The sequence below is a fragment of the Nycticebus coucang genome, chromosome 7, assembly GCF_027406575.1.
Source record: "Nycticebus coucang isolate mNycCou1 chromosome 7, mNycCou1.pri, whole genome shotgun sequence".
Taxonomy (NCBI): Eukaryota; Metazoa; Chordata; class Mammalia; order Primates; family Lorisidae; genus Nycticebus; species Nycticebus coucang.
In genome coordinates this window covers 133,998,475-134,280,255 of record NC_069786.1, presented here as the reverse complement: position 1 = coordinate 134,280,255, position 281,781 = coordinate 133,998,475, and the positions used below count along the sequence as shown (strand labels likewise).

Here is a 281,781-nt window from a genome sequence, read left to right as displayed (position 1 = left end):
TACCTAAGAATATACATCATTTCTCTTGGAAAAGGAAAATCACCATCCTCCTGCAGTGGTCACAGCTGTCTCCTAAGGGTGAAGGCTTCACATACTGTGCAGCACTGGGCACACAGTATTGCTGAATGGCCAACTCCTCATGCATGAACAGGAAGGGAACAGTTTATGGCTAAGAGGCTGCTGCCACCTGCTGTAAGATCAGAGAAGGGGTGGCTGCTGACAGCAAGGTGGTTGCTCATCTGTTCTTTTGAACACAAGCTGAAAGGACATTCAGAGCCAGCATGCCTATGACCTGGGGCACCATGTCCTCAAACTGAGCGGTTTGGGTAAGATGGCAGGGGAGGGCACATATTCTCTCGACTTGATTAGCCCCTCTTTCTTGAACCCTTGGAAACTATATCCCATCAAGGAGCCTGGCCTCTCCACTTCATTCAGCAGGCACTGATTCCCTCCTATGTACAAGATGGTGCTGGGTAAATACTCAAGCCCTGTTCTTGATTGGGATGAGTGACCTCTAAAAATTACCAATAACTTTGAGTGTCATGATACAGGAACATATGGAACAAGGGAAACTTGCCTCAGCTGCAGTGTGAGACAAAAATTTTGGACCAAATGCAGCCCTAGGCAGTCTTGAGCCTGGATGGGAAAGAATTGTACAAGGGGACTCTACAGAAAGCATAGGCCCAGTGGCCTGAAACCGTATCAGATTGCATGGCTAGCAGAGGAAAGAGTGGGAGTCAGTGCAGCCCTAGGACAGATGCACCATGAATCCCACACTGAGTGACAGTCAATCACCAGTGAGGGAGAACCAGCATGTCTCTGTAGCCATCACTCCCCCTCCACAAATCCAGGTCCCCTTTGGCTCAAACTACCCTTTCTACTGCTGGACTGCATGTTCTGGTCAGCACCTGGGACTCGTTTCATCACGTCCCATAGGAGCCCTCCTTTCCAGCATTTTCTCTTTGAAGTATGATTGCTAGAGGAGGAAAGATCAGGGTGGGGAAGCTTCTATTTTCCCACACAATCTCTAACACACATGTTCTTAACAAGACAAAGCATATTTTCTTAAGTTTGCAAGCTTTTGGAAGACCACAGTTCTCTGAAGAATGCTGATGGGGGCATATAGCCTGTGGCACGTTCTCTCCTAATGATTTTCACTGCTGCATCTTGGGTCTGGATAAGAGATCTCTAAGTAACTACTATGGGTTTCCCCCCTGTACCTACACTGATACACACCTCAAGAGCTCACTTTAGGCCTGGCTAGTTTTTGCTTGATTTGTGTTATGTTTCTAATTGGTAACAGGTAGCAAGGAAAAATCACTCCTCTTCCAGGACATCTCAATCTAGACAGACATTAGGTTAAATAGTAGAGGTAAGGAAATGGCCAAATGCTTTGCCTATATTTCCTGAGGGGTTGAAGACACAATCTCCACAGGTAAACAAGACCCATTCGACACAAATTCACAATTAACACGTAAGATAACATACTTCCACCCATGATGAAGTAATAGAGACTGGATTTATGTCCTGCCTTAAAGTAAAAAATTGAACAAAATGTATGAAACAATAGCTGTCACACTGGGCCACAGGCAATAAAAGGATCCCTGAGAAAAGGAAACAAGTAAGGTGAGCCCTACACTCTACGCCTGTGGCTCAAGCGGCTAAGGCGCCAGCCACATACACCTGAGCTGGCAGGTTCGAATCCAGCCCTGGCCCTCCAAACAATGACAGCTGCAACCAAAAATAGCCCGGTGTTGTGGCAGGCGCCTGTAGTCCCAGCTACTTGGGAGCTGGAGGCAGGAGAATCGCTTGAGCCCAGGAGTTGGAAGTTACTGTGAGCTGTGATGCCACCGCACTCTATCCAGGGCGACAGCTTGAGGCTCTGTCTCAAAAAAAAAAAAAAAAAGGGATTTCCAGGTAGCTACTACATCCGAGAACAGATTTTAAAAAATAGAAGAACAAAAGCACCAGAGAATCATTAGACAACATCAAGTGGCTAATGCGGGAGGTGACTGAAGTCCTAGAGAAAGGGAGGTGGTGGGAAATAAGGCAAGAATCATGTGAAACAAGTTCCTATTAGCCTACAGACCCAACGATATCAATAAAACCCAAGCATAAGGATCATGAAGAAAAATATGCTAAGGTACATCACAATCAAACTGCTTAAGCCAATAATAAAGAGAAAACCTTAAAGGCAGCCTGAGAAAAAACACACTATACAGAAGACACGGATAAGGATGACAAAGAGTTCCTGCAGAAGACAGTGGAAACCAGAAAACAAAAGGATTATCTTCTAGTACTGAAAGGAAAAAAGCATCAAATGTTCTAGAGATAGTTTTTCAGTAATTTGCTGATACAGACAGGATGATTTTGCTGGTGCTCTATCAGGTTGGCAATTTACAGGCTAAATTTAAGTCATTATTGATAATCGGTGGTTATGGAAGATGATGTTTCTAAGCAACAACTGAGTTCTGTGAGTTGTCGGTACAACTGCTAGGTAGACATTAAAAGAGCAGCCAATCTGGGGCACTCAGTTTCCTAAAGCTTCAGTTTTTCAAATCCCCCAGAGGAGTCCTACTGTTTAGAACCAGGGATTTGCAAATAGCCCAGGAGAACAGCAGCTGCAGATCTTTCTATACTCCCAATGCCCTCCCCAAATGAAACAAAATATAAGAGGTGAAAAATAAATTCTACATAAAAATGTCTTCAGCATCACTTGGAGAATTTTAGAACTGAAAAGTAACTGAGTAAGAGAAAAAAACCCACCAAACTCCATTGCCCTGCCCTTAGCCAGCCATAAGCTTAGTGGTGAGCAAAGGCAGACTGAGGAAAATTGTAAAGGAGGCAGAAGAGTGGGGCTGGCACATGAAGGGGCCTCAAGATGAGGTGAACAATCTCTAGAAAGATGAAATCCTAACACTCCAGATACAAAAAATTAAAAAAAACCTCAATATAATAAAAATGAACAAGAGAAAAGTCCATCAAGAGCTTCTACAGAAAGACCAAATTTCACATATAAACAAAAGAAACCCTCCACCTTCTAAGAGACTCTATTACAAATATGTAACATAACCACGCTAAAGGAGATCAGGAAAATGAAAAAAAAATATTAGGAAACAATGTTTGCATACCACTAAGCTAAAGAAAGACATAAATGCTATATTTAGTTAGTACATCTGTTTCTCATGGGGCTATGGTTTAGCACTCTGTAATGACTTTATGTACACGTACGTACTGGGATTAAATAAGTAAGTATATTGTGGATAATGTGAGCCAGGTTTCTCACTATTGGTGAAAGAAAGTAGAAATAACAGGGTTAGCAATTCAAAGTCAGTAGGAACACACATACACACACAAATATATATACTGTCCACAGGACTAGCTATAAATATACAAATACAGGTATATCTGTATGCACAGATTAATAGACATACACATATTTTCTTAACTTTATCTACTGAGAGAGCCTAAGACCAACTCCAATAGCAATGAGGACACCTACTGACCAGAATCTGGGTTTCTAAATAATATTTTCCCATAAAAAGAAACAGTTGGAGAAGCAGCCAATTCCAGCACTAGGGCAGGGAATGTATAAGATAGGCCAAAAATATCCCATGGTGTCAGAAAATAAGTACCTGAAAAATAATGCCACTTTCTTTTCTTTTTTTTTTTGTAGAGACAGAGTCTCACTTTATTGCCCTCGGTAGAGTGCTGTGGCGTCACACAGCCCACAGCAACCTCCAGTTCCTGGGCTTAGGCAATTCTCTTGCCTCAGCCTCCCAAGTAGCTGGGACTACAGGTGCCCACAACACCCGGCTATTTTTTTGTTGCAGTTTGGCCAGGGCTGGGTGTGAACCCACCACCCTCGGTACATGGGGCCGACGCCCTACTCACTGAGCCACAGGCGTCACCCAAGAATGCTGCTTTCAAAAGGACAAATCCAACCTGAAGAAGTTTCCAACAGCTAAAGCTGGAATTACGCAAGAAAATGTGCAATGAGTATTTTAACTCACAGAACAAAGTAAACATCAAGTCTGTGCTGATTGCTGATACAAATAACTGAATAATTAAAAGGGAGAAGGGATAGCTTTCCCCTTACAGGAAAGTTCCAAGTAATAAATATACAATATTATCATTAAGCAAACACAGCAAAAATACTTTTTTCAGGCAAGATCTGCTAATGAATGTTAAAACCAGTGATCAGAATTTAAGGAGAAACGTGAATAACCTCAAAATTTGAAATACAATGGAAAAAATAGTAACTTTGCAGTGGAAAAACCTGGCAGAAGCTACCTTAACCAAGGGATCAAAGTAGTATTTGCAAAAGATAAGATATCCCAAGATACAATATACCAAGGACAGGATTGTTAAGAATTGTGGAAGAATTACAGAGACTGATGACAATCAAAAACGCAGCAGATTCAGCTATACCTGAATTCATTTCTGGAGTTTTCAATTATGTAAGTTAATATTCATTTTTTTTCAGTTTGTTTCCATCATTTTTTTTTTTTTGAGCCAAAGTCCCACTTTATTGCCCCCGGTAGAGTGTCATAGCATCATAGCTCACAGTGACTTCAAACTCTTGGGCTCAAGCGATTCTCTTGCCTCAGCCTCCCAAGTGGCTGAGACTATAAAGCACTTGCCACAATGCCTATTTTTTTTTGTAGAGACAGTCTCACTGTACCGCCCTCGGGTAGAGTGCTGTGGCGTCACACGGCTCACAGCAACCTCTAACTCTTGGGCTTATGCGATTCTCTTGCCTCAGCCTCCTAAGCAGCTGGGACTATAGGCGCCTGCCACAACGCCCGGCTATTTTTCTGTTGCAGTTTGGCCGGGGCTGGGTCCAAACCCGCCACCCTCGGCATATGGGGCCGGCGCCCTACTCACTGAGCCACAGGTGCCGCCCCAATGCCTATTTTTTTTTTAGAGACGGGGTCTCACTCCAGCTCAGGCTGGTCTCAAACTTGTAAGCTCAGGCGACTGGCCTGCCTCGGCCTCCCAGTGTTAGGATTACAGGTGTGAGCCACCGCCTTTAGCCTGTTCGCATCATTGAATCAAATGTTCCCTAACATACTGACCCATGGTCTTATTCTAAAAAATATTGTTTTCCATCTTTTCTTTCTTTTGAGACAGAGTCTAACTGTGTCACCATCAGTACCAAGTGCCATGGTGTCACAGCTCACAGCAGACTCAAACTCTTGGGCTTAAGCCATTTTCTTGCCTCAGCCTTTCAAGTAGCTGGGACTACAGGCACCTGCCACAACACCAGCTATTTTTTTTGTTGTTGTAGTTGTCATTGTTGTTTGGCAGGTCTGGGCCAGATTCTAACCTGCCAGTCCCAGTGCATGTGGCCAGTGTCCTAGCCATTTAAGCTATAGGCGAGGAACATATTTTCCATTTTTTTTTTTAGACAGAGCCTCAAGCTGTTACCCTGGATAGAGGGCTGTGGCGTCACAGCTCACAGCAATCTCCAACTCCTGGGTTTAAGCGATTGCCTCAGCCTCCCAAGTAACTGGGACTACAGGTGCCCACCACAACGCCCAGCTATGTTTTGGGTTGTACTTGTCATTGTTATTTGGTAGGCCCGGGCTAGATTTGAACCCGCCAGCTCTGGTGTATGTGGCTGGTGCCTTAGCCACTTGAGCTACAGGCATCAATCCATGTTTTCTATTTCTTTTTTTTTGCAGTTTTTGGCCGGGGCTGGATTTGAACCCGCTGCGTCCCATATATGGGGCTGGCACCCTACTCCTTTAAGCCAAGGCATCACCCAATGTTTTCCATTTTTTATAGACAAGGTTTTGCTTTGTTGCTCAGGCTACAGTCCAGTGGCATCATTAAAACTCCCAGCTATCTCAAACTCCTAAGGGTTCAAGCAATCCCCCTGCCTCAGCTTTTGGAGTTGATGAGACTACAGGCATGCAACACCATATCTAGCTAATTAAAAACATTTTTTTTGTATAGACCAGGCTATGTTGCTCAGGGTGGTCTTGAATTCCTGGCCTCAAGCAATCCTCTCACCTTGGCCTCCCAAAGTGCTAGGATTACAGGTTTGAGTCATTGCACCCCACCCTTATTCTCAGAAATACTGAGGTAGCCTGCAGACATAAACAGAAGAGAAACAAAAATTTAGAAAGAAGAATAAAACAGATTATTACAATAAAGTCAGGGTAAAGCTAATGCACAAAATGATGCATCATTACACACTGCTGGATGACAGCACTACCACCAGCAGCAAACCTTGAATGAACGCTCTTACACAGTGGTAAATACTGTATCCCTGTGACAGCAGTAACGTTTCACTCTACAGAAAATTCTTCAGAGCCTGCATTCTCAAAAAGTAACTATTAAAAATGAACTATTAAAGTTTGGCTGTCAGCTTCCTGGCAGTTAAAGCACAAGTCCTTTATAGCAATCAATGTCCATAATATAAATAATGAAGATATCCTCTGATCTGCCTTGAGCCCATTACTATCAGTCCTAACTATCTTGAGGTTATTAAAGTACAAGTTCAATGTAAACACTAGTAACCAGGAACGCTCATAGTTCATACATAACTCACCCCCCTCCCCAGCCTACAAGTCAAAATTTAGACAAAGAGACTTAGAACCTGCAAATAATCTTATATTGTTCCTGACACTTTCATAGTAAAGCAGTTGTAACTGTGTTAGTTTTCTATTGTTGATGTAACATATTACCATGAACGTATTACCATAAATTATTAAATTTATACTTCCTGAGGTCAAAAGTCTGATATAGGTCTTGCTGGACTAAAATCAAGGTTCCGGCATGGTACATTTCCTCTGGTAGCTTCAGGCAGCATCTGTCTCCTTACCTGTTGCAGCTTCTGCAGGCCACTTGGTTACTGGCCCCTACTTCTGTCCTCAAAGCCAGCAAGTGGATAGAATTCTTTCAATGCCATTTCTCTGGTTCTCTTTTGCCTCTTCTACGTAGTACTTCTAAGGACTTATGTAATTAGACTGGGCTCAGCTAAATAATTCAGGAAAATCTCTCCATCTCACCATCAGTGGGTTAAGAAACACCACTTGCACCTGCAACCTTCATTCTCTTTGCTATACGGGACGTCTTAGAAGACCACTGTTCACATATTAAACATTGTACTTTTATGTGCCATATATATTTGATAATTAATAACAATGGCTGATAGTGAAAAAGCAGTATTTGAAAGTCAATATATATATAGATTACTAGTTGAAAACAATTTCTTTGAAATTACCTGTTACATTCAACTTCTCAGTCATATATACATTATTTCCTCTAACCAGGATTCAGCTTGGCATCAGAGAGCCAATTGGGAATTTTTTCCTTTTTTTTTTTTTTTTTGGCGGGGGCTGGGTTTGAACCTGCCACCTCTGGCATATGGGATCAGCGCCCTACTCCTTGAGCCACAGGCGCCGCCCCCAATTGGGAATTTTTAGTCCCATGGTTTTGCTGACAGTCTTAGGGTATTTATAACATTTCAGATATTTGATTATCTCCAAACATAATTGTCTATATAGGTTAATATTGTTAAGTGCTCTTTGGTACCCTAATACTACAGTATGAAAAAAACAATTTAATTTTTATTTATTTATTTTTAGAGACAGAGTCTCACTTTGTAACCCTTTGAAGAGTGCCATGGCATCATAGCTCACAGCAACCTCTGGCTCTTGGGCTTAGGTGATTCTCTTGCCTCAGCCTCCGAAGTAGCTGGGACTATAGGTGCCCACCACAGTGCCCGGCTCTTTTTATGTTGCAGTTTGGCCGGGCCTGGGTTTGAACCCGCCATTCTTGGTATATGGGGCCAGCACCCTACCCACTGAGCCACAGGCGCCGCCCCCAAAACAATTTAGAGTATACACTAAAATTATGTGAAATTTTGCTAATAAAGATATTTGAAAACTCAATCTGACCAGTTTTTAAAAATTCTACAAGAATTTTATATAATTATATATATATAAATAATTATCCACTATCAAATTAGAGATCTTAGAGAATAAAATAGTGTTTTTTTCACTTGAGGTCCCAAAAGATTCGTTTAAGTACAACGCTAGTTTCTAAATTTAACTAGGGAAGCTTTTAAGTTACAGCTGAAAGCCCTTTGATTTACAAAATACCTTTAGCTTTTGGAGAATACTTCTTTGTTTCAAAAGACCCGATAGTTATAATTTCAAATAACCCTTCTTATGCTTTCCCAAAATCAAATGCAGTAATTGGGTCTCTGTGTTAGTGTTCAAAGGGAATTCCAGTTTATCGTTCTTTTTAGGAACTAATGACTGGAATTATGCTTATTTCTGCTAGTATGTTGAAAATAATGGTCTAGTCCGGGTTGTAAGTTTACTCAGTGCTAATTGTGAATGCAGCCATTTACTTATTTATAGACAGAGTCTTGCTCTCTTGCCCTGGGTAGGGTGCTGTGGTGTCACAGCTCACAGTGATCTCAAACTCTTGGGTTCAAGAGATCCTCTTGCCTCAGTCTCCTGAGTAGATGGGAATATAGGCACCCACCACAACACCTGGCTAGTTTTCTGATTTTTAGCAGAGACAGGGTCTTTCTCTTACTCAGGCTGGTGTAGAACTCCTAAGCTGAGGTGATCCACCTGCCTCAGCCTCCCAGAGTGCTGGGATTACAGGAGTGAGCCACCTCACTAAGCCTGAATAAAGCCTTTTAATATAAGTAACCATGTAATTTAACATACAGGAAAAAAAATCCCTTAATTTTAGACTTCCACTAATTTGATGTATGGCCAAAATTGGTGATTCTTGAGTTTCACTAAATAGGGTACTTAAAATTTTTTTTTTCCTGGAACCAAATTCCTGGTAGAAATTGGAATGGATGTGGTAGTAAGTGGATACAAATTAATATATGAAACAAACCCTTATTCTCAAAAATGTTATGCAAGAGGAAAAATTTGAAATCCAGTAGTTTGATACATAACCTGACATATATATTCCACATAAATACTCATAGGTTAATTTACACTTAGAAAAGTCACTGAGTCCATACGAGGTATTAAATTTACATTAGCAATACAAATTAACTGCCTTTATGAAATATAAATACATCAAATACAAATGTTAAATGGGTAATTTCTTTTAATCAAGTGATAGCAACTACATACTCAATGCTCTAAACAATTTAAATGTTTGAAGAAAAAGCAAACATGTTAATCTTATTAGTAAAAATGCAACTTTAAGCAGTATGTTACTTTTAAAAAGCAATTAAAGCAGCTTATATTCCACATTGCTATTAAAGCACGAAATTAGCCTTTAACCTAATACAGTAGAGCTTATCACAAAATGAATGCAAGCAATATGGTGACCATTTAAACTTAAGTACTTTACCAAAGCACTCATGGGTTCATCTTTACCAGTAAAAACCAGGGTAATATACCTGAATGTTTTATCATGATGTCATAAAAATGCATCAAATCTATTATAGCAGTACTTTAATTATCTTGGAAGTTTATAAATACACATGTTCCAAAATGTTGTGCGTCTACAGATGCAGTTTATTTGTCTCTTATCTTATGGTCTAATTTAAGAGTCTTAAGACAATGGAAAACTGTCTCAACTAAGACGTGACCTTCAGGTAACTTACATTTTTTTAATGTATTGAAATTATTTCACAAACTGAAACAACAACAACAAACCTCTTTTCAGGCAATATTTTAAAGAATTGACTTAATAAAGATATTTTAAGCAGACAAAACTATTTTTTCTAATCTAAAATATGCAGCTTGATGTCTTTAGCAAGTTCAAAATAAAAGGTTTGGAACTTATAAAATTATATTTTCATTTTATATAGAGAAGACCTTAATATTGTAGAAGCAACCGTTGCTAGATTTTATAGGAGCACTATACACTAGAATATTTATAGAGCCCATTTAATTACATCATTTTGCTAGTACCACTTTTTTCTAAGTGCTGTAGAACATTCTCTGAAGCAGTGAGCTCATGCTTTCCAAGGAAATTCTGTAGGGTCAAGAAAAGGAAGAAATCAATAATAAATAGGCTGATATGTTAAGCTAAATCCAAAATTTGGAAGTACATGGTTAATTATCAGTATACTCTAATAGGGGTGTCCAATCGTTTTTCTTCTCTGCTGCAAATTGAAAGATTAAGAGTTGCCTTGGGCTGCATATTAAATACACAAACACTAACCAAAACTGATCAGCAGAAAACCAAAAAGGTCCACATATACTTTCTGAGGTATGTGACACCACAGATAAGCAAAACAGTCCTCAGATAATCAGCAAGTGGCCCACTGGCTGCAACTGGACACCCCGACTACTTACTAAGCTGATCATTTGGTTAAAACTCATTTAACATATACAAGAATATCATATATAGTTTACCATTAAACTCTATTCCATGATTAATCAAATCACTAGACCCTTTTACTAAATTAACAAAAACAGACTTCCAGCTATTATATATACACAGAATTTTTCAGATTGTCACAGTGGTAAAAATGGTGCAGTGTTCTAAACAGGAAATCACTTGAAGTCAGGCGATGAATCTATTTCATTCACTACAAGGCACCTGAGCTACCCTAGTTTAGATATATCTCACTCCAATTATTTTCTAGCCTCATGAACCAACTCCTACCTTCTTATTTTTCTTCTGCAGTTTCCTCACCTCTCTGAGTCTTCATAGAGTTGAAGAGAGGATCTTGCTCTGGATTAGACTTTGGTTTAAGGGAATGTTGTAATCTATACAGATGACAAACTTTCTCTGCATTAGCTGTCTTGCTTTCTTGTCATTCATGTATTCACTGGTGTAGCACTTTTGATTTCCTTTAAGAACTTGCCCTTTGGAGTCACAACCTAGCTAACTGGTATAAGAGGCCTGGCTTTTCCTATTTGAGCTTGTTACATACCTTCCTCACTAATCATTTCTAGCTTTTAATTTAAAGTGAGAGACATGTGACTTGTCTTTTCACTCTAACACTCATAGGACCATTGTATGTAGGATTATTAACTAACCTAATTTCAATATTGTTGTGTCTCAGAAAATAGGGACACCCAAGGAGGAGAGAGATGAGCAAACAGCCAGTCAGTAGAGCACTCAGAACATACACAATAATAAGCTGGTCTTTTCCATGGTGCCCTAAAACAATTACAATAATAACATCAAAGACCATAGATCCCAGATCAACACAACAAATGTAATAATAAAAAAGTATGAAGTATTGTGCAAATTACCAGAATGTAACAGAGACAAAGTATATTTTGTTGGAAAAATGGTGCTGGCAGAGTTGCTGGACACAATGTTGCCAAAAACCTTCGATTTGTTAAAAAAAAAAACAAAAAAACCCAACTTGTATCTTTGAAGTAAAATAAAGGAAAGTGTAATAAAATGGTATGCCTGTACATCTTGTCTCTTTTGTGTTTCCTACTTCAATCTTTTTGTGCTTCATTCCATAGTTTCTTCTGACCTATCTCTCACATCAACTATTTATTTAACAGGTTCTGCAACCTGCTGCAGAACCTGTTAAATACATTATTACTTTCACTTATGCTATACTAGGTTCCCTCCCATGTTTAAGAACAGCCAGCTATATGCTGAAATACCTAGGCTATCTTCCATGTACTCTCTTGTCCTCTAGCAGAGTGGGTTTCTTTATATGGCTTTTGCAAATTTCTGAGAGCAATTTAAGGCCCTTGGAGGATAAGAAGCATGTCATAAGGCTTCAAACCCGATTAAAGGGAGTAGAAAAATAGAATCTATTTCTTGATGGGAAGAACTTCAAAGTCACATTGCAAATGGGCATGGATATAAAAAATAATTATAGCCATTTTGGCAAATATGTGGTAATCTTTATCACATATATATAATGTGTGCCTGATAAATATCTGAAGTCCCTATTATTAAGTACTTAACCTAGTTTTCAATTATGTGGTCATATTTTTCATGTGATTAGCTATTATTATTTTAAGACAGGGTCATGCTCTTTTCGGGGCTACGGTGGTATGATCATAGTTCACTGCAGTCTCAAACTCTTGGGATCAAGCAATCTTCCCACCTCAGCCTACCGACTAGCTGGAACTACAGGCATGTACCACCATGTCCAGCTAATTTTCTGTATATATGAGGTCTCACTATGTTGCCCACATTGGTCTTGCCTGGCCTCAAGTGATCCTTCTGCTTCAATGCTCCCAAAGTGCTGAGATCACAGGTGTGAGGTACCATGCCCACTGCCCATGATTATTTTTGATTGTATGTTCTTATTTACAAAATATACTAACATGTACAAAATTATACACATGTACAAATGACACTATATAACATGTACAAAATATACTAACATGCACAAATAATTTGAGGCTTAAAATGATGTTATAGTAGAATTTCTGTAAGTTGACCACCCAAGAAACTGTAACAAACTGGTCAACAAATGGAATTAGGTCTACTGTACTGATATGTGCATGTGGTATATGTCTGACCTATGAAAACTAGGTAAACTTAAGAAGGAGGTCAACTATAGAGGCTCTACTATATTTTCTTCCAGAGAATTCTCACTTTCACTTTTTTCAGGTGCCTGGGAGAACTCATAATCCCAGATCATCTCAAACTAATTTAGGTACTAAAGTTTGAAGCTGAGTTATAGCCCTTCTGATGAACTATCTATTTCTAGTTCAAACTTATACTCCTTGAGAACAGCCCTTTAGGTCCCAACTCCCATGCTGTGAATATACCAAGACCCTACACCCCTGGCTGCAATGCTAGCAAAATGGCCTACAAACACCCAGATTCCCCAAACATTGGGTATATTTTGAGACTCCTCTTCTCTGTACCCTGGCCCAGTAATTCATCATTATCTTGATAGTTCTTTATTATCTTCAGGCAGATGTATTTTGTATTTATTCTGTTTTTCTCGCTGTTTTCAGTAGACAGTTGGCTCGAGTCATCTCTATACCTCTGTAACTGGAAATAGAAGTCTTCATCTACTATTTTGCAAAAAGGGATTCTATATTGATTGGTGGTCATTTTAAAATACACAAATTCCTAGATAAGCTTTCTTTAAGAGGAAGAGCTAAATTTCCCTCCCCTTGAGTAGCAGTTGTATATAATGAACTCTCATCTAATAGAATGTGGCAAAATGATGAGTTATTCCTGAGGGTAGGTCAATACAGCTTTCATCTTGCTCTCTTGCTTGGGGGAAGCCAGCTGACACGATGTAAAGACATTTGGAAAGTCCTATGGAAAGGCCCATGTGGTCAGGAATGGAGGCCTCCTGCCAACAGCTATGTGAATGCTCTATTTTAGAAGATCCTCCAGTCTCAGCCTCTGGATGACTACAGCCCAGGCCAACTTCTTGACTACAACATGAGAGACTCTGAGCTAAAACCACCCAGCTAAGCTACTCTTGAATCTTAATCTGCCAAATAAGAGATGATAAATGTTAAAACAATCAATTTTAGAAAAATGAATTTCTATTGATAGTGATGTTTTAAAATTTTCAGTTTTATTATTTTTAAAGTAATATTTAATTATAAAAGATTATGATTGTTTTACCTCTTTTTATTCCTAACTGGAAGAAGAGTTTTTCAGAACAGATGAAGTCATTTCCACAATAGTATTAATAGATAAGCCATTCAGAAAACCTTTATGATTTATTCTCACTTCCTGAAGAGCTTCTATAATATTGTCTCTATGCAAAAGAAAAATAGACATGAGCAGTTATCCTTTCCAAAGTAACATGTTCTGAATATATTATATCTAAATTATTGAACTGAAACGTATTTTTACATAAAAAGTTTAAAGCCAATTAAAGCATACTTTTAGTTGTTACCTGCTGACTTCTGGATGTAGTTCAGCCAGTCTCTTCATGATCTTGGTAAAGCTACGCAAGTTCATTGTATTTGGAGGTACGAATCTAATAGGTGTATCAGGTAATAATTTAGCAGATTCGATCTGTTTACAATTCTTCTTGACACCCTAAATAAGCATTTTAAGAGTTTTCTTAGTATTAAGGACCATTACACAGAGTTAGTTTACTGTATTTAATTAGAATAAGTTTTAAAATAAGAAATAAAAATATAATTTTAACTTGAGTTTGTTTTTTGAGACAAAGTTTTACTCTCCCACCCAGTCTACACAGTGCCACAGTGTCAGCCTAGCTACAGCAACCTCAAACTCCTGGGTTCAAATAATCTTCTTGCCTCACCCTTTTGAGTAGCTGGGACTACAGGTGCGTACCACCATGCCCAGCTGGTCTCAAACTCCTGAGCTCAAGAAATCCTCCCACCTTGGACTCCCAGAGTACTAGGATTACAGGCATGAGCCACTACATTATTATTATAGCCACTATAAAGCTATAGTAATCAAGACCATGTACTACATAGCATCAGTGGAAAAAACAAACAGCTACAATCTAGAAGTAGACTCACACAAATATGGGAAATTGGTTTTTGACTAAGATGCCAAGGTTCAATGGAAAAAGGATGGTCTTTCAACAAATGATTCTGGAACAATTCCATATGCAACAGAAAAATAAATAAAAACCACCTCAATTTATACCTGAGACAATTTATAAAAATCAACTCAAAATCTTTGCAACCCTAAGTTATGCTAAGACCTCTTAGCTACAACACTAAAAAGCATTAAGTTACGAAAGTAAAATATATTTATCAAAATTAAAAATTCCTATTGAGATGGTGGGACTGCAAACTAGTACAACCTTTCTGGAAGGAAGTATGGAGAAACCTCAAAGCACTTGAGCTAGACCTCCCATTTGATCCTGCAATCCCATTACTGGGCATCTACCCAGAAGGAAAGAAACCCTTTTATCATAAGGACACTTGTACTAGACTGTTTATTGCAGCTCAATTTATAATCGCCAAAATGTGGAAACAGCCTAAATGCCCACCAACCCAGGAATGGATTAACAAGCTGTGGTATATGTATACCATGGAATACTATTCAGCCATTAAAAAAAATGGAGACTTTACATCCTTCGTATTAACCTGGAAGATATTATTCTTAGTAAAGCATCACAAGAATGGAGAAGCATGAATCCTATGTACTCAATTTTGATATGAGGACAATTAATGACAATTATGGTTATGGGGGGGGGAAGCAGAAAGAGGGAAGGAGGGAGGGGGGTGGGGCCTTGGTGTGTGTCACACTTTATGGGGTCAAGACATGATTGCAAGAGGGACTTTACCTAACAATTGCAATCAGTGTAACCTGGCTTATTGTACCCTCAATGAATCCCCAACAATAAAAAAAAAAAAAAATTCCTATTGAGAGAGACACTTGTTAGGATGAAAAGACAAGGCTTAAGCTGAGAAGAATTACTTGCAAATCAAAGAACTCAAAACTCAGTGAGAAAATAACGGAATAAAAATGGGCAAACCATGAACAGGAATGAAATGCTGATACATATAACAACATGGATCAATTTCAAATGCATTAAAGTAAGTAAAGGAGACCAGACTAATGGGATTACATACATAGTATGATTCCATTTACACGACATTCTAAAAAAGATAAAATTGTAAGAACAGGAAACATTGATCACAGCATGAGGAAATTTTCTGGAATGACGAAACTGTTCTGTATCTTGATTATGGTGGTGGTTACTTGCTTATATGTATTCATCTAAAGTCACGGACACCAAAAAAAGTACATTTTACCATAAGTATATTAAAAAGAAAGATGTGTGGAGTGCAGACATTTTTCTAAGCAGTAGAAAAATGAGTGCAAACAAAGCAAATTACTATCATTTTTCCACATGGTGTTTAAAAACCTCAGCGAGGTACAGATGAAGGCATATGAAAATGACTATAGTTTATGGTTTTAACAATTATGAGATAAGTTAGCTATAAAATGAAATGATGCAAGTAAAATTACTTACAGAGTAGTACAATTTAAGCATAAAGAGACAAAAAAGAAAAAAAAAAAAGACCACAAACGGTTGGCAAAGAACCTAAAGTTAAAAAGAGTAAGTTTCTCTTTAACTAGGTCTACGAAGATCTACAAGTTAGGATGGATCCAAAGTTAACAATTCAGATTGATGCTCTCATTCCTATTCCAAAACTGCTGATTCTGGAGTCATTTATTCTACAAAGCTACTTATAGCAATATGGCCACTACAAAGACTATTTAAGGAATCAATCAAAAAAACTAACCTTCTGGTCAAAAGAAAAAAATTCACTGTCTTGCTCAGATCCCAGCTGCCTTGATCTAGTTCTGGACAATCTAGAAATAGAGAAGGCTGAGTTGATTTCTTTGTTGGTGGTTCTCTCCAAATTATTCAAACTAACTCTACTCCCACTTTTGGAGGCAAGTGGGGATGTGAATTCTCCAGGAGTTTTAACAAGCCGAACATTCACTGATTTTCCATTTATTTCAAGCCCATTCATTTCTTTCACAGCCATCTTTGCATCACTGTTTTTTTTGAAAGTAAGAGATGCGTATCTAAAATAAAGCAGAAAACCAAAAGGTTCTTCATTAATGACTCTAAATTTAACCTCAAAGGTAATTTTGTAACCATTGGCTCAAATATAGGTTTATAAGAATAACTGCTCTTAAAAATAAAACTTGTACTTACTTTGGAATTGAGAAGAATGCTTATTTAAAAACCAAGTTAAAGATGGGAAATAAAAGTAAGAATTTCTTATGATTATCTATTAATTTTATGTTGAAATTTAATGTAAAACATTTGCAAATCTGATAAAGTTGTAGAGATTAGTGGTCTGGGGACAACTGGTTATCTATACTAAAAAGAAAAAAAAAAACACCTGGAATTCCTATATAGAAACATAAACTCCAGGTAACTAAAAGGCTTACATGAGAAAGGCAAAATTTAAAACATTTAGCAGACTATGTAAGAGAATGTCTTTATGACCTTGTAGCAGAAAAATATGCAGACCAAAAATAAAAAGAGTTGGAAAAATTAATTAGAATTTTAACCACATAACTGAGAAAGTTGGGGAAGAGCTATTTCTACAAAAGCACCAAACCTTGACAATGTCAAAGGAAGGCTATACACAAAATTTTCAAATGATGGGACTATGAATAATTTTTTATAACCTCCTTGTATTTTTGCATTTAACTGTATTTTCTAAATTTCCACACAGAATGTGTAAAAACTCAAGTAAGAAAAAAAAAAACTCTACAAAGTTTTCTTTAAGGCTTCAACAAGATACTAAAAGAATCTTTCACATAGGTATTACAAAATTATAAAACTACCTTAATATAATGAACTGTATAATGCCACATCAATAGGTAAAATTTAAAAAACATAATCTCAGATGGCCCTGAGTAGGTCAAATAAAATTAAATTTTATCTATTTCAAACAAATTTCAACCCCAACTACTTTTTTAATTGAGAAAGATTTTTGCATCTGAAATAAACAGCCATTATTTTTTATACAAAGACAGTAAGACATTTCCATTAAGTTATCATCAGTATTATTTGACATTTTTTAATGATATGACTATGTCACAAAATAGAAAAGTAGCACCATACATACTGGAAGTGACTACAGATAGGTGATGTAGTTATGTACCTACAAAGTATAAAAGCATCAACTAGAAAGTAATTAAAATGAAAAATAATTAAGTTAAATACAATTTTCTGTCCATCTCTCATGTGTCAGGCTTCATTCCTAGTGCTTTACATACTTAACTCATAATTGTTTCACAACAATGCTATGACAGTGCTGCTATTATTATTTTTGGAGATAGAGTCTCATTTTGTTGCCTTCAGTAGAGTACCATGGCATCATAGCTCATAGCAACCTCAAATTTTTGGGCTCAAGTGATCCTCTTGGGGGCAGCACCTGTGGCTCAAAGGGGTAGGGCGCAGGTCCCATATGCCAGAGGTGGTGGGTTCAAACCCAGCCCCAGCCAAAAACCACACACACACACACAAAATTGAATGGTTTCAAGTGATCCTCTTGCCTCAGCCTCCTGAGTAGCTGGGACTACAGGTACTCACCACAACACCCAGCTATTTTTAGAGATGGGAATCTTGCTCTTGCTCAGGCTGTTCTCAAACTCCTGAGCTCAAGCAATCTACTCTCCTCTGCCTCCCAGCGTTATGACAATACTATTATTTTCACTTTATAGACAAAGAGACTTGGACAAGTTACTAAACCTTTTTGTACAGAAATATATTTATCAAGTTGTGACTAGACCTGGGAAATGAACCAAAGTTATCTACTTTTGGAGCTCATTCACTTTAACTAAGGCACTCTACTTCTATGAAGAGTATGTAACAAGATGAAGTAAACAAAAATCATTAACTCTCCTGTCTACCACTAATAACATGCTACAAAGTATAATGAGAGAAAGATCTGATTAAGAAGAGCATGAACAAATAATAACTGCAGCTATTTGTCTATGTATCACCCTACACTAGCCGGGAAACTCCTGTAGGAATTGCCCTTGACTTTATCATTATTGTGGCTAATGTCTGATACAGAACCTCTGGTGAACAGTAGACACAGTAATGTAAATTTCATTGAATTTGGAAAACAAACCTGTAGTTAGTAGAAGAATCATAAATTCTAATTTCAGAAACTTGGAATTTCTGGAAATGAGACCTTAAATCAGCCTAAAAAAGAAAAATAAGTTTGTGAAAAGCAGAAAAGCAATCACAATAAATTAGAAAGTTCAAAAAAGAAGTCTTGGTATACCTCAGATACTGAAGGGCAGAGACCACCAACATGTACCAAATAACCTTTATCTCTTCGTAAGGGTTCAACATTCATTTCTGCTTATAGAAAAACATAACACAGAAATAATCATTATTGTAGTGAAATGTTTAAGAGAAAACATAAAAATTTTAAGTATTTCATGGTTTCTTTTTACTATCACAAAGTTTATTATCAAGTTATCAGCAAATATTAGTACAACTAGATTGAAGACCAAAAGCCTGGAGTATAGCTGTAAGAATTTGGGCTTACTCATTTCATCTTAATAAGTGGGTTGGATTAGTTGATATTAAGTCTCTTATAGCTCAAAAATGAACAAATTACATCTGAACAGAGTAATCTGTTACATTTGTACCTTGGTATCCCTGGGAGATTGGTTCAAAGACTCCCTGCAGATATCACTATCTGGGGATGCTCAAGTCCTTTACATAAATGGTGCAGTATTTGCAAATAACCTATACACATCCTCCTGTACACTTTAAAATTCAGAGTGTCCAGCCTTTTTTTCCTCTGCCACACTATTTAAGAATAAAACTTGCCTTGGGCCACACATTAAACATGAAATGAAAGCTGATTAATGACAACAAAAAAAGATTGGTGTATACTTTTTATGATCTCTTACACAACAGATAAGCAAAAAAAAAAAAAAAAAAAATCCTCACAAAATCAGGGTGCAGATTGCACCGCAGATTGGACACCCCTGCTTTAACCCATCTTGAGATTACTTATAATACCTAATACAACGTAAATTCCATGTAAATAGTTGTTATCCTGCATTTTAAAGGGAATAATGACAAGAAAAAGTGTCTGAATATGTTCAGTATATTTAAAAAAATATTTTCCATCCACAGTTACTTGAATCCACAGATTTAGATCCACAGAAATCATGGGCTGAATGAACATCACTACCAAGAAACTCTGTCATTTGTCTCTGGTTCAGAGAAGTGTTATGAGAACTCTGGATATACAAAGGATCTTAACTCCTTAGTGTTAATGCTAGCAAGAGCAAGTGTTTTGAGAGCTCTTCTTACACACATTCTTTTGCTGGAGAAATAATAATACCAAGGAAACTTTTCAATCAGACAAAATATCAATATCAGATATACAGCTAGTGATAATAAGAGCATGTAAGAAAAAAACAGAAGAGACAGATTACTTGAGTTAGTATGATTTTGGAAACCACAAATACTAGGATTAGAGATGTTATTTTTCTTCAACAACAACAAAAAAAAAAATTCAAAATTCTTAGGCCATATTCTCATAATCTCTTTTGAGAGAAATCAAAAAACCTGATCTGAAATCAAAAGTCACTAAATTAAGATTCAAATCACTAGCACTTAATATACATCATCTCACATGATTGTCCTAAACACCTGTGAAGTACCTATTATTTCCATTTTACAGATGATGATACTGAGATCTTAGGAGTTTAGGTCTCAAATCTAGTAAGTGTTAGTGCTGGAATTCAAGCATCTTTAGGTAATTAATATCTAACCTTCTTCATTACCTTCATTTAATTTGTTAGTCTCTTTGTATCCCAAATGTATTATACAGAGAAAATAGTGAAACTACCTAGCTTTATATTTTTATATTGCAGTGAAGAGCAAGTAAAGAGATACAGTCCAGTAAAAGAGGGCAGTGAATAAGAATCAGAAGACATACATTAACCTATCACCTAACCCTTCACTAGTTCAATAAAAAAAAACAAACTATGGAACAAATTGTATGGGCTACACACAGTATCTGACACCAGACATAGGGAGTGAATAAAAACCCCTAGTCTCACTAAGCTAATATGTACGGGTGGGAAGGCAGTCAATCAAGTAATCAATCAAGCATCAAGTAAGCAAAACATATAGTACTGTGATAAATGCTATGGAGAAAAATAATGCAAGGAAAGAAAAAAATAGCTACAATAAAATTAAACGATATAATACCATTTATTTTAAATTATATAACCATATTAAATATATGTGTAAAGAAATGCATTATAATGGTCACTAAAATAGTCACAGTGGTTATTATATGTTGGAGTAAGTTAAGGTAATTTTAATTTTCTTACATTTTTATATTTTATTTAAAAATCTTGATAAGCTATTATTTATACGAGAGGAAAAAAAGATAAAGCCATTGTAAGTATGGAATTTAAAAAAAACTGTCCAAGCGTGGTGGCTCATACCTGTAATCCCAGCACTCTGGGAGGCTGAGTCAGGTGACTGTCTCATCTCAGGAGTTCAAGACTAGCCTGAGCAATAGTGAGACCCTCATAGTCTCTAAAAATAGTAGGGTGTTGTGGCCGGGGCCTATAGTCCCAGCTACTTGGGAGGCTGAGACAAGAGGATTACTTGAGCCCAAGAGTTTGAGATTGCTGTGAGCCATGATGCCATGGCACTCTACCACGGGTGACAAAGTGAGACTCTGTCTCGAAATAAAATAAAATAAAATAAAATAAAATAAGAACTCCACAAAAAATATACAGGTAAGAATAATGGAAGGTAGGCGGTGCCTGCAGCTCAGTGGGTAGGGCACCAGCCACATACACCAAGGCTGGCAGGTTCAGACCTGGCTTGGGTCTGCTAACCAACAATGACAACTACAACAAAAAAATAGCTGGCTGTTGTGGTGGGCACCTGTAGTTCCAGCTACTTGGGAGGCTGAGGCAAGAGAATTGCTTGAGCCCTCAAGAGTTTGAGGTTGCTATGAGCTATGACGCCATAGCACTCTATCCAGGACAAAGAGACTCTCTTCAGACTTGAAACTCTATCTCAAAAAAAAAAAAAATGAAGAATGGAAGTAGCACAACTAGCATAAGAGATAATAATAACACACAGTAATAGTAATAAAAGACAATAATAATAATAACATGGCAATAATCACAGGCACTAGAGAAAAATCTATTGTAAGCATTTAAGGACTAAAGATGAAAATATTCTTGAAATAGATGAAATTACTGAAGTGAGGGAAAACTTATCATTTTTATATCTAACACCAATTCAATAGATTAGTGCAGGTCACCTCATAAAAACTGAGAAGTTGGTTTTGTTCATCATGTACCTAACTACTCTTGGAAAATACCCAATAAAGGTTTAGAGGAAAAGAATGCAGGTGGGATTTAAGCTTTTACTAATATTCTGCTCTTTAAAACGCTGGTCTCCAACTGACCGATTTCTCATTTTTGTATAAAGAAGAGCCACAAATAAGAATAAAATATTACAACAGCTCAGACACTCAACACAACATAGAAACAGGTAAGGACTGTCTTATAAACAGGTCAGGATTCTCAGTAAATTCTTAAACCAACCTAGTATAAACTTTGGAGTCCATCTATCTTGTTCTATTTGATTTTCTTGTATTCCTGAGAAGTCAACTTCTGTCAGGTTTTCTTTAGCATCAAACCAGTCTTCACTTATTTCTTGGTAATTTCTTAAGTCTAATAAATTGAACACAATGAGCTATCAATTATGTATGTTTCACCCTCTAAATTACCTAGAAAACATTATGATAATCGGTGTGATACTGATTACTTGTTTTATTAATATGTATAAATGTAAAGATGAATATTAGCAAAACAAGAGAACCAAGTCAGGCATAAGAAATTTCTATAGTCACCAAACAAAAAATTCTTTTTGTTCTGAATTATCTGCTTCTTCGTTTCCTCTTAAATAACACTGATTCCCAGCTTATTAAAACTCTTCCTTTTATGATTTTTTTTTTGAAAAATTGAAAATTTTTCTTTATTAAAAAAAGACATTACAGAAAAATAGAAAGCATCTTTTAAAGGATTAAACAATGCTGCAACTCTTTATATCATTAAAATTTACGATCTTTTTGGAATGACTATAATATCTTTTCTTAGAAGACAAAACTTTTAAAAATGTACACAATTTACAGAGATGTCACACTGGAAATATGAAGCAGAAGAATAAAAGTCCGTATTATTATTTGGCACTAACAAACATATCAGTTGACTTTAAAGGTAAGAAACACTAAAAAGTACTTCACATTCATAATCAAAATCAAAATGATACCATTTAGTCAATTAAAAATACTTATTTTAATTTAATGAATGAACACTAGAGATATTTTAAACCTTAATTATTTATCTTCTGGCAATTATACAAGATAATATATTTTTATACTAACCTTTATCATCAAGTTTCAGCTGACTAAAGTCAACATTTATATCACCATTTTTCATACCTTCTTTCTTGGGTGATGTATCTTGTTTAGCATGACTATTGTCAGAAAACAAAGACATCTGAGGATAATAAAAACAATAAAAAGGACTAACAATTATTTCACTCTTACTATCTGACAAGCACCTTACCATCATGAAGGCTATTAAGTTAAATCATTCACTTGACTTTTACAGGTGAGAAAACTGAAGTAACTTACTGCATTAAGTCATACAGTTAACAAAAATTAGCATTTGAATCCAGTTTGTGTAGTTACTATGTGTTAACACTACTATTAATATTTTGTAAAGTGTGCCATACACACACTAGAAGTACTTACGATTTTTGAAAATATACATATTTGTATTAACCTTTAAGAGTACACATGTAATTTAGTGTATGTTTATGCATGTCTTTTGTTTATAGAAGGTAGTTATTTGAGTTACCCATTAGACTTAAATTTTTTGTAAAAAGAATCATTTAAGAAAAAACAGAATAACTAATATTTTAAGTAATATAGAGCTACGATAAATTGTAAAGATGGTACGTGACTAGCTGAAATTTAGAAAACACTATAGTAACTACACTGGCTGTCAAGCATAGCCAGTTAATTTAATGAGACAGGGGCTAAAATATAATAACAAATTAAGATAGATACTGTTTTATAGCCAAAACTAAGACGATAAAAATGTTATGTCTGCATCTTGCATTTCTTTTTTCTTTGAGACGAAGTCTCACTATGTCGCCCTCGGTAGAGTGCTGTGATGTCACAACTCACAGTAACCTCAAACCCTTGGGCTTAAGCAATCCTCTTGCTTCAGCCTCCCAATTAGCTAGGATTACAAGCACCCACCACAATGCCCAGCTCTTTTTTGTTGCAGTTGTCATTGTTGTTTAGCTGGCCTGGGCTGAGTTCCAACCCGCCACCCTTGGTGAATGTGGCTGGTGCTATAACCACTATGCTATGGGTGCTGAGCCTGCATCTTATATTTTTATAAAAATAATTTACATGTATTGTTCTTCCTTAAATAAGCAGGTTATACCATTGTTACCATTACAACGAAAAGAAAACCCTTAAGAAATCACCTAGTCCTAAATGGACAAATTGTTTAAGCAAAGTATGTAAGAAATTTAAGTACATAAAAATCTAGTTATGAATCTGTTAATTCTTCGTGGATGTGTTTTTTAAAAATATTTAACATTGGAATAATTTGTCAAAACAATTTACTTTTTATCATTCATGTTAGTAGTAAGGAATATATATTAAGTATTTCGCTTTGGACTTGGGAATCCATCTTGGATGGGTGATTATTTAAGACCACCGAAATCGTTAAACCTTAAGGTGAAGACCAAAGTCAGAAAAAGCAGAAACAACTTTAACTTTCCTATCCCATTGTCTCCTCACTTGATAATGTCACATAATTTATATTACAATAACACTTTAAATTTGCAGAGTGTTCTTTTTTCATTAAATCATAACTATGTACATTAATGCATTTATGGGGTACAATGTGCTGGTTTTATACTCAATTTGAAATACTTAGAACAAACTGGTTAACAGAGCCTTCACTGCACTTTCTTAATTATTGTGTTAAGACATTTATACTCTACACTTTATAGATTTGACATGTACCCTTGTAAAATGAACCATAGGTATGGTCCCACCAATTACCCTCAGATTGCTCTTATATAGATTAAAACATCTTTTCTGACAAATATTCCATTGGAGATGAGAAACTCTATAAAAGGCATTTAAAACTATTTTCATCATTTCAACAAAGGAGAAATTAAAACTCTGTTCTGCCTACAATAAATGGAACATTACTTTATTCTACTTCATGAGATGAGGGTGTAAGAAATTAGTTTTAACTAAACTGGCTCAATGTGATGGTGGCAATATATCATGGTTTGCTCAGGTAGTCCACATTTATACATACTACCTATTGCTGTGGTGAATTAACATTACTTTCTTTCATCCTCAGAAGTCTCCTGGTTTGGTGATAAAATTAAATGCTTACCCTATTCAACATATATTGCGGACATCTATTCAATCAGGACTGGACTTAAATACATCATTATATTCCTTCTAGTAACCTAGTTGAGTGAAAAGGACTGTCAAGAGTTTCTGAAAATTATAGTTTACTTAAGCCATAAAATTAAAAATTTATACAAATAAAATTTCTTAAAATCTTACTTGAGAGAGTGTCTTTTTCAGGTTTGAAGAAATATCAACATCTTGAGCACCTTGATTGTCCAGTTCAGAATTTGCTCCTGAAGAGCTAAATGATAGCAGACTATCATTAACAATGCACTTTATATTTCAAAACAGCTAGAATAGAGGACTTGAAATGTTCTCAACACAGAAATAATAAATATATGATGTGATGAATATTGTAAATACACTGACGTGGTTATTACACATCCTATGCATGTAACAAAGTATTATATGTATCCTACAAATATGTACAAATATTACATATCAATAAAAAAAAAAACACTGCATTAAAGGATTCATCAATCCTTTAAATAGGGACCAAAACAGAAAATTTAAAGTTAACTGAATTAAGATTTAATGAATTCTAAATTAGATAAGATTAACTTACACATGTGATTCTTCTCTCATGAGCTGTAAAGATAGAAAAAAAAATCTGTTTAGTATGTTTTCTGTCTAAATGAGGTAAAATTTTTTCCTCTAAAACATGCATACATACCATGGAAGTAAAAGTAGAGAAGACAGATAACAATTTTGATTCTACTGAGAATGGGGGCAGCTCTTCCAGTGGTATGCCCTTGTGTATTTTCTCTTTCAAACTCACATACCTAACTTTCAAGTCTTCCAAAAGAGATAGCAGTGTTGATCCTAATTCCTTCTTAGCAGAATTACTCGATAAATTCCTGTTCAAAAGTTCACAAACCTAAATTATTTAGGCACAAGTCATCCATTTAACATTATTATATACTTAGTTCTAACTCTTAAAATTAGTTCTAACTCTTAAAAGACCTTAAAATTTTTGCTTTTAAAAGTTTAAGAAAATAAACTACAATAAATGTGTTTTCTAACATGTACAAATAACTCTCAACATGTACACCAGAGAGAATGTGGTGGAATGTCATGCCAAAACCCTCTGACTTCATCCTAACTTGGACTTTAAAGTTCAAACACACTACTTTTTCTAAAGTCAATTACCCCTAGCCCAGTTACAATCTACCCTATTCCCTTTCAAAATAAAAATTACTCCTTTCAAAAATAAAAATTAATTTTCCAGTATAAACTTAAAGCTAGTGATAAATTTCTTTAAAAAATACAGATTTAAAATCATATAAATACCTATTTAATCTCTCCCTGTTTTCCATTACAGTTTTGTAAATATCACAACAATGGTGATGACACATCTGATAGTGAACATTTAAAAGGTGTAGCTCTGCTTTCATGGCTCTCTGCATTATTTTTTGACAGCACATTGACGGCAAATTCTCCATCTCTTTAAAAAGTTGATATTCCCTTTAAAATAAAAGATATGATTAGGTAACATTCCAAACATTTTTCTATAGTAATGACAGGCCTATAGAAACATTATAAATTTCTTACATTTCCCTGTAAAGTTTATTTTTTTCAGACAGCCTCAAGCTGTTGCCCTAGGTAGAGTGCCATGGCATCACAGCTCACAGCAACCTCTAACTCCTAGACTCAAGCGATTCTCCTGCCTCCGCCTCCCAAGTAGGTGGGACTACAGGCGCCCGCCATAATGCCTGGCTATTTTTAGGTTGCAGCCGTCATTGTTGTTTGGTGGGCCCCGGATGGATTTGAACCCGCCAGCTCAGGTGTATGTGGCTGGCGCCTTAGCTGCTTGAGCCACAAGCGCCGAGCCTCCCTGTCAAGTTTTAAATCAATTCTACTCAAGATGGAGAGACTGCAGAAACACATAATAGCTTCAGAAAACAAGGACATTGACAGTCACACTTAATATATTCTTTCTCAAAGTCAAGGAAGCAAACAATTCTCAAATTCATGCTTTCTTTTGTCAAAAAAGAATTTTAACTTAAGGTAAAAACTTCACCCAGAATCGATGAATTTTTTGGCTGAAATCAAAATTTGGCCAATTATGTTTTTAAGTTGTAAGCATTTGGGGTGAAAATTTTTCTTAAACATATCTTTTTAATAGACTATTTACATTTTTCTTAGCAATTAAGAGTCATTAACATAAGCAAATATTTTGCTGTGCTATTATGTTGAAAAACCCAAGTCACTATATTTTTTGATTGTTAAATGTTATGGGAGGTCTTCCCCTGTTACCAGTTGCTACTTTCAGTCATTCTCAATATCTGTGCTTCTGGGAACTAACTCTTCTTTTTATTTTTATAAAGTTGAGATGCCAAAATAAACTCATCAGAAGAATGAATGAATGAATGAAGGAAAAAGTAAATGACCTCAGAACATCATAACTAATTTGGCTTCTTAGATACCTCCCTGTTTCTCTCTTCCTATTTCCTGGTTCTTCGCTGTATTCTGAATTATAAGGGTATTTAATAAATCCAAAGCAAATTATATTAGTAAGTTAAAATCAAGATTAAAATACACCAGTGAAAGTAGCTATTTACTTCTTCATATATATATCATTTTCAAAAAGTGCTTTTTGTTTGTCTAGAGAGGAATAAAATAAAAGAAAATGGAAAATTAAATCAGTATGAATCTGGGTTGAACAAGTAAGATTCCATGAGTTTCTGAAGGAATTATCAAGAGTGAAATCTCAATAAATGAAATGCTTTAATATTCTATATTGTTCTTATTTGTTTGAAGGCAAGTGATCAGAGAAGATGATTGTTTAAAGTCCCTTTTAGCTATCATTCTATATGGTTAAATATGTTACACAGAAAACAAATACTATTTCAACACCCCCTCCCCATATGTATCTGCAAACTCATACATCTGACATACCTCTCAGGATGTTTCTTTAAGTCTGTGATATCAGATGTTCTTCCTAATTCCAGGGAATCCTGAAAATTTCAAATTAAATTATAAATATATGACAACACATGCTCTATCTGGAGTTCCAAACTAGTAAAATTTAAAACTCACTTCTAATGGACTTTGTGGCAATATTAGTCACAAGAGGAGGCACCCATACTCAGTAAGTAAGGCACTGGCCATGTACACTGAGGCTGGCAGGTTCAAACCTGGCCTGGGCCAGCTAAAACGACGACAACTGCAACAACAACAAAAACAAATAGCCAGGCACTGTGGCGGGTGCCAGTAGTCCCAGCTACTTGGGAGGCTGAAGCAAGAGAATCGCTTCAGCCCAAGAGTTTGAGGTTGCTGTGAGCTGTGACGTCATGGCACTCTATCCAGGGCACCAGCTTGAGACTGTCTCAAAAAAAAAAAAAAAAAAAAAAAAATAGTAGCCACAAGATAGAGCTGGTGATCAATACACCCCTTCTCCTCATCTAGCATTTTCTCACCAAAGTCTCAATATAGATGTAATTCAGGGAGCCAAAAATGTTTACTACATTAGCATATACTGTCTCTTTATAAGTCAAATAAAATTTTTATTAATCATACTGAATTTACCTTATTTAGTAAATTTCCATTAGGTTTTAAACTGTCAACTGAGGGTGACTTTTCTGATCCTTTTATAGTCATCTGAGTGTCTACACAGTCTTGACCGTATGACCACTCTGTATTACAAGCCACGCTTCTTTGTTCCTCACTTTGCCATTTGCCAGGCCATTTTTTATTCATCATTGTGATCTCTGTGTTGCTTGACGTAGAAACTACAGAAGATCTTGCACTTGTTGCCCTGCTGGTTGTGAAACAAGCCCCCAAATCAGTGCTAACATCCACTGTCTTATTAACCGTGACTGTATAACTTGCTCCATTTGTCACTGACCTAGGATTTATTCCTTCCACATCGTGAAAGCACGTTTTATTTGTGGCACTGTTAGTGACAACTTTTGGGGAGCTAAATTCTTCTATTGCCTGAGTATTGCTGACTGCAATCCTTGGTGGTGTAATGGAAAAATCAAAGGCTGGGTCAGGGGAATTTTGTAGGCTTTTATAATGTGAATATCCACTAGCAGAAATATTTGGATCATTAAAAATACAGGTCCAGGAAGTTTGACAATCTTTACAGGGTTGCAGTGATGTCTCTAATGCTTTGTCCTGTGGTAATGTGCTAGGATCTTTGAGGTGCTGTGATATTTTGTTCTCAACAGTTGTATTTCCACAAAAATCTTTACTTTCAGGTATTTGAGATTTCATTTTTTCAGCATAAATTTTAGTTTTTAATGCTTTTTGAGGGTTAAAGAAACCACTTTCAGATTGAGATTCCTGGTTTCCAAAAGAACTGCTTCTGATACTCTCATCAAATACTGTGTGGTACATTAAACTAGTCTCTTGTTCCTCACACTTTTTATGCTTTGGTTCATGATATTCTCTTAACATGACAGAATTCTGAAATTTGGAGACATGAGGTGAATCTTCTTGCGTATAAACATCAAGTGAATCTAAAGAAAGGACAGAACCACTTTCTAACTTTACATGATTACCTTCTTGATTACTAGCACATTTAACTTCATAACTTGAATTTCTTAATTCAACAACTTCCAGATTAGATATACTTAATGTTTTTGTTCTGTCAAAATATAAATGGTTACTTATATATTCTTGTTCTTCTGCACTGTGATATTCCTGCTGTGAGTCTTCATCTGTATCGTGCTTTTGTGTATCTTCAGCAGTTTCTTTATACTCACTCTCTGAAATTTTGTAGATTCTTTCCAAGTCAACAGTCTTGTTACCTTGATGTTCCAAAATATCAAAAAGCACCTCCTTTCTTTTCTGCATTTCAGGATCTAATTCTGAACTTAAAAGAGTAAGACTTTCATGGTTTAGTTTTGACTCTGAATAATGTATACAGTATGTTTCACTGAAGGAAGCATAGTCAGTACTGTCTTCAAACTCACTTGACTGAGTGTGAGTACTCTCTATGTTAGTATCTTGACTCACTGAAAAAGATGACTCCAATAAACCTGTTTTGTCAATATTGCTGATTTCTTTGTCATCGGCTCTTTGATCCAGTGCTGAGGAATCCCAGTCATCATCAGGAAAAGTCAATTTGACTTCATTACAATCATTGGAAGATAACAAACTTTCTTTCTTAGTTTTAGAAGGTTTATCTGATTAAGAAAAGAATAGAATGTTATAACAGCAGCAGCATTACTGAATTTAAACAATTAAAAACCTTAGATACTATCTGGTTCACACTATTTCTAGTGCAGGAATACTTTTCATATTATCCTTGACAAATATCCCATATAGTGGCTATTACAGACTGAACTGCACTCTCCCCTTCCTAAATTTATATACTGAAGCCCTAATCTGCAGTGTGACAAATGTGATGATATTTGGAGATAAGGCCTTTGGGAAGTAATCATATTTAGTGAGGTCATGAGGATTAGTTCCCCTATAGGAAGAGACGTAAGAGATATTGCTTCCCTTCTCTTGTGAGGATACAGCAAGAAGGCAGCCATCCCCAGAACCTGACCATGAGGGCACCTTGATCTCAGACTTCCAGCTTCCAGAATTATGAGAAAATAAATTTCTGTTGTTCAAGCCACTCAGCCAAATACCATAGCATATTGTTATGGTAGCCTGAAAACTCTGAGATAGAAGCCAAGATTCTGCTTGAATTTTCAATGGCAAGGAATTAACTAATATTTGTAGGGCAGCCACTCTGTCTGTAGACAGGTCTAATAAGAAACTTTTTTCTTATAAAATTATTTAATAAATAATTGGGTGCCTCCTAGTGCTGGCCCTAGGCATCATAAAAACAAAGGAAAAGAAAATATGAGGGCTGCCCTCAAATGCTTATGAACTTTGTAATAGTCACAAATAAGACAAGCACACAAAAACGTACTAAAGAAAAAGGTGATGACAGAGTTGTGCTGACATAGCAGGCAAATGCCTAAGAAGATTTCAGAGAAAACTTTACATTTAAAAAGTATTTTGAAATGAAATATACAAAATTATTTTAGGTAAATCCAACAGCAAGTACCGTTAGCTGTGTGAAAAGAAATGGCATTTCCATGAAGTTGTTTAGCTTATCTGGAGTGAAAGATCTCTTTGGGAGTGATAAGATCTGTAAACTGAAAGAAGCCTTTTATGATGTCCTAAGGAGTTTGGGCTTGTATTCTAAGGCAAGAGAAGACTACCAAAAGCTCCTTAAATGGGTGATCATGTGACTGGAATTGGAATACTGGCAATAGTAAGAATGAAGGCTTGAAGGAGGACAGTAAAGGCAGTTAGATCAAAAGAGTACTGAAGTGAGACTGACAAAAAGAGCAGTATGAAGGCTCCACAAGCCCTGACAAGACTTGGCGACTGATTAGAATTGGTAGTTAGAGAAAGAGAGAGGTGAGTGGTTTTCAAATATTTTTTGACTAAAACCACAATTAGAAACAAGTTTTATTTCATGACCCAGTACACACATACTATATATGTGTATATAAGTGAAATGAAAATTTTATAAAACAGGCAGTGCGGGAAGCTCAGTGGGCAGGGTGCCAGCCACATACACTGAGGTTGGCTGGTTTGAACCCAGCCTGGGCTAGCTAAAACAACAATGACAACTGCAACAACAACAACAAAAAAAACTGTCAGGCATTGTAGTGGGAACCTGCAGTCCCAGCTACTTGGGAGGCTGAGACAAGAGAATCGCTTAAGCCCAAGAGTTTGAGATTGCTGTGAGCTGTAATACCACAGCACTCTACCCAGGTAGACAGCTTGAGACTGTCTCAAATAAATTTTTTTTTTTTTTTTGTGGTTTTTGGCCAGGGCTAGGTTTGAACCCACCACCTCCGGCATATGGGACCGGCGCCCTACTCCTTGAGCCACAGGTGCCACCCGTGTCCTGGTATGGTATTTTCTATTTTATTTCATTAAAAAAAATCTGATCCCCAGCTACTCGGGAGGCTGAGGCAAGAGAATCGCTTAAGCCCATGAGTTGGAGGTTGCTGTGAGCTGTGTGAGGCCACGGCACTCTACCGAGGGCCATAAAGAAAAAAAAAAAATCTGATCACAATTAGCTAAACTGATTTCATGACTCACCAACTGTTCACTACCTACTTAATCATTCTAAGATAATGCTATATAGTTTACAACTTGGTTCTATAGTTGGATGGGAATATTCATAGCTGAAGAGATAAAAGACTTTATGAAAAACAGATTTAGAGGGTAAAGAGGAAAATAAGGAGGAAGATAATGAGTTCAATTTCAGAGAAGTGAACTTGAGATTAGTGCCAAAACACTCAGCTGTAAACGTCTACTAAGTTGTTATAAGTACAGGATTTGAAATAAAAGGCTTGCTTAGGAGGTCATTATACATTCTGATTTTTCAAAATTTATAATGTAAGTGAATTTTCCTAGTTCATTATTGCTTTTAATTTTTTTGAGACATAGTCTTGCTATGTTGCCCAGGCTGGACTTGAACTGTTGGGCTTAAACAATCTTCTCGCCTCAAGCCAGAGCAATAGGTAGCTGCTATGGCACCAGGTTTAAACTTTTTATAGCACCTTGTTATACCACAGTCCTTGAAGTTATTTAGTTAAACGAATTGGTGTTTAATGATTTCTGGAATTTGTGTCCTTGGCATTCTCACTAAATAATTATAAACAATATTCCCTTGTTATTTATGTGCCTCTGTATGTTTAACACGTAGACTTTCTGCATTATGTAGAATTTATTTTTCTTTCTAGCTTATGACAGAAATCTAACTTAATTTCCTCCCAAAATGAACAGCCTATTGTCCTAACACCATTTGCTAAGTAATAATTGTTTTCTTTCTGAGCATCTTTATCATATTCCAAAACCTGTTTCTGTTTCATAACTTTCTAATGATTTTTCTTTTCTTTTTTTTTTTTTTTTTTTGAGACAGTTTCAAGCTGTCACCCCGGGTAGAGTGCCATGGTGTCACAGCTCACAGCAACCTCAAACTCTTGGGCTTAAGTGATCCTCTTGCCTCAGCCTCCCAAGGCGCTCACCACAACGCCTGGCTATTTTTTGGTTATAGTTGTCATTGTTGTTTGGCGAGCTCAGCTGGATTTGAACCAGCCAGCTCCGGTGTATGTGGTGGGTGCCTTAGTCACTTGAGCTACAGGTGCCGAGCCTGTTTCATAACTTTCTAATAGTCTATTTGTATTTATTCTGTTTCTTTACCCTACTTTTTGTGTTAGCAATATTATACTGCTTTAATAATTATAGCATCATAGGCTATTTTTGTATCTGGTAGGTTAAGCTTCTTCCTTTTTTTTTTTTTTTTTTTTGAGACAGAGTCTCACTTTGTCACCCTTTGTAGACTGCTGTGGCATCTTAGCTCACAGCAATCTCAAACTCTTGGGTTCAAGCAATCCTCTTGCCTCAGCCTCCCGAGTAACTGGGACTACAGGCGGCCGCCACAATGCCTGGCTATTTTTTAGAGACGGGGTCTTGCTCTGGCTTAGGCCAGTCTGGAACCTGTGAGCTCGGGCAATCCACTTACCTCAGCCTCCCAAGTGCTGGGATTACAGGTGTAAGCCACCGCACCTGGTTGCTTCCTTTTTTGTTTTATTTATTTTACATTCTATCCCACAAATTAATTTTCTAAAGTTCATTTTTTGGGAGAACATTTTGAATTGGATGAAAAATTCTATTGGTATTTACTGGGAAAGAGAGAGTACCATTACTATGTCTAGTCTCCAGCAGCCTCTTGTTAATTTCCAACATTTAATGGATGAATAGAAAGCACACTGTTTGTTCCATTAAGGATTATGACCGATTATCTTCATTGTGTAATATAATCATATAAGCATTATATAATACTTTATCACTTTTAAATGACCCTCTTTATCTTCTTATAATGCTTCTTGTATCAATACTCTTTTAATATTATCCTAGATTTTAAAGTTCATTTATTTCCTGTCTACCCTTTTACTTTAAACCTTTTCTGTTTTAAAGGTGTCCCATGAACAATGGAGGATGGAACTTTTGTATTAATCTAGAATACCTCTTAATAGTTTAAACCACAAACCAGGCGTGGTCTTAACCAATTGAGATACTGAGGTGGGAGGATTCCTTGAGCTGCAATGAGCTACGATTGTGTCACTGCACTAAGGCAATAAGGTCTCCAAAAACCAAAAAAGAAACAAAAATCTCCTGCAGTTAAAGCCATATTCATGGGTACATAAAGTTTAGTCACTTGCTTTCTATGTTCTTAGTATTTCCTATTTTCTACCATTACCAAAGAAAAAGAAATTTCAGATTTATGGGAAGAAAAGAAACACATAACTTGTTAGGCTGCAGAATTCAACCTGCTCACTTTCCACTTATTATCCTGAGTGCAACTATACCAGTCAGCAGTTCTGAAAAGCCTGGCTGGACAGAAACCCTTATTTCTGCTCATCTTCCCCTTCCCTGAAAGGTCTTTCCTAGACTTATCTACCAATATCACCTGAGTAAATTTGTCAAGTTAAAAACACAATCTTACCACCTCATAAGAGGAAGGCTTAACTAGTAGCAACACTGAAGGAGGAACTGTTTGGCACAATTACATTTATCACCCCTCTCCACCCAGAATAAAGGCAACTAGCCTGAACCCTCACCTTTATGGAGATTCGCTCCATTATTGTAGTAGCCTTTTCCCCAAGCTGTCTCCACCACTGCAGTGGCCTGCATCACATAAGGATATACAATCTAGAAAAGGTATAAAATTGACTGATTATTATACTCAACATTATATTTTTAAAAACTATTAGTAATATAAGAATTGAATAGAACAGCAGTTATAGTCAGAGATTCTAGTATCAGAGGGCTAGTAAATAATAAAACTAATAGAACATATGAGTAAATTTTTAAAAAGCATGAGCTGGCAGAAACCTAGAGACAGATGAGATACATTCTTTTTAAGAATTTCAAGGAACATAGCTGGGCGTTGTGGCAGGCGCCTGTAGTCCCAGCTACTCGGGAGGCTGAGGCACAAAAATCGCTTAAGCCCAGGAGTTGGAGGTTGCTGTGAACAGTGTAATGCTACAGCACTCTACTGAGGGCCATAAAGTGAGACTCTGTTTCTACAAAAAAAAAAAAAAAAAAAAGAAAGAAAGAATTTCAAGGAACATCTAGAAAACCACCAATGTATTAGGTCACCAAAAAAAAAAAAAAAAAAAAAAATCAAAACCCAACAAACAGAATCTTACTATAACGTGACCCTCTTTGTGTCAAACCCAGATAAAAAATGTTTTCAAAACAAATTGTACACTTATTTAAAGCCAATAACATGGTCTAGCTCTAGAGTGGAATATTTTCAGCAATAAAAAGGAACTATCAACATATTACCTCATAGTATAATCTCAAAAACATTACACTGAATGAAAAAAGACAGACAAAAGAGGTTACATACTACATTATGCCATTTAAATAAAATGTTCAGAGAAAGCAAATTTACAGAGACAGAAAGTAGATTAGTGGCTGCTTGGGATGGAGGAGCAGAATGGTGTAGAGGTGAGAAGAGGAATTACTTATAAATAGGCATGAGGGATCTTACTTGGGAGGTATAAATGTTCTAAAACTGATTTACCAAGAGGTGGAACTCTCACCACTGACAGCTGCACCACTTGATAGTTACTAAAAATCACTGAAACGAGTAAAATATGTGAGTATTTCGATAAGGAAGCCCAAGCTAGTCATCAATAGGAAAACCAAGACACTCCAATGAACACATGAATAGTCCCAGAGGAGCCCAGAAGGAAAAATGCCCAGACAAGTCCTAAAATAATTTTGAGCCTCTGATTCCTATTTATACAGAAAGCTGAGGTGTCTTCGATAGACATCTGGTGATCAGGGATAAATGTGGGGAAAAAAAGTTGATTTTAATTCTTAATGAAATATTTCAATAAACAATCTAAGTTTGTTTACCTGAATTTTTCAGTTCTACAATTTTTACCTAGATTTTCTCCCCCAAATCTATTATGCCATTTTGAATGTTGTCTGGTGTGTGGTAAAATTTTTAACATTGGCTGTTCTCTCCTGGAAGACAGTAAATATATCTAACAATTGATATAATTGGAATCACTATGGATGTTTACATTGTCTATTATTTTCTGGATTATGATATCTTGTCATTTTGGGTTCCTGATTATGTCTTGATTAAATGCTAGCACTGTATTCGGTAAGTTGTACATCTAAATAATTTGAATCCAAGGATGTTGTTATTACATCTTTCCAGAGAAAATTTTTGTTTGCTACTGCCAGGTGCCACAGGGAACTAGTTATCTGGAATCCTTTAATTCAATCAAAATTTGAGATTTTTCTAGGCTGCTCAGACAGCGATAGCCAGAGGGAGGACTGGTTTACTTTAATTCTAGGGCACAGCCCTTTGATATCTGATCCTAAGAACATTGGAAGGGATAAATTACTTTGCTCCCACCTTTGATGAACCAAGGATTCTGAGTTTTGTCCTCTTACTGCCAGGAGGCTATTGAAAGCATAGCCTATTCTGTTATTTCTTCTAAATTAGCAAATATTTTCAAGATGAAAGTAGTTCCTAATGCAAGGCTTACTTCTTGGGGTTCCCATCCTTTCCCAATTCGTGGCTTTGCAACTTCACCCTATCTGGTCAGTTCTTAGATGCTTTTAAGATGTAAAAAATATTTTTCTAAGTTTTTAAACTGTCTTCAAAGGGTAGGTCTAATTATGTAGCTTATCACTATCCTTATTTTTTAAAGTTTAAACATAGTTCTTAAGTGACACACATAAGATTTCTTGATTAAAAGACAAATTATTTAAATAATAGGAACATTAAGTTTACTTGTTAACAAAAATAGGTATTTTACAGAATTTATGAAAAAATATAACCTTACAAAATTGAGAAATATTAAAAAGTAGACATTGTGGCAGAGATAGTGGGATGGTGGCTCATCCTTGTAAGGCTGAGGCTGAGGCAGGAGGATCACTTGAGCTCCGGCACTCAAGATTAGCCTCAGCCAAGAGTGACATCCTGTCCCTACTAAAAAATAACACAAATTAGCTGGGCATTGTTGTGGTCACCTATAGTCCCAGCTACTTGGGAGGCTAAGGTAGGAGGATCATTTAAATCTAGGAGTTTGAGATTGCTATGAGCTAGGGTGAAGACAGAGCACTCTAGCCTGGAGCCAAGAGTAAGAATGTCTCAAAAAATAAATAAAAAGAAGAAGAAAAGGCTTAAAAATCAATGATCTATGGTTCTATCTTCAGAAACTGGAAAAGGAGAAAAATTAAAGAAATAAAAAGAGAATTAAAAATAGGTGAATAGATAAAAATGAACAAAACCAAATTTCTTTAAAAAGTTAATAAAATTTATAAACCCTTCACAAAACTTACCTAAGAAAAAGAGTAAACACAAATTACCAATGGATAATACAGAACATACAAACATTAAAGTGATAATGGCGTACAATAAACAACTTTACCTGATAAATTCTACAACTTAGATGGACATACCTCCTTGAAAATCACAACCTTCCAAAATGAATACAGAAAGAAATAAATGATATAAATAATCCCATATCTCTTAAGAAAATTAAATCTGCAATTAAAAACTTCCCCTCAAGGAAAATACCAGACATAGATGGTTTCATTGGGTTCCCCTAATCAATTGGCGTGTCACCACAGTAAAATAAAGGAGAAATCACATGATCATTTCAGGAGATGAAGAGAAAGAATTTGGCACCATTTGTTAAAACTCAAAACTTACTCAAGACATAAAGCTTTCAAGTAAATCATGAATAGTAGGAAACTTCTTCAGTCTAATAACGACTATAAAAAAAAGCCCCAAACTTATAGCCAATATCACAATTTGTGACAGTGAAATACTGAATAATTTCCATCAAAAATAATAAATTTGTTCTCTCACCCCATTTGACATTATTGTTGGAGGCTTAAACCCTTTCTCCTCCTGCTCCTCATCTCCTCCCAGAACAAAAGGCCTACAAGGCCCCACCCCAAGAGTTCCACTGGAAAGGCTTTCCAGCAAGCCATGGAGTCTTCTTCCCCTTTCACCCGGTATAAAAACAAGCCTCCAACCACCCTCAGGGCAGACTACGTCACTGCCCAGGTGGTTCTCCCTCCCCTTTCATTAAATTTGGCCTGAACCTCTCCCAGTCTCTTTCTGGATACACTACTGAACCATTTTCATTTGCAGTTGAAAACCTGGGACTGGCAGCTGGCTGGCAGCCTGGCCCAGCCACCCCAGGTCCCTCAGAAACTGGTCCTGGTATTGCCCAACCTGACTCTGACCTGCTTGTTGGACAATTCTAGAGGATTTCACCCCAACTTCCATTTAAGGGTAAGGTTCCTGAACACCTTTACATAGAACTTCCCTTGGCCTGCTCCGTGCCTCTGTGTTCTCACATCCCCTTTGCTTCACTGGCACTGAACTAGGATTTTTGTTTTCTGTTTCAGGCCCAGCACAGGGCCCTGGTTCAAGCTTCTAGCCCTGAAGGGGCAGTGAGTCTCTGGGAATAACAGGGGATGCCCAACCTCTCAGAGAATTTCTTTCACTTGGATACCTGGATTTTGGAAAATAGGGGATGCCTTCTTTTCACCCAGGTAGGGGAAAGACATCTGAGACATGGGAGTGGGCTCTTCCGTTCCCTCAACGGAAAAACCCTGGGGTGTCTCCTTCAACAACATAAAAATTTAGACCCCCAACAATTATACTAGAAATCCTAGCCAGTGCAATAAAGGAAAAGAAGCAAAACTATCTTTATTCACAGATCACATCATAATATACAGAGAGAAATACAAATACAAGTCAATTTAGTAAGGATGAAGGGTATAAACCAGCTATTTTTCTTTTTATTTTTTGTAGAGACAGAAGTTTCACTTTATTGCCCTTGGTAGAGTGCCGTGGCATCACACAGCTCACAGTAACCTCCAACTCCTGGGCTTAGGCGATTCTCCTGCCTCAGCCTCCCGAGTAGCTGGGACTACAGGCGCCCACCACAACGCCCGGCTATTTTTTTGTTGCAGTTTGGCCGGGGCTGGGTTTGAACCTGCCACCCTCGGCATATGGGGCCGCCGCCCTGCTCACTGAGCCACAGGTGCCGCCCAACTATTTTTCTATATTCTATTAACAACTGTAAAATAGGCTCAGCGCCTCTAGCTCAGTGGCTAGGGCACCAGCCACATGCATTGGGTTAAAGGTAATAAAATGTGTCTTCTATATTGAAAATGTAGTAACACTGGTGAAATAAAGGAGGAACTAAATGGAGAGCTAAATCATGTTCATGGACCAAGACACTCATTATTGTTAAGATCTGTTCTCCACCAATGGAGCTATACATTCAAAATAATTCCAATCAGAATTAAAGAAGAATTTTTTTTAGAACATGACAAACTAATTGCAAATTAATAAAGAAATGGAATGAACCTGGAATGAAAATAATCTAGAAGTTGGATGACATACACTTCATGAATTATTACAAAGCTACAGCTGATAGCATGGTATGTTAGAGTAAGAGATAAAAGGTACAAACTACGAATCCAGAGAGAGCTACATGTATATATAATCACTTGGTTTTTGAGAAAGTCACTATTTCAATTCAATGTGGAAAAGATGGTGTAAGTCATATTCAATAAATGGTACTGACACAACTAGATTTTACAATCTATTTTTTTTTCTAGAGGAAAAGAAATGCCTAAACCCGCATCTCACACCACACATAATAACACAAAAGAGATAAATCATGCTTATAAATGATGTGAAAACCAAACCTGTAGTGTTTCTTAAAACATAGGATTATATATTCTTAATTTTGGGGGTAGGCAAAGATTTCTCAGCTAGAACACAAAGGCATTAATTTAAGAATTATTGATTTCTGAATGCAGTGGCTCACACATGTAATCTCAGCACCCTGGAAAGCTAACCAGGAAGGATCCCTTGAGGCCAAGAGTTTGAGGTCAGCCTAGGCAACACCAAGACCCCATCCCCACAAAAAGTTAAAAAAAAAAAAGAAAAAAAAAAAAAAAACACAAAACTAGCCAAGCTTGATGGCATGCAACTGTAGTTCCAGCTGCTCTGGAGACTGAGGCAGGAGGCTAGCTTGAGGCCAGCTGTTTGAGATCTCAGTGAGCTATGACTATATCACAGCACTCTAGCCTGGGCAACAGGCCTTTATCTCAAAAAAAAAGTCAACTTCTAATTCAGCAAAAGCAAATTTCTGCTCATGAGAAGATATTACTAGAAGTATGATATTACTAGAAGTCTTTCCAAAGACTGGGAAAAAATATTCACAGTCCATATAGCCAACAGAGGCTCTTATTCAGAGCTGTACATGTAAAGAACATGTACAGTTTTTTAAAAAAATTTCATACAAAAGGTGAAAACATTCATTTACTTTACACAGAGTATATATGTCTGAAAAGTGCTTAATGTGATTAGTCAAAAGGGAAATGCAAATTTAAACCACCAAGGTACCACTTCACATTCATTTTTTAAAAAGGCTAATAACACCAGATATTGGTGAGGATGTAGATAAACTTGAACTCTTACACACTGCTGGAGGGAATACAAATTGTTAAAACCATTTTAGAAAATTAGAAGTTTCTAATGATGTTAAACATATAATTATTACCAAGCAAGTACATTTCCATTTTCAGGAATGAATGCTTTTCACTGGAGAATCATTCTTTGATGCATTATTCAGTAATGACTGAACCTCTATTTGCTAAGTCATTTGCTACATGTTGAGGACATAGAAGTGATCAGTCTCTGCCTTTATGTAGCATAATAGGTACACAATTTTCCAAAATAGGGTGGAAGGAAATTGTAGGGAGCACATAAATCTTGTTGTAGAGTAGCTTTTCCCAAACTTGCCCAATATAAAAATCACTTGGGGTGTCTGCTCAATAAAAACACAGATTCAGGCTCGGCGCCTGTGGCTCAAGCAGCTAAGGCGCGCCAGCCACATACACCTGAGCTGGCAGGTTCAAATGCAGCTTGGGCCGCCAAACAACAATGACTGCAAACAAAAAATAGCCAGGCGTTGTGGCGGGTGCCTGTAATCCTAGCTACTTGGGAGGCAGAGGCAGGAGAATTGCTTGAGCTCAGGAGTTGGAAGGTTGCTCTGAGCTATGACGCCACAGCACTCTACCCAGGACAACAGCTTGAGGCTCTGTCTCAAAAACAAAACAAAACAAAACACAGATTCAATAGTCTAAGATTTAGTTAAGGCCTTTCAGAGTGTCATTTCAACTGAAAGATAAGGGGGAGTTAGCCACAAGAGGAAGGACCCTGTTAGTACTGATTTTGACAGAAAGGGTAGGGAGAAAAATGATACAGGACAACTAGATGTCCTATATAAAATGAAATCATCCTCAATATTGAGTATAACTCACAGAGCTAGGAACCTAGGTAGGGGAAGAGTTTTCTGGATTTTTGTTTGTTTGTTTGTTTTGCAGTTTTTGGCCGGGGTGGGGTTTGAACCCACCACCTCCAGTATATGGAGCCAGCACTCTACTCCTTGAGCTACAGGCGCCACCAGAGTTTTCTTTTTTTTTTTTTTTTTTTTCAAAACAATTTATTGCATCATATTTGGTACCTTATGTTTGACAACAAAAAGGAAATTACATCTGTAACTGCAGGAAAAAGAAGCTGGTCTGTTATTTGGAAGAAAAAAAAAGGTCGGGCCCTTTAAAAATTACAAAGTCTTGGGCTTGCCTGGAGTTTTCTGTTTTTAATGTTACTTTTCTTTTGGGTAAGGAGCACTAGAGATGAGTTCATTCCTTTCCTTACATGAGTTCTAGGTGCCTGTAATACATATTGAGTGGAAAAGATACAAAAATGTAAAGCTTAGGGTCGTGCCTGTGGCTCAAGGAGCACTGACCCCATATACTGGAGGTGGCATATTTAAACCCTGCCCCAGCCAAAAACTGCAAAAAAAAAAAAAAAAAGTAAAGCTTAGTAATTATCTAAACTGGAAGTATTCAGCTATCAATGTATGGATGGATAGATGGATGGACTGACACAGGGACTTGTTCTGTCACCCAGGGCTACAGTGCAGTGGTGTCTGCATAGCTTGCTGCAACCTCAAGTGATCCTCCCTTAGCCTCCTAAATAACTGGGACTACAGGTGCCCACCACCATACATGGCTAATTTTTCTATTTTTTTGAGATGAGTTCTTGCTCTGTCTGGTCTCTAACTGGCCTCAAGCAATCCTCCCTCTTTAGCCTCCTAAAGTGCTAGGATGACAGGCATGAGCCACTGTGTCCAGCCCCAACTTTTGTTTATTAAAAAAAAATCTTGGGAGAGAGAGACAAGGTCTTGCTCTTAAATAAACATTTCTCCGAAGATATGCAAATGACCAACAAAAACAGGAAAAGATGCTCAGTGTATCATAGTTACAAGGGAAATGCAAATCAAAACAATAAGATACCACTTCACACTCACTAGGACGGCAGCAACAAGGGAAAAATAAGTGCCAGTAAGGATAAGGAGAAATCAAAACTCCCATCCACTGCTGATCGAAATGTAAAATGTTGCACCTACCCTGGAAAAGAATCTGTCCGTCCCTTAGAAAGTTAAATTCAGAAAGACCTCGTGCCCAGCAATTCCACCCCGAGGCACGTGCCCATTTTTGTTCGCTCTTCACGCTCTCCCTTACCAGACTAGCTCCTGCAGAGTTAGCCATCCCGGGGAATAGCACCACCTGAGTGGTAGGGCTGTCCCGGACGGACAGCCACCCTGGTTCTCACCAGGTCTTGTCAATTTAACCGACACTGACATCTATCCCGGCAATAACCTCCCATTTGGCCAGAGTTCTCTTTCCAAACTGCGCACCTGACTACCTTACCCTACTGCTTAGAACTCAGCAACAGGCTGTCAATTGTTTTCACATGGATTCAAATCTGAGTAAGTCTGCTGGGCGCTCCTCTTCGGGGACACCGGCCTCGCCATTTCCTTCTCCAGCTGCCCGCGTCCCCACTTAACCTTCAACTCCGCTCCACCTTTGGATCGCTTCTCAAATACCCACTTTTCGGGAGACCCTCCCGGCCCGGCCGCGGGCTCCTCCGGGCAGCAGGGCTCTGCCGGGGACGCACAAGAGCGAATCTCTCCCTGCCGGGGAAATAACGGGTCTCCCGACTCAGCCAGACAAACCTGCGGGTCGTTCCGCACCCACGAAGCCAGGCTAGAGCGGCCCGCTTGGAAGCGAGTGAGAAGCTCTCAGAACCCCAGGGCCGTCCGAGAAAGGCCGAGCCCGCGGCCTCGTCCGCGCCTCCCTTTGGAGGCCCGCGCGCTACCCGGCCTCACGTCGGTTCGCCCGGCCGCCCCACCCGCTCAAGTCCCGCGGCAGTGCCCTCCCCCGCCTCACTGCCCTGCCTACCAGCCCACGTCCACGCCCGTCGCTTCTGGAAGCCGCACTGCTGCTGCTGACGCTGCCGCCGGCACACGTGAGCCGTCTCCTCTCCGCAGCCGCCACACAGCGAATGGCGCTTGGAATGCGGCCGCGGTGCCCGACGGGTAACGGCTGCCGGTGTCCCGCCTACCCCCTGACGAAGCGCTCCTGTATTGGCCATTACAAACAGGGCGACATCGTGATTGGCTCGGCGTGTAGGCGCCAAAGCGCGGGAACGAGGCCGCGGGCGTGGATTTTGCCTGTCGGGTGGGAGAAGAGAGTTTGTATGGAGGGCTGGGCGGGAAGAGCCACACAGAAAGATTTTATTGGTTTGCAGCCCGAGACCCTCGTCTGCCGCGTGGCTCTGCAAAACCCCCCACAAGAAAATCCTGGTGGGCGGCGCCTGTGGTTCAGTGGCTAGGGCACCGGCCCCATATACCCAGGGTGGCGGCTTCGAGCCGGTCCCCAGCCAAACTGCAACAAAAAATAGCCGGGCGTTGTGGCAGGTGCCTGTAGTCCCAGCTACTGGGGAGGCTGAGGCAGGAGAATCACCTCAGTACAAGAGCTGGAGGTTGCTGTGAGCTGTGACGCCACGGCTCTCTACCCAGGGCGATAAAGTGAGACTCTGTCTCTAAAAGAAAGAAAGAAAATCCTGGTGGCAGCGGCCAAACTGCCCCTTGTTTGGACCCAGTGCTGGACAGGGACCAGGCACCTTTCCTGCTGGGCTGCCTTCTCCCGCGTGGGCGCGGTGTTTTGCTCGCTTACCCTTGGGCGTCTTCCAGGAATACCGTCAGCGTGGCCGGGGACTGGGGGAGCCAGTGAGGCAAAATTTACGGGGCTGCCCAAAACTTACGCAATCAAGAGAGAGAATATTCCAGTGTAATTGTTTTAAGAAGTCAAAAGTAATGAAAAAAAAATCCATGATGAACAAAATTTCCAAATAAGTTCTCCGATTTTTGTTTTTGAGGCTCTAAATGTCTCCACGGTGCACACCATTACTGCCCTGTCTTTACCAAAAATATGAATATTTTGTTCATTATAGATTTTGGGGGCGGAGCACAGTTCCACTCTTTCCTTCCCCCATCCCCGAAGAGTGAAGTGGTGTCATCACAGCTCGCAGCAACCCCAAATTCTTGGGCTGGCTAGTTTTGCTATTTTTAGTAGAAACGAGATCTTGCTCTTGCGCAGGCTGGTCCCTGAGCTCTTGAGCTCAAGTGATCCTCCCGCCTTGGCCTCCCAGAGTGCTGGGATTACAGGCGTGAGCTACTGCACCCAGGCTGCATTTTGATTTTTAAAGCAATTGTATTAAAATATTATCTGATTATTGAATTTTTTGCATCCTCCCCATATATTTTGTGCTTTGTCAGCCCTGATAGCAAATTTAAACTTGCATAAAATTTAAACTTGAACAATCCTGAAGGGATGCAGGTGGCTTTATTTGCTTATTTGTCTGAACATGTGCTTGATTGCAGAAGAGTAAAGGAGGGCTCTCTGAATAGGTGGCAGATGGAGGAGGGAACTGTGAAGCTGTGCTTGCCCCCAAACTGTCCCCTCAAATGAGGCTGCCACTGAAATGCACTGCATCCATTCATTCCAAAGATTTGTACTGACCTACCAGGGACCAAGTGCTGGGCTTGGTGAATACAGAACAAGGAATATAGGTTTGCCCAAAGTCGCCTGGGGCTGACTTAATACACTTAACAGCAAATCTTACCGTTATCTAAGCTGCTTCTGTGTGCCTATTAGAGTGTAAGTCTTGTCCTCTTGCAGTGGATTTACTTTTTTATCACTGTGTCATTTAAAGTTAATGCTAGTGGATGAAGAGGGTGGCCAGGGCAGTGGTACATCAGAGCTGCTGACAAGTAATAAAGTCTGTCCTGTGTTGCACAAAAGGCTTCAGACTGAGGCTAGACACACACTCCTGGCCTGGGAAGATGGTATTGGGAGCAGGACTTCTGGTTCTGGGCCATGGTGGGCCTCGAAGAGCTGGCTCTGGAAGTGTGTCCATGGAAAGGAAGGCAGCCCTGATACCAGACAGTTGGAAAATGCAGCCCACTCTAGACCCTTGATACTTCTCTTTTAACCACTGCAGCACAGTGAGAATTGTTAGAAATTTCTTTCCTCTGCTAAACAGAGATTTGTCAAATGTTCATTCCACTGTTGGCCCCTCTCTATGCTACTGGTACAACACAGAAATATGTCCACATTTCAAACTATTGAAAACAGTGATCCTGGTCATCCTTACAGAGGATGACTGGAATTGGAGAGTAGAGACAGGGTATTATGCCACCAGGGGCCGGGGACCCAGGCATGCTGAGCACAGACGTCACTTGGGTTACCAGGTTGCCGAATAGGTAATCAGTGCCGGATGGTGATGCTGTTGCTTGCAGGCAAAGCACTGAGCAAGTAGAAGACAAGGCTGTGGGGAGTTGGGGGTGGGGGTGGGCCCTGGAAAGGGAGGTGGTTTCAAGAAGGGCAGGCAGCCTGTTTGCATGGCACACTGAATCTCCTGTTAAGGCAGGTGAAAGAAACATATCCACTTAGTAACCTCAGTTGTTTTTTTAATAGCTGTGGGCTCTCTTTGTGCCTTTCTCTGCCCCCCCCTGAGGTTTTCTAGGCAAGGACTTTGGATATTTCACCAGCCCTGGGGGCATGGGACCCTTGCTCTTCTTTGTCTGAGTTCCCTATATCTGTGTATGCAGCTGGTGGCCCCACCTCTTCTGCTAGGCACTTCTACTCATGGAATTGATTTGGGGTTTATATTGTTTTGATGTGAAGTTTTCCATTTTCAAGAAATTGATTTATTTCGGTGATTTTAATGGAAATTTTTATCCCATTCTGTGTTCAGAAAAATAACATTTGTGTAATAGTTTTACTTACCTTTTATAATTTGATTTTTTTACATTTAATTTTTTTGCTTATAATTTTAAAATATCTGAATGTTATTAAAGTCACCTGTATCCAATGTAGAGCAAGCAGTATGAAGAAGTGAGGCCAGGCGCAATGGTCCACACCTATAAGAGCACACCTAGTGCTCTTGGAAGCTTCGGTGGGAGAATCTCTTGAGCTCAGGACTTTGAGACCAGCCTGAGCAAGAGTGAGATCCCCCTCTTTACTAAAAATAGAAAAACCAGGGTGGCACCTGTGACTCAAAGGAGTAGGGCGCTAGCCCCATATAGTGGAGGTGGTGGGTTCAAACCCAGCCCTGGCCAAAAACTGCAAAAAAAGAAAGAAAGAAAAAACATATGGGCATTGTGGTGGGAACCTGTAGTCCCAGCTACTCGGGAGGCTGAGGCAAGAGGATTGCTTAAGCCCAAGAATTTGAGCTTGCTGTGAGCTAGGCTGACACCAAAGCACTCTACTCAGTATGACAGAGTGATATCCTGTCTAAAAACAAAATAAAAAAACAAAACAAAACAAAAAAACAGAAAGAAAGTGGGTATCTCCTATAATCCTACTTTTCACAAAGCCTTATTTTGGATGTTTTGAGGGAGCTATATATAGACAGAAACCATGCAGATCTTCTCCCCACATGGCCCTTGATGTCCATATACATAATTAACCTCTCTGTTCAGGAGCTGTTACAATTATTTTATTCCACAAACATCTACCGAGGTCTTGTTATGTATCAGGCAGGCCATGGAGTGTAAAGCTTAAGACAGCCCTTCTCAAGAAGCATACAATGTAACTGGTATCAGAGAACATATTAGGGTCTAAAAGGTGTGGAACAGACAGGATGCACAAAATGCAGATCAGTCTTGATAGTACAGAAGCCACACCCTGGGAATCCTCAGGAAATGAGGTAGAACAAAGCAGGCTGGTGCCCTTTGGAGCAAGGCTGGGTGGCCTCACCTTAGAAACCTGTCTGTACTTTTGTAACATCAGTAATACTGGGTGGATGCTCCTTCACTATCTTTTATTAAAATTATCTTGTCTAGTTGCAATGTTGCTGTTGTTTTTTAATTTACAGATGACTATGAAATAATTTTGTGAAACTACACTCCAAAAACAAATTTCAAAGTGCAATTCATAAGAAATCACTTGGTTGAAGATGAAATCATGTGGTTTCATCTATTTCTCATGATTATTGCTATTGTTTTGTTTCTTGGGGCAATGTGTTTGTTTCTTTTTTCTTTTTTGCTATTACAAGATTCCGAACTACTCTTTAGATTTTCTAAACCTAACTGATCAGTTTTGATATACAAGTAAGCTATTGATTTCTACACATTGACCACATTTACTAATTTTAAGGAATTCATTAAATTCTATAGTTTTGCAATTGAGTACAAATAAAACTTACGTTGCCTCTTACCCAATAGTATACCTTATTACTATTTTGTATTTTACTACATTGTCTACCAGCGGTTCTCAACCTGTGGGTCGTGACCCACAGGAACTGTATTAAAGGGTTGCGGCATTAGGAAGGTTGAGAACCACTGGTCTAAACCTTTCATGATAGTGCTGAAGTACGATGTTTCTGGGAATCTTTTTTCCTCCTGATTTAAATGAAAATGCTTCTATTTGCTGTTTCGCTACCAAATGTGATTTTTAACTGTTTGCCATAGTATTTTAACAATATAGCAGAATTATCCTTCTATCCTCAATCTGCTTTACCTTTATGAAATATTTTTGAAATCTATGGTTTCCCATCTTTATTGCTAAATAAAAGCAGGTAGACCATGGAAACTCTTCATAGACCTGCTCTCCCTACTCATAAACATTTTAATGGTCAAAAACATTCTGAAGGCTTTGATCAGATCAAATCGATAACATAACAAATATATTATTCTCACTCGTGAAAGATTTAGGATCAGTCCTTCTGCTACTATCTTCCTGTATTTCGATAATCGGCCTCTGAAAGGGTAGAATATAGGGCTCTGAAAGAAAGAAAAATGGTAGAGGAAGGAAATCTTGATGAAGAAGCAGGTAAGGCATCAGTGGGTCAATGAATTAAGCTATAGTTTTTCTGCTGGTCTTGAAACAGGGTGGCCACACCTGAAGCCCCCCTGAAGTCCTCCTGGATGGTCTTCTCAAGCAGAGATGAGCCTCACATGCTCAAATCTGCAACTTCCAGGGCTTTCCGCAGTGGGAGAAGAACGGCATCTTTCTCTCTGGACTGTGAGGACTCAAGATATTGAAGGGCATGGGGATAGGGAGGGATGCTGGAGTGCACCTACTGGTAAGTGTGGAAGCAGGGAGTCAGGCTTGGAGCACACACATTTCTGCCTGACTTTCAGGCTAGAACATCATTTTCTAATATGCGTTCTGCAGAGCCCTGATCCCAGAAGGCTCTGTGAAGAAACAGGTCTCATGATCACACAGTTTTTTTTTTTTTATGAATACATTTATGCCTTTGTGGGATTCAATGTGTTGATTATTTGTACAAATTGGAGTGCTAACATCCTACTAATTAACATAGCTTTCACCTCATTTACTTAATCACAGTGTTAAGACATTTGTGTTCAATACTTGATAGATTTGACTTGTACCCTTGCAATATGCTCCATAGATGAGGTCTCACCATTAACCCTCCCTTTATCAAACCACCCCCCTCCCTTCCCCTTCCTCCCCTCTTCCCTCCTTCACCCTGGGCTATAGTTGTGATTCATCTCTCGTATGAAAGTGTGAGTGATTATAAACTGGTTTTATAGTAGTACTGAGTACACTGGATATTTTTTTCCCATTCCTGAGATACTTTACTAAGAAGAATATTTTCCAGCTCCATCCATGTAAACATAAAAGAGGTAAAGTCTCCATCTTTTTTAAATGCTGCATAGTATTCCATGGTATACATATACCATAATTTATTAATCCATTCATGGGTTGATGGGAACTTGGGCTTCTTCTAAGACTTGGCAGTTACGAATTGAGCTGCAATGAACAATCTGGTGCAAATATCTTTATTGCCAAGTGATTTTTGGTCTTTTGTATATACACCTATAGGAGGAATTGCAGTATTAAACAGCAGGTCTACATTTAGATCCCTGAGTATTCTCCAAACGTCTTTCCAAAAGGAATTTACTAGTTTGCATTCCCACCAGCAGTGCAGAAGTGTTCCCTTTTCTCCACATCCATGCCAACATCTATAGTTTGGGGATTTTGTGATGTGGGATACTCTTACTGGAGTTAGATGATATCTCAAAGTGGTTTTAGTTTGCATTTCTCTGATGATTAAAGATGATGAGCATTTTTTCATGTGTCTGTAGACCATATGCCTGTTTTCTTCAGAGAAGCTTCTGTTCATGTCTCTTGCCCACAGTGAAATGGCATCACTTGTTTTTTTCTGATTAATAAGTTTGAATTCTCTGTGGATTCTTGTTATTAGACCTTTGCCGGAAATATAAACTGCAAAAATCCTCTCCCATTCTGAGGGCTGTCTACTTGCTTTACTTACTGTGTTCTTGGCAGTGCAGAAACTTTTTACTTTGATCGGATCCCAGTAATGAATTTTTTTTTTTAATTGTTGGGGATTCATTGAGGGTACAATAAGCCAGTTACACTGATTCCAGTAATGAATTTTTGATGTTGCTTCAATTGCCCGGAGGTTCCTCCACATAAAGTATTCTTTTATTTTTATTTTTTTCCACATAAAGTATTCTCCCATGCCAAGTTTTTCAAGTGTTTCCCCTACACTCTCTCCAAGAATTTTTATGTAATTTTTATATAATTTTTATGTCTTAAGTTTAAGTCCTTTAAACAGTGAGAGTCAATTTTTGTTAGAGGAGAAAGGTGTGGGTCCAGTTTCAGTCTTCTATAAGCTGCCAGCCAATTCACCAAGCACCATTTGTTAAATAGGGAATCTTTCTCCCAATTTATATTTTTGTTAGGCTTATCAAAGATCAAATGATGATAAATGTCTGGGTTCATCTCTTGATTTTCAATTCTGTTCCATACATCTTCCTCTCTATTTTCGTGTCCGTAGCATGCTGTTTTGATCAGATTTATAGTATAGTCTGAAGTCTGGTAGCGTGATACCTCCTGGTTTGTTTTTATTTCTGAGTAATGTCTTGGCTATTCGAGTTTTTTTCTGTTTCCATATAAAATGAAGTAGTAATTTTTCCATATCTGTAAAGTGTGACAGAGGTACTTTAATAGGGATTGCATTAAATCTGTATATTCCTTTGGGTAGTATGGACATTTTAACAATGTTGATTCTTCCCAGCCATGAGCATGGTATATTTTTCCATTTGTTAACATCTTTAGCTATTTCTTTTTTTAGAGTTTCATAGTTCTCTTTATAGAGATCTTTCATGTCCTTTGTTAGGTACACTCCCAGATATTTCATCTTCTTTGGAAGGGGAATAGAGTCCTTGATTGTTTTTTACCTTGACTATTGTTGGTATATATAAAGGCTACAGATTTGTGAGTATTGATTTTGTATCCTGAGACACTGCTGTATTCCTTGATGACTTCTGGGAGTTTTGTAGTTGAGTTCCTGGGATTTTGCAGATATACAATCATATCATCTGCAAAGAGTGACAGTTTGATTTCCTCTGATCCTGTTTCATATCCTTGATCGCCTTCTCTTGCCTGATTGCAATGGCTAAGACTTCCATTACAATGTTAAAAAGCAGTGGAAACAATGGGCAACCTTGCCTGTTCCTGATCTGAGTGGAAATGATTTCAATTTTACTCCATTCAATATGATATTGGCTGTGGGTTTCCTGTAGATGGCCTCTATCAGGTTAAGAAATGCTCCTTCTATACCTATTTTCTTAAGTGCTCTGATCAAGAAAGGATGCTGGATATTATCAAAAGCTTTTTCTGAATCAATTGAGAGAATCATATGGTCTTTGTTTTTTATTTTGTTTATGTGATGTATTATATTTATGTGATATATTATATTTATTTTGTTTATCTGATGTATTATATATATATTTATAGGTTTACATATATGGAACCATCCTTGGGACTCTGGGATGAAACCTACCTAGTCATGATGTATAATTTGTTTGACGTGTTGCTGGATTCTGTTTGCTAGGATCTTATTGAATCTTTTTGCATCAATTAAAGATACTGGTCTATAATTTTTGCACTTATTAAAGATATTGATCTATAATTTTCTTTTCTTGTTGGGTCTTTTCCTGGTTTGGGGATTAGGGTGATATTTGCTTCATAGAATGTGTTGGGGAGTATTCCTTCTTTTTGTATGTTTTGGAAAAGGTTAAGTAATATAGGTACTAGTTCCTCTTTAAAGGTTTGGTGGAATTCTGATGTGAAGCCATCTGGTTGTGGGCTTTTCTTTTTTGGGGAGATTTCTTATAGTTAATGCTATTTCAGAACTTGATATAGGCTTGTTCAACATTTCCACTTCTTTTTTGCCTAAGTCTAGGAAGGTGGCATGTTTCCAAGTATTGGTCTATTTCCTTCAGATTTTCATACTTCTGAGAATAGAGTTTTTTTTGTAATATTCATTAAGGTTTTTTTGAATTTCTGAGGAGTCTGTCATTATTTGGCCTTTATTATTTCTGATTGATGAAATTAGGGATTTTACTCTTTTATTTCTGGTTAGGTTGGACAAAGGTTTATCTATTTTATTGACCTTTACAAAAAACCAACTTTTTGATTTATTGATCTGTTGTATAATCCTTTTGTTTTCAATGTCATTTAATTCTGCTCTAATTTTAGTTATTTCTTTTCTTCTGCTTGGGTTGAGGTTGGAATGTTCTTCCTTTTCCAGTTGCTTGAGATGTTCCATTAAGTTTTTGACTTTGTCTCTTTCCATTCTTTTGAGGAAGACTTGCAAATCTATAAATTTCCCTTTTAGGACTGCCTCTGCAGTATCCCAGAAGTTCTGGTAGTTCATGCCTTCATTATCGTTTTCTCCCCCAAATTTGGTAATTTCCTTCTTAATCTCATCTATAATCCAGCTATCATTGAGCATGGAGTTATTTAGTTTCCATGATTTTGTATGAGTATGCAGAGTTCAACTTTTATTCCATGATGGTCCGAAAAAATACAAGGAATTATTTCTATTCTTTTAAATTTGCTGAGGTTAGACTTGTCACCTAAGATATGATCAATTTTGGAGGATGTTCCATGGGCTGATGAGAAGAATGTGTATTCAGTTTTGTTAGGATGAAATGTTCTGTAGATGTCTGTTAAATCCCATTGTTGAATGGTTAAGTTTAGTCTAAAATTTCTTTGCTTAGTTTCTTATTGGAGGTTCTATCCTACACGCTAAAGGGGTGTTAAAATCTCTGACTATTATGGTGCTAGAGGAAATCAAGTTGCTCATGTCTGTTACAGTCTATCTTATAAATTGATCCTCATTCTGGTTGGGCGCATAAATGTTAAAAATTGAAATGTCATCATGTTGAGTGTTGCCCTTAACAAATATGAAGTGACCATCCTTATCTTTCCTTACTTTTGTTGGTTTAAAGCCTATTATATCTACAAATAAAATTGCAACAACTGCTTTTTCTAATTTCCATTTGCCTGAATTATAAATGACCATTTGTTCACCCCGAGTCTATATTTATCTTTTAAGGTAAGATGAGATTCTTGTATGCAGCAGATATCTGGCCTGAGTTTTTGTATCCAGTCAGCCAACCTATGCCTCTTTAGAGGACAATTTAAGCCATTCACATTAATTGAGAGTATTAATAATACTGGTTGTATTTTGGGTATCGAGTTTTTCAAAAGTTTTAATCCTTTTACCACTGTGGAAGTTGGAGTTTGATAAAAAATTTCCGAGTGGGTTTCTTTGGTGGTAGAGGATTGTTCTGGTCATTGTGGAGGATAGGTCTGAGAATATCCTGGAGAGCTGGTTTAGTTATGGCAAATTTCTTCAACATGTGAATGTCATTAAAGTATTTAATTTCTCCATCATAAATGAAACTCAGTTTAGCTGGATACAGGATCCTGGGGTGAATGTTATTTTGTTTTAGAAGATCAAAGGTTGATGACCACCTTCTTTTAGCTTGAAGTGTTTCAGCAGAGAGATCTGCAGTCATTCTAATATTGTTCCTCTTGTAGGTTATGGTTTTCTTATATCTGGCTGCTTGGAGAATTTTCTCCTTCGTATTAACTTTAGCAAAGTTAATTATAATGTGTCTGGGAGATCGTTTATTTGGGTTGAGTCATGCAGGGGTTCTGAAACTGTCTCTATCTGAATTTCAGAATCTCTTGCCACGTTTGGGAAGTTCTCCTCGATTATCTCTTGCAGTAGATCATCTGCGCCTTTCAAAGCAGCCTTATCACCTTCAGGGATTCCTATAAGGTGAATATTAGTTTTCTTCGAATGATCCCAAAGCTCTTTGAGAGAATGATCCATTTTGCTCTCCACTTCTCTTCCTCTTTGAGCTTTTGTGAACATTCAAAAGCTTTGTCTTCAATGTCAGAGATCCTTTCTTCTGCCTAGTCCTTTCTGTCACTAGGCATTGTACTGTATTTTTCTTTGAGGGCTACAAGTTCTTGCCTCAATGTGTCAAAATATTTGGTGATTTTGTCTTTGAAGTCATTGATTTCTTGAGACAACTTTTGAATTACTCCTGGAAATGCTAATTCTGTCTTTACCTCCATTCTGTTGATCTTATTTGCTATCCAAATTCTGAACTCAATTTCTGACATTTTAGCCATTTGTTTATGAATGGGATCATCTGGTGTGTCTGTTTTGTCATTTCTTGGGGGAGTTAATCTATTCTGATTATTCATGTTGCCAGAGTTTTTCTGCTGATTCTGCCCCATGATTATTTTTTCACCGTTTGGCTAGATGGGCAGGTAAGGTGAAATTGGATTGGGGCTCCTAAAGTTATGGTTAACTTAACTAGCCTTTTGCCAAGGATCTGGGACTCGTGACTGTAGCCTTTCCCTTAGCTTTGCAAAGGACCTGTACAGTGTTACAGTCTGAGGCTCTGGGGACCTACTTGGTGTGGTGGGGTTAGGTGGCTCTGTCTTGTATTCAGCTGGTCTTTTTCCAATTCTAGTGGATCAGTGACTCTGGGTTGAAGTCTTAGCTGAAATTTGCTTTCTTGGAGTCGCAGCTTGCCTCAGCAGAGGTGACATGCAGTTATCACTCTTCTTTCTCAGCTCAGCTCCCAGTCTTCAGCATTGTTGGGTACTTTCTGGTCATAATCCTTCCCTCTGGATGGGAGCCTCTGTTGAAAGCTGGCTCCAGTTGGCCATCTTCAGTGTCCTTGTAGTTTTAAAAACTATATATTTTGGCTATAGGAAAACCACAAATTGTTAGAAGCTCTAAAAATATATTTCATTGGATAGGGCAACTTTTCTGATCACACAGTTTTTGAAGTAGCGCCCAGTCTATCTCCTGCTTAGGGAATCCCAATGACATTCAAGGTTCAATGCTCCTTAAGAAGCAAATCCACTACCTGTCTAAGGGAGCGTCAACAAAGGCTGTTTGTTTACAGAGCTCTTTACTTAGAGCCCTTCCTGACATTCCAAGAAATGGGTGGTCAATGGAAACATGCTTTGGGAAATGTTCGACTCACGGTAATAGTAGTAGTCACGACAATGGAGAAGCAACACAAGCTATTGTTCCCTGAGTGTTGTGTACCAGACAGTGCTCTGGGCCCCTGGTGCTGAGTAGGACAGGCATGCCCCAGCCTCACAGTGGAGTGGTTACGAGCAGCTACTCAAGGACCCTCCATCTAGCCATTGTGTCTCTTCAGACAAATTGCTCTGTGCTTCAGTTTCCTCACTTACAGCATGGACCTGCAGCGGTTATTGCAGAGGTCACATATGCTTATGGATGTGGAGACTGTCATGTGTTTACTCTTACAGCTTGGAAGGGTGAGGAAGACCGAGCAGGGAAGACCAGGAAGGGTGTGTGGCTAGGGATGCTGGCCTGTCCAGAGGAGTGGGTGACAGTGATGGAAAGGGAGAGACTTGTGAGCTCTCCCTTAGGTGGAGCTGCTAGGGCCATGTGCAGGAGGTGAGTGTGGAGGGGGTGAGGCAGAAGAAGGGCTCAGAGTAGCCCTGACGCCTCTGCCCAGGGTGGGACCATGGTTAATGCCACATCATGGGAGAGGATCTGGGGACAGGTTAATGCTCGTTGGGCAGGGCAGGGTAGGAAGGGAGACCAGGAAAACCCTGGCTGTCTAAGCTGACCTGGTTTGTATATTTTCATAGTCTTTTGCCCTTTGTCATCTCTTAGTACCTCTGCTGTCCTCCTCAGTACTCTTTGCTGGCCCCTCCTCTTCTAACTAATCCCTGTTAGACACCTTCACCCTAGACAAGCCTCATCCCAACACTTGAAAATTGCACTTTGCGCCGACTCCTAAATCTACACCTCCAATCTGGCTCTTCCTGCAGTTGTACCCTCAATTCCCTACCACCTATCATGGAACTTACGTGCCAGCTGTGAAGGAAAATCTCATACATTAGATGGTGATAAGCTGACAAAAATGCAGGAAAGGGGAACAGGAATTGTGGAAGGATCAGAAATTTTATCCTTTAAAATTTTTTTTTAAGGGAAGGATTTCACTATGTTGCCCAGGCTGGTCTCAAATTCCTGGGCTCAAGTGATCCTCCTGCCAAAGGGCTGGCATCACAGGTGTGAGCCACTATGCCTGGCCTGGTGTTTACCATTTTAAATAGGGTGTTGTTCAGGGAAGTACTCACTGCCTCATGGCATAGTTGTTTTGATGTTTCATAAGCTGAAATTTGATGTGGTCTAACAGAACTCTTTATGATGGACAGTCACTGACCTGCTGGTCAGGCCCTAACAAGGCAGGATGAGCCTCTGTGCTGACATCTGGAGATTGTTTATTCCCTTCCAGGGCTATTGTCACTGATAAGTTGGGGAACTGGACTCCAGGTACTGGTCAAGGATCCAGGGCACTCTGTGCACCCAGTGAAGCATTAACTAAGTTTAGTCTAGAGTAAAAACTTTGAATACATAAACACTTTAAGATGAGTAGATATTGTGTAACCTTACAATCTATGAGAAAGAAGCTGTGACTATATATTATGATGAGTAATAACATTGCTGATGCTTACTCTAACTGTGAGAACATTAAAGTAACAAGAAAATGGAACAGCTCTTTGTGGAGATGTCCTTGCTGTTCTCCAGAATTTCTGGCTTTTCTTTAAATAAAACTGTTGATGGCTCAGTGCCTATAGCTCAGTGGTACAGTGTCAGCCACATAGACTGGGGCTGGCAGGTTTGAACCTGGCCTGGACCTGCTAAACAACAATCATGACTACAACAACCAAAAAATAGCCAGGTGTTGTGGCGGTTGCCTGTAGTCCCAGGTACTGGGAGCTGAGGCACGAGAATCTCTTAAGCCCAAGTGTTTGAGGTTGCTGTGAGCTATGACTCTACAGTACTCACGGAGGGTGACATAGTGAGACTCTGTCTCTAAAACAAAACAAAATAAAACAAAAACCTGTTTCTCTCTCATCTGCTTCTCCTTTGATTGACTTGATAACAGGTGGACAGAGTCATTGGTCCAGCAATATATTTTGGTGATCATGAAGGGACTGTCAGGTGGGTGGCTTGGCAAATAAGACTTACTGAGGGCTCTGACCATCTTCCTGGACTGGTGATACCTGAACGTGCTTCCCTGTTGCTTCTTGAAGCACTACTGTGACACTTTTTCTGGGAATGGCTAGTGTGGTGTCCTGATCTCGGCAGTACCTCAGATTTATAAAGACATCCTTTTCACTTTCATTCAGGTGCCCACAGGGGTTAGAGTCCCTGTTGGGTTGTGCACAGGGGTCAGAGGGCCCATCTTGTTGCCTAGATGTATTTTCTATGGACCCAAACCATGGGGGCTCAGTTGTCAGTTCCAAAGGACAGCCTGTTGGGTCATATCCTGTCTGATTGGTTATCTTAGGGGTGCCACCTATGACTAAAAAAAAGATGAGGTTTTACTGTAACATGGCCTGGCCTATGTACAATCTTAAAGGTGAAAAAAATGGCCATTAAGTCTTGGCAGCCATAACTCAGTGTGTAGGGTGCCGGCCACATACATCAGGGCTGGCGGGTTCAAAGGCAGCCCGGACCCGCTAAAACAACAATGACAACTGGGTGGTACCTGTGGCTCAGTGGGTAGGGTGCCAGCCCCATATACTGAGGGTGGTGGGTTCAAACCCGGCCTGGCCAAACTCAACAAAAAAAATAGCCGGGCGTTGTGGTGGGCGCCTGTAGTCCCAGCTACTCAGGAGGCTGAGGCAAGAGAATCACCTAAGCCCAGGAGTTGGAGGTTGCTGTGAGCTGTGTGATGCCATGGCACTCTGCAGAGGGCAATAAAGTGAGACTGTCCCTACAAAACAACAACAACAACAATGACAACTACAACAAAAAAGTAGCCAAGCAATGTGGCAGGCACCTGTAGTCCCAACTACTTGGGAGGTGTACGTAAGTAAGAGAATTTCTTAAGCCCAAGAGTTTGAGGTTGCTGTGAGCTGGATGCTATGGCATTCTACCGCGAGTGACATAGTGAGATTCTGTCTCAAAAAAAAAAAAAAAAAAAGGCCATTAAATGGATCCTTAAATTACTATACTATTTCACAGCTAGTACTCTTTCGTCAAAGATTAAGGAATGGAGAGCAGAGCCAAGATGGCTGACTGGAGCCAGCTTTCCACAGAGGCTCCAGTCCAGAAGGAGACTTAAAGGACAGAAGTTTAGCAAGTAAGCCGATAGTTTGGAGCTAAGCCAAAAGAGAAGGTTGAAGAATGCACATCAACCATGCTGAGGTGAGCTGAGACCCCAAGGAAACAAACAATAGATACAAAATCCATCGCCAAGTGGATGGAAGTCCCCTCCCCCATGAGAAGGGCTCACAGTATACTCTATACAAACAAGTGAGCAGAGTTTAGATCCCCTCTTATTTTATCCCCCAGGAGAGACCCTCTAAAAACCAGAACTCCTTCCCTAGAGAGGACTTACGAATGTGCCATGGCACTCTCTCACCAGGCATAAAACTGTATGTATTCTCTACCTGCAATTCTGAACTCCCAGCACTCCCCTCCACTCTCACCCAGGTCTGGAAGCCTGTCCCCCATTGAGTCCAAATTCTTGGGTATTTTCTCGAGAGGTGTGACATGGCGTGGGCTGTTGCTGGTCTGTGCTGATTCTGCTGCAGGGAGTAAAGAGAAGACAGTGAACTGAGGCTGAGGGAACCCTACAGGAGAAGGAGAGTTGGTTCCCCCTGGCACAGAGCAGCAGTGGTGGCAATGGGAACAATAGGGCTCACACTCCTGGGGATATTTTGAAGAGACACTCCTTGACTCTCTGGGTAACCAGAGGAAGCCGGGCATTTTCTCTGGTGGCAGCCACTGGTGGAACAGATCTGGGATAGAAATGCAGGCCCCATGAGTAAAGGGTATGCCTGAGGTGGTACCTGCCTGGGCGGGGTATGGTGGGGAAGCACTTAGAGACAGCATACTCCCAGGGCAGGGCTGAGTATAAGACGCATCTGGCCATTAGGGGATCATAGCTGAGACAAAGGCAGGCGGGAAGAGCAGAAACCAAAAGCTGAGTGTGAGCTCCAGCTGCACCTGCCCCAACGCAGTCTGCAGCTGAGACAGACACGCCAGCTCCGGGCAGTGGCACAGACTGGGGCTGAGTCGCATTTTCTGTGAACTCAAACAGCAGTATACTCCCAGCGTCTGATCTGCAGGCAAATATAGCTGGGACAGAAACAAATTCTGTGAAATTGTTCTGTTCTGTCAGCAACATCAATCAGGGGTGGGGCTGGAACTGAGTGAACTGCCCCAGCCTCCATTAAGCACCTGAGGTTGTCAGGCCTCATCTCCCCCTGCCAGATGGAGGCAGAGTATAAAGGCCTGCTGAGGAGACATAGTGACTCAGGCAGGTGCAAACCCCTGGAGCATCTGCTCATTGGAGGGAACTGGGTCACAGCCCTGCAGGGGTACCAGTGACTGAGTGTGACAGAGGTGCAAGATGGGGAAGGAGGCATCAACCTTCCCAGACTAATTCATTTGCTGGGTGGGTCCTTCTGACCTCACGGAGCACTGGAGTGAGTCATACTTCAGCTGTCAGCAGACCCCTGCTATCTAGTTGCCAGAGACCTTTTGAACTCTCCCACATGACTGGGACGTGCTGACTGGGACAATTGATTTGGACCTCTTGAACGGGCCAATCACCTGAGGACTATCCAAAGTAGTACCCTGGGTGTGTGGTTGTGGGAAGGTTTGATTTTCCTTTTCCAGTTGTTGCCTGTGGGGAGTGAGGTGACTTAATTGCTGATAATTCTCCACAGCTGAGACTTCAACACAGAGTAACTGATTCACTAGGGTAGGACAGAGACCAGCTGAAACAAGATAGAGCCACTTAGCCCCACGACACCAAGTAAGTCCCCAGTGTCTCAGGCCGTAGCACTGTACAGATCCTTTGCAAAGCTCTGTCTGTATATGTAGCATTTGTCTCTGTTTGTATGTGTGCATGTGTACACACCTGCAGGAAAACCTGTTGGGGTGATCTTGTCTGGGCTACTTAGGAGAACTGCTCTCTGACTGAAGGAAATTAACATTCTATCATAACACTGCTTTAGGGTCTAAGAAAAGATGGCCCTTGAATGGTTCCTTAAATTGTTATACTTTTTTCAGTTTAATTTGTTTTGTCAATTGAACTTGTGATGTTAATATTTTAAAATCTTTTACCTATCTCAAAAGACAGTTTCAGCTAGATATGAAATTAGATATGAAAACATTGGCTTCTATCATGACGGATGGTTCTCCAAATACATTAGATGAAAAATACAAAGTTTCTGGCATTTTAAAATAAGAGAGTGATGTTTCTCTTATTGCTTTATTTCACTGTATGAAACATAATGAAAATGTTGTGCTCAGTTTTTTGAAGCAGTCTCTATGAAAAGAGCATGGATACAGTTGTCAAGATCAGCCGGTGTACACATACAAGTGTTGTGAATCACCAGTTTATGAAACTGTTAATTAGAAGACAGGAATTTATTGATTACGCTCTTAGCCAATGCTCATTTTGGATGTTACAAAGATTTACTTTCTCTTAACTGCAGTTCAAGATTTTCTTAAAACAAAAGGAAGTTTGTAAATAATCAATAATTAAAATAAAAAACTGGCATTGTGACTGTTTTCTCTCTGATGTTATATTACATATGAATGGGCTAAATTTGAAGCTCAAGAAGACCCTTATGGCCAGGCAGGGTGGCTCATGCCTATAATCCGAGCACTCCAGGAGGCCGAGGCAGGTGGATAGCTTGAGTTCACACGTTCAAAACCAACCTGAGCAAAAAGCGAGACCCCCATCTCTACTAAAAATTGAAAAACCGAGGCAAGAGGATCACTTGAGCCCAAGAGTTGGAGGTCATTGTGAGCTATGATGCCACAGCACTCTACCCAGGGTGACAGCTTTTGACTCTATAGGCTACAAGCCTATATGCTTTGTGCCCAAGCTGCTGGAGAAAATCAATTTCAATTTCTTGCTGACAAAAAGGTTTCATTGCAGGCCTGGCTGCCTCGGTATATGGCTGTTAGGCCTGGGGCTTTGGAGCAGAAAACTCCACTCCCAGAGATACAGCCCAGAGGCTGATGCATGCAAGTCATGTAATCAATAAACTGAACAGCCTCCGGACCATGGTTAAGCGAGATACTAAGTTTCTGCCCTTAGGTTGTTAAGGGTTTCCAGAGATTTAAAGGAACAATCTACTCTTTCTTTACTGCAGTCTTGTGACTTATCGGCTCACGAGCAAAGCAGCTGACGTATGTCTCATGTGTTAGTTATTTTGGGGTTAGAAAAATGTATATCAGTTGATCAGTAGATTAGTAAACACCCAGAAAAGGTTAATCAAGTTTTACAATATATTGTGTAAAGTACTATGTGATTATAGATCAACAGTGTGTACGTGACTAGGTGGCTATTTAAGCTGGCTGGAAATAAAGAATATCGCTATTTGCCACCATGAGCTTGTAGCCGTTTCTTGCTTTCATACCATTTCAGGAGTGGGCTTACACCTGTGACACTGGCCATTCCACGATCCCTCACACAATAAGATTCTGTCTCAAAAAAAAAAAAAAAAGAAAAAGAAAAAGACCCTTAGACTTTTATATGTGATTGATGTAAGCAAGTTTAAGGATTTATATGGAAATGGAAACTTTTCAAATTACAAATCAATAATGATAATTTTAACACATGCATCATTATGTGTAAGTTTTTTTTGTTTTTTTTTTTAGTAATGGGTCATTCTGTCAGTCTAGCTAGAGTGCTGTAGCATCATCATAGCTCACAGCAACCTCAAACTTTTGGGCTCAAGTGGTCCTCTTGCCTCAGCCTCTGGAGTAACTGGGACTACAGGCACCTGCCACACTGCCCCCATAAGTTTTCTATTTTTAGTAGAGATAGGGTCTCACTCTTGCTCAGGCTGGTCTTGAACTCCTGAGCTCAATCAATCCACCCACCAGCCTTGGCCTCCCAGGGCACTAGGATTACAGGTGTTAGCCACAGTGCCCAGTATGTGTAAGGTTTTAATTGTAATAAATAGTTATGTAAATTAGTTGTAAAGACTACAAGAAAAATTTGAAGAACATTTTGCTGACAGAGTTGCTTTTCTTTTCTTTCTTTTATTTTTTTTTTGGAGACAGAGTCTCAGTATGTGGCCCTCGGTAAAGTGCTGTGGCCTCACAGCTCACAGTAATCTTAAACTCTTGGGGTAAGCGATTCTCATGCTTCAGCCTCCCAAGTAGCTGGGATTATAAGCGCCCACCTGGCTATTTTTGTTGTTGTTGTTGTAGTTGTCATTGTTGTTTGGCAGGCCCAGGTTGGGTTTGAACCCACCAGCTCTGGTGTATGTGGCTGGCACCCTAGCCACTGAGCTACAGGCACCAAGCTGATAGAGTTGCTTTGTAATTTATGCAATACTTCTTTGAATTTAATAAACTGATCCTGAATCAACACAAGAGTTGATGAATTTACTTAATATGGATATAGTTTTGAAATCTATATGTTTTTGCTTTAAAGTCAAATCAATTCTTCTAAAAAAGATGAATCAGTTTTATCAATGTGGTTGCAATTACTAAAGGAAAATGAATTTCTGGTATTCAATGTAATTATTGGTAAATGTGGAAGGCTGACACCACAGCATCTATCTTGTAAGCCAAGTGCTATTTCCGGTACTAACAGACTTAAGTTTCTATTTCCCTGCAAATGCCAGGCCTCTTCTCATAAATCACGTGAGCGAAACTTGGAAGCTTGCCGTTTGGAACTTATCTCCACCAAGGCCAAGTTGCTTGGATACCTGGTGACGTAAACCTCCTCCTTCACCTACCCTTATATACCCTGGAAGAACTTTGCAGTAAACGAGACTTGATCAGACTCCTGTCTTGTCTCCATTCTTCGCGCCCCTTGCCCCTTTTTCATTCTCACCCCCTCCTCCAGGTATCCCTGTCGACTGACCCGCAGGCCGGGTCAGGTAAACTTTTAAATATGTTTAGAACAACTCAGTTATGTGAATCCATTTTTTTTTTCTTTTTTAGGGACAGGGTCTCACTTTGTCATATAGGCTGCAGTGCAGTGGTGCAATCACAACCCACTGCAACCTGGGACTCGGGGGCTCAATTCTCCTGCCTCAGCCACCACACCTGGCTAATGTTTTACTTTTTAAAATTTTTTATAGAGACAGAGTCTTTCTATGTTGCCCAAGCTGGAGCACAGTGGCTCAATCATAGCTCACTCCTGGGCTCAAGTGATGGCTAGTGTTGGGACTATGCAGGTGTGAGCCACTGTCCCGAATCTACTGTTTCAAGTATAAATTTTATGAAATCTTGACACAGATCCAGTATTTATGAAAACTTGGTATCTGAATTAAAATGTTGCCATAAACAGAAAATATAAGCTGGATTTGAAAATTTTCTATATGGAAAGAATATAAATATCTCATTTATAATTTAAAAACATTATTACATGATGAAATGATAGTTCGGGTAGAATTTTGGCTGTTCATTTTTTAAACCTAGCAACTAGAAAGATTTAAGTTATGTACACGGCTCATGTTATGTTTCTTTTGGACAATGCTATTATAGACATTCAGCAGGACTGAATGGCCTGGACTTCTTCCTCCTCAGGTTGTAGGTTAAACGTCACCAACTCCTGACAGCTGAAGCATGTTCGTCCCCACACTGCCAGGCCTGAGCACACTCCAGCACATGCTCTTTCCCACCACTTGCCTTCAATTTTTTTCCTAGCGCTTTTGCCATTTGAAATCCTAATCACTTACTGTTTACAGGTTTATCATCTGCATTCCCCACTGTAATATAATTGTCATATCCCCAGTGCTTGAATAAGTGCTTGATATTCATCTGGAGCCATCCCCAAGTGAGTTGTTGAGTGAATTATAATAAACTCCAGAAAGGCCACCTTCCATAAAACTTGCAAAGTCATTCTTGATGAAATCATGGAATCTCTCTCTCTCTCTCACACACACACACGTTTAGGGTAAAAACAAAAATATTAAATATATTTTAAAAATCACAATAAAGAAAAAACATTAGCTTCTAACACAAAAGAGATTCCCGGGTATTAAAACCTGTTTGGGCGATTATTTTCCCTTGACTCAGCTTCTTCAGCTGTTTGTGCTGAGGCAACTACCTTTTCTGAGGTGAAATTTAGCAGATCTAACTCAGATTCCCATAAATTTTGTTTTCAGACTTGCCCTATTGCTATATTAATGTATCTGCACTTACATTCTCTCATGGTTTACTTTGCTAAATCTCAACTGTGCTAAAATCTTGGTATGTAGAAAAATTGTTTCTGGATCTGATTCTTTTTTTTTTTTACATTTGGTGTAACAGAAGCCAACCAGCTTCTCTTTTTACATTACCCCTCAGACTGGCCATTGAAAAATAATTGTTTTGTTCTTTATGGCATCTGAACTAAACTTGATCTAGATTCTTAAAAGACTGGATTTAGACAGGCTCACACCTGTCATCCTTGCACTCTGGGAGGCCTAAGCAGAAGGACTGGTTGAACTCAGGAATTTAAGACCAGCCTGAGCAAGAGCAAGACCCCATTTCTACCGAAAATAGAAAAATTAGCTGGGCATGATGGTGGGTGCCTGTAGTCTCAGGTACTAAAGAGGCTGAGTCAGGAGGATTGTTTGAATGCAGGAGCTGGAGGTTGCAGTGAGCTATGATACCACTGCACTTTAACTAGGTTGACAGAGCAAGACTCTGTCTCAAACAAACAAAACTGTAGATTTAAAGTTTTTGATATAGAAATATAAAAAGCCACATCCCCAAAGCTCAGTACATCTGAGCTGGGAGTGGGGATAGGATTTTTTCAAAGCCATAGAGAGTCAGACATGGTGCTGTCTTCAGAAGGAGAGCTCAGTGGGATCCCTGAGTGCCTGGGTTGGGGGCACAGAAGGCTGGGGGTGAAGGTCTTCTCATTGCAATCCTGAACAGCATTTGATTAGTGGTATCCATTTGTGTTATCCACTTCTGATGTCTTTTGAGTAGGCTGCTGTATGTCCTAAATGCTGTTTCATTTCTAAAACTGAAAGTGATTTGTAGGAAACATACAACAGGAATCCTGGTCTAGGTTTCAACCATCTCCTTTCCCAATCTTCTAATTCAGGCTAGAGTAATGGTTCTCAACAGGGGGTGCTTCTGTACCCCACAGTGGACATTTGGCAATGTCTGGAGACATTTTTGTTTATAAGAATCTGGGGTGGGGCTTACTGGCATCTGGTGGGCAGAGTCCAGGGATACTGCTCACATCCCCTGGCACATAGGACAGCTGCTCCCAGCAACCAAGAATGAACTGGCTCAGGATGAAGATCATGGTGAGGCTGAGAAAGGCTGGGTGACAGGGGTGAAAAAAGCCAGCAACAAGATTTCCAGTAGCTACATCTGCAAGGAAAGTTTTATTCCATGAAAATAGATGTGAAAATCATGTTCTAGCTTTTTCTACTTTTTGTCCTTGACATCATTGTCTCTACTATCTCCTACATCGTCAGCTTACTTTTTGTTCTATCTAAATGCACTGATTCTGCAAATATACCTTTGTTTTTAAATAGAGGAAGGAAAAAAATTGATTTGACGTTAAAAAAATAAAAAGCAGATCCAAAATATACAGAACACTTACTATGAAATCAGTTAAAGATTTATTTTTCAGTGGGAAAAATTAAAACCACATTGCTCAAGTCTTTCAACATTTCATTTTTTTATTTTTCTAATAGTACATTCTTTAAAAGAAGTTAACAACTTCAATTCCAAATATAAGGATTAAATAAAGCAAATGAAAAGCTGTCATTTTCAGTGAAGCTATTGCCTAATTACCCTGGGAAAAAAGTTTTCTTATGACTGAACTGATGCAAAAATCCCTTAGAAAAGCTTTGTTTGTTGCCTGTAAAGAGTCTTCTTAAGGTCACTTTTACGTCTAGACCATCCCCTTGTTTCCAGTGAAAGGTTCTGCTTGGTAATGGCTTGTGGTTCCACAGTGTTTTGCGTATGAAAAGCGCAGACTAAGATACTATGGACTGAAGTTGCTCCCACTGCAGACTCTGCCACGAAAGGAAGTCCCAACACTGTCACATTTCCCCTTAATCTTCAGCAAGACACATGGAAAGAAACCCAAGTCCCACCTTCATCTCTAGTTGGATCACTGTTTTCAATGGCGCTCAGAGGCTGCTGTGCCATCAGACAAGGCCCCTCGAGGCCCAGTGTGCTTATTTATGGAGTACTCTGCAGGTTCTAGGTGTCGGCCCCAGGCGGGCCAGGGCTCTGCAGGCAGAGGCATCTGGTGGCGGCTGGGGTGCCTTCGGTGAGCCATGGCACAGAGCACCGAGGAGCTAAGTGCCCGCCGCGGTCTTCTCTCGGACAGCAGGGGAAGCAGCAGCGCTCCAGACAGGACAGAGAGAAGCCCGTGGACAGTGCTCTCCAGTCACCAGCCAGTTGCCTGTCCAGAGCTGTGTCTACTGCTGGGATAAGAGTGCACTTCTATTTGCTTTCATTTTCTCTAGACGCTTCACTAAGTGGCCGTTGCTCACCTCAAGCTCTTCTGTTTTATCCAATGCAGAGCGGAGCTGGAAACAGAGGAAGGGTAGTGAGCTCTGAGGAACTAGTTTCCTCCAAACATAAATCACCATGACTCCAATCCTACTGAAAAATACAAGCATAACGTGGACCCACTAAAGTGCTAAAAATACTTGCATGTGTATGTGTGTTTCTTAACTTAAGAAGTAATACAAGGCCCGTGATTCTGGCATCATTGAGTGACTAGGGGAATCTTCCTCCTCTGAAATAACTGGACCCAGACAGGGCACAATCTTGGGGATCCTCAGGGTCTCACAAAAGGTAAGTGAGGCAAATAAGCAAAGAGCTCAGCCAGACCCAGTTGGAGGAGGTGGTCCCCCACAGCCCCGGGCAGCCAGCAGAAAGGCTTCCGCAGCCAGAAACCAAAGTGCGGCTATCTGAGGCCAAGATGCTCACACCTGGCAGCCAGGGCCCCAGAGCCTGCGAGTCAGGGCAGGGAGATGAGCAGCAGAAGCCACATTAGCAGGAGCTGTCTGGAGCCCAGGCAGCAGGGCAGAGTGGAGGTGCCCTAAGCTGCAAGTACTATGGCCATATGGCAGCGGAGACAGATATTATGACAGAATCTGTGGCTCAGCTTCAACCCAAAACACTCAAGAAGGGTGACTGGGATCCTGGGACAGAAGTCCTTCCGACCATCACCAAGAAGCAGAAGCAAGTCCTCTGTGACTGCAGGAAATTTCCCCACGTCAGCCTGGAGTGTTCCTACAAACAAAAACCAAGGATATCCTCACAAAACACTTCATCCGTGAAGGGGAAAACCATTTGAGCGAGAGTCAACTGAAGAAATAAGCAACAGAATTAGACTCCCTACAAACAAAAACCAAGGATAATCCTCACAAAACACTTCATCCGTGAAGGGGAAAACCATTTGAGTGAGAGTCAACTGAAGAAATAAGCAACAGAATTAGACTCCCGAAGACTGAACGTGTTTCAGTTGTCAGATACAGAACACAGAATAGCTGTCAGGAAATGTTTTAAAAAGTAGGTTATAATTTAAAAAGAAAGCACACATATAAGGAATAAATGTACTTTCTTTCTTTTAAAACAGAAACTGGAAAATCTATGAAAAAACAATAATTTATGCATTACACAGTAGAGAGAAGGTGGTGGGAAATATAAAAGAGAGATGGTTAAAAAATGTAGAGGTTGCAATGAGAAAGCCTAATAACCCTCTGATTAGAGTCTAAAAGGTGAAAGTAGAGAGAGCAGGAAAGAGGAATTATTTAAAGAGCTAACAGTTAAATATTTTCCAAAATTAATTTTACGAAAGAATTCACAGATCTAAGAAACACTATATATCCCAAGCAGAATAAATAGCAATAAACCCATGTCTAACATTGAATAAAACTGTAGAAAATCAAACATGAAGAAGGATTTGGAAGAAGCTAGAGAGGGAAGTAAACAGAGAAAGTCTCACAGTTAGAACTACAGATTCCCCAACAGCATCAATGGAAGCTGGAAGACAGCAGTTAGGATCACTGAGAAAAAATGACAGCTGCCTTAGAGTTGCACATCGCTCAATACTACTGCCCAAGAACAAGGGTGAAAAAAAGCATTCGTAAACAAACACTGAGGAGATTCACCACCACGAAGGCCAATCGAATGATCTACAAGTGTAAGATACCAACTGGGAAGTCGGGTAAACTGGCAAATGTGTAGATATGTCAATGGGCTGTCTAAAACAACGAACTGTCTGATGAGTGGGGTTTAAAAAGGTCCAAATATGGGGTGGCGCCTGTGGCTCAGTTGGTAAGGCGCTGGCCCCATATACCGAGGGTGGCGGGTTCAAACCTGGCCCCGGTCGAACTGCAACAAAAAAATAGCCGGGTGTTGTGGTGGGCGCCTATAATCCGAGGTACTCGGGAGGCTGAGGCAAGAGAATCGCTTAGGCCCAGGAGTTGGAGGTTGCTGTGAGCTGTGTGATGCCACGGCACTCTACCGAGGGCCATAAAGTGAGATTGTCTCTACAAAAAAAAGAAAAAAAAAAAAAAAGGTCCAAATATGTATGTGTGGATATGTGTGCATACAAGTACATGCGTGTGTGAACGCATGTGTCAGGAAGGGGACTAGAGCCACGGTGCTACAGAAGGGGGGGTAAAGACACTGTTCAACTTTAAGACTTTTAAAGTTAAATACCAATAATATCCCAAGACTGATCACCCAAAGAGCAGAAATTGAATATCAATTTTAAATCTGGAGAGAGAAAAAGGACATAAAGAAGGCAGGACAAATGGACATCTGCAGTAGGATGGCAGGAATGGGTCCGACAATACCAGTGACAATGGACTAAGGGCTCCAGTGAAAATGCACAGATTTCAGATTCAATAACAACAACTGCCACCTGGCTGTACGCCTCTCAAAAGAGACAACCTAATGCCTGAGCACACAGAAAAGACCGAAGGCAAAGGGATGGAAAAATCAAAAGTGGACAAATGCTAACCCAAAGAAAGCTGGTGCTGCCACATTAGTAACTGACATGTGAACACAGGGACGGAGAAACACAGGTCCCTGCAGGACGATGCCAGGGGCTCCTCAGCAAGGAGACGTTAAGAATTTTAAACAAACAGCCTCAAAACACATGAAGCAAAACCTGACAGAGAAACAGGGAGAATGAGATAAATCTACCACCATCTATCTACTAGGGAAGTTGTTGGGATCTCTACCGGTTACTGCGAGTTGCAGCACACAAAAGGAATACCCACTTGGCAGGTCCGATCAGCGGAGGAACACAAAACTTTGTAGCCATAAATCTACACAAGCTTTCTGAGCATGTTTGAGACATGTGCAAAAATCAGTCATGTATCAGGTAAGTACGAAGCAAGTTATGGACAAAATCCTAAGGCCAGCTATGGTAAAGACCATGTTCTCTGACCGTAGCTAAATTAAGCTAGAAAGTCAAATGAAAAAAACTCACGTCTTTTAAAAAGCCTATTTCTAAATAACTCACGGGTTAAAGTACAAACCACGGGTTAAAGTACAAACCATAATGGAAATCTGGAAATACTTAGAACATGGTAACTGAAATGGCCCACATCAAAGCATGCGGGATGCGGCGGAAGTGTGCAAGGACAACCCCGGAGTCTGAGGGGAGATGCGTTAGGTCAGCTGGGTCCAATCCTGCAGTGAGATCGACCCCTGGGCATCTGAGGCAGGGGTGGGAGGCAGAGGCAAGAACGGGCCAGGGGTGTGGGGCCTCAGGGAAGGGAGAGGACCTAAGTTCTCTGAGTACAGGTGGCTTTTTCAGGGGTCGCCTCTTTGCTTTTAAGAGGATATGTACTGAGGGTGGCATGGGGTGGGGAATGTGGGTGAAGAAAGATTTTTAGAGAGGAGAGAAAGAGCATCCCTGGGCCTTCTCCATTGTGCTTGCCCACATGAGAATGGCCACCACTTCTTCCCTGGAAGAGCACCATCACCTCCTGTAGGGTCTCTGCACATTACTGAAACATAAGTCATCTCTGCTCTCACTGGCCCCTCCGCGTGGAAGGACTTTCTCCCAGTCTCATGACACTTGCCCCCTACCAGCTTCAGGTCTGTCCTCGTACGTCACTAGAAGGGAAGTCATCCTTGGTCACCTTAAAACTGCGCCAGCCTGAGCCACTACTGTGCCCTGGCCCCTTCCTGGGCATGGGCCCCTCTGTCCCCCAGAGGGAAGGTTCTAAGAAGGCAGAGGCTTTGATCCCAGCATCCGGTAGATGTACAAGTATCTGTTGAACAAACAACTTTGTCAAGTGTCCTTAGTAGGTAAAATATATGTAATTTATTTTTTTTAGAGATTGGAAGCACAGAAATTAACGAGTGTGACCAGCAGGTGGCTTTAGAGCAGCTCAGCTTCCCAGGGGGCACTTTTCCTGTGGTGAGCTCTGACAGTCCTGGTCTCACCCCTGCACACCACCTGGTGCTGCGCCACTGTGGGTCCACCTCTCCCAGTTCCTGGCCTCACCACTGCACACCACCTGGCGCTGCGCCACTGTGGGTCCACCTCTCCCAGTTCCCTACGCAGACCCGCCCCAGATGAGACAACATTTACTGAGAATAAGAGGCCTGGCTACTCCTTTATCTCAGTAACTTGGTGTTTCTGGACGAGTCCTACGGGAAATTCTCAAGACTGTTGGGAGCCATTTAATGCCAACAGTGATTTGGCCCTCATCTCCTACCTGGCTGAACCTTTACTAGGATGCTGGCACTTTAGGTGGTTTGCATGATCTGACGGTGAAGAGCCCCATGGCAAATTTAACTGTGGTAAATCCTCCCTCTACTGTCCTAACTACAGGGACATTTATCACCCTTTCTTTCCCTATAAATGGCCTAAAAATTTTACCTCTCTTTGGAGTTTCCGCTTTTCAGCTTTAAGTTCATCTTCTATTTTTTCTGCATTTTCAGCAGCCGATTTATAACGTGCTACTTGACTCTCTAACCTTATTACCTAAATGAGAGGGAAAAACCACAGGTATAAATGAGTAGACCCATTTTCCTTCTTAAGTTGCTTTATTCCATCTGAGATCAAAGAGTGTGGCTTAAGACACGAGAGAACACCCTGCAAAGAATTAGGATGTGATTGGACAATTGAGGCTGCTGTACGAGTTACTTGCTTGTATTTCTGAGCGAGCCCCCCTCCACCACTACCACTGATAGGGACTCGTTTCCTTGACCCCCATCCACAGGGTGACCCCCATTGTGCTGACGCCCAGCCGCCTGGCTCTGCCTCTCCCCTTGCTCTTCTGGAAATAGAATGAGCCATGCTGGTGAGCAGAGAATCCACCAGGGCCTCAGCTCTGTCTGATCCCTCCAGGGAACATGGGTGGGAAGCAGAAAAGGGCAGGTGAGGAGCGATAGGAGGAGCCTGGCAGGGCCCGCCCCAGTCAAGGTTCTCAGAGCAGCAGAGGCATGACGCACACACCAGTCCTGTGCCACCCAGGGTGCTTTGTCAAACTCATCATCCTCTATGTACACCAGGCTCCTTTTTGTTTCTATAAAAATTCCAAGAAGTTCCATCCATCCACATATACCCACAACTGAGGGTGAAAAAGCAGCTGTCTTCTCTCCCTCTGGATAGAACATACTGCCCCAGAGCCCAGCGTGCTGGGGGCAGGAGAGCCCCATGTCTACATCCCAGGGAGAGCTGGCCTGGCGGGGAGAGAAACCCAGGGAAGGGAGATATCCAGTATGAAGTGCTTTTTAATTACTAAATTATTTTTAAATGACAAAATTTAACCCCCCCAGCCACATTAGCTATTTTCTACAACTGTTGTGCATTAACAGATTAATGTCTGTTATAACAACCTGAATCATAATTCTCCTTCCTTCCCACTTGTTCTCTCTCTAAGAAATACTTTGAGAGACTTGTCTTAACATATTCCTTTCAGGACCTTTTTTTGGCTCTAAAAGTCTCTGCTTATTTTTGTCCTCAGCCCTTTAGGGCGATTCCTAGGAGACGCTGTTTAACAAGTTTGCACATACATTTTGTTCTAATGCAGTTATCTCTTGTTCAGATTTTGCAAGTTTAAATTTGAGGTCGCTGATCTGTCTGTTGGCATCCCCTAAAGGTTGAAAGAGAAGGAAAATTCGTTAAGCTCTTGGGCTTTCAAAATGTTAAAACAATAGTTACTGGGAACCAAGCCCTTACTTTATAATAGTCATTTGGCAAATCTGTTAGATCTGGCCCAGGCCACCAGGCTTGCCAGAGCTGGGAAGAGGAAAGGTGCTCTCTTCCCGTGAACACAGGCTGGGAGAGTGCCTTTCCGCTCCTGTGCATAAAGCAATGTTAGGGGTGGGGGGAAGGGGAGAGAGAGACTTTGTGTAATTTTATCTTCCTTAAGTCCATTTCTACTTCACTGGCATAAAAAATATCTTTCAATTTTTTCATGCAATCAGCAGATCTAAAACCTGCTGCGTCCAGTAAAATAAATGTGGTTTTTTCCATCAGAGCTTCACATGGTGACATCTTGGTGCATATTTTTTTGGCACCTGCTCTAACTCATAGGCTCTGAGAGAAACATTTTGTTCTGCCCACCTATCCATCCTTTTTCCATCCCATAGAGAAACATCTTTGTGCTTTTGTATATATGGGCTTTTGGGGGACACAGGTGAATACTGGGCATGCTTTGCCATGACAGCTTCATGCCAGCTTTTCTCCAGCACAAGTGTGATGCGCTCAGCACAAGTGAACGAGTTTACTTCCACACAGGGGTCGACATTTACTTTGTAGATCCATTACGTGCATGTCTGTCCCATTTTCCAAGACGGCATCTTCAGCTCGAAGGCTGTCCGGCTTGCCATTCTTCTGTCTCTCCTCCAGCTGCCTTTTGAGTTTCTTAATCTGAAAACACCCACCAGTAAAAGATGTTAATTTCTCTATTCTAAATGAGACTGAAAAGCTGAACTTAGAGCCTGTCAGAAAGGGAGCAGCAGGGAAGCAAAAACTGACACCCTGGAAGTGCAAATGGCCACTGCCCTGCAGTTGTGGAGGGTTCCCGGGGGGTCAAAGAGACAGAGATAGTGTGATTATCCCCGAGATAAACGTGGTGAAGGTTATAATCCACCCTACAGCCCACCAGCTGGGCAGGCAATCTTTCCCCTTTTATGAAGAAACTAAAGCAAACAAAAAATCTGCCAGTTAGTACTCTTCCCAGAAAGTACTACAATTTAATGCACAAGGAATGACAATTAAACAATGTTTACAATATCAGCCATGAATTATTTTGTGTCTCTGGGTGAAAAGTTATTTCCAAAGTTGGAATTCCTCCAGACTCAGGAGGAGATTGTACATAAAATACTTCAAATGTTTAAGAGTTAGCAAGTTAGTGTGCTATTAAACTTTCTTTATTCATTAAGAAACCAGAAAGCGTCCCTTGGAACCTTCTGGGCTTGGGTATATCTTAATTAAAATCCCCAAAAAGAATCTCTGTGCTCCTTCTCACAGAGCCAGGTTAAGCTGAGCTTTGCTCAGAGGCGTAAAGTTGGTATCTACACAGCTTTCGTCCCTCTAGGAGAGAAACACAGTCTTTCTGCTGTGCTTGGTGTGTAGGGGGAAGGAGATCCCTAATTAAGTACATACCGTCAGTGCCTGCTACTTTAAGGACGGAAGTACAAATTCCAGTGGATGTGTGTTTTGAACAGATCACAGGAGTCTCAAGAAATTACTCCCACTATACTCAGTGCTTTATCCAAACTGACAAGTCTTCAGCAGAGTTATAAAAAGTCAGGCAAATATATCTCTTTAGGCTTATGAGGGAGAATTAGGAGAACTAGGTTTCTTGAGAAATTTTTGTGGAATAATTCAATAAATATCCTGCATATGAAAAAGATCAAATAGGATAACTGCTTAGTATGTTTTGAGGTAGGAGAGACCAATGAAGAGGAACCACAGTTCAAACAACTTTGATCAGCTATAGAAGGAAGTACCTGCCAGGGGCGGCGCCTGTGGCTCAAAGGAGTAGGGCGCTGGCCCCATATACTGGAGGTGGCGGGTTCAAACCCAGCCCTGGCCAAAAACAGCAAAAAAAAAAAAAAGAAAAACCTGCCAGAAAGGAGGCACTGAGTGAGAACAAAACTGACCTCATAGACAAGGAGAAGTAAGAAATGGTGTTTGGAAGGACTTAGTAACACCCTTGCCCTTCGATGGGTAATCTAGACCTTTATACTAGTATTTATTTTAAGCAGCAATTCAGTAAAACACACCAAATTTGGCTTTGAGTCTTTGAGACATCCTTACTCAACCTCATATGATTTATGATGTCCTATTTGGATAAAAATATTAAGAAAACCAGTTGGCTTGATAATTATTTTCGGTTATGATACATTTAGGAGTTTTCTGAGTAAGCAAAAAATAAGGAAAGGAAGGTGGTTTCAGGTGCCCTGTTCAGAACCCATAAAGTGATAAAAGGATTGTTACCTGTTCCAATAAGCACTCTCGCTCATCGACAAGCTTTTTCAACCTAATATCTAAAGAAATCAGAAAGATAGGGGTTTAGGTGAATCTGCACACTGCACATTTCAGCACATAGCTAAACTGAAGAATGGTCATTCAGGTTAGTGAAATGAATGATGGAGTTATACACACGTACCACGGTGAATGAGGCCACAGACAGGACTGGGGGAGAACGCAGCCACAGGGGTCGGGGCAACCTCCCGGAACATGCTTCACGGCAGGCGCAGCATCCGGCCGCATGCAAACAGGCTAATCTTCTACCTTAGGTTAGCATGCAAGAACTCTAGGGCCAAGCCACACTGCAACACAAGATCTCACAGGCTTCATGGTTTAACATCATTAGCAATGTACAGTCACACCGAAAGTCACAATTCAACAGCACCAACATTTGAATTATCCTCATCTTTCTGAGTTTACATCTCAGACACATTTATTTTTCTCCTTTCTCTCATAGAGTCATCAACATCAGAGATGTGACTACATGTTTATGACCCCTGAGTCCACTAATAACACATCTGCTAACCTAGTTACCAAGAGCAGTTATTTTTTGGGGGAAAAATGCACCAATGGGTTAGATGTCTGTAATTCTTCCCACCACAGATAAAGAGAGATGCGTATATATTAAGTGTCTCTTAATTTCCCACACTTCTCTGTGAAGAGGTATCAAGTACTATAATCTTCAGATTCAGAGGATTCAAAATCCCACATCAATTTACAGGCAAAATCAGAATGATAGCATGAAACAGTGATAATATATACTGCCACCTCCTCTGCGACACGGGTGCTGTCCTGGCTGCTTTCACACCATTAGCTCATTTAGCTCACTCCAGCCCAGAAAGCCCACTGGGTGGCCTGTCCCTGCACCCTTCTTCTATAGGTGATGAAGAGACGCCCAGAATGATTGATGGACTTTGCTGAGGCCTCACAGGCTGGCCACAGGGCTGCACCCCTAACCACTGCACACCACCGTTTTTCCAGATCTACACTCATATTTCTGAGCCCACCCTGACTTCTGGCCCAAGGCTCTTATTCCCAAGAGGACACTGCTATCAGAATGTGTAGCTCCAAATTCTTCAGAGTAAAATGCTAACCTTGATTAGTCATTAAAGAGAAAATAATTCATATAAAATGTATCTTTGTTTTCATTTAAAACATCATCCGGCCACATTCTAATCCAAGTTATATCTTTCTTCATTTTTCCAAAGACCCTAAGTTACTATTTTGAGAGGCAGAGCATCAAAATAAGACACCAGAAAATATTAAACATAAATTAAATGTATGATCCGAGTTCCATTTTCATTTATATATGGATCGCTTCTGATAGCTGTTTTCTTCTTTTTTTTTTTTTAATTAAGTCATTTGTACATAGATCATAAATACATTTATGCCATTATGGGATTCAACGTGTTGATTATTGTACAAATTGGAATGCTTACATCCTTCTAATCAACATAGCTTTCACCTCATTTACCCAATTATAGCATTAAGACATTTGTGTTCTACACCTGATAGATCCAACTTTTATTCTGTACATTCCATGCACTTACCCAACTAAAAAAACTTTTTATAGTTAAACCTGATTCTTTTATCCAGTATCACTTTTTATTTTATACTCCCACATATGAAAACTATAGGCATCATAAAAAACACCAAATACACATTAAAATATGATCTTGAAGCTCATATATTTATTGTACAATTTTTAAAATATTTTTCTATTGGAAGACTTCAAATATTGTAGATTAGTAGAAAATAAATGTTAAAATGTAATGAATGCTAGCAAAAAGAATAATCCAACCTTTAGTGTTATAGTGAGAATATAAAAAAGAGATAAAACTCTTAAAGAATTTTAAAAAGGAATTTTAAAGCAGAATTGGAGAAAAAAATGAAAACTAAGTAGTTTTAAGAAAATTTAAGGGCGGCGCCTGTGGCTCAAGGAGTAGGGCGCCGGTCCCATATGCCGGAGGTGGCGGGTTCAAACCTAGCCCCGGCCAAAAAAAAAAAAAAGAAAATTTAAACAATAGCAAAGTAAATAAATAGCAAAATCATTTGGTATAAAGAAAAAAGGACTCCTGCTTTTCACAGCTTTAGAAACCAACAAGTAGAACACCTCACAAGCCGTGAGTCTGAAGCATCCTGCCAACCTCCCCCTGCCCTCCTTACTCAGTGAGCTGTGGGGGCTCATCACCCGACGGCAGCACCCAGTTTAAAAACAGATGAAAACAAGTCATCAAAAAGATGAAGTCCCTTTGTCCCCAATTTAGGATGTTCTTTTATATTGGGAAGTTAAAATTGGTCGGCTATTGAAGGTTATTTTTAGTAATTGTGAAAGGTTTATATTTTTAAAAATCTAGTTTTTATGCATTAAATTGCAATGAACTTTCTGGTATGCATTTTAGAGACCCATGAAATGGGAGACAAAGAGGTAAGACCTTCTAGAAAATTACTGGGGTAGCCAAATCCTAGTTTTGGGAGTCTGTGAGCTCCTGTGTTCCTGGGCCATTCTTTTGGCCCAAGTGTCTTAGCTGGTCTGTCCAGGGGAAACCCACAGCGACAGCGGCCGCCAGGAAGCACATGCCTGTAAAGAGCTTTTCCTGATCTTTGCCAAGCTCTGACAGGTGGACTCTCACCCATTTTCAGACAGCAAAACAAGGCACAGTGAGTGAGGTTCAGTAGATTACTCATAATGATATGTTTCCGAGAGCATATTTTTAATTCTGTGGATTAATTCCTCTTCCCGCTGCCCAGAAGAATCATCTCCCCTCTGTATTTGTAAAGATGACAAAGGAAATTCAAAGAGGACTGAGGGAGACCAAGGCCTCTTGAGAAACATGTTGCCGGCTGCCACTTGGAGTGACCTCACTGCTGCAGTCGTTTTCATCTTCCTGGCTGTCCTCCCAGCAGGGAGCAGCTCCCTCCTGCAAAAGGCACAGCTGGGCTGGGGCTGCAGCTGCTTCTGGTTTCACCTGTTTGCAGGGCCCAAGGGGTCTGCATAGTCGGGAATAAGGATATATGTCCTTATATCATCCACTAGCCATTCCTATCTCGAAAAATATATGTAAGAAGGGGCAGTAAAAAGAGTGGAAGGACGTTCCTCCTGACAAAGTTCTCTGTGCATGTGATTGTCACACTGAACAAGGACATGTTCTGATCATCACACGCGTGCACACACACACACACACACACCCTTTCCTTGAGGGGCCAGACATTTGGAACACGTCCCACAGTCACGTTCCCTTGGCTCTGCGGCTGGGGCGGCACACTGTGCAGTGAGGCCTTCCAGGAAAGGAATCTATTGGCAGAAAACACTAACCCCCAGAATTAGCATTCCAGGGTCCCACTGGTAAGTGAAATGTTGAGGGCATTAGGTCTTCGGGTAACTGCAATTACTAAGGATTATAGTAAGCAGTCAACACCCTACATCTCATTCTTAAAAACTCTTTAAAAATTTTATTGCTCTCTGACCTCTGTCTATGGTAACAACCTATAATTAAAAAATCTGTCTTTCCCTTACAAAGTAGGATGTATCACTGTAGACAGCGAACAGGCCTCCGTTGCCAGGGGGAGGAGGCAAAGAGGCTATCTTTCCTATATTTTAAGGTAAATTTCTCTTCCTTTTCTTTTTTAAAAGCATGTTGGCTATTCTTGCATTATTTCTCTTACATGTGAATTTTAGAATTAGCACAGTTCATGAAAAGTCTTATTTGGATCTTGATTAGACTCATATGAAATTATAAATTAATTTGTGGAGAAATAGCATCCTTGCTATAAATCTTCCTTCCTACCTACAGTATAATTTGCCACCTTTTCAGGTCTCTAAGAAGTATTTCAATACTGTTTTTAAAATTCTCTATACATTTTCTAATTGGCTATAGTTGGTATATAAAAATAAAACTTTCAACTTAAGCAATTGAAAAAAAATGTCTTTCCCTATTTTCTACCTACAACCATAATTATAACTACTTATACTTTTGAAATAAGCTTTACACATACACACAGTACCTACGTCCTGCTTTGGACATGAACAATATCCAAGCGTTTCTCTGTTCTGTTATAGTGAAACGTCAGTATCTAGGTTTTCCTGGAGATATGGCTGGCAGTAACCCTTTCAATTCTTTTCTAAGATTGAATCTTTTGACCTTGAAACCTTCCTAAATTGCCTTACACCTTACTCCTTAAACTGACTGTATTTAGGTGACCCATTTCACAATAACTTGAGGCCCTGCACTGTATCAATTACAGCTCCAGGACATAACAGCCTTATGCCTTCAGAGCAGAATAATTGACGTTCACAAGCAAGTCTCTGAAATTACCAAGAAATGCTTTGGCTGTTCAGAAGTCCTTTTTCTTTCTTTACTCATGCCCTGATTCGCAGTTGTCCACTCCCCAATGTAGACCTTCCCGTGTGTTCACGCCCACACCACCTGCCACATACAAAGTGATCAAAACTGTGCCCTGCCTGAGTAGAACAATGAGTTGAGAATAATTGAGACCTTGGGTGGCTGAATGGAGGGTGTAGTGAGCCTGGTGTCCTGTAAGGGGCCGTGGAATAAAACAGGAAAGAAAGAAAAGAACTTGAAACGGTTTGGTGACGTCACCATGCCGTGACTCTGGTTGTTGAATTCCTTCCTAAAAGGCAGGAATGAGTAGAAATGAGTAGCTGTCTGCCTTCCACTGAGAATCCAGCTGTGCTGAAGTGCAGGACATAACCCAAAGCCCTTCCGCCTCCCGTAGAGCCCTGAATCATTCTCTAGCAGTCTCAGCTTCCTCAGCTCCATTCTCCTCGACTTCAGGGAAACTTAGCAGTCAAGTTTTTGGTGTTTTCATTATACTCTTCAAACTTTCTACATTTAAGCGGAGCAAGGGAATGGAGCCCTTTCTCAACTGGGGTTCCTCAGCAGAACTGCAAGTCACAGGAGACACCATAAGGGCAGATGCCCCCACGCTAGAACCAGCCCGAGGCCAAGAGAGAAGGTCGTTCATTACTACAAAGGGCAGGAGGTCTGGGTCTTTCACAGAACCCCCGTGAGGATCAGCAACCCAGGTGCAGATAACCGTAAAGATGGTTATCATGTAACACAGTATTCTGACAGACTCAGAATTCCAGTAGCCCAAAGAGTAGAACCACAGGCTTGTACAATTATAAAATGCCTTTATTTCCATGACATGGTAACACTTAAGTTTGCCTCAACTTTTATTGAGGTTTTGGTTTTTTTGCACTCAGTTGCATCTTGTAACAGTAATAGGAATCCACGTAATCTCATAAAGTGTCAACAACACTCAATAATGTTTGTTCCGTTGTAATTTTATATTTCACAATCTTTAATCTACCTTTACAATTATTTTTTAAATGCTTATTTATATAAAAAATATATCTTTTGTTCAGGCAGATCAAAACAAGAGTTTTCCAATAATAATACAAATGAGAAACAACAAATGAAAATATTTATACCATAATACCCACAGTGATTCAACTCTTTCAAAATATCTTCTTACAGTCTGATTAGCAGTTTGCACTGGAAGTAACCTTTCCTGTTGCTCTTTTCTATAATGATTAGACATTCATGCAGAAAGAGAAGTGAAGTGAAGGTCCTAAAACATTTCTGTGAGTGACTGCCCTGCTCAAATATTGCAGTAGGAAATGAAATTTCAACAAATGTCACTTCCATAAAATATCTTTGTATACAATGAATTTGGTACACGCCATCAGCATGAAGTCAGAATCTCCCACAAAGCAATTTCAGGGGTCGTTAACAATGAGATCCAAAAGCATTGATATTTGTTAACCCTAAAATGATTGATCATTGTCTTAAGGTGCCAATCTCATCACTCTCTGACCTATTTGCTATTTGGGTGTTTTATCTCCTTTAAATACCAGAGAGGTTATAACATACTCATGTCCTAAAATCAAATATGAAAGCACTAGTGAAGTGTGTATATGAAGGGGGCGTTAAGTACCAATTATACTCATGATGCAGAAACCTAAGAATGCTGTTCGGTCATTTCGACTAGAAGCTGATATGTTTGGTCAAGAATATCCACATTCATATAGACCTAAGGCAAATGCTAAATATTTTTATTTTAGTTTAAGCTAGAACATCAGCAGTATACATTATTGTTTGACACTACCGGAATGTTGTCATTGGAACTTACACTAATAACAAGTATGTCTTACTTTCTAATCTGGGTGACAACTTCAATGATTAAATATAAATCTACGAGTAACAGTCTGTACCTTACAGTGGCACAGGCAGGTGACCTGATGATTGTCACATAGTGCATCTAAATCAACTTGGAACATTTTACTCACATCGGCAGTGGTGACAAAAGAGTCTCTTGTGATCAGACTTACTGTGCAAAGTTCTTGGCCCCCTGTAAAGCTCCTGTCTGTGTCACACCTCCTCCTGCGGCCCGTCTGCCCCCCCGTTAGGACATGGTGCAATCTTCTTTGCTTTTGCCCTTTTCATTTTCTCTTTCTGTATCTTCTCTGCTTTCTGAATCCAAGTCCCCCGACTCTCCTGCTGGTGCTGAGAGGTCCTCGCTTTCTAGACTAACGCTATCTAAAGCTTTCTTGACTGTCTGACTTGGCTGTTCTGGCATGATGTGCCCCTCGACACTTTCTGTTTGAAGGACATCGTTAATTTCCCTGGTGGGACTTCCCCGCGGGCTGCTACCATTTACTGCTTCCTCCTCTGGCTCTGGAGGGCTGCTCTGAGTGGCGCCACCTTTTTTAGCATCACTTTTTATAACATCTTCCTCTAATTCTTTATCATTCATACTAGTGCCTGACAATTGAATTGTATCATCTTCAAAATTCAATGTGTCTCCATCAGCTCTTACTTTCTCTGCTTCTGTTTTTCCAACCTCTTGGTTACAGTTTCCATCCAAATCAGGGTCTTCTGGACAATCAACATTTTCACCACTTTCTGCTACAACTTTCTGTTTGGGATTTTTAGCCACCTCATCTTGAGCTTCCACCACTGACGTTTTGGTAGTAAATTTAACCTGTTCTTCTTCCTTAACTTCACTTAAATCTGCGTCCTGATACATTAACTCTTTCTTAACAGCTTTAAGGGTTTCTACAGGTGCTGGTGGTTTTTTCTTCTTGTTTTTCTTCTTCTTGTTCTTTGCCTTCTTCTGTGATGACTCCAGTGCCTCTCCTTGCGGGTCCCTCTTCTCTTCACTGGGCTCTTTCGTCTCTAGGGGTTCACTGTCAGTACCTGCCACACTTGGACCTGCTGCTTCTTGGTGACCACTCTTGGCTGCTGGAGAACCAGGAATGGTTTGGACGTGTGTCTCAGCTGGTTTCTCTTCCCTTAACCCTGGTTCTTCATGGTTCTCCCTGTCTACCTCTGTACTCTGAACTGGGGAACCTCTGGGCTCAGCTACTTTCTGGTTGGTGACTTCTGTCTCTAAACTATGTCCTATGCTTGGACCCAACTTTGGAGGGGCAGCTACTGCGCACTCTTCATCTTGACACACTGTGTCATCATTGTATTCGGGGGGATGTGAGGCCACTGTGCCCACCTGCTCCCCAATATGAGCTTCCCCTCCCTCTTCCACCTTCTCAGTGTGGCTCCTGCTTTGCCCGCCAGTGTCTATGCTGCTCACCCTTTTGATGTCAGGTATTTGCGAAGGAACAGATTCCTGACATGGTTTTGAGCTAACCTCTTCCAAAGTGGTTCTAAAATCCTCTTGCTTTTCTTTTTCCTGCTTTTCTACAGATTCTTTACTTTGGCTGTTGATATCCAAGGCATGGCAACTGTCCTGCTCACTCCCAGAGCCTGGGCCTTCGCTATCTAACTCACGCAAACAGCTGCTAAGGGAAGCTCCAGGCCTATCACCTGCCACACTAATGACCTCATTGGATTGAACCTGCCCTGTATTTTCAAGGCAAGACATGTTCTCTAGAATTTGGCTGTGAACCTGCTCCTCATCTCTAGCACCTGCTAACTGTCCTAGGGACGGGGCTTTGTCTTCCTCAGAGACTTTCTGGTTCTCAGCACTGTCACCAGGGTGTGACGCCACTGTGTCCACACAATCCTTTATTGTGTCCTCTTTGGGCTGTTCTTTCTCAGAATTCTGCAAGATTGTTCTTTTCCCCACATTGTCCACAATGTCATTTTTCACCTCCACTTCATGGGCTCTTCCTAAAAGATCATTAAGAAAATTGAAGGGACCCCATGATGTGGTAACCACTTAGTATATATCAAAATGTAAACACATGTCCTAAATCCCACCCAACCCTATTCCTGAAGAGAGGGCGGCATCAAGAATCGCGTGAAATAGAAGCCTTGGCCAGTGCTGCGCGGTACAGCAGCGCTTGCATCAGTGACTTTGTGACCAGTAACGGTCACTGCCACCATCTCGATGGCAGGAGCGGCTGCTGGTGCCATCTCATATGAGTGGATTTTTTTAAGGTGAAGTTAAGTTTTAACAAATAAAAAGAGCTCTGGGCAGCCAAACAATCCACAATGATGAGTTTAGGAACAGACGGAAGGTTCACATTCCCCATCCTCATCTCTAAATGCACAACCTTGCAGCCCAGATTTCTCAGCTATCAACTTCCCTGCCTATCTTGCAGCTCCAAAAGCAGATTTCAAATAATTTTTTCAAAGAACATTCTGTTCACTTTTTAAAACACAGCTTCAAGGTCAATCTCAAGAGAGACACTTTTAAAACAGCTCAAACAGTGAACAGAAATCTAATTTCTAACACCCAACCCCTGTCTTCCTGAGAAAACACTGGGTCTGCCCTGCCACCCTCCCTAGGGACCGCACCGAGCTCTGGCAGGAGGCAAGTGCTTAAGATCAAGTGACCACTTGCGTAAATAGTAAACTATTTAGCAGCTAAAGAACACATTACTGCTTCGGAATGAACCACTATATTTTGGATTCTTGAAACAAAATCCTAGCCTATTAGATATGGAACTATGTTACTGACAGTCAAGGCCAGGTAATTTTATAACCAGTGGTTTCCATGGTGGGTGCACTTACCTCAGGGAAAGTAGGGGGGGAATATTAGGACTTGTATGGAAAGTTAGTTTCACTTCACTCTAACAATTTCAATGCATGTGTGATATAATGTACATTTTATACCAATAGTATATATATTAAAAATAAATAAATATATATACACAGAAGTTCCCACAATTCTTCACTAATAGGATATATGATTGTAAAACATTTGGAAACCAATTACAAAATTGATATTTCTGGTTCTTTAAGCATTTCACAATGGCTATCAAAGATTTTGAAATGTATATTTGAATAAGAGCAACGTGATCAAATTCCTAGCTGTTGGTAGCTAATATAAAGATATGACAGAAATTAATTTACCTTTTCAATAACTTTTACCCAATTTATAAGAGTCGTGTTTCCCTTATAGCCATAAAGATAAAAAATGAGTTACCTCCCTGGGAAGCCAGTACTGGGAAGCTACGGGTTTCCACATTTCCATAGCAAAAAGCAGTAAGATGAAGGCTTCTAAATCAAAATGAAAAGTATGGACCTCGACCTCATTTCAGCCTCACTGTAAAAAGCTGGAACACAACTGGTACCCGGTGACAGATGGGGCCTTGTGTGTAGCCTCCACTTGCCACTGTGTGCAAAACTCTGAAGGTTTCCCCAAAGCCAAATATTATGACAAATATTAATCAGTGAGGTTTTGCAGATCATTGAAAATTGTATAAAATATTCCTACAGTCTATTGGATTCCCCAAGTTTATATCCCTTGAGGGATATAAATGAGGGCCACCTCTGACAAAAGTGGGCATTCAGACTCCTGCTGGGAAGAGCACGGCCACTCCCACTGCCCACGGCCACCTGTCCACTTGCAGGGCTGGCTTGAGGAAGACAAGGGAGATGTGCTGTGTCACCAGCACACCTGCTATCCCTGCCACCTCGTACCCTCACAACCAGATGTGGTCAACAACTTACTTTACAGCCTTTACTGATCTCATCTTTTGATAATTCTGTAACAGAATAAGTTAAAAGCCACACCCGGTCCATATCTGAGGACAACTAAATAGTACTCAACATCATCACCTAATTTTGAGACTGTTTTCTGTGCATTCACTGTCTCTCTTGGTAGCTTTGGGAAGCAAAAGAAACTGGAGCCAGGGGTGGTGAGCACTGTACAGAGACGCACGCCAGACAGCACTGGGTGACCACGCCTCGGGGCCAGGACACCGCTATGGAGCGAGGAGACAGATGGCATGCTGTGTGACTGTTAATCGATCAGTGGTGATTACTTCAACTCGGATAATGCATGGAAGGTGAATCAGTGCTGGTGTGAAAGATGAAAGGATCCCAAGGAAAACAAATACTTACCTAGTGTCCCCTCCCCTGTCGACGTGAGGGCATTTAACTCCTCTTTTGTCATCTTGGTAGGACCAGGGTAGTCAACGTTATTTAGAGTGTCTGAGGTCTCTCCATTGGTAGCTATTTCTGAATTTAGGATGATTCCATGTTTCTGGGGACAAAAATAGGCTCACCGTAATACTCAGTGGGATCAGGTCAAATTCTTGTTTTATTACTCACAATAACAAAGGGAACTATTTTTCCCAAAGTAAAGGATGACTCTGCAGAGACAGAAGTGCCAAATCGGTTTTTTTTTTTTTTTGTAGAGACAGAGTCGCACTTTATGGCCCTTGGTAGAGTGCCGTGGCCTCACACAGCTCACAGCAACCTCCAACTCCTGGGCTTAAACGATCCTCTTGCCTCAGCCTCCCAAGTAGCTGGGACTACAGGCGCCCGCCACAGCACCCGGCTATTTTTTTGTTGCAGTTTGGCCGGGGCCAGGTTTGAACCTGCCACCCTCGGTATATGGGGCCGGCGCCCTACCGACTGAGCCACAGGCGCCGCCCCAGCCAAATCGGTTTTTAGCCAGAGGTGATGGCCTGTGGGCTGCCACAAAGGAACATTAATGAATCACTATAAAGTGACCTTTACTGATAAAACCCTGGTTTGCATTCTTGAAAAACAGAGTGAGATTAAAATAAGAAGTATGTATGTGTTCTGAAAGGAATGACGAAACTTACGTTGAAGAGGAAATTAGGAGGTGGCTAGGACGTTTGGTATAGTTAGAAGAAATGCAGATTATACTCATTGTATAGTGAAGCACTTTAAAAACAGCTGCACACCACAGCTCTGTGGATCCTTCACCAGCTGCCTCCTGCTGCCCACGGCTCTTTCCCTCTTGCTTGAGGAGTCCCCACTCTAGTACTCATGGGCTTCTCACGAGCAGCATTCTGGAGCTCTAGACCTGCACCCTGCTGGTTTATTGCGCTGGCTCTGACCCCAGAAGACAGATACTGATATGCTTCCAGGATTATTCCAGAACTATTCAGCCTTCTCTCTCAACAACAGCTCTTTGGTGTTCTGAGAGCCCACCCAGAGTGCTGCCCCCTGGTTTACTCTGAGTCAAGCCAGCAGAGAAGACCCCGTGACGTGGTCTACACAGGACATGGAACTTTCCTCCTCCTAAAACTCCGTGGCTCTCTGGGCCTTGCCCACACCAACAACCAAAGACCCTGTTCAGCTGGAGAGGTCCTTACACTTGAGCCTTTCTGTTAATATAAAGCAAATAAGTTATCTAATTCTGAATAATATAGAGAATATATTAATGAGTATGAGACAAGTTGAGGTAATAAGTAAAAAAACTCTTAGAAATCAGAGCTGTGTTCAAGATGGGCTAATCAGCTATCCCAGTGAGCATCTCTAGGCCGTGGGCGCGGCCACTGAATTTACATTTGTTTCACCTGTCTCATCAGCGTCAGTTTACCTAAGATTTGAGTTTACTAACAGAAGCAAAATCAATGACATAAAATTAGTTACTGACAGCACACACCCATATTCACAGAATCCCAGAATTTGCTGTGGCCACCTGGATTTTCTGTTTTAAACTGGACGTTAGCTTCATACCTTGAATTCCTCTTTCAGCATGACTACTTCTTCTCTAAGATCGTCTCGTTCGCTCCTTATGGAATCAAAGAACTCTTTCTGCCTCTCTAATGCCTGAGTGTGCAGCAGAGCAGAGAGAAAGAAGTCGTGCAGATGAGAAGGTGACGTGAGAGGCAGGACCAAGAAGGCTTCTCTCCCTAAAACACTAAGAGACTTAGACATCGAGAGACTCCGCTCAAACGCACAACAAACACAACGCGAGCTTTAAGCTTTTCATGTAGTGCACGCGGTCCAAGAAATACTCCGGTTCATGCTTCCCGAAGACATCAGTGCTGTGCGTCACACAGACACAGCACCGGGTCCCGGTTGCCTTGTCTGCATCACTTTCCAACTGTCTGCGGGTTCGCAGCGCTGCACTAGAGGGTTAGCCAAGCGGTGGATGGACCCATTTAACGGAGGGATCAATAAATAACAGGAAGGAACGCCTAAGAACCCCGCATGGCAACTGTCTCAACAATTTAATTGTTTTTATGCATTGTTATTGGCATCTGTTGTCACTGATAAACATAAAGCAGTCCTAAAGCACATGCATGCACACAATCCCTGCAAAGCGGAAACACCAGGTACCGCGTGCCTGAGTCGGCACTGACGCCTGCGCAAACATCTCTGGGTCTTTATAGGCTATGCGGATGAGCTGCTATTTTGGGGAAATCATTTGTCTCTATGAATCATAGCAGTGACTTTGTGGGGTTCCATTCTTCCTATTGTTCAATTCTAAATTTAGGTGGGTTGCCTCTTCTTTTCTTATGGAGGGGGAGGACTGTGGGAGGCCTTCCCAGGGGAAATTTCAAGGTGGGAATACTTAGGGCACAGCCACTGATACCCTGCAGCTTTCTAACTCCTTTGATAAAAAATCTAGGCACTATCAGGCAGGGAATTCCAAGAAGTCTGACCCTCCACATGTCAGACCCGCCCAGGGAATCCGCCTTGCTCCCTCTATCAACGAGAGATGAGTGCGCGTGAGTTCTCATGAGTCACCATTAGAACCTCCAGGCCGTAAGTCGGCATCAAATTCCGAGTTCACATAACATGGATAAGTTAGTGTATTTACTACTCAACAGAATCACACATATTAGATTAATTTCAGTTAATTAAATTACTAAAATTCTGTGTTACACGAGGGTTGCATGCATACTCAGACAAGCGATTTTGCAAACCAAAATTGTGCAAAAGCTCTATTTGCTAAGCACCCTGCCCACTGGAATAGGTTTTCAAAGACTAGACTCCTACCCCTATCTTTTTGTCTTTCCATTCTATTGTTTCCTGAAGGTCAGAAATCTCCCTGATATAACTCGCCTGTTTCTGCTGTAGCTGTCGGATTTCCTGAGGAAAGGAACAGATAGAAAGAAGATAAAGGGTTAAACAGGAAGAAAAGCCTCAGTACTGGACACCCCAAGAGCCGTGACGGTCACCTCACCCCTGAACGCACTGCCAGCATTCAGGGGCTATTTCCTTGTCCTACTCCCAGCTTTAAGAGGTGCCGGAAGAAAACTGCTTGTGTGAAATTCTCACTTCAAAGGCACCCATTAAAGTATTCACTGAATTAAAAAATTAAAAACCAATCTTGTTAGTTTCCTAATAATACTGTGACAAATTATACCTAATTCCGTGGCTTAAAACAACACAAATATATTCTCTTACAGTTCTGGAGGTCAAAAGTCCAACATGAGTCTTATAGGCTAAGAGCAAGCCTTTCCAGAGGCTTTCCCAATGAGAAGTGGCTGCATCTGGCTCATCGTCCTTTCCTTATTCACCCCAAACTCTGCCTCCTTTGCCACACATCCTACTTCCTCCAGTGACCTGTCTTCCTCTTATAAGGACCCTTGTGATGACCTCAGGCCTACTCAGATCATCTGGATAATCTCCCCCTCTCAAGGTCTTTAATTTAATCTGCAAAGTCCCTTTACTGTGTGAAGTTAATATAGTTACAATTTCTAGGGATTAAGATGTGGACATCTTTGTGGGGTGGTGAAATCATTTTGTCCACCAGACCTCCCCAAACAAATATAAGACCACCAAAGAATAAAGGTCTTCACCAATAAGAGGATCTGTTTTTCTTAAACCAGGCCAGGAAAGAAAGTTTAAAACTCTCAGTATTAAGAGAACTGGTAACTTTACACATTGCTGTAGAATAGATTGAATTGTTCCTGTGCCATCCCCAGACCCAAGTCATGTGTTGAAGCCTTAATGCCCAGTGAGACTGCATTTGGAGACAGTGTCTTCAGGAGATAATTAGGGTTAAATGAGGTCAATAAGGGTGGGGCTCTGGCCTAATGGGATCAGTGTCCTTTTACGGACACCAAGGAGTATGATCTCGTTCCACCATGCAAGGACACAGCAGGAAGGTGACCATCTGGAGGCCAGGAGGACAGGCCTCACCAGGACTCAACCTGATCTCCAGAGCTGTGAGAAAATAAATTTCTGTGGCTTGAACCTTGAAGTCTATGGTACTTTATTACGGCAGCCTAAGATGGTCATAAACCAACAAATTGCTCCAAAGTCAAAAACAAAAACAAAAAATAAAATAGAGGAGCTCCCACCTCAAGCATTTCTCCTCTCTGCTTCAGGGCCTCTTTCACTTCGGCAAATTGAAACTGCAGGATGCTGTGGGCATGTTTTTCCCTCTCAAATTCCTATAAAGGAGGAAAACAGTACTAAGTCCAGGGAATCGCATTCTTTTGGCACATTAGTTCATGTTCTCATGATTTGCATTTCCCTTTGAACAAATTACCTGCTACTATGCCATGGCAATTTTCAAGTTTTTTTTTATTTTTTTATTCAATCATAGCTGTGTACATTAATGCGATCATGGGGCACCAGACACTGGTTTTACAGACCGTTTTTTTTTTTTTTTTTTAACAACACAAATCTGTTTCTCCAGACTTTGTAGAAGATGCCTAACTATAAAATTAATTTGGGGAGCTGATGACACAGCCTAATGTTCTGATTCTCTCGAGTGAAGCACAGCACTGTGCTGAGAGCCCCGGCATCTCTGACCTGAGAGGTGCCAGGGAGACTCTTTGGGATAAAGAGGAGACACCTCCTGCTTACACTGGCCGGTCTCTCACTAGTAGGGCGGACCAGCTCTGCACGCCAGGGCTGCCATGCAAGGGAAAGTTAAGCCAAGGGTTCGAAACGCAAAGCTGGTGGCCCTTTCCAGCCTGCCCTCTGTGAAGTCCCTTCTGGAACATGGCCATGTGCTTTTCTGCCTGTGCTGTGTCACAGCAGCACAATCCCTAGTGATAATGTGGGACCCAACTAACTCTGCTGGCAGTGTAAGGGGTGGCGAGTGACCTTTCCCCCAGATCTGTTAGGCAGGTTATCTGAGAACAGATCTGACCTAAGCATCTCCCACCCACTTCCTCCAGCCTAGAGTGGCTGGTGCCCTCCTGGCTGTGACAAGGGCCTTCCGGGGGGGCTTGGCCTGGCTCCACCTGAGGATAACATTCTAGTCCCACCCAGCTTCTGTGGAATTAGCTTTGAGGGTTCTCAGTCTATGTAATGACGCCTGGCGATGGCATTCTGGGAGGGGCAGGAGTGTGTGTGAGCGCTCCATGGTGCCCGCCCGCCCAGGCAGGCTCAGCGGGGGCTCCCAGCACCCACACCCCACCTGACACAGAGGTTCTTGAAAAGCTCCTCCTCTCCTTCAGAGCTCCTCCAGGAGCTGCATGAGTGAAATTCTTCTTCAGCTTCTAACTCAATTACAGAGCAGTCAAAGAAGGAGGCTCTGAGCTATGAAGGGTATGTGGTTTTCCCCCTTGGGACTTAGAGGACACAGCCCGTTTTTTTAAAAAGAAGAGAAGGACACTTGCACATTAACTTTTCTGTTTATACCAGAACCTCTGAAAAACTGGACACTATTCCAGTTTTTTAATATTTTTATTCTAGGGTTTGATAAACCACGTAACTCCTAACAACATGAAAAACAAGTGTTCTTTGCTCCCTATCTCATAAAGAATGACAAAGCCCAGCCTTCGCCAACTCAGTTCTCTGTGGTTCATCTCAACACAGCGCTCCTGCTGGAGACTGACATCACAAACATGCAAAACACGAGTTGCAGCAGCTCTTAATGAAAGCTCAAATGAGACTCTACACTTCTGAGCTTATGAGCTTCTTAAACCAGGCCAGAAAGAAAGTTTAAAACTCTTAAAGGCGCCTACCACAATGTCCAGCTAGCTTTTATATTTTTACTAGAGATGGGGTTTCACACTTGCTCATGAGGTCTTTAATTCTTAAAGGGAGTAACTGCGTCTTTTCCTAATCAGCAGAAAAGAAATGAATATAATTTTCTTAAAACTGTTGATACTCATAACTATTTCTCTGTGGTTTTAAGAGAGAATGAAATAAAAATCAGGAAATATGTATTAACCAGAAAATCTTGAAGTAGCTGATCGTGCCTTCATCAAGAATGCTGGTGCTTTCATAGGCACACTTTTTTATAACTTAATCTTACACTTAAAACTGCCTCTAGTTTGCATGTTGAAATCATGTATATCAATATTTCAAAGAGCATGTTATTCTTATTCTCCTATGTTTGGGTTTCCTGGATTAAGGAAAGAATGATTGCTTAAAAATACATAAATAATATAAATTATACATTTTATATACACACGTACACAAACACACATAATCTACCATTCTCTACAATACTGAGTCTTACTTTGTTTTTTTCTTCGTACTGTCTCCTAGATTCAGCCAATTGTTCTTCAAGTTCCAGCAACATATCTTTGAGGGTATCGACCTGGTACATGAAGTTTGTCTTCTCATTGTCTAGCTGAGCATTGGAAACCATGGCCTTCTTGTATTTCTCCTCAACTTCTGCTAGGGAGTCCTGCAGAGGGCAGGTCATATTTTTGAAATTATAAAAAGAAAACCAAAACAAAGATTAATTCAGTATTCTTTAAAGAAACCAAAGTTCAGCCTTCAATTGAGACTATTTCTTAGAACAAAAGAACTGGAATAAGAAACACACAGCAATTTTAAATGTACAGAAATCGCCCTTTTTCAATTCAATTAAACTCTCACAATTCAGACAATTAGTGGCTATCTGAGTCTAGAGGTGAAAGCAATTCATATACTCATTAGAACAAAGGAGACACACAGTGTGCAGAGGGGTTTGGCCACAGAGGATCTTCCCACGCAGAAGAAGATCCTTTTTCTTTTCTTTTTTTTTTTTTTTAAGGGCTGTCTCAGGGCTGTTCAATACGTTTCTGAAGTAGTCGCTCAAGACATGTGACCAACGGCTGGAAAAGAACCAGCCTGTGGCGCTAACGTAACCAAATACCTGCACAAGTCACAGGCGACAGCCGATCATCCCTCTCTGGCTTATAAACCAGGAAAGGATTAATAACAGGACCTGTAGGAAAACTAAGCAAGGTGCACAGGTCTCGCAAGGTAGGTCCTGCAACAGCTAAGGACATTCCTTTCAAAGGGCAGTCTGAAGGCAGAGGCCTGCAAAATAGACACAGCAACACCTTCAAGTGGCTCACACCCGGGTAGGCCCAACCATGAACGGGGGAGGGCGATTCCGGGAGAGCAGAGAGATCAGAATCACCTGGGTGCTCAGTACCCAAAGCTGAGGGAAGGGGTGGAGCCGCCTGTTAGGTGCAGCAGGTGCAGGGAGGAGGCTTCCCAGAGACCGTGCTGCTCTCGCCTGGCTCCACACTAGGCAATCATCTCAGGTGGGACTGGTGGGTCCAGGAAGGTTCAGTAACTCCATTATTTTTAAATTTAAATTTCTTTTTCTTTTTCTTTTTTTTTTTTTTTGAGACAGAGTCTCACCTTGTTGGTAGAGTGCTGTGGTATCACAGTTCACAGCAACCTCAAACTCTTGGGCTTAAATGAGTCTCTTGCCTCAGCCTCCCAAGTAGCTGACTGCAGGTGCCCGCCCCAATGCCTGGCTTTTTTTTTGTTGTTGCAGTTGTCATTGTTGACTTTAGCAGGCCCAAGTGGTGTTCGAACCTGCCAGCCTCAGTGTATGTATGTGGCCAACGCTCTACCCACTGAGCTACGGGTGCCACCTAAATTAAAAAAAAACTTTTTTAAGACAGAAGTTTCACTCTTGCCCTTGGCTAGAGTGCCATGGTGTCATAGCTCACTGCAACCTCAAGCTCTTGGGCTCAAGTGATCCTCCTGTCAGCCTCCTGAGTAGCTGAGACTACAGGCGCCCACCACAATGTCTGGCTAGCTTTTATATTTTTACTAGAGATGGGGTTTCACACTTGCTCAGGCTGGTCTCAAATTCTTGACCTCTAGCAATCCTCCTGCCTCAGCCTCTGAGAGTATTAGGATCACAGGTGTGAGCCACCGTGCCTGGCAGTAACTCCATTTTTACACGAATTAAAATCCAGAGTCTTAATTTTTCCAACTTTAAAGAGAGATGACAAGTATGAAGTTAATGGCTTTGTCTTATGACTTATGTCACCTCCTCTGTTTTCTCCCCTGAGACAGAATTTAGACTATTTCACAGGTACTTTCTGGGGAGCTGAAAAGGAAGTAACAGATTTACCATCCATTACTACATCCGAGCTGCCTACTGTAAGACAGTGACTGGCCACCCCCCTCACCTTCAAGGAACACAGCTACCAGAGTTCCTGGCTGGCAGAGGAAGTAACACCACATGCTGACAGTAAGGTGTATACTCAGACAAGTTCCAGATGACACAGTCAGACTTAGCCATCAACTAGTGAAACTTACAGTATGCAAATATTTTGGACATTTCAAAAGCATGGCACATCAAGACTGCCTTATTGGTAGACACCGATATTCCGAGAAGCAAATCAAATAAAGCATGTTTGTATATAACTACTACAAAAAGTGAAGAAAACCAAAACTTTTTCAAGTGTCTGGTACACACATCTAAGGGAAATGAGAAACTGGTGTTAAGCCTGAGGCAAGGACGGTGAGCACAAGACATACATCAGAGAATATGTTAGTAGCCTCTGGGATGGGGAGTTACAGTTTCTTTTCCTTTCTTGTTTTTATTTCATTTTATTCTATATATATAGAATATATATTAGATTCACACTCTGTTGCCCAAGTTAGGGTGTGGTGATGTCATCACAGCTCATTGCAACCTTGAACTCCTGCTTCAGCCTCCTGAATAGCTGGGACTACAGGTGCATGCTACATGTCCAGCTAATTTTTAAATTTTTTGTAGACATGGGGGCCAAGGCTTCTATAGTGCTAGGACTACAGGCATGAGGCACGGTGCCCAGCTGGGAGTTACAATTTTCAAATGTTGGTTCAAAAAACTGCATTTGGGAAAGTGGTACATGCAACCCAGGCGGCCTTCCTGCCTTCTGAGCTCCGGCCTGGAGTCTGGATGGAGGCAGCATGCAGCTGGAATTTTTAAAGTTAAGTTGGGTTAATATTGTGAGACCACACGTCTGTAAACTGGTACCTTCATCTCTTTCAATCCCTGCATGTATCTGCCTTCCACATCCTGAATCTGGTCCTTTAACTCACTGAGTTCCTGGGAAAATGGCAAAAAAAGGCAAATGATGTCAAGGAAAGGGGCGAGTCCCTTGGTCTTCTATACTTCTGGCTACTAGCAATCATTTGGGTAATGTAAGCACTCGAGTTTTTGTTTTATGAAGTGTTAAAGGAAAACAAAATAAGTTTCAATATTACAAAGATTAAAATTTAGATGTATACTGGATGATTTTATAAGCAAAACAGCTTCTGAAAATGGTACCAGCTATTTCACTCGTGGTTCCTAATTCCTTAAGCACTCTGGGTTGCTGGTCTGTGCAAGATACAGTAAGATGCTAGAGGTAGGGCGGCGCCTGTGGCTCAAGGAGTAGGGTGCCAGTCCCATATGCCGGAGGTGGTGGGTTCAAACCCAGCCCCGGCCAAAAAAAAAAAAAAAAATCTTAAAAAAAAAAAAATTAAAAAAAGATGCTAGAGGTAAAAATCATCACAACTTTGTCCCTGTGGGGGACATGGGGTCTCTACTGGTCCTGGCCTGAGCCAGCCTCTCAGTGGATACCCTCTGAACAAAATGAGGAGCTCTATTACCTAAGAGTGGGGCAAATCAGGACTGCAAGGAACTACCATTCCCTGCAGGGAAACCATGAGCAAAGAGCTGCAGGAGACCGAGGGACAGCACGTGGGAAACGGTTTTTCTGGCTTTGCAGACTTCTACAATGCAGGCATGGAAGGCATCTGCAAGGGAACCCAGTGCAGCCTCTGGGGATGCTGCACACATTTACTGCCACCACAGCTGTATTTAACTCATGCCAGTCTTGATGCCATGGCCTTGTGAAGCATATCTAACTCACAGAACTCTTTACCTTGGTTACCTGGGGAGCTATGTGGTGTTTTCTAGCAGGGCAGTCAGACATCACCCCTGGGAGCTGATTCTCTTTCTAACCAGTTTTAAGTTGAAAGCTCTGCCACAAACACAACCACCTGGGCTCCCCCGTCTCGGTTCTGCCCTCTGGAGGACACATGTTCCAGTGGCCCCACCTTTGGGTCCTCTCTTTTCCAGGCACAACATCCCTAGTTACTTTAAAAAACAGCGCTGTGATTCTCTCTCACACGCAGAGGTCACCAAGTGCCTGGCACTGTCTTGGCTGCCAGGGATGTAACTAAAACTACATTCTAGTGGGAGAAAAAGAATTCAGATATAGCCAGGAGGCCTACTAATGGCAAGTGGCAGACAGAAAGGACAGGGCATGTTCTAGGCAGAGGGGAAGAGGCTGGGAGGCCCAGGGGGTGAGGGCACGTGAGGTCAGGAGCAGGAAGTGATCTGGTGTCTACATAAGCACATCAACACGTCATGGTGGGTGCCCTTGCTGAGGTGTGCCTGGGTGCTGGGGGCAGAGGCAGCTCAGGGTCGCTTCCTGCCAGAGACGATATCTGAGCTGGGTCTTGGTGTTAGGAGAATACCATCTTTTAGGGGAGGGAGGGGAGATGAGATGTGATTGAGAAGAAAGATCCAGAACTTGATGAATTCAATCTTTTTTAAATTAGAAGAACGATTTTCACATAAGTAGAGCATCTTACCTTGATTTCTCTCATGGAGGCCTCGGTGTCGATGGAGATGGACGTGTCCCCACTGCCCCTCCGAGAGGAGGTCCCCCCCAGGGAGGCCAGCGTGGCTGCAGACAGGCCTGGCATGTTACGAGACCCCTGGAATGTTGACCAAAATCACTTAGGAGTCTAACACTGAAGCACCTTTAGTTTAATTCAATTTCCAAATCAGAAAATTTTTAATGGGCTCATGGTCACCAACAACAGAGGGTCACTCTGAGGTGCCTCCTGGGTGCTTTGGGACTTGTCTGGGTTAACCTTAAGCTCCGTGGTCGAGTCCTCTGTAAACACCTTCCTGTTCTGTGGGGCTTCACACACACTGGATGAGACTCCTAGGGGACTCCCCAAAGGGCTGTAACACTAGTTTGGGTGGGTCACTGCCCAGTCCTATTCACTCACTGGTGAATATCTTTATTAAAAACCAAGCAACTATTTTCTTGTCAGTTTCATCGATAGGTTTTGAATGATTCCTTACCTTCTCCGTAAAATCTTTGTCTGGTCTCTCTTCAACCTATAGAGGAAAATGGACAAATATTAAATACTTAAAAGCATTAAATAGATGACAATAGTTTAGAGAGCAAGATAAAGTAAAACATTAGCTTCATTTGTAATTAAAAAAGTGAAAAGTGGGGCGGCGCCTGTGGCTCAGTCGGTAAGGCGCTGGCCCCATATACCGAGGGTGGCGGGTTCAAACCCAGCCCCGGCTGAACTGCAACCAAAAAATAGCTGGGCGTTGTGGTGGGCGCCTGTAGTCCCAGCTACTCGGGAGGCTGAGGCAGGAGAATCGCTTAAGCCCAGGAGTTGGAGGTTGCTGTGAGCTGTGTGATGCCACGGCACTCTACCGAGGGCAATAAAGTGAGACTCTGTTTCTACAAAAAAAAAAAAGTGAAAAGTGGGACTTCGCACCCTTGGCTTTGCACATCCCTCCTGTTTGAATGTCTCTCTGAGGCCTCCCTCTTCCTTTCCTTGGGTAGACGTCTTGGTGGGGCCAGGAGCAGCCCATGGGACTACCAGAGGGAGGGCAGAGAGACCCCCCCTGACTGTGAGGGCATCTCAGGGAGAGAGGCTGGGGCTGGCACAGGTGTTACTTCTTTCTTTGCTCAGCACCCAACAAAAGGCACGTTTCTTTTTCTCTCTCTCTCTTTTTTTTTTTGGCACATTTAAAAGTTCCTTGTCACGAGCCCACTGGGCAGGTTACAGGGATTGAGTTTGTCTCCAAACTCCCTGGGAAGAAGCTGTCTCGTCACCATGCTTTCCTGTCACGCCTCCGACCCTACTTCATGCAGCTCAGAACTTCTGCACTTTGATTGCCAGAGATGTGCATGGCAACTGCAGACCACACCTTTGGTTCCGCAGATCTGAGAGGTGACTTGGGACTCTGCAGTCACCCCTGTGTGCTCACGCAGCAGACAGTTCAGGCTGTCTGACAAATCCCTGTTGAGGTCCGGCCAAAGCCATGGCTCCTATGACATTGGTGTGGGGAGACTCACAGCAGCTCAGCACAAGGGTGCTGGGGCGAGGCACATGGTCAGGGTCTCAGACGGTGATCCCCAAACCCCCACTTCCTGTCCTGTGGCCACCTCATTGCCCTGTGCCCACCAAGAAAGCTCACTACTGCCACCTTCCTCCGAGGAATCCTGAAGCGACCAGTGAAACAAGACAGGAGTCACAGCAACCAGCCAGTCAAGGGCATCAAATGGAATCACACGGAGCAAAAAAGGCAAATTCCCATCCAGCGCTTAGCTCAGGATGGCCCAGCACAGGGGTCTTCTGCCCACCGGATCTGAGATTAGCCCTGCAGGTCTGGCTCCTGAAGCCACCCTATGCAGGAACTTTCTACTCAAATCTAACTGGTTTCCTTAGCATCCTGAGAGCAGGGGAGGAAATGAGTGAAGACTCCACACCCCTTAGAGCAGTGGATGAACCCAGGGCAGACTTGCCCCATCGCCCACTTTGTTACAAGCCCCTGCAGTAGGGAGGTCTGGGGAGCTTGAATTCGCAGTGGTCCCTCTGCCCAGACGGTCTGCTTTCCACTTAGACACAGCTACTGCCCCCCAAGGGCCAAACCAAGGCCACCTGCCTCAGGGGAGCTGTCCCTGACCTCAGCCTGCTGGCCATTCACCCCCCTGCCGTCCCTTCTCACACCTGACGTGGCACAGTTATAGCCTGGTAAAGACGGCACTCTCCAGCCATGGCCCACACCACCTGCTACCAGTGCGCACGCTGACATGTGTAAAACACACCTCTAGCATTATCATTCCAGACATGCCTGCCATGGTGAGCTAGCTCCACACTGAGGGGCTCTGAGGCTGCCCCCTGATAGCTGATGCTCTTAGTTGTGGGGATGATTGCAGCATTTCCAGTGCGGTTCTTCTCTTTTCTTGGTAATACAAATATTCCCCAAATTTTTTCAAATTAAAATTTCAAAGAACAAAGGAAAAGTGAACTTGCTAGCACCTAGTCTGCTGGGGAATCGATTCATTACAACTCCTGGGCCCAAGGCCCTCATTCTTTAGAATAACTAGCTTGCAGAGCAAATATTACTTCTGTATTAGAGCAAATTCCATCCTGTTTATTGTCCTAATTAAAAGGGACATAGCGATTTGCCAGGTTTCCCGCAACATGAAGGTTGGCAGAGCTGGCTGGGATCCGGCAGCCCCACCGAGCTTCACACCCCCAAGAGTCCCCGCTAAATGGCAGCATGTGGTGGCCTGGGGTTGGGACAGTGGCGTCAGGCAGCTGTACCCACTTTAAAAAGCAACCCTTTCAGGAAGCCCCCTGCAGAGATGGGTAAGTAAGCCAGATGGTATGTCTAATTTTGACACATAACACTTTATCTCCAAAAATAGTGCACAAAGAAATGGAATACGTGAAGGGATTTTAATGTTATTATGGCTCTTCCATGACAACATGTACCAAAGGCAGACGTACAGCAGGACAGGGCGGGGCCGGGGATGCCTTGGCCACAGGCAGCTCCAGGTGCTCAGCCAGCACCAGACTGGACCCTGGGCAAGCCACTGGACTCTGGAGAGGGTCACAGTGCCACACACCCTGCAGCCTACTAGCTTCATCACACTCATTTTCTGAGCACTTAAGGTCCATGTGAGAACTTCGTAACAACATGTTTACAAAACGTGCATATCAATTTTTCATAATCACAACTGAGTGTATAAAGATATATCTTTTAGAACCTACTGGAAATAGTCTCTTCTAAAAAATTTCTATGGAAGTTTAGTTTATGGCAATTTTTCCTTTCAAAAAACAAATGCTTACAGGAGTATTTATTTTATCATTTTATTTCATTTCAGACAGAGTCTCACTGTGTTGCCCCAGGCCACAGTGCTACGGCCTCAGCCTCGCTCACAGCAACTTCAAATTCCTGGGTTCAAGCGATCCTCCTACCTCAGCCTCTCAAATAGCTGTAACTGTAAGAGCCTACCACACCTGGCTAATTCTTCTATTTTTAGTAGAGATGGGGTATCACTCTGGCTTAGGCTGGTCTCCAACTCCTGAGCTCTAGTGATCCTCCTGCCTCAGCATCCCAGACTGCTGGATTACAGGAGTGAGCCGCTGCACCCAGCCACATTCAATATGGTATTGATTCCAAACTTCTAACGTCATGTCTAAATGAGTTTCCTACTTTGGCTCATGTAAACTTGACGCCTGGGAAGGTTTAAAATACTTGGATTTCCATGTCACCAGCTGCTTGTCCATCTTTCTAGAGACAGAACACAGTACGTGGGTACCTGCCCACATGCACAGGGAGACCCTGTCAGAGAGGACAGGTCTAGAAGAAACATTTCCTCATGGTGTCCCCAGCTCCCAGCCGGCAACTCCAGACCCCGATGGGAAATGGGGTCACCGGAGCAATGTCATTGCAAGGCCCCTCTCAAGATAAAAATTGACAACAGCAAACATTGCTCAGAAAATACCCATTTTAAGGGTAATTTTCTTTCAAACTTAACTCATAAAAGTCTACCATTAAGGTGGAAACTTTTGGTTTTAAATCCAATAGTATTTACATGATCCTGACTGACTTATCTTTGATCTCATGTTTGTAATTTGAGACCCAGTTATCCACCCGGTCCCCGCCCCTTCATGCAACATAAATCATGAGTTTTCTTGTTCATCCCTCACGTTTTCTCTGAATACGCTCGGGACATGGCTAGTGCCCATTTCAGAAACATGGCAGCCTTGCCGGGTTCCCCGTGGGACTATGAGGCCTGCGAGACACTTAAGTGTTGGCTTCCCCAGGCAGATGTGTGGTTCCAGCCTGGTTCTCAAACCTCCTCATTCAGATTCCTTCCCAGCACCTTTGTCTCTGCCTCACAGCCCTGCTGCCGAGGTTCACACTGCATGGGTGGTCATCGGAGAGGCACCTGTCTGCCCAGAAGAGAGGGACGGGTCTGTGTTTGTTCACTGGGCAGCCCGGTGCCTGAACATGGTAAGTGCTCAGTAACCTGGGCTGAATGTGAACCATGACTTCCTCGGGGAGAGGGCCCTGGTCGTGTTGGAGAGGACGGAGGTGCGGGTCCTCTTCAGGATGGGGAGGACGGGAACGAGGTGGACAGCACTACACCTCCCTCTGTCTTCCCTCACCCTGGGCCTGGACACACAGTCCTGATGAAGTGCCAGGTCAGGGAGCGTTTCCTAGAGCCACCAGGCTGCCAACAATTGTGTCATCCCTGGATAACCCCAGCCAAGCACAAACAAATCAACCATGCCTCTTTTTTTGTTTGTCTTTTAAGGATGTCATGACCCTTTATTCCAGAGTCTCAGAAAGTTTATGCTCTTGGCTAGATGTCCCCAGCCAGGAATGAGTGCTGTGACATTTGAACCTGGGTTGTGTAACTCTCTTCTCTCTGAGGAAGGCCAGACCGAAGGTTCATTCACCTTTGCCGTGACAACTGCCCCGGACACTGCCCGAAACCTATTGCTCCTCTCTCCCAGGTGGAAGGAGTATAAGAAGTACTGATCCAGAATTTAAAAATGAAAGTGATGTGACAATGAGCAGTTGAACATCCAACTGCTATTACTTGGTCAGTTCTAGGGAGACTTTTAATCAGGAGCAGTAAATGCCTGGAGTTTGTGTGGTTGGTATTAGCCACACACCTGACTCGGTTCCTCTCCCTTCTTGCTGTTGGTCTTCAGGCTGCCCGTGAGGTCAGGTGGGCACAGTCAGCTGTGTGACGAGACTGGGGTCTACAATTTATGGAGAGGACAGCCTTTGTTTCTGTAAAGAAGCAGGGTCCCCGTTTTAACGTCCACTCTTCTTGAATTAGCTCTTGTTTGCTCCCTGCCCATAATGGGATGGTGGAGAGACATTTCTCTAGCACAGGAAAAAATGCCCCAGCAGGCCTCTCATGGGTGGGTGGCGCCTTGGCCCAGAAGTCATGGAAACAGGGTGGGTGTGGGGATGGAGGCTGCTCTGCTCACTGGCGTGGCCCCGGACTTGCCAGAGATTCCACTGTTTTCTTCTCCAGGAGGAGGTGATATTTGCATTTGGTGGGAAACCTCACAGTTTTAAAAGACTGCATCTGATTTAGAACACAAACAAATCATCGGCAGAATAAAACCAACCACCCGACCAAGGTCACCTATGCAAGTGGGACACGTGGGCTCTGCAGCCTGGTGTCTGGTTACTAGGAACATTTCCCGAGCACTGAGGCACCAACACAGAGTATGATGTTGAACTAAGTTAAGAGTCGCACTCAAACTTCTCCATGGCTGGGAGTTAAGGTGAGCGGACACAAAGGCAGCCTTGCCCATCCGTGCTTTGGGTTTACCAGGGAGGACACTGCTGACCCTGGAGTGTGGCAACCATCCTCTGGCAGCCCAAAGTCCCTTCCCCAGTGAATCTTCCCACACCATCCCCCAAGCCAAAATGTCCTGCGAAATCCTTCTTAAAAGCACGCAAGTGGCAGGGTGAATGTGTGTACCAGAAACACTCTGAGAATGTGGGGGGAAGGGCACCGACCAGGGGTGTCCTGGGACTTGCGGGGCCTGTGCTTTGTAGTGATAACAGGTGACAGTGCAAATGAAATGCTGGAAGTGAAACCATCACGTGTTTAAATAATGAAACCTCCCACAGCACGCACATGGCTATGTTTTCCTCCCATTGTACAAAGCTCCCCTCCTCTAAGATCCCCACTCTCAGCACTCGTAACAACTTCTTTTATGGTCCTTAAGAAATTTAGCAGTGTAATCCTATTAATATCATCAAATGGCAATCTTCCAAATTTGGAACCAGTGGAAGAAGAGGAGAAAGGGAAGGAGGAGGAGGAGAGACGAAGCTGGGGCAGGGCCAGGGGGTGGACTTACCACGGGGCTGGCCCGCGCAGAGCTGGCCCTGGAGGAGGCACGGGAGCTGGAGTTGAGGTGGCCGCTGCACTCCGAGGGCTGCCCACATAGCCACCACGAGGACGAGCAGCAGGAAACAAAGGAACAGGGTCAGCAAAGAAGCAAGGAGAACAGAGGCCAAAAAGGGGCTTCAGTTAGTTGTGGGGTCAGCTACACAGAGGGCAGAAGGACAAGAGAGGTTAGGTAGAGAGCAATGTCTACTCAAGTGCCACACAGAGGAAAAATAAACCAATCGCGTTATCAAAGGAACACAGAATTCTTGGAGTTAGGAAGAAATGACACAAAGCATCTGTTCAACTTGGACATGGAGGTGCCCCTCGTTTAGACACAGAAAAACACCTTATGGTTGTGGAAGTGCCTCTGAGAACCCAGGCTGCCTTCTGGCACAGAACTGGACGTTGGGACCAGGTGCCTGGCGCTTTAGCAATGGGAAATTTTGCTTCTCTACCATCTTTCCAAGTGGAAACAGAGTAAGATTTAGGGTTAATATAAAACTGTGGGTGGCTTTTGTAGTGCCCGACCCTTCTCCGTGGGTGGTGTGTGCAGGCGTCTGTCCATCTCTCTGAGCTTTCTCACGTCCAGCAGAGGAAACTGTCAGCAACTGAATTACCTAGAAGCTCTGCCCCCGACTTTGATTTGTATTCATATTTGCTCTGGTCTTAGATACATTTTCATGTTATTAAAAAGAATTCTTACTTTCCTCTTGAGCAAGGCGTGGTGGTGGGGGCAGGGTCTGGACACCCTGGGATCACGAGCACGAGCAAATTCCGAGGTTCCTGAGGAGTGCCTTGAGAGGGACCCACACATAACCACAAGAGCTGTGTGCCGAAGGGAGGGGCACTGCTCCAGCCCCTGGATGCCCCACACTGTGCCAGGCACTGACCAATCCCACCGCTGACCAGGCCCTCTCCCAGGGCCTCCACTGGGAGACCTGCTGGCATCATCTTACACAAATTATAAGGAACCCTGGATCTTGAGAGGATGCTCAACGTTTCATCTCAAACACCATCTCTTAGTTTATCTATCTCCCCACCAGGGTGCATCCTCGTTAATCAGATAAGGTCTAGCACACTCAAGAAATACTTGTTGAATGGATGACCAATTTCAACTTTAGACTATAAATAACCATCAAATATTAATTAAAACCATTAAACGCTTTTCAGGACTGTGGTCAAGACAGCAGAAACCCTCTCTACCTACACTCGCTCCTATGTTAAAAAAAATATTTACTACTTACACTTTGGTACAAGATATTTAACATGCAGATAACAGTGCTGTGACTATTCTGTGTGTAAGCCACCACTGTCACGAGTGGCACATATAAGAAATTTACCAGTGTTACTAGCCTCACCTTTCAGCTTTATTATTCAAAGTAGAGGAAAATATGTCAGCACTTTAAGGCAGAAGAACTTTACCTTAGGGTTTACTGAGACACAGAGAGAAAAACTTTATCCTGTAGACAAATCCTACTATAGTCTGTGCCCTTCATGCCCTGGTCTATGCAGAAATATGGCAGATTGCTGATGACAGGGCTTATTTGTCAACCCAAGTTTCCCTAATCAAAAACAGTGCTCAGACCATCCAACCTGACTTGATCATGCGGGAAAGAACAAGAAGTCGGTATCACTAAGGTCCACCTGCTACCTTATGAGTAGGAGTCGTGTGCTAAGGCAGGGCCAATGTAAGTCAAAACACTCTACTTTGAATCATGGCTCCATCTCTGACTGGCCTTGTGACCACACATAGTTTACTTAGCCTGTCATTCGTGACTCGGAAGTCAGGATACAGGCCACACAGAGGCTGGGAAGAGAACACATGTTGCACTTTTCTCTACTTTCACTTTCTGCTAGAAACAACTTATCTGGCTCCTGGATCAGATGATACCACTGGCATCAAACTGACTGTGTCAAACGGCTGAGAAGGTCACTTCCCATAGTCATTAGCCCTTCCTCAGGGGTTGCCAGTGGGCAATTTCTGTTTTTCCAAGGGGTCTTCCAAGTCCTCCAAAGTAGGACCAGGACTGTCCACGTGCAGGTTTGGGGTAAGCCTAGATTCTGAAGCCACAGCAACTGGGGCTGGTACCTCAAGTCCAGGGGCTAGGTCCTCTCTGGACTCTGTTCTGGGTTGAAGGATGAGACGCCTGAGCTCTGGCTTCCCCGTAAGCTTGACGGAGCACTGGGGAAGCTTTCTACCGAGGCATACCCCAAAAGGTAAGAAACAGTATCCACTTGGAGGGGAACCATGAGGGCTCAGGAAAAAGATGGGCAAAGTCAGGAGTTTAAGAACCTCCCTGTTCCTTTCCACTTACGATGCTAATTTTCTGCCAACACCAGAGCTTACCAGCCCTGTTTTAGGCCTTTATGCTGCCTTGATGAGATGACCTTTCATTTCCTTAATTCTGCTAAGCCATCACTCCCAGGCAATTCCCAAGGGAGGTTGAAAGCACAGAAATCACTGCTCACAAAAGAGCCCTGAGGACCAGGGATCTATGGCTGGTGACTCTTGAAGTTCATCTCAAAGGTGACACAGTGGTATTCACAGAATATCCTGCCTAAATTCTACTTAGACCACCAGAAAACCACCTCACATTTGGGAAACATTCTCTTAAAGAATTAGTATGCACTCTCTTCTCTGATAAATCATTTAGTTGCACCTTATCCATCATATCATGGCTGTCTCAGCTGTAGGCACAGTTGATGCGTCTACTACATGTAGGTTCTACTATATTAAATAATTTCTACAATATAAAAATTGATATTCAATTAGATGTCAACAGGAACTAGCACTCAATCAACTGAGTATTAATCACAAAAATTACACTTTAAAGAAAATTGTAGGTTTTCTTTAAAGTAGGTTATACATTTGGCTTGCCCCTCATAAAAATTTATGACTATCCATAATGTTTGGACAAATAGCCTCATTCATTCTCTCACAAATATTTGTAGTACTGCTACCCCCTTTTCTGACAGCAGAGCCTATCATTTCAAATCTTCTGAAGAAAGAGGAAAAAGGAAAGAGGAAAAGACAAAAAAAAATTTTTAAAGGAAATTAAATGTGTAATATTCCAAGGCTTTAAATTTGTTTATCTTCCTCTAGTATTCAGAGATGAAATAATTGTGGCCTGTGAAATTCCTTTCTTCTCCTTTTATTATTGGAAAAGCACTTCACTGCTTGTTAGTGTGGTCAGTGCCTTGCCGCGAAACAAAACAGATAAAACTCAGTTCGGGTTAGTTCCCTTGGACCTCAGTAAGAATTCGTGAGTGAAAACATTGAACTAACAACTAGAGGTTTCACGGTTCATGCTATCCATGAGACGAGACAGCATTTTCTCCCTGCGACATCAGTCACCTCCCACACCTGGCCCCTGCCTGGTGAGCATTCCCAGGGCCATGCGGCAGGCAGCGGGGTATGCGGGAGACACAGGACACGTCTTACAGCTCGGGACCCACAGGTGCTGCTCCGTCGCGCCCCGCCAAGGCTGCTGTCATCAAACACAGACACCTGTGACCAGAACAGACCGTCAGAGTACCCAGAAAACACCGAAATCATGAGCTAACAAAAACTGACACGTGCTAGGAGCTTGTCCTGAAATACATCATGCAGGGGAGGTGCAGAATCTTCCTTTCCAGTTCTTTTCCAAAAAGCCCTGGAGCACAAGGAAGGTGGAAAAATCAAAAGAGAAGTTTTAGTTGCTGCCAATGGGTGTGCAATTTAATCGCTTATTATTTTGAAAAACACTCCATGCTAAATTAAATTAATTGTTAATCTAGGTTTAAAATGAGCAGATAATTCAAACATCCTGAATTTTGTCATGGCATCCTTATGCAAGAGGTTTTAAAAATTAATCTCACGTGAAGTGACATCGAAATAAAGTATTAAATGTCATAATGATGGATATTTTATAACTTTTAAAAAGTTGTTAAGCAGAACACAGAATATTTGGTTAACTTGCAAATATTATGTAATTAATCACAGTGGATGAACAGGAGCTTACAAGATGGCTAATGGCGATGTCAAACTTTGCCCAGTTTCAAGAAAGTTTAGTTTTCCCTATTTCCCTTTGCAGATGTATTGGTTTGCTCAGCTATTTGCATCTCTAATGCCTAAATGTACAATCTGATGAAAATTTAGAAAGTTACTAACAATCCAGAAAGGCTACTTTGAATATTTATTAATAGTTTGCTTCCTGCATTGCTTCAATACCTGGATTCAAAACAGGAAATTTCCAAAGGAATACAGGAACATGGGCTGGGCACTGGGGCTCACGCCTGTAATCCCAGCACTCTGGGAGGCCAATGTGGGAGGTTCCCTTGAGCTCAGGAATTCGAGACCAGCCTGAGCAAGAGGGTGAAAAATAGAAAAATAGGCTGGCTGTTGAGAAAGCTACTCGGGAGGCTGAGGCGGGAGGAGGATCACGTGAGCCCAGGTGTTTGAGGCTGCAGTGAGCTACGGTGACACCACTGCACTCTAGCCTGGGGAAACAGGCTAAAAAGCAAGAAAGGAAGCAAGAAAAACACAGTAACACGGATGGGTAGCAGTCCAGGCTTCCAACACATTAAAAAGCCAACTTTCTGATAACAGGTAATGAAAATGTGCCCTTCCACTCGTCTTCCTGGAGGCAGTTTTGTCAGCAGTCAAGAGATAAAACTCAGATCTGGCCAAAGGGGCTGACAGACGCCACATGCACGTGTAAGCTCCAGTAAAGGTGACTGCCGCCGACTGGGAGCGCGCCCAGAACCCTCCCCACCCCGCCCCCACCACCGAGGGTTCTGGGCCTCAGCACAGGGAAGCAGGGGGCGCATGCGCAAGGGAGCGGCGGTGGGTTGGGGGGCGCGAGCGCATGGGTGGGGCGGGGCGGGAGCGGCGCGTGCGCGTGCGGCGCGGAGGGAGAACGTGAAGGACGCACGCACCCGGTGGCTCCCCGCAGGCCGCGCGCCGTTGTACAGGTGCCAGGGCTGCAGGACGAAAGCAAACCGCAGGCGTTAAATGCCTTGAAAAAACAGCCAGACAGGGGCAATGAGGCCATCGTGGTGGTTTCAGTTACCATGACAGCCACATCGCTGCACAACAGTTAGAAGGGAAAAGGCCGATTAAGGCACCATGTTTTCGGTAAACATGGTAGGTAAGTGTGAGATGACTTTTAACTCTGAAATAGTAAAAAGCCTGCATCTTTGAAATACGAGTGTTTCCTAGTCATTTCTTTTCAGGTATTCCTGGAAGAAAGGGCTGGGAAATGATGCAGAATGGTAAGGTCAACAGCAGCAACGAAAATAACTCAGGATACCAGGTTCATCAAGCACTTCAGAATGTTTAATACAAAAATTCCACCTGTGAAGAGCAGTTTGCTTCTATCAGAAGATCCAAGACACAACAGGGGGTGGCAGAGTTGCCTGGGCTGGTCTGCCTGGTAGCCCTCCTGGTCAGGGCCAGGCAGTGCTCTTTGAACGCTGGAGTTCAAAGGCAGCTTACCAGTGTACACAGACTTAGCTACAGAATTGGCCCAAGGGACAGGGCACACCCAGTGAGTTAGGGAAGGTGCATGGCCTAGCGATGAATCACTCAGTGACCACAGTCTGCAGGCAAGGGAGAGGACAATTCAACGTCCAAAGCATGCACATGGGCCTCTGACCTGGGCTTCCTTGGATTAGAGTAAGACTCGTTCGCCTATAGCTGAAAAGGCTGAGCACACTGGCTTTATAAAAACAGGAAACAGGGAGAGAGCTAGCCAAAGAAATAGCACTGTTCCGTCCTCTTCTGAAAGGCGAAGGAGTCAGATTATGCACAAAAACCTTCCAAATTGCTTCCTGGACACATTTACAAGAGAAAAATATTTTTAAAAAACAAATGAAGCCCGAAATGGGGGAACAATTGCTGGAAAAGGAGGAGAAACCCAGGAGACCAATTTTGGGGGCCTGAGTTTTTGAAAATACACATTTAATAGAACCCTCCTTTTCCTACATTCCTTTTTTGTATATAGGTCCTAAATTATTTTCGAGACTTATTTTTTTAAAGATTGAGAGAAGTCTTTGCAAACTAATCAAGCCAATTTAAACACTTAACTGAGTTTTGCTCTTTTGACTTCATATAGAAGAGGTTGAAGTATCTGCTGACTTTAATCAGCAATTAAAGTGAAGCACAGAAGGAAAGAGGAGCAGAGAAAAGCAAGTGAAAAGGAGACAGGCTCAGTTTCCATTCAGGGCACACAGGAAGCAAGGCCAACACTGGTAAGCCTGAGGTGGGAGTGTCAGGGTCCCTGTAATCAGAGCCAAGAGACAGGCAGCAGGGAGAAAGTCTCACACCTTGTGTCATCTCAAAGGGGCACCAGCACTGCCAATTCAGACAAAATGACCTTTTACAGCAAAAACAGTAAAGGGCATGCACTCATCAGGGAGGGGAAAAGAAAACTATTGGATGAGACCAAATTAGGGTTTTGAATCTACACAGAAAAACATAGATCTTAATTGACAGACCTTAGGGATTTTCGAAGCCTTTGTAATTTGAGTTCTAACTTTTAAAGTTTTGTGGGAAAAACTGAAAACCTGTAGTTTTCAGGGATATCACCCTCTATTTTATGTAATACTGTGCTTCAGTGAGGAAGACCTCCCACGGGGCCCCTGGGTTGGCCATTTACATCTGAATATGTGTTCTGAATTCACAAAAGTTGTGATAAACTTGGTGGCATAATTCTGCGACTGAGAGGCTATACAACATTTTTGGGGTATACTCTTATATAAACTAATGGTCCTCCCCAATAAATGTTTTACTCCAAGGATCCTTTAAGGGAAGGTTGGCTGCTCCATATACCTGTGTCTGGAGTATTCCACTATTCCCAAGAACAGCGCAGTCCTTGAAGATGAAGTGTTCCATTACAGTAACTTCAGGGCGTCTGAAGATAACCAAGACTTCAAGGTCCCCTAACTCATACCTCTCATTGCCATCCCTTGAATAAGCCACATCAAAATGACCTGAGGGAGAGGCAAGTGGAATGCTGGGATGCACAGGGAGGAACTTTGAATATTTAACACAAATATTGGAACTTGTTCCAGCAGTTGGAGAGAATGCCCTGTATAAAGGCCACTTTGTCAACCCTGATGTGCACAAAGGCCCCTGCGGCCACATGGCAGAAAGTGCCTGGTGCCATCAGGCCACATCTTACTGTCACATCCAGGGTTTGCTGCTGCTTTTTTTCATTTTTATTTATTTAATTAAATCATAGCTGTGTACATTAATGTGATCATGGGGCACCATACACTGGTTTTAAATAGACCATTTGACATATTTTCATCACACTGGTTAACATAGCCTTCCTGGCATTTTCTTAGTTATTAAGACATTTATATTCTACATTTACTAAGTTTCACATGTACCGTTGTAAGATGCCCAGGGTTTGCTTCTGACAGACCTTAAGCACTTGAAAAGTCATTCTGAAGAGTGGTAAATACTACACACTACAATGATAGTTCTCTATTATTATATTTAAATAAAGTTAAACAAGTTGATGTGTTGTATGGGACAAACACTTATAGAGCACGGTTGCCAGGAAGGTTTTGAGGGTGGCTGTGTATCATGAGACTCAGGCAGCACAATGATGGGGACACTTGGCCTCACAGAAAGTCTGATGTCCTTTATGTGTGAAGGCGCCAGCCCTGGCTTTATCATTTAACCCTCTGGAGGTGGGTTATTTCTCTTAAATGAATGTGAGTCGGATACAAGTTTAACTTGAGTGAATAATCCGTATCTGAGCATTAGATATCTATCACCACCTTCTATTTTAAAGCAAGTATCTCAGGTTGTCAAAAACAAGGAGGAAATAAAGTTTTCTTAATGACTAACTGCTCTCCGTAAGAGCAAAATCTCCCAGTGAACTAAGAAGATACACAAGCTCTCTTTCAAGGTGTTAAAACCCACCAATACCTTAGTGCTAACAGCACATCCTACATCTAGTCAAAATGTACCACTTGGGGACAGGAAGGTCATCAGCTCAGCTGAAGGATGGAGTGTTCATCATTTCAGGGTCTAGGAGGCAGCAGCAGGTGTTTGGAAAGTGGGCAAGCCAGCTGGAGGGTGGAGGGAGCTGCCCGCACCTTGGGGAACCACCTTTGGAGGTGAACAAGGCCTGCAAAAGGTGGGAAAGAGGGGACCAGGGTGTCTGGAGTTAAGACTGTGGGGGCGGAGGAATGGAGAAAGGAAACCCAGAGGGAAAAGAGGGTGGGAGGGGGAGGCTGGAAGGGGTCCCAGATGTTTCTTGTAGAAGCATTTTAATGAGGACAAAGGCTCCGTGGGGGAGGAGGGTAAAGGAGACAGCGGAGGCATGGCCTGCATTTCTGATTTTTTCTCATTGCAGAGCAGGAGAGGTTGTCAGGGTCTGACGCTGCCTTGTGCTCAGCCAGGCAGGCTTCCTTCCCCCAGGAAGTTCTCACCGTCCACTGCCTGCCCTGCCCACATAGTAGAGATTCCCCTCTAGGCTCTACCTGGCTAGTTCCTATTTATTCTTTCAGGTTTAATTTACCTCCTTTGTTACGACACTTTCTGGCAAACTCAGTATCTCCCTCTCATCCTGCCGACTCCCCGAGTCATGGTGCCCGGTATCTGCTGTGGTGTTCACTCTCCTGTTCTTGAAGTGAGTCATCTGAGAGCACCCGTCTCACTGCTGATGTCTGTGTGCCCAGGGCCCATTCAGTTTTCTTCTTACCTCAACTAGTTCCCTAATTTTGCTGAGTGAATATGAACCTTAACTAGGATATAAAAAAGCCTTAGCTACTTTAGGGCACCCCACATAACACAGAAATTGTACCTATCAGGATGGACCCATGTGCTGAAAGGGGCTCTATTGTGCCAGCATCTGGATTTGCATTAGATTTGATTTTCATTCCAAATCTGGGCATCCCTGAGAAACAGCGTGCATGTACCCTACAAGGTAGTTCTGTTTTCAGAAACTCTCAAGAAATCTAAGGCATTCTTCCCATTTTCTCCTTTTGATTAATGCTAATTAAGAATTAGAATTAATCCTAAGTCCTCGAGTTACAAACATATGACTGGCGTAAGACTTGCAATTATAGGCAATGTTCCAACTTACATACAAATTCAGCTTAAGAACAAATGTACAGAGCCTATGTTGTTGTAACCCGGGGACTGCCTTTATACCCAGAACACGGCCTTTCACTGTAGCCAGCTGAACACAATTCACCCCCAGGTTGGCAGAGTCAAATATGGCACAGGGGAGTGAGTCTGCATGAAATAGCTCATGTTAACCGCTGGTCAGAGTTTACTTTAACAAAATATCTGTCCAAATAAAAATTCATAAGGTAAGACATTGAAAGAGGAAAGCGGAGCTGAATTCACACATACAAGGCTGCATGCTACAAAACCTGAAGCTTCGGCAGACAGGGCGTGAAAGATTTAAATGGAAACCAACCAGTTTCTCGTCCCTGGACGATGACAAAGTAGAGAATCTGCCGTCACCGCTGTAGCTGGAATTCTGAGCACCAAAGTTTAGTGTGAGCTCCCCCCAGCCATTCCACCAGCAGCGTGGGTCCCACCAATATTAGTACCCCAGGAATGCTGATTTATCTACAATCAAGACAACTAGAAATTCTCAACAAATGGAGACTCTGGGCTGTTTTTCATTTCAGTGTTTAGGTCCCAGTGATGCTAAGGTTTTATCTATCACTACTTTTCACAATTTATGTCTCTAATACTGTTCCTAATAACTCACTAACTCTCATGCCAGTTTGTCTATAACCTCCTAATCTGAACTGTCCTTATTACATATTTTCCTAAGTAACTAAAATTCTGTTTACTGCAAATTTTTTGATTTTCCTTCAGTCCAGCCCACCTGAGGGCTACAGCTCAGGCCTGAAGCTCCAGGGAGGCAGGTGGGGTCTGACAGAACCTGCCCCCATCTGTCCAGGGAGGAAAATGCCCGCAGGCTGCCCTTACTGGGGTTGAGTGGAAAGGTGCTGTGTGAAAGTCACAGATGAAGGCAGGACATGGCAATCACAGTGACCAGTTCTCTTGCTACAGAGACTCTGGCTTCCCTGAGAGGAAACAGCTATTTCCCAACTCTTACATCGGCCTGGGTCATTTTATTCCTTCCCATCAATAGGTGTTTCCTGTCTATAAAACTTCTCATTCTCCTCCAAGCTCCTCCTCACACTGTCTCTAGTTTTCTGCTCTGAGACCTTCCCACGCACAATGCTGCCTTACATGGAGGTTATTTTGTCCCTTAATCATTATACTTTCTGATTATTTATTAAATCAGTTTTATGGCCAATTACATTCTGTGGTGAATGGTTTTATAATTGGGTCCTTTAATATTTGATTTACAGAGGTATTACTTAAATCTTAACTGCATCATAACACACACTTTTATTGTCATCATGTAAAAACTAAAGATTAAAATATATGGACATACGTCCAACATAAAGCCCACGCCACCTTGTATGTCATTACATGTTAGTGATATTTAGGTAATATTAGGTAGAAGTTGGAATAATGAACTTCTGAAATAACTTCCAACTCCAAACTACGATTTCTTGTAATCAGTTACAGTAACGCACTTAGGAGAGAAAGTTATAAACTAGTCAATACAATTCCAATGAGCTGTTAAGAGGCCATCAGAAAACACTTCAGCTTCTGTAATGCTGGTATGAAGCTGTCTGCAAGAATGCGGAGCACGGCTAGAGACACTGCCAACATGCAGTGTGCATGGAACGGTGTGTTGAACATTCCTATCTCTGGAATGCTGTGTTACTTTAAAGAGACACATAGCAAAGCCAGGAAAGTTCAAAGGGCGTCAATGTAAAAAGCAATGCAATAGCAGGGACCTAATCTTTAAACTTGGTTTTTTAATGTTTGGAAGGAGAAGCACTTGAATTATAATGAAAGCGTATTCAATCCTGAGTAGGAATGAGAAGGTAAGAACGACCCCAATCCCGTTTTAGAAGCTACGGCGGGGTTGGGGTGAAGGGGAGGGCACATGGAGGGCAGAGGTCTCTCATGAGAAGCCTGCAAATATAATTTAAGTGTATATAATATTATAATACTAAAATAATTCAGATCAATTAAAAAAATACTGTTTTAAATAGTCAAATTTATTACTAAAAGAAAAAAGTGAACAGCAACAAGGAGATTTGGGGTCATTTAACATAAACCAGACCCATGTGATCTGTGTGATTCTTCTCCCTCCCACCCCTCAGCTGTGAGCCCTCCAAGATTAAGGTCCTGTTCTCTTCCTTCCTCTCCAGGAAAACACACACTCTCGTCTGGGTGTCTTTAAACATTGCATGAGATTACAGACGAAAGATGTGAAGAGCTGAGAAAATGCTGGCTTTAGTATTTCTGAGAGCTGGACATACTTAATATACACAGTATACACATACTCCCAGGGCAGCCAAGCAATGACACAGCCAGTCTTTAATTTTAGATCTGTTTAAACTTAGCGATAAGTCTTATCAATGTGTACCTTTTACCCTCTCACTCAGAATATCAGATTAACATTCTCAGAATGTTTGAACACTAACATTCTGAGAATGTTTACTAGCTGAAAAACATTATCTTTCATTCTATCATGTGCTAGAAAAAAAAACCATTATAACATTAAAAAAAAGCAAAGAAGCTCAGCTTAGCAATCGACGCTTTAAACTGTAAAGCAACCTATTTGAATTCTGTGCCATGCAAATTTACTATACTGACCCTGCTAGATCTTCTATTCAGGGACTGGGATCCATGCGGTTCTCCATCATAACCATTCGTCTGTCTCAATGAAGAAAAGAGAGTAACTGACATCAGTACACACGTGAAGACACAGACAAACCAGCAAAGAAGAGTTCAAGTGAGCTTTCTTAGCACATGAATGAGAAGCCAGGACAGTGCAAACCCTGGCAGCCCCCACCCCGCCACCAGGCCTTCCCTGCCCTTGCTGCACTTGGGAGAGAAGGGCACAGTCAAGCTAATCCAGTCTGGAGGCTTCTGGTCACAGGTCACTCTGGGCCTTAAGGTGGCACCTAGTCCCTCCCTGGGGTGGAGCACATGGCCTGGGGCAGAGGCTTTCCTCCAAGTTTTATGACAGTGCCACAGCAGGTAGCTTTGGAGAGGGCCGCAGACCTTCTGCAGACCAGGCCAGTGGACAGTGACTCAGCCTGAGTCTGTGAGTTTTCAGGATAACACCTTGAAAATCACAGCCCAATGTGAAGCTATATTCAGAAGACGCAGAAATAGTTTCCATTCCATTTATAATTAAATGCAAAAGTTCATCATGGAAAAAATGTGTATCATGGGTTTTACATTCATCTACTATTTTATTTTTCAAAATGAAATCCCAGGACATATTTAAATGATTTCATAATTTGTCCTCCAGAATAAAGGAGAGCAGTTATGTTTAGCCCATGCCTGTCTGTCTTTCCTTCCTCCTCAAGTCTCAGCCTATGGTCCCTTAAAGGCCAAAGCGTGGGCCTTTTAAAGATGCCCTAATTAATCAAGAATGAAATTTCTGCTGACTCAAGGCAAGAGGTATCAAGAATTGGCGACAAAACCATCTTTCAAGATAGAAAGAGGAGAGGCGATCTACATGATGGTAAAAATGGAAGGAGAGGCCATAGGTCACAGACTTGAGTCCAAATTCCAAACAGATGCTCTGTCCTCTGACCTTAAACAAGTTATTCAATCCACTTGAACCTCTACTTCCTCAGTAATAAAAATGTACATAATGATATACACTTTCCAAGGCCATTGAGAGGATGAAATGAGATGAAAATGAGTATCCCAAGCCCTGGGAAGGCAGCTGTGGAAATGTGTGCCGACCGCAGGGTCGTGAATTCCAGTGGAAGGCGCCCAGCACACGGCCCCTTACTGTAGTGCCATTTGGCACGTATTTGTCAGCCAGGACATTAATGCAGAATAAATAATTGAATTTCCAGACAAATTATAAATCCAGTTTCATAAAACCTTGACTATAAAATGGTATATTTAACTTTGCTACAACTTAAAATCAATTTAAGTTTTGAAACAAAATGTAGAAATCCTTCCACATTAAATAAGAGAACTCTATCAATAACAGTAAAATATTTCTGAAATAAATTTAATAATGAAAACCTTTGGAGATTGGCAGGAGGTTTACTTAGTCTAATTTCCTTTCCTGTCTTTCCTAACAAGATTTGACAGTAAGGTGCCCAGTCAAGGACTTGTACACGTCAGATTGAGATCTCAGTTCCTCCTGATCTTAGGCAATGCATACTGCTTCACGGGAAGTTTTCCTTCTGTCTTTCCAGTCTCTAGCCCAGCCTGCGGCAACAGAGCAGAGGGGAGGGAGATCTGGGAGCACCAACCTACCCTCTCATCTGTCCCTACTTCTCTTCTAGCCTTCCATGAAAACGCATTTTGCAGGATTTGTGGAACATCTGCCCAGGTCTGCGATACTAGAATTCTGTCTAGGGAACGTGTTCCCAGACTACGTACCTAGAACATGTCTCATTGACTGTATTTCCTTGCCGACCTTCTTAAAGAACACCACCAACTTTCTCTTCTTAAATTGTGTTTTTATGTGTTATATTTAGATGGGTGGGGCCGCTTCTATGCAGCATAATAGGCAGGAGAGATGCCAATTAACCATTACCAGCAGCATGGGAAGTCCATACATAGCATATTAACTTCAAGTTTACCTAGCTTTGCTCTATGGAATTTTGTTCAGCACTCTGTGCACACATGCTGTCCAGGCACTGGGCTGCGTTTAGAGGGCAGCCTGCAGACTACCTGCACCAGGGTCACCTGCTTTAGGGGGCAGCCTGCAGACTACCTGCACCAGGGTCACCTGCTTTAGGGGGCAGCCTGCAGACTACCTGCACCAGGGTCATCTGCTTTAGAGGGCAGCCTGCAGACTACCTGTACCAAGGTCACCTGCTGTGCTTCCTTCTTTTTTTCTTTTTCAAAGAGATGAGGTCTCGCTCTTATCAGCCAAGCTATGGTACAGTGGCACAGGCATTGCTCACTGTGACCTCGGGCTCCTGGGCTCAAGCTTCACCTGGCATGCTTCCTAGAAGCACAGGCCCCTGACCTAGGAAATCAGAATAGCTAGAAGTAGGGCTCAGGAAGAGGCATTTTTACAAACCCTTCAGGTGACTCTTACAAACAGTGCTCTGAGAAACACTGTTAAAAGAGAGAACAAAATAAAAAGGACATTCATAAATTAGCATTTCTAACACAGATAAGTAATGCAAGAGTAAATGTCCTGTCAAAACCAGGATGTGATTAGTCTGAACACAGGTGACTGCCATGCAGTATCACCAAAGCATCGGTGAGCTTCCCACGTGACCACGCGAAAGTGAATTGTTCACTTTTTTTGATTAATGTTAATGTCTACTTTTCTACATGAGTCAAAATACAAAGCACATTGAAAGGGCATCAGAGATGGGAAAAACACAACAAGGGCAAGAATCAAAACTCTTGAGTACAATACCCAATGTATTCGATTTCTTTTTAAAAAGAGTGAGAAAATCCAAAATGTGCTCCTGACCATTGCTAACATATCCTTGAGGGACTGGCCCCTAAACAAAATTCACTGTGAGCTTAAAATAAAAAGAGTAATAATCTAGAAACACACTGCTAATCCACTTAATTCCTCAGAAAACAGAGGTGTTGCTGGAGTTACAGTGTCACAGAAATGTTCTCATCTACATGTGTGATTGTGGAAGTGCTATGTAGATAAGTAACAGGGGCTGAACCTGATTACACGTCTTTGTGCGTTCGAGTGCCCGTGGCAGGTCTGAACGTGGCCAGGCTGGTCTGTAGCGCCTGGGCGTGGGACCCGCTGGGCTGGTTGCCTCTCAGCTGCTCGCTCTGATCTCTCCCATCTGTGACGGGCAGAACCGTACCCCATCGGGAGCTCAGCACCCCAAACATGCTATGCAGGTATATGGTGCTATTTACTAGTTATTATTTAAACCTAAAAATCCATTTTTTTTTTTTTTTGAGACAGTCTTACTATGTCGCGCTCGGTAGAGTGCCATGGCGTCACAGCTCACAGCAACCTCAAACTCTCAGGCTTAAATGATTCTCTTGCCTCAGCCTCCCAAGTAGCTGGGACTACAGGCGTCTGCCACAATGCCTGGCTACTTTTGTTGTTGTTGCAGTTGTCATTGTTGTTTCGCAGGCCCGGGCCAGGCTTGAACCCGCCAGCCTTGATGCATGTGGCTGGTACCGTAACCTCTGTGCTATGGGCTCTAAGTCCTAAAAATCCATTTTTTTTTTTTTTTTTTTGTAGAGACAGAGTCTCACTTTATGACCCTGGTAGAGTGCTGTGGCATCACACAGCTCACAGCAACCTCCAACTCCTGGGCTTAAGTGATTCTCTTGCCTCAGTCTCCCGAGTAGCTGGGACTATAGGCGCCCGCCACAACGCCCGGCTATTTTTTTTGGTTGCAATTCAGCCAGGGCTGGGTTTGAACCCGCCGCCCTCGGTATATGGGGCTGGTGCCTTACCGACTGAGCCACAGGCGCTGCCTCTAAAAATCCATTTTTAAAACAGGAATTTGCCAGATAATTTTGAGATGCAATGTATTGCATGAAACACCAAGTGCTTTTAAGTGAGGTCCTTAGTGCAAGTAGTACATGGTACCATAACTTTAGTATCACAGCACTTGAATGCTGAGCCGTGCTTTCTGGTGAGAAATTTTCCTTCTTAGAAGTGTAAACTTTTCAGACAGGTTTTCAGGTTTTCAGACAGAGTAAAGGTTTTCAGACAGAGTAAAGCACAGACACCCTCAAAGAGTGAGAGATAAGAATAGTAGTTCTGACTTTAAATCTAAACCCTTTTTACTGGAATTGGGATCTTTCCCCAAAGAGTTAATTTCTGGCAAAAGAGCCAGATCATGCTTAATTTGAATGGATACAGATTGGAAAATAATGAATATTTTTTTGTTAGGTAAAATGACTTTACATTTATTCTTTTAAATTTAGAGGCTTCGGGAATTTTTTTTTTTTTTTTAGAGACAGAGTCTCACTTTGTCGCCCTCGGTAGAATGTCGTGGCGTCACAGCTCACAGCAACCTCCAGCTCTTGGGCTTAGGTGATTCTCTTGCCTCAGCCTCCGGAGTAGCTGGGACCACAGGCGCCCGCCACAATGCCTGGCTATTTTTTGTTGCAGTTTGACTGGGCCCGGGCTTGAACTCGTCACCCTCAGTATATGGGGCCAGTGCCCTACTCACTGAGCCACAGGTGCCGCCCAACTTCGGGAATTCTTGATCTGAATTCCTTGACAGCAAGACATATCTTTTTCATCTCAGTGTGCATGGCTGCTACACAAGGCGTGCCAGCAGCTGCAGCTGTGCTCACGGACTGTCTGGCGAGGGAGTGCCCATGCACCCATCCTGGAAAGACCAGGCTGCACCTGGGGCCCTAAGATCGCTCACTCCAGAGTGTGCCTGCCCTTCTGACCCCAGCCTCTCCCAGGCAGAGACTGGTTGATGCACAAAGATGTACTCGGCTTTTTAGAAAAGCATCACGTGATTAGTGGAAATACCACAGGTTATTATTAGTCACACCACACAGTTAGTGCCACACAGCAAAGTTTATCCAAACATCTCACCCAGGTGTAGGGACCCCCATACTCCAAGTCAGGCTGGGACTGTCAGAAGGAGGATGGAAGATGAAAAAACAGAAAAGAGAGTTGCCAAAAATAAATTAAAAAGCTAAGTAAAACAGAAACAAGCAACCTTTAAAATTTTAACAAAAATGCATTTTCTCATTACTTGTAGGATCTCATATATATGTACACACACAAAAAAAAAATTACATCAGAAGGATCGATACTGTAAAATCCAACACTAACTCAAACTTCCACAGCAAAGGCCACTGTAATTCATAATTCTGAAGCAGGTGGAGACGTCTTACTTCTTACTCTACATAGAACGTCTAGTTACGTTAGGGAAAAGGTTAACAGATGCGTCACTGCCAACTTTTAAATAAGGAAAATTAAAAATGTATGCTATCCAAAGTCTAGATTTTCTTAGAGGACCAGACTAGTTTACAAACACTAAGATATTAACATCAACACCATTACCATCTTTTTTACGGTTTATCAACATTGAATGAATAAGGCCTATGTTTTAAGAATGAAAAAATAAGAAATATGATCAAAACTGTGCAAAGTAAAAACTTCAGAATATCAAAATACATAAGAACAGAACAGTTGACTCTGCAGAGAGACAGAGAGCGTGCAGTTCCTCTTGGCAGGGCTCTGGGTGCCTTGCTCGGCTTGTACCAGGCAGCAGAGGACAGAGGTCCAGGCACCTCGGTACACGCAGAGCACACAGCTCAAGGATCCTGAGTGACAGGCACTGGCCATGTCACGAACTGTGACCCTGAGCAGGCCTCTTAACTGTTCTGGGCTTGTTCTATGCCTATAAAAATTAGGAGATTTGATCCCCATATCCAGTGCCCAAGTCCTCAAATTCAGTGGTTTTTCAAGTCTATTTCTTTAGATCAAATACATCATAAGAAAGAGTCGTGCAGCAAACCATGTAGCTGGAAATGAAAACGCCATCCGCGTTTTCATCCTCTGGTTTAGCACCCTAATTGTGGACTTCACGGTACGTGAAATTTTAAAATACCTTTTAAGGTATGTGAAATTTCATACCTTAAACCAAATATACTTGATATCCCAGCAAAGAATGGTGTCTGACAAAGAAGTCTAACTCATTTCTGGTTAAAATCATTGAACATGAAATGAATGCTGGCTTAACACCAAAATACTTGTTTAGAATGCAACAGTTTTAAACCCTTCCTGGCAAAATCACTGTGGGTCCATTTTTGGCACTAGGAGGACAGTGACAACAGCCGTGTTAACAGCACGTTGACAGTGGATCACCTCAGCGTTTTATTATTATAAACATCCAAGTTAAACACACACTTAGTGCTTACATTAATATAAGAAGTCAAGGGGTGATATTATGATTTAATTGTGATAACAACATAACAGGCCTTCAGCCCTCTATAGTCCCTGAGTAAAATGCAGTGGCTGCCTGGAGACCTGTTTGTTACTGGTATTGAGATACAGTTTCAACCCCGTGGTAAACTAAACCGACCTGCTCATATTAATTTACTAACTTTAAGCACCAGGTAAAACAGTTTCTTTTTTTTGGCCGGGGCCGGGTTTGAACCCACCATCTCCGGCATATGGGACCGGCGCCCTACTCCTTGAGCCACAGGCGCCACCCGGTAAAACAGTTTCTTTTTCTTTCTTTCTTTTTTAGAGACAGAGTCTCTGTTTATCGCCCTTGGTAGAGTGCTGTAGCATCACAGCTCACAGCAACCTCCAGCTCCTGGGCTTAGGCGATTCTCTTGCCGTAGCCTCCTGAGTAGCTGGGACTATAGGTGCCCGCCACAACACCCGGCTATTGTTTTTGTTGTAGTTTGGCCGGGGCCGGGTTCACACCTGCCACCCTCAGTATATGGGGCCAGCGCTCTACTCACTGAGCCACAGGCACCTCCCAAAACATAGTTTCTCTACTCTACTTCTCAAAGCTCACACTTTTCCAGGTATAATTATGAAGGTTTTTGGACTGTTTAAGGAAAAATCCATATTTGTGTCTATTAAGCATTACGCTGTCAGTGACGAAGGTATTTAATTATAACAAATGAAAGGGGAAGCCCCTGAGGGCAGACAGGGTTCTCAGCAGCCAGCGCTGGTTTGCCTCCTGGCTGCTGAGTGATCATCACCTCTACTTAGAGCTGCTCCCACGTTCCCGGGGAGTGCGCTGTGAATGTGCCCACAGACTGACTGAGGGCCAGAAGATGCCGTCACACGGCTGCGTCTCATGCTGGTAATGCCAATGACGGCGTTAAGCAAGCTTTGGTAGTTTTGTGATGAGGACAAATACGGAAAAATGCTGTCTTCCACTCTCCAGGAAGAAAACAACCCAAGTGCTTACATGCATTCATAATCTCTGCACAACAGCAAAGAAACACCCCATTGATCTGACTTTAAATGAGCATCTCGTCAGTCAGATACTATCGGACTGCAGGATAACTGATGAGAAACCTGAATGCAGGATGAGAAAGCAAAGGACTGGGACCATAAACTGTGCCAGGCGGACTCATCACTGGTTACTGACCCTCAGACTTCCGCGGCTACCCACTGACAAGCGCTCATCTTCATCAGAAGCCTATTGAAAGAAAGGATAAAAACAACGTAAAGTGATAATATGACACATGTAGAGAAACCCATGTCCCCTGAGGGATGTGGCTGGCCCGACACCACAGCAATGGGGTGGGCCAGCCGCCTCCGAAAATCTCGGCGGTCCTCGACAACACAGGCTACATGTGCCTCTGTTTTCATAGGACTCTTTATGGATAACACGGATTTAAATTCCTTTCATTAAAGTGGTAATATTTACTTCACAGGTCACATAAATACATAGCCTCACTAGGCAAATTATTTATAGGTGTTCAATAGCATAAAAACACTAAAACTCATGAATATACCAATACAAATTTGTTAAACACATTCTCCCTGCCAAATTTAGGTCAAAAACGCTAAAAGCCGTGTTTATCGTCTTTGTTTACGTAACATCAGTATCAGTTAATTTCTTTCATTAAGAGGTGATACACTGATATGTACTGCAGTCACGAAAAGCACAACTCGGACTCCAATTGCACCGCCTGGGTAACGAGCACGTACTAACCGAGGTGTTTCTTCTGGATCTACGAGAGTAGCGCTCACTGTCTTCCTACCAAAGCAACGGAGGAGACAGTCAGAATCAAAGGTTAGACACACAGCAGAGTGTTCAGAACAAGCCCAGACAGTCCCACTGCAACATACACAGCATTCCTCACCTAAATGTCAAATAAATATTTGCTTTGCTTTTGCTGAAAGGCTTTAATTAAGCCACTGGGAATACTGTAAAGGAAGGGGTTCTGAAGCACACAATCGGCATATTTCATTTTTGCTTTAAAAACAGTGTGTTGGGGCAGGACATGAATCTTTTTTTTTTTTTTGAGAATGGGTCTCACTCTGTTACCCAGGCTAGAATCTAAAGTGCCGTGGTGTGATCATAGCTTACTGTAACCTCAAACTCCTGGGCTCAACCACCACATCTGGCTAATTTTTAATTTTTTTTTTTTTTTTTTGTAGCGATGGGGTCGCACTCGACTTTCCAGGCTGGTCTTGAACTCTTGGGCTCAAGTGATCCTCCCACCTTGGTCTCCCAAAGTGCCAGGTTTATAGGTATGAGCCACTGTGCCTGGCCTGGGTCTTAATTTTTTTCTAATCTCTATAATCTGGTTCACTTACATCAGCCTGTGTGTTCCTTTATGTTTAGAATCTTCCTCTCTTTCTTTGGGAATGAGAAGATAAATTATTTCCACAAAAGATCCAGCAAGGGCAGGTACCTGTAGCTCAGTGGGTAGGCACTGGCCATATACACCCAGGCTGGCAGGTTAGAACCTGGCCCAGGTCAGCTAAACAGCAACTGCAACAAAAAAATAGCAGGGCGTTGTGGCGGGCGCCTGTAGTCCCAGCTACTAGGGAGGCTGAGGCAAGAGAATTGCTTAAGCACAAAAGTTTGAGGTTGCTGTGAGCTGTGACGCCAAGGCACTCTACCGAGGGCAACATAGTGAGACTGTCTCAAAAAAAAAAAAAAAAATCCAGTAAGGATTTTTCTACCAAATTTTGTGGACCTTAAGGCACAATTTTTTACAATTTGACATTTCTAAAGTTAGGGTATATCTTTTAATCAAAGTTGCTCACAATTGTAAGTAGCAGCATTTTTTTCTTTCTTGGTGGCATATAAAACAATGCTACATCTTTTAACTGTGTCTTAAGATTAGATAAAAACCTACCTGCCTGTGCCATGTAAGCTGAAAATGAGTTTACAACATCATTTGTTTTCAACAGAGGAAGTGTGTGTTCTTCACATTTGAAGAACTAATCTCTTTTATGTTCAGTATCTAAGATGTTGGGAGAACTTTTTATATGTTCCTTTGTTTTTTTTTTTTACACATAAGGAACATTTAATAGGGCATTTCCATCCAGACCAGGTTCTCAAATGCAGAAAGCCTGTGAGGATGTCCATGAAGCCAGTCAATAAAGCAACCGGGCCAGCAAGTGGAGCGAGTCAGGGGGGGCGGGGAAATGAGTCAGACCAACGGAGGGAACACGGAAGGCCCCCTGCTCCTGGACCATTAGGGCTGGGCTGGCTTTCACCTGGCTTGGGAAGGTAGCAGGGCTGCTCTAAGAAACAGGCTGAGAATGTAAAGGAATTTTCTCACCCAAGAACAGTAGTTTCAGCAGGTTCAGAAGACAGGATGAGGAGGGCCCCGAATGCAGATAAAGTCGCATGAGGTTGAGACCAGCTGGTTGCAATCGTGAATGAAGCAAACAGAGCATAATGTACCTCTGGGGTTCCAACTGGAACTTGGTGAGCCGTGATAGTAACGAGAAAGTTCCCGGGAAAGTTCTTGAGCCAGGAACACAGGCCCAGCCTGAGTCCTCAGGGGGAGCCCTCTGCCCAAAGTGTGCAGGGAGGCCCTGGAGGTGGAGACCCCACAAACTGCTGGCCTGGAGACATCAGCAGTTAGTGGCTACTGAACAGACAAGCTACTGAACAAAGCACCTGGCCAGGACGTTTCTAAGCAGGCTTCTCTGGGGGATGTAAACAACCAGAGACCAGATGCGGAAGCCTCCAGAACAAAATCTCTCAGTATTAAATTATGGTGCAATAGGAATCTATCTATGTAATTAAAGTGCATGAGAATTAAGTTAAAAACCATTTAAATCTTAAAATTGTATTTGAGGCCTACCATCCATTGCTCGATGTCACCCCACTTTGTATCCAGCCCATAATATTTCTATAGACAGAAGGGAAAGAAAATTAGGCAAGAAGTGAAACAGTAACTGTTTGAGAAAGTGTTCCGACAGGCATGTCCAGGTTGCCGCATAGGGAAGGTGCATGCCAAGGCCAAGTGGTCACAGCACGCTCCTACCACAGAAGGGGTGCCCCCCAACAGCCCGTGCAGGTTGTGAGCCGTGAAGAAAGCCCCTGCCAGCCCCCCAAGCATTTAATCCTCTGTCAAGCTGTTCACAGCTTCAAAGCAAAAGCACTAAAGGAATAAAACCCTGAGGGCAGCAAGAGCTCAGAGCCACCCCCTGGGTTGCCACCTTGGGACCAGGAAGCCCAGAGGATAGGGAGCGAAACTGTGCACTGACCCTGTGACCTGGAGTACACCTGCTCCAGCTGCCTACCCTCCATGCTGAATCTAGGCCCACGAGAATTCATGCACTGTGCAAGTCCTTGTAACCTGCCGTAGCTGGTTACATAAGAGGCCTTCGCATACAAGGGGAAATACACAGACCTACAAGTTGTGTTTGGAGATTACTGCGGTTAATGCCTCTGTATCTTTATAATAGTCTGAGTCATAATGGTCCACATTAGAGTTAGAAAACCGGGCTCAGAATGGCTATCCCCATCACTAAACACAGTCTTCCCAAAGTTAGGTGGGAAGCCAGGTTAGGGCCCCAAATAATTGGATCTCTGCTTTTCTCCTTTTTCTTCAATTTCCAATAAGAAAATAAATTTTCTCATATAAGAAAATAAACCACCTCAGTATCATCTATTATAGATGTGAGATTTCTCTTTGCACATCAAAATCTTTTTTTTTTTTTTTTTGTAGAGACAGAGTTTTACTTTATGGCCCTCGGTAGAGTGCCGTGGCATCACATAGCTCACAGCAACCTCCAACTCCTGGGCTTAAGCGATTCTCTTGCCTCAGCCTCCCAAGTAGCTGGGACTACAGGTGCCCGCCACAACACCCGACTATTTTTTTGTTGCAGTTCGGCTGGGGCCGGGTTTGAACCCGCCACCCTCGTTATATGGGGCCGGCACCTTACCAACTGAGCCACAGGCGCCGCCCTGCACATCAAAATCTTATAATCAGAAGATATACCGGATACTAGACAATTTTTGCAGTTGTTTAATAATAACCAAAACATGTCTGCTGCTACTAGGGTTGGTTTAGTTTCATTTTGAAGGGTGACCAGGTTTAAAATCTACAGCTCTCAGCCCCATCCTTTAAGCTCAGAGACGATGGTAAGCAGAAAATTGGGAGAAGAAAATTAGGAGGGAGAACCTTACGAAGCTTTTAAAAATTCAACAACACTGAACTCTTAATACGAAAAGTAGAAGAGCCACCTCTTTTCCTGTAAATTATTTCCTTAGATACTTTGTAAAAAATCAGAAAGGAAATAAAAGCAAAACACTTCCCAAAGTCATGTTTTACCTTCAACTCCAGTGCAACGTGTCAGCTTAAAACTACGTTGCATTCAGTTAATGTTAGCTCCTGTTAAAGGAGGGATGCTGCCACCACCCCTCCCTTATCTCACGGCTAAACTACAAAAATAGAAGAAACACGTTTTTCAGTTTTTTAAAGGAGAGGGGAGGGAATAAATAAATTCACAATAAAATTATTTAAATTCCAAAAGAAATCAGTACTATCAGTTCTTCTATTTTCACATTTTTCTTTCCCCCTTATACTCTTATGTAAAATAATGTATACTATATATTGCTATTTTCACAATAAAGGTAAGAGCCAGTATTCAAAATCTTTCTCCTAGTCCATGGGAGGTCTTGTCAATAGCTACCGTAAGCCTAGCTCCATTTCCATGCTACCCCTCCCTTCCAGGTGGGGAGAACATCCCAGCAACGGAAAGTGCGATCAATGAGTAGGTCCCATGCTAGCTATCGGCACCAGCACAGCAAAGTCCAGAGAGGGAAAAATACATATTTCCAGCATAAACACTGTGATTAGCCAGTGAGTCATGCAGAGAGAAGCAAGAGCCACGCTAATGCAAAAGGTGCTTGGCTTTCAGAAATAGCTTTGAGTCAAGAGAAACATTACATAGACCAGCTACTTGGGCTGGAAGGCTCGCCCTTACCGCCTCCTTCTCCTCTTGGTAAACGTGAGTGGTTTATAAAGAAAGCCTTTCCTCCCTCGGTTACATGTTCACTACAAAGCTGTGCCCTGCACTTCCACTGTGTACAAACTCACACTCGGATAAAGCTCTCACACTGTATCCCTGGTGCATTTGTAAAAAGAAAATAATAGTGAACTGACACAAGAAAAGAATGACTGCAAGTGGAAATGATTGGATGGAGCCCCCTTTCTAGGTTTTGGACATTGACGTCTCCTCTTCCATCAGGGACAGCCAGGGCTCTCTAGCTGTGCCTCTGGCTTGCCCGGGTCTTCTCAGACTCTCCAGGGATAACAAGGAACTCAAAGCTTCAGGACCCATTTCAATACTCAGACCTCAGGAACACTAACAAAATACAAAGACCCTGGCGTCTGCTCCACTGATTTCTTCGCGCTCTTTAGGACAGCAGTTGGGCAGAAGGAAGGAGATGGGCAGGCCAGGGAATCAGAACTGTGGTTAGTACCGGAGTCCAGCACTTACTGGCCATGTGCTTAAAGGATCTGCCTGCTCTAACCTCTAAAGTTAAGAGAACTTATTCTGATTTTCTTAGCTCTCTAAAAGAATAACACCGTTGTACTTTACCTAGTAAAGTACAAATTTATAAAAAAACTATAAAAAAACTATTACAGATGTCATAAGTAACAAACAAGATTCATTTATGGGAAGACTCATTTGTACACAAATTCTGTAGATTCTCAGGGAACCTACTCGCTCCTTATGAATCATGAATCATTGATTTAACTATCTTTCTCACAATTTTCTGAGTCTGGCCTGCCCGGTGTATTTATTTCTAAACCTTAGCTGCTTCTACAGAATACTAGGAAATAGAGACACATGTTAGTTTATGAAACTCTGAATATGAGGAAAGGAGGAGGGCAGATTTATTTCATTGTTATATCACTGTCTTTCTTATTAGGGTTTTAAAATCAATATCGAATAATCTTTCAATGTATGGTCATTTGCTTTGATATTTTGAAAGTTTTATGATAAAATCATCTTTCTCTTTCAACATACAATTTCAAAAGGCTCCTTAAATTCTGAAATCTGATTTTGTCTTAGAATTAGTTTCTTTCTGAAGGAAACAATTTTCTAACGAAAATGGAGGTGAACAGAGCATTCAGTACACAGAAATGTGTCCGCTGCTGCTCTGTGTGGGCTGGAGTGGGAACCTGGCATTCTTGTTTAGATTCATATACAAGGCGGTAAAACCAAGAGTAAAAACTGCCTCTGTCTCTGCAAGGCAAGGCATTATTTCTGAAAGGTGACCAGGCCCTTGGCAAGGCAAAATTAGTACATGCAAATTAGAAAATAAAGAAGGAAGAGCCTACCTTTTGGACCTGATAGATCTATAGAGATGAACAAAAGAAAAAAGGGAAAGAAATATAAAATCCAATTAAAGAAGCAGAAACACCAGGAAAAGGTTCCATAAGTAAATAGAAATAAGAATAAAAGCCATCCTGGGAAAGAAACAGTGAATACTGGTAAAATATGAATAAAAAAGCATTTAAAGAATTAGTAATTTCATTACTTACTTTACATTTCATTTTAGATACATTGAGGAAATAAGGGTGAATTGCTACCATAATTCTGCTAATTTTCTAAGGCAGAAGTTTGCATCACCTATTACTACCAAAGAGAAGTACTACTTCATCTTTTTTTTTTTTTTTTTTGTAGAGACAGAGTGTCACTGTACCGCCCTCGGTAGAGTGCCGTGGCCTCACACAGCTCACAGCAACCTCCAACTCCTGGGCTTAAGAGATTCTCTTGCCTCAGCCTCCCGAGCAGCTGGGACTACAGGCGCCCGCCACAACGCCCGGCTATTTTTTTGTTGCAGTTTGGCCAGGGCTGGGTTTGAACCCGCCACCCTCGGCATATGGGGCCAGCGCCCTACTCACTGAGCCACAGGCGCTGCCCGAAGTACTTCATCTTTAATGTGAAACTTATTTTTGTAGTAAAAGTTGAACCAGAAAGTACACAAACTTAATTGGGAAGTCAGCTGGGTAAATTCACAAATAATGAAGACAGAGGCTTGGATGTTCTGATTCACACCAACACATACAGAATAGCAGGGAAATTCCACATAAACAGAGCTATAGTTAGAATATAACTCGAATATTAAAAGAAGAAACAAGTTATTATCATACATTGACATATGAGTTTGCTTCAGGGGTTTCTCCTAACTTTGTTGTAACCAGGAGGAAAGGCTGAGATTTCCACCCATTTTCATTCATTCATGAAAACATTTGTGTCAGGGACTGTTCAAGGCTCTGCCAAAACTGCAAGAGGAGAGTTAGTGTTTCTTGACGCACCTGGGGGAAGCACAGGTAAGTATATTCAACACTATGACAATGACAAACACAGCACCTCCAACCAAAAATGTTTACAAGTCAGGAGCAAAGAAAGAGATACACTCTCATTACCACTGTTCTCTACTGCCCTAGCTTGTCCCAGTGAAGTGCAAGGTTCACCTGGATTTCCCCAAGAAGACCTATGTTATTACTTTGCCCTATGAAGGAGTTCATATGCTTTCAACGGCACAGTTAGCAGAGCAGGAGGCACTGGATTCTTACCACCTGAAACTACTGAAAAGAACCAATAAAGAGAGTGGGGGGTGGGGGTCTGGAGTGGGCCTGGGTCTGACAAATAGGCCGCCAAGCTCACTGCCCCTCTGAGGTGTGAGGACAGACCTGGGCCCCCAGCAGTGGTGTCTCTGCTACCTGGGTGCCCTCTTGGGGGAGCTCAGCCCCAGACGCCAGCCTCCCATCCTCCCCAGCATTCTCAGAGCCTCCTGAAAAAACCTCAACTGCTCAAAAATGCCCGTGTACAGGTGGGGGACTCACTACCCAGAGGGAAACAGGGATCATAGTTCTAAATTTTTACATCAAAATATCAACCCTACTAGTTATTAAACACTAGTCTTCCAAAGAGTATTCATTTCCCCCTTAATCAACAACTTAAAACGCCGATGCCCCAGGTATCGGAATGTGTGACCACAAATGGTGTCAGTGGGTTCTCAGGGTAGCAGGGCCCAGACGCAGGGGTCCTCAAACTTTTTAAGCAGGGGGCCAGTTCGCTGTCCCTCAGACCGTTGGAGGGCTGGACTATAGTTAAAAAAAAAAAAAAAACTATGAGCAAATTCCTATGCACACTGCACATATCTTATTTTGAAGTAAAAAAAAAAAAAAAAAAAGGGAACAAATACAATTCACACCACCACATGTGGCCCGCAGGTCATAGTTTGAGGAGGCTCAAACTATAGCAGAGGCTCAGGGAGGCCATGTCCACACACCTTCCTAAATCCTGTACGCATGTCTCCAACCTGCAAGCTCAGAGGACACTAGACGGACTTGCTCTTCCCTCCAGACGTACACACGCATGTTCACACACACGCACGTGTGCTGCCCTGCCTCCTGGACTTGGGTCACGTTAAGAGCCAGCTAGATGAATAGCTAACGAAAGTGTCCTATTTAATTTTTGATATTCTGTTCCTTGAATTCAACACCAAGGAGAAACTTGGCTTCCAAGGGATGTTTCTACTTAGAAAATGAGTAGGATTACGTGGGCCCCTCTACTCCTTCCTTGCTGTGACTGCAAGTGACAGACCCGGTTTAAACCTCAGAGCAGCCCTTCATGCTGGGTTCTTTATCACCCCACCCCCACCCCCGGCATCTTTTCCCTGAGCGTGCAGTGGGGATGTCCCTGGGCTTTGCAGGCTGCTGGAGGGGCAGTGAGAGCCGTTTGGGCCCCCAGCACCACCACACGCCTCCCTCCACCTCTCAACATCCATCTCCCCTTTCTATAATTCTAAAATGGCCAAGACTTAGTTTCCCATCTTGGGTTGCAACTATTTTTTATTTTCTGACTATTTTTTGAGTGATGGGGGTCTCACAACGTTACACAGGCTGGAGTGCAGTGGCTATTCACAGGTGTGACCTGTGGTCAACTCCTGGGCTCAATGATCCTCCTGTCTTAGCCTTCAGAGTAGCTGGGACTACTTATTTTTAAGCCTTGCTTATTTTTAATTTTTTTTTGGGGGGGTATGGTTTGGAATATTGCAACTGAGATACATGAGTTCTTCAACAGGTTACTCTTATGTTATAGAATTAAAATGCAACAGAAGAAGACTTCCTTTAACTCAAAGGAAGGGGCACTTTCCAAGGAGGCGGTTTGAAAAGATGATTTTGTGGCTAAATTCATCTCAATTTTTATTTTTATTTATTTATTTTATCTTTCTGAGACAGAGCCTCAAGCTGTCACCCTGGGTAGAGTGCTGTGGCATCATAGCTCACAGCAACCTCCAACTCCTGGGCTCAAGCAATTCTCCTGCCTCCGCCTCCTAAGCAGCTGGGACTACAGGTGCTTGTCACAATGCCTGGCTATTTTTTTGGTTGCAGCCGTCATTGTTGTTTGGTGGGCCCGGGCTGGATTCGAACCTGCCAGCTTTCGTGTATGTGGCTGGCGCCTTAGCTGCTTGAGCCACAGGCACTGAGCCTCAATTTTTATTTTTTTAAATCAGGAACATTTGCCAAAGAACTCTGTAATAAGCTGCTAATATCATCCTGTATTTAAATCAATTCCACCTATAACTAGGATAGACTATATTTTATCTGAATATATAATTTGGAAGATGGGGATATATATAATTCATTTTCACTTTGATTTTGAGGACATTCTGTAGTTGTATTCTTAGTGAAAGCAACTTTCTCTTACACTGCACAGGAGAAAAGTGACAGAATGACCACTAATGCCACCATGAAAGCCAGAGGCGGCCCCACTCCAGCTTCACGGCTTCCCCTTCCTCCAGGTCCTGGCTCTGCCACAGCCACACAGAAACACTGACAGGCCAGGAGAGTTAAATCCAATCAGCTGAGGCAGAACACTGGCAGAACAAAACATCCGGGGAAGTTCTTATTACAACTACCTCTTTATGACCTTATTTAAAAAAGAAAAAAGAAAAGACTGGGGGCCTGTTAGGGAGCCAGGGAAAGCTGGTTAAAACCGGATGAGCGTGGAGCTCCAGGCTGCGCGAGCTCTGGGCTGTGCAGAGTGAGGCAGGCTGGAAGGTGGCGGCCACTGCCTCTGGGAAACCGAATGGTTTCTAAACAGAGGGAAGGGGCCAGCTGTGGCCAACACACAACGAGCCTGAAATTGTCTACTGAAATATGAACAGAAATATTCTAAAGACACAGGGCAAGCAGCCTGAAAAGCAACTGGGATCTTATCACTTAAAATGCATATGTTAAAAAAACAGCTCAGAAGAAAAGAGCTGTTCATTAGGTGGCTGGAGCAACCACTGTATATAGCAGAATTCAGGTGTGCAGAGCTGGCTCTGTGTCAGGACGGTCCCCAAGGCACGGTGACACTGCCCCTCCTCTGCCCATGTATTTGCACAAGGGGTGGCAAACTCCCCAGGGCAGGAAGGACAATGGGCACCTCGGACTGGTGGCCGGGACCTCGTCCCTGCAGGGAGTGGGGCAGGTTCGGTCCTTGTTGGGGATGTTGTGGAATCTGCAATGGTCTTGAGAGAAACTGGCAATTCAGATTTTTCACATCTGAAATCTCATAAATTTAAACAACTGGTTTGACTTCAAACATTTCACAAAGAGGGCCAAACAAGAACCTGTTTATGAAAATTAGCCCTGGGGAAGGCAGCGGGCAGCTTCTGTCCAACACACTGAATTCAGTGCTTTTTAATAAGAAAAGCCCTTAGGGGTAGGGCCAGGTGTGGAAGGATGGCAAGAGCTGAGAGGGGCTTGGCTCCTTGGCCTCTGAAAGTCATGAAGAAGCACTGGAACAGTGAGTTAAAGAGGCTTGTGCAGTCACAAATCACTTTTTTTTGGGGGGGACAGTCAGGCTTCGCTGCCCTTGGTACAGTGCTATGATGTCACAGCTCACAGCAACCTCAAAACTCTTGAGCTCACAGTGATTCTCTTGCCTCAGCCTCCTGCATAGCTAGGATTACAGGTGCCTGCCACAATACCTGGCTATTTTTAGAGACAGGTGTCTCACTCTTGCTCAGGCTGGTCTCAAACCCATGAGCTCAGGAAATCCACCCGCCTTGGCCTCCTAGAGTGCTAGGACTATAGGCATGAGCCAGGGTGCTTGGCCTACAACATGACTTTTGGACCAGCTCAAAATGATGAAAATAAGTAGCAAACAGCATGAGCAGGTGTGTAAACACGTCACTGTCCACAATCCTGGGGCTATTTCTTCTCTGGCTGACTTATCCACGATGCGCACTCTACTCTTTATCACATATAGGCTTGAAACCTGTTCAACTCTGTATAAATCACGGTGGAAACATTTAGAAATGAAACAATTTGGTCAGATTAAAAATTACTAATCTCTTCTTGCCCATTTAAACTCAAAGGATCTAGAATTTGGTTCAACAGTTAAGACCTTGAAGTTCAGAGCCTTCCCTCCTTCCAGCTCCTCCCAGCCAGAAAGCTGGCCAAGGAGGGTCTTCATAGGCAAGGGGCTCAGAAGCTCGTCTCAGGATCCAACAGGTTGAGGTCTGTGCCAGACGGGCCTGGCATGGTGCGATGCGCACTCCCAGCCTGACATAGGCAGGGGTCACACCTGCAAATGCTCTCTGCAGAGAGCAAGGAGAGAAGGCCAGGTGCGTGTGCACGTGCACGCTGGGCCTGAAATGAAAATCACCACGAAAAGACCCAACAGGGCCCCGTGCGGGAGGTACCTCCTTCTGCTGCCGCTCCAGCTCCTTCATGCGGATCTCACGTGCCTCTGCTCGGGCCGCGCGCTTCGCCGCAAGCCGGGCCTCCGCCTGAAACAGAGGACATCTGATTAGGGGACAGAGCACTTCCCGGGACGTGGTCGGCAGTGCTGTTGTCAAAAGAAAACCTTGCTTAGATTTAATAGCTATACAGTTAAAGGGAAGTCAGAAGTGACAGTGATAGTAGCTACAGTCATAATTGCTACATTTGCCCGGCCCTTTCTAAATGCCAGGAGGGCACTCTGGTAAGCACTTTACACACATTAATGCCATGTTCTTACTCCTTGCAACAGCCCCATTAGGTAGAGACTGTTATCACCCTCAATTTATACATGAGGAGACTAGGGCACAGAGAGGGTGAGCTACTTGCCCAAGGTTACACAGCCTGTCCATGGCAGGGCTGGGCAGTCTGCCTCCCTCTGAGCCATGACAGACATAGAGCAGAGTGTCAGAGCTGGATGCTACAGGTTTCTGTTTGTCCCTCACTTGGCAGAGCAGGGAGTGGAGGGCTGGGAGGGCTGGAAAGGCTGGCCGACTGCCTGGGGTTACAGGGCTGGCTGGTGCTGGGCTGGTCCTCCAGCCCACTCTGCAGAACTTCCGTCCTGTCACCTGGCAGCACCCACACCCTCAGCACTGCAGTGCTGGGACCCCACCTTTTCTCAAGATGACAGGGATCAGAAAAATGGTTCTGGTTGTTACAGCTCTACTTTAAGTTTTTTTAAAAAAAAAATCTGCCTCCAATTAACTAGCTTTCAACTTGTAGCTGTTCTGCTGTGTTCTACTGAGAGCATGGGACATGCTTGACCAGGGATGGCCAAGGAAGGCTACGGGAACTGGCACTTCAACACTGCCTCACGCGCCCCCATTCTCATGCTTACTCATTATTTCATGCAAAGCAGCAGCCCAGTGTGGTGATGGCATAAGTGTTCCAGAATTTAGGTTTTCTGGTATCAAACAAGTCCCACCTTCTTTCCACTTAACTTTTTTTGAGAACACTTGCACCAAGGGGTCAATAAACAGTTTTCAGGGAACTCAAATATCTTTCCTTTTTGTTCAGCGAGGGGTCTTGCTACGTCGGGTAGACTGGAGTGTAGGGCTTATTCACAAGTGCCTTGAACCCCCTCCTGGTCTCAAGCAATCCTCCTGCCACAGCCTCCAGAGTAGCTGGGACTACAGGTAGTTGCCAGCACACCTGGCTCCTAGATAATCTCAGGACAGGGTCCTCAGAGACGGCCAGCATGCTTGCTTCTGGTGTAGTGTGTGGGGCCAGCCAGTAGCAATGGGCCCAAGAGCAGTGGGCTCACACCAGAAGTGGGTCCTGATGTCAAGGACCATCTCCTCTGCACCAAACTTGTACTGTATGACAAAGGCATTTCTCTCTAAATTCAAACCTAAACTGAAATGGGCCACAGATGAATTATCTTCAAGGTTGGCTTGCTTGTGTCCTCATAAGGAATTTTTTCTATAACTTGGTTCATGTTTGTAGCGCCTTTATCAACCTACCCCATGCCTTTCAAAGCAAGGGGTGTCAAAAGTCACAGCTGTATCTGAATTTTGATCTTTTCTTGCTATTTTCAATTTCTAAGATCAGAGTCTGTAAAAAGATCCAGCGAAGTGGGAGGAGACAGAGAAGAAAAGCACACGAGACTGACTCCCTACAGCACACAGCCGGCAAAATGATGAAGGTCACCTGCGTGTAGCCCGCCTCCCCCCGGGTCTTCCCGCAGGGAGGTGTGGGGCTCCATGCCCGCTGACGTGGTTTCTGCGCCAGTTCAGACTGGGCAAGAGTCCTCCCAGCAGTCTTAGCCTCTGAGCTTGGTGAGGAGGAGGAAGAGGGCACCCTGGGGAAAGAGAAGGGGGCGCGGGGGAAGGAGGAGAACAGAGTAAGCAAGCAAGGAAGAGGAAAGGGGAGGGAGAAAGGGGCTACCGCTAGACGGCCACAGAGGGACAGAGGACCCTGGTCCACAGAATTCTGGGACAGTCCCCAAGATTCTTCCTGCTGGTGTACGCACACTGCATGGCCCTCTGCCCCTGCATGAGTAGGACTGTGAATGTGACAGACGCCACTCCTGGGATTAGGCTGCATTACATGGCAGAGAGAATTGCACAAATAACTGAGATCCCTCACCAGCTGACTTACGAGTTGAGCAAAAGGGACATTGTGCTTGGTGAGCCTGCCCTAATCAGGTGAGGCCGTTAAGTGGGGTCTAGAAGTCAGAAGGTGTGGAGAGCCGGCTGTGGAAATGCTCAGGGAGCAGCCCCCAACCACTTCTCCTCCTTTAACTACATTCTTTCCACCTGCCAGAAGTCACAAAGCCCATGCCTATTTTCTTATCGGCAATCATGCAGTTTTTCCTCTTTAAGTTAATCTTTGCCGCAGGTGTTAAGATTTATCTAACCTTATTAAAACACTCTATAAATAAAGCTGTTTCCATGGTTCAGGGGCTGCCTCAGGCCTCCCGACGCCATCCTCTCTCTCATCTCCTTTCTCACCTCTCCCCGCCTTTCGTGGCTTTATTGCTCATTTCCCACCTTTCCACTCAGGTCAACTCCCTCTCCTCACACCGGGTTGTGAGAGGTCTCCATCTCGAGCTGGTATGCAACAAGAGAGAGTCGCCTGCTGGCTGTGAGAAAGCCAGCTGCCATGAGTGAGGCGTAGCGTGGTCTCCAGGAGCTGAGAGCAGCCCCCAGCTGATGCCAGCGGGAATGGGGTCCTCAGTCCTAAAACCACGTGAGCTCAGAAGAGGACTCTGAGCTCCAGAAAGACCCCTGCCTGGCCAACACCTTGAATGCAGCCTTGCGAGACCCTGGAGGACTCAGGCTAGGCCCATAATCCTAGCCATAGAAACTGTGGGATCATAAACGTGTGTTATTCTAAGCTGCTAAGTGAGTGCACATTTGTTATTCACCCGAGACAACCAACAAGGGGGGGGTGGGGTCCTCAGGCACCTGCACGTCCAGCTCCCCACCCTACTATGGTTTAGCTCTGCTTGGGCCAGGGTCAAGGATCCTTGAAGAGCTCACGGAACTGAGCCCAGGTGGAGGCGCCTCCTCTGTGTCCCACCCCAACAGTCCCCCGTCAGACCCCTGCTTCTCCTGTGGGGCCTGTACAAGGAAAGGTGCCCACCAAGCTCTGCCTTCAGCCTATAGTTTCCTGTGCCTGAGAGTAATGTCACTTAAAGACTAGACAATGATGACTGTGCTTTGAGGGACACAGGCTCAGGCTGACAGAGGAACCACAGGAATGAACCAAGTTGTAGAAGAAATTCCTTGAAAACACAAGGATCTTCCTTCACCTTATGTGAGAATTTAGAAGGAAGACGTCGTACTTCAGTACAATTTTTCTTTTTTTTTTTTTTTGAGACAGAGTCTCACTTTGTCACCCTTGGTAGAGTGCTCACCCTCTTCGAGCTCACAGCAGCCTGAAACTCCTGGGCTTAAGTGATCCTCTTGTCTCAGCTCCCAAGTAGCTGGGACTATAGGTACAGGCCACAACGCCCAGCTATTGTTAGAAACAGGGTCTCGCTCTGGCTCAGGCTGGTCTCAAACTCCTGAGCTCAGGCAATCCACCTGCCTTGGCCTCCCAGAGTGCTGGGATCACAGGCATGAGCCACTGTGCCTGGACTTTCAGTACAATTTTGAATTGCTGCTGTCCCCACCTGATTAAGTACCCAGGCCTCTTAAGTTCTCATGTGACTTGTGGAAAACACAGCGCTGGTAAGACAGGAAGTGGCAACAATCCTCTTGCTTCTTAGAATCTGCCTAACTAATCAGTGCAACCTGGCTCACTGTACCCTCAATGAATCCCCAACAATAAATATATATATATATGAAAAAAAAAAATCCGCCTAACTACAGACCAGCAAGCGTGTGAGCCAGTGGTCACACTGCTGCGGAGCCTATGCACGGCCATCTTCACTCGCACAAAACTATTCACTCATCAGCAGAGTTAACTCTTTACACTGGAAAGGAAAAACCAGACAGAGTTTCCACAAAATTCATCCCCAGCCTGACAGAGCAGAAGAGATGACAGTTACTGACACCATCACCATGAAGTCTCCAGGGAAATGCAGATCACCCGCAGGGGTTCTCGGGGAGCCAAGGACTGGTGTTGATGGTGCTGGAGCGCCTTCCTGAACCAAGTCCACTGAGAAATACACAGCCTCATGAGGGCCACAGTCGCTCAGACTGCACTGCGTTTCCAAACGCCCCCTTTCACTTCCTGTACTTAGCTTGTTGGGAACCAGGGACCACCTGACTGAACCAGTATCAAGCTGCCAAGGACAAAGTCCCAGAAGTGGGTGACAATGTGTAAGTGATGAGGATCACAATGGGCTGAGAAGAGTGTGGTGGGGGCTGTTTAGGAGAATCTGACCTGACCCTGGGAGTTAGGGAAGATGTCCTGCAGGACCCTGCAAAGCAGAGCAGAGAGCCAGGGCTGGGCTGTTGCACAGGGGCAAGAGACTGCCAGGAAGACACTGGGAGGCCCGGGGTGCAGACCCTCCCCACCCTCGCCTCCAAGCCTGGAACCTTGTCTTGAAGGAATTTGGGACAACTGAGAGTTTTTTTTGTTTGTTTTGCTTTTCTTTTTTTTCTTGAGACAGAGCCTCAAGCTGTTGCCCTGGGTAGAGTGCCGTGGCATCACAGCTCACAGCAACCTCCAACTCCTTGGCTAAAGCGATTCTCCTGCCTCTGCCTCCCAAGTAGCTGGGACTACAGGCACCTACCACAATGCCCGGCTACTTTTTGGTTGCAGCCATCATTGTTGTTTGGCGGGCGTGGGCTGGATTTGAACCTGCCAGCTCAGGTGTACGTGGCTGGCGCCTTAGCCTCTTGAGCCAGGCGCTGAGCCATGACGACTAAGAGTTTTAAGAAAGTGATCTGGCTTCTTTTTTCAGGACCATGGCTCTGGCTAGAATGTGGGAGGAGGTGCAGAGTACAGGGGCAGGAAGCCCAGAAAAGAGCCAAGAGCCTGCTTTGAGCACAGGAAGGGGACTGGCTGGGCTGTAGAGCCATGCGCAAGGGCCAGGCTTTGCATTTGGGTCAAGGCCGCCAGGTATAGCAGGGAGGTTAGAGACACTGGAGGGGCAGCTGGGGTCCCAGGGGTCCCCAGTGCTAGAAGTACCCTGGAGAAGAACCCCTGTGCCCTGTCACCTCCCAGAGGCTGGCAGTATCCACGATGGTCACCGAGGCCTGACACCTGACTGTTGGTTGGGAGATCGCTGGCCCATCCCTATAGCCTGCTGTGGAGGTCAAGGCCGGGGGACCCCATCACCAGGCACCCAGCCCACGGCCCCGAGGGGAGAAGACAACCACAGCACCCCTTCTCCCAGGGCAATCCTGCTCTGGGCTGCACACATCCTTGTGAAGTCCTGGGAAACAGGCTGGAGGAGCCTCCAGAAAGCTGTGTGAGGTCCTCGCTGTCCTGAGCCTCAGGAGCTCCTTTCCAGAGGGCTCCTGCAAGATGCACAGAGCCATCATGGCCTCGAGTTCTAGGCAGAAGCACGGAGTAGACACACTGAGGCCAACAGTCTGTCCGCGCCTGGAGTCCCAAGGCGCAGACCCCCTGCCCCAAGCACCAGAGATTCTGAGCCACACAGACAGTTATTCAAAGGCAATAGCTGCCCCTTCTTCAGGGTCAGGGGGCCCAGGACAGCCTGCTTGGGCGGGGGAGAGGCCAAGGAGAACTAGAAGCAACAGCTGTCGGCCAGGACACAGAGACGGTGCCCATAGCAGCAGAGGGCAAGCATTCTCCCAGTATCCTCCTAGCTAGAGAGGCTGCCCTGGGTGGGAGCAGCCCCAACACCCCAAACCCTAGTGCCAAGGACATCTGGGGGCTCTGACAACTCTAAAGTCTTACGGCTCTTATCAGGAAGTCCCCATGCAGCCTCTTCAAAGGACATGAAAGTGACAACACTGTTGGGGCAGAGGCCCTGACGGCTGTAGGGACAAAGGTGGCAGGGGGCCCTCTCAGCAGCTTCTTCAAAGTCCTGCACCACTCAGTGAGTCTTGGCTCTGCTTTTGAAGCTTTCCTGGGCCTGCAGCCTAGTGTGGAATTCTATACCCCAGGACCTCTCACACTGCAGTCAAAGAAAAGTTCTTACTCTGTTTTTAAACTCAGTAGTGACACCCAAGGGGGAAAGAATTCTGCGCAGCAGCTGTAAGGGATTTATGAGCCACAATTCTTGGGAAGTTCTCAAGAAAAGTTTTAAGGACTGAGATGCTTGTTACTTCCTTCACCAGTCTGAGAAAGCTCTGGGGCTCCCCAAAGCACCAAACCTCAGCTGGGGAAGCCAGCTCGGGCCCAGTGGGGATTTACCGCACATCACCGAGGTGCCAGTGACTGCCACACTCCATGGGGGTAGTGGTGATAGTCTAGAACCACTGTTTGCGAGGAATCTGTTACCACACATTAGGGACACGGTGTGGGGACTAGGGCCTGGACTCAGCTGAGGGCCCCAGGGACTCTGCTACCTCCCCGGTTGGTGTGTGTCCCAGATGTCAGATGGAAGTGACACCCACAGGGTGCTCGGGAGAGGAACAATCCCCCAGCTGTATCCCACAAGCAGAGGGACATGTCCACGTTCGTCACACACTTTCAGGTTTTAAAATCAAGCAGAATTGAAAGACAGGTAGCATTTTTCCACAGGCCCCATGATACGTCCCAACTATAGCTTATAACCTTTTTGGAAAAGTTTTAAGGATGCAGATGAAGTTCACGCACGTGGCTGTAATAGGAAGACTACCCAGGTGAAGCCCGGAGTGGCAACGAAGAACCAGCTTGGATTAGGAACAGGCAGGGCCTCAGCTCACTTGTGATCCTTCCCGGGGCTGAGAACTCAGGCCAAGTCAGTGAGACCCGCGTGGGGGCAGCTTCCAGTCTGGAGCTGACAGAGCCATGCCGAGCAGTGTGGAAGATGCCACACGGAACCCCCTTCCTGAGTTTCCTCTGCTGCAGGAAGTGGCAACAGCCACCAACTTTTGTTTTTTACTTAAACCCCCTACCTGGCAGATTGTAGGCGCCTCTAAAAATAGCGTTACTCAGTGCAAGGCGGAGGTCAAGCACCAGGCCAGTGTCTCCTGACCAATGCCCAGCCCCTCAGCCACCACATGCATTTTATTTCAGTGCAGGCAACCAGGGTAAGTCCCCTGTAACCACAGGGAACCCCTCTACAGCCATGGCTAGGAGGACAACCGCTACCCAGAGAGGACACTGTGGGGGTTGACTATCAGTGAAGGAAGTACAGGGTCACAGTGCATTCAGGAAATGGGAGGAAGTGGGGGGGTCACAATGATGGGTGGGGCTAATGGCATGAAAGGGTTAGGGCCAGGCTCAGTACCCGTAGCTCACGGGTCAAGGTGCCAGCCACATACATTAAGGCTGGTGGTTTCAAACCCGGCCTGGGTCTGCTAAACAAAAATGACAACTGCAATAACAACAACAACAAAAATAGCCGGGTGTTGTGGTGGGCGCCTGTAGTCCCCGCTACCTGGGAGGCTGAGGCAAGAGAATTGCTTAAGTCCAAGAGTTTGAGGTTGCTGTGAGCTGTGACGCCACAACACTCTACTGAGGGTGACATAGTGAGACTATGTCTCAAAAAAAAAGGGTCAGGGCCAGGTCTACCAGTCACCCTGGTATGAGGCAGGCCCACACTGTGGCCACTTAGGCAGATAGATAGAAAAAGTTTTGTTTATTTTTAGATCTACAAACTGATTCCAACTTATATGAAAACTCAAAATATATTTTACACAGTTCAAACATATACATTAAATATTTCAGGAATCATCATGGAAATTGAGGGAAGGATACACCTGGCTATGTCCCCAGGAGACAGTGACCATGGCAGACGACAGGCTGGTGTAGCCGTCTGTATCCACAGCTCCCAAGCTAGGGTTTGTGCAAGTAAGGCTACTTCGCTCGTCTTCTGGTGGATCTGGTTTGAGAATTTCTGTATCAAAATTCATACTCTATTACTACAAATTACCTTTACTATACTTCTTTTAAAGAAAGGTTATATTGAGTTGAAATTACATGAATTATTTTATCACCTATGAATTTCATTTCCAGTTAGTAATGAGGAAGTTAATGAACTTGATGTAGAGGGGTATTGGGTCTGACAGGGTCGGGAAGCACAGCTACAGAACCTCAGTGCAGAAGCTGTGCACAAAACTGTACTGGACAAACTCTCCTGGGCACATCTTAGAGAGCAGGTCTGGGGCCAGCGCTTGGGCCACGAGATAAGCAGGGCACCCTTCCACCAAGTGGAGGTAAGGATTTGGAAGACATAAAGTTAAAGACTAAAGCTGAACTGGTTATTTATAACCTATGTTCCCATCAAAACTAACTCAGACGAATTACAGAGGAGAGTAAATCATCATGAAGTTTGGTGATAAAACAGCAGCCCTCCAAGGAAGCCTTCACCTTGCGAGGCTGCTCCCACCCGGGCCCCCAGTCCCCCAGCCCCCCAGGAGCTGTCCTACTGCCTATGCACTGGGGGACCGAGTGGACAGGTCCAGAAGCACTGGGTCCAACTCTCTCTCTCTAGGCTGTGGCTGCAGCCTATCAGTAGGGACCTGAGTTTCCACAGAGGGACACTGTCCAGAGGGGAACCTGCAGACCCCACCTGACCCACCAGTTCGGGCTCTGCTGTTTAATAAATTACGTGAGCCTGGAGTAATTAAGTTCTGAATATCTGCCCTCATCATGAAGCTCGGGGAACACAGTCTCTAAAAGTTTCCTTCTCTGAAATTCTACACCTGTGTAATCTCTAAGAGTTTATAGTCTGAAATTCTGTGTCTTTATCCCAGAGGTGAATTAAGTAATTAATAATTAAATGTGCACTGAGATTGTTCACAAACTTCTTTTTCCCTGTTTCACTCCTGGAAATCTCCTAACTTCCCTTCTCAGAATAATAAACATCTTTAAATCACTTCACATCCTAAAATAACAAACATACTAATCAAGAACAAAATGACTGATATCCCTTATTGAGAGCCACGACTGATACATTTTCAAATTTCACAACATGGGCCTGGGCTTGGCAGCCACCCACCCTGGTGCTGAGTAACACGAACGCTGCAAATTAATGTCTACTCTAGCTATTCAGACATTTTTTCTTCCCTGAGAAGAAATGAATCTTTATATTTCTTTCAAGAGCCATGACACCACTAACAGGGCTGTGCGGGAATGAACGGGAGGGTGGTTTCCCTTCCCAGCAGCACTTCTCTCTGCCTGATCTACCCAAGATTGTTCTTAACACCCCTCACCTTTATGGTTTCACAAAATATTTAAACTGTTCCCTTTCAGAATGAGGCTGAATGCCCCAGTGGTAGCAGGGCAGCACTCAACTATTGATGAGCTTTCCTGTATTTGATGGGCATTCCTGGTGCCAGCTATAAAACACACAGGGGCCGTCATTTCTCTCCTCAGTGAACCTATCTCCTGGGCTGCGATGAGGGAGGTGCTATACAACAGGCAAAAAAAAAAAGCTGTAAGTCCACAGCAGTTCCTGGGTATACCTATGTTGATGTAAGTAATAGTTTAAGTGTTAGTATGACACAAAAATAGCAAAGTAGAAGTTCTACAGTCTTTCATTTCTACTATTCTTTACCTTACTTAGAAAAATAAAATTCATCAAATGAGCTCCAGTCTAAAAGCTACCAGATACAGAAAGTTTGATGGGATGAAGCCTGTCAGTGTGCACTCAGGAGCAAGGATTCAGGTCCTTGTTAAAGGCTGCCTTCCTACAAGGAAACCCTTCAGTCCTGACATGGGGGTGTGAGACCCCAGACTGCAAAGAAATGCTGACTCCCGCAGCACATTCACCTGTGAGGCCCTGCCTGGAGCACTGTATACAGTGGTGGCAGTTATCTGCACCAGTTCCATTCCAGTGGTTCTGAGTCTGAATTGGCTCCCTTGCCTACCAGCTGTGGGGACTTGGAAAGTCCCCTAACCTTTCTGAGCCTCAGTTTCCTCTTTATCTGTACACAGATGACAAAACCATCTGCCCCCCCCATGAGGTTATGGCAAGGGTCAGGGAAAACTTCCACATCAGACATTTGCTAGGCTGACTCAGCAGGGGTTTGGTAAATGTTGGCTACTTTACAACTTACACAATGTTTTCCGTGACAGGTACTAATGTAACAGTACAAATTCAGTTCCTATTAAGTTTAGAAGGACAAGGAGAAGACAGGAGTGCTGGGGTGTCCACCCAGCAGAACCACAGGAAAGGGTGCCCTTGGGGAAATTTCAGAGGCAGGTGCGTGTTCCCAACCCACACCAAAAGCCCAATCCTGATTCCTTTTCCCCTAGGAAAATTACACATTTGCTTGCCACTTAAAAAAGACAGGAGGATACAAAATGTTACTTTAATAATCTCCATTACACAAACATACAAATGAAACATTTTGGTTTAAATTAAAAGTAGATCCTCATTAGTAATTTAAGAAAAATTACTTTTCTTTTTTTTTTTTTTTTTGTAGAGACAGAGTCTCACTTTATGGCCCTTAGTAGAGTGCCGTGGCATCACACAGCTCACAGCAACCTCCAACTCCTGGGCTTAAGCGATTCTCTTGCCTCAGCCTCCCGAGTAGCTGGGACCACAGGCGCCCGCCACAACGCCCACCTATTTTTTGGTTGCAGTTCGGCCGGAGCGGGTTTGAACCTGCCATCCTCGGTATATGGGGCCGGCGCCTTACTGACTAAGCCACAGGTGCCTGTGGCTCAAGGAGTAGGGCACCAGTCCCATATGCCAGAGGTGGCGGGTTCAAACCCACCCCCAGCCAAAAACCACAAAAAAAAAAAAAAAGAAAGAAAAATTACTTTTCAACTACAAAATAGTTGTACTTTTGATTCAAGGGAAAACTACTTATCTGGTTTTTAAATTTGTCAAGTTACAGTATCAAGGAGAAGCCACTTGAAACACTGGCCCTCTCCCAAAGGAATGAAGGTATGAGTCTCAGAAGACACCGTGAGTGGTGCTGGGGTTTTTGTTTGTTTGGTTTATTGTTTTGGAGTATGAGCTGAGTGAGGTGGTTGTAGTGGTGGTCTGCAATCACATACATGGAAATTCTTAATCAATCTTGGATGTAGACAAGATCAGTTTTAAGATGCTTGGGAGAGAGAATTGTATTTAGTTAATTTTATGTAGATGGTGTGAATATTGAAAGTTCTAGAAAATTCATTCCATGAAAATGAGTTTCTTCGTTAAAAGCATACTAAAATTTGGGTGGTCTCCAGTAAAAACTGTAAGGTAAAAAAAAATCCCTCTTCTTCCCACCCCATGGTGGGCATCCATTGAGAGGTAACAGGCTAGTACTCTAAATGTTATGGACTCTGGGACTCCAAGATTAAGCTTTAAAATATGAACACATATTTTGGAAACACTGGCATATGAGTAACCAGTCATAAACAATTCCTGTGCTGAGTCACGCAGCCCTCATTTTTAGGGATAAGAATTCCTCTTGAACACTTGCCTTTTGAGGAGCAAACACTGCACTAACATTTAGTCTCCTGATTCAGTAGGGACTTTAGAAGAACCACATGTTAATCAGGTAATATACCAATCAACTTCGCTGAAAAACGATTTTGCGTCTATAAATAACTTGACTTCCTGTGCTCAGCATAAGTGGCAGTTGAGACTGCAAGGTTTTTTGAAATTTGCTAAAGAGGCTTCCGCTGTGTGATATTAGTTCAGGCTGAACAGAAACTAACTCTTAAAGAAAAAGAGAAATTTAGTCTCCATCTTTGCCCCAGTAGGACATTCTTAAGAGTATTAGAAAAAACCCAATTTTCTATTTTTATTTCTTAACTGCTCAGGGAAATGACGTGTCTAAAACAAACTATATGATTCCAGGGCTGGTCATCTCAGACTGAGCGACATCAGGGCTGGCCACCCTGTGCTGACTCCACCTCCACCCGTGTCAACATTACCACTCTCCAAGACCTGGGGATGTCAGCACAGGTGCATACAATGAGATGGGACTTGGTAGGCCATGTCCATATTGTACCCTGACAGCTTCTGCTTGGGATGGTACCATTTATAAGTGCTGAGCGCTAATCAGCATGTGGAAAGAGACCAGGGGTGACACAACCCTTCACAAACATGGGGAAGTTACAAAAGTTAGAGAAATGCAGTTCCTCCACCCTGAGTAGCTGATCCTCTCCTACCAGTCCAGGGCTGGTGCTGTCTTGCTTAAGACAAAAGCTGGGATCAGGCTTTTGTCTTGCTATATTGAGGTAGAGCTCTCCAAATCTACTCTCTCCTGTGACCCAGCTGTCTTCTCACTCCAATGCAGCCTCCACTGGAGACTCCTGTCCCAGGATCCAGGGACACAATGCAAAACACAACTGGCACCAGTGTGAAACACCCTCTGCTAGTCTCTAGCTGGTATACCCAACCTATGGCCCAGGGTGGCGCTGCACGACTCCCCTCCTGACACCCGCCCAGCCCCTGCCTGGCCCTCATTCAACACATTTCCTTTCCAATCAGACCATTAGTCTCAGAATCAGGGACCATGTTTTACTTCTGTTCTCCAGGCTCCCTCTAATAATGTTCGTGCTACTATTTACTTTAAAAGGCTCTTACAGGTTCACAGTGTCTTACTGGAAACCTCTGGGACCAAATGTGTTTCAGAATTTCATGTAAAAACATGGAAAAAGATTTTGTAAGGGTAATAAGGTGCACACACCATATATTCTGGTACAACCCTGGGGAGCAGTTCTTAGTCAAATACATTAACAAGGCCGCAGAGAGATGCACGAACATTCACACTAAGAGACTAAAAATAGCTTTCCGTCAGGACAGTTCTCTGCCAAAATTCTGCCACAAACTTATAAAAGCAAAACAAAACACAAAGCTCTAGGTTTTCAGAGATTATTGGATTTGGGAATTGGGGGTGAGGGTCAGTGAGCCTGGGGGGATCAAGCACCTGGTCAGCTGGACCCAGTCCAGACTCTGCTCTGAGCGTCTCGTGAGAGGGCAGAGGCCCGGGAGGAGCACCAGGCCTCTGGTAACAGACGCTGTAGCCACTGTCCCTGCCAGCCTAGGTCTTACCAGACCTGTGCATGTTCCTCTGACCAGCTTGTCCCTCCCTTCCCCACATCCAGACCTCAGTGTTTACTCTGGCCTCCATGAAGGACTTGCAGCCCAGCCAGTTGGTCCCTCCTCACATCCACCCTGTTCTGGCCATCTATGGTTTGCTCAGGCTGCTCCTGGGCAAACACCAGCGTTTCCCTGAAGCATTCTGGCCCTTTCTTCTTTCAAGAGCCCTTTCCTGATAGCAATTTGAGGGCCTTCCTGCAAGTTGCAGGACCCTAGGAACTAATGAGGTCAAAGGGGAGGAACCAAAAACCTGGTCCACAGCCAGACCTGTAGCCTGGGTCATAGAAAAAGCACACCAAAATGGACACTAAAAACCAACACCACTTGACAAGCAAGGAGCTGAATTTTCAGTGTACATTCACCAGAATTTATTACTCTTCTCTCTGGCATTTCCTACTAAGCGCTCTAAAAGGCAGGGCAGTCTTACTCATCTTGAACCTTCCACAAATACCCGGTAGAGGACTACTTCCTGATGAAGGAGCGATTGTTTTGGCCTCCTGTTTTATCAAAGTCTCCTGAAGACTAGATACAGTGGAAATACAGGGTCTTTATGTGCGAACTCCATAAAATATTTCTTTTCAAAAGTGTATCCTTTCACTTTTAAATATTCTCATTCCCAATCAACCAGCAGCTGCAAGGAATGGGCAATTATCAACCTCCCTGCCCGATTTTAACGCCAAACTACCCCGACCTCCTTGATCCAAATGCTGGGTGCTGAGGAGGATGCCCAGGCCGGGGGGACCCTCGGAGACCAGCCACGGTGGATCTGGGTCTAGGGTCCTGGGGGGAGGTGGTTCTAAGGTGCAGAGAAGATCAGAGCTCCAGTGCGCCCCGGCCAGGGTGGTGCCGGCCTCGCGCTGAGGGCGCCGACTCTGAGGACCTTTCCCGGACGCTGCACGGTGTAAATACCCTCGGAGCAGCTCGGCGTGAAACTCGAGACCAGGCGCAGATCTGGCCAGAGCCCACCAGCTGGCCAGGGCCTGTCAGGAGACCATCCCCACCGACACAGGGGAGAGACCACATTCTTCTTCGTCCTTGGAAGCGGCATCTACAGTCCAATGTGCTTTCCAGCGCGCCGCTTGCCGGACACTAAGCCGACGGAGAACAGAGCCCGCTCCTGCCCGTGCGCCTCGGGCTGGGGCGCTCATCTGCGGGGCTCCAGCTCGGCGGAGCACGCCCCACACCCCCTCCGACCGCCCTGGACCAGAGAACAATCAGAAACTCCACAAAGACCGCCCGCAGTCAGAAAAGTTTCGGAACGTGCTTCCTTCTTACCACTCTCTGAGCCTCCGGACTCAGACAGTCTATTTCCTTGTTCTGCGCGGCCGCCGGGTTGGTCATCCTGTCCGGCTACCGACCAAGTCCTCGCACAGCCAGAGGACCCTCTGCGTGGCCGGCTCCGAGCGTCCGCGGCGGGCACTTCTCAGCGCGGTCGCATCCCAGAGCGCGGGGACCTCGTCCACGGAGACCAGCCCCGCGCCGCGACAACTCCGGCGCTCCCGGACGCGGAGGAGCCCTCTCGCCAGGGGAGCGGCTCCCAGTTCCCGGCTCGGGCGCGGCCGCAGGGGCGGGGCGCAGGTGGCCGCCGGCCCCGCCGGGCGGGGAGGGACCGCGGGGAGGGCGCAGAGAGCCTGGGGCCGCCTCCGCGCGCACCAGCCCGAGGTGCCCGCCCGGTCCCCGCGCGCTCCGCCCCGCACCCGGCTCCGCAGTTACCAATCACCGCCCAACCGGAAAGGGCAAAAGAACACCCCCCCCACGGCCCTGCCCGCGGCCCCGCCCAGCCGCCCTCACGCAGGGGCCGGGGTCCGCAGGAGGAGGGCGGCTGGAGGCGCAGCGGGAGGACTCCACCCCCGCAGGGGTCGGCTTGGGGGTTGGTCCGCCGGGGGAGGAGCCAGTACAGGGCGGGGCGGGGCCACCCGGGGGCGGGGCGAGGGCTGCGTTCCCGCCCCGCACGTCTGACAATCTCAGTTCGAATTCAGCTGCTCCGGCCGCGGAGGCCTCGTCCTAACTCAGCGCCTTCCGCGGGGTGCCCGCCTGACGCGTCCCCCGGGAAGAGGGGCTTCCAGGACTGCAGGGTGAGCACAAGCTGGACTCCGCGCCTCAAAGCCGGGGGTCTGCACCGTCCAGGCGTCGGGACAGCGGCCCGACCCTCGGCAGGCACTTCTGGTAATTTAAAATAAAAGTCCAGCGGGCAAAGCACCGAAATGGTTCCTGACCTCTCGGGGCGCGGACGGTAATCAGAAGGTCAAGCGGCCTGGCACTGAGGAGGCCCCTCTCCTGACCAGGCCCTTCTTAGAAAGGCGACCTCCTTGCTCAAAATGCTTAAAACAGAAATCTTGGGCAGAACCGCCTGGCCTGTCTGCAAAGGAGACCCCAGAAGTTTGGAGAGACCACGGACTCCCATGTGAATCTCACAGTCCCCCAGCTCCCGGTCCTCTGCCGCGCGTGGCCGGCTTCGCAGTGGGGAGCGGGGAGGGCAGCGAGAAGGGTGGGCTGCGAGGGGCAGGGGACGGAGACGAGGAGAAGAGGGGCTGAGCCAAGGCCTGGACGGAGTCAGGGCCAGATGCGCTGAAAGGATGAACGGAGCGCCAACTTTAGGAGGCATCTCAGGTTCACACAAGTAACTTTCAATGAGAATGAAATGCCTACCTTTAACAGCTTGTTTTCTTGTTATAACACTTTTACCAAACGTTGGTATAACAATTCTTAATTCTATAAATTCAGTGATTTAAAGAAAATAATTTTAAACCGTTCTACATAAGCACCTGTGGGAGTTTATGGAATTTGTCACGGAAAGAAGTTATAATTTTACTAGTAGTAACAACTTCACAGACAAGAATGATAGCCAATTAAGAAAATAGTCTTCCAGCCTGAGCAATAGGGAGACCCCCATCTTTAGACATAGCTGGGTATTGTGGCTGGTGTCTGTAGTCCCAGCTACTTGGAAGGCTGAGGTAAGAAAATCCCTTGGGCCCAAGAGTTTGACATTGCTGTGAGCTGTGACACCACAGCTCTCTACCAAGGACAACAAAGTGACTCTGTCTCAAAAAAATACATAAAATAGTCTTGTCACTGAGAGTTGAGTTTGGATATTTAGATCTAGTTGGCAGATTCTAGAACTATTCACCACCCAACACCTCTCGACCACATCTCCCAGAGCAAGACACCAGGACAGGCTTCATTTGCTCTGCCTGTCCCTGAGGCAGAGCCTGAAAACACCTGTAACTGATACAGGGGGTGATTTCCAAACTGCAAAGGGCCATTCAACTGCTAGTTATCAGCACCTGAAAACCCCATAGAGAAAGGATTAAGAAAGCGGGCTCCAGAATTAAGCCATCTGGTCCAGTTCCCAGCTCTGCCACTAACTATGGGATTTTGAGCAAGTTATTTAGCTCCTGTGTCTTGAGTCACATGTCAGTGATAAAGACGGTGCCAACTGTAAAAGTGAGGACCAGTGGCCCTAACACGTGAACTCTGGTGAGGACGTCAGGTGAGCGGTCCTGCCTGCCTGGTGCAGGCTAGTATAATCCCAGCAAAGTAAAGCCAACGCCTGCCCTGCTGCCGCGCAAGTCCCTTCTTTTCCCCTCTGCCATCAGGGAGGCCCAGGGTAGGTGCCCAGGCCACCTCCACAGCAGGAAGGAAGCTGGTCAACAGACTAAAATGGCTGAGAACCGGGATGAGCCAGGCAGAGACCTGCAGGCAGTCCAGAAAAGAAATAACCCCTCCCCCCAAAAAAAGCCATGGGGGGGGGTCACTGCAGAGGATGGCAGGGAGGTGGACTGTGCCAGGAGGATACTTGTGGAATAAGAAGCAATTAGCCAACCATTCTGAGTCCCAAGAACAAACCACCATTGATAAAATAATTGCTGACTTCTGATTCCACTTAGAGGTAGCCTGTTAAAGAAAACTACCATCCTAACACCCTTCTAGATGGGAGGATGCTGATTCTAGTTGTGTTTTAGCCCAGCCAGTCCTGTGAGGTGGCTGATCTCAGAACCGTCTCAGTCTAGGACTAATGTCAAAGTGTGTACTGTAAGCTGGTGTTACTGTTTGGATCCCGGGGACCCCAGGAATAAAGCGTGGGGGAGTTCACATTTGGCTTCTGCTGATTTTAATACAAATAACTCTCTAATGACTCTTCCTCGAAGACCCCTTTCAATCCCCCCAACCCCTGGCCTTTTTTAGCTTACATCAAGGTCAGTCGTGAGGGTGGTGAACCAGTGACTGGAACCTATTAATGGACACTAAGAAAGCCTGCTCAAAAGTCAGATGTGCATTGTGGCTGTGGAAGGCGACATGTTGTGGAATGGGAAATGTTGAAGTACACAGATTTATTCCTGGCTCTCACGGCTCTAACCACAGCTTGGCAGAGTAATATAAAATCCTTTTCCTCGACAAAGACCAAACTAAAATCACCTAAGAGTCTGGAACAATCACACAGAAGCCTCAAGTTTCTGTCCTTAGGAAGGTTCCCAGAAAAAACCCAAGGGCACCTTTGAAAGGCCTAAGGGGGGGTCCTCAGGAAGAGGGTGGCCGTCCATCTGGCCCTGAGGTTTCATACGAAGAGCTGTAAGGTCAGTGACCAGGACTCAATTTTCTCCTTCTTTTGGTAAGGGTGATTCATGGACAGCCACTTCCAACAATTTGACTCTAAATTTCTGGACCCTTCCCCCAAGTTTCTAGGCAGTTAGTGACCTGCAAACACATAGAACTGACCTCCTGAGGTCACCATTTAAACCGCAAGTCTTTGTACTTAGAAAGCAGTTTAGGTTTTGTGAAAAGTCTGTCTTGGGCATTCTTAAAAGTTATGATGGTTGTCACATAATTTTGTCTTCCTCTGTGCTCTCAATGAAAATTAAAGGCCCCAAATCTAAAAATCTGTTCTCAGAAGTACAAGAGACTCCTCAGCAAAGAATGAAAGATAAATAAAAAATAAAACAGTCTAATTTTGTTCCAGAAACTTCAGAATCATAGCTAACCAGCAAAGGCCAGGATGTTTAACCAGTCTAGGGCCACACCCACCCTTGGTTTACTTTGTTTCCATGGCATCCGTCTGTTGTGAGGCCCATTAGCTTCGCCTCCCACTTGTTGGTTCCGCACGCAGGGACCACAAAGACAAATCCTGACAGGGTGACAGCACATAGCCAGATGGGAGGACAGAGTGGCTCTCAGTCTTGCCATTAGTCAGGTTACTAACATTTAAATCATTTTTCTAAATCACAGCCTTCGCGTCTGTTTTCCATGAAGATGAATCACTAGCCATATTGATTTCAGCAGAATAAACATCTCTAAATTAGTTGCACAAACCATGAGCTTAAATATATGTTATTACTTTAGTTGGATCCTTTCAGCTAATATCTAAAAATGTGTCATATTATAAATGTGGTTCATGAAATAACCACCCAAAATTTACATGGCAGCTTTCAGTTCACAAAGTGCTGTATGCACATGCTAAGGTTCACAGAGATCACAGAACTTGTCCACAGATGCTTGTGAGAAGAGTGAAGCCAGGTTTTTAATCCAAGTCTCCACTAGAAGTCTAAGCCCTTATCACATTATAATGGAAATCACCCAGCACACTGCCTTACACTGAGGTGTCTCTCCCAGCCATCCAGGGAGCCTCGCTGGGAATAGGCATTCAGCAGGTGGGCTTGGTGAATGCCCTTGCTGACTCCTGGATCTTAGGCTGGACTAGTAACTCCACCTCCCCCAGGGGCATTGGCAAAGCACAGAAAGTGGTATCCCATGGTCAGCCGGCTCAGGCCCAAAGTCACCTTGGCCTTCAGGCCAGGGTCCTGCTTGTGGACAGAAGCACCAGAGCAACAGTGTGTGAAAAGCAACCGTGAGTGAATCTCTAGCCTGTGCCAGGCTTTACACACAACAGAGCTTCATTGTCCAAGGATCAGGCACCCCCCACCCCTCACTTGACCCCTGAGATGATGAGTGGGCTCTTCCCGAATGCCAGCATGTTTCCACTGTGTGTTATTTCTTTCTTTCTTTCTTTTTTTTTTTTTTTGAGACAGAGCTTCAAGCTGTTGCCCTGGGTAGAGTGCTGTAGCATCACAGCTCACAGCAACCTCCAACTCTTGGGCTCAAGCGATTCTCCTGCCTCCGCCTCCCAAGTAGCTGGGACTACAGGCACCCACCACAACGCCCGGCCATTTTTTGGCTGCAGTGTCATTATTGTTTGGCGGGCCCCAGCTGGATTTGAACCCGCCAGCTCAGGTATATGTGGCTGGCGCCCTGGCCGCTTGAGCCACAGGCGCCGAGCCTGTATGTTATTTCTTTATAAATGATGTGCGGGTAGGTAGATGGTTGGATGAATGGATGAATGATTCTCCTAATAAAACAGAGAACTTTCATGGGTATTTACTAACTCTCATTGATTATAAATATTTTATATTTTTGTAGCAGTTGGAAATGGAAACTCTTAAAATAGCATGTTTTTAGCATTTCATTTTTTGGCATAACTACCTAATACCTAAGAATTCACCGCACTTCTTTTTCATCTAATAGGTTTTCAGGTTTTTGTTTTTTTAAATACCTTTGGATTGTCTAAGGAAGGCAATGAACTTGATTCTTGGTTGAACTGAATGTGAAGTGGGGGCAGAGAGCCTCAGTGGAGGCCCACAGGCACCTCAGCACGGAGTACTGATCATGACTAACCGGCAGCCTGCACACACGGAAAAGACCCTGAGGGAAGGAACCTGGGCTTTCTACATTAAGTGGATGAACCGCGTAAGGAACCAGCCCAGGCAGAGACAGGCCAGTAGAAAACTGGCTCCTGGAAGCCACAGAGTGAAGAGAATAGGTCAAGAATGTCTTTAATTCGCAACTAGAAAACATTAATTATTGTATTCTATTGTGAAAATTCAACACACAGACATTTCATTGATTTGTGCTTGTATAATAAAGGGCAGCCACAGTCTGGGGGTCAGGCAGGACCAAGGGGAGGGTTGGGGTGGGGGAGATTTGTTTGTAGGTTTTCAAGGATGGAAGAGACTCAAGCTTGCTGGAGGCTAAAAGAAGACTGAGAAAAGAGGTCGGAGAGGCCTGAGAGGCTGCGGAATAAGGGACAGGGAGAGGGGGAGGGCAGGAGAAGGAGCTGCCGGGTACTGGCCCTGTGTACTGACTGACTCAGGACTCGATCTGATTCTGAGCTAAATGGGAACGAGAAACCAAAGTGGGCAGGAGAGGGCAGATAACAAGAAGTAGCTGTCGCTGTGTAGGGACTGGGTGGCAGAGTTGAGGGAGGATGAGAAGCAGGAGGAGCGGAAAGTGAAGGACCTGCCACAGAGACCTCCGGGTCTAGCCGAGGTGCGCATTCAGTGCACACAGCCCCACAGAGACCCCCCGGGCCCAGCCAAGGTGCACACCCCGGCCCACAGATCCCCCTAGAGCCCCCCAGGCCCAGCGAAGTGCACACCCCGGCCCACAGAGCCCCTCAGAGCCCACCAGACCCAGCTGAAGTGCACACCCCGGCCCACAGAGCCCCTCAGAGCCCACCAGACCCAGCTGAAGTGCACACCCCGGCACACAGAGCCAAGGTGCTCAGCATCTGAGCTCTGAGTCCCTCCAGGGAGCGCCATGAGTCAAATAGTGTTGCCAAGAGACTAAATCTAGCCCACACGTAAAATAATTTATAATTTATTTTACTATGCAATTAGGTTCATCTCCAAAAGTACCAAGAATAAGTCCATAACAGTCCTAAGTGCATCTATTTTCCTAGTCCATCCAGAGTAATCACAGAAACATCCTCTATATATGGTAATCAAGAAATGGCCACAGACACATCCCATAAAGCATTGCTTAGGAAATCAAGTTCTCTTTTCCATCGACATGATGCACTGAAAATATCTACCAATTACTTTCTAAATATATTGAAAACAACTAAAATTCATCTTGTATTTTTCAGCCGCATAGAAGCAAACTCTGAAAAGTCCCCCTAAGTCAATTCTAACGCCAAGAAAAAGAATCTATGTATGTTTTCAGAATAGCCCATTTAAAATGCTCTTGATCAGAACAGAGAGTGACATGGGCTTTACTCTAAGCAATTGTAGAAATAGCTAGCAGAATACCCCATTGACAAGTAAATCAAACATTCAATATATACTTAGGAATGGAAAATGGCAATTTCAGTTAAAAAGAAAGCTACGTATTTTGTTAGATATCATTTCTTTGGGGTTTGTGTCAGGAATCCTGCCTATTAGTTTAATATCCTAGAAAAGATAGAATGTCCGTAACACAATCAGAGCCATGAAATGAATCTTTACTACCCGAAAAATCCAGAAATCAACCAGCTACAAGCATAAAAATTCTACAGGTGTTACTGAGAAACGTCATTCACAAAAAGGAAGCACGGGGAATGCAGGACTTTATAACCTGAAATTAAACAGTACTATAGCAAACAGGGAAGATTAAAAAATTTAAAGGGCATCACTGTAGCTATGCAGCTTAGGTACAGACTATGTAATTGAAAGACAGACAAAAACATCAGAAAAAGTGAGCAACCTTCCAACCTAAGGTACAGAAATTCCTAAAATAGCATCCCTAAAATAATCTTTCCAGGAAAATGAGTTTCCCTAGAGGAAAATAAAAACTAAACACACTTTAGCATAACACTAAAAATATGCCCACACACTGACAGGAGGGTTTCCCGGCTTACCCAGCAGACCCTGAAATGTAGTTTAAAGAAAAGTCATCAGACCACAGGGAAAGGCCAGACTGTGAGCTGTTTCCTTATCACCCCTTCATAGGAACTGGGTTTGCTAACTTAGAAAAGACTTTAACATACAAAAGCTTTACCTTTGAGAAATGAGGATTTTAGATGACCTTCAAAGGGAGCCTGAGGAACAGCAGGGAGCAGCAGCCTGGAGAGACATGTTTGGCATCAGAGTGGAAATTCTGGAATAACTGGAGATCAAATAGCCACTCCTGACCACGTCACCTTTATACCCCACACCTCATGGGGCAGCTGCCTTTGCAATAAGGGAAGGGCGAGGCATCCCTCCCCCACCAGAGCCTTCCCAGATGCTGCTTCTGACCATCAGATTGGATTTTAGCTACTCAGATGTTATTGAAAACCCCTCCCCTCATGACCACTTCAGTGACAAGGTTGGTATCACATGCGGGGTTGCATATATGGGCAAACTCTGGTATAAGTAAAGAGCAGGGTTCCCCAGCCTCGGCACCATGGATACTTTGGGTCAAATAATTCTTTGTTGTGGCAGCTGCCCTGTGCATCCATCACAGGGTGATTGGCGGCATTCATGGCCTCCACCCACTAGATGCCAGTGGCACTCTCCACCCCTATTGTGACAACTAAAAATGTCTCCAGACGTGGCTAAATGGCCCTCAGATCTAGAGGGACTTGTACCTGCATTCAAGGTACCCACACATTAAAGCGCATTGACTTCTCAGCTTATACAGATGAATTGTGCCCGCAGGAGCTGCAGCAAAACATGCAGGGAAATGACAGTCACCATGGAAGTATGAGAACGCATCGCCTGATATCTGCTGCCCTCTTTTTTCAAGTAAGAACTCAAAAGAAGAAACAGCGAGAAAGTCAGCCTGGGGAACGCTGAAAGATGGAAGGTGAGGGCCACAGGGCAGGGAGGTGCGGTCATGCCAAGGCCAAGTGTGTGCTTGTAGAAGTCACTTGAAAGAACATTTGAAGAAAGAAGTTCAAAAAACTGAGCTTTGCTTCTCATCACCTCTCAGAAGGCTGACTGAAGAGCAGGCCGGTGCGCAAGGGATTGTGCAGAGGCCCCCAGACTCCCAAAGCGGAGGTCTGGGAGATCATTTGGCTTGAAGTCCAGCTCTGCTACCTGCTAGTTTGTGATTTCAAGCAGATCCCATCACCTCTCCCAGCTTCCTGTGTAAATCGGGGAGAGACAGAACTACCAGACAGAACTGCCCAGGGGACTGCAGAGAACAGGGGACCCGAGTCTGGCACAAGCAGGTACCCAGATGGAGAACTTGAGCAGTCTCTTCTAGTCTGCTGTGATTTTACTGCACACAGATGATTTTCCTGCAAGACCAGGGGCTCTGGAATTACAATTTGTGTGCAGGTTAGGGAAGTTGTAGGTAGAGTCTAAGCCAGTGTTTTTCAGCCTTTTTTCATTTCATATCACACTTGAACCTACAGTTAAACGTTTGTGGCACACTTAAATTATGTTGATCAAAAAAAGAGTAAAAAGCTTTAATTTCTTTTTTTTTTTTTTATTGTTGGGGATTCATTGAGGGTACAATAAGCCAGTTACACTGATTGCAATTGTTAGGTAAAGTCCCTCTTGCAATCATGTCTTGCCCCCATAAAGTTTGACACACACTAAGGCCCCACCCCCCCATCCCTCTTTCTGCTTCCCCCCATAACCTTAATTGTCATTAATTGTCCTCATATCAAGATTGAGTACATAGGATTCATGCTTCTCCATTCTTGTGATGCTTTACTAAGAATAATGTCTTCCACGTCCATCCAGGTTAATACGAAGGATGTAAAGTCTCCATTTTTTTTAATGGCTGAATAGTATTCCATGGTATACATATACCACAGCTTGTTAATCCATTCCTGGGTTGGTGGGCATTTAGGCTGTTTCCACATTTTGGCAATTGTAAATTGAGCTGCAATAAACAGTCTAGAGTAAGTGTCCTTATGATAAAAGGATTTCTTTCCTTCTGGGTAGATGCCCAGTAATGGGATTGCAGGATCAAATGGGAGGTCTAGATTGAGTGCTTTGAGGTTTCTCCATACTTCCTTCCAGAAAGGTTGTACTAGTTTGCAGTCCCACCAGCAGTGTAAAAGTGTTCCCTTCTCTCCACATCCACGCCAGCATCTGCAGTTTTGAGATTTTGTGATGTGGGCCATTCTCACTGGGGTTAGCTGATATCTCAGGGTTGTTTTGATTTGCATTTCTCTAATATATAGAGATGATGAACATTTTTTCATGTGTTTGTTAGCCATTCGTCTGTCATCTTTAGAGAAAGTTCTATTCATGTCTCTTGCCCATTGATATATGGGATTGTTGGCTTTTTTCATGTGGATTAATTTGAGTTCTCTATAGATCCTAGTTATCAAGCTTTTGTCTGATTGAAAATATGCAAATATCCTTTCCCATTGTGTAGGTTGTCTCTTTGCTTTGGTTATTGTCTCCTTAGCTGTACAGAAGCTTTTCAGTTTAATGAAGTCCCATTTGTTTATTTTTGTTGTTGTTGCAATTGCCATGGTGGTCTTCTTCATGAAGTCTTTAATTTCTTTTAAAAATAATTTAATTAATGATCTTTAAAATTTTCACATGTGCTGCAGCACACCGGCTAAAACCTATTGGTCTAAGTCACTCATTAGCTGGCACTGGGTTTAAAGCTTTTGTCAGCAGTTTTGGAGCACTCAGGGAGCTTCTGCTGTCTTTAAGGCAGCTGGTCCCCTTGAACCCAGAATTTTGCTGTTGCCTTATTGCTATTCCCAAAGCCACACTGTCAGCGCTCTTGGTCCCTAGACTAAGGATGCTCGGATGTGACTACGTGCAGATGTCTGCAGAGACAAAGGCTGGAAGGAGAGGCAGGGCACACAAAGGCCGCTCTGTCAAACTGGTGGGTCTGTGAGGGTTTTCTTGCTCTTTGAACGTCCTTAGTTGTTGTTAGAATGCTCTTTTACAATACTCTCCTTAAGGAACTTGAACTTGATTCAGGAAGCAGTAAAGGACCCACCTAATGTATTTGAACAGGGGAGGTAAGATTTTGTTTGAAGAAATACCGTGTAAGCTATAAAAAGTTAAAAATCACTCTTGTTACTCTTTTTCAAAGACTCCTTGGCTGGTCTCACCATTTATTCTTCCAGATTAACTTCAGAGTCTGTTTGTTAAGCTTTCAACCAACCTTTCCCCCTAAACTGGGATCTTATTTGAATTGCACTATCTAGCCGGGTGTCCACGTGGCATTGGTTCCAGGGGCCACCCTTCCCCACAAAGTCCATGGACACAAGTCACTGATATAAAACCATGCAGTACATGGATTTGCAGGTTACCTGCACACGTCCTTCCACATATTTAAATCATGTCCACATCACTTATAATATCTAAAACTATGTAAATGCTCTGCAAATAGTTGTTGAACTGTATTATTTAGAAAATAATAACAAGAAAGAAATCTGTACATGTTTAGTACAGACGAAACCATCCATTTTTTTCCCGAAATATTTTCAGTCCTCGGATGACTGAATCCATGGATGTGTAACCAAGGGGTAGGGAGAGCTGGCTGTCTATTCCAGTGGTTCTCAACCTTCCTAATGCCATGGCCCTTTAATACAGTTGCTGTGGGTTGTGACCCACAGGTTGACAACCGCTGATCTATACCTATCATTTGGGGAGGGGCCAGCATCTTTTCAGCATGGAGTCTTCTTATTTGGAAACAAAGTCTTTCTCTATTTTTCAAAGGAATATGACCTTCAGTAAATTATTATAGTTTTCTTCATATAGGCCCTGTATATTCCTTTATTCCTTCAAGCAACCTTGTGTGGGATCTGGATCTTCTCTGTTGTCCATTACTTAAAAAATCATTATGGCAGGAAATAGCAATGCTTTGGATTTTTGTTTATATTAATGCACACTATCTTATCGAACTCTGAGTTTGAAAGTGACTTTTTGGATTCGGCATATACCTAATCTGCACGTAGGCACAAATACCGTCTGCTCCTTTTCAGTACTCACATTGCTGATTTCCTTTCAGGTCAGAACGTCAGAATTGCATTATCCTTATAACTCTACAGTGTCCTTGATCTATCCTTTTTCTTCCTGAATTGGATGCTGTCCCACTAGGAAAATAGCGATGACCCAGCGGCTGTGTGAGTCAGGGATTGCACTGTGATAATACAGCCCAGGACTCTGGGACTGGCTGGAATTTAAACAGCATTTCCAACTACCTGCAAGGTACCCAGAGACTAGTGCTGGGACGCCTCCAGGGAAACAAATTACAAGTCCCACCAGACACTCTCTCCTGAAGGTTAGAATCTAATTTTGAACAATAAGAGATTAACAGAGAAAGCAACTGGGAGAAGGAATCACACTTAAGTCCAGTGAAAAGTTCTTATTGTTGTTACCAGAGTAAGATTGTTCCCTGGGGAGTGATGGTGAGGAGCCCACCCTGGGAGCATCTTCACGTCTGGTTTCTGGGTCTCAGTAAAATGGGGGAGATAATGGCACCTAGTTCACAGGGTTTTCAAGGATTCAATGAGTCGTTATTCATAACCATTGTTTAGAAAGTACAATGCTGAGTCTAAGTGCAGTGAAGAGGTTTGGTCTATAGAATGCAAGCTAAATCTAACTCACCCAGTCACATTTTAGGAAGGGATGTAGGTCTTCACTTCTGCCCCAGACAGACCTGCCCCTCCCAACTGCCTTCCTGCCGCACCCCAGAGCTTCCACCTCTCCCCTCCCTGCACCCAGCTCAGGACTCCCAGCCTGCTCTGGACAGCTTCGTGTTGGGAAACCCATGTTTGCTAAACATGCATGTGGGATTCTAAGTCATGCAGCTCCAATGGAAGTAAGCATATTACTTTTCTAGAACAAGAGGCCTGAACTTTGCAACACTTATTTTTATAAGGTGCCTGGTTACTTCCTTGTTGAGAGTTATGATGTACATGGCTGGGCTTGAACTTGAGAGCCAGATAAGGAGAGGTGACTGCATCTCCAGAGAGCAGTGTTAGGCAATGGAAGCTCCTGAACTTCTCCTTTTGGGCGAAGAGACTCTTCCATGTTATGTAGGTTTTAGAAAAAGGGGAAATTATCTGCCCACAGTGATGCAACTAACTCTATTAATAAAAAGATAAATATGTTCAAATATTTTAGCTCTAAAATTCTATTTATTTGAAATATATGTCCTACATGTATTTTTATAGCTCCATCTCTAACTTTCAGCATCTTCATCTCCAGGAGAAGACAGAGAGAGAGAAAAGGGTACGGCTGGGAGGGTGGGACGCCCCAGTGGTCGCCCCAAGTTACCTTAGCTAGAGGCTTCATGTTGGCTTAATAATACCCGATAATATAATGATAAAAGGTACCCACATTAAAATTTCAAATAATTCACATTAAATGCAACAAATAATTTACCCTTTTAGATAGACTCAACCCAAGTGTCTACTAATGGTTGAATGGATAAATAAAATGTGGTATACCCATATTTTATTCAGACCTAGGCGGGGAGGAATCCTGTCACGTGCCAAAACCTGGATAAACCTTGTGGACATTGTGCTAAGTGAAATAAAGCAGTCACGAAAACAGATCCTGTATGACTCCGATTGTATGACACGCCTCATAATTTACAGGGACAGAAGCAGAATGGTGGATGCTAGGCTAGAGACAAGCAAGGGGAGTTAGTGCTTGATGAGGACAGAGTCTTCAGTTTGGGGAGATGAGAAGGTTCTGGAGATGGATGGTGGCTGTGGTTGCAAACCAAGGTAAACATGCTTATTGCCACTGAACTGCACACTTAGAAGTGGCTGAGATCGAAAACGTTATGGTGTGTGTATGTCACCACAATGTAAAAATAAGGTACACTTGTTAAAAACCCACTTTGCCCTTTTGTTTATGTAGCATCACAAAAGGAGGAAGGCGGAAGCCAGTGTGGAATTTTTCCCGGAAAGCAGGAGGTAGACAGTCTGAGTTCCAGCAGACTCACATGAAATCGGTCATGCAGAAGACATTAACACAGCCCTGTGTTAAACCCGTCTCCCCACCATGAGCTCTCTACATTTAACATTCAGGAAATGGAAAGTCACCGTGCCCTGCATGAATTTTCAAGGTTGCCAGGGCTGGCAAGATGGCAGCTGCTCTGACAGCTGCTAACTTAGGTTTTAGAAGAGGAGGGAAGAGGGCAGGCAGGCATTGTGCGATCGCCTGCGAGAAGCACGTACGTCTGAACCATTTACCACACACATTCACTGCAGCACCAAAGCCAGTTAGTGACAATTTATGTTAATCACAGTCAGGCAGGCAGAAAGAATGAGGGTTGACGGGGCGGGGAGGAGGTGCCCCCTTCTACTTCGGTTACTGTGAATTTGGGGAGTTGGTGTTTAATGTGCAGAACCTCCGTTTGGGGAGACGAAAACGTCTAGCGATGGCTGGTGGTGACTGCACAACAATGCACTTAAAACCACTGACTGTACACCTAACAGTGGTTACAATGGGAAATTTCATGTCATATATGTTTTACCACAATGGGAATAATTTATGAATGAAAGTTTTACATTGCAAGAAGATGCAGATGGGCTGGGTACCCTGTGGGGGTGTGGCTTACACTGCCCAAAGTATCTATGCAAACGTAAACAAAGAGGGACAAAGTGCCTCAGGAAACAGAGTAGGGCCTGGGCTGCCTTTCTGTCGCAGGGGGACAGAGAAAAGCTTCCCTTTCCTTCTTTTCTCCAGTGTTTTTCCCACGCTCATGTACCACTTTTCAGGGGAAAATAGCAAAGGCCATTTTCTTCCATAACTATTTGACAAGAAAGGAAGAAGAGAAAGAAAAACCTCTGTGTTCTGTGTTTCTTTTAAACTAAGCCTAGGAAGCTGCCGTTTATCAAACTGGCAGCAGCCTTCAGTTCCTCAGATGCCTGTGGCAGGCTGGCACCAGAAGCCTATGGGCCGGTCTCAGAATAATATTTTTAAATGCATAAAACAAAACATAGACTCACAAAGGAAATGGATTATTTTGAAGTGCATTATCAAAATATATTTTTAAATCCTGATCAGTGTCTCAATCATTGTTAGGAAAAAGGAAATTACAGCAGTTATTTTGAGAGAAGTAATTTAATACAGGGGACCCACTAACAGGTGTGGGATGACTGACAGGCCAGCGGAGGCCCCATGCACCATGGAGACGGTCGTTTTGGGAACAGCTAGGGCTGAGGGCAAAGGTCCTGGCGATTGGGCCTAAGCCCTCCCAGCACGGGCTGGGACGGGACTGATGAGGGTGGCTTCTGGGAGTGTGAAAAACACTAGCAACGGAACTGACAGCCTCTGGGCCAGGGGGAAGCCTCGTTGCTGGGGTGACACAGAAACAGGAAGGTGTCAGGAAGGCACGTGCTCCCGCTTCTTCCTCTTGCCCCAAGACTCCTGTCCTCCAGAACTCCTGCGAGCAGAGCCTGGGGCACAGCTGGCAGTGCCCAGCTGGGGTGCAGAGCACTGGCCCTGCATCCTGGGAAGGTGGGCAGGGTGTGGAGCAGAGAGAGAACAGCTCTACAGCCTGCACTTAAGTGAGCTACCAGTGCTAACATCGGCCATGACATTGATGCCACCGTGACGCATGTCCTGGCGTGAAAGTATCTGTGATTTCTATTGGTGATGACATCACACAAACTTCCAAGACTACTGAAGTCTCTTCCCTGCATTTGTAATTGAAGTTAATGCTGCCCTTCTTCTGTCTGGAAAGGTTAAGAATCCTTCTGGATCTTTCAAGGTGTCAAATATAGTTCTTTTGGCTTCATTAATTTTTGATTTTTGCTTTTAATAGTCACATGATTGACCACTGATACTAGGGTATTTTTTTTTTTATGTTTTGAATTCATAAGCAAATTCATGCATTTCTGCATAGCTCTCATTTAACTGAGACTGGTTACCACTCCTGCAGACAGTGACTAGTCAGTAACTTTGCATCTTATTTACCTATTTCAGAATGCCACAGAAAAAGATGAAAGAAAACATACCCCCACACGTGCACCCTCACGCCCGCTTATTAGGGGAGAGCTTTTAGGGTCCTGGGGTCTGCAGAGCTCTTCCTGTAATGCCTCTCCCCGACGCTGACCATGACCTGGACGTCAAGGAACATCAGTCCATTATTTCCAACCCTGACTTCTCTGGGCCTCAGCCCTTCCCTGTTAGACACCTCTGTCTGATGTCCCAAAGGCATCTCACATGACACAGCCACAAAAGGCCTCCTGTTGCCCCCAGAGTCCTTCCCCTGCATTTCCCCACCTGTGGGGGTACTGCCAATGGGGTCCCTAAAAGGCTTTACTTAACACCTCCCTGCCTCAGTCCCTCATCTGTAAAGGAGGAATAATAACAGTAACGACCGTACAGGGCTGGTTGTTGTTAAGGACTGTGGAGACAATACTTTCAGACGACTCTGGTAGACAGCACTCCGCACAGCACTGGCAGATGCCCAGGGGTGGCAGCTCCACAGGACGGCCTCTCCCCACCTCCCTCCTCCGCACGTCAGCTTCCTCTCTGATACCGCCCCATGCACTCTCACAGTCCCGTCTCAGGGACAGGACTCACATGTCTCCTCAGAATGATTTAAATTATCCCACAGCGCCCTCCCACTGGTGAATGTAATCTGCGTTCATTCATTCAGTCAGTGAATCTGGGCTGAGGGCCATGACTCAGGGGCAACCACCCTTCCAGGGGGAAGATGGCTGGCTGGCTCGTTATTGCACAAGCAAGTGCCTGGGAGGGCTGTGGTGAGTGTGCAGCCTGATGGACATGTCCCAGCACACCAGGCAGGGCATGCAGACAGGACACGTGCAGTTGTGTTTTCCCAGGACAGACATGCAGAGCGTGGGGGAGAAGCCCTCTTTGTGAAACCTTTGCCAGGCTTTGCCTTCGGAAACAGCAAGGTCCAAACTCCTGACACCTCCCTCTTCCTGAAGGCTCCTGGATCCTGCCAGGGGCTCCCACCACTGCCCCTCCCTCTGCCCTGAACAGTGATGGAGAAGTCTGTTACACCTCCTGGCGGCGGCTTCCAGCCCAGGAGAGGGAATCCTCTTCTTTCTTTTCTTTCTCTTTCTCTCTTCTTTTCTTTTCTTTCTCTTTCTCTCTTCTTTTCTTTTCTTTCTCTTTCTCTCTCTTTTCTTTTCTTTCTCTTTCTCTCTCTTTTCTTTTCTTTCTCTTTCTCTCTTCTTTTCTTTTCTTTCCCTTTCTCTCTCTTTTCTTTTCTTTCTCTTTCTCTCTCTTTTCTTTTCTTTCTCTTTCTCTCTTCTTTTCTTTTCTTTCCCTTTCTCTCTCTTTTCTTTTCTTTCTCTTTCTCTCTTCTTTTCTTTTCTTTCCCTTTCTCTCTCTTTTCTTTTCTTTCCCTTTCTCTCTTCTTTTCTTTTCTTTCCCTTTCTCTCTTCTTTTCTTTTCTTTCCCTTTCTCTCTTCTTTTCTTTTCTTTCCCTTTCTCTCTTCTTTTCTTTTCTTTCCCTTTCTCTCTCTTTTCTTTTCTTTCTCTTTCTCTCTCCTTTTCTTTTCTTTCTCTTTCTCTCTTCTTTTCTTTTCTTTCTCTTTCTCTCTTCTTTTCTTTTCTTTCTCTTTCTCTCTCTTTTCTTTTCTTTCTCTCTTTTCTTTTCTTTCCCTTTCTCTCTCTCTTTTCTTTCTCTTTCTCTCTCTTTTCTTTTCTTTCCCTTTCTCTCTCTTCTCTTTTCTCTTCTCTTTCTCCTTCCTTCCTTCCTTCCTTTCTTTCTTTGCTCTTTCCTTCCTTTTTTCCTTCCCTTTCCCTTTTCTTTCCTTCCTTCCTCTCTCTCTCTCTTTTTATTAAAACAATCTATAAAAATCCAACAGTATTTGTAATAAAAGAAGGCTCATCCTTAGCTGAAGAAGTCAGTTTAACAGACTAATCAATGGCAGCATTTATTTAATATAGGGACAAGGCCAAGCCTTTATCGTCTCATAAAGGGAATGGAAGCACACTAGCTGGTAAGTCTGTCCTTTATCTAAAAAGTTTGAGCACTTCTACTATACTGTAAAATAATTTCATCAAGCTTTATGAAGAATTGAAACAGTGCAACTATTTATTAAAGATATAGTAGTCTGTGGCTTATCTACAGCAAGACTTGAAAACACTAGATGGCTCAGATTGAGAGGTTATGTGTAAAGCTTCACAACAACGAAATATTTGAAAATATATATCATCTACTTTTAGATACTCCTAAGATCTTATTTCAACATATAATAAAGTAGATATTCTCTTAGAACAAGTAGAAGCGAAACCTAATTTAAAACACAGTTTAATGTTTTTTTTTCAAGAACAAGATAACTTTGTGTTGAGGGGTACTGAAAATCCCTTTCTTTAATTTTGAATGAAAGGTCTGATCACAGTGGATACATAGGATTTTTACTCTTTTATTTACAATCAATTTTTTTATTTTTCAACTGTTAAATTCTCATTGAGCACAAAACCCTCACTCCCTGCCTAAGAACCACCTCAATATTAAGAGATATATACTGCCAATATATAGCTATATATTTTCTGCTATTTTTACAAAAATCATTAACAGAACAAGAAGTTGGGGGCACTGACCCTGACTCTCTAGCATGACTATAGGTTCAGAGACAGAACCAGCTTGCTGTGTGCATTTAGGGAATTCTAGAAACTGCGGGAAGGAACTGGAGGGAGGAAACAAGCAAGAAAGGTCTGCTGTGGTCCAAGCCAACAAGAGGAGGGCTTGGATTCCCGTGGGGCAGAGAGGAGTGGATTAAGAAGACTTTTCAAAGGCAGAGTTCGTCAATGGTGGTGATGGAGAGATTTGCAGGATCAAACCTCGGTCGGAATGGCTGGCCTGGGTGCTCCCTGAAAGCAGCTGCTGGGGAGGGGTAAGCTCCTCTAAAAGGCTTGTTTTTAGCCCCCAAAGATATTCCTCATCACAGACAAGCTATGCTTTAGTAAAAATTGCATAAAATCAGAGTCCAAAGATCAACAGGTAGATGTGAGGACAAGCAGAAATCACTGGGCTGTCTTCGAATAGCTCAGGATTACAGATACAAAATTGTTTTATCTGAGACAAAGATTATGCTTAAGAGAACTTTATAAGGATTCATATATATATATATATATATATATAGAGAGAGAGAGAGAGAGAGAGAGAGAGAGACAGAGCCTCAAGCTGTCGCCCTGGGTAGAGTGCTGTGGCGTCACAGCTCACAGCAACCTCCAACTCCTGGGCTTAAGTGATTCTCTTGCCTTAGCCTCCCAAGTAGTTGGGACTACAGGCGCCCACCATAATGCTCAGCTATTTTTTGGTTGTAGTTGTCATTGTTGTTTGGCAGGCCTGGGCTGGGTTTGAACCCGCCAGCTCTGGTGTATGTGGCTGGCACGCTAGTCGCTGAGCTATAGGCGCCAAGCCTAAGGATTCATATTTTAAAGAGTGCTTTCTTTTTTTATCGAAGACCATAAATTATCACTGACATTTGGGCAATTCAAGTATCACACCATGACAGAAATTTTAGAATGAGAAGCTCCTTTGATCAGCCCAACAGTGACAAGCACATTCAGAGAAGCTATTGACAATTATACCACAACCACACTGGGAGTCCCCATAACTTGATGTGAGGGAGAAATTCCTCCGTAACTTCTTGCTGGATCGAAAGGAAGTCAGCTTTCTGACTCTGCTACACAGAGGTACTTGGTATAGGCCTAGGATAACATCACACACTCTAAAGGTCTAGACGCGAAGGGAGCTCAGGTGCACCAAACTACTTCTGCCTACACAACTGCCTGCTGAAGACAAATGTTTACTAAAATAGCGAATTTTAAAACAACGGTAATTGAATTAAGTCATAACTTAGCAAAAGATGCAAAAACCAAAATAAGAAAACAAAACCCTTCACCTGGTTAACAGTAGAAAAACATTAAGAAAAAAATGTTGCCAGACCGGTTAGTTACATCACTTAAATGTAATTTACTTAGAGAGAATGTCTGGTACATTTCAACAGGAAAATACAGGCACACACATACACATACATACACACATGTGCACAGACATGTAAGTGGCCCCAGCCAGCTCCTTCTAAAGGGACGCAGTCACCTGACTTCCTCATCCCTGAGCCCCCAACTCTCCCCACCACAGGTCTCTTTAGTTGTTGCTAGAATACAAAAGGCTGAAACAACACAAAGTGTATCACCATAAAGGGTTCATTTCTGATTTAAAAGTGCCCAACAGGACCTGCAAGCCAGCAGGAGAGACTCCCAGGTCTCTGATGGGTGACAAATAAAGCCCATAGCTTTTGTGGAATCATGGGCTGCGCCTGGATTTGTTTTCATGAGTTGAGCTGAAGGGCTTTGGGGCCTTAGTTGATCTGAAAAGCCCCTGGCTCTCAGATGTGCACCCCGTGGTACAGGTGGGATACATGTGGTGCAGGGGTGACATTTCCAGGCCAGGAGGAGGAGGAGAAGATGCTGTGCTGAGGGTAACGACACAGCAGCCTACACTACGCGCCAGACATCATTAAAATGCCTGGCGTGCCTCGACTTGTTTACTGAGGAATGATCACACTTTCTAACTTAAGATGAGGAAGCCAAGACACAGATGGAGCCGAAGCTTGCCAAGGTCCCCCCTGCAGTGAGTGGTGGAGCCAGAGGCTGACCCAGGCGTGCAGAATGTGCCACTTGGAGACTGTCGTCAACACTCATCAGTCACTGAATGCTGGCCGTGCAGGCGCTGTGTTAGGTGCTCAGCTCACATAAGCCTGGGCACTGTTACCCCATAGCTCCATTGTGGAAATCGGGGATATGTTCATGTTGATGGAGATTCAAGACAGTGTGACCAGACCTGCAGCCCAGCCAACTCTTTCCTACACCACCCTGGCTTCCTTAGGACAAATGAACATTCGTCCTCCTCTCCTAGAATCACAGACAGGAAGAGGCCTCCACTTGAGATCTGATCTGGGCCACTGCTCCTGTAGCCTGGTGTCATTATCCCAGGCTTGACAAGTGACCTGCCCACCGCCACATGGCCAAGCAGACACACTGAGGCTCCAGGGCACAGACCTCCCGGGGTGGTGGCCTCCATCTCAACAACCCGCCCAGCCAGCTGTGTTCTAACAATAGCACATAGCTAAATTTTGGACATTTCAGACTTCTTCCTCTCTGTAAGAGTCCAATTGACAAATCAGCCTTAGACTATGCATTACTTTTTCCCTTTTAAAATCACAACCACCTACCACCATTTGTCAGATGTCCAAGAACACAGGAAAACCTCCTCCTCCCAAGGGCTCTCATTAAATGAGTGAGTGTCTGCTACTCAAATTTGTCCAAAGACTGTCCCTGCTCCTCTGCCAGAAGTTGACTCACACTGACACTCTGCGTGGGGATGTGTAGGGCTTTATGTCATATGAACACATCTCACACGTGGGTGGACATGGAGGAGGCCTGCTAGGCTTCAGCTAGGAACAGTCAGCGACCGTTCCCTAGGGAGCAGTGTGCCGGAACAGCCAGTGCGAGTTTAACGACACTGTGTTACTTTTACAGAGAGGGGTGCTTAAGCTCACCCAAAGTGCAGCCATCACTTTGCTTCTTAGCTCCTGCCCCCTGCGCTCACTCAGCTGCTCAGTGTGCTGTGTTGGCCCCGACATCTGAGAAGATCAAGCCTGGCAGAAAAATTCATTTTAGGCTGTCAACCACCTGCTCAGGCATATTTCTTTACGGACACCAGGCAGATGTTTGGCTCCTAATCTAAACCGAGAAAAAAATACTTGCAACAACCACGAAAAAGGTTAATAAGCCATCTACAAGTCAGCGAGAATATAAATGCTAACACTCATTCCTAGATGTTTTTTGACAATTTGAAAAAGAACTTAGGATGATTAAGAATAAACTAGCTACCAGTTTTTAGCTATCACATTTACAAGGCCGAGGCAATCACAGTGCCTAATTCCGGGGCGAGGAATGAGCTTGCAGACAACACAGATGCAAGGGTAAACAGAACAACCTTTTTGGAAACAAGTAACAGGGTCCCTGACTATGTTTATGTTTTATTTTATTTCAGATTAATCTGAGGGTACAAATGATTAGGTCATATTGTTTGGGTTTCTACGGTAAAGTTCAAGTTGTAGTTGAGCCCTTCACTCAGAGGCTGTGCTGTACACCCTTACGTCATGTTCATCAGGTGAGAGCTTACTTTTTAAATTTATAATCGCACTTCTAATATTCTAATTTAAGGCAATAATTAGGAATACAAAACATTATTTACTTTTTAAAATGTTCACTGCAATGTTATTCACACTAGTAAACAAAACACGTCGTGTTATTTTTACAGAGAGGAATGTGTTTTGCTTCTTAGAGAGGAGTGTGTTTCAGCCCTTACTCACGGTCGAGTCATCATCTTGGTTCTACTCAGCGTTCAACAATATAAAATGTAAACAACCTCAGTGTCCAACAATATAAAAATGAAGGCATGATATTGTGTCCTCAGAGCCTTATTCCGTGGCCATTCAAACATCCACAGAGCATTTGATACAAAGGCTATGGTTATTTCTTTCCTTCAAGAAAGAGAATAAAAACTATATACAGTATTTCCAAACACAACTGAGGCTAGTCAAATCATCATAGGTAATAGAATGGAGAAAAGGCACAGTGTTAACACATCTTATGCTTGGTCAAGTGGGGGCATAATTTTTATTTTCTATTATTATCTAAATTTTCCTTATTATTTTTCTACAACAAGCCTGTATCACACTTAATACAATGAATTCAACCTGTTCTTTCATCAGCAGTGTTGGTGATTTCTTCATGTATTCAATGAACAAAAAATCCTGTTGTAAGCCAAAGCTCGGGATAAATGCTGTAAGAGTAACACACAGCTTGTGTGAATGGTCCCAGCTCAGCCTGAGGACATGAGGGAGGGCTTCCTGGAGGAGAGGGAGCTGTGGCTGGAAGACTAGAACATGATAGTAGTTCAGTACGATCCGAGTGTAAGATCCCTGCGGGAAAGAGATGGGAGTTGAGGCTGGAGGGAGGAGGCTGAGAGGCCTTGGTGTTATCATCAGAGCTCAAAATTTATCCTGGAAGCTACTGGGAGTCATTGAGGATGGTAAAGAGAGGAATGATAGCACGAGGCTTGTTTTTCCCTTTCCTTTTTGTTTTTTAAAGATGATACAGTAGACTTCATTCAAGGGGGGCTAGAGTGAAAGGTATAGGGACCACTGTGATGGGGTCTTGTGGCAAGGGAGAAGGGCTGGTGCTTTCTAGGGACACCAGGACACCAGACAAAGGCGTGATGGTGCGCACCTGAAGTCCCCGCCACTGAGAAGGCTGAGGAGGGAGGAAGGCCTGCGACCAGGTATTTGAGGTTACCATGACCTGTGATCACACCACCCAACTGCAGCCAGGGCAACAGAGTGAGATTTTGTCTCAAAAACAAAAAAATCCCCACGCCCAAGAAGAGGGGCAAGAGGGATAAAATTCCAATCGGCAAGGACTGTGGATAATTTGGAAAGAAACCTAAAAACAATGCCCATGGCTGCACAGCGCTCACACTGCTCCCAGTGTTTCTCACGGCTGCACAGCGCTCACACTGCTCACAGCGCTTCTCACGGCTGCACAGCGCTCACACTGCTCCCAGTGTTTCTCACGGCTGCACAGCGCTCACACTGCTCCCAGCGTTTCTCACGGCTGCACAGCGCTCACACTGCTCCCAGCGTTTCTCACGGCTGCACAGCGCTCACACTGCTCCCAGTGTTTCTCATGGCTGCACAGCACTCACACTGCTTACAGTGTTTGCCAATCTGCCCTTTCACGGACAACCAATGTGTCTGATTTAGCAGGAGGACTAATGGATGGTACAGCTGGGGTGAGGCCCCCTACTCCAGCACCCACACTCGTGGAGGGAGCCTTGGGATGCCCTGGGGAGGCTGCGGCTCCTGGATGCAGGCCTCGTTGCAGCAGACTCAAGTTCCTATAGAAACCCTCAGCTTCTGCCTCAACGATTTTCCAGAGCCAGTAAGGAGAAATCCTGCCATAGACCACCACCTGCTGACTGCTATTGGAGGGTCTTCAGAGCAGGAGGGAGGGCCTGTGCCTGCTGCAGGGTGGCACTGTCTACCCAGACTTAGGGGTGTCTACACCAGCCAGCTCAGCCACTCAGAGGGACACCAGTGCCCCTCCCAGCACAAGCTATGCTGCTTTTACACAATAGCCACTTTTCATGCTAATGAGGTTTATAAAGAGGATCTATGTGTTTTATTTTTGTAATACTATCTGGCAGTTTCATAGCAGGAAATTAGTTACTTAGAATAAAACCTCAATTTTCAATATCATCCTCATAATAAGTAAGGCACTAAATTAAGATATTTTGGATTATTGCTACCTCTGGAAACTGACTCATTCTTAGATGAAGAGTGAATTCCAATCCTTGCTCTCTAAAACCTGTGAGATGCCCATTAATGAACTGGGTTAAAAAAGAAAAGAACCTATGAGAAAAACTGAGTTGCTTATGTTTAGATTACAGATTACTTCAATTATACACATTTTGTTAAAAATCACAGGCTTATAGATTTAAAATTATTCAATATATAATATAAAAACCTCAGGAGAACAATTCACTTCAGTAAATAAGAAAATTAGCACTTCTTTCCTTTTATTCTTTTCCTTTTTTATTTATTTTTTTGAGACAAACTGTAGTGCAGTGGGATCATTATGGCTCACTGCAACCTCAAACTCCTGGTCTCAACTGATCCTTCTTGCCTCAGCATCCTGAGTAGCTAGGACCATGGGCACGAACCTCACACCACCACGCCCTGCTACATTTAAAAAATTTTTGTAGTGATAGGGTCTCTCTCTGTCGTTCAGGCTGATTTTGAACCCTCGGCCTCAAGCAACCCTCCTGCCTTGACCTCCCTAAGTGCTGAGATTACAAGCACGAGCCATTATGCCTGACCTCTTTCTTTTTTAAAACTAAATTACTATTGCATTTTATCTTAATATTTACATGAAATCCTTAGACTTATTTTATTTTATTTTATTTTATTTTTGAGAGAGAGTCTCAAGCTGTTGCCCTGGGTAGAGTACTGTGGTGTCATAGCTCACAGCAACCTCCAACTCTTGGGCTCAGGCGATCCTCTTGCCTCAGTTTTTCTATGTTAGTAGAGATGGGGGTCTCGATTTTTGCTCAGGCTTATCTGGAACTCCTGAGCTCAAAGCATCCACCCACCTGTGCCTCCCAGAGTGCTAGGATTATGGGCGTGAACCAATGCACCTGGCCCCAAATCCTTAGACTTTTAGTTTCATTAATTTTTTAAAAGCACAAGTAAATGGTTTATTCCACAACAAGAAAGTCTGCATTATTTAATGCTGCAAAATTTAAAATGTTTCATGAATAAATTTAAAAATTCTTCAGAGACAGTGCAGTGCAAGGGTCCAAGGACAAGCCTGAAGCCATTTACTAGCTTCCAAAGAAAACGCCACACTCAGTTTTATGAATGAAAATTCTTGGCTGTCACTAAATAATTCTGCAATGTAATGGAAAACGAAGTTAAAGAGGCATGGAAATCAGGAGATTTCAAAAGTCTTAAAAATGGCCACATCCTTTGAACCCAACAATCTCCCTCCTGGTGACAATCATAACTGCACACAAAGATAATTATTCATGGACGTTCATCCTGATGTTGCTCATCTCAGAGAAACATGAGTTCTTTAGTAACTAACCGGGGAGACATACAGATAGACTACCATGCAGCCACTGGATAGAAAAATGAAAAATAATAATACAATGATTACAAAAGGCAATCTGCACAAAATTTAAAAATGTAAACAGAAAAGCTCAAAGAATGCATGAAAAACAGGCCTCCCAAGATGAGGCCCTCCCACTTAAAGGGAGGTCCCCTCAGTGCTGGACAAAACCCCGCCCCCTGGCTCCTGTTACCCTTACACACACCTAACCCGTCTTCTTCCAAAGGTGCTAGTCCAGCATTTGAACACACTGCCACACCTCCAGAGCTGCCTCCCTTGCTGATGGCCGTCTGGTCAATGGTGGAATCAAGAACCCAATAACGGCGGCCAGCAAAAGCCTCGGGCAGGGGAGCAGCTGGCTCTCCTGTGAGTGGAGCCACACTGCAGAGATGACCCCCACCCTCTGCCAGGGCCCAGCCCCACTGCTGCAGCCCCGGCCCTCACACGGCCCTCTGTGTCCCTTCCTCCCTTGTGACTTCGCTGCGGCTGCCCGGCCTCTCCAGGGCCCTCCACCTGGCGAGGGGCAGGTGGCGTCCTTCTCCTGGATCTCTGCAGCAGGTGCTGCTGGTTCTCCACTGCCCCCTCTTCCTATCCTCCCTGAGGGTCTCTCTGTCTGCTCACCCCTTCTTTGCTCGAGGTCCCAAGAGCTCCATCCTCAGAGCGCTGCTCTCCCCATCTCCTTAGAAGATCTCATGTTCCTGTGTGGTCTCTCCCTGCCCCCAGAAGACTCCTCTCTCCTGTAGCCCAGGCCAACACTCCAGACCCAACATTTACTAGGCCTCCATGGGGGGAGCTCTCGAACTCATTATTTTCAGAACAGAACCAAACTCTCCTTCATTTCCTGCCCCGCCCCACCGACCCGGGTTCTCTCCAGGCCCTGTAAGTGGCACCGGGACATTACAGCACCCTCCCCTGAGCAGCCTCATCTGAAGCCGGGAAGTCATTCCATCTGCCTCTGCCTCAGTCTGTTCAGGCTGCTGCCACAAAGGGTCAGGGGCTGGGCAGCACACCAACCACAGGAATTTACTTCTCACAGCTCTGGAGGCTGGAAGTCCAAGAATGAGGTGCTGCAAGATTCTGCGGTGGTTTCGTAAATGGGGCCTTCTCGCTGTGTCTTCATGTGGCCGAGGGGCAAAGGCGCTCCTGGACCCATCATATAGGACGCCAGTCCCTTCAGTGGGGGTTCCGCCCTCATGACTGGCCACCTCCCCAAGGCCCTGCCTCGTAACACTGTCACCTGGAGGGTTAGCCGTTCAGCTTATGAATTCTGAGGGTACAGATGGTCAGACGGCGGTAACTTTTCCCTCTTCATCCCACAGAGCGCTCATAACCTTTATCAGTCACTTTTTAAAACCAAAATTCTCATCACTCTAGTTAAGCCAGTTCCAGTTTCTAAGGTTAACCAATGCATGTAATTCAGAGAAAATAGGTTTCACTATAAATAGCCAGATCAAGAATGGGAACACAAAACTGTCCCAGTTACAGGTATTATTATTGGATTTTACTGCAGAACAAACAAGTATTTCAGGTCAGTTTATGACATATTGTTATACACCTTCGACTCCCAAGAGGAAGGGGAAAAAAATAAATTCCGTGGTTGGACCTGAAAAAAATAGCTTTCCTTATCTTGTCTAAGGAGGTGAGAGCATGTGGCACCCAGCACACATTACCGCTCTGAAGAAAAAAACATCTATGTGGGGGTAAGAACACTGGGTGTAACAGCTTCCTCCAAAAGCTCATGTCTACCCGAGCCTGTACACGTCACTTTATTTGGAAACAGACTCTTAGCTGATGTAATCAAGTTGAGATCCTCCCAGATTAGTAGGCTCACTCGATGATTCATTATAAGGAAAGAGAAGTTTGAGCATAGCGACACGGACAGGCCACGTGAAGGCCTGTGCCCAGTATGTTTCTCCAAAGGTAGACACGTATGTAAGACTTTAGTGCCATACGCTTTCCTGGGTAAAAGTGAGTGGATCAGCACAAGATGTTGACACCTGCTTTCTGTTCCTCATTCTACTGGATGCAGGAAATGGGAGGACGAGATCCTGGGTGCACAGTGGCTGAGACGGCAGCTAGAGGGACCACGGACTTCGTTGTAAGATGTAACACTTCTCAACAGTGTCTGTCCAAAAGTGGGTGGGAAGGGAATCCCTGGGAAGTGTCTCCAGGTAAAGGAAGAGCAACTTCTGTTCTGGAATTTGCCAGGGAGGATGCAGGTATCAAAATACTGTACTTCAAGGGATGACTCCAGAGGGGAAACTAGTTCAGAGAAAAAAGGACTGTCACCTTAAGGCAAAAAAAAGTACCTAAGGAAAGAAGTAGGAAGTAACCATTTTGATTTACATCATGGGCAAGTGGAAATCCGCAGTTCTGGAAGTTGATTCAAAGGGAACTTGAACCACTGGGCCAAGATTTCCTGTCTGCAAGAAGAGAGGGCAGGAACGTGAGTGCCAAGGTCCCTCCTGTCTGTGCCTCTGAGCTGCTCCCTTCCGGCCATGGATGACAGTGAGTCTGGTCGTGGACTGCTGTCCTGATGCTGTATATCAAAGGTGACGGTGTGTGCAGTCTTAGAAATGCACACTTTTCTCCTTTTCTTCCTTCACAGAAATGTAGCACAGCATGCTGACCCACCCCAGCTTTCTTCCTTGAATCATGTTGCATCTTTCCCTTCCCCTCCCTCCCTCCCTCCCTTCTTTCTTTCCTTCTTGAGACAGGGTCTCACTCTGCCACCTAGACTAGAGCTCACTCAACCTCAAACTCCTGCACTCAAGCAATCCTCCTGCCTCAGCTTCCAGAGTAGCTGGGACTATGGGCACACACCACCACGTTCAGCTAACTTTTAAAATAGTTTGTAGAGATGGGGTCTCACTATGTTGTCCAGGCTGGTCTTGAACTCCTGGCCTCAAATGATCCTCTTGCCTTGGCCTCCTACAGTGCTTGGATTACAGGTGTGAGCCACTGCGCCTGGCCTGACCTTCTCTTATGAAACAATCTTCCGTATGGTACACAGGAGCTCAGGGTACTCCTTGATGTGGCCACACAGCCTTTACTGCATGGATGCTGACAAGGTATCTGACCAGACAATCCGGTTGTTTCCAAACTTTCACTGCTAGAAGCAGTGCTGCAGTGAGTGACTTGGACCTTCACACCATGGGGATACAGGTGTAAGACAAATTCCTGGGGGTGAAATGTCTGGGTCTCTTTACATCAGTGGTTCTTAACCTTCCTAATGTCTTCCTAATGCCGCGACCCTTTAATACAATTCCTCATGTTGTAGTGACTCCCAACCATAAAATTATTTTCGTTGCTACTTCATAACTGTAATTTTGCTACTGTTATGAACCATAATATAAATATCTAATATTCAGGATGTATTTTCATTGTTACAAAGGGATTGAGACCCACAGGTTGAGAACTACTATTTTAAATGAACCGAATCTCTGCACGCTGCAGAGAGAGCTGCTATGGATTCTCCTACAAGCAGCATGGGGGTCCCTGTGTCCCCGCATCTGTGAGAAGCAGTGAGTTGCCAAACTGTTTCCCAATCCCTGCTAGTTCATTGGGGGTGGTGTGGGGAGATCGTATCCTAGAGAAGTTTTAATTAATATATTTCCTAAAACAAATGGTATTTGGTCTTCCTTTCCTATGTTTAATTAGCCAGGTGTAGTTCTTATTAAAAAACCAATATTTGTTGTTTGCCTCTTCTTTTTTTTTTTGTTTTTTTCTTTTCTTAGAGTTTATTTTTTTTTTTTATTGTTGGGGATTCATTGAGGGTACAATAAGCCAGGTTACACTGATGGAAATTGTTAGGTAAAGTCCCTCTTGCAATCATGTCTTGCCCCCATAAAGTGTGACACACACGAAGGCCCCACCCCCTCCCTCCATCCCTCTTTCTGCTTTTCCTCCCCCCCATAACCTTAATTGTCATTAATTGTCCTCATATGAAAATTGAGTACATAGGATTCATGCTTCTCCATTCTTGTGATGCTTTACTAAGAATAATGTCTTCCACTTCCATCCAGGTTAATATGAAGGATGTAAAGTCTCCATTTTTTTTAATGGCTGAATAGTATTCCATGGTGTACATATATCACAGCTTGTTAATCCATTCCTGGGTTGGTGGGCATTTAGGCTGTTTCCACATTTTAGCAATTGTAAATTGAGCTGCAATAAACAGTCTAGTACAAGTGTCCTTATGATAAAAGGATTTCTTTCCTTCTGGGTAGATGCCCAGTAATGGGATTGCAGGATCAAATGGGAGGTCTAGCTTGAGTGCTTTGAGGTTTCTCCATACTTCCTTCCAGAAAGGTTGTACTAGTTTGCAGTCCCACCAGCAGTGTAAAAGTGTTCCCTTCTCTCCACATCCACGCCAGCATCTGCAGTTTTGAGATTTTGTGTTGTGGGCCATTCTCACTGGGGTTAGATGGTATCTCAGGGTGGTTTTGATTTGCATTTCTCTAATAGACAGGGATGATGAACATTTTTTCATATGTTTGTTAGCCATTCGTCTGTCATCTTTAGAGAAAGTTCTATTCATGTCTCTTGCCCATTGATATATGGGATTGTTGGCTTTTTTCATGTGGATTAATTTCAGTTCTCTATAGATCCTCGTTATCAAGCTTTTGTCTGATTGAAAATATGCAAATATCCTTTCCCATTGTGTAGGTTGTCTCTTTGCTTTGGTTATTGTCTCCTTAGCCGTACAGAAGCTTTTCAGTTTAATGAAGTCCCATTTGTTTATTTTTGTTGTTGTTGCAATTGCCATGGCAGTCTTCTTCATGAAGTCTTTCCCCAGGCCAATATCTTCCAGTGTTTTTCCTATGCTTTCTTGGAGGATTTTTATTATTTCATGCCTTAAATTTAAGTCCTTTATCCATCTTGAATCAATTTTTGTGAGTGGGGAAAGGTGTGGGTCCATTTTCAGTCTTTTACATGTAGACATCCAGTTCTCCCAACACCATTTATTGAATAGGGAGTCTTTCCCTCAAGGTATGTTCTTGTTTGGTTTATCAAAGATTAGGTGGTTGTAAGATGTTAGTTTCATTTCTTGGTTTTCAATTCGATTCCAAGTGTCTATGTCTCTATTTTTGTGCCAGTACCATGCTGTCTTGACCACTATGACTTTGTAGTACAGACTAAAATCTGGTATGCTGATGCCCCCAGCTTTATTTTTGTTACAGAGAACTGCCTTAGCTATACGGGGTTTTTTCCAGTTCCATACAAAACGCAGAATCATTTTTTCCAAATCTTGAAAGTACGATGTTGGTATTTTGATAGGAATGGCATTGAATAGGTAGATTGCTTTGGGAAGTATAGACATTTTAACAATGTTGATTCTTCCTATCCATGAGCATGGTATGTTCTTCCATTTGTTAATATCCTCTGCTATTTTCTTTCTGAGGATTTCATAATTTTCTTTATAGAGGTCCTTCACCTCCTTCGTTAGGTATATTCCTAGGTATTTCATTTTCTTTGAAACTATGGTGAAGGGAGTTGTGTCCTTAATTAGCTTCTCATCTTGACTGTTATTGGTGTACACGAAGGCTACTGACTTGTGGACATTGATTTTATATCCTGAAACATTACTGTATTTTTTGATGACTTCTAGGAGTCTTGTGGTTGAGTCTTTGGGGTTCTCTAAGTATAAGATCATGTCGTCAGCAAAGAGGGGGAGTTTGACCTCCTCTGCTCCCATTTGGATTCCCTTTATTTCCTTGTCTTGCCTAATTGTATTGGCCAGAACTTCCAGCACTATGTTGAATAGTAAAGGTGACAGAGGACAACCTTGTCTGGTTCCAGTTCTAAGAGGAAAAGCTTGTTGGTCTTCTTAATAACTTTTTGGAATTCTTTTTTTCATCAGGAAAATTAGCATTCATGATACAAGTTGCAAATCCGTTTTTCCTGAAGGCTGATTGTCTTTTGGCCTTTTTAATGTAAGCAGCTTTTGCCACTATGAACATTTTCACGTTTATGCAAGACAAATTTAAACAACTTTTTCTTTTGTAACTTCTGGGTTTTTATCTTACACTGAAGTGTTTTGTAGCTAATATTATTCAAAAATTCTCCCATGGTCTTCTTGTAATTTTAGTTTTTTTTTTTTTTTTTTTAGTATTTTGACCTTTGAGTTTCTTGTAATTTATTTTAGTATGAGTTGAGAAGCAGTTAATGATTTATCTTTCCCCACTGGTTTGAAATGTCCCTTGACCACATATGGAAGTTCACTATCTCCCTGGACCTCTTTCTGCATTTACCTTCGTACCGACCTCCCTGTCCATGAGATGCCTCCACCCTACAGTTTTGTTATTTATGGATTCACATGTTTTGATACCTTCAGGCTAACCTCCCCCCCCCCCCAGTTTATTTTTTAAAAAACTTTCCCTGGTTATGATTGCTTATTAATTTTCCTAAGTAAATTTTACAGGCATACTGTTTGGTTCCAATAAGAAATCTGGGCGGCGCCTGTGGCTCAGTGAGTAGGGCGCCGGCCCCATATGCCGAGGGTGGCGGGTTCAAAGCCAGCCCCGGCCAAACTGCAACAACAACAAAAAAAAAATAGCCGGGCTTTGTGGTGGGCGCCTGTAGTCCCAGCTACTCGGGAGGCTGAGCAAGAGAAACGCTTAAGCCCAGGAGTTGGAGGTTGCTGTGAGCTGTGTGAGGCCACGGCACTCTACCATAAAGGGCCATAAAGTGAGACTCTGTCTCTACAAAAAAAAAAAAAAAAAAAAAGAAATCCTATTGCTTATTTTTCCTGGACTTGCATTATGTAGATTAACCAGGCGAGGTTTGATATTTCTGTGTTAAGTCTACCCAAGGACACAGTGTGCCGTTGCCACTGTCAAAATTTTTGGTTTCTTGGTAGTGTTTTAAAGATTCCTTCACACCAACTGCATTCGTGTCAACCTTGTTCTTGGTGTTTTATGACTTTTGTAGCTATTAAAAACAGAGCCTTTTCTTCTACTATGCTTTCCAACTGGTTATTGCATGAACATACGGAGGTTGTGATTTCTGTGCAGTTTATGCCCAGGCACCCTCCCGAGTCCTTGGACTGTCTGAGCTGTTTTCAGGTGGTTTTATCCTGGGTCTTTGTATCCCATGCTCATTTTCCTCTTGGCTACTTTAAACAGGTGCGATGCTCATGGCCAGGTCTCTTGCTTAGCTCTTAAACTTCTCTCTTGGTGGCACCGGTTCTCAAACTTGGGGTTTTAAAAAATACTGATAACTCACTGTCATCACCAGAGCTCTTAGTTTTATGGAACTAAATTAGTTTGGGCTGTGGCCTGCGACTAGGCATTTATAAAGCATCTCAGGTGGTTTCCATCAAACAACATCAGCTGGAAGGCATTGGCTGCAACCGTTTTATTCAGGAAGGGCTTGGGGAGTGAAATTCCTGTCCTTGGGTTTTCAAAAATAGAATTTAATTTTCTTACATATCCTTTCAGAGAAATTCTGTGCATATATAAATTAATATATTTTTTCCTTCTATACATTTAAATGGCAGTTTGAAGGGTAGACAATTGTCAGTCACATTTTTCTTTCTTTGAGACTTTGTAGGAATTGCTGAAACTTTATTCTATTGGTGGTTTTTGCCATGGAGAAATCTGAGGCCAGGGAGGATATTTTCCCTTTAATTGTTTTTGTTTTTGAGATAGGGCCTTACTCTGTGGCTTAGGCTAGAGTGCTGTGGCATCGGCTTAGCTCACAGCAACCTCAGATGCTTGGGTTGAAGAGATCCTCCTGCCTCAGCCTCCCAAATATCTGGGACCACAGGCACCCATCCAATGCCTGGCTAATTTCTGTATGTTTTCTAGAGATGGGGTCTCACTCTTGCTCAAGATGGTCTTGAACTCCTGCATCATCCTCCCAGAATTCCAGGAATTAGGCATGAGCCTGTTTTGTTGTTTCCCCAGACTCTCTTCATTAGTGCCATCTGGAAACTTGACCAGACTGTCTCTGTATTGCCTCTGCTATCTCTCTGTTTTCTGACACTAGTGTACATTCTAATTGTCTTTTCTTTCTGGAGTGCTTTATGAATTTATATTTTAAAATAATCATTCTATTCCATTTGCTTTGTTTTGCTCCTTCAGAGACTCCAATTTTACCTATGTTGACTCTCCTTTGCCTGTCATCTATATCAATCTCTCTTAAATTATTTTCTTTTTCTTTCTCTCTGTCTTTTTATTTTTTTGAGACAGAGTGACAGGTTGTTCACAGCAACCTCAGACTCTTGGGCTTGAGCTATTCTCTTGTCTTAGCCTCCCAAGTAGCTGGGACTACAGGCGCCTGCCACAACACCCCACTATGTTTAGAGATGAGATCTCGCTCTGGCTCAGGCTGGTCTCGGACCTGTGAGCTCAGGGCAATCCACCCGCCTCGGCCTCCCAAGTGCTGGGATTACAGGTGTGAGCCACGGCGCCCGGCCCTCTTCAGTTAGTTTCTGTTTGATTTTGCACATGCTTCCATTTCTGTGTCCTCTCCCCCTGCTGCTGTGGCTCTTCATGCAACCTCAGTACGACCACAGTTGAAACCAAACTGCTGCGGGGACACTTCCTACTGCTGCTGGCCTTCTGCCATTGTCACAAAGAAGGTTTTGGGTTTCTTTTCCTCAGAGAATGTCCCGTCATGGATAAGTTTATTTTGATGAAAATGAAAATCTTCGAATGGTCGTTTTCTATCATTTATTATGTTATCTTTATAATACTGGAATTCCACAGAATGCTACATTATATTAGTAGACTTCCACCTCCACGTATAAGTTCAGTGATGTCCTTAGGAGTAGTTATATTTTAGTAATCACAAATAGCACCTATAAATGTTTAAAAGGCAAAAGTGTGCATAGGTACAAGGCATATTTAATTTTATTTTATAGGTCTAATTCACCAAAGTGAAATGCATGCTCTTCTAATTTTTTGCCTCTTCTTTTTAAGATTTCTGTTTTTGTTTATATTGTGCAGTGAATTAATTTTTATTGTGCTAGTTAGTGCACATACAATTTATAAATAAATAATTATTTGGTACATTTGTCACATTAATATCCCACCACAAAGCTGTTGCTCTGTCCTAGACAATGCTTAGTGTGCACCAACAATCCTGGGCATTATGTCTTCGAGAGATGTAAGGGCCACAGCTGGGAACCACTGCTTGAGAAATTTAGACATAATCTTGCTTACCTAGTTGTTCAGTAAATACTCATTGATTTGTTCACCTCAGGAGGCATTTCAATAGATAGGATGAGCCATATATTTCATTGATTTGCCAAAGGTGGAGACATAACATATGATTTCAGTAAATCTAAAATATTCAAGTAACTTAAAATCCTTGCCTCACCCCTACCCACTATAAAAGCTGTAAGCTAAACATAAAATCCTAAGCCTCCAACAGACTGGACAGATGCCCTCTTAGCCAAAGCGACCCCAGAGAAACCTTAAGAACTTAGACCCTGGCTCGATGGGGCAGGAGGTTGGACACGCCTCATTATGGCCCCTCCCTTTTGTGTTTTACACACAACAACTGTCCAACATTAATATCACAATAGAGATCATAAGGCTGACAGAATGAGAAATAAGATACCCAATTACGAGCAGGACCTAAGGCCATGCCAGGCAACGCTTAAATCACACACCCTTACACCTAAAGAATAAACTAAGTTCTGACTGCCACAAGGGTTTTTTTTTTTCTCCAGCGACTAAACAAGCCCCAGCTTGGAGACAGGCAGCATTGAAACAACTACAGCTCATCACCAAACACTCACTGACCCCCAAATCCCCCCATTCCACAAGCCACAACTACAGCGCATCACCAGACACTCACCAGACACTCACTGACCACCCCCCCCACCCCCACAAGCCACAACTACAGCTTTGATTGAACAAGATACTGATTTCAGTAACTCTGTCCTGCTAAGACCACCAACCGTGGACTGGTTCTGGCCAGTTTATGCAGTGAGTGCCTTTGTGTCCTAAAGAGACCTTTTGAGGTATAGGGCCTAAGTGTTATACTTTAAAATGTTAAGGCTCCACCCCAAATTGAAGTAGGTCATACATAACATGCATTTTTTATTCAATACACATGTGTTAGGATCCTCTTCATGAATATTCATAGGCCCTCCTCACCTGTTGAATATGTACACTTGGCCAACAGTCCAGCGACAATTCCTGTTTCACCTGTCCCTCCCTCCTGTCTCTGGTCTTTGCTGGAGACATGCTTCCCAGACTGTCAGGATGCGGCCCTGCAGGCTGTCACCCTTTATAAGAAATAAAGTCTCTTTTCCAAATTTATACATTGTGGGATTTTTAAGTTAATGTAGTTCTTGATTTTTCTTTAATTTTTCTCATTGTAACCCTAAATTGTATAAAAAAGAAGACTGCACTCCCAAATAATTATATGCAGAGCATTGATTTGCCTAGGCAATTTTGATTTTGTTTTGGTTTCTTTAGTTTTTTGATATATAATACACATTGCCAATATAAATCAATCTTTTTTTTTTTAGGTTACATATATAATTCCTACTAGGAGATCTCCCTTACCTCCCATTCCCCAACCTCCTACATACAAATTATAGTTTCAAGGAGTTAAAGCCAGAAACATAGTGAAACAAGATGAAAATAATGCTGTGTAACAAGACTAACAGTTTACTGAGTAAATAAATCTCAGACTGGGAGCCCATCACTCACATGTCAGAAAACGGAAGAGGCTGGAAAGAGTTGTCAACCCTGTTTGTGGAATTATGAGTCTTTTCCAAGAGCAATATAATAAAAAATAAAGCAATACTTCTTTTGTTTTGTCTTTTACTATTTCAATCGATGGTTAATTGTTGGCCTTTTGCCCTTTTGTTCGTATGGTTCACTCTCATTCATCACCAACCTGTTGTTTTGTTTTCTACAAAGAATAAATAGAACTGGTTTCTGTTATTTTATATTATGGAGTCGAAAATATGGCACAGATATATCCAATCACAAAACAAGCAAGCAAGTGAGCTTTATTTAGTAGATTTGGTCAATCTACCCTTATTATGAAACTAATGTAGGACCTTCACATGAAAGCTATAACCCAGTTACAACCTAAGAATAGGGAGAAGGGGGAAAGGGAGGGGAGGGAGGGGGGAGGGAGGGGGAAGGAGGGGGATTAATGGGATTACACCTGCAGTGCATCTTACAAGGGTATATGTGAATCCTAGTAAATGTGGAATGTAAAGGTCTTAGCAAAATAACTAAGAAAATGCTATGAAAGCTATGTTAACTAGTGTGATGAAAATGTGTCAAACGATCTATGAACCAAGTGTATGGTGCCCCATGATCATATTAATGTACACAGCTATGATTTAATAAAAATTAAAAAAAAGAAAAAAAAGATTGGAGTAAGAAAATAAGTCAATAAAAGACATAATTAATTTGAATAAAAAAAAAATCTACCCCATGGTTTTTCAAACTCATTTCAAAGATGGCAGATTAGTCCCTAACGTGGGGATCAACAGGCATGTCATTTAGCATTCAATAGTGTGAGGTTTTAGTCACCAATGTTGCCACCATAGATTGTTTCTTAGAAAAGTTGTGATCATCAGCCTTTCATTGCAAGATGTAAATCCTCTTCATTATAAATGATGAGTGACATTGAGAAGACTTGCTTGAGTTTTCTTAAATGGAAAACTACAGTAACTATAAGTTTCTTGTTATGTAATTGTGACTTTTAAAGACTTCATTTTGATTGCTATGCCCTAGAGAAATAGTCCTCAGAAGATATGCGTGTAAAAATATGTTTTCAGTCATTTAGCTGCCCAAGACCCATGGCTCCAGCCCCCTCCAAGACCCAGATCCCCCCCAGACATGCAGTATCTCAAAGCCACTGGATACTGCAGCTCATCACAACATAATGACTGACATTTTACAGGCTTCTCACGTGCCAAATACTTTTATTCATGAACACCGAAAGCCAACAAAATACCCAGAATCATTAGAATCATGTGGATAACACCTTGAGCCACTATTTGGGTCAACAGTTTCATCTCAACTCATTTCATTCCAGATGAAGACTCTACGTGCACCGTTGAGTCCCAGTCTGAAATTGTCAGCTTGCTTTTAGTATGAATGGGCAGGTGATCTCCTCAATGAACAGACAGGCCTTGTTGAAGTTAAAGAGCAACAACCCGGGAACCTCCCCACTGAAGCACTGAAACAGTGTAAGAAGCGGGCACGGGTTGCAGGGGGCTGAGGTCCCCGTGCAGTGAAGTCTGTCCCGCCCTGACCACCAGGAAACAGGGGAGCATGTCCGAGTCCTGGCACTGAGAAGCTGATAGCCTTGGCCCAGTCATGGGCACTGCTGAACCTCATTTTTCAAATGAAGGAAACGGGATAGAGATAAGTAATCTCTGTATGACTGTTTCATGTGACGTTATCAATCTTGGAAAGCGCTTACCAGCTGTCCCTGCTGATTTGAGAAGACAGCTCAGTGACGCTTTTTTAGTGTATCTTTTAGAGTCAAACCCTGGTGGATAACAGCTGCTTTCTGCCCAGTTCCAATGGACCCCCTGCTCTCTGCCATCTAAATGGAGGGACAGCCTCTGCCACACCTATCCTGAGAATGTGCCCTGTTAATAAATGCCACCAAGCCCAGCACACCCTCATGGCAGCCTCGAGTGGGGGGACAAAATCCCAAGGCATGACATGATGGGTGGCTCTAAGGCAGAAAGCCTGGCTCAGAGCTATTTCCAGACAGGCGATGTCTTGAGGCCACTCATCTCAAGAGAGCCCCAGCCCTGGGACTGGCAGGGTGGCAGTGCTGACTGGGCAGAGCCAGCTGTTCCTTCTTTGGCAGAAAATGTGACTGTGTGGAAATGTGAGCCATGAGAAGGTCTTGAGTGGCAGGTGGATGCAGGAAGAAAGGGTCACCCTCCGAATCTCCTCAAGGCCTGCTGTTCCAACAGGGAGCCAATATGGCTGGAAGCCACTATCTTGTCATCTGCTGGGGTGGCTTTGAAGGCTGCCAATTGTGGGGAAGCCCATAAGTAGAGCAGAGACTCCCTGGGCCATACGAGAGTCATCTCTGATGAAGTTGACAGGTCTTGAGTAAAATGTTTTCATGTTCCAAAATTGTGAAGGTGCCTTAACAGAAGATGCAGTGTGAGGGGCCCCCTTCTGTGGTGACCGGGGGTGGCAGGAGGCTGCCCTGTGTCAGGGACATGCCTGGGCTATGGGGAACAGGAACGTGCACCTGGGTGTGCATGTGTGTGGACAGCTTTAAGTGAGGTTTAATTACATACCATAAAACTCGTCCAGTTGATGTGTACAATCGAAGGATTTTAGTAAATTTACAGAGCAGTGTAAACATCAACATAATCTAAATTTAGAACATTTCCATCAACCTAAAGGTATCTTTTTTATATTAATATAATCTGTTATGCATAATTTGTTTTGTATAATCTGGTCTATTTCGTAGAATCACTTCCTGGAAGTACTTTTAGCTCTGCCTGAAAGTTATACTGTTTGCTGGATTTTTGCAGCCTCTAAATGCATGGTGAAGTAGCCAAAACAATTGCTTTCCTGAACTTTCTAGCTTCTTTTTTTTTTGAGACAGGGTTTCACTCTATAACTTGGGCTAGAGTGCCATTGTGTCATCATAGCAACCTCACCGCAAACTCAAACTCCTGGGCCCAAGTAATCCTCCTGCTTCAGCCTCCTGAGTAGCAGGGACTACAGGTACCCGCTACAATGCCCAGCTACTTTTTCTATTTTTAGTAGAGACAGGGTCTTGCTCTTGCTCAGGCTGGTCTCCAACTCCTGAGCTCAAGCCATCCTCTCACCTTAGCCTCCCAGAGTGCTGGAATTATAGGCCTGATTTAAATTATGCCCTGGACCCCCTGGACAGCTGAACTCCTTCTAGCAGGTGCCCCCCACTCTTGTTACATTAGTTCTGGTCCTCACTTCCTTGTCATTCTTAACCTGCCTCCCATCTGGCACACACTCCTCAGTCCCCCAGCCCAACCCTGCCTCCACTTCTCCCTCTTCCCCCAACCTTTGCAAAAACAATTGTGGGAAAATACACACAACATACAATTGACCATCGTAACCATTTTTAGTGCATAGTTCTGTGGCGTTAAGCAAGCCCCACCACCATCCATCTCCAGAACATTACCTTCCCAAGCTGAGACTCTGCCCCCACTAAACACTAACTCCCCTGTGCCCCCAGAGCGGCACCCACCACACTGCTTTCCGTCTCTGTGGACTTGACCCTCTAGAAGCCTCGCCTCAGTGGGATCATGCAGGTCTGTCTTTGTATGACGGCTTATTTCCCTTGGCATCACATCCTCAGTGTCATAGCCTGGGTCTGGGCGTCCTTTCTTTTTAAGGCTGCGTAATGTCCCATTGTATGTTTGTGCACATTTTATTTATTTAGCTGTGGGTGACAATTTGGGTCATTTTCACTTGCTGGTTACGGGGAATAATGCTGCTAGGAAAACTATGGGATACAAATTATCTCTGGGAAACCTTGCTTTTGATTTTTTTTTTTTTTAGCAATTCATTTATTTTTAATTCAAGAATAAAAATTATATATCTGTGTGGTGTCCCACATGATGTTTTGATACATCGTGGCCCAGCCAGATCGAGCTAATTAACACACACACTACCTCCATGCTGACCTCCATGCTGACCTTTCACTGTGGTGAAAACATTTACCATCTACTCTCTTAGCAATGTTCAAGAATATAATATACTCTTGTCAACTACAGGCGCCATTACATACGATAGAGCCCTTTCCCTTATTCCTATCTGCAGGAATCATTTAGTATCATTTAACCGACCTCTCCCCCATCTCCTGGTAACCACCATTCTACTTCAGCCTCTATGAGTTTGACTCAGGGATCCCACATTAAGTGAAGTCACGTGGTATTTCTCTTTTTGTGCCTGGGTCATTTCAAGGAACATGACGTCCTCTAGGTCCATCCATGTTGTCAAAAATGACAAATTTCCTTGTCAAAAATGACAAATTTCCTTGCAAGGCTGAATAGTATTCCGTTGTCTGCACATACTAATACGCCGTGTTTTTTGTATCCATTCAGCTGCTGCTGGACGCTTACTTTGGTTACATCTTGGCCATAGTGAGCAGTGCTGCTATGAACACGAAAGTGCAGACGTCGCTTTAACACACTGATTTCATGTCCTGTGGGAATATGCCCAGAAATGGAATCGCTAGATCATATGGGAGTTCTATTTTTAATCTTTTGAGAAACCTCCATACTATTTTCCATAAAGGCTGTAGTAATTTATAGTTGTCATCTCACTAACAGTGCACAAGGGTTCCTTTTTTCCACACCCTCACCAATACTTATTATCTCTTGGTTGTTTTTGATAATGGCCACTCTAACAGGTTTGGGGTGATATCTCACTGTGGTTTTAATCGGCATTTCTCTAATGATTAGTGATGTTGAGCATTTATTTTATTTTTTTAAATTTATTTTTATTTATTTATTTTTTTGAGACAGAGTCTCAAGCTGTTGCCCTGGATAGAGTGCTGTGGTGTAATAGCTCACAGCAACCTTCAACTCTTGGGCTCAAGTGATCCTCTTGCCTGTTTCTCTATTTTTAGTAAAGATGGGGTTTCACTTTTGCTCAAGCTGGTCTCAAACTCCTGAGCTCAAGCAATCCACCCACCTTGGCCTCCTGGAGTGCTGGGGTTACAGGCATGAGTCACTGCACCCGGCCCATTTTTTTTTATATGCCCATTAGCCATTGTATACCTTCTTTTAAAAAAACATCTATTTGGCTAGGCGCAGTGGCTCATGACTGTGCTCCCAGAACTTTGGGAGGCTGAGGTAGGAGGATTACTTGAGGTCAGAAGTTCAATACCAGTCTGGGCAACTAGTGAAATCTGATTTCTACAAAAAATATAAAAAGTTAGCTGGGCACAGCGGCTGATGCCTGCAATCACAGCTACCTGAGAGGCTGAAGTGAGAGGATTGCTTGAGCTCAGGGATTTTAGGGTGTGTGATAAAGATTCTGTCTGAAAAAATATAAAATGAAATGAAATGCCCATCTGGGTCCTTTGCCAATTTTTTAAGGAGGTTATTTGTTTTCTGCTATTGAGTTGCTCAAGTTCCTTATGTATTTTGGATATTAACCCTCATCATATGGTTTGAAAATATTTTCTCCCATTCTGTAGGTTATCTCATCACTCTCTGCTTCTCCCCTTTGCTATGCTTCTGCTTTCTAGTTTGAAGTCATTCCAGTTGTCTATTTTTGCTTTGGTTGACTGCGCTTCCGGGTTATATAAAAACAAATCAATATTATCAATATCATAGATTTATCCCACTATATTTTCTTCTAGTAGTCTTAAAGTCTCATGTCTTAAATTTAAGTTTTTAATCCATTTTGAATTGATTTTTATATATGCTAGGAATTACAGGTATAATTTCATTTTTTTTGTTGTTGGGGATTCATTGAGGGTCTAGAGAACCAGATTATAGTTGTTGTCTCACCCACATGAGACAACAGATAATTGTGTCCCACCCCCAAGAGGTATGTCACCAACTGTGATCCCTCAGTCCCCTCCCTCTTTCCCTCTCTCTGATCTCCCATAAACCCCCTGCCATGTACTAAGTCATCAACTGTCCTCATATCAGAATTCAGTACACTGGATTCTTGCTTCTCCATTCTTGTGATGCTTTACTAAGAAGAATGTGTTTCAACTCCATCCAGGTTAATACAAAAGATGTAAAGTCTTCATTTTTTTTTTGGTGGCTGAATACTATTCCATAGTATACATATACCATAGCTTGTTAATCCATTCCTTGATTGGTGGGCATTTAGGTTGTTTCCACAGTATGGCAATTGCAAATTGAGTTGTGATAAAAGGTCTAGTGCAAATGTCCTCATGATAAAATGATTTTTTTTCTTCTGGGTAGATGCCCAGTAATGGGATTGTAGGATCAAATGGGAGGATTCTCCATACTTCCTTCCAAAAGGCTTGTATTAGTTTGCAGTCCCATAATTTCATTCTTCTGCATGTGGCTCTCCAGTTTTCCCAACATCATTTATTAAGGAAACTATCCTTTCCTCTTCATGTATTTTTGGTATCTGTGTCAAAAATCAGTTGCTGGTAAATGTTAGGATTTATTTCTGGGCTCTCAATTCTGCTCTATTGGTCTATGCATCTGTTTTGATTATGATAGTTTTGCAGTAGATTTTGAAATGAGGTACTGTGACATCTCCAGCTTTGTTCTTTTTGTTCAAGTTTGCTTTGGATATTCAGAGTCTTTTTGGTTCAAATTTTAGAAGTTTATTCTATTTGTGTGAAAAATGTGGAATTTTGATGGTGATTCCATTGACTCTGTAGATTACTCTGGATAATATGGACATTTTAATATCAATTCTTCCAATCCATGAACATGGGATATCTTTCAATTTATTTGTTGTCTTCTTCACTTTTTAAAATCAACGTTCTATACTTTTTAGTGTACAGATATTTCACTTCATTGGTTAAATTTATTCCTTATTCCAGGCATTTTATTTTTTTGTAGCAATTGTAGATAGATTGTTTTCTTGATTTCCTTGTTGAATATGCTGCTATGAACACTGGTGTAGAAATATCATTTCTCTTCAAGACATGTCCCTCAGTTCTTTTGGATAAATACTCAGAAGTGGACTTGCTGGAACATATAGTAACTCTATTTTCAATTTTTGGAGGAATATCCTTCACTCTTGAGCCTATTCCAGCCTGGTGCTCACTCCCATTAATCCTCTGAAATAGCTGTCATTGCTGTGACCTCTCCCTCTACTGGGAACTTCTCATCTCTAACCTTTCATGGTGTTACTAGACACAGGGGATCTATACTTTAAATACTTCCCTTGCTTGGCTTCTGGGACAGTGTCCAGCCCCTTTTGCTGGTTCTGCATCTCACTGACCTCTCAACACTGGACCTCATACCCTCAGTTACATTATCTAGCCTCATATCAACACAGGCTCCCAAATTTATTCCTCCAGCTCAGATCTTACTCTTGAATTCCATACTCAGATCTAACTGCTAGTTTATTTTCCTACTTGTATGTCCAACAGAAACTCCAAATGCTACACGTGCAAAATGGGATTCCTGATTCCCCAACCCTCCCATAGTCTTCCTTATCTCAGAAAGGGGAGGGAAGTGCTAATTTCCTGATGAACAAGGCTATGATGGAAGAATCCACTGTCTGCATGCACTTGGGACCCCCACCGAGGACCTCCTGATGCAACACAGCACCAGCTGCAAGGGAGGGAGAGCTGTGCCAGGCCTGGTGAGGCCACTGGGCTGCTCTTCCCAGCACAGCCTTGTGCAGCTCTTGAGCATGTGGACTACCGGCTGCCCTGCAAAGTACATGCCAGATTCCCACAGCTTTGGGTGATAAAAAGAATGTAAAACATCTCTTTAATAACTCTTATACTGATTACATGTTGAAATGATACTATTTTTTGATACATTGGGTTATATAAAAGATATTAAAATTGATTTTACCTATTTCTTTTTACTTTTAAAAAATGTATACTAACAAACTTCTTGCCTATGAGATAAGAAAAGGGCAAGTACATATAAGAAAAAAATATTTTAGAAGCTTTAGCTTTGGTTACCCAAGTGGATTCATATAAAGTGGGGTCTCCTGGTTTCTCATCCCAGGACCCAGGGGTCCGGCCCAGCAGCGAGAGGTGGGGGCACCTATGAGCGACCTGTCTGTCCACATCCCACACTGGTCTAGGAATGCTGTGTCCTGCCGGTCACACTGGGGGAACTGGCCTCCCTCCTGTGGGTCTCAGGTTTATCTAGATTCCACAGAGAGGGCAGGGGCGTGGGGATCAGGGGACAATGCCTGGTTTTTAAATTCAGGAGTTAGCAGGGAGCCGGGAGTTAGGAATAAGTGCCTGGCAATGCCGGGCTTCTCTCTCAGAGAGACTGAGGTAGGAGCTGAGGTGACATTGTGGGGGAAGAGGCAAGTTCCTGTGAGCAGGACGTTGGCACTGTCATCGGGCCAGGAAAGCAGTGAGCAGAATCGCTGTCACCCTTCCACAGCTTCCAGAGCTCTGTCACGTTGCTGTTTATTGAATGGCCTGGGGCCCAGTTTTTACTTTACATCTTTTGTATTTACCTAGATGGAGTTGAAGCACATTCTTCTTAGTAAAGTATCACAAGAATGGAAAAGCAAGCATCCAATGTACTCAATACTAATATAAAGCCAGTAGGCAATCTGATTCACAGCCCACAAAAGAGAAAAGCTGAATTTAATTTAAACTGAGGGAAAAGTGGAAGGAGGAATGGGGTTGGGGGGTGGAGGGAGGGGGCTGTTGTGCGCCCACGTGGGCATGATGTCAGGGTATATGGCACATGGCCTGGGTGCTGGACACAACCACAAGAGGGACTTCACATAACAAATGCAAACATTGTAACCTGGTTGTCTATACCCTCACATGGACCTGAAATAAAAAAAAAAAAAAAAAGATCCTATATTCCAAAGCAATAAAAAAATAAAAAAAAAAAGTCTATTATATTGTCTGGATTGAAATGGTTTCTCAATAATTATGTGCTGAAGGAAGAATTGCAGGAGGGAGCTCAACTCAGCCCAGAAGTAGTCGGCCAAGTGCTGGAGAAAGAGCTCTGCTCTGAGATTCTGTGACCTGGGGTTTCTTGCTCAGGAACATGAGATTTGTGACCTTACACCAATTCTATAATTATTGATTCATTTATCAAATGTTTTCTGAATAAATTTTATGGTCAAAATATGGCAACTCTTAGAAAATGTAGTAAGATAGTCTTAACTATGTGGTGGCTCACATTACATTTCTAATGGACAGCACTATTCTAGAGCTGACTTTCATGTACAGGAAATAGGGAGGAGAGAAGAAAAAGTGAAATGTCACAAACAGCTAAATCTGGATTGTAGGACACTCTACTGGTCAATGGCCTGGATTTCACAACAGGGAGCGAGTGAGATTCTTTCCAGGACTAAAGGAGACTCAGGAGATAGAACAGCCCAGCATGGGCATGTGGACTTCACATACATCCCGATTCACACAACATGAAGCTCTGGAGACAATTAGAAAATCTGCATTATGTGTTAGGTAGCAGATGATGGCAAGGAATTCATGTTAATTTTGTTAAGGGTGAAAGAACTGTGGTTATGTGAGAGTATTCCTGCTTTAGACACACAGACTGAAGAGTGACGGGACACAGCTCATGAGCAAAGCAAACAAACAGACAAAAAGATGAAGAGCTAGGTGAGACAGATACGGCAAAATCTTGGTGGAAGGGACTGGGGACAGGTGCGTTCTTCGTGTAGTCTCCCTAATTTGGGGTGTGTTTTAAAACACTCCCACATACAGATTGTGATAGATGTTGTATAAATTAACCTTAGTGTACCCCATAGGGACCATACATTAGCCTCTGAGCACCACTAATCAGAAATCTGTACCCCAGAGCGATCCAGTGAGCCCTGCAAGGAGGATGTAGGGGACAGAGCACAGTGGGGCCAACAGAGACAAATAGGTCCCCCTAAACCTGACATTTACCCAGCCCCCCAAACTGGCCTAGGTCAGGCCTGAACATCCACTCTCTGGCCGCTCAGGGCCAACCCTGGGCTCATGCTTCCCATCTTCCTCCCCCATCCCACGTCCCATCCATCAGCAAGTCCTGTGAGCTCTACTTGGAAGGACGTGCAGAATGCAACCGCTTCCGGCCACTCCCATGGCTCCATTCTGCTCCAGGACCATTGCTTCTCCAGCAGCTCACTGTGCCAGCGTCTAGCCTGGTGTGTGCCCTTATGTGCTCCTCCTATAGGGCAGCGGTGCTCAGGTCACACAGGAGTCAGAAGGAGGGGTGCGGCCTGGGCTTAGGCGTGCGCACCCTGCCTGGCCATCCACCGCAGTCCTGTTCACGGCACCATGGAGAATCCTCTTAGAGCACGGGCCGCAGTGACCAGGCTTCTATCATACCCAACCAACAGCTGCGCCTCTCACCTGGGGGGAAAGCCCAAGTATTGGGATTTTAATGGACCCCAACCTGGATGGTGGTCAACCTGGATGGTGGTCAACAAGGGAGATGGTGTTGGGAAACTTAAAGAGACTTTACACCACCCTGTGTCATAAAGCCTGGAAGCCCTGAGGGCTGCCTCATGGGCAGGTGGTAGCTTCTTGGGGGTCTCATATTGAGAACAGCAGCAGGGCAAATGTGCAGGAATGCACAGCAGTCAAGGTTAAAAATGAGAAAGGGGAGCGTGCGGCCTCAGGAAGGTCGGGGAAAGGACAATGGCAGGGTGAATGGGGACAGAGGGCAATGGAACATCTGAAGGGCCAGAGAACATGCAAGGAAGGGGGCAAGTTTCGTCCCTTCAGGCGGACAGCTCAGCTTCCTAATCTAAACTGCTCATTGAAGGTTTCAGCCGCCTGTACTGAATTCCCTCACGTGAACAGTCATGTAGACATTCCCCTGGCTGGGCAGCCTCCATACTCCATTCTTGTTGATGAGGGGCACAGGGATGGCCTGCCTGCGGGCTTTACCCTGAGTTGGAGGGCCACGGGGAACTCAGCCTATCTACCTCCCACACTCAAGTTTGACAGCTGCCTGGAGGGCCCCAAGGGATCCAGGCCCCAGTGCTGCCCCACCCTCATTTCCCCTCCCTCTCCTGCCCTGCGGATCCCTTGGGCGTCCTTTTCTCTGCTCTCCCCTGCGTAGATGCCCCCCTAGCTATCAGGTCCACGTCCCTGCAGCCTTTGTACTCGCTGCTCCCTCTGCCTAGAAGGCCGGGAGCCTAGTCTTGCACCTGCGAACAACAGCAACCTCGTTACCCTTCCTTCACAGCGTGTTAGCACTGCACATGTCTTCAGGTTAAAAAGAGTGGGGCCTTTAGCCTGGGCACCACAGTGTCCCCAGTGCCCAGGGAAGTCCCTGGAGCAGAGCATGTGCTCAGTAACAACCTGCCCAGGGCATGGGTGGACATTTGAAGGTAAGGTGTTGGAGATAAGGCCCACATCTTACCTACCTTTCTTTCTTCCTTTTTTTTTTTTTTTGAGAATCTCATCATGTCGTCCTTGGTAGAGTACTATGGCATCATAGCTCACAGCAACCTCCAACTCTTGGGCTTAAGCGATTCTCTTGCTTCAGCTTCCCAAGTAGCAAGGACTACAGGTGCCCACCACAATACCCAGCTATTTTTTGTTGCAGTTGTCATCATTGTTGTTTAGCAGGCCCAGGCAGGGTTTGAACCTGCCACCCTCGGTGTATGTGGCTGGCGCCATAACCACTGTGCTGCAGGCACCGAGCCGCACATCTTACCTTTTAAGGCCCTAGTCTATTGGTATGTGCAGGGGCTGGTCAGCGATTTCTTTGTTGAATCAGAGAAAGGATGACTAAATGATTGAACAAGGAAATGAATGAAAAGACTCAGCCCTGGTGGTATACCCAAGGGCTTAGGAGACCAGAGGGCCACGCAGTCCTTGGGGATGTCTCGAACCACATAGGGAGAGAGGGGACGTGGCCAGATGAATAAAGTGAAAAATTAAAAATATGAACATCCTTCACTGCCTGCCACTGACAGCAACCTTTTAGAAAAATAAAACTGGGCCTAAAATTACACTCAGCGTGCCCTTGGGTTGACCTCTGATTGCATCGCACACAACCATGCTCTTTGCTGTGAATGGCTATGAACAGCGCTCAACCCATGGGTGCAGGGCGAGGGGCTGTTCTGGCCTGGTTAGTTCTGAGCCGCGGGAGTCCCTAGCTGGGAACACAGGCATTTCCGAAGCACAGTCAGGCTCTCCATCCAGCTCCAGAGCCACCCAAGAGCTCAGGCAGGCTCAGTGCTGACCATGGCCTCTCTCAGGGGTAGCCCCACCTGCTTCCAGAGTCCCTGTAAGGCATCCAGAGCGACGGAAGTGACACTTGCACTGTCGTACCAGAAAGGAAAGAGAAAAAACCCCATAAAGACGTGCGTCTTTCAGGAATTTGAGAAAACCAGGTAGGAGGGAATAAATGACGGGCTCCCGGGGCTTTCTCCTTCTTCCTGGGAGCTGGCATCGCTCCCTGCTGTGAGGGACCTCTGCACACGGTGACAGGGCTCCCAGGACCTCCCGGGTCTAGACTGTGTGGTGGGGCTGGGGTGGGATGATGGCTCCTAGGAAAATGGTTTCAGCTGCTCATCACAGGAAGGCGACAGGGGCCCACTTCACCAACATCTGGACTGAGGCACCTCCTACACTCAGTGACAATCAGCACTCTGGACACCTGTTGGCAGCACACCCTCAATGCAGAACAATCCCTCAGACAGGGAAGGAGCAGCCGAGGGGGTCAGGAAAGTAGCTCCTCTGCCGGGGTGTTGGGGACGGCTGGCCTGCGAGGCTCGCCTCGCCCCGCAGCTGGCTGAGCAGTGCTGAGCCAGGCAAATATAACTTTAACACAAGAATAAAATGAGCGTAATTTCAGAACCTAAATAAAGAAGACAAAACAAAAAGATCAGCATATCCATACGCTGTCTCAATTTTAGATTTAGAGACGACTATAGCCAGGAGCTGTACTCGTTACTTCAGAATATCAGAGAAAGAAGAAGTTCTCTCTCCAGATTCTGGAAAAACTAACAGGCAGATATGGCTCCTACTGCAAGTGCAGTCTGAAACACTGCCTTGCCAGCGGCCCCAACTTCTCACAAAAATACCTGTAAAGACATAAAGAAAGTAAAACTCCATGGTGCAGCCCATTGCTGGGCCTGGGAGAACCTGATGCCAAGGAAAAGCTGGCTCTGGGCTCAGTGCCCATAGCTCAGGGGTTAGGGCGCTGGCCACATACACCGGGGCTGGCAGGTTTGAACCTGGCCCGGGCCTGCCAAGCAACAATGATAACTGCAACAAAAAAATAGCCGGGTGTTGTGCTGGGCACCTGTAGTCCCAGCTACTTGGGAGGCTGAGGCAAGAGAATAGATTAAGCCCTCCAGGAGTCTGAGGTTGCTGTGAGCTGTGACGACATGGCACTCTACTGAGGGTGACATAGTGAGACTCTGTCTCAAAAAATAAATAAATAAAGGCTGGTGCCTGTAGCTTAGTGGGTAGGCGCTGGCCACATACACTGAGGCTGACAGTTTTGAGCCTGGCCTGCGCCAGCTAAAACAACAATGACAACTACAACAAGAAAAATATTTGGAAATTGTGGTGGGTGCCTGTGGTCCCAGCTGCTTGGGAGGCTGAGGCAGGAGAATCACTTGAGCCCAGGAGTTTGAGGTTGCTGTGAGCTGTGACGCCACGGCACTCTCCCCAGGGCAACAGCTTAAGACTCTGGAAAAAAAAAAAGAAAAAGAAAGAAAGGAAAGCCGGCTCTGAAGAAGTCTAGCCATCTCCTCTGACAGCACAGGCTGGGGCTGCCTCATGATCCAGGGTGTGCTGGTCCTCCGACCCTCCACCTTGCAGGACTAAGCCCCCTCCTGAGTGCGGGTGTGCTCAGCAATCTGCTTCTGGCAGGGTAGGGACAGGGAGGAGCACCAAGGTTACAGCAGAGACACCTGCAGACACCACCTCAGCCAGTGATGGAGGTCGACATCCCCAGTGATGAGCGGAGTCGGTGCCCTGGGGGATGAGAGGGAGGAGGCCTGTCACCTCCACCAGATTCTTCCCCCAGATCCATGACCTCAGTCTGATCAGACAAATTCAAATTGAGGAACATTCTACAAAATATCCAACAGCTACTCTTCAAAAGTGCCAGGTCAGGAAGACAAGAAAAGACTGAGAGACTGTCACAGATTGGAGGAGTTAAAGGCTACCTGGTGACAAAACCCAACAGGGGGACCTGAAATGGATGCTAGAATAGGAAGAGACTGTAGTGGAAAACCTGGGGAAAGCCTGTCACTAGTTTCAAAAAATTGCTGAGAACAGGTTACATATCCCCTTCAAGACCAGGCTTGCTGAGCTCTGCCGACATTTCACTTGAGTTTATTTCTACCCGAATGCCCCGACCTGCCACCCACCTCGAGCCCATTAGCACCAGCATCACTCCCCCAGTGTTTCTGGTCACTCCTGGGCCTAAGCGATTCTCTTGCCTCAGCCTCCCAAGTAGCTGGGGCTACAGGCACCTGCCACAACACCCGGCTCTTTTTTTTTTTGGTTGCAGTTGTCCTTGTTGTTTGGCAGGCCAGGGCTATATTCGAACCTGCCAGCTCTGGTATATGTGTCTGGTGCTCCAGCCACTGAGCTACAGGCGCTGAGCCTGCACGGGGCTTTTTAGGACCACGGCACTTGTGTGAGGCGAAGGTCAGGCAAAGACGGCCATTTGTTGCCCCTGCTGGGGTGTATTAATACACCTACATCCTTCCAGCCCAACAGGGAGGCCGCACAGGAGAATGTTCTACAAATGTGGGCCAAGTGACTTCAGCCCCTGGGCCAGTGCCACCGTCCCAGCCGAGCTTTCCTGGACACTGTGAATGCCTTTTTAGGGAGCGCGATCTCATTGCTCTGGCAATGCACAGTGCAACCCGATCGCCCATGCGATGCCCAGTGAGGTCAAAGACCCCTCGCTAGGATCATTCAGAAGATTTTTTCCAAGTGCCTACCTTATGGAAAAAGCCGATGGAGAAACATGAGGGAGGAAAAGCCATAAAGTGAGGAGCTGGAGAGAGGCAGCAAGTGTAAGAGTGAAACGAAAGGATTTGATCTCTTGCTTGAACTCTCCCTCTGGATCCTATCACATGAAAGGGGGAGAAGGTTGCAAACTATCCAGGAAGAGAGAGTTGGATTCAAAATGCACGTTTCAGAGAATCCAGCCAGCGTGGGCTTCCTGTACATCTTTGTTACCTCTAAGTGAGCACTGGCACCCCTTTTGAAATCTTGTCCTAGCTTGAAAAGAATCTGAACTTTCAGATGTTACTGTGAAGTAGCACTAAGTCCATTCATTCTTTCACTTGCTGAGTCTTTCACTTATTCACTCACTTGTTCACCATTGAGCCACAGTAACCCAGTGTCTGCTGTGAGCCATGAGGCTGACCTGTAGGCCAGGCTCTGGTCTAGTGGGAGGGCGGGAGGCTCATAGCCTAAAGGTTATGGCTGAGTTAGCTGCTGACCCAGTGATGTGAGCAGGAAGGGAAGGAAAATGCATCCTGCACCTCCGTAAGCAGATAGGCCAACAGCATCAGCTTGTCCAAGGCACAGCTTCTGAGACTTGGGTGTTCACCAGGGTCATCTGGCCAGCTTGTTAGGATACAGTGGCTCTGAGTCAGTAACACAGGGTGGAGCCTGAGGCCACACTTCGGGAACCACTGATCTGAGGTAAAATCAAACCCCCTCAATTCCAACCCAACATGCTTTTCTTTCTCCAAGTTGGCTGAGTGACTTAACAGCTGCTGTTTCAGAGACACCACTGTGAAATCCTTGTCACGGCAACCTGACATACTACCGGGGACAACTGGCTTTTGCGGGTTTGCCGTACAATGAACATCTGCAGAGTGCAAGGGAAGGCCCAGAGCACACAGGTGACATTTACTGCAAAGCCAAAAACACAAAAGCAATCCCGCCTCCCAGAGTTTGGGACCTTCCTTTGCCCTTGAGAAAAGACCTTATCCAGTAGGGCCTCCCAGTGAGCTGGGGTCTCACCACCCTGTTTCCCCTATTAGGTCATTAAATACGAAATGTCTAATTTCAAATCAAAAGTTAGGGCGTCGTATATCAAACAAGAAGCAGTACAATTAACTCAAGTATGCCCCTGAACCAGCCATCTTAATGATAGCCTGGGTCTGCCAGCAGCAAAGAAGCCTGGAGAGTAAGTGTTGAGGTCGTGAAAGGCGTCTCCACGGCTTGCTGAGATTTGAATACTTTTCCTTGCAAGAAGTGGTCCAAAGCCTGGAAGTGCTGGTGAGTAGGTGCAAGGTCTGGAGAACAGGGTGGATGACAGAGTTTCCAAGTCCAGCTTCTAAGCGGCACTGATGGGGCAAGAGTATTGTCTTGCAAGAGTGTTGGCCTGGTCTAGTGACCAGTCTCACTGCTTAACCACAAGCATCCTCTTCATTTTATCCTGCTGGTCACTGTGGGTATTGCTATAGTGGAGTGACCAGGCTTCATGGAGCCATAGGGAATAACACCAGCACTGGCCACCAGACAGACGCCAGTAGCTGTTTTTGACAAATACTCAATTTGTGGCTGTATTTCAGGACTTCATCTTCATCCAACCAGGGGGCCAAATGCTTGCAATTGTCCAAGAGAATCCGTTTGTCATCACATGTAGCAATACGGTGTACAAATGGTTCTCCTTTATGTCATGAGCACAAAGAAAGGCAAACTTCCAGAGGATTTCTCTTCTGATGCTCATTTAATTCATGCGGGATCCATCTATACAGCTTCTTTACCTGGACTATTTGTTTCAAATGGCCCAATATTGCTGGAATTTTAACATCAGACCCTGCTGCTAATTCACACGGAGGTTGAGGCGGATTTGCTTCCAGCTCATCATTATCCACCCTGTTGATAGGTCACCCGTGTGGCTCATGTTCCAGATCAAAATCACCACAGGAGAACTTCTCAAATCGTGGAGGTACTGTGCGTTCATTAGCCACATCCTTGAGCCCAAACACTCCATTGATACTTGGAGCTATCTGCACTGCATTGGTTTCACAATGGAACACAGAAAATAAAAATCGAAAGATAATCAAAAGCCAAAACGTGCATTTGCAAGAATGAAGATGTATCACAGTAAACAATTTTTATTGTATCAATTGTATCACAGTAAACAATTTTTATTGTATCACAATAAAAATCAAACAAAAAGCAACGAAGTGAAATGTCAGAGATATCAACTGTCACACTTAATACTTAAGGTAATGGGACATTTCACACTGTGCACCGGGCCAGCCTGCAGGCAGGGCTGAGGAATCAGGAGATGTCAGTGAGGACTGGAGAAGGTTGGGTGGCCTTCCCGGAGCCTGTGCTCCTGGCGACTCCAGTCCACCTTGTTCCCTCCACGTGGACCTGAATACCCAAAGGCTCAAAGGCCAGAGAAGGCCATGTGGGGACAGCTTCTGGGCCAGGCTCCACCACCTCTCTGCCATACCCCTCCTGCTTCTTTCCTGAGGGACACGCAGGCCTTGCGCCTGGCTCCTCCTCCAGCTGCAGGGGAAGCAGCAGCACCCCAAAGAGATGCAGAGGGCACTGTGTGAAGAAAAACGCTGGCTGCGGGGGCCAGTGGGCATGCTGCTCGGTGTCAGAAGCTACAAATGAGGCTGAGATGTCTGGGTGTTTAAGAATTTGTTTTAAATGTTTCTGATGATATTATCACCCCATCTGACAGCTGCAAAGCCCTGTGGGATGCATGTGCTTCACATCAAGTGCTTTCTTGTCTGGACATCAAATAAACTCTGCACGGTAGGTAGGCAGGCATCACCCCACTCTACAGGTGAGCTACTGATGCCAAGGACTGGCCTGGAGCTGAGCTGGGGGCAGGGAACCTACAGACTGGAGCCTGGACCCCAGGGCCTGAACCCTGGAGCCCTGGAGCCTAGAACCTGGAATGTAGGGCTCCCTAGAACCTGAAATCCAGAAGCTGGAGCCGGAACCTGGGCTCCCTAGAAGCCGGAGCTTGGAGCCTGGAATCTAGAACCTGGGTCCCTAGAACCTGGAATCTAGAGCCTAGAGCCTGGAACCTGGGCCCCCTAGAACCTGGAGCTTGGAGCTTAGAACCTAGAACACGGAGCTTGGAGCCTAGAATCTGGGACCTGGGCCCCCTAGAACTGGAATCTAGAGCCTGGAGCCTGGAACCTGGGCCCCCTAGAAGCCAGAGCTTGGACCTTAGAACCTAGAACCTACAGCCTGGAGCCTTGAACCCTGGGCCCCTAGAACCTGAAGCCCAGGAACTTAAGGAGGGGGCAGGAGCCAGGACACCAGCTCTCAGTCCAGAAGTTTTCTAATGAAGGTGGCAGATGAGTGGCTGCTGGACACCCATGATCTGACTGGAACAGACCTGCCCAGTTTAGTCCTGTCCAGCACTGCACTCACATCACCCCTGACAATGCTCAAAGCAGTCATTATTATGTCCACTTACTGTTGGGAACACCGAGGCTCAGACACACTGGTCACTTGTCTGGGGAGGCAAAGCCAGAGCATGGTGACCCTGCCTCCAGCCCAGGTCTCCTGACTGCAGCCCAGCACTGACCCTTGGAGCCACATTCTCACTAGGGCTCCTGGGGAGCTTCTTGTGGGTGTGTGAAGTGCCCTGGTCACAGGGTGAGGAGGAACACTTTTCATACCAACAGTAAACCAAAATCTAGACACTGCAGGCCTGGCCTTGGTGGGAAAGCTCAGTGTGGCATCTGGGGAGAACTGCGGTTTCTTGGTCATGCTAGCCTCCTGCTGGAGAGTTCTGATGAGGTTATCAACACAGGGCCAGAACAATTCCTCCTCCTGATCCATTAGGACAGGTTACCAGGGAGCAGCACCCCAGGCAACTCATGCGCACGCGGACTTTGACAGAGGCTGTGTAAACCACTTGGAAGAAAATGACTGTGTTCAAAGGTTGTCACATTAATGAGATGACATTTGTGGCCACCAAACCGAATAGGAATGCCCCTTTATCTTTTCACTTTCCTTCCTCTAGGAGGTGGTGGTTTCTGAGTGACTCCTGTGTGCCAGGGTCAGTGCCAGGCATGGGGGTCCACCCAAGACAGGGGCAGCACAGCCCCCTGGAGAGCATGTGGTCCAACACAGGGAGAAGCAGGCATCAGCCCCTTCGGGTGAGTGACAGGGAGGTGCTGGGGACTTGTGGGAAGGAGGCACATACTAGGCCTTGGCTGAGTGGTGGTGGTGGAGCAGCTTCCCTGGGGAGAAGCCATCTAGTGTACCCTCAGGGAGGAGGGGTGGCTTGTCAGATAAACCGGAGCGCTGGCAACCAACCAGTGTTATCTTCTGAGCCCTGTCTGTCACCACTGTCTCCACTTCTCCCACAAGGAGACTTCAGCTTCAAGACAGCCACAGACCCAGGTCACAGATGCAGTTAGGAGCAGAGCTGGGCTCCACTGAGATGCCACCAGAGGAAAGAATCATTCACCGCTGAACCCTGCAAGGGCCCAAGAAAGGAAGCCCCACGGCTACCCAAAATGATCCTCTGAAGGGTGGGCATAGGCCTATGTGAAATAATTCAAAACATGTAAAAGCAGACAAAAAAACTATACAGCATATAGTGTATATTACAGTTATGATCTTAACCTGTTAAACTTTGCTATATTAAAAAGTCATGTTTTGGGCGGCGCCTATGGCTCAGTCGGTAAGGCGCCGGCCCCATATACCGAGGATGGTGGGTTCAAACCTGGCCCCGGCCAAACTGCAACCAAAAAATAGCCGGGCATTGTGGCAGGCGCCTGTAGTCCCAGCTACTCGGGAGGCTGAGGCAAGAGAATCGCTTAAGCCCAGGAGTTGGAGGTTGCTGTGAGCTGTGTGAGGCCACGGCACTCTACCGAGGGTCATAAAGTGAGACTCTGTCTCTACAAAAAAAAAAAAAAAAAGTCATGTTTTAAAAGCAAGTGCAAGGAACCCCCGCCATATGCTGTATTCTGTGTGATTTATTAACTGCCATGTTCTGTACTGGAAAAGATATTTAGCAAAGAAAAATAGATTAAATTTATGATAGCAGGCACAAAATGAAAAAGGATTTATTAACCCTTAAACCAAAGGTTTATTGAGCCAAAATGAATATTAGAATTGAAGTTTCAATTAAGGAGAGGGCCCTTGCATGCAGACCTTTTCACTCACAAACAGAACCTAAAAACTGAAGCAAGAGGCACAAGCCAAGGAGGGGAAGAGCCCAGAACTCTAAGGTGGCGGAGGCTTGTCCATCCCAAGGACGGAAGGGCTCATCCTTGTACAGACACAACTACTCGCACAGTCCTCCAGGATAGAGGCTGTGGGGCACTTTCTGGAAAACAAGGGGGCGGGGAGGCAAGTGTCCTGCCAAGAGCAGCACACAGCCAGGGCCTCTGCAGCAGGGCCTGCGGCCATCTACTTTAAGAAGTTCAGCTGCATGTGCTTGCTGGAGACATGAGGACAATTTTAATCCTGTGGAAGTGTGGCAGCCGCTGGTCTTTTTTGTGGTTCAACATCTCGTCCACCTTCTCATCTGGGAGATGGAGTCCTGGGGGCTGGGCTATGAATGGGTCTGGCCCTGTTCCCCCAAATGGGAGAGAAGTGGGGTCTTCCTGTCACTCTTCCCACTCCACTGGGAGGGGTGAAGATGCAAAGTTCGCACACTCAGAGTGCTGGTGCCTGGATCTTGGACTTGTAGCATCCAGAATGGGAGAAACAAAGGTCTGTGTGCCACCCCCCACCCCACATACTCATGTATGCTTCTGATCCTCCATTTCTTGAGTCTACAGATGCCCTGACATGGCTCCCCCACAGCTCCCACAGCACTGGGCCCTCTGCACTGATTTCCAGGTAGTTTAACTGGAGGAGACACCAAGGAGAGCATGATTTGGGAGATAGCGCTCTGCCCCTTTTGGAGAAGCTCATCTCCACCCACAGAGATGAGAGCACAGGGTCCGGTTTCTATAACTAAGGGGACGAGTCAGAGATCAAGGTGCAGACCTGGGTGTGACAGGAAAAACCAACAATAGTGACCCTCACCAGGCGTTCTGCTCCCTGGGGCCACACAAAGTCTGGACACATGTTTGCTTGTCACACTGGGGGCAGCTACTGGGCAGAACCCAGGGATGCTGTTATATAGCCTATAACATGAGGGACGGAAAATCACCCAGTCCCAAGTCTCAATAGCGTCCAGGTGGAGAAATCCTAATATAAAATAAAGGTAGAAGAAAAAACTTCAGAAACTGAAATAAAGAGTTGGAAGACCATGTGGCTATCACCTTATATCAACTTACATAGCAAGTTCTCTGGAGCTGGTTCTAGGTACAGGTTAAAAATAGGCAGGTAATTTAGTAGCTTCCCAGAGGTCAGATAAGCTCAAAGATAAACAGTGTGGAACAGGGCTGGGGGAGGGAGCAGCCTGTTTTTTCCAGGAAGCCAGCGAAGACCCAGGCACTGAGGCCAGGCAGCTTGGGATGAAGCAGCGTTCCAAATCTGGTGGCAACTTGCTGCTGATTCTTAACCCAACACCAAGAAGCAAAGACAATATTGAGAACAGAGGGTCCCTTCTGTCTCAATGCAGAGAACGGCACACAGGCGGTACAAGAAAGTCTGTGGGGATACTGACACTAAAGACACACACCTACTTAAAGCCATAGCCAGGAGTGCTTTTATTGAGTGTATTTAACCAGTCTCAAGTGCCATCGGTGTTCCTCTTATGCTTGGGAGCTTGTCTCTTATATTTTTCTCTCCATCTCAGCCCTGGGGCATATCCTGACCAGCTGAAGACCACAGCTGCCTCTTCCAGGAGATAGGCATAGCTACCTGAAGGTAGCAGACAGCACCACCATGCAGCTGGCACCTGCCAGGTATCGGGAGGCGGGTCCTGCACTTTGTGGGTGCTACCTCATTGCCAAAGCATCCCAGGTATTATCGCTCCTCATTCACAGACAAAGGAAAGATGAACTCGCCTGTGGTCAGACAACTTAAAAAGGCTGACCATGCTTTTTCCAAAAGCTAGCACATTGTACCCAGGCTGGCCTCAGGCCACTGCCTGGCCACTGGTCCCTGAGGCCACAGCCCTGCCAAGGTTCCTGTCTGCTAGAGGTCAGTCCTCCAGGCCTGATCACAAGTGACATACAGCCCCACGCGTACACAGCCAACGAGTATGCAGCATTAGAGAACATACATCTATTATGACATACCCCACAAAGAGATTGCTCCACAACTGTGCTATCCTATACACAGCCACTAGCCACATGTGGCTATTTAAATCTACGATGAATTAATTTGAATTAAATTACATTTAAAATGCAGGTCCTCAGTTGCATGGGCCATGATTCACGTGCTCAGTAGGTACATAGGACACTGTGGGTGCTGGGCATCTCCATTTCTGCACAAAGTCCCACAGGCAGCACTGCTCTGGGGGCTTAAAACCAAGCCTGAGATAATTTACAGCAGTATCTTTGGGCATCCAGGGTGGCGTGAACCTGGAAATCCCATCTCTGTGTCAGTCTGAAAACCCCCACCTCCTCCCAAATGCCTAAAGGAAGGTAAAAAATAAAAATGAAGGAAATCAAGGACACAGGTGGCAAATGGGTCACCCTACCTGACGGAGGTTAAAAGCATAATGATGAACTTTAGGTCTTCTGGTTTCTTCATGTTTAAATACAATCCTAATCATTGTGTGCTTTCTCACTCACTCCCCCAAGCCCAGCAGTGGGTGTAAACCGTGTAACACAATCCTGCAGGCACTGAACAGAACTAGCTCTTCATACTTGCTGATCCAAGGGTTTACCTATTGCCAAGACGGTATCACATTCTGCCTACTTAACCTCTCCAGGTATTTTATATCTGTTTCACGGAAAGTTATCTCAGATCCTAGAGAATTTTCCAAGCAAGTAAATGAATTATTCTTCAGAGATTATGAATCTATGAAAATCTCATTTATTTGCTCACCTAATTTGACATTTTATTCCACTCTCAGGAAAAGGATGCCATGATGATTGGTTCTCTTGTTTGGGCTGTGTGGATATTAGAGATTAACTGTTCTTCCCTGGTACATGTCTGAGATTAGTTTCCAACTTCCTTCTCAATCCCTACCACTCCCTTAATCAAAAACAAAACTACCTATAGGCAATAAATTAAAGAAGTGTTTGGCTTGTTAAAATGAAGCAACATTTCCTCCCAACACCAACACAGTGGTCAAAGGCACTAGCCTTAAAGGCAGGGGCTGGGTGAAAATCAGGGCTGTGTGCCCCCACCCTGGGGAACCAACATCCAGGACCCACACTTCAGACAACCCACTTCCCCCTGTGGCATGTCCTGCTCACACCTCATGACATCTTCCCTCAAGGTATTTGCTCAAATCAAATTTATGATTTTTAGTGCCTCACTCTCAAATATGGAACCATAGCCAAATATCACCACACATCTGGGAAAGTCTAACATGAAAGACAGAGGCCAAAAAGACAAAGGAGAAAGAGAAACAGGAAAAAACAGACCAAGATGCAGAAGGAAAGAAAGAAAACAGAAGGAACAACAACAATAAAAACCACAGTGGGTATCTTTGGAGCAAGAAGAAAAGGCACTACACTTGTGAATCAAAAAGGGATGCCATGAGAGTAACAAAGAACAACAGCCAAAAAACAAATTCTCAGAAATTAAATATAGAACAGGTGAACTTAGCAGAAGCAGTGGAAGGTAAGCTGAGTCATCTCCCTAGAGCAGCACTACAGACTAACACTCAGAAATGTCCACCCAACCAGATCTCCCTAGAGCAACACCATAAGACTAACACTCAGGAACATCCACCCAACCGGATCTCCCTAGAGCAACGCCATAAGACTAACACTCAGGAACATCCACCCAACCGGATCTCCCTAGAGCAACACCATAAGACTAACACTCAGGAACATCCACCCAACCGGATCTCCCTAGAGCAACACCATAAGACTAACACTCAGGAACATCCACCCAACTGGATCTCCCTAGAGCAACACCATAAGACTAACACTCAGAAACGTCCACCCAACCGGATCTCCCTAGAGCAACACCATAAGACTAACACTCAGGAACGTCCACCCAACAGGACTCCCTAGAGCAGCACCATAAGACTAACACTCAGAAATGTTCACCCAACTGGATCTCCCTAGAGCAGCACCATAAGACTAACACTCAGGAACATCTACCCAACCGGATCTCCCTAGAGCAACACCATAAGACTAACACTCAGGAACGTCCACCCAACCGGATCTCCCTAGAGCAACACCATAAGACTAACACTCAGGAATGTCCACCCAACCGGATCTCCCTAGAGCAGCACCATAAGACTAACACTCAGAAATGTCCACCCAACCGGATCTCCCTAGAGCAACACCATAAGACTAACACTCAGAAATGTCCACCCAACAGGATCTCCCTAGAGCAGCACCATAAGACTAACACTCAGGAACGTCCACCCAACCGGATCTCCGTTGAGCAGCACTATAAGACTAACACTCAGGAATGTCCACCCAACAGGATCTCCCTAGACCAGCACCGCAGACTAACACTCAGGAACATCCACCCTACCGGATCTCCCTTCAGACAGAGCAGAGAATGTGATGGGGAGGGGAAGGTAAAATTCAAAACAATTGCCTTGGCTGGGTGCCTGTAGCTCAGTGGGTAAGGTGCCGGCCACATGCTCCAGGGCTGGTGGGTTCAAGCCTGACCCAGGCCTGCTAAACAATAATGACAACTATAACAAAAAAACTGCCTGGCGTTGTGGTGGGTGCCTGTAGTCCCAGCCACTTGGGGGGCTGATGAACAAGAATCGCTTGAGCCCAGGAGTTTGATATTGCTGTGAGCTGTGACACCACAGCACTCGACCGAAGTGACAAAGTAAGACTCTGTCTCAATAAAAAAAAAACAAAAAAAAAGACAATTGCCTAGAATTTTAGGATATAAATTTCTGGACTTAGTGAACTCAGTGAATGCCCATTAAGCATGAAACAAACCCCCAAAACACTGAGGATAAAGAGAAGATACTAAAACCTTCTAGAGAGAAAAAGTGGACATCATACAACATACTAAAAATATATAAGGCATCAAGGTTCTTGAAACAATCCTAAAAGCTGGAATAAAATGAGGAAAATACCTTAAAATTGTGGTAGAAAAATCATTCTAAATTTAAGTTTTTCAATTTTTTTCTTTTTTGAGACAGTCTCACATTGTTGCTCTTAGTGGAGTGCTGTTGTGTCACAGCTCACAGCAACCTCAAACTCCGGGGCTCAGGAGATCCTCCTGCCTCAGCCTCCTTAGCAGCTGGGACTACAGGTGCCCGCTACAATGACCATCTATTTCTAGAGACAGGGGTGTCACTCTAGTTCAGGCTGGCCTCCAACACCTGGACTCAGGCAATCCACTCTCCTTGGTCTTCCAGATTTTTTTATATTTATCAATTTATTTTATTGACTAGAGTCATATGGTTCAAATACCAAAAGAGTATGAAAAGTTATTCTTGCCAAGGCTGCTTCCACCTGCATGCCCACACCCTTTACTGTGTGTTCTGTCAGTGTTTTTTAATGCAAATGCAAGAAAACTACAGCCTTTCTCACATGAAGACCAGCACACTGACACTATTTTTACTATCTACATATTGCTTTTTTTTTTTCTTTTGAGACAGTCTCACTTTGTTAGACATTTTGTTAGGTAGAGTACCATGGTATCACAGCTCATAGCAACCTCAAACTCCTGGACTAAAACAATTCTCTTGCCTCAGCCTCCCAAGTAGCTGGGACTACAGGTGCTCACCACAACACCCAACTATTTTTAGAGACAGGGTCTCGCTCTTGCTCAGGGTGGTCTCGAACCCATGAGCTCAGGCAATCCACCTGCCTCAGCCTCCTAGAGGGCTAGGATTACAGGTATGAGCCACTGCACCTGGCCCTACATATTGCTTTTTTCAATTAGTGAAACATACTGAAAATTATTTCAAACAATACATCAAGTTCTTCATCATTCTTTGGAAAACGATTTTTAACCTACAACTCTATACACATCTAAACCATCAACAAGTGTAATAGTAGAATAAAGGTATTTTTCAGACATGTGGATACTTATGAAAGGCAATCTTGTTCAAAAAGCTACTGAAGGATGTGTTCCAACAAAATGAGATAGCAATCCAAGAAAGAAGACAATATAGCATCCAGGAAATAGGGAAACAACTGAAAAAAAAAGTGGCAAAAAGAATTCTCAGAATCATGGTGGAGGTTGTCATCATGTGGGCGAAGACCGGGCTGAAGTTCAGCTGTGGGGCAGCGGGGTGTAGCTTGGCTTTGTGGAGCACTGCAGACACCCGAAAGTGTCCGCTGGTATTGACGATTCTACGATTTAAAATCCTGCTAGAATTTGGGATTCAGGACTTCTTTGAATCTTATGCTGCATTTTTGTGTGGAAGTGGAAAATGAGGGGTGATTTCCTCCACCCCTGGAGCCAGTATGTACACACAATTTAACACTTGGTTTATATTTTGATCTAAGAGACAAAATTGACTTCTTTCAAGACAATATTCATAGAATAAATGGCATTTTAAAGGTAAACATCTAGGAGCGGAAATGCTGGGTCATGTAGTAGCAGTGTGGTTGGAATGAAGACCAGTATCCTATATGAAGTATCTCAAGAACGTGAAAACACCACATGTACCATGTACCGGTGCCCGGACCTCCGTAAGAGCTGCGCACAATCAGCAATCTGCCCCCGCCCAGAACCTGGTAAGAGCTGCGCCCGCTAGGCCTCCACACGCCCTGACCAGGAACTCCAGAAGCTGCGCAACCCCGTGTCTCCCCTCCTGTATCCTCCCTGCCTCCACACCAGCCTGCTCATCTGGCCAGGGACTCTGGTAGCCGCATGCCCTCTGGAACACTCCTGCCTCTGTGCAGAGCCCTTCTCCTGGCCAGAGACTGCTGGAGCCTTGGACTCTCTGTGCCAAAGTCACTGGGCGCCAGGCACACCCAGAACCGTGTGCACACCCCCACCCCCCGCCCACCCTGTTGCTGGATCCGGGTGTGTCATAACCCAGAGCTGCTCCCACAACCAGAACTCCCTGGCTGGGGCAGCCCCAGAGGAACTACACAGGGCCACTCCCTACAAAGATCCAGCAACAATAGAGTGATCCTGCTGGAGTCTAATCTTGGAGAGGCACCTCCCCAACTCTGAGGACAGCCAGAGGCAATGATGAAAAACAATCATGAGGCGAAATCAAGGGAAAAACTCAGGCAATATGAATAATCAGAGCAGATCAACTCCCCCAAGGATCAATGGGGGCAGACACAGCACAAGATCCCATGCACAAACAAATAGCTGAGACGTCAGAAATCGAATTCAGAATCTGAATAGCAAATAAGATCGAATTAGAATTCCAAGCAGTAACCCAAAAGATATCTCAAGAATTCAACAAATTCAAAGACCAAATGACCAAAGATTTTGACACATTCAGACAAGAAGTTGAACCCTCAAATATCTGAGGAACACAGTCAAATTGCTCAATAACAGAATGTAGCAAGCAGAAGAAAGGATTTCTGACACTGAAGACAAAGCTTTCGAACGCTCCCAAACTCTCAAAGAGGAAGAGAAATGGAGGCAAAAACAGATCACTCTTTCAGAGAGCTCTGGGATAATTCAAAGAAAACTAATATTCATCTTATAAGGGACCCCCAAAAGCGAGGAAGTGGCTTGACAAGGCAGAGTCTCTTCTGCATGAGATTATGAAAGAGAACATTCCAGACATGCCAAGAGATTCTGAAATTCAGATAGCAGACAGTTTTCAGAACTCCAGCACCACTCAACCCAAATAAGACATCCCCCAGACACATCATAATCAATTTCACTAAAGTTAATATGAAGGAGAAAATTCTGAAAGCAGCCAGATGAAAGAAAACCATCACCTACCAGGGGAAGAATATTAGAATAACTACAGATCTCTCTGCTGAAACTTTTCAAGCTAGGAGAGGATGGTCATCGACTTTTAATCTCCTAAAACAAAATAACTTTCAACCCAGGATCCTGTATCCAGCTAAACTGAGTTTCATTTATGATGGTGAAATTAAATACTTTAATGACATGCACATGTTGAAGAAATTTGCCATAACTAAACCAGCTCTCCAGGATATTCTCAGACCTATCTTCCATAAAGACCAGCGTAATCCTCCACCACAAAAGTAAACCCACTCAGAAAGTGTTGATCAAATGCCAACTTCCACAGTTGCAAAAGGATTAAAAATGTCTACTGGACCCTCGAAAGGATTATCAATATTCTCAATTAATGTGAATGTTTTAAATTGTCCCTTGTCCCCTAAAGAGGCACAGGATGGCTGACTGGATACAAAAACTCAAGCCCGATATCTGCTGCATACAAGAATTGCATCTTACATTAAAAGACAAATATAGACTCAAGGTGAAGGGATGGTCATCTATACTCCAGGCAAATGGAAAGCAGAAAAAAGCAGGCATTGCAATCCTATTAGCAGATGCAATAGGCTTTAAACCAACCAAAATAAGGAAGGATAAGAATGGACACTTCACATTTGTTAAAGGCAATACTAAATATGATGAGATTTCAATTATTAATATTTATGCACCCAACCAGAATGCACCTCAATTTATGAGAAACTCTAACGGACATGAGCAACTTGATTTCCTCCAGTTCCATAGTAGTTGGAGATTTTAACACCCCTCTAGCAGTGCTGGATAGATCCTCCAAAAAGAAGCTAAGCAAAGAAATTTTAGATTTAAACTTAACCATTCAACATCTGAACTTAACAGACATCTACAGAACATTTCATTCCAACAAAACTGAATACACTTTCATCTCATCAGCCCATGGAATATACTCGAAAATCAACCACATCCTAGGCCACAAATCCAACCTCAGCAAATGTAAAAAAAAATAGAAATTATTCCTTGCATCTTCTCAGACCATCGTGGAATAAAAGTTGAATTCAATAACAACAGGAATTCAATAAAAACATGGAAGTTAAATAACCTTATGCTGAAGGATAGATGGGTTATAGACGAGATTAAGAAGGAAATCACCAAATTTTTGGAACAAAACAACAATCAAGACATGAATTATCAGAACCTCTGGGATACTGCAAAGGCAGTCCTAAGAGGGAAATTTATAGCACTGCAAGCCTTCCTCAAGAAAACGGAAAGAGAGAAAGTTAATAACTTAATGGGACATCTCAAGCAACTGGAAAAGGAAGAACATTCCAACCCCAAAGCCAGCGGAAGAAAAGAAATAACTAAAATCAGAGCAGAATTAAATGAAATTGTAAACAAAAGAATTATACAACAGATCAATAAATTCAAAAGTTGGTTTTTTAAAAGATCAATAAAATAGATAAAACTTTGGCCAACTTAACCAGGAAAAAAAGAGTAAAATCTCTAATCTCATCAATCAGAAATGACGAAGACGAAATAACAATAGACCCCTCAGAAATTCAAAAAATCCTTAACGAATATTACAAGAAACTCTACTCTCAGAAATACGAAAATCTGAAAGAAATCGACCAATACTTGGAAGTACGCCACCTACCAAGACTTAGCCAGAACGAAGTGGAAATGTTGAACAGGCCTATATCAAGTTCTGAAATAGCATCAACTATACAAAATCTCCCTAAAAAGAAAATCCAGGACCAGATGGCTTTAGTCAGAATTCTACCAAACCTTTAAAGAAGAACTACTACCTATATTACTAAACCTCTTCCAAAATATTGAAAAAGAAGGAATACTACTCAACACATTCTATAAAGCTAACATCACCTTGATCCTTAAACCAGGGAAAGACCCAACAAGAAAAGAAAATTATAGACCAATATCACTAATGAATATTGATGCAAAAATATTCAATAAGATCCTAACAAACAGAATCCAGCAACACATCAAAAAAATTATACACCGTGACCAAGTGGGATTTGTCCCAGGGTCTCAAGGCTGGTTCAATATACGTAAATCTATAAATGTAATTCAGCACATAAACAAACTAAAAAATAAAGACCATATGATTCTCTCAATTGATGCAGAAAAAGCTTTTGATAATATCCAGCATCCCTTCATGATCAGAACACTTAAGAAAATCGGTAGAGAAGGGACATTTCTTAAACTAATAGAGTCCACCTACAGCAAACCCACAGCCAATATCATATTGAATGGAGTTAAATTGAAATCATTTCCACTTAGATCAGGAACCAGGCAAGGTTGCCCATTGTCTCCATTGCTCTTTAACATTGTAATGGAAGTTTTAGCCATTGCAATTAGGGAAGAAAAGGCAATCAAGGGTATCCACATAGGGTCAGAAGAGATCAAACTCTTCAGATGAATCCACTCTTCACAGATGATATGATCGTATATCTGGAAAACACTAGGGATTCTACTACAAAACTTTTAGAAGTGATCAAGGAATACAGCAATGTTTCAGGCTACAAAATCAACACCCATAAATCTGTAGCCTTTATATATACCAACAACAACCAAGCCGAAAAACAGCCAAGGACTCTATTCCTTTCACAGTAGTGCCAAAGAAGATGAAATATTTGTGAGCATACCTAACAAAGGACGTGAAAGATGTCTATAAAGAGAACTATGAAACTTTAAGAAAAGAAATAGCTGAAGATGTTAACAAATGGAAGAACATACCATGCTCATGGCTGGGAAGAATCAACATTGTTAAAATGTCTATACTACCCAAAGCAATATATAATTTTAATGCAATTCCTATTAAAGCTCCATTGTCATATTTTAAAGACCTTGAAAAAATAATACTTCGTTTTATATGGAATCAGAAAAAACCTCGAATAGCCAAAACATTACTCAGAAATAAAAACAAAGCAGGAGGAATCATGCTACCAGACCTGAGACTATACTATAAATCAACAGTGATCAAAATAGCGTGGTACTGGCACAAAAACAGAGAAGTAGATGTCTGGAACAGGATAGAGAACCAAGAGATGAATCCAGCTACTAACCGTTATTTGATCTTTGACAAGCCAATTAAAAACACTCAGTGGGGGAAAAGATTCCCTATTTAACTAATGGTGCTGCGTGAACTGGCTGGCAACCTGTAGAAGATTGAAACTGGACCCACAACTGAAGATAGACTCTCACTGGATAAAAGATTTAAACTTAAGACATGAAACTATAAAAATAATTGAAGAAAGTGCAGGGAAAACTCTTGAAGGAATCAGCCTGGGTAAATATTTTATGAGGAGGACTCCCCAGGCAATTGAAGCAGTATCAAAAATACATTACTGGGACCTGATCAAACTAAAAAGCTTCTGCACAGCCAAGAACATAGTAAGTAAAGCCCTCAGAATGGGAGAAAATATTTGCAGGTTATACCTCCAATAGAGGTCTAATAACCAGAATCCACAGAGAACTCAAATGTATTAGCAAGAAAAGAACACGTGATCCCATTTCAGGGTGGGCAAGGGACTTGAAGAGAAACTTCTCTAAAGAAGACAGACGCACAATCTATAAACACATGAAAAAAAGCTCATCATCCTTAATCATCAGAGAAATGCAAATCAAAACTACTTTGATATATCACCTAACCAGTAAGAGTAGCCCACATAACAAAATTCCAAAACCAGAGATATTGGTGTGGATGTGGAGAAAAGGGCACACTTCTACACTGCTGGTGGGAATGCACACTAATACATTCCTTTTGGAAGGATGTTTGGAGAATACTTAGAGATCTAAAAATAGACCTGCCATTCGATCCTATAATTCCTTTACTAGGTTTATACCCAGAAGACCAAAAATCACAATATAACAAAGACATCTGTACCAGAATGTTTATTGCAGCCCAATTCATAATCACTAAGTCATGGAAGAAGCCTAAGTGCCCATCGACCCAGGAATGGACTAGCAAATTGTGGTACATGTACACCATGGAATATTATGCAGCCTTAAAGAAAGATGGAGACTTTACCTCTTTCATGTTTACATGGACGGAGCTGGAACATATTCTTCTTAGCAATGTATCTCAGGAATGGAAGAAAAAGTATCCAATGTACTCAGCCCTACTATGAAACTAATTTATAGCTTTCACATGAAGGCTATAACCCAACTGTAGCACAAGAATATGGGGAAAGGGCCAAGGGAGGGGAAGGGAGGGGGGAGGTTAGGGTGGAGGGAGGGTAATGGGTGGGGCCACACCTACGGTGCATCTTAGAATGGGTACAGGCGAAACTTACTAAATGCAGAATATAAATGCCTACATACAATAACTAAGAAAATGCCATGAAGGCTACGTTGAACAGTTTGATGAGATTATTTGAGATTGTATATGAAAATAGCAGATTGTACCCCTTGATTGCACTAATGTACACAGCTATGATTTAACAATAAAAAAAAAAAGAATTCTCAGAATTGTGACAAAGGAAATGACAGCTGTTGCAAACCCAGAGAGCACCTGACCAGATTTGATCAGGAAGACAAGGGTCTCTGCATGCTGGATTTGTGTGTGTGTGTGGCGATAAAATGGAATTGATACATTATTTAATTTGCTTAATCATACAGAAAACATTATTGTTATGGATTCTCTATTTTGTTTTACTGTTGAAAGATTTGTGAAGATTTAGATATGAAAGATATAGACAGATAAGCAATGAAAAAATGAAATAATGTTAAGTGAAGCAAAAGGTTGTATAAGAAATATTCAGTGCACTGTTTGGCTCTGTAAGCAACACTGTCCAGGGGTCCTCAAACTATGGCTCGTGGGCCACATGAGGTGGTGTGATTGTATTTGTTCCCGTTTTGTTTTTTTACTTCAAAATAAGATATGTGCAGTGCGCATAGGAATTTGTTCATAGTTGTTTTTTTTTAAACTTTAGTCCGGCCCTCCAACGGTCTAAGGGACAGTGAACTGGCTCTCTGTTTAAAAAGTTTGAGGACCCCTGGGCCAAAATTAGCATTGTCACTGGCATTTACTGTGCCAATCACTGCTCTGAGAGCTTTCTGTCAAATATATCATTTGCCCTTATAATCACCCCATGAGAAGTATAGTCTTAAATTTTTCATCTTGCCTGCAGGGGAAGTGAGGTACAAACTGGTTAAGTAATTTTTCCCTAGGCCATGGAATAAGGTTCACAGTCAGGATTTGAACCCAGAAAATCTGACTCTGGCACCAGTACCCTTAACCAGTCTGTCATTCTGCCTGTGAACATGCACATGACCCAAAACCATGATGCACTCACAGTGTGTGTGACAGAGAAGAGAAAGAAAAGGGGGAGGTGTGCCTGAGCCAGGTCCAAGAATGCCAAGTACCCGTCCTCAGCGCAGGACGCCAGATGATGCACCTAGAATTGATAAGCCCACAGGTAACGTGTGCAAATTATTTATGGGCACGGAGAGTGTCGCCAGATCATTTAGGGTCTCACAGGCCATTTGAGGACTTGGCTTTTGCTCAGTGAAATGAGAAGCCATTGGAAAGTTTTAATCAGAGAAGTGACATGATCTGACACATTTTAAAAGGACCATCCAGCTGCTGTGTGGGGAATGGCCTGGGAAGAGAGGGCAGGGGTAAAAACCCATTGATGAAACAAAAATGAATTTCTCAAGATGAAAGGATGGGCAAGGAAGTTGAGAGACACAGTGAGGCAGAGAAGAACCTGGGACTCTCTCCCGTGTCGTGAACATTATCCCTGATGGTGCAGAGGTCAGCTGAGGACAATGAGGTCCAGGCTGGGGTGAAGTCAGCTTGCGCGCAGGGCATGGCCAGGAACTGAGTCTTGGATGGAGCCTCAGAACTGATCCAAGACACAGCCTGGGTGATGAGCTAGCACCTCTTAGTTACTAGATGACCTTGGGCAAGTGCTTCAGCATCTCTGAGCCCATGTTCTCGGTGCCAAAGACAGATACCCTGCTCTTCAGTTAGGATTTAAACTCATTATGGGAGTGAAGCTTCTAAGAGGATCTGCGCACCGTGGGCTCAGAGGCTACCCGGGTTCCCATTCTCCTTTCCTGTCCCACACTCTGACTGGGCACACAGGCAACAGGCAAGCTAGAGCCTGTGTCCCCTGACCTCCCTCACACCCCACAGCCTCTTCTGTCTTCTGTGTGTGCACCCCCGCCCCAAGCCCTGAGCCTGCAGGCATTAAAAAGCCCCCAGGAGGGCAAGACATGATTGCAAGAGGGACTTTACCTAACAATTGCAATCAGTGTAACCTGGCTTATTGTACCCTCAATGAATCCCCAACAATAAAAAAAAAAAATGTACATTAAAAAAGCCCCCAGGAAAGGAAGCGGGGAGATAGCAAGCTCTCGGATAGAAACAGCTGAGTCTTCTGATTCCCTCTCCCACCAGAAGCATCTTCTGAGAATCACAACAACAGCCCAAGGTCACAGGCACAGTGTTTGTGTCCCCAATGCCTCAGACTTTGTGATAAAAATCTGTAATGCTGGTTGTGTTGCCTTCCTAAAGCCTCTCAGAGATCTGCCAAGATGAGTGTCTGTCTGGGGGAAGCAGCAGAGCAGTGTCCCCCGGTGGCTCTGGTGGCCGTGTTAGGATTTGGAGCAGGTGGCTCTCTACATGCCAGGTCTTCTGCCCTCACCCGTCCCCACTCCTGTAGAAGGAGGGGGCGGGACACTGGCCCTGACTGCAAACCACTGATGACAGCGGATCGCACCTTCCAGTCAGCATCTGTGTGTCTTTATCTGCTGACTAGCCTCAGAAAAGCAAATTCATGGAGAAAAAGGGCATGGAGGTGAAGTTGTACCCTCCACAGTGGAACAGGCTATGGTGGCAAGTCCCTTATTTAAACTGCAGTCAGGTAAACGCTGGCCTAAGGTCCCCCTCTCTGAAGGAGGGCCTGTGTGGAGAGACCAGGAGTGTGGTCCTCACAGCCGGGCTCATCCTGCAGTGCCCAGTACCAGGAAGCCAGGTCAGCTCGCTGCTGGGGAAGAGTGAATTGAAGAAGGATCTGAACCAGATTTCCGGGCTATCTGAGACAGACCGTGGGCAGGACACTCGGGTGTGGTGCTTGAGCAGTCATGAGGACGGGGCAGGGCTCCTCCACACAAGCTGGTATGTGATGGTTATTTGGAAGGATGGTTGGGGAAGGGGAGTAAAATGAAAGAGAGACGCAGGATTAAAATGCTCTGTATTCACAGATTGTCCAAAAAAGGGGGACAGACTCACATGGGGTTCCCAAGAAGTGGAGCCCATAGCATGGAGGCAGGCTGGGAGTGGTTTCTTGGGAGCCCTGTCCCAGGAAGGTGTGAAGGAGGTGGGCGGGGTGGGGGAGAGGCCTGGCCAGGAGGTGGTCTGGGCTGGAGTCACCCCCCAGCTTGACCTCCCAGCTCTGGAGCACCAAATGCACCGACAGCATTGGTTTTATCTTGAGACATGTCAAGGGCCGCAGGCTGCCCTGGAGGTGGCGTAAGCCCTTCCTCCACAAGCCATTTCTGCGCAGCCTTTTCTATAGTGAACGGGGGTGGTGGTGACCCTTGAATAGTCCAGGAAGTCAATTCAGGGCCAGCAGAGGGGAGCAGAGTGGGACAGCAATGTGCCTGCCACAACGGTAGGGCCAGAAGACCCAGTCCACTTGGACCGGCTTGGAGAGGAGACTCCAGGTAACACTCAGAGGACACTGCCCTGCTGAGTGAGGAGGGAACACCCATGGGGCCAGGCAGGAGCGACAAACTCACTGCACCGTCGGCAGGACTCACAGCTTTGCACCCACGCAGCCTGCACACACTGCTGCTTTTGTCTCAGGAGAGGCATTCTTCATGTGGGAGGAAGGAATTGCCCCGGGCACGGTGAAGGTGATACCATTTCACTAGTGGCAGAGCGCTCAATGGGAATTTGGGATGCTTCTAAAACGTGGAAGGAAAGAAAAGTCTGTGTGTTCTGGGAACCTGTCTCCCAGATGTGAAGCACAGCTCACATCTGCTGTCCTAATGAGCATCTCAAAGTGCTCACTGGACCGGCTTCCTGACAAACATCTCTTCTGAATTCCACTGTGACACCATGGGAAGAAAGAACCAAGGGCGCTAATGCATCTAGTATGTTTTAAAAGAACAGCTCCATTTACAGTAAACTGGCCTGGAGTTTAAGCCCTGATGTCACTGCAGAAGCAAAAACGTATCGCTCCAATGTCTCGCCAGCCAGCCTCCTGCTCCTGCGGGCTGCCCAGCTCTCACTCTCACCCTCACCCTGGGCCCCACCTGCCTGCAGGGTGAACTTGGCTCAGAGTTCCCCACTAATCCTTCTGGAGGCACATTCTTGGATGTCTGACCCAAGTCCATCCTGCTGCTTTTTTCAGGGCACCCTGGTTCCCCATTCAGGCCCCCATACCTCCTCAGGACAAGCTGGCTCCCCAGCTCTGGCAGGGGCCTGATTTCTCATGGTGGGATCCATTGCCTTGTCCCCAGGCTGGTGGCAGGCCCCTAGCCACAGAGCTTCGTGCAGCAGTGGCAGGGAGATGCTTCTAGCTCTGGGGTGAGGGGAGAGCCCCCAGGAAAGATAGGGAAGCTCCTGAAAGGCAGTGCGGCCAGTGGGTCTGAGGATGAGGCCACTTGCAGAGGACAGCTGCAGAGGCACTGGGGAGAGAGGCAGTGAGGCCGGCGGGGAACCTGCCCTGCGTCTGGGCTTTTCTGCTTTCAGGACAGCACAGTTCCACCTGCCAGTGCGGTCAGGGTTTCTGTCCTGGCAGCCAAGCATCCTGACTAATAGATACATCCTTCAAGAACTGAAAGTGTCACTTCCTCCAGGAAGCTGCTTCTGATCCCATCGGCTGGCTGCAATCCCCCCTCATTCTAAACTCTCAGAACTCGCTATCCGGGCCTGTGTATCAGGTCACTTCCCGTCTTCTGTTAGTATCACCCATCTACAGACCCCATCCCTTTCTGCCCCAGCTTCTTGGGGGGCAGATCCCTGTCAGGCTCCTGCCTGGCTCCCCATCTACCCAACACAGGGACTTGGGTACCAGGACTTATATCTGTTGAGTCAATGAGTGAATGAGAAAGTACTGAACTTAAGACACTTAAAGACTCAATGAGCAGATATTTGCTATTTGAATAGTGAGTTTAATTTTCACAGCTGGGAAATAGAATTGGAAACAAAATGTTGCACCTGCTTCCTGCAAGCCTGTTAATACGTGCCACTTACTACTTATAACAACTGCATCCATGCTTGTTTTTTATTGGAGGGAGTATGAGGGAGCTCTCCTATTTACCCAGAGCCTAGTTAAGTACTTTGCTATGTACTACCCATTTTCTTTAACCATGAAAGCCCAGGGGGGTCGTTCTTTCCCATTTTAGAGATGAGAGAACAGAGGCTCAGAAGATCTTGAGTAACTCATTTTCCCAAGATGGCATAGCTAGGGGAGAACTGTGGAGTGACAAAGCCCAGTGCTGACTCCAAAGTCTATCTTTGTAACTGCCAGCTGCATTTCCCTGGGGGGAGGCAGGGCCTCAGGGCTGTCAATTGGGAGCATTCCCTTGCCTTGCCTTTCAATCTATTTTTATAAAAGGCAGCAGATAAGAGGCAGACTTTAGGGACTCTCATTCTTCTGGTTCCTTTGTCCTGTAACCACTAAACCAAGATGAGGCCCAGGATTCATGGTCACCTCTGGCCCTCCCAGGGAACACCTGTTTGGTGTTATGGTTAAATAAACACATAAATGGCTGTCTTCATGGGGGTGGAGGGTGAGTTCTACTCAACCTACTATTTTTAGCAAACATCTATATTTAGCCAAAGGTCCTTTGAATGCTTTGTACTTACTAGTGCAACACACCCTGACAAGCACCTACTATGTGCCTGGCTCTGCACTGAGCTGAGCTCTTGGGATATAACAGGGAGACATTACCCGCCAGGGTGTCACCTGCTACACGTGAAGAAATAATGACAAGGCATCCTGGCTGCCACACCAGGTGTAGGGAGCAAGAACTGGGGAGCCCAGTGGAGGCCAGGAGACTTATGCCTGGGCAGGACACAGCATCTATGGTGGGGTTCAAGGGATGAATAGGAGTTTGCCTGGAAAGCCCATTTGTCTCATACAGAGTAAAATGAAAATCTTTATTTATTCAATATCCAACAACCGACTGACTGCCACAGGTCCATGAAAGCAAACTCAGGTATTTACAACTACAAACACCTCATCACTGGTTATAGAGTAGAGAGACCCCAATAAATATTTGGTGATGCAACCAGACACCACAGCCTAAATTGCCTGGGAGTTTTTCCATATGAGAATAGTACATGGAAGACAGTGCCACCAGTGGGCCTGAGGATGAGGCCACTGGCAGAGGACAGCTGCAGAGGCGCAGGGGAGAGAGGCAGTGAGGCCGGTGGGGCCTCATAGAGTAACTCTATCATTCCCCAATACCGAAGAGAGTTCAGCAGGAGGGTTGCCTAGACGCACCTGGCCCACAACGCAGAGGGTACCCAAGGGTCCACCCAGGGCCCCAACCCACTGGCTCTCCTTCCCCAAAGCTATTGTTCCCTGGCCTCTGTACGTCTTTCCGGATGTCATCTATGTTGTCTGGCCTTAAGGTAGAATCCCTGTGGGAGAAATAAAGGCAGACATCCGTACAGAGATCCAGCCTAGTGTGCTTTCAATTTGTTACACTAAAGTTCATTACCGAATGAGATCTCCCTTATAATAAACTCGGTTCCGAAAACTTGAGTGAAAACCTTTCCGTGAGCCTGGACCCATTTTCAGGCTCAGTCCAGAAACAGGATTCACAGAAATCCCCAAGTTCATCTCCAAGCTGCACCTCGCGTGACAATCGATGAATCGATGGCGAATGGTCACCTACACGACTCGGGCCATTTCGGCTGGGCCATGTGGCCTCCGGGGACCGTCCACTGGCCTTTAGGGTCTGTCCTCCTTCCATGCAGCACAACAAAACCGAGCGCTCGCCCCCCCCCCCCCCCGGGGCCATCTAGTGCGGCTGCAAGCGCCCCGGCTCCTCTCCCGAGGGGAGGCCGGGAAGGGGGAGGGCTAGCAGTGACAGGCGTCGTCGCAGGCTTGTCCCCAGGCTGAGGACCGGTGCCCAGTCCGCAGGCCGCCAAGATGAGATGGGAGCCAGGCCCAGAGCCGGGGCCCCGCGCCCCTGCCCGAGACCTGCCGGGCCCAGTCCGCCTGCGGCCGGACGCATGGCTGGACAGACGGCCGGACGCCTGACAGCTGCCGCGGGGCCACCGCCGTCCGCCCCGCCCGCATAACGGGCCGCCCCCGCGCGCCGGCGAGCTCACCTCGCGGGCGATCTGGTTAAGCGCGTCGTCCTCCGCCGACAGCCGCTCCCGGTTGGGGAGCCGCTTGCGCCCCGAGCCCTGCGTGCCCATGTCCATCGGCCGCCTCGCCCGCCGCCGCCGCCGCTCGCGCCCGCCCAGGCCGGCCCGTCCGCCCCTCCCTCCGCCGCGGCGTCATGGCGTCAGCGGGCGCAGCTGGGGACGCGGGGGCGCGGGGGACCCGCAGCAGCGCTGGCGAGAGAACTGGGGCGGGCGCGGGGACCAAGGGACCTGGGAAGACGCCGAGGGTCGGGAACTACCTCCCGGGGAGGCAGTAAACGAAAAGCGCGACGACACCAGGATGCCCAGGGCCAGGCACACGGATCCTGGGGGACCAGGGGCGCGAGTAGGCGGGGCCGGAGCAAGGCGGGTTGGACCTCCTTGAGGATTGCTTGGCCTGGGGGGGTCAGTCCTGGAACGACTCGCCCCAGGGCAGAGGACACAGCTAGTGGGGACCCGGCGTGGTGGGAAGGCTTTCAGGAGCTTGGGTTGTGGAGACCGGTTTGCGCAGAGGAGAGGTTGCAGGATAAGGTTCAGACTGCCGACTCCCATCTCCCAGGGAGTCGGAGTGGAAGATGTCACTGGCGGGGTGAGCGCCGGGCTCTGGGGTCAGGCCCAGGTGCGCTCAGATCTGCCACCACCGCCGAGCCTTGTGACCCTGGCTTCACTGTGCGTGATGTGTGCATTTCTGTCTTTATACGCGTGTTCTACGCGCTTGGATATACACCGGTGCCCTCCTCCTGAGAGCAAAGACTTGTCACTTCACTGGTGGGTCCTCAGCTTCTAGGCTGCTTCTCTCAGTACGTACTTGGAAAAGCTCACTGTCCACACCCTGGAGGTGGATTTAAAAATAAATGGAAGCATTAGGTGAGGTTTCAAAAGCTCCTGCCTTCTGGTCCCGCGTGTTGGCTGTCAGCTTTCAGGGAGAGCTGCACCTGCAGGGTTAGACAGCAGTGGTGGGGGAGGGAGGGGCCATACAGAAGTCAGCCGTGAACCCCCCTATATCCCCAGGTATTTTGATGTATTTCCAGCCAAGTGCTGTGACCATATTGGTTTGGGTTCTTAGGAAGATAACCTGGAAGCTGAATGAGGGGAGAAAAGGAAGGGGACCCAGCTGAGGCAGGAAAACAGTTGGAGGTTACTTTGCAGAGAAAAGACCTTGAGTCCAGTGGTCTGAGCTGGAGGGCAGATCCAGGTAAGATTGGTCAGGATGACTGAGCAGACTCTGGTGGTCAGCAGGGCAGACTGTGACCTGGCTCATCCCTGAGCTCCCAGAGGCCAGCTGCCCCCAGCACACGCGGACACTAGGGAGTATCTGTGGACTGAATCTCCCGTGCCACAGTCACACCACTCGATCTGTTCTGCTTAGGTGATGTAATGCTTCTCATGGGAAACCTTGAGCCACCACCTCTGGAGCTGCCGTGGCCTCGTGGAGGCTGCTCATCTCGCCTCTGTTCACTGCACTGTGCGTCCACACTGCTCTCTGGACATGCTACAGTTCAGAGCACAGCTGTAAGGAGACACATGTGGCCTCTGCCCTGGTGGCTGGCTTGGGATGCCTGACTCTTTATCCAAAGCTACATCTAAGTGCCTTCCTTTCTGGAAGAAGTCTCCCCAACTCCCAAGGCCTGTTCCTTCCTCCCTGTTGTTCATCAGAACCTCTTATTAACACTTACAATTTTCCATTTCAGGTCTACTGGGAAGAGCAGGCGCTGACCGTATCTTCCTCAACTTTACAGCCTCGCTGGGGATCAGATGCACTGGCTGCTTAGCTAGTGTAATGGCTGAGTGTATAGAACAGGGTCCAGTTCCTGACCCTGCTCACTCTCCCTGGTGGGGTGTTGTCCAGGGGCTGGCTAAAGGTGCGTTACAGCCTCTAGGCCAGTGATTTTAACTGGTGTGCTGCAGTGTCATGATCTTGTGCCTTGAAAAATTTTAAAGATCATTAAATTATTTTCAAAAGAAGTTCGAAGCGCAGTAAGCATATTCTTTCTTCCATTCTTTTTTTTTTTTTGATCTATCTATCTATCTATCAATATATTTTTTGCAGTTTCTGGACAGGGCTGGGTTTGAACCCACCATCTCAGGCATATGGGCCTGGTGTCCTACTCCTTTGAGCCACAGGTGCTGCCCTTGATCAACATATTTTAAGTGTGCTAAGGAAGTTTAAATATAAGTTCAAGGGTGCCATGAGATGAAAAAGGTTGAAAAACAACTGCTGTAGACACCATGTTGAATTCTGGTTCCTGTCCCTTCCCCATCAGCTGTTCACTGCCAGGGAAAAACCACCAAAAACAATGTTGCTGGTCCTCAGATGGTCCTGTGATGTCGTGACTGTCCCTATCACCATCTACGGGCACTGTTCTCCTCTGGTGCTGTGCTGAGTGGGCTGGTCCTCTCTTTACATCAGTCCTCACTTTTTAAGGGAAATATTAACACCTACAGTCTTAGGCCCTTTGTGCTTCTGTAAAACAACGGAACTTTATTGTTCACAGTTCTGGAGGCTGGAAAGTCCAAAGTCAAGGTGCCAGCAGCTCCAGTGTCTGGCAAGGACCCCTTTCTCATAGGTGGGGCCTCACATTGTGGAAAGGACAAAAAGCCTCCCTGAAACCTTTGTTAAGGGCACTGACTCCATTCAAGGGCTCTGCTCCCATGACCTGATCACTTCTTTCAGGCCCTATCTGAATACTGTACCATTGGGGGTTAGGTTTCAGTATATGGATTTGGTGAGGGATAACAGCATTTGGACCATAGCACCTACCTTGTCAGGGTAGGGACAGCCCAGTAAAGAACTGTTACAGGGCTTACCGCATGGGCAATCAATGAATGGTCTCTCTAGCTGCAGCCTTCTAATGATGGCAGGTGATGGCTCCTGCCTGGATGTGAGGGGAGGTGGGCAGGGACCTTAGGCAGCTCTGTGGGTCTTCTCCGTGCCTAGGTGCCTACTGCAGGGAGATTGAAACCCCATTCATCATGCCAAGTCATGGTGCTGAGAAGCCGTGGCCTTCCTGCCACCTGGCCATCAGCCTCTCCTGCCTGGCAATCCATGCACCTGTCACTATCTAGAAGACAGTACCTGGCCCCTCCCCGTAGCGCTGTTGCTATTCCAGATGATTACCCACTGGGGGTTATTTCAGAGCAGGACGTGGAGAAGATATGCCGCAGATCTGATGCCCAGGGCCAGAGAATCAGTTTGTCCATCTCTAAGCCTGGTACCAAGGCCCTTCGCAGACTACAGATGCCACCTTAGAAAGCATCCATCAGAAAATGGAGGTGGCCAGGGCCACCTGGTGAGAGGCACCACGCCATGGAAACCATGTGTGGCACAGTGGAAACCTCATGCTGTTCTTGACCATCCCAGAGTTCCCTCTTTTGAGTGGCTCATTGGAAAAGCCCCAGGGCTGCTGGGGAGAGAAGTGAAAGAGCGTCTGTGGAGGGGCGTCCAGCCCACGTGAGCACTCAGCACCTCTTAGGCAGAGAGCTACCCAAGCAGTCACATGAGCCATGAGGGTGACTCACTCACTCTGGGTCGATTGATCGAGAGCATTGTCCATGTGGCCCTACCTGGAACTTGGCACCAGCACTCCAGCCCTGCCCTTCAGTTGCCAGCAGGTGTATAGCCCTCACCGGATGACAGGGTAGAGGCAGGAGAGTCACAGCCCTCCCAGGGGCAGGAGGGGAGAGCCTCTGTGTTCAGAGCGGGCTAGCTGGGGTCAGGACACACCTGGTGCTTGGGAGGTGACGCTGTTGGACATTTTCAGATGCTTCTTTCATAGCTCAATCACCACATTTCCAAGATAGAACAACGGACCCCTTCCCTCTAGTAAATGCTTCTCCTTCGGGGATGCCACCACTTCCAGTGACTTTTTCATGTTCCTTAATGAATCACCTTTGCCACCTTTCTCCTTTTCCTCTAAATCCCATCAGATGCCCCAACTGGTTTCTTCCTTCATCTCTGTCTGTCGGTCTTGTCCCCCTTAGGTTCATTTGCTGATACCACCACCATCTATGCCTGGGTTACCTTCCCCCTGTCCATGGATTATGAGCAATAAATCAACGTATAGACTTGGGGTCTCTGGGCTGGGGTGCATGACACAATCTGTGGGGTTACAGGAAGAAAATACTAGAATGGCAACTAATACATATTTTAAACTAAAATTAGAAATATTAATGTTGCTGATTTTTGATACATAAACTCACTTTAAGTGGCCACATGTTATATCACTATGGCACACGGGGCACTTCCAGGGCTGGCAGTGCAATCTTGTCATATGAACATTTTCAGCATATTTTGATGTATTCCCATGGACCAGATTAAATGGGTTTATGGAGTAGCTTATCTCATTTTAACTAATCCAAAGAGTAGATAAATGGCTTAAAAATATGTAAAAGATTCCCAACAAGATAATTCCTCAAAACCATAAATCAACAAGAAAATGAGAGATTTGCTTCTCACCTCAGGTAGGAGTGTCTGGCCTCAGGGAAAGGTTCTCTTTCTCTCTTTACTAATTGCTCAGGATAAGAGCAATTAGTAATCATCAAAACTGCATTTCCTATCGTTAATGACTAGCCTTATTCAGAGTGGATATTGGACCTTTATATGCTGACTCATAATGCTGAATTAAGAAGGTAGTTTTTATGTACTAACTCATGAAGGTAGATTATGAACGTAGTTTATATGTAAACATGAAAGTATTGGGGGGAGACAAGATGGCGGACTGAAGCCAGCTTTCAACAAAGGCTCCCGTCCAGAAGGAGAGTTAAGGGACAGGAATTTAGTAAGTATCCTGGTGGACTTGAGCCTCACCAAGAGAGAAGGCTGAAGAACGCACATCAACACCGCTGAGGCAAGTTGTGATCACAAGGACGCAAACAAAAGGTACAAAATCCACCACCAAGCGGACGGGAGTCCCCCTCCCCCATGAGACCAGCTCTGGAGCCCCATAATTGAACAAGCGGGCAGAAATTAGAGCCCTTTAATTTCCACGGTCTCTCCACGGAAGAGACCTTCTAAAAACTGGACCTACCTCCCCTACTGGGGTGCCGTGGCGTTCTCCTGCCAGACATAGGGCTGAATAAAACTTTGGGAATCCTCTGCCGGCAACCCTGAATCCCCGGCGCTCCCCTCCCGCCCACTGAGGTCTGGAGGCCTGTCCCCCAGGACTTCGGATCCTTGGGTGATTTCTCAAGGGGAGTGGACAGTCCCCTTGAGTGCGACTGGTCAGCATTGACTCTGAGGCGCACCGAGTGAGGAGAGGGCACCGGGCTGAGGGGGAGTCACGCCTGGCGGCACTTCCCTGCAGTGCAGTGCAGCAACCCTCCCCGGGCATACGGGGCCCAAGACTGAATCAGACTCTGGCCTCCCCGCTGAGAGCTGAGAACCCCTACTCTCACTCGGGGTCTGAGGGCCTATCCCCCCGGAGTTCGGCTCCTTGGGTGATTTCTCAAGGGGAGTGGACAGTCCCCTTGAGTGCGACTGGTCAGCATGGACTCTGAGGCGCGCAAGTGAGGAGAGGGCACCGGGCTGAGTCACGACTCGCGGCACTTCCCTGCGGTGCAGTGCAGCAACCCTCCCCAGGCATACGGGGCCCAAGACTGAATCAGACTCTGGCCTCCCCGCTGAGAGCTGAGAACCCCTACTCTCACTCGGGGTCTGAGGGCCTATCCCCCAGGAGTTCGGCTCCTTGGGTGATTTCTTGAGGGGAGAGCACAGTGCCTGAGCTGCGTCAGGTCAGTGCTGACTCTGGGTCACGTGAGTGAGGAGAGGGCACTCTGCTGAGGGGAAATCAAGCCTTGGCGGCACTTCCCTGCGGTGCAGTGCAGGAGCCCTCCCCGGACCGTAGTATTGCGTGAAACTGAATGAAACTCTAGCTTCCCCCCGCCCCACTCCCAATCGGGGTCTGGGGGCCCATCCCCCAAGAGTTCTGATTCTTGGGGGATCTCTTAAGGGGCGTGGACCCAGCACAAACTGCGGCCGCTCAGTGCTGACTCTGGGGCGTGGGACAGAGGAGAAAAGGGTCGCCTGAGTGCCCACACCAGAGCAGCAGTTCCCTGGAGGTAGATCAACAGCCGTTTTTTTCTTTAACGGCAGAACGCTCACTTCTGGATATTCTGAGGCCACACCCCCTGTCTCCCTGGGCAACCAGAGGAGGCCACCGGTGACACGGCTCACAAACCCGGAAGCCTCCAGGGCGGGGCCGACACAGAGAGGTGTTCAGACGCAATTCTCCAGCAGCAAAGACGTTTGAACTCAAAACAGCCCGTCTCCTGTAGGCGACTACAAGAACAGAGACAGAACCTCACAAAGTTGTCTGTTCTGTTCTGTTCTGTTAGCAGCATGCATCAGGGACGGGGCTAAGCCTGAGTGAACACCTCCTTCCCATCACCTGCATCAAACACTCAAAGATGTCAGGCCCCATCTCCTCCTGCTAGATAGCGGCAGTCTGCGGGGGCCTGGCAGACTTCCTTGCGATTCAGGCAGGTGCAAACCCCTGGAGTGTCTGTTCACTGCAGGCAACTGGGTTAGCCATCTGCAGAGATACCAGTGACTGGGTCCGACGGAGGGGCAAAGTGGGGAAGGAGACGTCAACCTTCCCAGACTGCTCTGTTTGCTGGGTGGCTCCTCCTGACTCCACGCTGCACTGGGGTGAGCCGTGTCAGAGGAGTCACCAGGCCCCTGTGATCCAGTTCCCAGAGACCTCTTGAACCCTTCCACCCGAGACAAGTGCCGATTGAGACAGTTGATTCGGACCTTTTGAACTGGGCTAATAGACTGAGGACTCTTCAGGCGGTGCCCTGGGTGTGCGATTGTAGGAAGGTTTGATTCTCCTTTTCCAACTGGGGCCAGAGGTGGGCAGGCGGGGTGACTTAATTGCTGATTTTTCCACACAGCTGAGACTTCAAGCCAGAGTAGAAGTTGCAATAGGATCGAACAGAAACCAGCTGAAAACAAGACAGAACCACTTTGCTCCACCACACTAGACAGGGCCCCAGTTTCTCAGGCCACAACACTGTACGGGCCCTCGATAAAACCCCAGGGGAAAAACCAAAGGGAGTAAACCATGGGGCGGAATCAGCGGAAAAACTCTGGTAACATGAATAACCAGAATAGATCAACCCCCCCAAGAAAAGATACGGCAGATGTGATTGAAGATCCCATTCATAAACAACTGGCTGAGATGTCGGAAGTCGAATTCAGAATTTGGTTTGCAGACAAGATTAATAAAATGGAATTAGGAATTCGAGGAGAAATTCAAAAATTGTCTCAAGAATTTAACGAATTTAAAGACAAAACCACCAAAGACTTAGACACACTGAAACAAGAACTTACAGCCCTCAAAGATATGAAAAATACAGTAGAATCCCTCAGTAACAGAATGGAGCAAGCAGAAGAAAGGATTTCTGACATTGAAGATAAAGTCTTCGAACGCTCCCAATCTCTCAAAGAGGAAGAGAAATGGAGAGCAAAAACGGATCACTCACTCAGAGAGCTCTCAGATAATTCGAAAAAAAACAACATAAGGGTTATAGGAATTTCGGAGACTGATGAAGTAGCTGCCAAGGACACAGAGGCCCTTCTACATGAAATTATGAAAGAAAATTTTCCAGACATGCCTAGAGAATCTGAAATTCAGATAGCAGACAGCTTCAGAACCCCAGCACGATTCAACCCCAATAAGCCATCTCCCAGACATATCATAATTAGCTTCACTAAAGTTAACATGAAAGAGAAGATTCTCAAAGCAGCCCGGCGAAAGAAAACTATAACGTACAAAGGTAAGAATATTAGAATAACTGCAGATCTCTCTGCTGAAACTTTTCAAGCAAGAAGAGGCTGGTCATCAACTTTTAATCTCCTAAAGCAAAAAAACTTTCAACCCAGGATCTTGTATCCAGCTAAACTGAGTTTCATCTATGATGGAGAAATTAAATACTTCAATGACATTCATATGTTGAAAAAATTTGCCATAAGTAAACCAGCTCTTCAGGATGTTCTCAGACCTATCCTCCACAATGACCAACCCAATCCTATACCACAAAAGTAAACTCACTCAGAATCTTCGGATCAAACTCCAACTTCCACACTGGCGAAAGGATTAAAAATGTCCACTGGACCTTTGAAAAACTCGATACCCAAAATTCCACCAGACTTATCAATACTCTCCATCAATGTGAATGGCTTAAACTGTCCTCTAAAGAGGCATAGGTTAGCTGACTGGATACAAAAACTCAAGCCAGATATTTGTTGCATACAAGAGTCACATCTCAACTTAAAAGACAAATACAGACTCAGGGTGAAAGGATGGTCATCCATATTTCAGGCAAATGGTAATCAGAAAAAAGCAGGTGTTGCTATTTTATTTGCAGATACAGTAGGCTTTAAACCATCAAAAGTAAGGAAGGACAAGAATGGTCACTTCATATTTGTTAAGGGTAATACTCAATATGACGAGATCTCAATTATTAATATCTATGCACCCAACCAGAATGCACCTCAATTTATAAGAGAAACTCTAACAGACATGAGTAACTTGATTTCCTCCAGCTCCATAATCGTTGGAGATTTCAACACTCCCTTGGCAGTGTTGGATCGATCCTCCAGAAAGAAGCTGAGCAAAGAAATCTTAGATTTAAACCTAACCATCCAATATTTAGATTTAGCAGACATCTACAGAACATTTCATCCCAACAAAACTGAATACACATTCTTCTCATCAGCCCACGGAACTTACTCCAAAATTGATCACATTTTAGGTCACAAGTCTAACCTCAGTAAATTTAAAGGAATAGAAATTATTCCATGCATCTTCTCGGACCATCATGGAATAAAACTTGAATTGAGTAACAACAGGAATCTGCATACCCATACAAAAACATGGAAGTTAAATAACCTTATGCTGAATGATAGCTGGGTCAGAGATGAGATTAAGAAAGAAATCACCAATTTTTTGGAACAAAATGACAATGAAGACACAAACTATCAGAACCTCTGGGACACTGCAAAGGCAGTTCTAAGAGGGAAATTTATAGCACTGCAAGCCTTCCTCAAGAGAACGGAAAGAGAGGAAGTTAACAACTTAATGGGACATCTCACGCAACTGGAAAAGGAAGAACATTCCAACCCCAAACCCAGTAGAAGAAAAGAAATAACCAAAATTAGAGCAGAATTAAATGAAATTGAAAACAAAAGAATAATACAACAGATCAATAAATCAAAAAGCTGGTTTTTTGAAAAGGTCAATAAAATAGATAAACCTCTGGCCAACCTAATCAGGAAAAAAAGAGTAAAATCTCTAATCTCATCAATCAGAAACAACAAAGACGAAATAACCACAGACTCATCAGAAATCCAAAAAATCCTTAATGAATATTACAAGAAACTTTATTCTCAGAAATATGAAAATCTGAAGGAAATTGACCGATACTTGGAAGGACGCCACCTTCCAAGACTTAACCAGAATCAAGTGGAAATGTTGAACAGACCCATATCAAGTTCAGAAATAGCATCAACTATACAAAACCTCCCTAAAAAGAAAAGCCCGGGACCAGATGGTTTCACGTCAGAATTCTACCAAACCTTTAAAGAGGAATTAGTACCTATATTACTCAACCTGTTCCAAAATGTAGAAAAAGAAGGAAGACTACCCAACACGTTCTATGAAGCAAATATCACCCTGATCCCCAAACCAGGAAAAGACCCAACAAGAAAAGAAAATTATAGACCAATATCACTAATGAATATAGATGCAAAAATATTCAACAAGATCCTAACAAACAGAATCCAACAACACATCAAACAAATTATACATCATGACCAAGTTGGTTTTATCCCAGGGTCTCAAGGCTGGTTCAATATACGTAAATCTATAAATGTAATTCAGCACATAAACAAATTAAAAAACAAAGACCATATGATTCTCTCAATTGATGCAGAAAAAGCTTTTGATAATATCCAGCATCCCTTCATGATCAGAACACTCAAGAAAATTGGTCTAGAAGGGACTTTTCTTAAACTGATAGAGGCTATCTACAGCAAACCCACAGCCAATATCATATTGAATGGAGTTAAATTGGAATCATTTCCACTCAGATCAGGAACCAGACAAGGCTGCCCATTGTCTCCATTGCTTTTCAACATTGTAATGGAAGTTTTAGCCACCGCAATTAGGGAAGAAAAGGCGATCAAGGGTATCCATATAGGGTCAGAAGAGATCAAACTCTCGCTCTTCGCAGATGATATGATTGTGTATCTGGAAAACACTAGGGACTCTACTACAAAACTCCTAGAAGTGATCAAGGAATACAGCAGCGTCTCAGGTTACAAAATCAACATTCATAAATCGGTAGCCTTTATATACACCAACAACAGTCAAATTGAAAAAGCAGTTAAGGACTCTATCCCATTCACAGTAGTGCCAAAGAAGATGAAATATTTGGGAATTTACCTAACAAAAGACGTGAAAGATCTCTATAAAGAGAACTATGAAACTCTAAGAAAAGAAATAGCTGAAAATGTTAACAAATGGAAAAACATACCATGCTCATGGCTAGGAAGAATCAACATTATCAAAATGTCCATACTACCCAAAGCAATATATAATTTCAACGCACTCCCTATTAAAGCTCCACTGTCGTATTTTAAAGATCTTGAAAAAACATTACTTCGTTTTACATGGAATCAGAAAAAACCTCGAATAGCCAAGACATTACTCAGAAATAAAAACAAAACAGGAGGAATCACACTACCAGACCTCAGACTTTACTACAAATCGATAGTGATCAAAACAGCATGGTATTGGCACAAAAACAGAGAAGTAGATATCTGGAACAGAATAGAGAACCAAGAGATGAATCCAGCTACTTACCGCTATTTGATTTTTGACAAGCCAATTAAAAACATTCAGTGGGGAAAAGATACCCTATTTAACAAATGGTGCTGGGTGAACTGGCTGGCAACCTGCAGAAGACTGAAATTGGACCCACACCTTTCACCATTAACTAAGATAGACTCTCATTGGATTAAAGATTTAAACTTAAGACGTGAAACTATAAAAATACTAGAGGAGAATGCAGGGAAAACCCTTGAAGAAATTGGTCTGGGTGAGTATTTCATGAGGAGAACCCCCCGGGCAATTGAAGCAGCTTCAAAAATACACTACTGGGACTTGATCAAACTAAAAAGCTTCTGCACAGCTAAGAACACAGTAAGCAGAGCAAGCAGACAGCCCTCAGAATGGGAGAAGATATTTGCAGGGTATAACTCTGACAAAGGTTTAATAACCAGAATCCACAGAGAACTCAAACGCATCAGCAAGAAAAAAACAAGGGATCCCATCGCAGGCTGGGCAAGGGATTTGAAGAGAAACTTCTCTGAAGAAGACAGGCGCAAGGCCTTCAGACATATGAAAAAATGCTCATCATCTTTAATCATCAGAGAAATGCAAATCAAAACTACTTTGAGGTATCATCTAACTCCAATGAGACTAGCCTATATCACAAAATCTCAAGACCAGAGATGCTGGCGTGGATGCGGAGAAAAGGGAACACTTCTGCACTGCTGGTGGGAATGCAAATTAATACATTCCTTTTGGAAAGATATATGGAGAACACTCAGAGATCTAAAAATAGATCTGCCATTCAATCCTGTAATTCCTCTGCTGGGCATATACCCAGAAGACCAAAAATCACAACATAACAAAGATATTTGTACCAGAATGTTTATTGCAGCCCAATTCATAATAGCTAAGTCATGGAAAAAGCCCAAGTGTCCATCGATCCACGAATGGATTAATAAATTGTGGTATATGTATACCATGGAATACTATGCAGCCTTAAAGAAAGATGGAGACTTTACCTCTTTCATGTTTACATGGATGGAGCTGGAACATATTGTTCTTAGTAAAGTATCCCAAGAATGGAAGAAAAAATACCCAATGTACACAGCCCTACTATGAAACTAATTTGGGACTCTCACATGAAAGCTATAACCCAGCTACAACTTAACAATAGGGGGAAGTGGGAAAGGGGGGGGTGGGTAGAGGGAGGGGAATCGGTGGGATCACACCTGTGGTGCATATTATAGGGGTATTTGCGAAACTTGGTAAATGTAGAATGTAAATGTTTTGGCACAGTAACTGAGATAACGCCGGAAAGGCTATGTTAACCACTGTGATAAAAATGTGTCAAATGGTTTATGAAGTGAGTGTATGATGCCCCATAATCATATCATTGTATACAGTTATGATTTAATAAAAAAAAATTAAAAAAAAAAAAAAGAAAGTATTTGTGGGGGTGGTTTTAAAATATTTACTGATTGTTTTTGTGGTCAAAATGTTTGGGGGAGAGGGAAGAAGGAAGAAAGGAGGGAAAAGAGAGTTTGGGTCCTAAACCAGGGATTCTTGAATTTTAGGAGACCGTGAATTCCTTTGAGAATCTGATGAAGGTTGGATTCCTCCTATGGGGGTGGTAGGAATGGGGCACACGGACATGAAATTTGAGCACGGTGTTAGAGGGTGACACCTTCAAGTCTGTCCGTGCCTGTTCTATTCTGTCCCTGTTGGGTCCATTCTGCCCACTGAAGCCTGAAGAGTCTTCTGAAACACACCTCCACTGTGCTGCCCACTCAGAGCTTCAGAATGGCTGCAGAGGACTCTTGTGGCAGTTCTGGAGGTCCCAATAGGTGTGAAATGCTTCTCTGTTAATTTGTGGCTAGTGATAGTTTACAGTGCAGACGTTTGTTGAATTGTTTGCATTAAGTGTTATTTCCATGATGTTTCGCCCTCCCTGAGTGCCACTGAGTGGCAGGAATTTTGCACAAAGTGCCTGGGTAGGAAGATGTCATGCTTTGGGCGACTCCACGCCATGCCTGCCCCAGGGGAGACAAGCTGAGGCTGCCTTTTCTCTAGCACACTGTTGCTCAGACAACCCCCTGGGCGCCTTTGAGCTTCCTGACACCAGGGACCAAGGTCGCCCTTTCATCACCAGAGCTTTGTTTGGGGTGATGAATCTCAGGAGTGCTGAGAAAATGTTTGTGGTCTGACTGAACGAGAAACCTTTCATAAAGCGCTGTATCAAATAGGATGTGAAAATCAATTTTTTTTTTTTTTTTGGTGGAAAGAGAAGGGCTACACATACAGGTACTTCTTGGCCAGCAATGGAATCAATTTTCTCTCAGCATGGGATTTATTAACTATTAATTCAATTGGTTTTAAGCAGGTGACAGAGGACCTTCAGCTTCTGGCAATGGAGATGAAGCCTATATCTAACGCTCTTGCCAGTAATAATTATAAACCTCAAACAAAGTATAGAAAATGGCCATTTGAAGGCTTTGGGGAGTGGTGAAGTACAGAGAGAGAGATTGAAGTGGAGAAAGCCTTTGAAGGAAGAGATGTATAACAAGGCGACCTTCACTTTCTTGGAGGACTTGCCCAGTCTTCAAGGGTCACTGGCTATGGGGCTCAAGATAGAAGGGGCTACACAAGTATAGCTGTAAATTTAGTAGGGAAATCCCAGGAAAGGGGGCCCACAGAGGGTCGAGCCTCAACATTTGCCTACTAACTTATCCAGAATCCATGGCTTTTCTCGAGCTATGCATGTGTGGAGTGAGGCACCAAGAAACCCAGAAGGAAGCTAGAGAAAGTTGAGCAGAGATTTTAGCAGGTACCTAGTGATGGGGAGGTAAAGTTGGGAATTCAAGGCCTACCAAATTAGAGGGGCTTTTCACTGAAGTTCCAGAAGGACTACATCTTAGTAATAAGGACATGTTCCAGGATTAAGGGCTCTGACAGAAAAATCAAAATAGGCACAAATCCTACCGTTTTCCCCGAAAATAAGACAGTGTCTTACATGAATTTTTGCTCCCAAAGATGCACTAGTTCTTATTTTCAGGGGATGTCTTATTTTTCCATGAAGAAGAATACGGTACACATTTATTGTTAAATGAAAATAAGGAAATTTATTACCTGTATACGGTGTGGTAGTATGGTAGTTGTCAACACAAACCAGACAAACTTGAATCCTACCTTCAGTCATCATGGGGGCGGCCACGAGCATCAGGCAGTGTCACCAGAGACAGACCAGCACTCACCACCTTTGCTGCCTCCCGTCAGCTCCGATCCCCCTGTTCTTCTACAGCATCTGCGGAAGTCTCCTCCTCTCTCCGCCCGCGCTCACCGCTCACTCCGACCGCCGCTCGCCTCCACACAGCAGTGACATCAGGACTCTGCCTAACGTCACTGGTGGCTAGACGCCAGTTGGGGCGGCCCTAGCAACCAGTTTATGGTAAATTAATTTTCATTCCGAGACAGAGCCTGGGGGTCCTTATTTTCAGGGGGATGCCTTATATTTCACCTAGAAGGAAACCTGTGAGTAGGTCTTATTTTCAGAGGATGTTTTATTTTCAGGGAAACATGGTAGTACAACGTCTCGGCAAGATCAAGGTGATGTGCAGGATCAGGGTAAGTTAACTACTTACATGAACCAAATACAAAACTGTTTGAAAGAAGAGAACAGAGTCTAGAGACTCTGTAAAGGATTACCCATGATGTCCAGCATAGACAGAGAATTACTAGACAAGAGTAATCAGGAAAATGAGACTCAGGGGCAAGAGGAAAAATACTTGGGAAAGAATCACAGATGACTTAGATGTTGGGATTAGCAGATAAGTGGTATAAAGTAACTATGAAAAAGATGGATGTGATGAGCGAAGACAGTTTCAGCAGATATCTGGCAACTCTAAACAGGAACCAAATGGAAATTATAAAACTGGAAAATACAATATTTGCAATTAAAATCTATTAAATGACATCAACAACAGATTGGACAGTGTAGAAGAAAGGATCAATAGACTCAAGGAATGGTCAATAAAATCACCTAGACCAAAGGATAGAGAGGAAAAAATGTCACTTTCTCCCAGCAAAAAAACCCAGAACAAGTTCCGGGGACTCAAGTTTCCACAGTGGTCCATCAGTTTTTGAAAAAGATTCTGTGAAAAAGGAAAGTCTCTTTTAATAAGCGAAGCTTAAACAATTGGATATCTATATGGAAAAAGTAAACTTTGACTCTTACTTTACACCACGTACAAGGATTAAATCACTGTAGATTTTAGAACTTAAAAGCTCAAACTACATTTTAGAAGAAAAGATAATACCTTTGGGACCCTGGAGTAGAGAAAGATTTCTTAGTACACACAAAGCACAATCATAAAATACAACATTGAATCAACATCAAACAACATCAAAATTTTACTTTTTTTTTTTTTTTTTGAGACAGAGTCTTACTATGTTACCCCTGGGTAGAGTGCTGTGGTGTCACAACTCACAGCAACCTCAAACTCTTGGGCTTAAGTGATTCTCTTGCCTCAGCCTCCCAAGTCGCTGGGACCACGGGTGCCCACCATAACGCCTGGCTATTTTTTGGTTGTAGTTGTCATTGTTGTTTGGCAGGCCCAGGCTGGGTTCAAACCCACCACTTCTGGTGTATGTGGCTAGTGCCCTAGCCACTGAGCTACAGGTGCTGAGCCAACGTCAAAATTTTAAAATTCTCCTTGTTTAAAAAACTACATTATGAAAATGAAAACATAAGCCACAAGCTAGGAGAATATATCCAGAAAACATGGGTGTGATGAAATACTTGCATGTCAAATATATAAAGGCTTCCTACAAATTGCTAAGAAAAAGATAATTAAATAATGGGGCAGAAGCTTGATAACTTGAAAAACACCTCATATAAGGAGATATGCAAAGGTCCAATACGTACATGAAAAAGTGCCCCACGTCTTCATGAAAAATAAAACCACAATCAGATGCCACCTCACGCCCACTAGAATGTCTACGGTGAACAGACTGACAAGGCCAAATGTTGACGAGGGTGTTGGCAACTGGAATTCACATACACTGCTGGTGGGAGTGTGAAACTGAACATTCTCTGGAATGCTGTTTGAATGTTCCCTGGAAACAACCTACCATACGATCCAGTCATTCAACTTCTCTGGGTTTACCCTGAGAGAAATGAGAATGTATTCAGGAGGAAGTTCATGGACGTTTGATTCACAATGGCCCAAAGCTGAAAACAGCCCAATGTCCATCAACAGGTAGATTAATAATCAAACTGCCGTTCCAGGTTCCCTACTACGCAGCCAGGCAACAATGTGGAAGAATATAAAGACGCTATGTTGAGTGAGAGGAGCCAGACACAAAAATGCACATACTGAATGATTCCACCGTATGAAATTCTAGACGAGGAAAAGCTACGGTAGAAATCCTTGGCGGGTAGGCGGATGGGCGAGGGGTTGACTACAAAAAGACACAGGGGAATTTGGAGGGTGATGGAAATGTTCTGTATCTTCAGTGCAGGGTGACCACACACCTGGTTTACCTTGGCATAAGGAGCGTCCTCAGACACGGAACCGTCAGATGTAAAACCAGAGCGAGTCGGTCACCCTATGTTACGTGTGTGCTGTGCCCATTTATCAAGACGTGCAGAAGTTTTGCATGTGTGTGTACTTGCATATACAAGTGCATTCACACTTAAAATGTGTGTTTTATTACGTGTAAATTACACTTAAATTAAAAAAGAGCATTTTATAGAATGATGGCGAGAAGACAGCCAAGTCGGTGGTATCACAAACAAGCAGCGGGAGCAGGCATTTGCCTTTTAGGGGTCGTATTAAACACATGGTTTCATTGTCTTAAGTTTGGAAGGTCCATAACTCCGGGGGCTGCCTGATAAATCACTTCTCCCAGGATGTGGAGGCGCCAGATGAATAGATGCCATGAAGGGGTGTCTGGTGTTTAACGTAGATGACGCTCGTTTTTCAGGAGAGCTCAGGGGGCTGGAGGGCTTCCATTTGCCCCCTCCCGTGTGTTTGGTGCCCCAGTCACTGTTCTCTTGCCGAAGAACCACAGCTAACACAGGACTCAGCCATAGACGTGACTCACGCAGAGTCAGTTCCGGGCTGGCTCACTGTCTCGTTTGTGAAAAGGATGGCGAAGCGCACATTTTACTTCTGTTTCTCTGGCAGTTAGTCACTCCCCAAGGGCGCTCTGAACTCTCCTGTGCTGGTGGTCACTGGTGGAGCGTCTCCAACTGAGACGGCAGAGCCAGGGTATTCTGGGCTGTGCTGGGTTCACTGCTGTTTTCCACTAGGCACCACACAGGTGACCCCAGTTTTGGGCTGGGTCTTCTGCAGCTGCTGGCAGCTTGCACACATCCCACGTTGCGAGCATTTTCATATGGATCCCGACACTTCTCTCTGTTTCTGTGTGCCACTTACATGCACCACGTAGTGAGGCTTTTCCCTGGAGGTATCACTGTATTTACGAATATAACACCATCCTTGTCAGTCACTCAATCCCCATCCTCCGGAGTGGAAATTTAGCACAGATGTCTCTCTCATTGTTATAGGAAGATGCTTGTCATATTTTTGGCAGTGGCTTTTAAAAGCACTCCCTGTCCTTGATTTTTTTTTAAATAAAAATAAAAATTTAAATTTTTAAATAGCACAAACAGTTCATCAAGTTTTTTGTTGTTCTGAATAATGCTCTGAAGACTTTTTCATGAGAAAATCACTGGAAATTTCTCTCTGTTGAAAGAGCACTGAACAATTAAAAACCTTCTAGAGGGGCCTGGGCATTGCCTAATTTAACTCTCGGCCCTATCAGAGCTCAGGGATTGGCAAGATGAGGCATTCCATGCCAGCAGCCAGGCTATTTTAGGAACATAATAGAAAAATAGTTTTGCCACGTACTCATTTGCATCCTGTGCTCAAGTTTAATTCTTTATATCAACATCCTCAGACAAAAACACAGCTTACAGGATTTGCTACAGTTTATAAAATTCTGGTTGGCTTCAACAGAACAAAGACCATGTGTTTTTCTTCCCATGGAAGGTTTTTCTTACACTGCAACGGAGTCACAGTGCAAGACAGGATTGTTGAAAGGATCCAATGACATGATCTCTGGGTTATATTGGCACTGAGCTCAGTGGACTGTCAATGCACGATAGAGTGCCTACTGTGTGCAGTGTGTAGAGTTCCTACTGTGTGCAGTGTGTGGAAAGGAGAGACCAGGATGAGTAAGACACAGTCCCTGCCTCAGAGAGTCTCATGTTGTCAAAGGAGTGGTGAATACACAAATCAGCAGTCCCATCCACCACTGCATCTTGGCAGGGAAATCAAGAGGGAGCTGTGAGGGTGGGTACAGCTTATTCCCACCAGTTGAAGCTGCAGCCGAGGACGTTCCAGGCAGAGAGCTAGGTGCACCTGCCCCCTGGTTGCACTGCCTTAAGGCCTGAAGTTCTAAACTGCCTCTGAGGGGTTCGGGGACTCCCATCTGGTCAAAGAAGGGGACTCAGGGTCTTTGCTCAGCACAAGACCTGTGCTGTTGACCAAAGTTGCTGGCTGCCCTGACAGAAAAGATAAGATCACCACTCTCAAGAAGGAGGGCCTCTGGCCTTGGGGAGGAGATGGGGGGACAGGCAGGGATGGGGCTGAGGGATGGGCTGAGCTGATCCCAGGAAGGAGGACAGTGCTCCAGAACAGGCCCAGATAAGGGGACAAAGCTGCGTTGGTGCCTAAGTGAGAGTAGAGACAGGCCATCCAGGCTCCACATCCGTGTGTGTGTGTACATGGGGCATCATTATCTTTCTGTTTCCCCATCTTGGGCAAGGACATGCTTTTGTCTTCCCTGGTGACTGACAGATGCATTGAGGAAAAAACCATCAAAACGCATCATGCTCCAGTGATCTCATTTCCTGAGGGGCCATGTCATTCATTTGGTCCAAGGCAGGCCATCTTTGCTTCAGGTGGGAGCCCTGATTCTTTTGGTTTTGGTTTTTTCAGTCGCCAAGCCATTCATGCATTCAATCAAATTTAACAAATATTTACTGCGTGTTCCCTGGGAATAAGACAAGTGGTTCATTCTTCTCTGGCTGAGTTCAAAGTGAAGCAAAGCCTTTTTCAGCATACCTGAAAGGTCCCCTTCTCTCCTTTAATAATTGCGTTTCTCATGGTCACCAGGACATCTGCAGCTGCCATGCTTGGAATAAAGAAACTGCGCTGTGGAATCTCAGTCCAGCTTCTCCCTGACTTCTGCCTCCTTGGAAGATGCCTTCTACACATGCCGTGTCCTTGGAGGACGGCCTTCTACTCACGCATTTGTATTTAGGGGGAAGAGTTTGTCACAGTGAACCTGGATAGGAAAAAAGAGAAATAGAAGTTGTCTGCAGGGAGCAGGTCTGCCGACACTTGCCTAATTTCTGAATTGGCATTTTCTTCCAAAGAAAGCACCCGCTGTGTTGGGGAAGCACTGAGAGCTTCTGATGACCCCTGTTGCCCTTTCAGGCCTCCCCATGCACGGTTACTGCAATATTTGTCCTATTGCTGATGTGAATGATTTGACCTTTGTATTATTATTTAACTTGTTTTAACTTGTTTTCTTCGGTCCCTTGATAGAAGTAAGCTCCCCGATGGCAGGGATTCCATCTTCCCGTCAATGTGGTCCTGTGGTCTAGACCAGTTCTGGAGGTGTGGGGAGATTTTCCGTAAATACTTAGTGAGGGGCGAGCTTTGGGGTCTATTGTGCAAGAGAAAGGATAGTCCCTCCTTGCGTGTTGGTCAGACTGTCCTTGGGAGCGTGGTTTATTTCTGGAATAAATCTCAGTGGGGCATTGGCCAGGTGGTCAGCAGAGCGTCTGGTGGTTAGATGGCCTGAAGCAGCTAAGCAGGGTGGACTGTCCACTGGGGACAGAGGAGGCCAGGGCACAGCTTCCCAGTGTCAATGAGGCAGGGTCTGAGGGCGGGAAAGACGCCTTGGCAGGTGCAGAGAGAGCCTGGAGGAGGTGCTGGCTCCAGGCAGTGCTAGTCCCAGGGCAAGATAGCAGCTGTTCTGTGGAAAATGGGTTTAGGCTCCAGTAGTTTGGGGAAAGCTGCATCTAACAGAGTTAAACAGGTCCCCTGCCTGCTGTGGGCCTCCTGGGGTTCTTTTATATGCAAATGTGCACAACTGCCCAGGAAGGGAGTAAAGAAGGACCATTCCAAACCCACAGGACCCCTTATCTCAGAAACACGACAGGTTGAGCAGTCACAGAGCCCTGTTCTGGAGATAACAGGACACAGGGTCTGTCTGGTGATACTTCCTGCTTAGACTGAGAGTGACCAGCCACTGAGCTGGGCGCCCTACTTGGAACTTTCTGTGCATTCTGAAGAGCCACTGCCACTGTCCTCCCTGGAGTCAGAAGGCATTTTAGGGACCTTCAAGCTGATGACTTAAAGCAATATCCAGTCAGGCTGGTTATGGTGGTTTGGATGTTAATGGTGGTGATTAAAACAATAGCCATCACCTACGGGTCTCTGCCTGGCTCAGGGGGACTTACCTTTGCTCCGAGCTTCCTCCTTCCACTATGTTCAAATGCCCACTTGCCCTGGCACCCACCTCTCTAAGCTCCCTCCGCAGTTGGTGGCCATGGGTGACTTTATGTGAATCTGGGAGTGGGTGGGGTGACTAATGGCCAGGTGGGGCTGGTCCCTTGTCAACACCTGAGCCCTGGCTGCTGCGGGACAGAGTGGCCAGAGGAGGGGTGCGGGGTGGCAGGGAAAGTGCACCACCGAGTGTCTGTCCTTGGTGCACCAGTGTGGGGCCCTGTACGTACCCTGCACCTGCCAGCTCCGTGTGGGGCCCTGTATGTACCCAGTCTTATTTATTTTCACAACTTCCCCCAGCTTAGGAACAGGTTTATCTGATTTTTATAGATAGAGGAACTGAGGTTCAGAGAAGTCATATGGCCTTGCTTGGGTCACACAACCAACAAGGTGCACAGTGAGCTCCAAACCCTGGCCCATCGATGCCCAGGCTGAGCCCTCCCACTCTGTGTTCACCAGACCTGCATTCCTCCCAGTGGGACAGGAAGACAAAGGAGAGGGCAGGTGGGCCCTGGACCAGCCCCTAAGGGAGCAGGCACAGGGGCTCCCATTGTGGGGAGGAGGTGGGTGCTCCTTTGCTCCAATGGCTACCCCAGACCCCATGTTGTGGGCAGAGCTAGGAGGCCAGGCCAGGTGGTGGCTGGGGAGATATTGCCGGGTGAGGGAGGGTCCCTGCTTGGAGCCTGGGGCTTCGCTGCCCATGGGGCTTTGACGGGGCCAGATCAGCACCTCATGCCCAGCCGGCAGAGGAAGGGCCACTGTGTTGTCACTGCCTCAGCTGTAAGGAGTGATGGGGGTTTTCCTGTGGGGATTCTGGCTACAGTCGTCTCATGGGAGCTAGACTGAAGTAATTCTTTTCAAGGTGCTACATTATCATCTGGCACCTCTCTAGAGTGACACCACTGTGACAACCCCACTGTCCTATTCCTTCTCTCCGTCTGCTTTATGATTTCTGGTTTGTGGCCGAAGGCTCAGCCAGAGAATCTGGTCGTCTGGCAGTCACTTGGAGCAGGTCGCCTGCATGTGGCGTGTGTGTTTTTGTGTCCCTCATCGTCTGTGTCACTCACACCTGAGTCACAGCACTGGTCCGTGGGGCCAGTCCAAAGCAGCCTTGCAGGCTCAGTGTGTGCCCTGCAGTCACTCTGAGCTGTGGCTCGGTCGGATGTTCTGTGCTGGGTGATCAACTTCCAAGAGGGGTCAGAGTAGGCTGAGTTCTGTATTAGTGTCCTGGGGCCACTGTGAGAAACTACCACCAACTGTGTGGCTTCAAACAACTGGAATTTATTCTCTCCAGGCCTGGAGGCCACAAGTCGGAAATGGGGGCATCGGCAGGGTCACTGCCTTCTGGGAGCTCAGTGGGGGGCGGGGGGAATCCTGCTCCAGGCCTCTCTCGGCCTCTGGTACAGCTGGCAGCCCTGGGTGTCCCCTGGCTTGTGGACTCGTCACTCCCATCTCTGCCTGTGCTCACAGGGCCCCTTCCCTCTGGGTGGGCTTCTCTTTTTTTCACAAAGAAACCAGTCACTGAATTTGGAGCTCACCCTAGTCCAACATGACCTCTTCTTCACAAATTACATTTGCAAAGACCCTGTTTCCGAATAGAGACAGTCTGAAGTTCTGGAAGGATCTAAATTTAGGGAGCACTCTCGACCCGGTACCAGCTCCGTCAGTATAAAATCTCCAGGAGCGCCTAGGGGACAGGCCTGGGAAACACCCCATATGCTTCTCACGGAGAAGGCCCTACACACGAAGGCCACCTTCTCGAGAATCCTGTGACATCCAAGGTGTCATGGGTTGAACTGTGTCTCTTGAGAATTCATGTTGAGATCCTAACCACTCCTCTCAGAATGGACCCTTATTTGTAGGCAGGTCATCAAGTTAAAACGAGATCATTCGGATGTCCCCCAGTCTGATACGACTGGTGTCTTTACAGAAAGGCAGATCAGCACCTCATGCCGTAAGGGGAAATCTGGCCATAAACGCACACTTGGGGAGAAGCCACGAGAAAGTGAAGGTGGAGATGAGTTGATGCTCCTACGAGCCATACCAGGGTGGGCGGCCAGCGGGGCCAGCGGGGCCAGGGACAGACGCCCTCAGAGCTCCCGGGAGGAACCTGCCCTGCCCACACCTCAGTCCAGGGCATCTGGCTCCAGGACTGCCAGACGATCCACTTCGTCGTTTAAACCGATACAGCAGCTCTGGCAAACTCAGGCACGGTGGTGGGGTGACGGGAAGACTGACTCCTGCTTTTTGTGAGAGGTGGCCTGCCTGTGTCCAGCCTTGCCTCTGGCCCTTCTTGGTGTCTTCTGAACATAAACACGAGGGTCTTGTCCAAGGAGCCCCCGTGTGCCTCCCACACCCCCTTGTCTGCAGGGGGATCATGGGCACAGCAGCCTCTGGCCTCTGAGTTGGTCACTGCCCACCCCAGCCTCCGGTGAGCCTCCAGCCTCCAGGGTGCTCTGGAGTGAGTCTGTTCCAGTCAGGGCATCTTGAGGAAGGGGGGAGAATGAAAAGAGGGCAAGGAACAGAAATTGATAATCCTCAGGTGCTGATCTAAACCGCCGGATCTGAACCCAGCCTGACACCCACACCCTCCTATTGCCCTCAGCTTTCATTTCCCAAAAGGGCTTTTGCTGTGCGTCCTGTGGGCCGCTGGGCGAGGGTGAGTAATCCTACCGCCAGCATCAAGTGGAGCAGACAGGGATAGATGAACTTCTGAACTGGGCGGTGCCCGGATTCTGCCCCAGACTCTCCCCGTCCCGGCACACGATTGCCCAGCGGGAGGCCAGGTTGCTGCCCAGCCCACTCACCGTGCTCCCAGTTTGCCCTCCCAAAAAACCGCTCCACTGGGTGACCTCAGGAGCACCTTGTGGATGTCACCCCACTCTCCTGGCAAACTCCGGCTATCAGGCCCTCTGCTAATCTCATCTCCACGTGGATCGAGTCAGCACCTTTCCACACTGGCACGGCCTGTGCCCATTACACCCCTGTGACTCATGTTCAGTGAATCGTCTGCCCCGGAATCCAGGAGAGTGATCTGGAAGTGGTGTCCCTTGGTCCTGAGCAGATGCAGGTGGCAGGAGGAAGGTGACCTGGGCACCTAGGGTGTGTTTGCTGGGAGAATGTGTGGATCTGATCAGATAGCTCAGCCCAGGGCTCAGCATGGTGCCTGGCACATAGTGGGTGCTCAGTAAGAGGGAGACAACTTTTGTCATGTTTCCAGCTCAAGTCATCACAGAGCTGAGCAACGCCACCCACACCCTGGCTCTGCCCTCCACTGCCACCCTCTTGCCACTCGCCCCAGACTCTGCTTGCTGGCAGCGTCCCCCAGTGTCCCTCTGCCCTCAGCTCGGTGTCCCGGGCCCTCACACCGTGCCAGCACCTCATCCAGGCCCAGGATATCCTTCCTTCTCTCAGACACACCTGCCTGTTTCAGCGTTTCCTTCTGGGAGAGGTCTTCCTGGACCCTCCCCTTCCCTTCTGGCCAGGTGAGTCAGATTGCTGCCTGCTCCCTCTGTCCCATGCGTGAACCCTGGGTGGCCGCCTCTTGCTCTGCAGGTGGCTGTCCTATCCCTGCAGGCTCTGGGCACCTGGGCAGGGCTTTGCTTTCTTTGCTCTGCTCCCCTCTGCTCTGCCCAGCTTGGCGGGCAGCCATGTGCCAGTCTGTTGAGCTGAGGAATTTAACTTGGCGGTCAGAAATCCCCACTGGAATTTTCCATTGAGATAAGCAAGGGGGAAGGTTTCCCAGTGAGGGGGGAAGGTTTCCCAGTGAGGCAGACAAGACCATTTGTGCTTATCACAGAGACCCTGGGAGATAAGCCAGCAGGGAGTGGGCTCAAATCTCTACCTCTGCGAGGAAGCCCCCCACTGGGAGGGGGGCACCACTTCCCCACAGACGGCCAGAGCACTGCCCACCTTCCCTGGCCAGAGCGTGGTCATGCAGCCTCTGCCACTGGGAGGGAGAGGTGGACACGTTGACAGTGTCCAGGAGCCTGGTCTGGGCTGACAGCAGTGTCCACGGGAAGCCTGAGTGCTGCTTCTGAGCCACAGAAATGTCCTCATGGCAGCAGGGCTGGCTTTCTCTCTGTGACCCAGGGAGAGCAAAGGGTGGACAGTTATAAGGATGGAAAGGAACCCACATAAGTGGCCTGTCCCAGGGAGAGGAAATCCCCGTCGCTGTTGATATTTGAGCAGAGACTGAGAGATCAGTTGGCAGGGAGGTTGCAGAGATTCTTCAGCCACAGGGTGGGTGCTGAGGCCAGAGCATTTCAAGGGTCCTTCCAGCTCCATTATTCTATAATTTCGCATTTCTTTGGAAAATGCAGAGTGTGCACATCTACAGATGTGGCCTGTGTACGTGATGTGGTGGAAACTCTCCTTACCAATGCTAACACAGAGAGTTCGTGGTCATGTAATAAAATCATTTGTTCGCCCTGTGCCTGATTTCCACTACAGGCAGTGGTGTGCACAACCCAGTCTCTGAGGCATTAGGGACAATGTCTGCACTGTGAGTCTCCACTCACCCCAGCACGGAGTTTATTTGTGCCTTCAGGACTCCTCAGGTCTCTGTGGGAACACCGGTCTCCTGCTGGGTGGCTGTCAGTGAGGGGCTAGGGTCGTCCAATCACAGAGACCAGATGTGAAAGGGAGGTCCCTCATGTTAGGTACTGGGAAGAGGATGATCAGCTAGAGGTCCCTGAGCAGGAATCTGGGGTTGCAGGAAAAAGGCCCATCTGGATGCCCAGTGCACAGGGTGACCCTGAGATCAGAGGAGCATGGTAAGACCCCAGGCGCTCCCAGCACCTGGGGTCTGGCCTCTCACTGCACCCCTGGGCTTTTGGGCTGGGGAGGGTATCAGGTTGCAGGGGATCTGCCCAAGCCCAGGGCCCTGGCAAACTGCCCAGATGTGAGGCTGTAGCTGTGACTTCCAGGCCATCCACCAGTGTGTGCCAGCAGGAGGCATTTCCCTCTGTGTCACCCGGCTAGGGGTGCTTTCCACTGTGTGAAGAGTGAGCCAAACTTTGAGTTGAGCCAAAGGGAGATTGTGCCTGGTAGGCCTGTCCTAGTCAGGTGAGCACTGCATAAGAGGGTCTAGAAGCTGGAGAGAGTCTCTCCCTGGCCTTGAGAGGCAAGCTGCCGTGTGCAAGGGACCTGTGAGGGGTCACGTCCCCTCAGATAGCTGAGAACAGCCCCAGCTTATGCCAGCAGAAATAGGGCCTCCTCCTACAAACACAAGGGACTGAATTCTGCCCACACCCATGTGACCTCAGAAGAGGATCCTGAACTGACCCACTCCTTGACTCCAGAAAAGGCCCCAGTCTGAGCCACACCTTAGTTGTCACCTTATGAGACCCTGAGCAGTGGGGCCAAGATGGCTTCACAGGCACTGACCCCGGTTCACTCAGAGGTTGTCAGAGGTTGCCAGAGGTCTGCATCTGTTTTGCTCTAGGCTATGGTAGAGCCACTGTGAACACGGGATTCTTTTCTTTGAGCTCCAGAAGCTCCATGTTCTGCCCCCGCCACAAATCACAGACTTTCTTAATGTGATTTATTTCATATTAATGAGACAAACCTCCTCCAGGAGCCCCCATCTTGTGGAAAATGGAGTGGAGGGTTTTAAATTTTAGTCCATCAGGTAGACTTTCTCTGCTGCAGTGACTTTCAGGTAAAAGGCTCCCCATCCCAGACATCTTCTTTTTGCTATTCTGACATGGATGGGGTGGGAAGATGGGTGGCGACTTTGTGGCAGTATGGGGATGGGACATGCAGTCATCAGATCCATGTGGGGCTCTCTGACTTCCCCCTGGTCTCTGCTGGCCACGTCTCCCTGACTGCTGGCTGCTGAAGTGCCGGGGCCTACCCATAACCACCTCCGAGACTGTTTCTATCTGCTGTCCCCTGACTGGCCCCAGGTCCGCTTTGTACTTCTGTGCCACACTTATTGGTCACTTCTGTAATTTGCACTTTGCATGTCACCCCAGCGGAGCCTGGGATACTACCTTACACTCTTGGGGTGACTGGTTGCCTCTCTTTGGCTCTGTGCTGTTTTGGGGCTGGTCTGAGTATGTCTTCTGGGGGTTCCCAGCTCCCCCTTGATGTATTCAGAAGAGTCCGCACTGACCCCAGTGCTACTGGGACTCCTCAGATCTCTCTTTGAAAACCTCCTCCCCAGCACACCTCTAAGTCTCCATTCTTCCCCAATTCTGGGGCTAGATTGGGGGCTTCCCTGCCTCTGCGCTGGACCCCCCCAGGTCTAGACCCTCCCTAACAGAATCTGTGATTGTCACAATTTAGCTGAGCAAGCATGTTGTCTGGCTGTGGGGGAATAAGAAGCTGGTTATTAACAATTTTATCTCTTTGAATTTCTCTATAAATTGGTATTTGTATCTTTTTTTCTATTCTGTGCCCCCAACCCTTCAGGAAGGTGGGTGCTTCAAAATAACCATGGAGAAGACCCTCTATGTTAAAGAGAAAAGCGCACTCATCCATCGCAAAATTTGACTCTCCATCCTGCCAGCTACTGGGGGAGCTCGCCTCACACTTGCAGACCTCCAGTTGCCAGTCTAGGGGCAAGGAACGATAATGTCATTCAAAAAGGGAGACAGGTTCTGGAGTCCCCGGCTGCAAGGCCAGCAAAGTGTTTGCACCGAGGTAGAGTCCCCTGTCCGGGGTTGTGTGGACACAGCAGAGAGACACGGGTCCTGCAGGGATGATGAGATCTGCAGGAGCCCAGGGCAGGTGCCCCTGCATAGTGAGACCCACCCTTCCCTGGGGCGGGGGGAAACTGAGGCGAGGACGGAACTTGATCCCAGCAGCGCAGTGGGAGGGAACCTGCACTCGGAATTAAGGTGGGTTGTGAGGACATGAAGATGCAGCTTCCTGCCACTGATTTTGTGAACTGATGTTTATGGCTGAATTTCCGTCTTCCTCAGCCCTGGGCCAAACCCACTAGCCCAGCCATCCTCACATACTCTGACAATCTCATCTGGAAGAGACTATTAGATCAGCACTGAGCCAGGAGATCCCCCGACTAGAGAAGAATTTGGGAAGACCAGGAGGAAGTCCCCTTGCTTCTCTCCTGCGTCCTGCACCCCCCAACCTTGCCCCCAGGTGGCATCAGGCCTAGGACCTGCCTCCTGCACCAGCCCCCACCCCACAGCCTCTGGATCTGGATGCAGGGTGGGGCAGGGGCGGTCAGCTGTTTGCTGAAGGAATTAATTCATTTGACCCATCTTCTCTTCCCGACTGTTAGTTTTCAGCTGCAACAAAGATTCAATAAAGCTCTGAAGAAAGAGCCAAGAAAAAGGTTACATCCCAAAGCAAGACCTTGCAACAAAGCTGAAAACTGGGTGGAGCTGGATGCCAGTAAACTCAAGGCAGGAATGTGACTTCCGGCTGGGTACCCAGGTGCTCTCAGATCACCTGCTCTGTGGTCCAGCCTCCTGGCCTGCCCTGCCCCAGGTGGCCACATGACCGTGGTGTACTTTGCTCAGGAGCCTTTCGGGAAGGGAAGAGGCCTGACCTTGGAGCTGGGGACAGGGCAGGCACCACCCTGGCCCAAGGTTTCTGCTTCTGGCTTCTGCTCTGAGGCTCTGTTTTACACTGGTGCCCTCCCACCCGCAGAGGGAATCGAATCTTTCCCCAGGCCAGACGGAAGGAGAAGGGAACATAGTAGGGCCCTGTAGGACCCGGTGATGACAGGCTGTTTGGCTCCCTGGAAGTGACCAGGCCAGAGACAGGTGAGTCATTGTTTCAATCTCTGCGCACTTGGCCATTTGGCAGGGTGTGTGTGTGTGTGTGTGTGTGTGTGTGTGTGTGTATGCACACGTGTTTGTGGTCTGAGTGTCTTGAGTGTGTCCAAGTGTCCATTGTCAAAGGTGCAAAGCTGGGCAGAGGCACTTGCTTTTCTGAGGGCCAGAGGGTCCCGTGTTTAGACCCCTGGTGGCTCCCTAAGTTAATGCTTGGAAGGAAATTCCTATTTAAATTTTCCTTCAGGGAAATTACAGTTAAAGGCCTTGAGTAAAAATGAGGGGTAATGAAGAGAAGCCCTTCAAAAAATCCATTTCAAGTGACCCAGAAATAGTCTAGACTGATGACGTCCAAAGAGCATGTCATGTTTTCTTCCAATCTTCCCTTTTAAAATCTACATCTTGTTTTTCTTCTGTATCAAATGGCCACATGGTTCTGGAAGCAACATAACAGTGGGAGTGATCGCCTCACTCTTCAGATGGCCCTGCAGTGATCTCTTCCCAACAGGAAGACTAGTTGAGGTCTGTACCTTTTCTTTTCTTTCCCCTTGGTGGAATGGAGGTGAAAGAGATAAAAAAGCCCCAAATCAGGATCATTAGAGAAGCCTCATCTTTGCCTTCCAAGAAGCCCAACCTATATCCTGGAGGCCACGCCAGGTGCCACACTTTCAATTTTCTCCTGGCACCGAGGGCTCCAACCTTTCCTTATTGAAAGCTTATAACACAAGGTCACACCAAGAGTCACACGTGAAAATGTTTATTGCAGTCAGGTTTGTTACACAGAAAAAAATTCAAAACCAAGTAAAAATCTAGTAATAGGAATATGGTCCTGTAAATTGGGATAGTTGTAGGAATGTTATGTTTGTTAAGCTTTTTAAAAAGATAGAATATAGTATAATTTTAGTTAATGCTATGTTTTTTTTTTAAAGAATCATAGGAAAAAACTTAGAAGAAAGTAGACAAAGACACCATTTATGATTGTGCTCGGGGTGTGAGGTTATGAGTAGTCTTTTTATATATTGACAACAATATGTTTATATTTATTGTAAAAAACATATTTTTTAGACAAAGAGATGGTCACTGTCAGAGGACTAAGATGCTGTGTCTGGTGTATTTGTTCACATTTTACCAAATTCTGACATGTTTGGGACCATAGATTTTCATGACATGGGATGGGTTTTATAAATCAGTGTGAATAAAGAGCAAAGAAAACTTGAAGGGCAGCTTTAAATACTTACTAATGTATCGCTGAGGCTGTGTTAGGACTTGCTCCCCATGTAACATTACGATAAGTACTTCGATAAGAAACAGGGTATGAACCCACGGTGGCCTGGAGAGTCCCAAAACTCTGTTCTTTTTTTTTTTTTCTGGCCGGGGCTGGGTTTGAACCTGCCACCTCCGGCATATGGGACCGGCACCCTACTCCCTGAGCCACAGGTGCCACCCCAAAACTCTGTTCTTAAAAGTGGTTAAGGCCAGGCGTGGTGGCTCATTCCTGTAATCCTAGCACTCTGTGAGGCCGAGGAGGGAGGATTACTTGAGGCCAGGAGCTTGAGACAAGCCTGAGCAAGAGCAACACCCTGTCTTTAGGAAAAACAGAAAACCAAGCCGGGCGTGGTGGTGGGCACCTGTAGTCCCAGCTACTCAGGAGGCTGAGGCAGGAGGGCTGCTTCAGCCTAGGAGTATGAGGTCGCTATGAGCTGTGATGATGCCCCTGTACTCTAGCTGGGGTGACTGAGAAAGACTCTGGTTTAAAAAAAAAGAAAAGAAGAAGAAGAAGTGGCTTATCAGGACTTGCTTCTGTGCTGGCCATCTCGTTTCTAGTGGTGGCAGTGGCCATTCCCCTGGACAGGTAATCCTGATGCAGATGGCTCCTCTGCCACTCTCTACCCAGTAGTAGCACCGCCTGCTTTGACTCTGTGTGTCTGTCTAGAACACGCTGCTGGCTGCCCTGTGAGATGTGGTGACGCCGGGCCCTGGAGTGTCCTGCTCAGGGTCAGTAGAGGCCTGGTGCAGCTGCCCTGTGGGTCTGTGAGGTGCCCACGCTGCTCACTCCATGGGGGCCCATGCGCTGGTCTCGGTCAGCTCCTCACTTGAGCACGACATGTGGTGGCCTTCCTGCGGGGGACTTTCTGCTGAATTTCCTCAGTGACTGCTGGAGACCCTTCTCTCCCTTCTACAGCTGCCCAGTCACTGCTTGACAAGCACCTGGGGTGTGATGGGTGGTAAAAGCCACACGGTGGACACGGCATGATGGTCCCATTACAGCTTCCTTCTGGCCTCCCTCCTGCAATCCTGAGGTCACCACTGAGGGCTTACTACGTGCAAGTTCAATGCATGTCAATACCAAGACAACAACATATCAATTAGATCTTGTCAGAAGCTTACAGCCCAGAGAGATAAGTCACTAATAAGAGAATTATTCCAATCAGAGTCAAAAACAGATAATTTCATTCCAGAAGAGGAGCAGGGAAGTGCAGGCTCCTGAGGGCAGGGACTTTGCCTATTTTATTCACTATTTGTTGTGGTTGCTGTGAGTGGGGGCAAGGCTGGCAGTGGGAGGCCAGTTAGAAGGAGAGAGATTTGCACCAAGCCAAGTGGAGAGAAATGAGAAATCAGAGGGGCTTTATCTGACAGTGCAATCCCACTTTTCAGACAGTGAAGTTGATGGATAAGCCCCAGTGGGATCTGAACTTTGAGACAGTACCTTTCTGACCCCTTTCTCGGTGACTCATTTGGAACTGTGGACTCTGCAGCACCCTTTGGCTTGCGGGGCTGCATCACAGGCTGCAAATCTCCTTCCTGGAGGAAGGGCTTGCTGGTGTTTCAAGGTATGGTCTGACTTGCCCTTGTTGTTTGTTTTACTTTTAATTTTCTGCTAGCAGTCAGACTCTGGGGAGTGAATTGCTTTGGGTTCTTGAGTTGGCAAGTGGGGCATTAGGGAGCAGGATGGGCCTGTGCTGGGAAGCTGTGGGCCTGTGGAATGTGGACGTTCAGGACGGCCGTGCTGAGTCCTCACCATGCTGCTCTGAGAACCTGTCCCCAGCTAACTCAGCCAAATTCTCAGCAGGACCCTGTTCCCATCCAATTAGGCCCTGTCATAGTCCACCTGGTGCTTAGAATACCCGAGACTGGGTAATTTATAAAGAACAGAGATTTACCTCTTAGAGTTCTGGAGGCCGGGAAGGCCAAGGTCAAGTGCCTGTGCCTTCTCGCCACATCTCCCATGGAGGGAGGAGGAAGGGCAGGATAGAAAGATGGAACTTGCAGCCTGAAGCCCACCGAGGACTGGCAAGAGTCCATTTGTGAGGCTGGAGCCCTCCTGAGCCCGACTCCTCCCGTAGGCCCCACCTCCCAGTGCTGTGACATTGAGGATGAAGCTTCCAACACCTGCTCTTCGCAGGACACATTCAACCCACAGCAGGCCCTAAAAAGCTGTCCTCACTTTCAGGCCAACAGCTCAAGACACAGGTGCTGGATTATGTGCTCTTGCTCTGTGCTGGAACTTATTTGTTCCTTAGGTATTTACTGAGAACCTACTATGTGCCAGGCACCTGTGCTCAGCCCTGAAGAAATTAGACAAAATCCTGGCAGTGATTCTCAGCATTGGTTGCTAAAAAAATGAAAACAAAAACATGGTTGGAAAACTTAAGACAATTTTATTTTTCTAATCCTTCTCTGAGACTGGCCTCCGACTTGAAAGTGTATTCCCATTTAAGACGGGGTCCCAGGTGTGCTTTCTACAACCATGGAGTCCGCCCTGGTTAGCCCCTTTCCCCACTCGGTGGAAGCACTGAGACCCTTCTCTTCTGGGTTCTATACTTCTCCAGTTATTTTGTGGCTAGGGCAGTCTCACTGGTATTTAGGACTTTGTCCTGTTTGTTTTGACTTTGATTCCAAACTCGATTCTTTCCATCTGATCCCCACAGGGCACCCAGACCCGCCTGTGGCCCAGGCTGCTTGTTGGGGCAGCGAGGGAATGTGGGCTGCTCCCCCTGCTCACTTCTTCCTCCTTTCTCAAAATTCCTCCCTGTCCTCACTGTGGGAACTCCCGCTTGGCTGCTGTGATGAGGGAGGGAGAGGAGACCCTGTCCACAGGACTAGCTGCCCCCTCGATGGGTCCAGATATTGATTAGAGGCCGTTTCTCTTCCTTGAGGTCATCTAGATAGAACACAAAGTAATGCCAGTAGAGTGTCCGAGGGAGGTAGCGAGTCCAGACAATGGCCTTCAGTGACCACTGACCTTGTAAGAAGATAGCCGGGCGTTACTTGCCACGCAGGGGAAGCAGACATCACACTCCCAAAGCATTCTTATCTGATAAGGCTTCTGTCCTAAACCACCAAGCCGTAGAAAATACAGGGTTCCTAGAAATATAGTCAGTAACAGCACAGGGACGAAACCAGCAAGTCCAGACCGGAGCCCTGCAAGGCAGCCTGATTCCTCCCACAAGTCAACCACACAGAGAAGGAGAAAATCTGTGTCTATACTGAGATTTGCAAAGGTCGGTGCTTGGAAATTGCTTTGTACTAACCTGGTGGGGGGAGGTCCAGGGATGTGGGTGCCATAAGCTTGGCCAGAGCTGAGTATTGGGGAAGTGGCAGGTGGGTCCATGGGCCCAGCAGATCGTTCCTTGAGGGTGGTATGCAGGGAACTTTCTATAACAGAGACAGATGCAGAATCCAGCTGTTACAGAGCTGGGTTTTCTCCAGGGCACCGTGGGTTCTGAGGCTTCAGACACAATGGGAAGAATGTTGTTTTGAGATCATTGAAACACCAACTTTAGTCCATGAATGAACAACTGTGAGGTGCTCAGATGCTTTTTACCTCTTGGGTGTTTCAGATAATTTCTGGAAGGAGTAGCAGGTTGGTAAAGAGAAGTAGTGGAATGAGGGCAGCGTGCGGTGAGGTCACCAGCAGGCAACCATCGTTTCTCAGGGTCTGTGGGGGCTTGTGCTGCACACTTCTCTGCTGTGGCTAATTTTATTACTTGTGACAGACCTAGAAAAGATCTTGTGCACCCCAGCTGGGGAGCTGGGGCACAGGGTGCAGTGTTGAGCAGGGCTGCCACCCAGGGGCATCTGCCTTGGGAGCCCTGTTCTAGGCCGTGCATCGATGGGTATAGAGCCAGGGAGCCAGCTCACTGCGATGTTCCGGCTTCAGTCGTCCAACCTGCTGCAGACAGTGTGCTTCTTTGCAGGCCATGGCACAGGCACGTGGGAGCCCCGGGCCCTGGGCCACCCCTGACCAGCCCTGCGTGTTCAAGTTGGTGCTCCTGGGCAGCGGCTCTGTGGGCAAGTCCAGCTTGGCCCTGCGGTATGTGAAGGACGACTTTAGGAGCATCCTGCCTACCGTGGGATGTGAGTGAAGGGTGGGGACGGGGCCCCCTGACCACGGGTGGAAGTCCCCCGGCTGTCCTAGAGCCTCGGACTGTGTGTGTCCAGTGTGTGCAGAGTGGGGGACAGGGTCCATCAAGGGCAGGCACACATGCAGAATTCAGATGGACACAGAAACCCTCAGCTTCCTGGCAGCCCACCTGGAGTCTACAGAGGGGAGATTCAGGGTCAGGGCCTCTGGCTCCAAAGCTTGGGTATGTAGGAGCACTATGCCCACAAGCACAGACCCAGAAGGGGGTCCCAGAAGGCCTCCCCAGGCTCTGGCCACTTAGCTGCCCAGACCAGCTGGCCTCTCCCCCTGTCCCCAGTGTCCTCTTGCTAACCCTGATCACTTGCTAGAGAGTGTCCCCCTGCCTTTCTTGCTTGGGTTGGGTTGGGAGTCATGGTAGGGGTCGCAGGGAGGGAAGACCCTTTCACTTTGCTTCTTAAAGAGGCTGACACATCGTGATCTTCAGGGGTAAATGTCTCCAGAGCATCTGTGGGCTGTCAGCACCCTTTGAATCCTGTGGTGGGTACATCCCACTGGGTGGTGAAGACCCCATTGCCCGTCTTAAATAGAGATGCCCAACAGGCTCCTCAGACTGGTCTCCGAGGCACCACATGCACAGTGCACTGTGGACTCAGCTGTCACTAAGCTGCCCTTTTTCTGAGTTCACTCACCTATTCATCCACACCCACAATGAGAGCCTGTTGTGTGTGGACCGGGCCCCGGGCTGCCTTAGTGCTGAGCATTCTGTAACCAGTCAGTGGGCACACACATGGCTTCAGCTGTTTGGGAGCCCTTCCATCTTCTCAGGGGTGTGGCTCCTGAAGGGTCCCCCAGGGACATAAAGTCCAGCCCCAGAGTCAGTAGTGACAAGGGCCTGAGTGATGGATGGAGGCTGGCTCCAGAGGGGACCCTGGTTGAGCTCATCCAGGCTGGCTTGGGCTGGGCAGTGTGACCCTCTTCTCCACTGTCAGGGAGGCCGGCACTCCTTGCTCATGATATTGGACTTGGCTTTTCTTAAAAATATAGCAAAGTGTGGGCAGTGCCTGTGGCTCAAAGGAGTAGGGCACTGGACCCATATACCAGAGGTGGCAGGTTCAAACCTGGCTCCGGCCAAAAAACTGTAAAATATAGCAAAGTGCCAAGTCTGGCCTGATGGTGGCTTCAGTTGAGAGCAGAGGCCACAGGAGAGGGGCTGTCAAGCTTGGTGTCCAGGGCTGTGTACCCAGGTGGTCAGGATTCAAGATGCAGGAAAGAGGCGGCAGGTGCAGGCTGGGGAGCCTGACGGTGGATGGAGCTGCTTTTAAGACAGGTATGCAAGCTATGCTCACGCTGGCTCCGCCCCCAGCCCACCTGCCTGTGTTTGTAAATAAGGCTGTTCGTTTATGTAATATAACTCTGGTAAACAGTATTCTGGGCATTCCTCCTACTTTATTCACTCTAAAATGACAGCAGTGGTGAGCAGTTGTGACAGTGACCTTGCAGCTAGCGAAGGCTGGAATACTGGCTGTAGGGCCATTTATGGAAAACATCCGTGACCCTGCCCTAAAAGGGCCTGCAAGAGCTGCACCCTAGAGGCCCTGGCTGGGCTCCAGCTAGATGCAGAGTGGGAGGCAGGAGGGTGGTTTGGGGTTTGGTGAGACGTGCCCACCAGGGGCCATACCCACTGAGGAAAGCCCTCCCGGGGGAATGCATGGCCCCTGGAGCATCAGGTAGGAGGCCCTAACTCCTGTTCCCAGAAATTGTGTGTTCCCATCACCCCTGCCTGGGTACCCCAGTTGCCCCCTCCTCCAGGCACCTGTCAGGAGGTGGACAGAGGCTGTGCCCAGTGAGGGTCCCAGGGAGTCGAGGCTTGTGGGGCAGGCCTGTTGCCTTCTTGCTATTCCTGGTTCTCTGCCGGACCCCGTGGAGTGTCCTCTGCTGGGTAGCTCCAGTCATGCCCTCCCCTGGCTGATCAATCTCTTCCCCTTAGGGAAGACCCCACCCTGCAGGCTCTGCCTTTGTCCAGGACTGTTGCTTTGTGTCTTTGCCACACTCTGGCATCTATGGATGGGGATGTGGCCCTTGGGGAGAGCTGGGTGGGGAAAGAGCAGCCAGATCAGGGGAGCCTGGGCTGGGGCTGCGGGTGGGGGCTGGGCCGCTTCCTTCACTTGGTCAGTCCCCAGCCTTGAGACCAGCACTTATTTATTGAGCACCTACTCTATGCCAGGAATGTTTATATACATACAATGTTTGTTATAACTATAAATCATTTATTGTATTATTATAATCATTATGCTATTATATTATTATGAGAAGTGGATATTGCCACTTTTCACATGAGGCAGTGGAATAGAGTCATCCCTTTAACTTTCGTGGCTGGGGGAGAGTGGTCTGTGCTGCCCTTGTCTGCCATCAAGGGATGTGCTGCCCTGACACAGACCCTTGACGGCAGACACCGTCCCTGTCTTTTGGCTTTCACAGAGATGACACTGGCTTCCATGTGGTGGGGGTGTGGTGTTCCCTCCCCTCAGGGCCGTGGGCAGGGCAGCTGAGCATGAAGGTGCGTGGCCTTGGGACGCTCAGGGACTGTTGGCTGAAGGAGTGTGAGAACTGAGGGCGCCGGGTGCCTATCTTTCCCTGCATCCCGACGTTGTCCCCGGGAGGTGAGGGTGTGTGCCCTGCCTGGCGTGAGTTCTCTGTGGAAGGTTGCCGTTCCTGCAGGTGACTTTCTGTATCACCCTTGTGTGCTGCCCCCTCTCCATAGACACCCATCTCCCCATTCTGAGAGCTCAGAGGGGCCAAGGACTGCCCTGTCCAAGGTGGTGCCTTGTCAGGGCAGGGCCAGGGCAGGGTGGGCCAGACTTTGGGAGGGCTGCAGTGGGCCCTGGGGCTCCCAAGGGTCTGGAGCAGTCACGGTGCATATGGGGGCCCCACAGTGGAGCATGGCATGGGTGCTGGGCTCAGCTGGTGGCAAGACGCCCTCCCTGCAGAGCTGGAAATGTGACGGGCTCCAGTTCCGAAGCTGAGAAAACAAGTCCCTCCCTAGTTGCCACAGGACCAGCAGGTGCTGAGCCAGAGCAGACAGGGTCCCAAGTGACTGAACGAGTCTTCCCAGCTCAGCTTAGCCCATTTTCTCCTACCTGCCCCCTCCAGGAAGGCCTCCAGTCCTGCTTCAGGAGAGGGCTTGTGGGGGCAGAGGCCCAGACCAGGGGGCTCCCACAGACTACCCCTCTTAAATCCTAACAAGTCATAGCAGGAGAAATTCTGGCTCATTTTCTTGAGGGACAAATACCTTCTTTGTGACATCTTTTGGAAGGATGGTGACACCTAGTGCTTATGTGCACATTTGCCAGTGTTGGGCTGTCAGCGGGGAGGGAAGGTGGCACGCCCTGGCCCCCATCTCCCTTCCCTCCTAAACTAATGGCTTTGCTGGCACCCTAGATGCCCCAGAGATGAGTTTGTGTTTTGTGTTCCCTCTAGCCTGTGATCAGGCTGTCACCTTTACTGAGAAGGCCAGAGATGCAGAGAGGGCTTAAATGAGCAGAATCAGTGATTCATTTAAATTAAAATGTAAGGAAAGCACAACAACTTTTACTATCTTCAAATTTAGTAGAGGCCATTTTTAATTTGGGACTATGACATGCATGCTAAAGAGTAATCTGTCGGCAGAGGTGGGGGGACCGGAAGCGCCCCCCGGGCAGCGCCTTTGCTGAGGTCCATGGGACACGGGGAGGAAGAAGACCTGGCTGATGCCTTGGCCACAGTACAGACCAGCCAGCAGGTGGCTGTTGACTCACGTTATGGCTTGCTAAGAATGTGCTAAGGTGTCATCTGCACCAGTGTACTCTAGAGATATAAAAGCAAACTCTGGTTCTTGGCCTTATCCAGCCCCCAAACCCCAACTTGCTTCCAATATCATTTCAGGCAAAATCTCCAAGTTTGTCTGGCTTTCTTGGACATTTATTTCTTAAATCACATTTTGAGTTTAGTTGTGAAGATATAGAAAATGGGTTAGTGGGTTTCTGAAAAGAAGATAATATATGTGTTCCGTCACTGGGTCAGAGCCAAGGAGTGTGAGACCAGGCAGGTCTGCTGCCTGTCCGGGGCACCGATGGGCCAACACGACGTCCTCCCCAGGGAAGATGGGCTCGGTGTTCTGTAAGTGTCCACATAAATTCTCCAATCATTCCTGCTGGAACTAAAACCACTCATTCCTTGGAAAGTTGTTATGACTTTACGTAAGTTTGATCTCCCCCCAGCCGCCATTTTTTTCAAAGTGACGCCCTTTGCACTGTGGAAAGGGCTTGAGAAGGAGATCAGTAAATGAAGGAGGAGACCAGAGTTTGTGTCCACGCGTCCCTGTGTGAGGAACGTCTAAGATACGAGCCACTTCAAATTCATAAACGTGACTTTAAGTGACAGAGAACAGGCAGAGGATGTGGGCTGGGGGCCTGTGTGTCTGGACGGACAGAGCAGCAGGACCACAGTCCCTGGTGTTTGAAGCCACCAGCTTGTGGTAATTTGTACGGCAGCCCCAGGGCACTCATGCACCATCCTTGGTCTGAAAGCTTTAATTTCAAACATGTGGCTGTCTGCCAGATCTCCAAACCCACCCAGGGGGGCTGGGCAGGGCACTGACCCTGACGGGAGCCTGTGGGCTCTGCTGCCTCTTCACGTGCTGGACACCCCCCACCCCCAGTTTGTGTGTGACACTTCCCTTACAAGCCGCACACAAAGGGCAAACATTTTGGTGCTGTTTGGTAACTATTTTAAATCACATCACTTTAAAAAGCAGAGGGGAAGAATATCTTCAAATGAACAGTGCATTCCTCAGAAGTTCCAGGAGATTTTGGGGGTAGGTCTTTGTGTAATTCCCAAGTAGCTACATGAATGAGTAAGGCAAAGTCCCTGCCCCCAGCTGCTTCCTGCTCCCCAGGGGAGACGGCAGAGGACCTGGGGAGGCTTGTGTGCCACTGAGTGTGTGAGGTGCAGGGGGCTGGGGTAGAACCCTCCCGGGAAGAGACGGGGAGCCCAGCAGCAGTCCGGAGGGCTGTTGCTCAAAGACCTTAGGGGACACCTATGAGTTTTCTGGACAGAGATGAGGATGGATGACAAGCAGAGAGGACAGCAGAGAAGGGGTGGGCAGGGAGCAGATTTGGGGGTGGGGGAAGATCACCAGGAGGACAGGGGACTTGGAGGTGCTGTGTGGTCGCAAGCGCATCTTGGCGAGCTTGGTCTGGCAGCCACGGGGTCCGAGTGCTCTGGGGCCCCTGGAGCTCAGCTGCCTGGCGGGAAGGTGGCAGCAACAGTGGGACTCTGCTTATCAGAGATTTATTCCCTGCACACTGCTCAGGGCTTTCGAGTTACGCCCTGGAGAGTCTACCCTCCTACTCACAGTTGCTGTGGACTCTCTGAAGGCTCCATGGCCATCACTTTCCACACTTTGCTTTACGTGGAAACCCCCGTATTCCAGAAGAGGTGTTTGCTGGGCCTCTGGAAAGCGTGTGGTCAGCTGTCTCTCTGCGCTGCCACCACGGGGCTCGTGAGGGCCCTACCCTTTCAGGGAGTGGGAACCTTGTCCTCTAAGCTCAGCCCCCCACTCCCCACCAGGTGCGTTCTTCACGAAGGTGGTAGAGTTGGGAGTCTCGTCTCTGAAGCTGGAGATCTGGGACACAGCTGGCCAGGAGAAGTACCACAGTGTCTGCCACCTGTACTTCAGGGGGGCCAACGCCGCGCTCTTAGTGTATGACGTCACCAGGAAGGTAGGCTCCCAGGCAGCAGTCCTCACCTCCTCGGGCCTCTGCCTTCTGTGTCCTCAGGGTGGGGAGGGCTCTTCTGAAGGAATCTGGCCAAGCTGCAGCTGTATAGTCTGATCATGTAAGGAGGAGAAACACATTAGGGAGCCTTGGTCACCTCCTCCAGGAAGCCCTCCCATCACCCCCCTTGGGCTCTGCTTTTCCAGGGTCCTCCCCAGCACCCTGAGCACAGCAGTGCCATCTGCCCTCAGGAGTCCCTGAGTGCCGCTGAGCTGGGGCCACATCTGCCTGTTTCCGTAACACTCTTTGGAGCGAGCCCCCAGGCAGATGCTCTGTATAAGTGATGGGAGCTGAGATGGGGGAGAAGCGGTGATGCCGTGCTGGGGAGGTGACCACAGGCAGTGAGTGGGGGGAATTGTGTCCTAGGGAAGCCATGTAGTGGAGTCTGGGAGGTGACGAGGTGGGCTACGGGAGTGCTGGGTTCTGTGGGGGTGGTGTATGCTGTGTGGGGTGCAAGCAGGAAGTCTACAGGGCTGTTGCAGTTGGGGTCATGATTTGGGGTGATGGCTACTCCCCCAAACTCTTGCACAAAATGCCCCTTTCAGGACATCTAGGGTGGAGGCTTCAGAGCTTGCGGCCTGATCCCCCCCCCAAACACCCCATGACCATCAGTCTTCTGGGCCCCGTTGTGGGAAGGAGCAGAGTTGTGTCCCAGCACTTTGCTGTCCAGCCACCCAGGTCACCCAGGGCGGGAACAGACCTGGCCACTCTCTCCTCAGGGGCAGAGCAGCCCTGCGGGTCCATCCATGGCCAACTGGATCCCGAGACACTTTACACAATGGGAGCAGCAACACGGCCTTCTACCCTGGGAGAGCCTCCATGTAAATTCTCTCTTCTGTCTTAGGATTCCTTCCACAAGGCGCAGCAGTGGTTGCAGGACCTGGAGAAGGAGTTCCCTCCGGGGGAGGTTGTGGTCATGCTGGTCGGCAACAAGACGGACCTCAGTGAGGAGCGGGAGGTCACCTTTGAGGTAGTGCCCCGGCAATGCGGTATAAAGTCTCACAGGAGGAGAGAGTCTGCCCACACACTCACGCATGCGCACCTGCACACGTGCACCATGCTCATGAGTGCACATTCACAAACACATGTGGACACACCCCCACAAGCACACACACTCTCTTCCCACTGTAGCGTCCCCTGTGGCCAACACTCTGATCTTTCCTGCAAACTCTGACCTAGTGACGGTGATGTTCACATAGGGGGGAAAGCTAGGAGCCCTGCCCAGGCCCTCCCACAGGCTGGCTGGAGGATCTGGCTGGGTCCTGCACAACCTCTGCCAAACTGAACCACCCTCACCACCAGCCACCAAGGGCCCTGTCCTGGTCACGTGGCCCCCAGTGGGATAAATGCTGCAGAGGGCTCAGGGGCACTGCTGCAGGGCAGGGTGGGCCTCTAGTGCTGCGAGCAGGAGGGTGTGTGTACACGTGTGTACAGGTGTGTGTGTGAGGGCTGTGTATCTGTACGTATGTATGTAAGAGATATGTGTGCCTTTATGTGTACAGAAGGGTGTGTACACTTGTGTGTCTGCGTAGATAGGTGAAGTGTTTATGGGAGGTGTACGTGTTTACAGCTGTGTGTGTACACCTGTGTGTGAGATGCAGGTGTATCAGAGGGTGTGTGTAGGGTGTGAGCACCTGTGTATCAGCTGGTCTGTGCAGGTGCTGTGTGTGGGGTGCATTTGTGGACACACGTGCATGAGGGAGGTGTGTGGCTCTTTTTACTGGAGAATGAATTTAGAAACCAACATCTGGTGGGGTGGGGAGTCATGGTGTATGAGACCCCTTTGAGGGAGGGACACAATTGTAAGAGGAACTTTACCTAACAAATGTAATCAATGTAATCTGGCTCTTTGTACCCTCAATGAAGCCCCAACAATTAAAAAAAAAAGAAGGAAAAAAGAAACCACCTTCTGGGTGCTGGGTGTGCTCAATGCTGCAGGGATGGGACAGCGCCGGGCCCCGGCCTGGGGGACGCCGAGGGGAAAACTGACAGGAGAGGGAGGGAGGTCGGGTTCGACTTAGGGTCTACCAGCCTGTGCAACCTGAGGGCAAACCCTTAAAGTGATCCCACTTGAGCCCACAAGCTGGCTATTTGGGTCTCATTCATGCGGCCCCGGTACACACTATTAGGAGTCACTATGTCTCCAGCGACCTCAGCGACACCAGGTCACCTTGTTCTTTGTGATGCTGATAGTAGTGGCTGCATCTCGGGCAGGATGGGAGCCCAGTGCTGACCTGGGGACACAAAGGTGCTTGAGTATTCTGGTCCCCTCTTGCTCTGTGTTCAGCATTGTGCCGTTCCCATCCCAGGTCTGGCTGACCGCACCCTGGGCTCAGGAGAGGGGAGAAGTGGGCCGGGGCAGGTGTGGGCGTTGGAGCCTGTGCTGTGCCCTTGGGTCCACCACGAGCTCTGTTTCCTCAGAAGAGGCCTGGAGATTAGGGAGGGCCCGTTCAGGGAGGCCACCACTCCTTAGCCACCCTGGCTCCTGGTTGTGGCCGGGGCCCTCCCATGAACGCTGCCTGTGGGCACAATCACCTTGTTGGACAATGCGGGCTCCTGGGAGGGGACCCTGGTGGGCTCCAATCAGGCCTTGGCTGTCTGCTGGTTTCTGTTGCCAGCATCAGGCCCACAGCTGCCAGAGCTGGGGGAGGGTCCTCTTGATGACTCCAGACGGGCCCTGTCCTACCCCACCGCCCCCTCCATCCCTGTCCCAGGCCCGGCTTCTCCAGGAAGGCCCAGAAATGGAGCTGAGTGAGAAAGGCAGAGGGGCTAGGTCTCCAGGGCCGCGAGTGCTTCCTGGGTCTTAATGTCAACTAGGAGTTGTTAAGAAATGCTTCTCTTATAAAATATGCTGGATTTCTGTGGCTGTTTCCCTCAGGAGGGGCAGGAGTTTGCTGAGAGCAAAAGGTTGCTGTTCATGGAAACCTCTGCCAAACTGAACCACCAGGTGTCTGAGGTCTTCAGCGCTGTAGGTGAGTGGTGGGCCTGGGCCAGGGGAGGGGACCTGTGCTCTGCACCACACCTGCTTCCTGGGTGTCCTTTGCTGGTGTCCCAAGATGCAGGAGAGTGTCTCTAGGGACTAGCTGGGGACCAGGAGAGGAGAGGGGGCCAGGAGAGGTGAGGGGTATAAAGGTGGGGAGGCCCGTGGAGCACTTCCCTCCTCAACCAGCCCCCTCCCTCTCTGCCTTCACAGCCCGAGAGCTCTTGCGGAAACACAACAGGGAGGGCCAGGCTCAGGGCAGGGACGCAGCTGTGGCTCTGAACATGGGGCCCATGAGGCAGGTCAGATGCTGTACCCACTAGAAGCAGCTATTCCAGGAGGGGCTGTGGTGAGGATGCTCCCAACTGGCTATGATCCTGATTCATTGGTGTTCCTGAGCCCAGAAGATTCCCATAAGTTGGCATCCTTTATAAAGACCGCTTCACAAATCCAGTAGACAATATCTTAAGAGGATCCAGGCCAAGTGGCTCCCAGAAGAGTGTTGGCCTGGACACCACCTGATTCCAGATGCCTGAGCCTGCACCATCTGATTGTCACACACTGGGCTGCCTCGCCTGGACAGAGAGGAATTAAACGGGGCAGAGAGAAGCAAGGATTGGAAGAACACTTTGATTGCCATGGTGGTTGACAATGCTTAGGCCTGGCTTGGGCAGGTGCTGGTCCAGTGGGTGGGCCCACCTGCTTTTGGGAGGTGGGAGAAGTGGAACAGACCCCTTCCACTCTCTCCTCTTGGTTGCATGTTTGATAAAGCAAAGTTTCCACCAATGGGCATGAAGGTTTGGAGGCTTAGCATGAGATGCAAGTTGTATCACTTATGCATTTTTATTTCTCTGAAATTTTAACTGCTTTTGACAATCAGGCTTTGGTGCATTTTCGAGGACAAGGTGGAGCGTAGAGCTGGAGGATTGGTGTGACTACAGGTGTCCCTGCATTTATTCTAGGAGGGCTCGTTCTCAGAAAACAAGGAGGTGGCCCTCCCATAAAGGCTGTGGCAAGGGTGGGAACGGCCACCTCTCTGGAAGGGGCCTGTTCCCAGATGGTGATGCGCCTCACCATTGTGACTGCCAGCCTTTACAGAGAAACCTAGATCCCTCTTCGTGGGGTGGGGGGTGGGGCTGAGCTCCCTGTGAGGGGTAATGCCAGTCACCTGACATGACAAGGTGCAGGCATTTCACAGGTGTTTCAAAGGTGGCCTTTTCTTGGCGGGTTCTTGCCTCTGGGGCTGGGATAAGCAGATGTGAGTTGTACATGGTAAGACGTTATCACCTGAACAGTGCAGCTGCACCTGTCCCTGTGAGCATGAGCAGAGGGGAACCAAGTGTCCCTCCCATTCTCTGATCTCATCACCACTCCCAAGGGGCCCGCGTGGCCTGCTCCTCCCTGCTGGCCCTCTGCTCTGGCCCTGTGTGGAAAGCACCTTCCCAGCTACCAGGCTTGACCTCTGGGAGCCTCACCTTGCTGGGATCTGCCTGATGGGGCCACTCAGGATGGCTGTGTGCTGGCCCAAGTCCACCCCCCAACTCCATTGGGCCTGGCCTCCTCTGCATCCCAACTACAGGTGGTAGCACCCTTTCTAAAGAGCCTCCAGGGTCCTTATCCTGACTGAAGGGGGCCCCTTGCCTGTTGGGCTCCTGGGGGACCCGGCTTCTGCTCTGGGGAGGTGAAAGCAGCTCGGGTCTCCCTGGGGGTGAGGCTCTCCTGGTGCTTATGTGACCTCAAAGAAACTTCCAGAATGGCCTTTATGGGATAAGCACAGACCAGATCTCACAAGGCTTTTTATTGCCACGGTCTTTGAGAAAAGCTAAGGGTAAATAAAGAAAGTAACAGCTTCTGAGAGGGTCTGTTTTTGTGATTTTCAGTGACACTGTTTTTATCCTTAGACAATTCCATAGGTGGCGCCTGACAACAGATTGCTGAGTCCCTTGTCATTTCTGACTGCGAATAAAGTCAGATTCTCATGCAATGACCCCCTTGCAGATGAGGTGTCCAAGAGGTGAGTCTCCGGTGCGCTCAGTTGTATTCTCACAGCTAGGCCCGGCAGGGACCCCCTGCACCTGGCAGGTGGACCCACCCTGGGGGTCCCGCGTCCCTGCTGAGGCTGCCTGTGTCCACTAGGTGGCGCCCCAGCACTGGGCAAGGCGAACCCCCGCTAGGCCTGGTGCAGCATTGGCTCAGCCCAGGAGCAAAGGGGGCTCGCAGAGGGGCCACCAGGGCTGGACTGAATAGGAAGTGCTGAAGTAGAGGAGGGAGGGAGGTCTGTAGGTGCTGGTGTCTCTGATCCTGTGTCCCCTGGTCTTTCAAACTAGTATCACTATGCTAGAGTTTGTTAGTAAAATGTATCTTTTGGCTTTTCCCAGCAGGAATTCTTTCAGAGATTGGAGGGATCTGTTGGTCCTGGAGCACTGGGGGGGGGTCACCCACCTCCTAGGGTTGTGACTGTCCCTTTCCTCCTCCCCGCCAGGTGGGTGGGGCTCAAGCCTGACCTGGAATCCCGGGCTTCAGAGAGCCCACACCACCTCCCCCTGCAGCTCCTGCTCACCTGTGGGATTTGCAACCCCCCAGGAGCCTGGTCTCTGCCAGTCTAGAACCTCTGTGAGGGCGGGGCTCCCGTGCCTTCCACTGGGTCGGGCACACACCAGGTGGCTCAACACGAGTGTGAGTGAAGGGACAAAAGCCGTGTTTCCCCAGAGACCTAAAGAACAGGCTGGCTTTCCTGGTAATGGCCCCCACCATGACCAACAAATGCAGGCAGAAGGCGCCTGGTGCAGATGCTACACCTGCCACCCCATCCCCACGTCTGCAAGCACACGGGGATGGGCCACTGGGGCTGGCAGGTGTTCCCGTCACAAATGCTTTAGAGTAAAGGGCTCTAGCCCTGCTTAGCCTGAGTCTAGACCCGGCTTCTCTAAAGCTGTTGTTCCTGTACAGGTGGCCCTCGGGAGCTCCCTGCCGTCCCAGTTGGTGCCTCTGATATTTTCCATGGTTTCTCTTCCTAAATATGTTCTCATCTAAGTCCTCTGGAGGGGCTGACTCACAGACCTATTTCTCTTCTTCCCTTCTTCCCTTCCCTTCCTTCCTTCTTTCTTTTACACAGAGTCTTGCTCTGTCACACAGGCTGGAGTGCAGTGGGGTCATTATAGCTCCCTGCAACCTCAAATTCCCGGGCTTCAAGTGATCCTCCTGCCTCAGCCTCCTAAGTAGCTGTGACTACAAGTGTGTGCCACCATGCCTGGCTAAGTTTTCTATTTTTAGTAGATATGGGGTCTCACTCTTGCTCAGGCTGGTGTGGAACTCCTGACCTCAAGCAATCCTCTCAGAGTGCTAAGATTACAGGTGTGAGCCACAAGCGCCTGGCCAGACTTATTCTTTTTCTTTAAAAATTTACTCCTTTCTTGGGGTGCTCACTTTCCAAATTTAGGGCAATTCAAATATCAAAAATTACTTATAAGGCACTGAGGGAAAAAAAGGAAAAAAAAATATCTTCTTTGGAAGAATCCAGCTGATAAATGTGGAAGGAGTTGGAGAGTCACCATTGCATGACCCATAATGTAGCAATTGCTCCCGGCAGGGAGGGTCAGTGGATGCATCTTGGGTGTAAGCTAGGTGGGAAAGAAGATATTGCTGCAGGGCCCTGGGACCTCCACAGATTGCATATTGGTCACACAGGGAAAAAAAACCCCTGACAACGGAGAGATCTGTCAGGGAGGGACGCTGGCCCCGCTGTAGATATGACACAATAGGACACAGAGCATTCCCACCCACAATAAGCAAACTAAACCCAGGTGAGCCCCCAAGTCTGTCTGTCAGAGTCAGGAAATACCCGGGACAGAAGAGCAGGTGCCCCACCGTGGGGGAGCCCCTGTGCAGCCATGTGCACCAAGCCCCGTGTCGTGCCATACCAGCTGTTTTGTTTGTTTGTTGAAGTGTAAACTGTGGCTTTGAGTACATTCACCACGTTCTCTGGCTTCTGCCTCAGTCTGGTTCCAAGACATCTTCCTCACCCCCAAAAGGCGCCCACCCCTCCCAGGCAGTCACTGCCCACTCGCCCCTCTTCCCCCACCCCTGGCAGCCGCTTGCTGTCCATTTGAAATTGCATATCCTGGGCGTTTCATATAATTGGGATTGTACCCCGTGTGGGTTTGGTGACTTCTTTCACGTAGCCTACTGTTTCTGGCTCATCCTGCAGCACAGGTCAGTGCCACATTCCTTTCTACAGTTGAATAATATTCCACCACAGGGCTAGGCGGCATTTTGTTTATCCACCATCTATGGATGGGCACTATGGAATGTTTGTGTCCCCCTCAAATCCCTATGTTGAATTCCTAATCCCTGTTGTGATGGTAGTGGGAGGCCAGGTCTTTGGCAAGAGATTATTGGGTCAAGAAGACGCAGCCCTCCTGAATGGAATTAGTGCCCTATTAGGGGAGCCGGAGAGCTTACTTCCTCTCGCTGCCTTCTGTGGACACACACCAGGAAGGGCCTGCACTGGTACTGCATCTGCCGGCACCTTGATCTTGGATTTCAGCCTCCAGAACTGTGAGAAATAAATGTCTATTCCTTAGGCCTCTGTGTTGATGGTCCCTTCTTATAGAAGCCCAAACTAACCGGGACAATGGGCATTTGGGTTGTTTGCACCTGTTGGCCACTGTGAATCGTGGTGTCATCAACATTCCTGAACAAGTGCTCCTGAGCACTGGCCTTCACCTCCCTGGGGTCCCTACAGAAGTCGTATGGTAATTTTGTTTATCTTTTTGAGGAACCACCAATCTTCTTTCCTGGGCTGTGACCCTCTTCAAGTTCTGACCCAGCACCTGCCACCAGGGAACAGGACAGACAGTTGGGCGGGGCTGCCCACAGCTACACTCCACCCTGGTGAGGTGGCCAGGGCAGAAGGGCTCCCATTGAGACTGGGGATGTAGAGTCACCCTGACTCAGTCCTGTGTGGGTGGTCCAGGCCAGAGGTAGCTGGGGTCCTGGTGTTGTCTGCCACTGAGCCCTTCTGAGTGTCAAGGGTGGGCCCCTGAGAATGTTTGCAGGCGGGGTCTGACATAGCCCAGGCACCAAGCATTGGGTTGGAGGTATGTGGTTAAACCTGTTACCCCACGCTGGCTTGCAGGTGGGCTTTGCTGGCTGCAGGTGGGCTTTGCAGAAGGGGTTTGCACTCACCCCAGGCCAGCTGGTATGTGGGTGCTCTGTGGACGGAGCTCAGGAGCCAGGTAAGTGGCTGTCTGTGGTGTGCAGTCGCCCAGGATGAGTGCAGTTGCCCAGCTAGTGCAGGTGTGTCCCCTGATGTCAAGTGAATTTTCATCTGAGGCAGGACATAGAGACTCTCATGGGACTTGAAAGCGACAGAGAGTCAGGGGGAGCAACCCGGGTTTGCATCTCCCCGTGTGGATTAGAAATAAGCAGGCGGCACCTGTGGCTCACCTGAGTAGGCGCCGGCCCCATACACCAAAGGTGGCAGGTTCAAACCCGGCCCCAGCAAAAATGCAACAAAAAATAGCCAGGTGTTGTGGTGGGCGCCTGTAGTCCCAGCTACTCGGGAGGCTGAGGCAAGAGAATCGCCTAAGCCAGGAGTTGGAGGTCGCTGTGAGCTGTGATGCTGCGGCACTCTACCAAGGGCAATAAAGTGAGATTGTGTCTCTAAAAACAAAAACAAACAACCCAGCAACCCAGAATTCCTTTCCTTGGTGTAAGAAGGGAGGGAAGTCAGCTAAGAGGAGCGGCAGAGCCTCAGGTTGGGGTGAGGGAAGGTGTTCAGGGCAGTGAAGCCCCTGTGGGCGGTGGACGCGTGTCACTGCACATCACCCAAACCCACAGGATGCACAGCATCAGGAGCGAGCCTGATGCGAGCTGTGAACGGGGCTACGATGTGTCAGTGTAGGCTTAACAGTTGTGACAAATAACCTCTGGTGGGGGAGGCAGTGCAGGGGACAGGGATACACGGGAGGTCTCTGTACCTTCTGCTTAGTTTTGCTGGGAACCCCAAACTGCTATAAAATGTACAGTCTTTACGAAAAGGCCTGGGGCTGAGAGAGGGACTGAGCTCAGGCCCGGGTCTGTGCTGCCCCCTCTGGGGATAGTGTCCTGCACAGGCTGGTGCATGGCAGCCCCTGGCTTTGTGCAGTGCACAACCTAGGCAACCATCAGGGTAGCTCAGGTGTGGGGGTAGACTATGGGCTGCAAGTGACCAAGGATGATCCCAGCTCCCCTACCCAGTGCCAGCTGGCCTCAGGCAAGCCACAGAGCCTCTCTTTTCTTAAGAGCCTTCTGAGCACCGAGTTTCTTTCTAGGCTAACATCCCAGGAGATAAAACACCTGAGTCATTAGCAGAGTTGTAACTAACCACAGCTGGCACTTTTATTAGGATTAAAGGCATGGTAGCCTGTGGAGGAGAGAGGAGGGGGTGGAGAGTGGGGAAGGCTCTGGAGTGGTTTTCCTGATGAGCTGGCAGTTACCCCTCCTGGGAGGACTTAGCAATGCCTTCCAGGTTGAAGCAGGCTAGCTGAGGTTGCTGGCCAGGTTTGGGGACAACCGCCAGGGCTGCTCTTCTCCGGCCAAAGCGGCCCACGGGCCTGATCCCGTGGCCCCTGTACCAGGCGGGATTAATGTTGGTGCCTGGAAAGGAAAGAGTGAGGGTGGCCCTCTGGCTTGAGGCCCCACGGTGTGAGTGTGCTCCCTGAGGTGGCAGGGAGGGTGCACACACTCAGAGCTCTACACAGGGCCTCTCGGCTACCTGCTGCCCAATCTCCAGGCCACCCTGGGACCCACACATGAAACAGGCACCTGAGGTCTGGTGAGGTCATTTCTGGGTGTGGGGTGGGGTGGCTTTGGGAAGCAGGAAGTTGAAAGCTCACCAGGGTCAACTTCCTTTGCTACCCCCAGCCCAGATGGGCTCTCCAGTGACCACAGACATGGCTGAGTTGGGGGTGTCCAGTGGGGCGCTCACCGTGGGTCTCCATGGTGTGCTGGTGGGTGCGACGTGCAGCCACCTGCAGGGTGAGGCCCAGCAGCAGCAGACACAGGAGCCAGGCCCTGGGCACCTTCATCTTCCTCAATTCTCAGGGGTGGCCCGTTGAGGTGGGATCCCACGTGAGGAGAGTGCCGTCTGCGGGGAGGACACAGGTGTGAGGATGTGTGTGTGCAAGCTGGGACCTGGGGCGTGAATGCTGTGTATGTGTGAGATGTGTGTGCACACGTGTGTGAGAGGGAGTGGCCTGTGCACGCACGTATGTACTGTCACATGTACATGTGCGTACAGCCAGGCCTGTCCTGTGCTCCCCTGGGAGGGCCTCTGCTCCGCCTGACCTTCCCTGGACCTGGTTCCCTCCTCTGCATGGCAGGGATGAAGTGAGAAGCTCACGTGCACATCAGCCTCTGCTGGGCTCAGTCACATCTGCATGGATGCATGGTCACCAGGGGGACCCCGGGAGGCGTGTGCTGTCCGCAGGTATAGAGGTGGGCTGTCTGCCTGTCTGTGTAGGGGAACAGGGGGTGGGGCAGCCTCTGATGGCTGTCAGTGTTGGACACCCAGGCGGGCAGGCATGTAAAGTATTGGAAGTAAAGGGGAGTCAGGGGGCTGGGGATGCGGCCCTGGAGTAGGCTGGAGGGCTGGGATCCAGGCCATGGTTCTTTCCCAAGTTCATCCCAGGACCTCCTGATGCCCACTCCCAACCTGCCACCCCTGCCCTGCAGGAGGACATTATTGGACAGCCAGCGATTTAGGATGAGTCCACTTCCCCCTTCCTCACCAGCCCACTCACCCTCACCAGAACCCCAGACCCAATCTGCCCAGGCCACAAGTTAAACCTGCAGGCGATGGGAGGTGGGGCTGCCGTGGACAGGCTGTACCCAGGGGACCCACCTTCACTCTTCTGGTGTGGACTGCTGACCTGCCTAGACCCGGCACACCGGCTGCAGGAGACGCCCTGCCCATGCCACCCTTGGCACTTTAGGTGCCATCGGAAGGTACGCAAGAGCCCCCATCTGTTTCAGGGGAGCCCCTGCCCATGGTGACTGTCTCTCCCCACCTGGGGCCCTATGGAAAGTATTCTCCATTGCAGAAGCTTCTTGTCTACTCCGCTCCTTTCTAGGGACCTATGGGTGTGCCACACCGGCTGGGGTGGGGATCCCTAACCGAGAGGAAATGGGGGTGCCACCTTGAACAGTAGTAGAGACGCACTTGTTTTTACTTGTCCCCGAGGAGGGGACCTATGCTAGGCAAGGGGCATCACAGAATGTTAGCAGTGCTGGGTCCTGGGTCCCACAGACCTGCTTCCCCCAGAGTTGGAGATTGAGATTTTTGCTGGTGGGGTTTCTGGGTCCTGCACTGAGAGCAGAGCTGAACCGTCCACCTTCACCTGACATCTCCACTAAGGACGGTGCTGGAGCGCAGTGCATCTCGAAGGGAAGTGTGGCCCTGGACTCACACCCCCCGGGGGCGGCTGCTGCAGCCCAGCCGGCTCAGGGCCAGCTCTGGCTGACAGGAGAGCAGGCAGGGTCTTAGGTAAATCTCGACTCATGCCCAGGTGTGCTGCATGTCCCCAGATGTGCTACTCACCGGGATCTCCTCTTCAGTGTGGCAGAGGTGCTGTCCTGGCTCACGCTGTGGGGCCAGGCGGGAGCTCCTCCCCTTCTTATATAGCCCTGAAGAGGATGCGTGGACACCCCCAGACGCCCGCCCCAAGCTGGTCTGCTGTCCTCGATCGTATCCACTTCCCGCACAGGGTGGCATCAGGAGAGGCCTTTATCTTTTTTTTTTTCCTTTCTTTCTTTCTTTTTTTAAAAAACTCATCAGTGACATGATTTGTTCCTTCCTGGATTATATAATTTCATTTGGGCCAAGTGGTTTTAAAACACATTAGCCTCCCTTCTTCACGCTTGCCTTCAGGCAGACCGCAGAGTCAAGTGTCACCTGGTTCTCGCTGCACTGCCAGCCGCACCTTAACACGGACGGTGTCCCTGTAGGCGCCGCTCCCCTTTCCCTTCCTCCTCTTCTTTGAGACTTGGTGCTCAAGGGAAAGGTGAGAAGGAAAAGTCACTGAAACCTACACGTCTTCCCTGAGTCTTATAACCTGCCTGGGTCTTTGTTCTCTCTCCCGCCTGGCTTTTCCCAGCGGCTGTTATTATGTGTGCACCATTTTCATCCTGATGTTCTAACTTACAATCTCCCAAGGCTTTTACAGTCTTCAATTTATACTTGACATAAACACATTTTTTATTATTATAGGGCAAGCTTTTTTTATTGTAAAATCAATTCCTGAATACCCTGTATTTGGAAAAAAATTAGCGCATACAACACAATGTTAAACAAAGCACTGATGATACCAAAGTAGTGATCATTTTTCACATTTGACGTATTTCCTTCATGTGAGCTTTCCACATATTTTTCTGGGTAGATTCATCATACATGTTGAATCTCATTCTTTTCAGCTAACGCTATAATAATCATGTCCTTAAATTGTTTTGAAAAAAATCTGAATATTTGTGTCATTTTAAACAACTATGAGACATTTTACCATTTAGCCTCCTGGAATATGAAATCATGAATAATTATAGATTATGCTAATGGTCATTAAGTGCAGTTCAGTATAATTTTTATGTTTTCTTTTCTGAGAGAGGGTCTGGATCTGTCACCTGGGGTTAGAGTGCAGTGATGTCATCACAGCTCACCACAACCTTGTAAACTCCTGGGTTCAAGTGATTCTCCTGCTTCAGCCTCCCAAATTGCTGGGACCATAGGCATGAGCCATGGTAACGTGGCCTTTTTTTTCTCTTTTCTTTTTTTTTTGTAGAGACAGAGTCTCACTTTATCGCCCTCGGTAGAGTGCCGTGGCATCACACAGCTCACAGCAACCTCCAACTCCTTGGGCTGAAGTGATTCTCTTGCCCCAGCCTCCCAAGTAGCTGGGACTACAGGCGCCCGCCACAACGCCCAGCTATTTTTTTTTCTTTTTTTTTCTTTTTTTGGGTAGAGATGGGGTCTTGCTGTGTTGTCCAGGATGGTCTTGAACTACTGGGCTCAAATGATCCTCCCAGCTTGGCCCCCCAAAGTTCTGGTATTACAGGTGTGAGCCACTGCAGCTGGCTGAGTTTAAACTTCTCAAGGGAAGCATCTGAGAGGAAATGTAGCAGGTCTTTCCCTCGGATTCACGCAGATGGGCAATGCGCCTTTGTCCAGGCCTCCACCAGACTTCCAGGAAGAGCTTCAGGGCCATTCTTACCCTTCATTCAGGGAAGGGATTTCTCCTTGCAGGGCTGCCTCTTCCTGGTGACTCAGGTTTTGGCAGGTGGGGTCCCTGGGAGACCTGGAGTGTAGGGGTGGCTGGTAAAGGCAGGGGGGTGGTGGGGAGGGGTATAGGATAAAGTGCCCTGGGAGGTGGGGGCCCAGGGTCCCTGTCTCAGACTGCAGGTTAGAGTCACCAGGGAGCTTTAAAAACCTCCCAGTGCCTGGACTGTACCTGGGATGAAAGCCTGGGGGTGGCTCAGGCATTAGCGATAGCCAGAGTTTCCAAGTGGCTCCTACAGATATGGGTTGAGTATCCCAAATCCAAAAACCTGAAATCTGAAATGCTTCAAAATCTGAAACTTTTTGAGCCCTGACATGGCACTCAAAAGAGATGTTCATTGGAGCATTTCAGATTTGGGGTTTTGAAATTTGGGATGTTCAACCAGTAAGTATAATGGGAACATGTCAAAATCTGGACAAAAATTCTCAAACCTGAAACGCGTCTGGACACTCCACCTGCAGTGGCAGTGGCAACGGCTGTCGTGGAGTGTGGTCCTGTCTCTGAGGCGGGTTTGCTGCCCAGGGCTAGAGCCACCTGGAGCTGCGGAAATGTGAGACCACAGCGGGCTGGAGGCAGCTCCTGGGCATCAGCACTGGAGTGTGTGTTCTGTGTGTGTTCTTTCTGTGAGTGCGTTGTGTGTATGTTGTATGTGGGGTGTGTGTACTGTTTATTTTATTTTATTTTTTTATTAAATCATAGCTGTGTACATTGATATGATCATGGGGCATCATTCACTAGCTTTACAGACCGTTTTACCAAGTTTCACATATACCCTTGTAAGATGCACCACTGGTGTAATCCCACCAATCCCCTTCTCTCTACCCACCTCCCCCCTCCCTCCCCTCTCTTTCACCCTTCCCCCTATTCTTAGGTTGTAACTGGGTTATAGCTTTCATGTGAAAACCCTAAATTAGTCTCATAGTAGGGCTGAGTACATTGGGTAATTTTTCTTCCATTCTTGAGATACTTTACTAAGAAGAATATGTTCCAGCTCCATCCATGTAAACATGAAAGAGGTAAAGTCTCCATCTTTCTTTAAGGCTGCATAATATTCCATGGTGTACATGTACCACAATTTATTAATCCATTCGTGGATCGATGGGCACTTGGGCTTCTTCCATGACTTAGCAATTATGAATTGAGCTGCAATAAACATTGTGGTACAAATATCTTTGTTATGATGTGCTTTTTGGTCTTCTGGGTATATGCCCAGTAGAGGAATTACAGGATTGAATGGCAGATCTATTTTTAGATCTCTAAGTGTTCTCCATATCTCTTTCCAAAAGGAATGTATTAATTTGCATTCCCACCAGCAGTGCAAAAGTGTTCCCTTTTCTCCACATCCGCGCCAACATCTCTGGTCTTGGGATTTTGTGATATAGGCTAGTCTCACTGGAGTTAGATGGTATCTCAAAGTAGTTTTGATTTGCATTTCTCTGATGATTAAACATGATGAGCATTTTTTCATATGTCTGAAGGCCGCGCGCTGTCTTCTTCAGAGAAGTTTCTCTTCAAATCCCTTGCCCAGCCTGCGATGGGATCCCTTGTTCTATTCTTTTTTTTTTTTTTTTTTTTTTGTAGAGACAGAGTCTCACTGTACCGCCCTTGGGTAGAGAGCCATGGCGTCACACGGCTCACAGCAACCTCCAACTCCTGGGCTTAAGCGATTCTCTTGCCTCAGCCTCCCGAGTAGCTGGGACTACAGGTGCCCGCCACAACGCCCGGCTATTTTTTGGTTGCAGTTTGGCCGGGGCTGGGCTTGAACCCGCCACCCTCGGCATATGGGGCTGGCACCCTACTCACTGAGCCACAGGCAGCGCCCCCTTGTTCTATTCTTGCTTATACGTTTGAGTTCTCTGTGGATTCTGGTAATTAAACCTTTGTCGGAGACATAACCTGCAAATATCTTCTCCCATTCTGAGGGCTGTTTGCTTGCTTTACTTACTGTATTCTTGGCTGTGCAGAAGCTTTTTAGTTTGATCAAGTCCCAGTAGTGTATTTTTGAAGCTGCTTCAATTGCCCAGGTGGTCCTCCTCATAAAATACTCGCCCAGCCCAATTTCTTCGAGGGTTTTCCCTGCACTCTCCTCTAGTATTTTTATAGTTTCATGTCTTAAGTTTAAATCTTTGATCCAGTGAGAGTCTATCTTAGTTAATGGTGAGAGGTGTGGGTCCAGTTTCAGTCTTCTACAGGTTGCCAGCCAGTTCACCCAGCACCATTTGTTAAATAGGGAATCTTCTCCCCACTGAATGTTTTTAATTGGCTTGTCAAAGATCAAATAACGGTAAGTAGCTGGATTCATCTCTTGGTTCTCTATTCTGTTCCAGACATCTACTTCTCTGTTTTTGTGCCAATACCATGCTGTTTTGATCATTATTGATTTGTAGTATAGTCTGAGGTCTGGTAGCTTAATTCCTCCTGCTTTGTTTTTATTTCTGAGTAATGTCTTGGCTATTCAAGGTTTTTTCTGATTCCATATAAAACGAAGTATTGTTTTTTCAAGATCTTTAAAGTATGACAGTGGAGCTTTAATAGGGATTGCATTGAAATTATATATTGCTTTGGGTAGTATAGACATTTTAACAATGTTGATTCTTCCCAGCCATGAGCATGGTATGTTTTTCCATTTGTTAATATTTTCAGCTATTTCTTTTCTTAGAGTTTCATAGTTCTATTTATAGAGATCTTTCACGTCCTTTGTTAGATAAATTCCCAAATATTTCATCTTCTTTGGCACTACTGTGAATGGCATAGAGTCCTTAACTGTTTTTTCAACTTGACTGTTGTTGGTATATGTAAAGGCTACCGATTTATGAATGTTGATTTTGTAACCTGAGACGCTACTGTATTCCTTGATCACTTCTAAAAGTTTTGTAGTAGAGTCCCTAGTGTTTTCCAGATATACGATCATATCATCTGCGAAGAGTGAAAGTTTGATCTCTTCTGACCCTATATGGATACCCTTGATCGCCTTTTCTTCCCTAATTGCAGTGGCTAAAACTTCCATTACAATGTTAAAAAGCAATGGAGACAATGGGCAGCCTTGTCTGGTTCCTGATCTGAGTGGAAATGATTCCAATTTAACTCCATTCAATATGATATTGGCTGTGGGTTTGCTGTAGATGGCCTCTATCAGTTTAAGAAATGTCCCTTCTATACCGATTTTCTTAAGTGTTCTGATCATGAAGGGATGCTGGATATTATCAAAAGCTTTTTCTGCATCGATTGAGAGAATCATATGATCTTTGTTTTTTAATTTGTTTATGTGCTGGATTACATTTATAGATTTACGTATATTGAACCAGCCTTGAGATCCTGGGATAAAACCGACTTGGTCATGATGTATGATTTGTTTGATGTGTTCCTGGATTCTGTTTGTTAGGATCTTGTTGAATATTTTTGCATCTATATTCATTAGTGATATTGGTCTATAATTTTCTTTTCTTGTTGGGTCTTTTCCTGGTTTGGGGATCAGGGTGATGTTTGCTTCATAGAATGTGTTGGGTAGTCTTCCTTCTTTTTCTACATTTTGGAACAGGTTGAGTAATATAGGTACTAATTCATCTTTAAAGGTTTGGTAGAATTCAGACGTGAAACCATCTGGTCCCGGGCTTTTCTTTTTAGGGAGGTTTTGTATGGTTGATGCTATTTCTGAACTTGATATGGGCCTGTTCAACATTTCCATTTGATTCTGGCTAAGTCTTGGAAGGTGACGTGCTTCCAAGTATTGGTCAATTTCCTTCAGATTTTCATATTTCTGAGAATAAAGTTTCTTGTAATATTCATTAAAGATTTTTCTTATTTCTGAGGAGTCTGTTGTTATTTCGTCTTTGTTGTTTCTGATTGATGAGATTAGAGATTTTACTCTTGTTTTCCTGATTAGGTTGGCCAAAGGTTTATCTATTTTATTGAGCTTTTCGAAAAACCAGCTTTTTGATTTATTGATCTGTTGTATTATTCTTTTATTTTCAATTTCATTTAATTCTGCTCTCATTTTGGTTATTTCTTTTCTTCTACTGGGTTTGGGGTTGGAATGTTCTTCCTTTTCCAGTTGCTTGAGGTGTCCCATTAAGTTGTTAACTTCCTCTCTTTCCGTTCTCTTGAGGAAGGCTTGCAGTGCTATAAATTTCCCTCTTAGAACTGCCTTTGCGGTGTCCCAGAGGTTCTGATAGTTTGTGTCTTCATTGTTGTTTTGTTCCAAAAAATTGGTGATTTCTTTCTTAATCTCATCTCTGACCCAGCTATCATTCAGCGTAAGGTTATTTAACTTCCATGTTTTTGTATGAGTATGCAGATTCCTGTTGTTACTCAGTTCAAGTTTTATTCCATGGTGGTCCGAGATGATGCATGGAATTTCTGTTCCTTTAAATTTACTGAGGTTAGACTTGTGACCTAAGATGTGATCGATTTTGGAGTAAGTTCCATGGGCTGATGAGAAGTATGTGTATTCAGTTTTGTTGGGATGAAATGTTCTGTAGATGTCTGCTAAATCCAAATGTTGGATGGTTAGGTTTAAATATAATATTGCTCAGCTTCATGTTGGAGGATCGATCCAACACTGCCAAAGGAGTGTTGAAATCTCCAACAATTATGGAGCTGGAGGAAATCAAGTTGCTCATGTCTGTTAGAGTTTCTCTTATAAATTGAGGTGCATTCTGGTTGGGTGCATAGATATTAATAATTGAGATCTCATCATATTGAGTATTACCCTTAACAAATATGAAGTGACCATTCTTGTCCTTCCTTACTTTTGTTGGTTTAAAGCCTATTGTATCTGCAAATAAAATTGCAACACCTGCTTTTTTCTAATTACCATTTGCCCGAAATATGGATGACCATCCTTTCACCCTGAGTCTGTATTTGTCTTTTAAGTTAAGACGTGACTCTTGTATGCAACAAATATCTGGCCTGAGTTTTTGTATCCAATCAGCTAACCTATGCCTCTTTAGAGGACAGTTTAAGCCGTTCACATTAATGGAGAATATTGATAAGTCTGGTGAAGTTTTGGGTATTGAGTTTTTCAAAAGTCCAGTGGGCATTTTTAATCCTTTTGCCAGTGTGGAAATTGGAGTTTGATCCGAAGTTTCTGAGTGAGTTTACTTTTGTGGTATAGGATTGTGTTGCTTATTATGGAGGATAGGTCTGAGAATATCCTGAAGAGCTGGTTTTTAATGCAAATTTCTTCAACATATGAATGTCATTAAAGTATTTAATTTCTCCATCATAAATGAAATTCAGTTTAGCTGGATACAAGATCCGGGGTTGAAAGTTATTTTGCTTTAGGAGATTAAAAGTCGGTGACCACCCTCTTCTAGCTTGAAAAGTTTCAGCAGAGAGATCTGCAGTCATTCTAATATTCTTGCCTTTGAAGGTAATGGTTTTATTTCTCCTGGCAGCTTTGAGGATTTTCTTCTTCATATTAACTTTAGTGAAGTTAACTATGATATGCCTGGGGGATGTCTTATTGGGGTTGAGTAGTGCTGGGGTTCTGAAGCTGTCCGCTATCTGAATTTCAGAATCTCTAGGAATGTTTGGAAAATTCTCTTTCATAATTTCATGCAGAAGGGCCTCTGTGCCCAGGGAGGCCACTTCATCTGTTTCTGGAACCCCTATGATTTGGATATTCGCCTTCTTCGAATTATCCCAGAGCTCTCGGAGAGAATGATCCATTTTTGCTCTCCATTTCTCTTCCTCTTTGAGAGTTTGGGAGCGTTCAAAGGCTTTATCTTCGATGTCAGAAATACTTTCTTCTGCTTGCTCCATTCTGTCGCTGAGGGATTCTACTGTATTTTTCATATCTTTGAGGGCTGCAAATTCTTGCTTCAGTGTGTCTAAGTCTTTGGTGGTTTTGTCTTTAAATTCGTTAAATTCTTGAGACAACTTTTGAATTTCTCCTCGAATTCCTAATTCCACTTTGTTAATCTTGACTGCAATCCAAATTCTGAATTCGATTTCTGACATCTCAGCCAGTTGTTTATGAATGGGATCGTCAATTGCATCTGCCATATCTTTCCTTGGGGGGGTTGATCTATTCTGGTTATTCATGTTACCAGAGTTTTTCCGCTGATTCCACCCCATGGTTGTTTTACTCCCTCTGATTTTTTCCCCTGGGGCTTTGTTGAGGGCCTGTACAGTGTTGTGGCCTGAGAAACTGGGGCCCTGTCTGGTGTGGTGGGGCTAAGTGGTTCTGTCTTGTTTTCAGCTGGTTTCTGTTCCACCCTAGTGAAACAGATACTTTGGATTGAAGTCTCAGCTGTGGAGAAATATCAGCAATTAATTCACCCCACCCCCCACCGGCAAACAATTGGAAAGGAAAAATCAAACCTTCCTACCACCGTGCACCCAGGGCACCACCTGATTTGTCCTCAGGCGATTGGTTCAGTTCAAAAAGGTCCAAATAAATTGTCTCAGTCTGCACCTATCTCGGGTGAGAGAGTTTAAGAGGTCTCTGGGAACTGGATCACAGGGGTCTGGTGACTACTCTGGTGTGGCTTGCTCCAGTGCTGCGTGGAGTCAGGAGAAGCCACCCAGCCAATAAATCAGTCTGGGAAGGTTGCTGCCTCCTTCCCCACCTTGCACCACTTCACATCCTGTCAGTGATAGCCCTGCAGGTGGCTGACCCAGTTGCCTATAGTGAACGGTACTCCAAGAGTTTGTACCTGCCTGAATCACAAGGAAGTCTGCCAGGCCGCTGCGCTCTGCCTCTTTCCAGCAGGAGGAGGTGCGGCCTGACAACCTCGGGCGCTAGATGAAGGTTGAGGGGTTTTCACTCAGGTCCAGTCTCACCCCTGATTAATGTTACTGACAGAACAGAACAGAACAAATCTGCGGTTCCCCTGCAGAAGAGAAGCTGAATTGAGCTCCAAATCAGCTTGTCTTTCCTCTTGTATTGTCTATAGGCTGACGATCCCCTGAGGGCCAGGTGTGTAGGTTTAGTAAAGCGGACCTCTGGGTCAGCCCCACCCTGGGAGTTTCCCTGGTTTGCAAGTTGGAGTTGCCTCAGGCAAACTCAGAGTTTCTGGTTGCCCAGGGAGACAGAGGGTGTGGTTTCAGAATATTCAGTAGTGAGCCATATTGCTAGCAAAAGAGGGCTGCTGCTTTATGGCTCAGGCAACAGCCATTCCGGTGTAGCTCCCCTCCTCCTCTCCCGTACCCCAGAGTCTGCACTGACAGGCTGCAGCCCAGCACTGTCTACACCCCTCGAGCAATTGCCCAAGAGTCTGGACCCCTGAGGGACAGGCCTCCAGACCTTGGAGCGACAGCAGAGGGGAGTGCGGGGAGTGCTGGGAGCCTGGGGTTGCCGGCAGAGAACACACAGAGCTTTACACAGTTTTATGCCTGGCCGTATTGTCACCAAAAGACGGCTGCTGCACTGTGCCTCAGGGAACTGCCACTCCGGTGCAGTCCCCTCTCCGCCCACCGACTGGGACTGGCCTCCAGACCCCAGTGTGAGCAAAGGGGAGTGCTGGGAGTTCAGAATTCCAGGTAGAGACTATATACAGTTTATACAGTTTTATGCCTGGCAGGAGGATGCCATGGCACCCTAGTAGGGGAGGAGGTCCAGTTTTTAGAGGATCTCTCCCGTGGAGTGTAGTGGGAGGACCTTTGAACTCTGA

General features: G+C 45.1%; 4 protein-coding genes across 59 annotated transcripts; 1 reads left to right on the top strand and 3 right to left on the bottom strand.

The window, feature by feature from the left end:
• Nucleotides 1-13,530: 13,530 nt before the first annotated feature.
• On the bottom strand, nt 13,531-34,544 carry RBM44 (RNA binding motif protein 44). Its single transcript, XM_053597812.1, has 14 exons — nt 34,472-34,544; nt 28,410-30,013; nt 27,780-27,838; nt 26,172-26,345; nt 25,555-25,738; nt 25,447-25,469; nt 25,038-25,122; nt 22,812-22,926; nt 21,970-22,098; nt 18,651-18,727; nt 18,495-18,568; nt 16,137-16,425; nt 13,796-13,941; nt 13,531-13,654 (listed from the first exon to the last, which is right to left on the bottom strand). The coding sequence occupies exons 1-14, from the start codon at nt 34,542-34,544 to the stop codon at nt 13,531-13,533; spliced, it is 3,156 nt and encodes a 1,051-aa protein (XP_053453787.1).
• A 30,796-nt stretch (nt 34,545-65,340) lies between these two features.
• LRRFIP1 (LRR binding FLII interacting protein 1) lies at nt 65,341-221,700 on the bottom strand. Of its 50 annotated transcripts, none has more exons than XM_053596608.1 (25): nt 221,501-221,700; nt 132,177-132,263; nt 126,808-126,825; nt 123,313-123,360; nt 121,197-121,241; nt 120,627-120,677; nt 118,100-118,138; nt 113,215-113,274; nt 110,936-110,998; nt 106,431-106,475; nt 104,869-105,021; nt 101,482-101,559; nt 95,636-95,671; nt 95,134-95,259; nt 93,527-93,598; nt 90,785-90,955; nt 88,665-88,757; nt 87,355-87,447; nt 86,086-86,178; nt 84,493-84,634; nt 74,126-74,175; nt 72,433-72,550; nt 71,692-71,771; nt 70,553-70,657; nt 65,341-66,224 (listed from the first exon to the last, which is right to left on the bottom strand). In XM_053596608.1, the coding sequence occupies exons 1-25, from the start codon at nt 221,594-221,596 to the stop codon at nt 66,114-66,116; spliced, it is 2,073 nt and encodes a 690-aa protein (XP_053452583.1). In that variant the 5' UTR covers nt 221,597-221,700; the 3' UTR covers nt 65,341-66,113. The 50 variants fall into 50 exon arrangements, with proteins under 50 accessions (XP_053452583.1, XP_053452585.1, XP_053452586.1 ...); XM_053596610.1 differs by having other exon boundaries at nt 104,956-105,021; XM_053596611.1 differs by lacking the exon at nt 110,936-110,998 and having other exon boundaries at nt 104,956-105,021.
• Nucleotides 221,701-249,430: 27,730 nt separating this feature from the next.
• On the top strand, nt 249,431-268,437 carry RAB17 (RAB17, member RAS oncogene family). 7 transcript variants are annotated; one of them, XM_053597683.1, is made up of 9 exons: nt 249,432-249,688; nt 251,631-251,692; nt 251,880-252,036; nt 252,357-252,528; nt 254,896-255,055; nt 260,670-260,821; nt 261,720-261,845; nt 263,754-263,847; nt 264,069-268,437. In XM_053597683.1, exons 5-9 carry the CDS (start codon nt 254,899-254,901, stop codon nt 264,176-264,178), a joined length of 639 nt encoding a protein of 212 aa, XP_053453658.1. In that variant the 5' UTR covers nt 249,432-249,688; nt 251,631-251,692; nt 251,880-252,036; nt 252,357-252,528; nt 254,896-254,898; the 3' UTR covers nt 264,179-268,437. The 7 variants fall into 7 exon arrangements, 6 of the variants coding, with proteins under 6 accessions (XP_053453660.1, XP_053453658.1, XP_053453659.1 ...); XM_053597684.1 differs by lacking the exons at nt 251,631-251,692; nt 251,880-252,036 and adding an exon at nt 250,141-250,219 and having other exon boundaries at nt 252,353-252,528; XM_053597685.1 differs by lacking the exons at nt 251,631-251,692; nt 251,880-252,036; nt 252,357-252,528 and adding an exon at nt 250,141-250,219 and having other exon boundaries at nt 249,431-249,688.
• A 663-nt stretch (nt 268,438-269,100) lies between these two features.
• Nucleotides 269,101-270,957, bottom strand: PRLH (prolactin releasing hormone). The gene is made up of 2 exons (XM_053597665.1): nt 270,826-270,957; nt 269,101-270,494 (listed from the first exon to the last, which is right to left on the bottom strand). Exons 1-2 carry the CDS (start codon nt 270,923-270,925, stop codon nt 270,331-270,333), a joined length of 264 nt encoding a protein of 87 aa, XP_053453640.1. The 5' UTR covers nt 270,926-270,957; the 3' UTR covers nt 269,101-270,330.
• Between the last annotated feature and the right edge of the window lie 10,824 nt (nt 270,958-281,781).

What these genes read in the sequence shown, in the direction of transcription:
- RBM44 (XM_053597812.1), bottom strand. Translation starts at nt 34,544, where the DNA reads ATGCAGGCCACTGCAGTGGTGGAGACAGCTTGGGGAAAAGGCTACTAC. An exon ending in TTAAAGAAACATCCTGAGAG is followed by an intron (nt 26,346 to 27,779) that starts GTATGTCAGATG and finishes TTTATTTTAAAG; the next exon opens with GGAATATCAACTTTTTAAAG. An exon ending in TCTCTACTTTTACTTCCATG is followed by an intron (nt 25,470 to 25,554) that starts GTATGTATGCAT and finishes CTATCTTTACAG; the next exon opens with CTCATGAGAGAAGAATCACA.
- LRRFIP1 (XM_053596566.1), bottom strand. Translation starts at nt 221,596, where the DNA reads ATGGACATGGGCACGCAGGGCTCGGGGCGCAAGCGGCTCCCCAACCGG. An exon ending in TGAATAGAAGATCTAGCAGG is followed by an intron (nt 110,999 to 113,214) that starts GTCAGTATAGTA and finishes TTTGGTGCTCAG; the next exon opens with AATTCCAGCTACAGCGGTGA. An exon ending in GACAGGGGAGGGGACACTAG is followed by an intron (nt 82,312 to 84,492) that starts GTAAGTATTTGT and finishes ATGATCTTTTAG; the next exon opens with GAAGAGCCCATGAAGTGGAG.
- RAB17 (XM_053597685.1), top strand. Translation starts at nt 254,899, where the DNA reads ATGGCACAGGCACGTGGGAGCCCCGGGCCCTGGGCCACCCCTGACCAG. An exon ending in CATCCTGCCTACCGTGGGAT is followed by an intron (nt 255,056 to 260,669) that starts GTGAGTGAAGGG and finishes ACTCCCCACCAG; the next exon opens with GTGCGTTCTTCACGAAGGTG. An exon ending in AGCGGGAGGTCACCTTTGAG is followed by an intron (nt 261,846 to 263,753) that starts GTAGTGCCCCGG and finishes TGTTTCCCTCAG; the next exon opens with GAGGGGCAGGAGTTTGCTGA.
- PRLH (XM_053597665.1), bottom strand. Translation starts at nt 270,925, where the DNA reads ATGAAGGTGCCCAGGGCCTGGCTCCTGTGTCTGCTGCTGCTGGGCCTC. An exon ending in GCACACCATGGAGACCCACG is followed by an intron (nt 270,495 to 270,825) that starts GTGAGCGCCCCA and finishes TTTCCTTTCCAG; the next exon opens with GCACCAACATTAATCCCGCC.